The sequence below is a fragment of the Pan paniscus genome, chromosome 9 (genome assembly GCF_029289425.2).
Source record: "Pan paniscus chromosome 9, NHGRI_mPanPan1-v2.0_pri, whole genome shotgun sequence".
NCBI classification, from domain to species: domain Eukaryota; kingdom Metazoa; phylum Chordata; class Mammalia; order Primates; family Hominidae; genus Pan; species Pan paniscus.
The window spans coordinates 59,625,993-59,914,350 of record NC_073258.2 but is presented as its reverse complement, the minus strand read 5'-3'; the positions used below and the strand labels follow the sequence as shown (position 1 = coordinate 59,914,350).

At 38.7% G+C, this 288,358-nt stretch overlaps 5 protein-coding genes across 13 annotated transcripts; 3 read left to right on the top strand and 2 right to left on the bottom strand.

Annotated features, from left to right (window-relative positions):
* Positions 1 to 18,416: 18,416 nt before the first annotated feature.
* Positions 18,417 to 43,279, top strand: GLYAT (glycine-N-acyltransferase). The gene is made up of 6 exons (XM_003826375.6): positions 18,417 to 18,525; positions 25,813 to 25,908; positions 34,899 to 35,006; positions 37,445 to 37,571; positions 39,573 to 39,744; positions 40,165 to 43,279. The coding sequence occupies exons 2-6, from the start codon at positions 25,828 to 25,830 to the stop codon at positions 40,565 to 40,567; spliced, it is 891 nt and encodes a 296-aa protein (XP_003826423.1). The 5' UTR covers positions 18,417 to 18,525; positions 25,813 to 25,827; the 3' UTR covers positions 40,568 to 43,279.
* Positions 43,280 to 119,404: 76,125 nt separating this feature from the next.
* Positions 119,405 to 127,389, bottom strand: CNTF (ciliary neurotrophic factor). Its single transcript, XM_008951804.5, has 2 exons — positions 127,084 to 127,389; positions 119,405 to 125,917 (listed from the first exon to the last, which is right to left on the bottom strand). The coding sequence occupies exons 1-2, from the start codon at positions 127,195 to 127,197 to the stop codon at positions 125,429 to 125,431; spliced, it is 603 nt and encodes a 200-aa protein (XP_008950052.1). The 5' UTR covers positions 127,198 to 127,389; the 3' UTR covers positions 119,405 to 125,428.
* Positions 127,390 to 128,399: 1,010 nt separating this feature from the next.
* On the bottom strand, positions 128,400 to 170,690 carry ZFP91 (ZFP91 zinc finger protein, atypical E3 ubiquitin ligase). Of its 2 annotated transcripts, none has more exons than XM_008951805.7 (11): positions 170,347 to 170,690; positions 165,059 to 165,087; positions 139,942 to 140,151; positions 139,647 to 139,683; positions 138,929 to 139,033; positions 138,245 to 138,379; positions 137,644 to 137,694; positions 137,129 to 137,207; positions 135,624 to 135,738; positions 133,157 to 133,256; positions 128,400 to 132,770 (listed from the first exon to the last, which is right to left on the bottom strand). In XM_008951805.7, the coding sequence occupies exons 1-11, from the start codon at positions 170,688 to 170,690 to the stop codon at positions 132,260 to 132,262; spliced, it is 1,716 nt and encodes a 571-aa protein (XP_008950053.4). In that variant the 3' UTR covers positions 128,400 to 132,259. The 2 variants fall into 2 exon arrangements, with proteins under 2 accessions (XP_008950053.4, XP_034788553.3); XM_034932662.4 differs by having other exon boundaries at positions 138,929 to 139,030.
* An 867-nt stretch (positions 170,691 to 171,557) lies between these two features.
* On the top strand, positions 171,558 to 255,999 carry LPXN (leupaxin). Of its 8 annotated transcripts, none has more exons than XR_010113352.1 (11): positions 171,590 to 174,214; positions 179,244 to 179,401; positions 185,789 to 185,835; positions 195,012 to 195,111; positions 198,697 to 198,864; positions 199,783 to 199,956; positions 200,062 to 200,143; positions 238,097 to 238,159; positions 244,403 to 244,476; positions 251,557 to 251,774; positions 251,943 to 255,999. XR_010113352.1 is itself a non-coding variant. In XM_034932663.3 (9 exons), the coding sequence occupies exons 1-9, from the start codon at positions 174,202 to 174,204 to the stop codon at positions 222,466 to 222,468; spliced, it is 1,161 nt and encodes a 386-aa protein (XP_034788554.3). In that variant the 5' UTR covers positions 171,590 to 174,201; the 3' UTR covers positions 222,469 to 223,051. The 8 variants fall into 8 exon arrangements, 6 of the variants coding, with proteins under 6 accessions (XP_008950056.3, XP_034788554.3, XP_008950054.3 ...); XR_010113353.1 differs by having other exon boundaries at positions 244,311 to 244,476; XM_034932663.3 differs by lacking the exons at positions 238,097 to 238,159; positions 244,403 to 244,476; positions 251,557 to 251,774; positions 251,943 to 255,999 and adding exons at positions 221,731 to 221,879; positions 222,199 to 223,051.
* LOC100995131 (olfactory receptor 5B21) lies at positions 241,782 to 242,774 on the top strand. Its single transcript, XM_003826633.5, is given in 2 exon segments — positions 241,782 to 242,701; positions 242,703 to 242,774. Coding segments are annotated over 2 exon segments (936 nt in total). The 5' UTR covers positions 241,782 to 241,837.
* Positions 256,000 to 288,358: the final 32,359 nt, after the last annotated feature.

Below are 288,358 nucleotides of genomic sequence, written 5' to 3'. Positions count from 1 at the left end.
TCCCAGAGGGGCACTTGCCTGTAGGAGGTGTCTGTTGGCCCCTACTGAGAGATGTCTCCCAGTTAGGCTACATGGGGGTCAGGGACCCACTTGAGGAGGCCATCCGTCCATTCTCAGAGCTCAAACTCCATGCTGGGAGAACCATTGCTCTCTTCAGAGCTGTCAGACAGGGATGTTTAAGTCTGCACAAGTTTCTGTTGCCTTTTTTTCAGCTATGCCCTACCCACAGAGGTGGTGTCTATAGAGGCAGTAGGCCTTGCTGAGCTGTGGTGGGCTCTGCCCAGTTTGAGCTTCTTGGCCGCTTTATCTACTCAAGACTCAGCAATGGCAGACACCCCTCTCCCCACCAGGCTTCAGCCTCACTGGTTGATCTCAGACTGCTGTGCTAGCAGTGAACAAGGCACCGTGGGTATGGGACCTGCTAAGCCAGGCACAGGAGAGAATCTGACAGTTGCTAAGACAGTGGGAAAAGTGCAGTATTTGGGCAGAAGTGTCCCATTTTTCTAGGTAGAGTCTGTCATGGCTTCCCTTGGCTAGGAAAGGGAAATCCCCTGAAACCTTGTGCTTCCAGGGTGAGATGATGCCCTCCCCAGCTTCAGTTTGCCCTCTGTGGGCTGTACCCACTGTCCAATCAGCCCTAATGAGATGAACCAGGTACTTCAGTTGGAAATGCCAAAATCACCCATCTTCTGTGTCGATCACACTGGGAGCTGCAGACTGGAGATATTCCTATTTGGCCATCTTGAAACAGACCTCTATGGAGTTGTTATTAATATATCCATGTTATGTCAGAAGAAATGGTGGCAGAGAGATACTAAGTTACCAGTTCAAGATCACACAGATAGTCAGATTATGAACCCAGGCAGTCTGGCTGCAGAGACTATATCCCTTATCTGTGTTCCTATTTGCCTTTCAAGACAATTTAGGGGAATACAAATATCCATCACAGTATGTGTGATATTTTGGGCTTTTCTTTTCCCCTTCTATCAATAGTAACCAGAGATGTTTAAACTCTCATCTCTGAAAACCACCCATGCTTCCTTGATGAATAAATTCTGGCATTTTGGTGGCAATGAGAGGAACCAGATATTCATTGAGTGCTGTATTCAGAACCTCCCATTCTACTGTCTGCTGGGGCCTGAAAGGACCACTGTGTCCTGGTTTGTAATGGACCATACTGAAGAGCTGTGGATGGCAGCCATCATGCCTGAGTCCCGGGGCCAGGGCCTCATGTCCTATCTTATCTGGTCCCAGTTCCAGATTCTGGACAAACTTGGCTTCCTCCTATATTACCATGCAGACAGAGCCAACAAATGCGTACAGGGTGTAAGTCATGCTCTGCATCATATTCTCATGCCCTGTGACTGGAACCAATGAAACTGTGTTTCTCTGTGAAGCTAGCCCTGAACATAAGACAGTGTTGTGTGGAATGTGCATGCGAGTGGAGGAGTGTATGGTGGACAGAGAGAAAGGATGAATTTTAATAAACAGGAAAGGAGTGGATGATATTTGGGCTCTGGGGAAGCAGTGTGAATGGTCATTAGGTCTTCCTTGGTCCCTGCACTTGAATTCTCCTTCCAATCTAGCAGACCTGGTATGGCCAAATCTTCCTGTAGTGGTCTCTGATTTTGTTCAATTTCCTATACCTCTAGATCTCTGTGACACTTTTTATTCAGCTGCATGCTGCCCTGGTGCCTCTCTTGGAACTCATGTCTTACATGTGGATTGTTGACAATGGGTAGATTTTGCCAATTTTGATGAGATATGGTATTATATTTTGGGTAGTATAATTTTTCCCTGTTTTTCTATGACCTCTTTATTTAGTAGCCAGAGTGCGTCCTTTGTCTCTCAGAGGTATTTTGAAGTGATTATTTTATGGCTAGCCCTTTGATCTGCTTAATAATCACATTAACATGTATGAAAAATATGTGACATTAGATGTATATGACACCTGAGGAAGTTATTAAGAGAAAGACTAGCTGTTGGTAGGATTTTTTCTCACTCCCACCCCAGGAAAGTGAGACTGGTATTACCTTTCTAAAGTTTGGTGAAATTTCACCCCCATGATCACCTTACTATAAAGAAATCTTATGTTTGATTGTGGAAGTTAAGATAGAGTGTCCATCAGTTAGAGGCCATGGAGATGGGATAGTGGGAAGAGAGAGAGATACATATATATCATTAGTGACAAGTATTCAATTAGACTAATATAGCACACTTATACAACCTTTATTTAATGTATATATTTTGGGGGCACATGTGATATTTGGTAAATGTATACAATGTGAAATCATCAAATGACAATAATTCGGATATCCATCACTTCAAACATTCATCTTTTCTTTGTGTTGGAAACATTACAATGCCTCTCTTCTAGCTATTTTGAATTATGCAATAAAATATTATTATGTATAATAATGTTTCTTTTCTTTCTTTTTATTCAATCCTCTGTTATTTCTTTTTTTTAAATTTATTTTCTTGAGGAAAATTCTAGGGACTGGAAGTAGTGACATTGAAATGAGCCATGATTATTCTGCTTGTTGACATGACAATTTTATGTCCTTTCTGCATGCTGGCAATATCAAACACATGTACCTAATTCTCAACAATTTAATTGTTTCAATAACAGCAATAAATATTAACTGATTGCCAAGCACTGTTCTGTGCATTTTGGATACATACTGAACAAAATATAGATCACTTGCAGGGCTTACATTCTAGTGATCACCTATTAATATAAAAATAAAACATACCAGTAATATGATATAAACACTGAGGGCATGGGGCAGCATATTACAGTGATTAGGATGGAGCTAAACTCCATGGATGAAGATCCCAGATCTTCCTTTTATCAACTATAAAGTTGGGCAAATTATTTAACATCACTGTGCTCATAGCTTCTTTACGTATAAAATAAAGCATTATTTATTGAAAGGATCAAATGAATGAGAAAATATAAATAAAAACTTAGAACAATGCTTGGCACATGTTAAACATTCCAAAAATGTTACTTAAAATATTTGTTATAAAATATCAGGACAGGTGCAATATGAAGTGAAGACTATTACATAGTGTATCCGTGAGAAGAGCAGTCAACAAATTCAAACTAAGCTATAAGATTTCCAGATTATAATTTATAAATCGGATTCAAAATAGTCTTGTACCAATTTATCATCTACCAGCTGTATATGTTCTGTAATCCTGGAGTCAGAAAACCTAAATTTAAAAACATGTCCAGTGTTCTGGGTCCACCTTTAGGATACACCTTTGTCTGTGGGGCAAATGGCCAACCATGAACCTATAAATGCATAGACAGCTGGTGCATAGGAAGTACTTGTTTGCTTGGGCATTTAGTCGCTCATTTCTGTGTCCATAACTCTAGTGATGCCTGGCAAAGAACCAGCTTTTTAGAAGTTTTTGCTAGAACAAAAAGATTGATATTAGGTCCTTTCCAAGATAAATATTTATCAGGCAGCCTACCATATGGTGTAGGATATTTCACTGGGTGAATTATCTTGTCCTGTGGTGAATTATCTTGTGGGGACTTGCTGTGCATGAACATATGATTAGGAACCTTTCCATCACCCTAAGAAGTTTTGCCAATGAGACTGCATTGGTCATAGTGGCTCAACAGAGAGTGATAGATTCTTTGGCTTGAGCAGTACTAGATAATTGAATTGCTCTAGACTGTACCCTGGCTGAACAAGGATGTATTTGTGTTATGGCTAATACATCATGCTGTGTTTACATTAATACTTCTGCAGAAGTTGAGACCCATCTAGATAAAATTAGACAAGAAGCTGCTTGGTTCCAGGAAGTGTCCCATAACAAACCTGGATAGAGAGAGTCTACTTAAACTAGGAACTACAATTCTATGTGTATTGGGATTTCTTTTCCTTCAGGTCTGTAGCTGCTGTCTATCTTGTACTTTTAAATCAATTTCCTCTGCTAATGGAATGATTATATAATCTATTAGTTCATTTTCACACACTGCTATGAAGATTGTACTCAAGACTGGGTAATTTATAAACAAAGGAGATTTAATTGACTCATAGTTCCACATGGCTGAGGAGGCTTCAGAAAACTTACAATCATTGTGGAAGGGGAAGTAGTCATGTCTTACATGGCAGCAGGCAAGACAGAGAGATAAGTGAGAACACAGGAAAAAAACTGCCATTTTCTCATCAGATCTCATAAGAATTCACTCGCTATCACTAGAACAGTGTGAGGGAAACTGCCCCCATGACCCAATCACTTTCCTCCCCCTACATGTGGGGATTACAATTCAAGATGAGATTTGAGTGGAGACACAGAGCCAAACCATATCGCATGATATGCAAAAGTTATCTGACCCATCTGTTTGACTATAACCTGGGATCTATGAGTATTTACAATTATATGCAAACAATTTCATTCCTTAGACCCAGACCCACACCTCCTTTCAGCAGGAAATAACTACAGTGGTTGTTGCCCAAATCCCTCAAGATTAAGGAATGAATTAAAAAATGAAGGATTTGTAACCAGCCCATACTGGCCCTACTCCATTGATAACAGAATGTCAGGTTATCTTGTAGGTATGACAGAGCCCAAACTGCAAGTCATACAGAGGAGGCATGCACAACTGAGAAAAAAAAAAAAAAAAAGCTGTGACCTCTAACAACACCAGGAACCAGTGTTTCCTCTCTGTGGAACAAAGACCAGGACATGACCAGAACCTGAATACTGGAAGCCTTTAAGAAGCAAGGGGTCCATTGGCCAGAAAGCTTGGGCTAAAATCTGCCTCAACATACCTTACCATATATGGTCAGATTTGAAGCCTTTCACTCAGACCCTGCCAAGCCAACATTCCTAATATTCCCCAAACCCTTTGATCCCTTAAAACATGCCCAGACCCCAAATCAGGAAGACAGATTTGAGCCACACCTCCTATCTCCTTGATTGATGACTTTGCAATAAAGCCTTTCTTTTCTCAAAAGCCAGTGTCATAGTGATGGCTTCTGTGCACACTGGGTACCGAGCTCATTGTTTAATAAAAATTCTATGTGTGTGTTTATAGCTAAAGATACAAGATACAAGACCCAACTATATGTTAATTTCATATACCTAACTATATATACCCAACTATATGAAGGTAGTGTATATTTGGGTCTTGTATCTTTATCCATTCAGCCACTCTGTGACTTTTATTTGGGGAGTTGAGGCCATTTACATTTAATGTTATTATTGATAAGTAACGACTTACTGTTGCCATTTTGTTGCTTGTTTTCTGGTTGCTTTTGAGGATCCTCTTCTTTTCTTCCTTCCTTACTGTCTTCCTTTGTGGTTAAGTGATTATGTGCAATACTGTATTTTAATTTGTTGCTTTTTATTTTAGTGAATCTATTATAGGTTTTTGAACTGTTGTTACTATGAGTCTTACGGAAAACACAGATATAACAAGTTATTTTACAGAGATAACTTATCTTAGATCACAAATAATAGAAATAAAGACAAAATATACACATAAAAATTCTGTACATTAACTTTGTCTCCCCTACATTTTAACTTTTAGTTCTTTCAACTTACATATTTTTATATTACCTATTTCTGAACAGGTTGCTGTAGCTATTATTTTTTTTGATAGATTTGTCCTTTGGGCTTTATACTAGGGTTATGAGTGGATTGCACACCACACATGAAATAGCTGAGTATTCTGGGTTTCTTCATGTACTTAATTTTACCAGTGGGTTTTTTACCCTAAAGAGATTTCTTGCATATTAGTGTTTTTTTCTTTCAGACTGAAGAACTCCCTTCAGCATTTCTTGCAAGATGGGTCTGGTGGTGGTAAATTCTCTCAGCGTTTGTTTGTCTGAGAAAAATTTTATCTATTTCAAATTTCAATGACAATTATTCTAGGTACAATATTCTTGGGTGCAGTTTGTTTTTCTTTGAGCATTTAAAATGCCATTTCTCTGCATCCTGGCTGGTATAATTTCCATTGAGAAGTATGTTGGCAGGCAAATTGGAGTTCCTTAATATGTTATTTTCTTCTTATCTTTCACTGCTTTTAGAATCTTCTCTTTTTCCTTGCTCTTTGAGAGTTTGAATACTAGATAACTTGGGGTAGTGTTATCTGGGTTAAATCTATATGGTGTTCTAAGATCTTCCTATACCTAAATATTTATATCTTTCTCAAATTTTGGAAAGATTTTTGTTATTATTTCTTTAAATAAACTTTCTATCCCTTGCTCTTGCTCAACTCCCTCTTGAACACCAACAATTCCTCATTTGGTCTTTTGAGTCAATTTCTATATTTTGTAGATGGTCTTCATTACTTTTTATTTGTTCTTTCTTCTCTCTTACTGTGTATTTTCAAATAGCCAGTGTTTGAGGTCAGTGATCCTTTCCTATGCTTGGTTTATTCTGCTGTTGAAAGCCTCTAAATACGTCTTCAGTTCAGCAAATGTATTTCTCAGTTTCAAGATTTCTGCTTGATTTTGTTTTTATTATTTCAATATCTGTCAAATTTATTTGATACATTTCTTAATGGCTTTTTTGTGTAATTGATGCAGGATTTTTTGCTCCTTGGTTCAGCTAAATCTGAGTTCTTGTCTCACAACTAGGAAAAATTAGGCATGAGGACAAATTAGATTAGGAGGACAAATTGAAATTAAAATTAAAATTAATTAATTTAATTGATTATTTAATAATCAAATAATCAATTAAATAATTAATTAAATTAATTAAAATTAGGCATGAGGACACATTGAAAGATGTAGATTAAAATTAAAATTAGGCATGAGGACACATTGAAAGGTGGAATTTATTAAGTGAAAGGAAAGCTCTTAGCAAAGACTGGGGTCTTTCACACAGGTTTCCACCTCACGAATTGAATACCAGGCCACCATACATGAGCTTAAGAGGCCAGGCTTCTCCCCTGCATAAGGCATGAATTTCTGGTGGCTGCATCCCATTTCCCCACTGCATGTGGGCAGGAACCTGTGCAGGTTCCCTTATCTGCACAAAGGATCAGTGTGAATACATGTGGGGCAGGTTGGAGATTCTCCAGGGAAACTTCCTTATCTGTCTAAGCATTTGTCTGCTTCCCACCTCTGTCACTCTCTGCTGTAAAGAGGTGCATCTAACTGCTACTGGAATATGGATAAAGACAAATCTTAACTGCTTCCTGCTGACAGGGGGCGCTGTTTTAGGAAGAAGGCAGTCAGATCTCCCTGAGAGACCTGTCTAAGAGTCCCCAGTAAAAGGGGCCATCATCTAAGGCTCTGGTTGCATGACTATTTGGAGTCATGGCCTGGAAGCAAGAGGGAACAAACTTGGTTATTATAAAACATGTATCAAAGCAAAACAAGGGAGGGGGTAAGGACAGCTAAAAAATCCCAATGCTATCAACATGTCCACATAACTGGTGGCTATAGTTACACCTGCTAAGATTTGGGTACATGGGGCTCAGCTTTTGTTCATTCTCTTGGTCTTATTTTCCCAAAGAAAGAAACCTCTGGGTTATGGGCATTCTATTTACTCCCATCACCTGGCAAGATTTGCAGGATAATTGTCCAGAACTAGAATATCCAGATTTTTACATTATCCATACTTTTTCATTTCTTCTGGGCTGAAATTGGAGATTGCTGGTTGGTTCACAGGAGTAAGCAGGGTTAGTTTAAAATGTGGGCAAGAACTTAAAAACAACCAATGAGTCTAGAATTTAATAAAAACTGTATGATAAGTTTTGAAACATAATTTCTCTCTCTCCAGTCCTCATTTTTGTTAAAAACAAATTATGATAGGACTGACTTGTTTGAAAAAGAGACTTTAGTCTTATACTTGGACTGATTATTTGCATAAAGTGCAGCAAGAATAATTATTTTTACATAACTTGGGTATCCACTTTTAGTTAAACTGAGCACTTATTAAGAAAGCCCTTTTAAATTCCTTATTACCCAACTTTAGCCACACCAAGCAGCCGATATTTTTGGCTTTTGAACTTTACCAGAAGTAACCTCAGAGGTGAAAACAACAAACCTCAACTAAGGTTATGACTTAACTGCGAGTGTGTAAGACATTCTCAAAGAGGTGGCAAGCAGTTTTTACAAAATCTAGAAGCTTTAAAGGTAGCTCAGAGAAGGAAAGATTCAAGAAAGGAAGCTAGAAATGGTTCATGGAGGGGAATAGAATCAGCAAATGGCAAAAGTCACACAGGTATTAACTAGTAAGTACTCATTCCCTAAGCCAGGAATGAACCCAGGCTGCTATTGCAAAATGGCAGAGGCTAAAACAAAGTACTGCCATGTCATTACAGGTCATGCTCCCAAGGAAGTAAAACAAGATGGAGGCCTGCAGCAAAATTTGTTGCTGACCAGTTTGCCAGGCTGACTTGAACAGTGGGCTTACAGGGTCCTAGGCCCACATCTTATCCTAAGATACCAGTCTTTCTGACAGAACTATACAGAAGGACATACAAAGCACACCAGATTGGCTATAGCTTAAGACAAACCTCATAAATCCATTTTCATTAATCAAAACTTTACAGCAAATGTAAACAGTGATTCTTACCATTCCTTTTACTGGTTTGCACAGGAAGAGGCAGGCCAAAATTCCAACTGGTAAAAAAATCTTTTACCCTTGTGCTGGCATGTCAGGCTTCTGGGTTCCCTTCCTCTGAGCCTAATTCTAACCCAACCAGTTTAAGATTTGGGAAATTAACTTTTCCCAGTTTGAGGGATGCATTCAAGGGGAATGTCCTGTAGTACAGTAACACGATTACCCATCTGGGAAGAGAGGACCAAGGGGGAAAAAGGAAAAAAAAGACATTTTTTCAAAAGAGCCCCAGGACTCAGGATGCATTTGAAAGGGGTGCAGACAGAAGATAAATGGCTACTTATCTACAAAGAGGGGAGCCATCTGTCCCTAATTCCTTACTCTTCCTAGCAAATACCTGGAGTGTGTGAGGGAGAGAAGGAAAATGTGTCCTCTTTCCTTCTTTCATCCTTATATACTAAGTCCCTGTGACCTCAACAGGATGCCACTCATGGGTGCCAATGTGACTTTCACCCATGTTAACAGGGAACCTAGGAGGTGGGATTATGGGCTCTTACCCATGCACTGCATTTCCCCCTGCTGTCCATAGGCTTCAAGTCCTTAGACCTCATTTATGCCATGGATACTAGCATGACCTCTATCCATGAAATGGGAAACTTGTGATTTGGGGTCTGACCTAGTAAAAAACCTTTCAAGAAAAAAAAAATGAAACAAAAAACACTGGCATAGAGAAGCCTCCTCTACTCACAGGGCTGTGTTACTAGGTTGGTGCAAAAACAATCATGGTCCCCACCGTTCTAAGTAATGGCAAAAACTGCAGCTACCTTCACACCAACACATTAACTCTTGACCTAGGGGAGAAAATTAAAAAAAAAAAAAACTGCTGGCAGGGTAGAGAACGGAGGAAAAAATCTTAAGTGCAGGGCTGTGTAAACTGCTGACAGGTTGGAGAAAAGATAAAGATGCCTGGGAGAAGAAGCCTATTATTCTTATGCAAATGGATTTCTCCACAGGGAGAGAAACTTTTAATTGCTTTCAATTAAAAGTTCAACTGAGCTGGACCCCTCAGCCAGGGAGGAGAAGACTCCTGTGGATGCGTGACAGGGAATAATGGCCAGCTGGTCGCTCAGGGCTTCTGGCCCCTGAGACCACTCTGGGGCTCCGGCAGCAGCTGTGGCTCAGTCCTGCCCTGCATAGCAGTTGGATGTCGCATGCACATGCAGCAGACATGGCCATGTGCCCCAGTCAGAAGGGAAGTAGGGCAGGAAGCCGCCACTCACCAGTTCTTCCCATGTGCACCTGTGGCCATTGGGGTTGGGGTGGAACACTCCCAATGTTGTAAAAGAAAAGATAGGTGCCATTACACTCCTGGAAAAACAGAAGGAAGATGCCCAGAAAACACTGGGTTGCACTGAGGCTGACATTCCTGATCCCCGAGAGCGACAGGGGTCGGGGTGGGGGCTGTTTCCCCTGACTTCAGAAAAAGTCTGAGGACAAGAAAGCTCAGAAAACAAAGTGAAAGAGATTTTTGAGTTTGCATTGTTTTCACCCTTCTGATGTATTCCTGTACTGGCCACAAAAATGTTGCAGGATTTTTTGCTCATGAGTTCAGCTAAATTCAGGTTCTTGTCTCATGACTAGGAAAAATTAGGCATGTGGACATATTGAAAGGTGAGGAGGGTGGAATTTATTACGTGAAAGGAAAGCTCTCAGCAAAGAGAGGGGTCCTGCATGCAGGTTTCCACCTCACAAATTGAATACCAGGCTACCACACACCAGCTGAAGGAGCCAGGCTCCTCCTCTGCATAAGGTGTGAATTTCTGGTGGCTCCATCCCATTCCCCCACTGCATGTGGACCTCCTGTCTTTTGTGGGAATGTTCAGGCAAGACCCTGTGTGGGTTCCCTTATCTGCACAAAAACATCTGGTGTAAATACTTGTGGGGCAGGTTGGAGATTCTCCATGCAACCCTCCTTATCTGCCTAGGCATGTGTCTTCCTCCTGCCTCTATCACTATCTTGGAGATCACTGAGTTTCCTTAAAACTGCTCTTTTGAATTCTCAGTCAAAGAGTTCACAAATCACTGTTTTCTTAGAGTCAGTCACTGGATTTTTGCTCTGCCCTTTTGGGAAAGTCATGATTCCTTGTTTGCTGTTGTTTATTGTGGCTATAAGTCTATGTCTTTGCATTGAAGGATTAGTTATTTCTTAGTTTTCTCTGTCTGGCTTGGTTTAGTTTTTATTGAATATATTTGTTTACAGAATCTCCACTACTAGATCTCTGCCTCCTTTTCAACTCTACATGGTGCCTTAAGTCCAGGTTTACCTCAGCTCTAGTATTAATAATTGGCCCAAGCACTGCCTGTCCCAAATAGAAGACCTTCCAAAGGGATTATCTGGCAGTATGGGAAGGCTGACTAGGCTTTTGCTCTCAGGAGACTTGTGGAACAAATCTCCTATAGCCACTCTGACTTGGCATCTCCTTTGGCTGAGTTACAGAGCAGAGTTTCCAGGGCCATGGATGGTAGACACCCCCTGTTCATCTCTGCCTGTCCTCATGGATATTTCTCCCTTTAGGAAGTTATGGTGCCACTTGTCACTTGAAACCAAGGACATGCCTGCTGCCAGGGAATCCAAGAAGGTGAGGAAGCTGGTTTACCATCTCAGTTTTAATATTTCCAGTGCTGAAACCATGAGTTTGTAGGAGATTTTCTGTGTGCCTGGCAGAATGGTGGGGAGGGGCATTGTGGATGTGCAAGTCTGATTCTCCTAACATCTTCTCAAAGTCTTTCTACTTCTCTGTTGCCCCAGGAACTGTCTCATCCTCATACTTGAGCTCTGGGTTGTTGCTAGTGTAGTTCCTGGTGCTGTATATTTGTTTGTTTGTGTGTGTATGTGTGTGTGTGTGTGTGTGTGTGTGGGTAGGGTAAAGAAGCCAGCTTGCCTCTACATTGCAATTTTGGAACTAGGAGTTTTCAGAAGTTCTCCATTTTCTTATTAATCTTCTGTCTGGATGTTCTATTTATTATTGATAGTGGGATATTGAAATCCCCTGTTATTATTGTTTTGCTATTTATTTCCCCCTTTAGTTCTGTCAATGTTTGCTTCACATATTTGGGTGCTATGATGTTGGGGACACAGATATCCTATTCTGCTATCTTGCTAACTCTGATTGTTATTAAGATTTTCATTTTATCTTTGGTTTTTAGAAATAATTAAATATGCTAATTAAAGCATATTTCTAGGTTTGTGTTTATTCTGATTAAGATTTGTTGATATCTTGGGATCTGTATGTTGATGATATTAATTAAATAATTTCATGTGTTGCTAGGGGTCTATTATTATTTTATTTAGAATTTTTGAATATTAGAACAGGAATTAAATTATCAGACATTTGTAAATTTCCTTGACCTAAACTACTACCTTTAGCTCTATGGCCCTTCATTACTCTCTTTCACAAAGTCACATAGTATCAACCTATTAGCTAGTCACCAACAAACAATTTATCTAGAAATATCTCTAACCATACTTAATTCCCATGACATAAACTGATGTAAGATAACTAGCCCAATATACTCGGCCCCAGCATCAACAGGCATGAGATGGATTTTCTTGTTAACCATTTATTTAGCCCTGACATCACCTGAAATCAGGTGGAAAATGCATTAGAAAAAGACAGCCCTTGAGCTTTGATGGAAGTGGCCTTATCAGGGTAATTTTTCCGTAAGTATGGCTGTTAAACTGCAATTAAGTAATCCCTAAATACATGTTTCTCAACTAAAATGACATTATCCTCCATGAAAAGTAATTGGAAAGTTACATCAACTAGAAATCTTAATATAAGATTCTCCACAGAATCTCTGAAAGAGAATAGTTCATAGAAATTGACTGTAGACCCAAGATTTCCAACAACAGAAAGACACCTTCATTGAAACTGACAGATTTCACCCAGAATCAGATTATTCCAGTTGTGCAGAAACACTGATTGTCACACTCTCCTTTACATACTTTGTTGTGTATTTTTTTAATTTTTTGAGTCTTTTAAACTTTTTACTGATTTGAAGTCATACAATTTTTATTTTTTTACAACGTTATACATACTAATATTAATGACCTCAATATGAGCAGTCTGTAATTTAGATATCCCAAACTATTGCAAATACAGCCAATTTAGAAAATTATGGAATAGGACAACAATGGGAAAAAACAATTAATGGCCATATTTGCAACTGATGCTTCTAAAATAAATTTTGATTAAGAATATTTTAATCAAAAATATAACTATAGATAAACATCTAGGGTAAGGTTGCTACAACTCTATTTATGCAAATAACATGACTCAACCTCATCATATGAATCACTTCAACCTCAATAGATATTTTTCTTTTGTCAGTTTTTAATGATATTTTTCTTTTTAGAGATACTGTAAGTCAAATAATGAAGAAACTCATACATATGAACCATTAATAATTTTTAACAAAATAAATAGAAGTGCAACATATTAAGCATAGAAAACCCTGAGAATGAAATAATGGCTATTATGGACTGAATATTTGTTTTTCTTAAAATTTATATGTTGTAATCATAAACCCCAATAAGTTGGTATTAGGAGGTGGGACTTTTATGAGGTAATTAGGTCATGAAGGTGGAGTCCTTGTGAATGGAATTAGTGGACTTATTAAAGAGACCCCAGAGCTCTCTCTCTCTCTCATTCTTTCTGTCAAGGGAGAACACATCAGGAGGATGGCAGTCTATGAACCAGGAAGCAAACCCTCACCAGACACTCAGTATTGTGACCTTTTGATTTTCAACTTTTCAGTTTCCAGAACTGTGAGAAACAAATGTTTGCTGTCTAAGCCACCCAGTTTATAGTATTTTTGTTACAGCAGCCTGAACAGACTAAGACAATAGTATATTACACTAACCTTACCAACAATGCACCTTTTGTAACCAATATAAGTACAGGAAATGTCCTTGTGCGAGAAAATGAGATACAAATATTCTTGGGATGTAACTGAGACTGTTTGTCATGTCAAAACCCAGAGAAAATAATCTTGCAGCCCCACTAAAGTTGATTACTCTCTTGTGAAGCATCTGAGATCTTCTTTACAATCATGGGACTCTGGCTCTTCTGTGCCAATCAAGGATAATGACTATTTGTCCTCTGAGCATCTCAGACCATTCTGAGTGTTTGGCTGTTCGATATCTTTAATAGATTTTTTCTCCTTACAAAGAACCTGAAGTGAAAAAACCTTTAAGTATGCAGTATAACTGGCAGAATGGATTCATGATAATGAATGATCCTACACATAGAAAGTGTCCCTGTAGGATGGTCATGTTATTTTATCCTTTAATTTAGTTGACAAAATAAATAACTGAGACCATAAACTGTCCCCTTACCGATCAGAATAATCAGTGTAAATTATATAGTCTAACCAGTTATGAGTAATTGAACAATTTTTTCCAATCGTTGCTAACCCTTCATGTCATACCTGGATTAATGGCACCAGTAAGATGGAAGAATGCATATCTCAATTAAGAAAATACAGCCTTAATACTGTTTCTTCCTAGGATTTAAAAGGTGGAAAAAGCATTGTTTTCACCCTAATGATAAGACAAGTCTGGACGAACTACAAAAAACACACATGTTCTGAAACTCTTTAGGTATAAGAAGGTACAGGGTAACCAAGTTTCTAAATTTCAAAAAAAAAAAAAGGCAGGAATTTCTGAAATAAGAAAGGAAACATGTACTTTCTCAACTGTGGTAGAGTACAAAAAGAAGGTGGCTTCCATGCAAGTAAATTTTTAAAATTAGTTAAAATTTTATTCAATTGCTGAAGGCCAAATCTTAGCTACCATGAGAATACAGAACTTCTGGGAGCCTCAGACACAAGAGCAATTCCACCTACTCATGTATTTTTGCATGGACCTTCCCCAGGTGCCAATATTAAGTATTAGAGACAAGCAGAAAACCAGAAAGTGCCTCCCTTGGTTCTGGAGGGAATGTCATGAGAAAAAGACATGAAGTCCAACTCCTGCCTGGATTCTCTTCTCCTATAAAGTAAAACCCTTAGTCTGCTGGTGAATGGGCCACAAACCCTGCCACCTTCAAAGCACAAGTAAAGACCCAGTATTGCTAGAGATGGGTAAAATAAATAAAGGTTTTCTACCTCTATAGGGGCAGGAGACTGTCCTCAGCTCAGGATCCTATTCTAACATTAATAAGTGTATGCCACCATGGGGGTGTGGTGGTGTCTTAGACCATTTGCTTTGCTATTAAGGAATGCTGGAGGCTGGATAATTTAGGAATAAAAGAGATTTACTTGTCTCATGGTTATGCAGGCTGTACAAGAAGTATGGTGACAGCACCTTCTTCTGGTGAGGGCATCAGGCTACTTCCACACATGGCATAAGGTGAAAGGGAACTGGTGTGTGCAGAGATCACATGGGAGTGAGGAAGCAAGAGATAGAGACGGGGGAGGTGCCAGGCTGTTTTTAACAATCAGTTCTGTAGGAACTAATAGAGTGAGAACTCACCTGTTACCACAGAAATGGCACCAAGCCATTCATGAAGGATCTGCCCCACGATCAAACACCTCTCACCAGGCCCCACCTCCAACACTGGGGATCAGATTTCAATGTGAGATTTGGAGGGAACAAACAAAGCATATCTAATCCATAGTATTCCTCCTCTGGCCTCCCAGGTCAAACGTCCTTTTCACATTGCAAAATATAATCATTCCATCCCAATAGTTTCCAGAAGTCCTAACTTGTTCCAGAACCAACTCAAAAGTCTAAAGGTCGAAAGTCTCATCTGAGATTCAAGGCAAGCTATTTCCACTTATGAACTTTTGAAATAAAAAACAAATTATTTAGTCCAAGAGGCAATGGTTATACAAGCATTGTGTAAATGGGTAGATAACACTCTATTATGTGATATCTGCCATAGAGACAAGGCTGAGATTGGTTGTCATGGGGATCAGAAATAGGGATGCTGAGAAAGCCCCACCTCAAGTATACAGGGCCTGTTTAACCAGGACAAGAGAGAATTTTCCCTTCTGTCACACCATCAGCCTGAAAAGCACTAAGTAATGCACTTCTCTTTTAGATACTAAGTTGCAGTCACTTCCTTCAACAAGTCTTCAAGAAATAATATACTTTGGGATTTTTGTTATTTTCACAGTTTAGAACTCTTTCTCTCCAGGGTAAGAGGGGAACAACTTTTGAACATTTTGAAGTAAGCCTGGTGGGGTTTTCTCATCTCTGGAAACTTCCATGTTGATTACCAGCTCATACAATAGAAGTTCTTCTTTTACACTCCAAAATCAGCTTCTGAGAAGATGGAGGTGATTTGCTTCAATTCCTTTGATCAGCTATCAAGTTATGTGTTAGTATTTGACTATGTGGCTATATGTTTATTTTTTATTTTTAGAGACAGGGTCTTGCTATGTTGCCCAGCCTGGTCTCAAACTCCCAGGCTCAAGCAATCCTTCTGCTTACCATCCTGAGTAGCTGGGACTAACAGGCATGCACCACCGTACCATGCCTGGCTCATTTGACTGTATTTTAATATAGTGTTATCAGGTATAATTTCTGAGTAACAGACGTTCCATATGGAGGCAAACCTTATCCGACACTGTGATGCAAGTATGTGTGCACTAATATATAGAATAAACTAGTCTAAAAAGTCCAAAATAGATTTTTGACATGTAATGAATTAAGGGAGTTATTAAGAGTCTTTTTGCAAGGGGCAGGGGCAGTGTACATATATTTCTGCAATATAAATTTTTCTCTCCACTGTCTCATGAGTCTTATGAAAACTGACTTGACCTAGAACCTTAGGGAAAAAATATTCACTAAATATTTCATGCACGCATTTGTATATGCATAATGCACTGTATTAAATAATTCTTTACTAAATAAAGCATTTCTATGTGCTTACCATGTATCGGGAAGTTGTCTAAGCAATTATGGCTATACGTATCTAAATTAAGAAAAGACAATCTTAGTTGTGATGCTACTTAGGATTTATAAAGCTGGAAAAAGCATTGCTCCCACAGTAGTGATGAGAAAAATCTGAATAAACTACAAAATCATTCACGTTCTGAAATTCATTAGGGATCTGAGGGCATGGGCAATCAAGTATCCTGAATTCCAATTAAGCATAGGCCCTGCTTAGGTAAGAAAGGACACAGGAGGACCACTTAATTTTTCTTTAAGACCCTACAAAGATTCCTAAGGGGAATTATTTAATTGCCTTTATTGATACAGAAATGGAGGCAAGAAAAGGTGAAATCATTTGCTCAAGGTCACACAATAGGTAAGTCGTACAGTCAAGATGTCAGCCTGTTAGCTTGGGGGTAGTCATGCTTGCTGCAAGCCACTCTGCTATGCCACCTCTGTCATCATTGCTAGCACTTCAATTCAGACCCCAGAGAAAAACAACTTAGAATACTAAGACTGATGCTGGAGCTCCCGAACCTTTTCCCTTGTAGCTGATCCCAAAGTGTGTGAGGTTTATGTCTGTTATCACATATAACATAGTAAGAATAAGAACCACAGAGTCAAACAAAAGCAAGAAAAATCCTTGGTTACCTAGTACAACACACTTTTTACAGCTAGGGCAACAGCCCAGGGAGGTTAAGAGACTCTAGTCAAAGATTTGAGGGTGAGAGACACCACTGAATCCTGGTCTATTGCCTGGCTGTGAGTGTAGGAGCTAAAGAGACAGAATAGGAGGGGTCTGGTTTCTGGGCTTGGGATAAAGGAGTACCCCACTCTTTTGTTGCAGTTAGATATATCCTTCGTGAGATATGAACGCTATTGGAGTCAAGAGATCCACCGGGTTAATAAATGATAGAACAATCTCAGTGGCCTTGAAGAAAGAGTAATGGAAGGTTATAATGACTTCAATCTCAGGGGAAAAGATGGAGAATTAATGTTCTAGGAGTGGCAGGGCTCCTAGACGGTACAGAGAAAAATATGTGAAAACTTGCTCTGTGCTGATCCATTAAGTGAAGGAACACACACACTTTTTGTCCCTCTTTCTCAACCTAGCCTCTTGTGTCCCTGCTCCTCTGATTAGATTATCTGTTGCTCCCTCTACAATAAAGATATTTACTAACCTGGGAATGAGGTGGTGAGAACAAGGACCTGGAGAGTGTCAAACTCCCCATCTTGGCTGTTTTACACAGTGAGATTGAGGCTCAAATTATCTTTGCTGTGAACCCTCCTTTCTTTTCTGAGCAAGTGGAAAGTATAGTAATTAGGACTTCGGAGTGAAAAAGCTCTGGGCTTAACATCTAACCAGTTCAACCATGCTGAGATCTCAATGGTCCTTCTCTATAAAAGTGAGACTAAGAAGTGCCCACATTGAATCATTGTCAGAATGTTTCACTGCAGCTTCAAAATGGGCATGGGAGGGGGCACAACTTGTCTTTAAAAAGGAAGATTCTAACAGCTTTCATCACTCCATGCAACTAATTTGCTATTTTATTGCATTCTGCAAATCAGATATCATGCATATCTTTCCCACTGCCTTGCTTCTATTACAGATACTTGAATGGGAAAGAGGTGAGGGTAGTGCCTACATAATCTGACCCTCCTTCCAGTATCATCTGGCCTGTTGGTTTCACACAGCTTTGGTTTTCATGGTATTTCCATGACCTGTGAGGACAAAAAGCATTATGATGTTTTAAAAAGAGAAGCTCAGGGGCATACAGCCAGCCTCTCAACCATGCAGAGCCAATTACTTCAACATGGGCCCGTGAGAGGCAGGGCTGAATTCCACTAGAACTGACACCAGATTCTTTTGCCAGCCTAGTACAAGGTCCACATTACAAGCCAAAGCTCAGAAATTTCTGGAGGTGGTGTATCAAAATTTACTCTGCGAGACTCTGCTGAACTGGCTGCATCAGGGAGAAATTTCATCTCCCAGAAGGGTGTTGCTCATCGTTTCTTCCCGGAAACATCTGCAGAGACTAGCTTTTCAGGTGAGGACTCATTACAAAGTATCAGATACATAGGATGAACAAGTCTAGAGATCTAATGTACAACATGAGAACTATAGTTAATAGAATTGCATTGTATATGGGATTCATGCTACATGAGTGGAGTTTAGCTGCTCTTTACATAAAAACAACAACAAAAAATAAGTAACTAAGTGAAGTAATAGATATATTAATTTGCTTCATAATGGTAATGTTTTCACTATCTGTATGCTCTCATAACATCATATTGTATACTTTAAATATCCACAATAAAATTTATTTTTTAATGTAATTATTGCTTTGTGACACCTCTTCCACTTAAGTGAGTCAAATTAAAGTGCCCATATTATGTTATGCTCAGAATATGCAGACAACTATGCTCAAGGAAAAGGAGTAACTTCCACTTAAGAAACACATATCTGACAACTATTTTGTCAATGGCAGTTTGCTAGCTACCATGAAAATCCTTAGAAGTTTGTGCTCTGGACTAATAAATGAATAAAGAAAGATCTGAGAGCTTCTTGGAAGCAGGTGGATGAATAGAATACTGAGTGTGTGGAGACATCAGAAAAATTACTATTTTTAATCCTGGTCACATTATAAGGGAGGCAGTTTTTTCCTTACACTACTAATAAGAAGTTTGTTGCACTGAAAGTGAGAGAGGAAATAAGTAGATCAATAAGACAAGAATACAGACAAGATTTATTGTTTATTTAAATTATACAGAAAACAAATTTTACTTTAAAGATTTAATCTACAATAGTACTACCACCATTTACTTATTTATTCCTGTTTGCCTTTGTTCTCTCTTAAATTTGAACTTTATGTGTTGTATGTGAACTGTTTTGTGTCCTATATTTTCTCATTTTATTTGAACACTCTCCCATGTGTCTATACATATTATATATTATGTCTGTAGGCATTATGTTAATGCCTTAGGGTTGCATCACTCTGTTGGATCATATTTTATGTTATCTTGCCCTATTGAGGCACACAGAGATTTTGTTCAGACTTGCTTATGTTCATGTGACTTTATAAAATTCTGCTTAGAGTTTTTGTTTTGTTTTGTATTTAGAGACACTCTGTTACCCAGACTGGAGTGCAGTGGTATGAACATAACTCATTGTAACCTTTAACTTGCTGTGGGCTCAAGTGAGTCCAGGGTTAGATTCCACTGGAACTGACATCAGAATTTTTTGCCAACTTAGTACAAGGTCTGCATTACAAGCTGCAACTCAGAAATTTCTTGAAGAGTTGTAACAAAACTCACTCTGTGAGACTGTGGTCAGATTATGTAGGCATAATCTTCCTCTCCTTCCCATTCAAGTAGCTGCAGTAAAAGCAAGGTAGTGGGAAAGATCTCAATGAGGTCTGATTTGCAGAATGTATTCTTTTTTTCTGCTTACACAAAACAGCAAATTACTTGCATGGCATGATGAAAACTATTAGAATCGTCCCACCTTAGCCTCCTGAGTAGCTAGGGCTACAGGTGTGTGCCACCATACCCAACTAATTTTTATTTTTATAGAGATTGGGGTCTTGCTGTGTTGACCAGGCTGGTCTCAAGCTTTTGCCCTCAATTAATCCTCCCTCCTTGGCCTCTGAAAGTGCTGGAATTACAGGTGCAAGCCATCATGCTCAGCCTAGAGTTGTTTTCTTCTTTTAAATTGTTTTCTTTGGATTAATTTCCATTTCTGTAATAACTGGACCAGGATCAAAGATTCTGAAGTTTATGCCCAGGAATGCTACTCATTGCCCAGTGCTGCCAGCTACCATGATTGTGTCAGATTTCTTGGAAGAACCTCAGTGTCAGTAGCTTTCAGTTTACCCCAACCAAGCATGAGAGCCATACCTGGTTGTTAGTTTGTAAGTACATCCTTAGAGGGTGGTTCCAAACTCTACTCTTCAGAAAATATAGTAATATCACACCCCACAGACTTGACATTAAGCTCTACTTTAACTCTACTTTGTTACTTCCTTCTGAGTTGCATCTAGAGAAAAGACAAGATTAGCCTTTAGGAATGTTATACTTTTATCATCCTAAGACCCTTAGATATGAGATATGGTCTGGAGTTTTCTTCAAGATATAATGTAGTACAAAATAGCTGGAAACTTTTCTCATGTCCAGAATATATTATGCATTTAATACATATGTGTTTATTGAATGAATATATTAATGTCTCTATACTTTTGGAAAGTGGAGTGATTAGACAGACAATTAATACAAGCATTTCATGTACTCAATCATTCGTTACTTATGTATTGAGGGCCTACTATGTGCCAAATACTGTGATAAGAATTACTGATAAAAGAATAAGTAATATGAGCATCCTGCCTCAGAAGAATTCAACATCTAGAAAAGAAAACGAAATTCAACTTTAAAACATCATGTTGAACAGCATAAATATATACGATATTTATCAATTGAAAGAAGAAAACTTTAACCCAACATAACAAGTTATATAATTAAAATATGCATAAACACTTATGAGAGCACAGAAAAGGGAGTGACTTATTCAGACGGACGTAAGAGACAGTGAAAAGAGCACTAGGGATAATAGGCTATTCAGGTAAACTTGAAGGGGTAAGTGGAAGCTTAATTTAGAAGGCAGAACTGAAGTAGGAAATTTCAAACTGAGAATAAATGTAGAAAGACCAGAGGTGCTAAGCAGACACTGTATTGAAGAAATCCACTGTGGTCTTACATGGTGGATTGTAGCAACAGCAGAGGCTAGAAGGGTAGACTAGACTCAGATGGTAGAGGTAGAATCCATGGGCTAAGGTATTAAGGTAGTTTCTTTTTATATATGCTCAGATCAGTAATTAGCCAGACTCTAGGAACTTCCTTCCTTCCTTTCTTCCTTCCTTCCTTTCTTTTCTTTTATTCTCTCCTTCCTTCCTTCCTTCCTTCTTTCTTTCTTTCTTTCTTTCTTTCTTTCTTTCTTTCTTTCTTCTTTCTTTCCTTTTTTTCTTTTTCTTTTTCTTTCTCTCTCTCTCTCTCTCATCTCTCTGTTTACTCTCTCAACGAAGCTCCACCTTGGCCTCCTTAAGCTCCAAAACCTCCATAAGCTCAATCAGTGACAGTCCTTGTGCTCTGGTTAGATTCCATATCCCTGAACTTCAACCTGAAAACTTCCATCAGTAAGTAAGCTGGTGCAATTCTAGGACTCACCTTTTCTGTTTTCCTTTTCTCAGGGATCATAGTTCTTTCTGCATATCCTGATGTTCAACATATGAAAATTGTTATTGTTTTAGGTGGAAAGGTAAATTCAAGTTCTGTTATCCTATCTTGGCTGGAAGCAATATTACTGGTAGTGAATTCTTATGGGTCTGCAGCAACCTCAATTCTCTCCTTAGAAGAAAGAATTCAATTGAGGGGCATAAGGTGGAAGGACAGACCAAGGCAAGTTTTAGAGTCACAGTGAAAGTTTTTTAAAAAGCTTTAGCCAGGCGCAGTGGCTCACGCCTGTAATCCCAGCACTTTGTGAGGCCCAGGTGGGCAGATCACAAGGTCAAGGGTTCAAGACCAGCCTGACAAACATGGTGAAACCCCATCTCTACTAAAAATACAAAAATTACTTGGGTGTGGTGTTGCGTGCCTGTAATCCCAGCTACTCAGGAGTCTGAGGCAGGAAAATTGCTTGAACCTGGGAGGTGGAGGTTGTAGTGAGCCGAGATTGCACCACTGCACTCCAGTGTGGGTGACAAAGCAAGACTGTGACTCAAAAAAAAAAAAAAAAAAAAAAAAAGCTTTAGAGCAAGAAGGAAAAGAACTAAAGTGTACTTGGAAGAGGGCAAAGTGGGTGACCTGAGAGACCAAGTGAGTAGTTTGAACTTTTGCCTTGGGGTTTTATATGTTGGCTTATTTCTGGGCTCTTGTGTCCATTCTCCCCTGATTCTTCCCTTGTGGTGGGTTGTCCACATGTGCAGTGGCCTGCTAGAACTTGAGAGGTGAGCATGTGCAGTGTGTTTACTGGAATTGTATGCATGCTCACTTAAGGTGTTCTTCCCTTACCAATCAAATATCCCTAGAAGGTCACATACCAATTAAACCTCACCTTTTTGTCTCTGAATGCACATGCTTGAGCCCACTTGCCCAGCTCCTGAGATCTTATCAGGAAGCTGCTGATCACCAGTTTTAGGTTCTCTGTCTACTGAGAGACTACCTGATAGGTGGCTTGTGGGAGTGGGAAGGACCTTCGGGTCTGCACTAAGCAGAAGTAATGAACTAATGGCCCTCCTGAACAGGAGGTTTGTGAGAGTGATAGGGCTAAAGACTAAAACTGCAATGCCTGGGATTTCCTCTGCTTTTTCAACTAAAAATGGCTCTTTCACAAGAAGCTGCACCCTGTATCTCCTGTTTTCTCTGTGTGATCTGAAATTGTCTTGCACACCTACCAATCTGTCTGGCTTGAAGACAAGTCTGCCTCTTCTTTTACTTCACATGCCATGTGACTTCTTAAACACACACTTCCTGTTATTCATGCACCCATGGCTCTTATTGCATTTGTGCAGCAGCAAAGATAAGAGCTCCCTTGCAGACATCCCCCGAAATTTATAGGTGTTTTTATCCTACAAGCTTGGATGACCTCCAATCCTCTCCCTATCTGTTGGTACATTGCCAAAAAAGACACTAATTGAAACCCCAGCTCTGCCAGTGCTTTATGATTTAACATATGCTTTTTGTTCCTGTCACAACCTAGGGCCAAGTTTTTCTGGGGTTTTTGAAACAGTTTGCCCTCCTGCATAAGGCTATGACACTTTAAGGATCTCACCTACTTGCTTTTTTTTTTTTTTTTTGAGTCAGCACTTCTTAAGGGGAGGGGAAATTCTTCCTTTACCATTAGCAAGTTCTTGCCCTAAGTCCCAAGGCTTCCAGAGGTTCCTCCTTTATGTCGAGGGCAAATAAACATTGCTCTCTCAAATCCAAGCAATGCTGTTTTTGTAAGCATATGAAGGCTTTTCATGAGTGTTCTTCTCGCTTCCTCCTACTTCCTCCTGTAGTCTCCATTTCTCTAATCACTCCTACTCCCTTTTCAATATGCTTCAAGACCTTCAAGGTCATATTTAAAGGGAGGGAAGTCCAGCCCCCTTATGGCAGTTATTTTCTTTGTAATACTTGGCCTAAGAATGGAATGAGAGAAAATTACAAAAGTCAATCTTGGAACCCAGTGCCCTTATGCAGGAAATTCTCAAATTAGCCTTCTCAGTCTTTTATAATGAAGAACAGAATAAGGAGGACAGGGCTAAGAAAAAGGAGAAATGCAGGGACCAGAGGCAGGTATATTGTCCTCTCAATACTCAAGAGTCACCCTTCTACAGGGGACCCCTAGGCTGCCCATCAGTGAGACATGACAGAATTGAAATCCTCCCCCTGTCCCCCTTGAACCTGGCTGGCTACTACTGCCCTGACAGCTAGCAAGAGGCCAAATCCACAGAACAACCACTACTACCCCTCTGTCAGCAGGAAGCAGTTATAGAAGACTGACCTTTGTCTATTTTCCCTAAATAATTGGGGTCTTGAACTCATGGTGGGGGAAATGTTGCACAAGGTAGATAGTCAGGCATGAGTAGGGCAGGAGAAGGCTCCATGCCCCACACCCCACACCCAGATATGTCAGGCAACCATCAGGTGATGGTCCAGTGGTTGTTAACTGTCTCTCTAAAATAATAATTGGTCACAGCCAGTGCCAGCCAGATTCAGTCTCTGAATACAAAAAAAAACCAAACCTGAAAATGGTGATCAGCAGCTTCCTGACAAGACCTCAGGAGTTGGGCAAGCAGGCTTAAGCATGTGCATTCAGAGGCAAAATGACAGAGTTTAATTATGATATGAACTTCTAGGGACATTTGACGGGTAAGGGAGAATGCCTTAAGTTAGCATACATACAACTCTATGCTCACACTACACATGCTCACCTCCCACATGCTAGCAGGCTGCTGAACATGTGGACAGCCCACCCCCATGGGAAGAATCAGGGGAGAATGGACACAAGACCCCAAAATTATGCCTACATATAAAACTCAGTCAAAAGGTCCAACTGCACACTTGATCTCTCAGGTCGCCCACTTGGCCCCCTTCCAAATGCACTTTACTTCTTTTCCCTCCTGCTCTGATGTTTTTAACAAACATTTACTGCTACTCCAAAACTTGCCTTGGTCTCTCCTTCTGCCTTCTGCCCCTCAGTCAAATTCTTTCTGTTGAGGAGGCAAGAATTGAGGATGCTACAGACCTGTACAGATGCACCACCAGTAAAGGCAACGGTCTTTTCACTGATGTTCTAAAATCACAAGGTTACCTAGTTATGGAATCTTGCATCAGACCAGTTTTAATGCAACACTGTCTCATAGCCCTACCTTCACTTAGAAGTTACTTTGCTCTCTTCCAAACATCACAGTTCCAAAATAGACCACAGTGACACAACATCTTTCTTCATTTTTCAGGTAGTTGTGATGTTATGACGTGTTTAGGTAATCCCAATTTGATGCAGCCAATCAAATATGTAAAAATGCTATTTTTGTATTACTTAGTAATTTCTACAAAATGTACCACAGATCCTAGTCTAAGACTTAAAGATGGAATTAGCCTCAAAGTGTGAGGCTTGGTGAGAGTACAAGTTTTGAATACGATGCAGTAATAATTTTTGAAAGGTTAATTGTTTATATTTAGACCATGTCAGAATGCCCTTTATTAAAATGCCTATATCAAAACATCATGCAATATATAGGACTTTGGCTCAAGTGGGGAGAAAGAAGAAAAGGAAGAGGAGGAAAAGAGGAGTGGTGGTAGTAATCAAATAAATAACAAATGTTCAGTGCTTAATATAAGACCGACAATCTACTAAGCACATTGCAGGTATTCATTCCTTTAATCCTTACAAAAATTCTGAGTGATATAGTGCTATTATCCCAACTACCTTTGAGGAAACCAAGGTACAGAAAGACTAAATAACTTTCCCAAGGTTACACAGCTCGTTCTCAGAGGAGTCAGGAGAATCACTAATAGCAACTAAAATTCAAAAGATATTATGTGTATTTAAAAATGTACTTTTTAAATCTAAAATGAAATTAATGGCTGGAATTCATCAAAGGGTAAGAAAAAAGAGCTGAAAAACTCAGAGAAAGCTCCTTGTGTTTTCTACGAGTCTCATTTTCTCTTGGATTTGCTGAGGACTGCAGTTGAAAGGCACTAAAAAAAAAACCTGGTCATTAATAAAGAACTTGCTACTCTTGTTTCAGAATCTCCTCTAGCTTTTCTCAATCCTGTATGTTCCTTGGTTGTCTTTCTAGGCTAAGGTATCCTCCATGATGTTACCATTGCAAGGTGCCCAGATGCTGCAGATGCTGGAGAAATCCTTGAGGAAGAGCCTCCCAGCATCCTTAAAGGTGATAATGGAAAATTCTGAGAGGAGTAAAGAAGACAAACTTGATGTGAAAGAGGAGGGAAAGGGACTGATATTTATGATGCACCTGTTTTGAGCCAGGCACTATTTCATGTTTTCTCTCATTTAGTATGCCTTACCTCTCTACGAGATGTTTACTGTCATGTCCATGTTGCTGTTAAGAAAATGAAGACTCAGTTAACTGATTTTCTCAATATATCACAAATACTGAGTTGCAATGCTATGATATGAACATAGTTATGCCTTAGTCTAAACACTGCCTTTTGCTCTGTGCTAACTCAAAAAATTACTTCCTTGCTCCTTTCCAAGAAGCATTTTATAATAACATTTGAAATTTTCCCAGAGTTCTACAAAGTTGGCTGAGGCTGCATATTAATGTTTAACTTGTTTATTACAAAAGGACACTTGCCAGTGAGAGGTTAACTAGAATGAGTCTTCTTTGAAATTAATAACAGATCAATTTCTATTTTAATGTAAATTTCCCAATTGCTCTGAATTTAAGGCAGGTCGAGTTACTTTAGGGCTAGCTCCCAGTATCTCTCTTAACCTGGTATTAATAATTAGAGGTCTAAGAATTAAATAAAACATATATAAATATATATATAAATGGATATATATAAATGCCTACATCCAGAACTATGCAAGAGCAGTTCCAATGATAGAGTCAGATTCTTGTCTGTATGTATATATTTAGCAACCAAATGGATATGGCTCACTCCAATGGAACCCAAGTACAATTGTTCATGTATATGTGTGTGTGTATCTCTTTCGTGGACAATTATTTTTACATTTGTATTGTTTTAGAAGACATTCCTATATAGTGCATACATTTCAGGTAAATACATTCAAATTACCCATTCCCTAAATGATTTGTTATTCCCTTCTTTCAGTATAAAGGAGAAAATATTAGCATTCTTTTATTTGTGATTATATAGTTTTTTTTTCATTCATGAGAGATGCATTAATGAGACAACAAGCTTTATTCTTTATTTATTAACAACACAGTATAGCTTCAAGTAAACTAATCCAAATCTAAAGTTACCCACCTTGAAGCTCCTACTAACATTAATCAAAATTACCTAATATTTAAGTGGCTTCACATGACAATCCTTAAGATATAAATAACCTCCCAGAGAGACAGAACATTTTTTTTGGAAGGCATATTAGTTAGACACTGTATGTATAATTAGTTGAGGTATTTTTATGATTAGTGGCTACTCTTAAAAATTCTCTAGGCTAAACATTTTTTTCAACACTCTGTGATGTAGAATTTTGTGCTTCGAATTTCTCCTTATTCCTTGTGTTAAGTGGATCCTAAACATTTTGAGAAAACTCTAGGTGTTTCCCAAGGATTCCTTCTTGGGACCCCTCTATGGTGAGATAAGGAGGCCCTCATGACTCCTCCCTTTCATGAGGAAATAGCATTCCTCCTCTTTTGTTGCATACTAAAAGACATACATTTTCCCCTAATGGAACTCTAAAATTTTTTATGCCGGTTGCTTTTAATGGAGGTGTCTAACCTAGAATTCACTGTTACTCAACAATTACTTGAGGCCTAGTTAAGAAAATGTCCATCCATTCTTCTGAGTGTTAGATATAAAATGCATAAAGATGTCCACTACAACTGATTCAACTGATAACAGCTGCCTCACTATGTTCTGTTCACTAGTGTGAAAGGAAAATATCTTGGGCCCCCAAAATCACTAAAGAAAACTCAAGCTGGAAACTGCTTAGGGCAAACTTGCCTCCCATTCTATTTATTCAAAGTTGCTAAGATAGATGCATATCTGATTGCCTCTTTGGAAAGGCTAATCAGAAACTCAAAAGAATGAATTGTTTGTCTCACATATCTGTGACCTGAAAGCTTTCTCCCTGCTTCAAGTCTTCCTGCCATTGCTTCAAAACGTCCCTTCTTGAATATGTCCCACCTTTCCAAACCGAACCAAAGTACTTCTTACATATATTGATTGAGGCCTCATGTCTCCCTAAAATATATAAAACCAAGTGTGCCCTGACCACCTTGGGCACATGGCATCAGAACTTCCTGAGGCTGTGTCAGTGGCACATCCTCAACCTTGGCAAAGTGAACTTTCTAAATTAACTGAGACCTGTCTCTGATTTTCGGGGTTTAGATTTTGGTAACCATGGGAGCATTCTGAGTGGAGATGCCCCTGACCTTTGACAAATCTCCTATCGGTGCTTGGTACCAGTATGGCTGACTTTATGGCTCAAACTAATGGGACAATTTGCTGAGGTCTGTGAGCATCCCCTCCAGAGAATCCCTGATCTCCCCAAATTTGGTCAAATTATTAAGTTTATTTATTTCTAATTAGATGGGGAGGAAGGTCTCTTTGAAGAGGAACCTCTACTTTACTTTTTACACAACTAAAGTTAGCATTTAACTACTACCTGGTGTTAATTTCTGCTTACACTTACGGTGCTCAGAAATCATGTAATTTGGGTGATCATTGTTAGTTTTGCTTAACTTTTTTGTTCTTTGTATTTTTCTTGGTCAAATTGAAAGGAGAACTCTAAATTATGAGGAACAAGACCTCTGATGTGGGAGGAAAATGGCTAGCAAAAGAGAAAAAAAAATTTTTGAATTTTAACTACTAAAGGGGCTTTATTTACATTATAAGGTCACCTTTTTGCCAGCCAGAACAAACTGAAAGAGCAATGGCTGTACTTCTGAAAAAGCAGCATTTGGTCCTAACTGAAATATGGTAATAAGATTTTTTTTAAAAAATTAAGGAGCTCAATTGTTAAAAGTCAGCTTAATTAAAAGGCTAACATCCAAGATGTATGTGTGTATGTGTTCATGTGTGCATGTTTGTATTTGAAGGCCTTCATGTTTTTATTTTTGTTTCTTTTTCTCTCCTAAGACCTTGTCTATTTTCGAGCAAAAGTTTTTTTGTTTTGTTTTGTTTTCCTTCTCAGTTGACTGAATTCTGTTTTCACCTGATTTTTTTTTAACTAAAATAGTTATTGCAACAAAGGCTACTTGGGTATTTAAGAAAAAAATGAAGTTTAATTTTATTTTTAATTTGGCTAAAAGAAAAATAAAAACATCTCCTTCTATCATCACCAGACTTTTTTCTCTCTGTACCTTATGTTGTAAATTTTACTATTTGATTTTCACCTGAGTTGTTTCCTTTAATGTGCAAATTTAAGGCTATTTTTCTGACAACTGCCTAGGGTTTTGAAACAGGTTACCAAGAATCTGAAATTCTAAGATAGAAAAAAAAAGTGGGGTGATCTTTATAAATCTATAAAATGTACTTCCGTTGGCATGCCTAATTCATCTTTATATGTATTTATGTATTGTATACAAAATATTTCACTACTAAAAATATATAAAGTGTTCTAATTAATTGACTTAAAGAAAAAACAAAAGTGCTTAAATGCGATACTAAAAAAGAAAAGACTATTCAAATCCTTTTTCAAGTTTATGTAACTTAAATAAAATCTTTAATAAATAAGCTAGCTTTCAAATTTTTGGTAAAGTAATAGTAGAAATGTCTTAAGAATTACCAGCATACATTTTGTTTGCATTTATTAATCAAGCAAATTTCATACTTATCCCTGCCAAATACTATAAGGTGTCAATGTTTGGCATACAGGTTACATAACTATGAACCCAGCCCCAAACAGGATAATCATTGCTTGTGTAATTTTTAATAAATAAGGCATTGATATGGGTTTAATGAAAATAGCTGCATCTTTAATTTAATAAGATCACCATAACTTCTAATCCTGTGGGTTTAGGCAGTCTGGTCCACAGTCAATAAGGAGGTTTGTTTGGGGAAAAGACTGTTATCCTCTTTGTTTCAAAGCTAAACTATAAACCAAGTTCCTCCCAAAGTTAGTTAGGCCTACGTCCAGGAATGAATGAGGACAGCTTGGACGTTAAAAGCCAGATGGAGTCAGTTAGGTCAAATCCGTTTTCACTGTCTCAGTTATAATCTTGCAATGTCAGTTTTATAACTTTAAATCATGAATATCACAGTTTTCATAAATAATCCAGGTAAACAATTAAAATAATTGGGGTAATGTAATTGGATAAATATTTGTAGGCAAATTGGTCATAATTTAGAGTATGAAATTATATTAAATTAAATAATAGACATTTCATTATTTGGGTATCTTCCCATAAAAATATATTGTAGGAAAATATTCTTGCTAAAAAATAAACAAAACTGTGTGTGTGTTTTTTAAAGAGGTGAACAAGTTTTTTTCCAATTCAAAGCTTATTTAAAGGTTATGTATAAAACAAGGTAAAAGGAACTAGGACTAAAAAAAGATATGAGAAAGCTATTTTTAACAAAGGTTTTTTTTAGGTAAAAAAGCTTAAAGAGAAATAATTTTATATAAGACAGAATCTTGTGTGGTAAATTTAATCCTAAACTAAAATAAGTGGTTGTTTAAAAAAGAGGGATGTTCAGGACAAACCAGAAATTCCAAGCATGTCATGAACAGTCGGTGTAAGTCACAATAAGAGGATTTCTATATTTAAAAAGTTTATATGATCAAGTTATCATATTAAGTTTTCATTTGCTTAGAAAAAAACTGAGATAAAATTTTTTAATTAAGATTATTACATCCATGTATCTTCCTGTATATGCTTTTAAAGTCCTTCTAACATTGAATCACAGAGCTTTAACTCCTGCATCTATAAAGCATACCAAGTCCTGCTAAATTTTAAACACTGACAGCAATTAAAGCCTCTTCAGGCCCTGTAGAAAATGCCAATCAAAATAAACTGCCTTCCTGAGACACAGGGCAATAAATTAAAGCTATTCAACTCCTCAAGGCCCAGGGACTATCATGGAGGAGTTGGGCATATAAGAGTGTAATGCCTGATTTTGAAAGATAAAATTAGTTTCTCTGTAAATTAATCATTAATGTCAAAGGAACACTGATGAAAAACCAGCATATAGACCCCTGTGTCAGATTAACAAGGCTCTCTTGAAGCATTAACCAACTCTTTAATAAAGGTTATAAGAGGCTTAAGGAAGTTACATTTTATAATATAGATTAAATTTTATAGATTGTTTACAAATTTTGAAAAACAAATGTAATTTGCTTCATGCTGTTTTTATTGGGGCTTGTTGTTTAGAAAATTAAATTTCCTTTCTCAAAAAATGAAGGTTTTCACTGTTTTTTGAAGTCTTTGACTTTCACTTTAGTTAAATAAATGACTTTAAAATGACCTATAATCCTATTTTGTAATTTCAAGTGTTTTAAACTTACATTTGACAACTTTCCAAAATTGAACTATAAATTATGTCTTTTTCTGACCTGATTAATTCTTTAAGACAGTAGGTTTCCCTAAGTACAAAAATGACACAATTTGGCTTATTTGGTATAAAAATTATACAGAAGGCATTGCCAAATATGAATTGGTGTTTGGTTTTCTTTGGGCTGTCTTTGTATAAATATGTTATTGGTATGTGTTCCAAAATTATGGGAAACTCCTGTAATTATAATATAATTTAGTATACATTATCAATAATAATCATATTGTGTGCCACAGAGGTAATAAATTTTCTTGTCAATTGTATCTTTTGACAATGGCTGCCTTAAACCTTTTTTTAATCCATGGAAAATTATTGTCTTGTTTTGGCCATCCTTAGAAGGTGGTTTTATAATCAGCTATAAAACTCCAACAGGTGCTCTTAAATGTGGGTTTCTGATACTGTGTGCCACAGAAGTAATAAATTTTCTTGTCAATTGTGTCTTTTGACTATGGCTGCCTTAAACCTTTTTTTCATCCATGGAAAATTGTTGCCTTGTGTTGGTCCTCTTTAGAAGGTGGTTTTATAATCAGCTATAAAACTCCAACAGGTACTCTTAAATGCAGGTTTCTGATAACTTTGGAGATTGTGACATCAGAATAGAGAAAAAACTTTCAGGACTCATAGAGAGATAAAATGTTAATGAGTATCAAGCAAAATAGGAATTAACTACATGGACTGAACCAATCTTTTTCACATTTTACTTAAAATGTTTGCTGATCCTTTGATTTTCAGACTTAAAACTTTTCTTTTGAGCTATTGACAGCTTTTAACAATTTAGTATACTCCTATGAACAAACTTTGGAGCATATTTGTTTCTCTCTACCTCACTTCTCCAGAATTTGGAAATTGTGAGTATTCTTAACTTATGGTAATACATTTATTTGCATAAGTGCAATAAGAATCTGTTTTCATTTGTAACAGGAAACAATTGGAGAAATTGGTTATTTTACTAAGGCTTTAACTGCTTTCCTTTAAGAAATCAAACTTGACTTCTGGAGCCAATAAAGCCCTTGAAAAAAATGTCCATATATTTTGTGTACACAGTCCCTGTACAGGGTTTCTGACTGTGGTAAGTAAAGAATGTCACTTTCTAACAGACACAGAAGCCCCAGGTTTAACATGGAACCTCAAGAGGAGAAGAAATTCATCCAACTCATAGGTATTTGATGGCACAAATTCATGGCTAGGTTTTGCTATAAAAAGTCTTATCTGAGACTCCTCCTATGGAACAAAGTTTCATCAAAGCCAATTTAAAAGCCTATTTAAAAAATAATTATTCTTGCTGCACTGTATACAAATAATTAGGCCAAGTATAATAAAGCAAACCAGTCCTACCATAATTTGTTTTTAGTAAAAATGGGAAACTGGAGAGAGAAAAAAACTATATTTCAAGACTATAGTACACCTGTTGTTAGATTCTAGTCTCACCTAATGTTATTTTTCAATTTTTATTATTTTCTACAATTTGAACTGAATTCTATTTTTCTTGGCTACAAGTCTTCAAAATAATGTTTTAAATTTATTTTTCTTCTTTTTTTTTCATTTTTCCTAATTTGAAATAACTGAAAACTAAGCTGTGCTTTCTTAAAACCCTGCAAACTGAAGCCAAACAACTTAAACTTCAGAAAAAAATAACAGCAACCTGTTTACATACATAAGCCACTTTCATACCTGCCTATTAATGTATGGATTTTAGAGTAATGTGGCCTATATCTATTTTTCCAGGATTGTTCTTTTGTTTGTTGTTGTTTTTTCTCCCTTTCACCCTATTTTCTCTTCATAGGACATGAGACTTCACAACATGCTAAAAATGAGATTTTGGGACCTACCCATCTAGAAATAAACTGTCCTAGCCGTAAGACATTAAATGAAACCTGAGACCAGAGACTCATTTTATTGTTAAATGCTTTCTCCAAAAGATTTTACAAAAACGATGGGGGGCATATAAAAGGAAAATATCTTGGGCCCCCCCAAATCCCTAAAGAAAACCCAACCTGGAAACTGCTTTGGGTAAACTTGTCTCCCATTCTATTCAAAGTTACTAAGAAAGATGTATATCTGATTGCCTCCTTTGGAAAGGCTAATCAGAAACTCAAAAGAACGCAACCATTTGTGTCTCACCTATCTGTGACCTGAAAGCTTCTTCCCCACTTCAAGTATTCATGCCCTTGCTTCAAGAAGTCCCACTTTTCCAAACTGAACCAGTGTACTTCTTACATATATTGATTGAGGTATCATACCTCCCTAAAATGTAGAAAACCAAGCTGTGCCCAGCCACCTTGGGCATGTGTCGTCAGGACTTCCCAAGGCTGTTTCACGGGTGTGCACTCAATCTTGGCAAAATAAACTTTCTAAATTAACTGAGACCTGTCTTAGATTTTCTGGGTTCACACTAGGTTTGGGGTTCAGTAGGACTAAAAAGGATTTTAATAAATTAGGCCACAACAATAAGAAAAAATAAGAGTTTCACATATTTTCATTTTTGCAATGGATAATATTATAGTGTAAATACATTTTAACAGGCCCCAGGTACAAATGTGTAAAAATGTAACCACTATATTTTGCCAAAACTGTACTAAATTTCTATATTAAGCCTCCACTCATGGCTGAAAACAGAATTAATTGAGATAAACTCAGACTTAGTCGATTTAGAGTTTTTTTCACCTTCATTCCCTAGTCTAACATCAGTATTTCATGTGGGGTAGGGGGCAGCAGGAGGGAAATATACTGGTATAGTTCTATCATCTATCCTTGATGGAAAGCATTCAAGTGCACAGCACCTTTTTGGTGTATTTCCATGCTGGTATCAGCTGAAGCTTCATGTTCACAATGGTCACGAGATCTATGCTGACATCTACTACTGCATACCACAGCCCCAAAATCATAAGGACACTTATTGTCTGTGGGATTTACTCTCACTCATTCTCACCTCCTACCCTCTCTTTCACCCCTCTCTCTCATTAGTTTGTCCAACAGGGAAAGGGTGGGGATCTAAGAATGGACCCAGGCTAGGGGAGCCCAAGCTTATTCTCTTGAGCAATAGGCTATAGTCTCTGCTGACTGATAAGAATTCAGTTAAGCTCTCCAGAGAGTTATATGGAAACAATGCTAAAGAGTTTTAAACATGTATATAGCCTTTAAACCAGCAATTACTCTTCTGGATATTGTAAGAAAATGGTAGGTACCCATGCAAAGATTCCTGTGAAAGAACATTCTATAAAGAATTATTTATTTGAGTGAAAATTTGAAAACAGCTGAGATGTCATCAACTGGCAAGTGAATAAATTAACTGTGATGCATCCATGTAATGAAATTTTATTCAGCCATTAAAAGTAATTGAAAATTATTTTGTATGCTTGTGAATAGAGAAATAGGTACACAATATGTTCAATGATGAAAAATAGTAAATATCAGTAATTTTATTATTGAACAAAAATCTGTTTAATCTAAAGGCTCTGATGGACAAGTGGCCTGATTTTAATACAGTGGTTGTCTGCCCTCTGTGTACAGATTAAAAAATAGCACACAGAGATTCTTTGACTTAGATTCTCCATTTGGCTACTTTGTATCATAAAATGTCATGATTTTATAGAAATAATTTTTGTCCTAATCAAGCTAGAAACTTTACTGTTTTTTTCAAATAAACCAACCCTCTCAATTTCTTGGGATCCTGCAGGTTTATGGAACTGTCTTTCACATAAACCATGGAAATCCATTCAATCTGAAGGCTGTGGTGGACAAGTGGCCTGATTTTAATACAGTGGTTGTCTGCCCTCAGGAGCAGGTAAGTTTCCATGTGTGAATATTCTTCTATATTTATATTAGCTGTGTGCCTATTACATTCTTAGCAATATGGTAGAGCCAGGGCATGCAGAAGTAAATCATAGTAATAGTCAACAAGTCCCCATCCTCAAGAAGCTCAGAGTCTGAAAGACAAGATAGATCAACCAATAAAGTGTGAAGTATACAAGAACAGAAGATAAACAGGATACAGAAATAGGCCAAATAAAACTTGATTAAACTGTGGAAGTCAAAGGTGGGGCTACCCGATAAGTTCAGTATACTTCTTGGTGGAGGTTTCATCTGAACTGGATTTTGTAGGAAAAATATGTTTTTGTCAGGATTACAAGGAAAAGTGGACATTCTAAGCAGAGAAAATAGCAAGAGCACAGATATAAAGTTGTAAAAAAAAGGACAATGAGTTAGAGTGACTATTGTTTTAGTCCGTTCTCATGCTACTAATAAAGACATATGTGAGACAGGGTAATTTATCAAGGAAAGACGTTTAATTGACTCATAGTTCAGCATGGCTGGGAAGGCCTCAGGAAACTTACAGTCCTGACAGAAGGGGAAGCAAACACGACCTTCTTCACATGGTGGCAGGAGAAAGAATGACAGCCGAGCAAATGGGGAAGCCCCTTATAAACCCATCAGATCTCATGAAAACTTACTATCACAAAGACATGGTGGGGGAAACCACCCCAATGATTCAATTGTCTCCATCTGGTCCCTCTCATTACACGTGGGGATTATGAGAACTATAATTCAAGGTGAGATTTGGGTGGGGACACAGCCAAACCATATCAACTATGAAAAGCAAAACTATAATGATAGAACTTCTATACACATTTGAGGAAACACTTAAAATTATTGAAACTAAACAATTAACACATTTCAAGATAAAAATGCATAAGCTTATTTCAAAACATCAGAAAACACAAATATACTTTTAATGCTAATAAAGTTATTTAAAAATCACTTTGTTGTGAGAACACTTAAAATCTACTCTCTTAGCAATTTTCAAGGATACAATACATTGTTATTAACTATAGTCACCGAGTTGTACAATATGTCTCTTGAACTTATTCCTCCTATTATAACTATTATAACTGAAGTTTCATATCTTTTGACTAACAACTACCCAATTCCTCTACTTTCCCCCACCTTACCTGCTGATAACTACCATTCTACTCTCTACTTCTATGAGTTCACCATTTTTACATTCTACATACAAAGGAGATCATGAGGTATCTGCCTGTGTTTGGCTTATTTCACTAAGTATAATGTCCTCCAGGTTCAACATAGGGGAAGCAATATGTATGCTAATTACCCTGATTTAGCCATTTCAAAATGTATACATATTTCAACACAACATATTGTTAATAAATATATGCAATCTTTTATTTGCCAATCAAAATAAAAAATAAACAATATATGAAATGAATAAATTTATGGTATGAAAACTAAACTGAAATAAAATTATTTGATCTTTTATTAAATGTGGTCTTAAGCAACAAAATGTGTCAGTGGTATCATTGCTGACTGGTGAGTGTGTTTTTTGTGCAACATTTTCCAACTTTTTAAGAAGTTTTTTAATTCTATAATAGTTGTGGTAATATTTTCATCCACCTTCTTCCTGTAAATAATTGTATCTGTCATTTACTAATTTGAGAAGCTCTTTCCGCGTAAGTGGATTGTTTGTTTCTCTGGAACTGCAACTGGTTTAACCAACATATTTTTTAAAGAAGGCATTTTGAATTAGTTTTTAATCTTCTTTGGTATCAATATCAAGTTTCATACTGCCATGGTCATAGTTTGTGTATTCTGCAAGTCTTTGAACTGTAGTAAAATTTATTCTTGTGACATAAGCTTTCCCTTGTCAATTGCCTTTCTCTTCTTCCTGTTGAGGATGATGGTGGTAAGAAGAATGCTTTCTAAATGGTTATGTCTTTTATTTGAAATTTTAACGTGATATGTGGATAATGAATAGTATTGTTCTGGAATTTTCCAACATAAATTGAATCTTTGATCTTTATCTCATTATTTAAATAATTCAGAAATAATTATATGCATACAAACCCACAGTTAGATAAAGGAAATAAGTTCTAATGTTTAACATAGGATGACTATAGTTAACAGCAATGTATTGTATATTTCAAAGTAGATTGAAGGAGGACTTGAAATGTTCTCAACACATGGAAATAATAAATATTCTGGATGATGAAAACTATGACTTGATCATTAAACATTCTATGCACATAACAAAATATTACACATACCCCATAAATTTTTACAAATATTATGTATCAATAAAAAAGAAATAATTGTGATACACCAGTAAAACTACCAATATTTTATTACTTAGAAATATCACAGTATAAAATTATATGTAATCATAAAATATAAGGATGTGTTTTATTTCCTTTTTCCTAATGATAACAGGATATGACAGATGACCTTGATCACTATACCAATACTTACCAAATCTACTCCAAAGATCCCCAAAACTGTCAGGAATTCCTTGGATCACCAGAACTCATCAACTGGAAACAGCATTTACAGATTCAAAGTAAGTAAGAGGAATGGGATGTGTGCTGACTCACTTATGTGTCCTGAGCAAGTTTTCATATGACTTATACCTCCTTCCTCCAAGCTCCAGACTCCCAGCCTGCTGTCAATTTTGTTACTGTGTGGTAACTATATCTGTAAAAGGTGGTGGACAGCGTGGGAAACCCTAAAATTTGCAAAGAATGGGCTTCATAAAGGGAACCATAGTATAATTCCTTGGTACCAAGGATTTATGACATATTTTGCAGCTGTATCCAGACCTTTTAGGGTGATTGGATGCTGAAGAAGAGCCTTCCCTCTGGACTTCTATTCCTGTAATAAAAATGATAGCTTATTTGGCCATAGAATACTTCCCAGGTCACCAAGAACAACTATCATGGTTCCAACTATGCTCTCTGGAGATTCTCTAGGATGGCATTTGCCTATTACTTGCTGTGTAATCTTAGTTAAGTGATTTAATCTCTCTGAGATTATGTTCCTCATATATAAAAATGAGGAAAATAATGTTACCTAAAACACAAGGCACTGAAAAGATTAAATGAAAGTGACTAGGAAGTGCTTAGCATAATACTTAGACATGTTAGTTAACGTTTGCTGCATAGCAAACCTAATAATTCTGTGAATCAACCATTTGGGCTGAGCTTTGCAAGGCAGTTCTTCCACTGGTCTTATCTGGGTTTACTCATGTAGCTGTAGTTGATGGGTGGACCATGGCTGATTGCTCTTACACGGCCTCACTCACATGCCTGAATGAGAGTTCTGCTGTTAGTTCATGACAGCTGGTGACTGTGGTGACAGCATGATGGCAACATGTGTCTCTAGCAGGCTGGCCCAGGCCTATCTTAATGGTATTGGTCTTAACATAATTGGTCTTAACCAGGAGCAAAAACAAAGGGAAAGCCCCAATGGGGCAGGCACTTTTAAGCCTCTCCTTGCATTAAATTTGCTCTTTCCATTGATGAAAGATGGTCAATGTGGCCAAGGTAAGTTGCAGCAGAGGAGGAGACTATCCTGGCGAATGGATTCCAGGAGATATGCGCAAATCATGGGTCATTGCCTCATATTATTACACTAGGAATGTAGCTGAGTAGATGTTAGCTACCATTTTTTAAATTTACCTACTAGGATTATCAAAATTGCTACACAATTACACAGCCCAGAAAACTTGGTTCCAGTGCAGATACTGCTGTTAATAACACAATCATAACTGAATCCATCCCTAAGCATGTTTTTGCTTAGGTAAAACAGAAAAAATTACACAAATCCTTACTGTTTGAAATGCTTCTTCCCCGGTGCTGTAAAGAAATAGCACTTGAACATAAATTTAATTTCCTCAGTAAGGCCATTTTTACTTTCTGCAGAAAGGGTACACTCACCAGCAATTTTGCCATGAGAACTGAACCAAGGGGACAGGGTTATTTATAACCTGACATGTCCACCCTACTGTTGTGTCTGGTTTCCATTGGCTGGAACAGGACCTCACATTCTGCATTTGTCCCAACTGGCTAGCAACTTAAAACCTTTTAAAAGAGATAAAGGCAGAGGAGAACAAAGGAAGGGGCAAGTAACTTGTGGAATGCTGAGAAAGGTAAAACATCTCCAAGTAAGGAAGAGGAACAGGCTATGGCCTAATGCTTGCTTGGACCAGTATAAGTATGCCAGGGTAAATATTTAGGCTAAATTGTGGGAGCTAAGAACACAAAGTACATTGGTTTCTTTATTATCTTCTAGCAGTTATCTAAGAATGCTAGCACAGGTCTTTGAATAAATTTTGCTTCTAAGAGGGAAGTTACTATTGATTCTTAATTAGATGGGGAGGGAAGTCTTTTTGAAGAGGAATCTTCACTTTTTAAATTACTATTGACATGGGTCACACAGTGGTAGCACCAAGCCCAGAACCAAGATTTTATGATACTAAATCCCAGACACTTCTTACTCCACTGCAGAACTTCAGTCTAGAATATACCTAAACCATTTCATCTCTGTTTATTATACCGTCTAGGTTCACAGCCTAGCCTGAATGAGGCTATACAAAATCTTGCAGCCATTAAGTCCTTCAAAGTCGAACAAACACAACGCATTCTCTATATGGCAGCTGAAACAGCCAAGGAACTGACTCCTTTCCTGCTGAAATCAAAGATTTTATCTCCCAGTGGTGGCAAACCCAAGGCCATGTGAGTTTGATAAAATCCACTCTATACCACTCACACCTCTCAAGTAACCTCCCAACTTCTCTCCCTGCGTTCACTCTGGCTTTCCTACAATCAATGTTGTACAAAGAAATCAGAATTACATTTTTAAAAAATGAACTCAGAACATGTTTCTCTGCTGCTTAAAAGACTCCACCATCTCCCTTCTCATCTAGAATAAACCAGGCCTCTGGCTACCACTTGGACCTTTATTGCCCTTCCTGCTTTCTTCCTCCAACAGCTCTGACCTTCACTCTGTTCCTCTTTCATCACAAGCTCATCTATATTCCAGGACTTCACATTTGTTATTTCTTCTGTCTACTCTGTCTCTCAAGACAATAGAGGTCACAGCAAATACAAACCTTTATACTAATGGATTTTGTTTTCTTCTTGGACCCTCCATAGCAACCAAGAGATGTTTAAACTCTCATCCATGGATGTTACCCATGCTCACTTGGTGAATAAATTCTGGCATTTTGGTGGTAATGAGAGGAGCCAGAGATTCATTGAGCGCTGCATTCAGACCTTTCCCACCTGCTGTCTCCTGGGGCCTGAGGGGACCCCTGTGTGCTGGGATCTAATGGACCAGACTGGAGAGATGAGAATGGCAGGCACCTTGCCTGAATACCGGCTCCATGGCCTTGTGACGTATGTCATCTATTCCCACGCCCAGAAATTGGGCAAACTTGGCTTTCCTGTCTATTCTCATGTAGACTACAGCAATGAAGCTATGCAAAAAATGAGTTACACACTGCAACATGTTCCCATTCCCAGAAGCTGGAACCAGTGGAACTGTGTGCCTCTGTGATGCCAATCCTGAACATAAGACAGTGTTGGGCAGGTCTGGGCATATAATTTGAGGAGTGGATGGTGGATGAAAAGAAATAATAAATTGTAATCAGCAGTAAAGGAGTGGGCACTGTTTGGACTCTGGGGAAGCAGTGTGATGTTCAACAGCATCGCCATGGTCCCTGCATTCACAGGTTTCTCAGTGGGAAGCAGGCCCAGGTCCTCTTACATTTGACATAAGCAATTTACATCCCCACATTTCCAGGACCTCTATGACACTTCATCAGATACATATTGCTCCAAATTACTTCTCCTGGAATCCCTGGTTCCTCAGTTGCAAGACCCTTGCCAGTTTTTCTGGGAGCTAGGAAGAGGTAAATTAAATTTTCTGAGCACTATGACTTCTTTCTTTCCTTTCTAAAGCCTTTCCCTTATGATCAACAAGTGGACTCTCCTCAGTAGGTCTTTAGAGATTATCCTCTCCTGTTATTGCTACTTTATAGGTACATTAAATATACTGGACACAAATATATATGGGATATTAGGCTAAATACAGTATACATGATATAGCAGGGAATGTTACTAGAAGAAATATCAACTGATGATATCCTATCCTCTCCAAGCTCCTATTCCAGGAAAAAAGATCCAATGTTTTTTCTAAAGATGAGCTTCCAAAACCCACCACAACTCCTAAAGAATACAGAAAGTTTTGTGTTTGACTGTATACAATTTTTATTGTGTTTGTTCAAGCTAAGTGGTTCATCATGGTGACAGCATGAAAGGAATGAGTGTATGAAAAGGGGAAGGTGGGAGCACCTTGACCCAGGGATGTGATGGTTTATTGAGGAGAGATAGGAGTTGAAGGGAGAGGAGACAGCATGAACACCTGCTTGTCCAATTAGCCTCAGCACATTACTAATCTCAGTTTGTTCCTGCTGTAACAAAATACCTGAGACTGGGTAATTCATAAATAACAGTCTGAACTTATTTGTTTATTTAAAATAATAATGAAATAATTAAAAATTTATTTATCACAGTTCTGGAGGCTGGAAGTCTAAAATCATGGTGCCAGCAGATTTGGTGTCTGTGAGAATCCAGTCCCTGCTTCCAAGGTGGTGCATTATTGCTGTGTTCTTTGTAGGGGATGAACACTGTGTCCTCACATGGCAGAAAGACAGAAGAGGAAAAAGGAGCCCAGCTAATTTCCTCCAGTCCTTTTTCCTTCAGGCACAAATCCCATCCATAAGGGTGGAAGTTCTTGTGGCCTAATTATCTCTTAAAGACTATCTCTTAATACTGTTACATTGAGGATTAAGTTTCAACATGAATTTTGGAGGAAACACAAACATTCCAATTATAGCACTACTTCAGAATGCCTGAACTCTATTAAAAGTTTAGATAATTGTCTCAAACAAGAGTCAGTTGAGGGGGAACAAGAGAGATAATCTTTCAGGTTGCAACAGGTTAGGACAGTTTTCTATTTTTTTTTCTTTTTTTGAGACAGAGTTTCGTGCTGTCACCCAGTCTGGAGTGCAGTGGCATGATTTTGGCTCACTGCAGCTTCCACCTCTCAGGTTCCAGCGATTCTCCTGTTTCAGCCTCCAGGGTAGCTGGGATTACAGGCATGTGCTATTGTACCCAGCTATTTTTTGTATTTTTAGTAGAGATGGGGTTTAACCATGTTGGCCAGTCTGGTCTAGAACTCCTGTGAAAGGGGAACAATAAATGTTAATCACCTACAGATTGTGTTTGCTCCAGGCTTTTGGCATTGTGCTTGTGCTGAATAAAAGCAAGCAGCTCCAGCTTCTCAGGGCTGCATTCTGGCCACTTGAGCCAGGCAGTTACCTAGCTGCTCTTACACTGCATATCTGTGTCTGAGTACTCATTTCATCCATCAGTTGTCTGTCCCACAGACCCAGCATTGAATGTTTAACCTATTCCCAGACATCTTGGAGGCTTTGTTCATTGTTAAAAATTCTTTGTTCTTTGCCTTTGACATATTGGGTTATTCGAAAGCCTTGTCCTCAAGCTCTGAAATTCTTTCTTCTGCTTGTTCAATTCTATTGCTGAGATTTTCCAGTGCATTTTGCACTTCTCTAAGTGTGTCCCTGATTTCCAGAAGTTGTGATTGTTTTTTATTTATGCTATCTATTTCACTGAAGAATTTTCTTTTCATATTATGTATCGTGTTTTTTATTTCTTTCTCTGGTGTCTCCTTGATTAGCTTAATTATTGACCTCTGAATTCTTTTTCTGGAAATTCGGGGATTTTGCCTTTGTTTGGATCCATTGCTGGTGAGCTGGTATAATCTTTTGGGGGTGTTAAAGAACCCTGTTTTGTCATATTACCAGAATTGTTTTTCTGGTTCCTTCTCATTTGGGTAGACTATGTCAGAGGGAAGATCTGGGATTCAAGAGCTGCTGTTCATATTCTTTCATCCCATGGGGTGCTCCTTTGATGTAGCATTCTCCCCCTTCCCCTGGGAATGGGGTTTCCTGAGAGCCAAACTGTAGTGATTGTTTTTGTTCTTCTGAGTCTAGCCACCCAGTGGAGCTACCAGGCTCCAGCCTGGTACTGAGGAGTGTCTGCAAAGAGTCCTCTGGTGTGAACTGTCTTCCAGTCTTGCAGCTATAGATATCAGCACCTGCTTCAGTGGAGGTAGCAGGGTAGTGAAGTGGACTCTGTGAGGGTCCTTGGTTGTTTTTGTTTAGTGCACTCGTTTTGTGTTGGTTGGCCTCCAGCCAGGAGGTGGCACTTTCAAGAGCACATTAGCTGCAGTTCTATAGGGAGGATGCAAACTTGCCCTAGGGACACCTGGTTAAGTATTCAGGTTTCTCAGGTGGTGGTCAAGGCCATAGAGCTCTCAAGAGATTATGAGAGCTCTCATAATCTTGTCTTTGGCTACCAGTGTGGTTAAAGAAAGACCACCAGGTGGAGGCAGGAATAGGCATGTCTGAGCTCAGCCTCCCCTTGGGCAGGGCTTGCTGTAACTGCTACTAGGGATGAAGGTGTAGTTCTCAGTCCAATGGAGTTATATTACCAAGAGGATTATGGCTGCCTCTGTTGAATCATACAGGTCACCAGGGAAGAAGCCAGCAGTCATAGGCCTCACCCCACTCTCTGCAACCCACAGTCCCAAAGGCCGGTCTCACTCCCACCATGCCCCCCAACAGCACTGAGTCTATTTCCAGGTAGCCAGTTACCAGGACTCAGAACTTGCCCCAGACCACAAGCCTCCCCATTGAGAAAGCAAACAGACTCACTGTTTTTCAGTGTCTCGGGGAGCCTGCAGAGGTAATCCAGTTTCTTCAAATGGTCTGTGGATTCTCTCAGCTTTCCTGGTATGGACCCACGGTAGTTCTTGGAGCAGAATTTCAGGATGTGAGTCTTCATACACGGCTCTGTCCATCCGAGGGGGAGCTGCAAGCTAGTCCTGCCCCTTATCTGCCATCTTAATCTCAATTCCTAGGTTGTTAATTTGAGATCTTGCTAACTTTTTGCTGTAGGCAGTCAGTGCTATAAACTTTCCTCTTAACACTGCTTTGGCTGTATCCCAGAGGTTTTGGTATGTTTTGTCTCTATTTTCATTAGTTTCAAAGAATATTTTGATTTCTGCCTTAATTTTATTGTTTATCCAAAATTCTTTAGGAACAACTTCTTTCATTTCTGTGTATTTGTGTGGTTTGAGAATTCCTCTTGGTATTGATTTTTATTTATATTCCAGTGTGGTCCAAGAAGATGCTTGGTATGACTTTCAGTTTTTTTAAATTCACTTTATGACTAAACATGTGGTCAATCTTAGAGTACATTCCATGTGCAGATAAAAATAATGTATATTCTGTGGTTGTTGGGTGGAGTACTCTGTAGCTGTGTATTAGGTCCATTTGGTCAAGTGTTCAATTTAAGTCCAGAATTTGTTAGTTTTCTGCCTCAATGGTCTGTCTAATGCTGTCAGTGGGGTATTGAAGTCCCCTCACTATTATTGTATGGTTTTCTCACTTTTTTGTAGGCCTAATGGTATTTGTTTTATAAAATTGGATGCACTGGTGTTGGGTGCATATATATATACACATATTTACATATGTATATATTTAATTTTTATCTTAAGTTCAGGGGTACATGTGCAGGATGTTGTTAAATCTTGCTGAAGTGAACCTTTTATCATTATGTCCTTTTTAATTATTATCATCCATTTTTATTGTTATTGGTTTAAAGTCTCTTTATATGCTACAAGAATAGTGACCCCAGCTCTTTAGTGTTTTCCATTTGTGTAACAGATTATTCTCCATCCCTATACTTTGAGCCCATGGGTGTCATTACATATGAGATGAGTTTCTTGAAACAGGAGACTGTTGGGTCTTGTTTTTTATCCAACTTGCCATTCTGTATCTTTTAAGTGAGTGTTTAGGCTGTTTATGTTCAAGATTAATATTGATATGTTAGGTTTTTTTCTTGCCGTGTGGTTATTAGGTATCTGTGTTGCATTTCTTGATTGCATAGTTGCTTTATTGAGTTTGTAAGTTTTGTACTTATGTGTGCTTTCCTGGTAGCAAGTATTGTTCATTCATTTCCATGTTTACAACTCCTTTGAGCATTTCTTCGTATGTCCAGTCTGATAGTGACGAATTCCCTTAACATTTGCTGGTCTTGGAATAGCTTTATTTCTCTTTCCTTTATGAGGCTTGGTTTGGTGGAAAATGAAAATGAAATTCTTATCTGGCATGTTTTTTTCTTTAAGAAGACTAAAAATAGGCTCCCAATCTCTTCTGGCTCTATTGACCTTGGATAGCTTTATGACTATATTCCTTGGGGATGATTGTCTTGTATAGTATCTTACAGGAGTTCTCTGAACTTCTTGTATCTGCATATAGACCTGTCCAGCAAGATTGGGGAAATTTTCCTGAATTAAACCCTCATATATGTTTTCCAGGTTGCTTGTTTTCTTCTCTTAGGAATGTCAATAAGTCATAGGTTTGGTCACTTTACATAATATCATAGATCTTGAAGGCTTTTTCATTTTTATTTTTTATTTTTTGTCTGACTGGATTACTTGAGAACCCTTGTCTTCAAGCTCTGAAATTCTTTCTTCTGCTTGGTCTACATTATGGTTAAAGTATACAACTGTATTTGGAAATTTCTGTAGTAAATTTTTCTGTTCCAGAAGTTCTGTGTGGTTCTTTCCTAATATATAGCTATGTTGTCTTTCATGCTCTGAATCTTTCTTCTGTCTTCTTTGTATTTGATTTCAACTTTCTCTGGCAGATTGTTGAGTTTCCTTGCCATCCATATTCTGAGTTCTATATCTGTCATCTCAGCCGTTTCAATCTGGTTAGGATCCAGTGCTAGGAAGTGAGTGCAGTCCATTGGAGGTGATGGAACACTCTTGTCGTCTGTACTGCTGGGGTTCTTATGCTGCCTTCCTAACCGAGGAAGCTGATGCTTCTTTTATTGAATTTGCTTCATTTGGATGGGGATTTTTTTAAATTTTTTCCCTTGAGGATATGACTCTGGTGTATCTTGTATATAATCAATTTGCTTTGTTTCTGGGGGCTTTCAGAGGGCCAATATTCTGTACATGTTCCTCAGTGGCAAATAAATTCATGAGGTGACTATCACAGATGTTGTTTGTAATAGCAATTTTTTTGTTTGTTTATGCAATTCAGGCTACACTCTTTAATAGTAAGAGCCAGCAGGTAGCCTGGTGCCCAGTGTATGCACCAGCACTGCTGAGGGTAGCAGGAAGAAATTGTGATGGGCAAGTGCTGAAGTCTCAGGGGAAGGGGAAGGGAGTGGTCACCCTCTCCTTATCCTAAGCCAACAGGATTGTGCTCCATTTCCTTATTACACCCCTGTCTTGGGTCTCATGACCTTCTGTTTATAAAGATCATGAGACTTTTGTAAGTCTCATGTGTAGCCGTTGGTCATAGATCTGTCTCTCCGATGGCTACCACTAGGATGGGGGCTGGGGCAGAGCTTCTTCCCACAGTCCAGGTGAGGCAACTCCATAGACTTCCCTCCATTGCCAGCGTGCTGCTGCTCTGTACAGGGAGAGGAAGCTGGATCCTACCCTTCAAGAATGCTTGAGTAGGCACAGGTTCACTTTCAGTGGGAGTAGATCTGCCAGAAAATGGTGTTCTTCCTGCAAATGCTCACCAGGCCCCAATGAGAAGAACTGTTGCTGCATCCACAAGAGTGCACTTGGGTACAGGGACAGGGGCAGAGAGATGACTCCTCTCTCCGCATCTGTTTCTGGCTTTGGCAGTGGTTCCATCAGCAGTTGGCACCATGCCTATGTTTTCTTTATCCCAAGTGGAGGCCATGCTCCATCCTCCCTTAGGGGAGATCTGGGCTGAAGGTTACATTTCCAGGGTACTACAATTCCCAGGGGACCCACCAGTCCCCTGTGCTTGCCAAAGTCAGAGTGGGTTGTAGAGAATGCCTGCAGGTCATCTGGTGGTGCAGAGGCTCAAAGGCAAAGGATCCCCAGGCAGGGGGTGGTACCACAAATGCACAACTCATATGGTACACACTGTCTCAGCCTGTGTCTGAGTGGGGTGTGGTATGGCTCTGTGAGCTGGCCACCCTGTTCTCTATTCCCATGCAATTCACCAATCACCAGTGATATTGTTGTCCTGTATTGGGAGGTGAGAGAAGCTCCCTGACCATTTAGCATTTAGCAGATTGTCAGAGGGGTTTGGGGAGCAGAAAAGCCCTCCCATCTATACTTTCCACTGGGCTCTGAGTTCCTTTGGGTTGATCTCATCCAGACGTTTGCTGCTTTTTTTCTGTGCACCCCAGCTTCTTCCTGACTGGTCCTGGCTCTCTTTTTCTCTGTTTTCCATTCAAATCTTAATGATTCAGTGGTAACTTTATCTTCCTTCTGAGGAAAACTTGCTTGTGATATCCCTAGACAGCCATCTTGAAGGAAAAAAAAATTGGCTAATTAAAAATAATTTTTTTGTAGAGACAAGGTCTGGCTACATTGCTCAGGCTGGTGTCAAACTCCTGTCCTCAAAAAATCCTCCCACCTCAGTCTCCCAAAGTAGTGGGATTATAGACATGAGCCACTGTACCTGCCTTATGAATGAATTTATACCTGCTGAAAAGAAGAGAGCAATCAGAAGATTTTCAATATGTATAACTGTGATTTCCTGTATTACTTGAATAAAAATGAATCAAACAGAGATTCTAAAAATTAAATATTAGAACTCTGAATTAAAATCTTAATATATGAACTGAATAGCCAAGTGGACACAGCTCATAGATAATTAGAAAGCTAGAGGCAGAGTGCCATGGCTCACACCTGTAATCCCAGCACTTTGGGAAGCCGAGGCAGGAAGATCACAAGGTCAATCCTGGCCAACATGGTGAAACCCCATCTCTACTAAAATACAAAAAATTAGCCAGGTGTGGTGGCACACGACTGTAGTCCTAGCTACTCGGGAGGCTGAGGTCGGGGAATTGCTTGAACGCAGGAGGCGGAGGTTGCAGTGAGCCGAGATTGTGCCACTGCACTCCAGCCTGGTGTTAGAGCAAGACTGCAAGACTCCGTCTCAAAAAAAGAAAAAAAAGAAAAGAAAGCTAGAAGATCTAGCAGAAAGTATGCTGTGAACATAACACAAAATGAAGAAAGGTTGGAAAATATGACGGAAAAGATAAGATAAATGAGTAACAGATTGACAAGTTTGAATGCCCATTTAAATGGCATTCCAAAAATAGGAGAACAGGGCAAACAGAGAGATGAAAACAATTTAAAGGGAGGAAAAGAAAAAAGAGGTGAGGGAAACAGTAGATCTGAAGAGTGACTTATGCTTCAAAAAACCAACTTAAGACTGAATGGAGAAATCACTCATTCGATATTTCATGTTGAAATTTTAGACCACCAATGGTGAAGACAAGCATTTACAAGGTTTCAGAGTCACTGGTTTTGATCAGAAAACTAAGAACCACATTGATTCAGGCTTCTCATTAGCAACCTCACATACTTAGCAGACAGAGAAGTAATGTACTAGAGGTGCGAGAAGTGTTCTTGGATCTAGAATAACAAGCATAGTAAAATAGCCTTTAATTAGAAGGACAAATTAAATAAATTTGTGGACCTCCAATAACTCAAAAGTTTCATAGAGAATCTTTCTTTTTCTTTTCTTTCTTTTTTTTTTTTTTCCTTTTTGAGAGAGTTTCACTCTTGTTGCCCAGGCTGGAGTGCAATGGTGCAATCTCAGCTCACTGCAACCTCCGCCTCCCAGGTTCAAGCGATTCTCTTGCCTCAGCCTCCCAAGTAGCTCGAATTACAGGTGCTCGCTACCACGCCCGGCTAATTTTTTTGTATTTTTAGTAGAGAAGGGGTTTCACCATGGTGGCCAGGCTTGTCTTGAACTCCTGGCCTCAAGTGATCAGCCCGCCTCGGCCTCCCAAAAGGCTGGGATTACAAGTGTGAGTCAACGTGTCCGGCAAGAATCTTTCTTTTTCTTTCTCTCTTTAATGAGATATATTTTATACACACAGAGATCTTAATTTACAGTTCCATGGGATTAAAACAAGCTTGCATTTATGTAATTCGCATTACTTTAAAAATTACAACAACATAATCTCTGAAACTTACTTCAATCAATTCACATCCCTACAACTGTTAAGATTTATTTTGTGATTAGCATCTTATAGTGGGTATTCTTTTTAGTGTCCGATATTTCTATTCATTAAAATACCTGTGAAACACATCCATGCTGTTCAATATATCAGTATTTCATTCAATTTTTTTCTGAGTCTTATGCCATTATATGAATACACCTGTGATCTGCTCACCAGCAGGCCCACATCACAAGTGACAGCTCCACCAATGCTGGATTCTAACATCTTATAATCTGATGTAGATAAATATTTTAAAAGACTAACCCACTGCACTCTATTATTTTTCATTCAGTACAGCCTGTCTTGTCCCATTAGACAGAGGATTAGTTCCCACATAACCTAAAAGTAGGTAATTCTAGGAAAGAAATCTGAGACAGATTGCTCAGGAACCATGCTGGAAAGGATCCTACCAGGTAATCCTCACTGCCAGAACAGGTATAAACTTGCAGACTTATCCCTAGAAGACAAGATACCCATAAAAAAACTTAAAAGGTGGATCTCTCAGCAGAAACTCTACAAGACAGAAGAGAGTGGGGACCAATATTCAACATTCTTCAAGAAAAGAATTTTCAATCCAGAATTTCATATCCAGCCAAACTAAGCTTCATAAGTGAAGGAGAAATAAAATACTTTACAGACAAACAAATGCTGAGAGATTTTGTCACCATCAGGCCTGCCCTAAAAGAGCTCCTGAAGGAAGCACTAAACATGGAAAGGAACAACCGGTACCAGCCGCTGCAAAATCATGCCAAAATGTAAAGACCATTGAGACTAGGAAGAAACTGCATCAACTAACGAGCAAAATAACCAGCTAACATCATAATGAAAGGATCAAATTCACACAGAACAATATTAACTTTAAATGTAAATGGACTAAATGCTCCAATTAAAAGACACAGACTGGCAAATTGGATAAAGAGTCAAGTCCCATCAGTGTGTTGTATTCAGGAAACCCATCTCAAGTGCAGAGACACACATAGGCTCAAAATAAAAGGATGAAGGAAGATCTACCAAGCAAATGGAAAACAAAAAAAGGCAGGGGTTGCAATCCTAGTCTCTGACAAAACAGACTTTAAACCAACAAAGACCAAAAGAGATAAAGAAGGCCATTACTTAATGGTAAAGGGATCAATTCACAAGAAGAGCTAACTATCCTAAATATATATGCACCCAATACAGGAGCACCAAGATTCATAAAGCAAGTCCTGAGTGACCTACATAGAGACTTAGACTCCCACACAATAATAATGGGAGACTTTAACACACCACTGTCAACATTAGGCAGATCAATGAGACAGAAAGTTAACAAGGATACCCAGGAATTCAACTCAGCTCCGCACCAAGCGGACCTAATAGACATCTACAGAACTCTCCACCCCAAATCAACAGAATATACATTTTTTTCAGCACCACACCACACCTATTCCAAAATTGACCACATAATTGGAAGTAAAGCTTGCCTCAGCAAATGTAAAAGAACAGAAATTATAACAAACTGTCTCTCAGACAACAGTGCAATCAAACTAGAACTCAGGATTAAGAAACTCACTCAAAACTGCTCAACTGCATAGAAACTGAACAACCTGCTCCTGAATGACTACCAGGTACATAACGAAATGAAGGCAGAAATAAAGATGTTCTTTGAAACCAATGAGAACAAAGACACAACATACCAGAATCTCTGGGACACATTCAAAGCAGTGTGTAGAGGGAAATTTATAGCACTAAATGCCCACAAGAGAAAGCAGGAAAGATCCAAAATTGACACCCTAACATCACAATTAAAAGAACTAGAAAAGCAAGAGCAAACACATTCAAAAGCTAGCAGAAGGCAAGAAATAACTAAAATCAGAGCAGAACTGAAGGAAATAGAGACACAAAAAACCCTTCAAAAAATTAATGAATCCAGGAGCTGGTTTTTTGAAAGGATCAACAAAATTGATAGACCGCTAGCAAGACTAATAAAGAAAAAAGGAGAGAAGAATCAAATAGACGCAATAAAAAATGATAAAGGGGATATCACCACCGATCCCACAGAAATACAAACTACCATCAAAGAATACTACAAACACCTCTATGCAAATAAACTAGAAAATCTAGAAGAAATGGTTACATTCCTCGACACATACACCCTCCCAAGACTAAACCAAGAAGAAGTTGATTCTCTGAATAGACCAATAATAGGCTCTGAAATTGTGGCAATAATCAATAGTTTACCAACCAAAAAGAGTCCGGGACCAGATGGATTCACAGCCGAATTCTACCAGAGGTACAAGGAGGAACTGGTACCATTCCTTCTGAAACTATTCCAATCAATAGAAAAAGAGGGAATCCTCCCTAACTCATTTTGTGAGGCCAGCATCATCCCGATACCAAAGCCTGGCAGAGACACAACCAAAAAAGAGAATTTTAGACCAATATCTTTGATGAACATTGATGCAAAAATCCTCAATAAAATACTGGCAAAACGAATCCAGCAGCACATCAAAAAGCTTATCCATCATGATCAAGTGGGCTTCATCCCTGGGATGCAAGGCCGGTTCAATGTACACAAATCAATAAATGTAATCCAGCATATAAACAGAACCAAAGACAAAAACCCACATGGTTATCTCAATAGATGCAGAAAAGGCCTTTGACAAAATTCAACAATGCTTCATGCTAAAAACTCTCAATAAATTAGGTATTGATGGGATGTATCTCAAAATAATAAGAGCTATCTATGACAAACCCACAGCCAATATCATACTGAATGGGCAAAAACTGGAAGCATTCCCTTTGAAAACTGGCACAAGACAGGGATGCCCTCTCTCACCACTCCTATTCAACATAGTGTTGGAAGTTCTGACCAGGGCAATTAGGCAGGAGAAGGAAATAAAGGGTATTCAATTAGGAAAAGAGGAAGTCAAATTGTCCCTGTTTGCAGATGACATGATTGTATATGTAGAAAACCCCATTGTCTCAGCCCAAAATCTCCTTAAGCTGATAAGCAACTTCAGCAAACTCTCAGGATACAAAATCAATGTACAAAAATCACAAGTATTCTTATACACCAATAACAGACAAACAGAGAGCCAAATCATGAGTGAACTCCCATTCACAATTGCTTCAAAGAGAATAAAATACCTAGGAATCCAACTAACAAGGGACGTGAAGGACCTCTTCAAGGAGAACTACAAACCACTGCTCAAGGAAATAAAAGAGGATACAAACAACTGGAAGAACATTCCATGCTCACGGGTAGGAAGAATCAATATCATGAAAATGGCCATACTGCCCAAGGTAATTTATAGATTCAATGCCATCCCCATCAAGCTACCAATGACTTTCTTCACAGAATTGGAAAAAAAAACTACTTAAAAGTTCATATGGAACCAAAATAGAGCCCACACACCCAAGACAATCCTAAGCAAAAAGAACAAAGTTGGAGGCATCATGCTACCTGACTTCAAACTATACTACAAGGTTACAGTAACTGAAACAGCATGGTACTGGTACCGAAACAGATATATAGACAATGGAACAGAACAGAGGCCTCAGAAATAACACCACACATATACAACCAACTGATCTTTGACAAACCTGATGAAAACAAGAAATGGGGAAAAGATTTCCTATTTGATAAATGGTGCTGGGAAAACTGGCTAGCCATATGTAGAAAGCTGAAACTGGATCCCTTCCTTACACCTTATACAAAAATTAATTCAAGATGGATTCAAGACTTAAACGTTAGACCTAAAATCATAAAAACCCTGGAAGAAAACCTAGGCATTACCATTCAGGGCATAGGCATGGGCAAGGACTTCATGTCTAAAACACCAAAAGCAATGGCAACAAAAGCCAAAATTGACAAATGGGATCTAATTAAACTAAAGAGCTTCTGCACAGCAAAATAAACTACCATCAGAGTGAACAGCCAACCTACAAAATGGGAGAAAATTTTCACAACCTACTCATCTGACAAAGGGCTAACATCCAGAATCTACAATGAGCTCAAACAAATTTACAAGAAAAAAACAAACAACCTCATCAAAAAGTGAGTGAAGTATATGAACAGACACTTCTCAAAAGAAGACATTTATGCAGCCAAAAAACACATGAAAAAATGCTCATCATCACTGGCCATCAGGGAAATGCAAATCAAAACCACAATGAGATACCATCTCACACCAGTTAGAATGGCAATCATTAAAAAGTCAGGAAAAAAAAGGTGCTCAGGTGCTGGAGAGGATGTGGAGAAATAGGAACACTTTTACACTGTTGGTGGGACTGTAAACTAGTTCAACCATTGTGGAAGTCAGTGTGGCGATTCCTCAGGGATCTAGAACTAGAAATACCATTTGACCCAGCCATCCCATTACTGGGTATATACCCAAAGGACTATAAATCATGCTGCTATAAAGACACATGCACACGTATGTTTATTGCAGCACTATTCACAATAGCGAAGACTTGGAACTAACCCAAATGTCCAACAATGATAGACTGGATTAAGAAAATGTGGCACATATACACCATGGAATACGATGCAGCCATAAAAAATGGTGAGTTCATGTCCTTTGTAGGGACATGGATGAAATTGGAAATCATCATTCTCAGTAAACTATCGCAAGGACAAAAAAACCAAACACGGCATGTTCTCACTCATAGGTGGGAATTGAACAATGAGAACACATGGACACAGGAAGGGGAACATCACACTCTGGGGACTGTTGTGGAGTTGGGGGAGGGGGGAGGGATAGCATTAGGAGATATACCTAATGCTAAATGACGAGTTAAGGGGTGCAGCACACCAGCATGGCACATGTATACATATGTAACTAACCTGCACATTGTGCACATGTACCCTAAAACTTAAAGTATAATAATAATAAAATTTTAAAAAAGAAAAAAATTCATAATGAGTTTATATACTGATCTTTTTAATTCAAGTTTCATATTATATAACTTTTACTTAATTTCTTTGTTTTTTACTTATAATTTTTCTATTTTACAGTAAAAATCTTGGTTCCTAATGACATTAATACAATTGTTTAAATTATTAACATTTTTGCTTAATTACCTAATCATGTGTATAAATACATAGTATTATACACATAGTATTTCCAAACAACAATAACAATATTTTTATTAACAGTGTTATTACTGACAATAATATTTTAGTTTTCTTTTTATTTATTTTTATCTTTAAGATATATCACACTAGGGACATATATTAAATTTTTGTGCTTTAAATTCAATTGTAATAATTTATTTCTGTATCATTCAGTCATCAACTTAAAACACAATTTTTTTAATCCTGCTCCTTCTGTATTAAAACACAATTTCTTTATGTTTCATTTTGTTTTAGACTTGAAGAGATTGATTTTTAATTTATTATTCTTAATTTTTAATTATAATGGAAACCTGATAGTTGTATATATTTACAAGGTACATGTGATATTCTGATACAAGCGTACCATATGTAATGATCATATTAGGGTAATTGGGATATCCATCACCTCAACCATTTATCATTTCTTTGTGTTAGGAACATCCGAGTTCTACTTTTCTTATGTGTTTTAAAATATACAATGAATTGTTTTTAACTATAGTTACCCTATTGTGCCTCTGAACACTAGATCTTGTTCTTTCTAATGGTATTTTTATACCCATTAATATCTCATCTAATTTTATTTTATATTTAAGAAAAACATTTATATTGTTTCAAAGTCAAATCTATAAGACAAGGTATAGCCAAAGAAATCTAGCCCTTATACCTATCTCTTTTATCCTTATTCTCCCTCCCCCTATATTAAGCATTTTTATGAGTTTTGGCTTATCCTTCCACTTTTTAATATGATGCTAAGATGAAGCAAAATATACACACTGCTCTGTACTTGTTTTGTTCCTGAAACATATATCCCTGAAATATGTCTTAACAGTAAACATATTTCTCATTTCCTTTTCTTTTTATATCCCATCATAAGTATATGCCAGAATTTATTCAACCAGTTATCTATTGTATTAGGGTTCCCCAAAGGAAAAAAAGCAATAGAAGAAAGATAATTCTTTATTATAAATCTATACATACCTACATCTATGTCTTTATTTATATCATCATAAAGATATAGATGTAGGTATGTATAGATTCATAATAAAGAATTGGCTCATGTAACTATGGAAGCTGAAAATTTCCAAGATCTGCAGTTAGCAAGCTGGAAACAGGAAAGCCAAACAAGGAAAGCCAATGGTGTAAGATCCAATCCAAGGTCCTGAGAAGACTGATGTCCCAGCTCAAGCTGTGAGGCAGGAGAAGTTTCCCTCTTATTTAGCCTTTTTGCTCTATTCAGATGTTCAGTTGACTGAAAGAGGTCCACCCACATTCGGGAGAGCAATCTGCTTTACTCAGTCTGCTGATTAAAATGTCAATCTCATCCAGAAGCACCTTCACAGACACATCCAGAATGTTTCACTGAACATCTAGGCACCCTGTGATCCAGTCAGGTTGACATATAAAATTAACTCACTCCACTACTGATGGGCATTTTGGTTGTTTCCAGGTGTTCAACTCCACTTTATATGCCCTTTAAGCTTGCTCATTCCTTGTGCCTTTATTCATGCTAGTCCCTGCTCCAAATATCTTTTTTTACTCTGCAGTATCATACCCTTTCCCACTTTTCAAGTTTTATCTAAGAGCTGTCCCTTTAAAAAAATTAAAAAAAAAAAACTTCTTAGATTTAGATGTCCCCAGCTGGACATTGAAAGCACCAGTTCCTGAATAGAAACATCCACCTCCCTCTGACCTCCTGCAATGAAGAGCATCCCGTTGATTCATGTCTTTTATGATCATGGCCTCTTTCAGTAAGACTTAGATAGGGAGAATACCTATAAAGTAGTCAGAAGAATTTGAGATGTAGCATTACCAGTAGGTTAAATATTTATTTCTTTATTTTTGAGACAGAGTCTCGCTCTGTCGTCCAGGCTGGAGTGCAGTCGCGCAATCTCAGCTCACTGCAACCTCTGCCTCTTGGGTTCAAGCAAGTCTCACACCTCAGCCTCCTGAGTAGCTAGGACTACAAGCGAGCACCAACACGGCCGGCTAATTTTGTATTTTTAGTAGAGATGGGGTTCACCATGTTGGTGAGGCTGGTCTTGAACTCCTGACTTCAAGTGATACAACCACCTTGGCCTCCCAAAGTGCTGGGATTACAGGCATGAGCCACTGCTCCCAGATGCCAGTAGATTAAATATTCTGCCTACAGAAGTGAAAACTGTTGTTCTTGAAGGGAACTTTAACTTTTAGTTTCTAAAATTACACAGCTTGACGTTTTCTGGGAGTTTACATTAAAAAGACTGGCATGACGAGGGTATATGAAGACGTAACTACAAAGGAAAATGTATGAATAAAAGAGTTTTTCAACATCCTTGGTTTATGTTGCCACTTTTGACAAAGTTGTCACTCCTATGAAAATGCTTTCTGCCTGGTTCTCTGGAAGTGAAAATAAAATTAAAAGTTCCCCTGGTTAGGAGACAGTCTTCTTTTAAGAAATGAGCAGAGCTCCTTTTTGTGTTTCTTTACCCTCTAGGTGGTAAGAGATGCCCATCTGTTGCACTCTCTATTCTGGAATGTCTGAGTGACGTACACAGAGAAATATTCCTAGACTGGCTGTTGGTAAGAATGACTATGTTTGGCTTTTACATAATATGTAAAGTGTACAGGTTTGCTTTTACTTGCTTAGATGGTCTCCTGGTATGTTACGGCCACCATTTTTGCAACTGAGGCTGCTGTCTCTCTTCAATTCCTGCTTACACCAGCCACATATATGCATCTTTCTAAGAGTTGTCTGCTCAATAAATGGCGTTAACTTAATTCTGAGGAAGTGGCAGGAAAGTGACAAACTCATTCATTGAGCAGAATCCATGTGGAGGGCACTTAGGCCATATGGACTGAGAGCCATAGTGATGTTCATACTCGCCTGGCAACGCAGAGAGCCTAGGTCTTGGAACCCAGTACAAGAAATTATTTGAAGAGAAAAAATCTCCACTTAGAAAAAATTTAGAGCAGTACTAATTTGTAACAGGAAAGAGCTATAAAATAACATCTAAGATTAGAGAATGGCTAAGATTAGAGAATGGCTAAGAACACTACAGTGTCTTCTGTAATTAACCCTGCACATTGTTTTATACATCTTCAGATGCATTGTGAAGTGATTGTAGCATGGGTTGAGAAAGAAGAAGAACACAGAATCTGTGATATCTTTTAACTTCAGCAACATGACATAAGCAGTTAAAAAGGGTTTGTCTTCCTGGGTAGTAGCCCAGTTCTAAGCCAGGGACTTTGGGATCCTCATAGAATGATGGCCCCAGGACTTGCCTGCTTACCCAGTGGTAAATGGATTCTGCCTAGATCCAGAAAATCCAGATTCAGTGACTTAAAATCTCAGAGACGTACAGCCACAACGATTTATTTTTCTTGCTCACCGGTCTGTGGGTTCACTCTGCTTCAGGCTGTGAGCTGAGTCTATATCTATTCCACAGTCTCCTCATTCTGACATGTATCCACATTCCTCACATAGTAGATGGTGGAAGCACAGGAGTAGTAGGTAGCCTCTGCTTAGAGCTGGCATGCTGTCACTTCTGCCCATATTTCCATTGGCCAAAACAAATGCCCAATATGAAGAAGGTAGGAAGTGGAGTCTCCCTGCTCAAGTGGAAGGCACAGAGAAGTCACATGGCAGAGAGCATGAATGTATAATTTCATTACAGGGAAGAAACGAGAAATTGGGTCATAAAATCTCAATCTACCACACAACTTAAGATCTTGAAAGAATAAATAAATAAACCTATGAACATATCACTTTAAAGTTTTTACCCGAGAAAATCAAGGTGCTTAGCACTCTCCAGACTAAGCTTATCTGCCCCAATTTCCTCCTGTCCCTACAAGTAGCTACAATCCCAACGACATACTTACCATCTCAGAGGAAGCATCTGTTGGCTCCCAGTTCCGTTGGTTCCAGGTGCGGAGTATGTGCACATAGTTCATGCGCAACACAGTCTTTACTATGATTTGATTAGTTTTTTCCACATGGAGGTATAAGGGCACGTTGAAATTTTCTATATTATGAGTGTGTGTATAAAAGACATAGGTCATTAGTCCCTTCCCCCAGTACTTGGGTACAATACCTGCCATTCTTGATTCTCCTGTTTGGTCCATCAAGACCCAGGACACAGGCCTCCCCTCTGGGCCCAGCAGACAAGTGTTAGAAAAGTTCTAGATACAACGGTGGATGAATTTCAGGCTCCTCTCCGTCCCACCAAATGTCCAACTCTGAGTCACCAATTCAGCATGGCTTATGTCCAGGGAAGATTCTTTAAACATTTCTTGGTTGCTGTAGGGAACAAGGAAAAGGCAAAGTGAACCAAATGGCATTGAGTTGCTTTCAATGGGAAGTTAACACTATGTTATTTGATCTTTAAAAACAAAACAAACAAACAACAACAAACCTTAAAAAGATCTTGTCATTCACAATGATGCTGGCAGTCATTATGCTAAGTGAAATAAGCCAGGTACAGAAAGACGAATAAATACTGCATCATCTATCTTATATGTGGAATCTTAAAAAGTTAAACTCACAGAAGTAGAGAGTAGAATGGTGGTTACTGTGGGTTGGGGAGCAGCTTTGGGAGGGACTGGGAAGATATTGGCTAAAGTATACAATGTTTAATTAGGCAGGAGGAATAAACTTAAGAGATTTATTGTATAACATGGTGACTATAGTTAATAACAATGTATTGTATACTTGAAACTTGCTAAGAGAGTAGATTTTAAGTGTTTGTGCCACAAAAAAATGATAAGTGTGGGAGGTAATGGGTATGTTAATTAGCTGGATGTAAGCATTACACAGTGTACACATATTTCAAAACATAATCTTATATACAATAAATGTATATAATTCTTGTCGATTAAACAAATTTAAAAATAAAAATGAATCTTAAAATTCTAAAAAAAAAACCCCTCTGAGGTAGGTAGGACAGAAATTTTGTACCAAGTTTTATAAATAAGGAAGCCAAGAATATAGCTTGCATCTATTAAAGAGCATAGTTGGAACTTTGGAGTCCATCTTTTAGAGCTCAAAATAGGCCTTGAGATAACCCAAGCCAATGGATTCCTTTTACCTGGGGAAGCTGAAGTCCACAGAAGTCAAATGACTTGGAAATCCTTGGTAGCTTGAAGCACAGGTGAAATTAGTGCACACTTCTCCATACCACATACTAGTTCTCTGCCTTTTGTCCTCTGATTTTCATAAATACACTAACATTTTCTAGTTAAACCAAATATGGTCAAGGGGGTCTCATAAATACAGCTGTCATTATTTATCTTAAACATAAGATCCAGAATATTTTTTGTAATGAATGAGAATGTGATCCCAAGTTTTAACAGAAGAAAAGTTTCAGTGCATGCAAAGGACCTTGCTGAAGTGCTGGCTGTATGTAACTTTTAAAGCCTGGAGCTAACCTGATGTATGAAAAGGGGTTTGAGTAATGAGACAGTACAGAAGAATCCCAGCATGTCTAGTTAGAATCATGAGCTTACAGGCAGGCTGACTTGAATTTACATCCAAAGCTCTATCCTTTACCCACTGAGTAACTTTTGCCAGGTTAATTACTAGATCTGAGCTTCTATTTCTGACTCTATAAAGTTAATGGGTATGAAATTCTTTGGAATTTGTAGCATTTTGGACAAAAAACTATGACACACAAAAGGATAAAAGCACTTTCAGTTATATAAACCAAAAACAGTCCCTGGAGTGACAGACACCAGTGAAAATTACCTAGAAATAAATAAAATGGGGCTTAAATTCGAGAGCCCTAGAAGCAGATGAACATGACCTCAACTCTAGCCCTACTTTGTGCTTGCTTTGTAACCTCATGCAAGTTCCTCTTGCTCTCTGAGGCCCATTCTGCTCACCTGAGTAATCCTCAGAAAGTTTGTGAGGATAGACTTAATCAAAATGTAGTCACGCTCCTGAACCTTCTGCTAGGCCCATCTGTGTGCTTCCTCATAAAATCCAGTTTTATCAAACAACCTTGCTAAGTCAGTTTAGCAATAATCTACCACCCTCAATATTTCATCCTCCACCATCCCCCAGGTGATGTCTCATCAGCTCGGCCTGTCTTCAGCAAGAATTCTGTTAGGTCAGTTTAGCCAAAATTCCCTTTACTCCTGATATTTCTTCTGAGTGATTTTCCATCCACTGACTTCCACCCTGCTCCTTGGCTGTAAAAATTTCTACTTGCCCACGCGGTATTCAGAGTTAACCCCAGTCTCTCTCCCCTATGGCAAAGTCCCATTGCAGTGGTCCCTATACCATTGCAATAGTCCTGAATGAAGTCTTCCTTACCAAGCTTTGCAAATATCATTGAATATTTTTTTCTTTGACAGGATGAAAAGAGATAATGTATGCACAGTACAGGAACAAAGTGTGTCATCAGTAAATAATTACGTTCACTATGATTAACCAGTTGGATGAGGATCTTCTCATATGATTAATTGAACCAGCAGGCAAATGGAATTATCTTTACAGTGACTCTCTTGACTGCCAACTCCACTGGGACACATCTGATGTTTAAAATGCGGAATGTGTGTGTGTGTATGTGCACATGCACGTTTGAGGTAGCTTTTATGTCACTCACATGTCACCGGGTTTAGCAACATGTGATGCCATTTTCTTTTCATCACGCAGAGAAGGAAGCAGTTTCTTCAGTTTCCAGACATAAAGGTGAGTCGTTCCGATCATGAGACAGTGAGAGACTTGGCAGCTGCCACATTCTTAATCACTTCATTTAAGCCGGACTGAGTCACTATAAGGGAAACAAAAGAGAATGTGTATGTCCAGAGAGAACTCAGGGGAAGTCTGTAGGTAGAATGCACACATTCCACAAACATTTGCTGAGTACAGTGTTAGGCACTATGCTCCTTGATATACAAGGGTGTACAAACCAGGCAATCCCTGACCTTACAGATCTAATAAATAAATAGTCTAATAAGAGAGACAGATATCACATGTGCAACCACATAAATAAATGCATACTTAGAAATTGTGGGCTGGGCACAGTGGCTCATGCTGTAATTCCAGCACTTTGGGAGGCTGAGGCAGGTGGATCACGTGAAGGCATGAGTTTGAGACCAGCCTGGTCAACATGGTGAAACCCCTTTTCTACTAAAAATACAAAAATTAGCCAGGCATAGTGGTGTGCACCTGTAATCCCAGCTACTCAAGAGGCTGAGGCAGGAGAATCGCTTGAACCTGGGAGGCAGAAGTTGCAGTGAGCTGAGACTATCCCACTGTACTCCAGCTTGGGCAACAGAGCAAGACTCCATCTCAAAAAAAAAAAAATTGTGGTGCTTTAAAGGGAAAAGTGAAAGTAGCTACAAATCAATATAAAATAGAGTCTCAATTCACTTGAGGGAGTTGCAGGAGGTCCCTCTTAGAAAGGTAGGTGAGATGTTCTAGGCAGTGGCATGAAAAATAGATGGGATTCAGAGGTACGGACAGGTTTAGAGGTCCAGTTTTACCCTGAAATAACTTCGACTCATTCAGGTGATCACTTGACCACCTGAACTACTGTCCTGCTTATTCACAGAGCTGTATTCAAAAGCAAATGAGATGCTTTCTGTCAAAGTGTTACATAATCTATAAGTGCTTTTAATCTTATTCTTTAAAATAAATGCCAAAAAGAAACCCTTGATCCCATTCTACAACTACAAGGTTTCTAGGGGATCACAGCAAATCTGAAAATGACATTACCAACCCTATGTCAAATTGAGTAAGTTTCTTCCTCAATTCCTCACCCTCCCACCCACTCCCATTCCCACCCTTCTCTTTCTACTGCTCTATATTCAAAAGCACAAAGTCCTCAAAGACACCTTCCAGTGTTCCACCTATCATAGAGCCTTCCTTAATACACTAGATTGGAAAATGATTTATCTCTCCTCTGAAACTCTCCAGCACTTTACCCATACCTTTCTGGGAACTTCCTAGTCTACCTTGTTTCAAATTGTTTTCTGCACAGTTGGTGGCACAGGCAGGTAGCTGACTTCAAGGGAAAGATTGCCTTGCTCCTGGATGACTAAAAGCCAGTGCTGAGAAGTAAAGCACTGATGGGGACCTTGAACTCGGATTAAGCAGCTGAGAAGAACTCTAATGAGGACATTTTCTTTCTTAATGCTACAGGTAAATAAGCCCATTTATTTTTACCTGTTTTGTATTATAATCTGGTAAAGAGAAAAAGGAGCTTTCCAGGAAGAAAAGAATCTAGAAAAGAGGGATTAAAAATGGGATGAAGGCTGGGCACACTGGCTTACGCCTGTAATCCCAGCACTTTGGGAGGTCAAGGTGAGAGGATCACTTGAGGCCAGTTCAAGATTAGCCTGGGCAACATAGTGAGACCCTGGTCCCTACAAAAGAAAAATTGTTTTTAATTTAGCCAGGCAAGATGGCATGGGCTTGTAGTTCCAGTTACTTGGGAGGTTGAGGTGGGAGGATCACTTGAGCCCAGGATTTTGAGGTGGCAATTAGCCATGATCATGCTACTGTGCTCCAGCCTGGGTAACAGAGCAAGACTCTGTTTCTAAAATAAAATTAAAAGTAAACAAATAAAAGTAGGTGCAAAAAGGTCATGAAAAAATTTCTCCAGAAGGCTGGGCATGGTGGCTCATGCCTGTAATTCCAACACTTTGGGAGGGTGAGTTGGGAGAATCACTTGACACCAGCAGTTCAAGACCTGCCTGGACAACATATTGAGACTCTGTCTCTATTTTAAAAAAAATAAATACATAATAAAAAATATAAAAAATTTCTCCAGAGACCTCTGTGGTTTTTCAGGGATGGCATAAATGACATTAGAGGGTGGTGACATCAGTGGGAATGATTGGAATAAGGACCTCTAAAAATCCTCTCCTTCATCAAAGTGACAAGAACACTGAAAAAAGCCAAAATAAACATTTTCTAAAACTCCAAAAATTAACCAAAAATTTGCAACAATCTGAAGAAGATTTATTCCAGAGAAACAGCTGAATCTGTTTGTTTTTTTGTCCATGACATGTTGAAAAAGCAGCTGAAACTTTCTGAGAATAGTGAGCTTTGTGGTATTGTGACTTGCCCTATCCGTAGTGGCCTCTCCGCAGCTCCGTGGTATAAACCAACAGTCCTACAATCATGGTGAAAGCCAGGAGCCTAGCAACTATTGGACAGGCAGTATGGGTTTGGAGCTCCCTGAAAGCAACATTCTCAGAGGTTTGTTGCTATTTGACATGTCTGGCAGTTCCCTGTGAACCCCAACGCTCACAGCTTTTTTCAGATGATCTTAGTCAGGGCTTGCTTACTGTGCAAAGCCATTTCCCCCAGTCATCTGCTGAAAACAGTCAGCATCGATTAATACATCATAGCTGCCTGACATGGCAATGATATTTAGGGCAAACAAAAACCTAAACAAAACATTTAAAAGGATCAGCTGGGGGATGAGATGTCCATAGACAGCTTTGAAAGCTCTGACAAATTTCTAAGCATCTAGAAGGCTACACGTTTGCATGTAGCTGTGGACATGCCCAGGGAAGTACGAGAAGACTCTAACAAGATCTCCGATCCAATTGACCTTGAGGCTGCACACACACAGGAAATGAAGGTTAAGGCAGAGTTGTAAAATACCTGCCTAAAAACTGAAAGCATGACCTAATACAAACACAAAGCCCCTCAGCAAAGGCTAGGAGGTGAATGGTTCCAGGCATTTAAGGATCGCTAAGCTAATTGATCAGAGACTTCAGTGGTCACTTTATGAGTATACTTAAAACAACTTAACTGTACACTTTACAAGGGTAAATTTTATGGGTGTATTATATTGCAATAAAAAAACTATTCATAATTAATGCACAAAAGATAAACAAGCTAAAGCAATAATTGGCAAAGGTATGATAGGCAATGCATAGGAGGAATATGAGTGGTCAACAAACATATGCAAACTTATGTTAATCATCAATCTTAAGAGAATCATTAATTTTCTATTAAATGAGATTTTAAAAGAAAGAAAGAATTATAGAGCCTGCTCTCTGACACTGACCCTTGAACTAAGTAGGCAGTATTACCTCTCCCTGCTCGGAGGAAGGCAATACCTAAAACCTTTGGCCTTCATCTTGTCCAAAGACTCCCCCACTGATACCCACAAATTTATAAATTTGTATAAACCTCTTTGCCCCTATCATTGGTTGACTAGAATAAATACTACACACAAGCCAGCCTGGTACCAAATTTTATGCCCCCACCTTGGTTCCCAAAGGTTGTGCCCACACAAGGCCTATCTCTTTCCCACAAATGGCACCCAATGTTCCTGCAACTTGAGTCTACAAATGTTGCTTCCAGTTATGATGCCTGGCTGGCCAAGGACCTCTGGTAAATTATCTGCATTCTTGGAACAGATTTGGTACGTGTTGGTGTAGTGATCAAATTCATCTGTCATCTCCTGGATGGCTCCAAAAAGAAAAAGAACAGACTTTGAAACACTAGAGAACTTATGCAGATAGAAAAGTTGTTCATCCCAACTCTGACAAAAATATCACCAAAAAATGGGCTCATGTCCCAATTAGAGAACAGTCACTCCTACCTGGTCTTGTGGCCAGATGAGGACTGTGTTGAAATTAGGCACCTGTCCACTCGCACCTGAAGCTTGAATGCGTTCCTCTGCTTTATATGGAAAACAGTACATAATCTGTAGCATAAATCTGTAGCAGCTCAAAGAATAGGAAGAGTCAAGACCCTGGAAAAAGCAACAAAGCATTCTTCAATAAATTCACAGACTCTTATGGCTGCCAGTGTTGGAGTCTGTACAGCATATTCACCAACTGGTATCTGCTCGAAGAGCTTGAGTTACAGGGAATTTGTTACTTTCAAAGGCAACCAAATATGCCCTTGTGCAGCTCTAACAATTTTTAAAAACATTTGTCATTTGTAACTGGTATTCTACCTCTTTCATTTTTCTTTTTAATCACAGTCTGGGGCCATGGAGAATCATCATTCATTTTCACCCTATGGAACTTGACGTGGCTGAAAGCCACTGCCTTAGTAATAATTATGATTCTTCAGTAAGCAAACCTTATATTCCAGCCACAGTCCTAGGCACTTTACTTGTATTATCTAATTTAATTCTTTTTTTAATATACTTTAAGTTCTGGGATACATGTACAGAACGTGCAGGTTTGTTACACAGGTATACATGTGCCACGGTGGTTTGCTGTACCCATCAACAAGTCATCTACATTAGGTATTTCTCCTAATGATATCCTTCCCCTAGCCCCCCACTCCCCGACAAGCCACAGTGTGTGGTATTCCCCTCCCTGTTTCCATGTGTTCTCATTGTTCAACTCCAACTTATGATTGAGAACATGCAGTGTTTGGTTTTCTGTTCCTGTGTTAGTTTGCTGAGAATGATGGCTTCCAGCTTCATCCATGTCCCTGCTTATCCTTTTTTATAGCCGCATAGTATTCCATGATGTATATGTGCCTCATTTTCTTTATCCAGTCTACCACTGATGGGCATTTGGGTTGGTTCCAAGTCTTTGCTATTGTGAATAGTGCTGCAAAGGGATTGCTGGGTCAAATGGTATTTCTGGTTCTAGATACTTGAGGAATCACCACACTGTCTTCCACAATGGTTGAACTAATTTACACTCCCACCAACAGTGTAGAAGCATTCCTATTTCTCCACATCCTCTCCAGCATCTGTTGTTTCCTGGCTTTTTAATGATTGCCATTCTAACTGGCATGAGATGGTATCTCATTGTGGTTTTGATTTGCATTTCTCTAATGACCAGTGATGATAAGCTTGTTTTCATATGTTTGTTGGCTGCATAAATGTCTTCTTTTGAGAAGTGTCTGTTCATAACCTTTGCCCAATTTTGATGGGGTTGTTTGTTTTTTTCTTGTAAATTTGTTTAAGTTCTTTGTAGATTCTGGATATTAGCCCTTTGTCAGATGCATAGATTGCAAAAAATTTCTCCCATTCTGTAGGTTGCCTCTTCACTCTGATGATAGTTTCTTTTGCTGTGCAGAAGCTCTTTAGTTTAATCAGATCCCTTTTGACAATTTTGGCTTTTGTTGCCATTGCTTTTGGTGTTTTAGTCATAAGGTCTTTGCCCATGCCTAGATCCTGAATGGTATTTCCTAGGTTTTCTTCTAGGGTTTTTTTTTTTTATGGTTTTAGGCCTTATGTTTAAGTCGTTAATCCATCTTGAGTTAATTTTTGCATAAGGTGTAAGGAAGGGGTCCAGTTTCAATTTTCTATATATGGATAGCCAGTTTTTCCAATATCATTTATTAAATAGGGAATCCTTTCCCCATTTCCTGTTTTTGTCAGGTTTTCAAAGATCAGATGGTTGTAGATGTGACATTATTTCTGAGGCCTCTGTTCTGTTCCATTGGTCTATATCTCTGTTTTGGTGCCAGTACCATGCTGTTTTGGTTACTGTAGCCTTGTAGTATAGTTTAAAGTAAGGTAGTATGATACCTCCAGCCTTGTTCTTTTTGCTTAGGATTGTCTTGGCTATACAGGCTCTTTTTTGGTTTCATATGAAATTTAAAGTAGTTTTTTCCAATTTTGTGAAGAAAGTCAATGGTAGCTTGATGGAGACAGTGTTGAATCTATAAATTACTTTGGGCAGTATGGCCATTTTCACAGTATTGATTCTTTCTATCCATGAGCACAGAATGCTTTTCCATTTGTTTGTGTCCTCTCTTATTTTGTTGAGCAGTGGTTTGTAGTTCTCCTTGAAGAGGTCCGTCACATCCCTTGTAAGTTGTATTCCTAGGTATTTTATTCTCTTTGTAGCAACTGTGAATGGGAGTTCACTCGTGATTTGGCTCTCTATTTGTCTATTATTGGTGTATAGAAATGCTTGTGATTTTTGCACATTGATTTTGTATTCTGAGACTTTGCTGACATTGCTTATTAGCTTAATGAGATTTTGTGCTGAGACGATGGAGTTTTCTAAGTGTACAATCATGTCATCTGAAAACAGAGACAATTTGACTTCCTCTCTTCCTAATTGAATACCCTTTATTTCTTTCTCTTGTCTGATTGCCCTGGCCAGAACTTCCAATACCATGTTGAATAGGAGTGGTGAGAGAGGGCATCATTGTCTAGTGCCAGTTTTCAAAGGGAATGCTTCCATCTTTTTCCCATTCAGTATGATATTGGCTGTGGGTTTGTCATAAATAGGTCTTATTATTTTGACATACATTCCATCAATACCTAGTTTATTGAGAGTTTTTAACATGAATGGGTGTTGAATTTTATCAAAGGCCTTTTCTGCATCTGTTGAGATAATCATGTGATTTTTGTCATTGGTTCTGTTTGTGTGCTGGATTACGTTTATTGATTTGCATATGTTGAACCAGCCTTGCATCCCAGGGATGAAGCCAACTTGATCGCGGTGGATAAGCTTTTTGATGTGCTGCTGAATTCAGTTTGCCAGGATTTTATTGAGGATTTTTGCATTGAGGTTCTCTCTGTCAGGTTTTGGTATCATGATGATGCTGGCCTCATAAAATGAGTTAGGGAGGAATACCTCCTTTTGTATTGTTTGGAATAGTTTCAGAAGGAAATGTACCAGCTCCTCTTTGTACCTCTGGTAGAATTCATCTGTGAATCTATCTGGTCCTGGGCTTTTTAGGGCTGGTAGGCTATTAATTACTGCCTCAACTTCAGAACTTGTAATTTGTCTATTCAGGGATTTGACTGTTTTCTGGTTTCATCTTGGGAAGGTGTATGTGTCCAGGAATTTCTCAATTTCTTCTAGATTTTCTAGTTTATTTTGCATAGAGGTGTTTATAGCATTTTCTGATGGTAGTTTGTATTTCTGTGGGATCGATGGTGATATCCCCTTTATCATTTTTTGTTGTGTCTATTTGATTCTTGTATCTTTCCTTCTTTATTAGTCTGGCTAGCAGTCTATCTATTTTGTTAATCTTTTCAGAAAACCAGCTCCTGGATTCATTGATTTTTTTAAGGGTTTTTCACATTTCTATCTCCCTCAGTTCTGCTCTGATCTTAGTTATTTCTTGTCTTCTGCTAGCTTTTGAATTTGTTTGCTCTTGCTTCTGTAGTTCTTTTAATTGTGATGTTAGGGTGTCGATTTTAGATCTTTCTCATTTTCTCCTGTGGGCATTTAATGCTATAAATTTCCTTCTAAACACTGCCTTAGCTGTGTCCCAGAGAATCTAGTACCATGTGTCTTTATTCTCATTGGTTTCAAAGAACTTATTTATTTTTGCCTTAATTTCATTATTTACCCAGTAGTCATTCAGGGGCCGGTTGTTCAGTTTCCATGTAGTTGTGTGGTTTTGAGTGAGTTTCTTAATCCTGAGTTCTAATTTGATTGCACTGTGGTCTGAGAGACTGTTTGTTAAGATTTCCATCCTTTTTCATTTGCTAAGAAGTGTTTTACTTCCAATTATGTGGTCAATTTTAGAATAAGTGTGATGTGGTGCTGAGAAGAGTGTATATTCTGTTGATTTGGGGTGGAAAGTTCTGTAGATGTCCATTAGGTCTGCTTGGTCCAGAGCTGAGTTCAAGTCCTGAATATCCTTGTTAATTTTCTGTCACGTTGATCTGTCTAACATATACAGTGGGGTGTTAAAGTCTCACAATATTATTGTGTGGGAGTGTAACTCTCTTTGCAGGTCTCCAAGAACTTGCTTTTTGTGTCTGGGTGCTCCTGCATTGGGTGCACATATATTTAGGACAATTAACTCTTCTTGTTGCATTGATCCCTTTACCATTATGTAATGTCCTTCTTTGTCCTTTTTAATTTTTGTTGGTTGAAGTCTGTTTTATAGAGACTAGAATTGCAACCCCTGCTTCTTTTTTTTTCTTTCCATTTGCTTAGTAAACCTTCCTCCATCCCTGTATTTTGAGCTTATGTGTGTTTTTGCACATGACCACTGTTCTGTGTAGTGACTGCATTGTGCTGGGAGTCCACACAAGACCCCCTTGCCCTTTTACTCTCCAGAGCCTGGAGGCAGCAAAGGCAAAGACTGCAAAACAGCAAAGATGGCAGCCTGCCCCTCTCTCTGGGGGCTCTGTCTCAGGCAGCTATAGAGCCCTTGCTGGCCCAAAAACCCTGGTGGAGATGGCTGAAGTCCATGGTTGGGAGGTCCTGCTCAGTAAGGAGAAATGGGACCAGGAAACTGTGTAAAACAGTCTGGCTGTTTTTCCACAGGGCAGCTGCACTGTGCTAGAGATCTGCTCCAGTCCCTAGTCTCCTCAGACTCCCCAAAGCCCAAAGGCAGCAGCTGCAAAGGATGCAAAACAGCAAAGATGGCCCGCTGTTTCTCCCTCTGGGAGCTCCATCTCAGGGAGGTGTGGAGCCCTTGCTGGCCTAAAAACCCTGGTGGAGATGGCTGGAGTCCCTGGTTGGGAGGTCCTTCCCAGTGAGGGGAAACAGGGTTGGTGACCCATATAAAGAGCAGTCTGACTGCTTTTCCAAAGGGCAGCTAAGCTGTGCTGGGAATCTCCTCCAGTCTCCTCCAGTCTCTAGTTACCTTGGACTCCCCAGAGCCTGAGGGCAGCAGCAGTGATGGCTGCAAGGCAGCAAAGATGGTGGCCTTCCTGTCTCTCTGGGATCTCTGTTTCATGGAGGTGTGGAACTGCTACTGACTGAGAACACCACTGGGGGTTGGCTGAAGTCCTTGTTCAGGAGGACTCACACAGTGAGGAGAAACAGGATCCAAGACCCATGCAAACCATAATCTCGCCACTTCTCCACAGGGCGGCCATGCTGTGCTGGCCTCAGTCACCTCAGACACTTCAGAGCCCAAAGGCAGCAGCAGCCAACTCCAGGAAATGGCAAACACGGCAGCCTGTCCCTCCCTCTGTCTCAAATTAAAAAAAAAAAAAAGAAAGAAATATGGGATTATGTAATGTGACCAAATGAATGAATTATTGACATTTCTAAGAAAGAAGAAGAAGTAAACAACCTGGAAAGTGTATTTGAGCAAAAAAATTAAGAAGATTTCTCTATTCTTGGTAGAGGTAGACATCCAGTTACAAGAAATCCAGAGAACACCTGTGAGATACTATACAAAATAAACATCATCAAGGCATATAGTCCTTAGACCATCCAAGGTTAATGCTAAAGAAAAAAAATCTTAAAGGCTGCTAGAGAAAAAGGTCAAATCACATACAAAGGGAACCCCATCAGGATAACAGTAGACTTCTCAGCAGAAACTTTACAAGCCAGGAGAGATTGGGGGTATATTTTCAGCATTCTTAAAGAAAAGAAATTTCAACCAAGAATTTCATATCCTGCCAAACTAAGCCGCATAAACTAAGGAAAAATAAAATTTTTCCATTTAATCAAGCATTAAGGGAGTTAGTTACCACTAGACCAGCCTTACAAGAGATCCTTAAGAGGGTTGTAAACATGGAAATGAAAAAACAATACCTGCTGCCACAGAAACACACTTAAGTACATAGCCCAGAGACCCTATAAAGCAACCATAGAATCAAAACTACAAAGCAACCAGCTAACAACTTCACGATATGATCAAAACTTCACATATCAAAATTAATATTGAATATCAATGGTTTAAACTCCCCACTTTAAAAAGCACACTATTGCCAGTTGAATAAAAACAAAAACCAAGACTTATCCATCTGCTGCCTTGGAGAGACCCATCTCACACACAATGACACCCACAGGCTCAAAGCAAAGGATTGGAGAAAGATCTGTCACACACATGGAAAACAAAAAAGAGCAGGGTTCACTATTCTTATATCAGATAAAACAGACTTTAAACCAGCAACAGTAAAAAAGGACAAAGAAGGTCATTACATTGTGATCGAGAGTTCAATTCTACAAGAAAGCTTAACTTTTCTAAGTACATATGCATCTGACAGCAGAGCACCCAGATTCATAAAACTACTACTTCTAGACCCACAAAAACACTTATACAGACCCACAATAATAATGGGGGACTTCAACATCCCATTGACAGCATTAGATAGATCACTGAGGCAGAAAACTAACAAAAAAATCTGGACTTAAATTCAGCACTTGACCAGTTGGAAGTAATAGACATCTACAGAACAGTCCATTCATCCATTGTAAAATATACTTTCCTCTCACCTGAACACGGAATATATTCCAAGATCAACCACATGCTCAGCCATCATGCAAGTCTTAATAAATTTTTTTTAAAAAGCTCAAATCATACCAACTATACTCTCAGACTACAGTGGGATAAAAATAGAAACTGATACCAAGAAGATCTCCCCAAACCACACAATTACAAGGAAATTAAACAGCTTGCTCCAGAATGACTTTTGGATAACAATAAAATTAAGGCAGAAATTACAGTAGAAACTGGGTATCCACCCAAGCAAAAAGAAATTGTTATATCAAAAAGCCACTTGCAGTATGTTTATAGCAGCAGTATTCACAATAGCAAAGTCATGGAATCAACCTAGGTGCCCATCAGTGGTGGATCGGATAAAGAAAATGTGGTACATATTCACCATGGAATACTATGCAGCCACAAAAAGAGCAAAAGCATGCCCTTTGCAGCAAAATGGATAGAGCTAGAGGCCACTTTCCTGAGTGAATTAATGCAAAAACAGAAAATCAAATACCACATTTCCACTTATAAGTGGGAGCTAAACAATGGGTATACACGGACATAAAGATGGAAAGAATAGACACTGGGGACTCCAAAATGGGGGAGGGAGGGGAGTAGGGGTTGAAAAACCACCTATTGGGTCTGATGTTCGCTATTTGGGTGATGGGTTCAATGGAAGCTCAAACTTCAGCAATATACAGTTTATCTATGTAACAAAGCTGCACATGTACGCCCTGATTATATTTTTTAAAAAGTCAGGAGTGGTGGAATTTGCCTGTAGTCCTAGCTACTTGAGAGGCAGGCAGGAGGATCACTTGAGCCCAGAAGCTGCAGTGAGCTGTGATCGTTCCACTGCACTCCAGCTGGGTGACAGAATGAGACTCTGTGTCTAAAAACGGAAAAGAATAGAGATAGATAGATGATAGATAGATAGATAGATAGATAGATAGATAGATAGATAGATAATAGATAGGTAAAAGATAGATATATAATAGATGATAGATGATAGATAGATAGATGATAGATAGATGATAGATAGATAGATAGATAGATAGATGATAGATAGATAGATTCATTGGTTGAATTTGATTCCCCTCTTTCCTGGTAAAATATTTGGTGATTCCTGATTTCCTTTTTATCTTTGAGTTTGGAAATTCCTATTCATACTTAAGAAAATGACTGTTGCATGCCCCTGGTATTCTGGGGAATGGAATAGAGTATGTTCCAAATTGTGGCAATTATTTGCCATTGCTGTGTGAGTCCCTCCCCTCATCCAAGGGTCAGTAGTACTTGTTATTTCTTCAACTGCCTAATAGTTCAGCTGGCAGTGCTCCCACTTGCAAAATGCTTAGCAAAAATCAAAATGGAATCAAGGGTCAACCCGCCAAGTTATGCATAAACTAGCTCTGATAAATAACAGCCCTGAGTGAAATTTGTTCCAACTTGTACATCTGTTGATTTTGAGCTGGTCCTGCTCTTCTTGCCTTTCAAACACAACTTTCACTCGTGTATTACAGGTGTTGATGGGTTTGATGGAAGCCCAAACCTCAGCAATACACAATATATCTATGTAACAAAGCTGCACATGTACCCCCGGTTATAAAAAAGAAGTCAGGAGTGGTGGCATTTGCCTGTAGTCCTAGCTACATGGGAGGTAGACAGGAGGATCACTTGAGCCCAGAAGCTGCAGTGAGCTGTGATCTCTCCACTGCACTCCAGCTGGGTGACAGAGTGAGACCCTGTGTCTAAAAACACAGAATAGATAGATAGATAGATGATAGATGATAGATGATAGATGATAGATAGATAGATAGATAGATAAGATAGCTAAATAGAAGATAGAGATATAGATAGATAGATAGATAGATAGAAGATAGATGATAGATAGAGATAGGTAAATAGAAGATATAGATGATAGATAGATAGATAGATAATAGATAGATGATAGATAGATAGATAGATAGATAGATAGATAGATAGATAGATAGATAGATTCATGGGTGTTGAAAACAGAGCAAGCAGTAAGGAGGCCAGTGTGGGAAAGGGAAGAGTTGAGGGAGATAAGGGCAAAAAGATACAAGGGGTAATCACGTGTAGGGTCTTGTGGGCCATGGTGAAGACTGTGGCTATTTTTCTGAGCAGGGCTTTGAGCAAGAGACAGACATCCATGACTGAGGGGCTGTATTGAGATGAGATTGTGGAAAGGCAAAGGTGGAAGCAAGGAGACAGTGAAGGGTTGGACCAGAGTGGGAATGGTGGAAATGTTGAGAAGTGGTAGGACACTTTAAAGGTAATGCCAAAAGGATTTGCTGACTGATTGAATGTGCGGTGTGGAGGCCACGAAAATTCACACCTCAGACCTCCTTCTGTCAGTAATATCACTGACCAGTGACCCTAGTAGCTGGCTTTGAAATCCACCCTTCTTACTTCTGATTTCATGCTTCTCACGGGCTTCTCCTGCCTGTAACAGCACAGCAGGAAGACAGGGGACTCTTCTGATGGGGCAATTTTCACCCAAGAACCCCGTGGGCCTAATACCTCCTCTTTTTTTTCTCTCCATGAGGGAGACTTAAAGTAGACTTAGATTGCAGACTGACAGCTCTCCCAGCCTCCCCCAGCTCCCTTTCTTTTTGCTTCACAGTCTCCTAATAAATCTCCTGCACATCTAATCCAGTCCAGGAGTTTCAGAAGACCTGGACTAAGGGAGAGAAAGTAGTTCAAGAATGACAACAAGGTCTAGGAAATTGGAATGATGGAGATGACATTTCCTGAATGTATGCCTGCGTGAATAACACTTCCATAGCCTCATAGGTATCCTGGCACTGGTTTGCTGGATGATTTGAATTTGTATGACCTATATGGCTTTGGAGAAAGCCCTTGACAACGTTCAGGACAAAGTGTGCCTGAAGATCCCAGGGCGGTCCCTTGCTCTGGACTTTGCAGACTCCGCTCCGCCAGCAGAGGGCAGCAGACGTAGCCAAGGCTGCAGAACCAGGATCCCTCCCTGAGAACGCTGAAAGATGATGGGTGCCTCTGAGTTTAAGTTGTTGAGATTTCAGGTGATTTTAGCCTCATGCATAGTATCTATTCGCAAAGATTGTGAAATTCACGGATGAAGGAAAAGAGGAGACTTTATTTGCAGAAGGCAAAACAATCCATGGATCCAGGAAACGCTGCCCTGGGGAGAGGGAAAGTGCACTTTGCGCAGAACGGAGGAGGGCTGCTATTTGGTATCTGGGTCGCACAGAGTCAGCCTTACATACATATTAGCAGGGTAGGGAAAAAATGCAAATATGCATGAGGGAAGTCAGGCATTGCACAGTGGAAAACATATATGGAACATACATCCCATATTCACATTTTGGTAGGATTTAACATTAAAATGAAGTGGAATTCGGCCCTTTACATCAAAAGGTAAACTACAGGACATACAGACAATTTTTGAACAATGTCCACAAGCTAACTGAAACTGGCTTAAGGTCTGCAGCTATTGATCAATAAGGAATGTTTATAAGACCCGTCCTCTGTCCAATCTGAGTTATGGCAGGACAGCATGGTAGGGGACGGAGCCAGGCAAGGTAGGGAAGAGTGTTGTAGTGTTGTAGGACTTTCTCCTTAGTTCAGCTAAAAGCCAGGTTCTTCTCGCACAACCATGAAAAGTTAGGCTTGCGGACACTCTGCAGGGTGAGAAGGACAGGGTTTATTGGGTGAAAAGGAAAAATGGGGAAACAGGGACTCTCAGCAAAGCGAGAGTCCTGCCAGTGGGCTTCCCACTTCACAGACTGAATCACCGAGTTACCACCCGGAACAGGAGAAGCCAGGCTCCTCCTCACTGCAAACCAACAGGAACATCCTCAAGGCTTCACCCGAGTGCGCACTCCTCCCAGTGCGCAGGCCGGTCTGATGTCCTGCCGGGGAACCCTTTTTACTTGGCTGTCTCAGTAGGCTGGCAACCGGCACTCTGTCAGGGTCAGCTGGGAAATTTTCCAGCTGTAGTGTTTTTTGGCAATGCTTTTCAGGTGATAGTTTCTGCGTAATTACCGGGGAAAAAAAAACCTACGGCAATTAATAACACCGGGATGTGTTACAGATCCCTCATCCTCCTAGCTATGAAATTGTTTTTTGGGTTTATCTCATTTTAGCTACAGGGAGTCCATCTCGTCTTCTGTTGGGGTATATTTTAACATAGCTAATAAGTGTTGCTTTTTATTAAAACTCAACTACTGGGAAACTGTGACCTCAGGACACTGTGGCCAGAACACTTGTGAATGAGAGAATGACAAGTGGGAGGTCCAACCTGTCCAAGGAAGAGTTCTCAAAGTGGGCACTGCAACAAAAACCAAATCCATTCCTTAAAGGTGACTTCCTTGTTGCACAGGCATCTCTAATTGTAATAGATTTAAATGTTAAGTCTCCACCCCAAGGTGAACGTGGGACACGTGTATCATGAATGTTTGCTTATCATGCATACAAGCAACCCTCCCTTTGCAAGGATTGCAAACACACAGAGAATGATAATGAGGTTTTTGATTTACTCAAGTGGGGAGTGGAAAATGCCTGAAAATTATAGTTTGGGGTCACTATTCCCATCTTGTGCCTACTAAGGTTTCCGGTATATAATCACTCAATATTTATTAAGTGAAGAAATGAATGAGTCAAAATGCAGTGAAAAGTAAAATTATTTTAGTTTCATGAATTTTTTAAATTTTTCTATACAATTTATATATTTTGCAGATATGACAGTTACCTAGGGAATGTGGGAACTTTCTATAATATGCATGTTATATAAAGATTTTCTGGCCAGGCGCAGTGGCTCATGGACGTAATCCCAGCACTTTGGGAGGCTAAGGTGGGTGGATCACTTGAGGTCAGGAGTTTGAGACCAACTGGCCAATATGGTGAAACCCTGTCTCTACTAAAAAATACAAAATTTAGCTGGGCATGGTGGTGCGCTCCTGTGATCCCAGGTACTCAGGAGGCTAAGGCAAGAAAATCGCTTGAACCCGGAAGGTAGAGGTTGCAGTGAGCCAAGATTGTGCCACTGCACTCCAGCCTGGGCAACAGAGCTAGACTCCATCTAAAAAAAAAAAAATCTGTAATTAAAAAGAAATTAGAAACCAAAGCTGAATGAAAATCTTGAAATTATGAAAAAGCAAAATGAAACTACAATGCAATTACCTTTTTTTCTCTCTCTCTTTTTAGATTGGTAAAGTGTGAATACATTTGAGGGCATCTGCTATAAAGGAGAGTATGGAGAAATGGGCACTCCTCTAGGTTATTGCCAGGAATGCACGTTTGTACAGCCTTTGAGGGAAGGCAGTTTTAGAAGCCCTGTTTTCATGGGGAGAACTTTCGCTGAAGAGAAATGAAGCTTTTTAGATCAAGGACATTTCATCTGTGTCCACAGACTGCCTGGGCATTCGTTTAAATTCAAGGGCTCTCTAAAGTTGAAGAGAAGAAAAATCGTATCTTTATTTTTATTAGCTTCCAACCATAATTTAGGATTTTCTTCAATTATAAATGTATGTACCAAACTACCAGAGATTTCCATTATCCCTGACTTCATCAAGATGGTAGTGAGAAAATTTCATATCTGATTATAGCTGAGAATAACTGAACTACCATTTACTCTTATAATATTGAAAGTATTTAATTTATGATTGTATAATGAACTCATTAAATATGAGACTTTGCAGCTAGATGCAGCTAGATATGATGTAATTAATTTAAGATATTCAGATAACTATATGTCAATATAATTTTGTTTCCTTCATATTCCTTGTGTTTTATTTCCCCCATTCATGACTCGTGATCCTGAGAATGGGGTAATAGGCCTCCCCAGACTGTCAAGCGGCCCACTGCACAAAAGCATTTAAAAGTTATGCTTTAGATGAAGAGGGGCTCAGTGGGCTACTGATGACCAGAGTTTAATTATACAGAGAAAGTCTAAGGAAGGAAAAATCTTAGCCATAGCGGGAGGTGAAGAGAAGAAAACCCAATGCAATCTTCCCACTAGATTTTTTTGTTTTTTAAGTAATTTGGAAGTCACAAATTTTGTTTTGAATTTAATTAGCACTGTTAGCTTAAAAATCACAAGTTTAGAAACTTAGAAAGGAGAGCTTTATTTCTTAAGGAATTTACAACCTGCAGGCAGGGAGCACAGCCTCTGGCTGAAATACCAAAAGCAAGCACTTCCAGGGAGAGAGGGATAAGACAGGAATCAATGCTGACTGGGTAGGCCGAGTATACATATTCAACAGGATACAGGGGGAGCTGTAAATATTAATGAAAGTGAGTTGCATGCATACAAGGTAAGCAAACGTACATGATACATGCATCCCATGTTCACCTCGGGGTGGAGACTTAACATTTAAATCTATTACAATTAGGCCCTATTATTCAGATGGTGAAGCAGGGACTAGAAGGTGCTAAAATGCACAGCCTCTGCAAGACCAGCCAGAACCAGCCTACGGGGTCAGTGGTGTCTTATCAGAAAAAAGCTATGGAAATCAGTCACTTGTTCAATCAAAGCTGTGGTTATGCAGGGTCAGTTTGTCGGCTTCTGGCATGAAGGAGCTACAATTGTTTCCATATTGCTTATCTTGAGGCCAGTGCTTGTTCAGCTGCTAGAGAAAAGGAAAAACCTTGTGACAGTTAGAACATAGATTTTTGTTTGTTTGGTTTTTTGTTTGTTTTTGTTTTGTTTTGTTTTGTTTTTAAGACGTTGTCTTACTCTGTTGCCCAGGCTGGAGTGCAGTGGCGCGATCTCGGCTCACTGCAACCTCTACGTCCCCAGTTCGAGCGATTCTCCTGCCTCAGCTTCCCAGTAGCTGGGATTACAGGCGCCCGCCACCACAACCAGCTAATTTTTGTATTTTTAGTAGAAACGGAGTTTCACTATGTTGGCCAGACTGGTGTTGAACTCCTGACCTCTGGTGATCTGCCTGCCTCGGCCTCCCAGAGTGCTGGAATTACAGGCATGAGCCACTATGCCTGGCCCATAGTTTATTCTTTAAGTGCAGGAGTGCTTGACTTCACCTTTGCCTGATATGTCCTTAGGTCCTGTTTATAATTTTGTATCTAATTGCCACAAAGAGTTTGTTTTGTCAGTCTTATGATCTCTATTTTAACATAAATGTTGATGGTTATTGTGTCTAAACCAGAAAAGGGAGCCCGTAGAATGAGGTGTGCCTGACCTCTTGTCCCTGTCATGGCCAGGAACTCAGTTTTTTTAAGGTTTCTCTGGGGTCCCCTTGCCAAGAAGGGGTCCATTCAGTTGGGTGGGGGGCTTAGCGTTATATTTTTCTTAGCTAATTTTTCAACAATATGCTTATGGCTGTATTTCTCTAATTATCAAAAGAAAATAAGAGTATCTATGCACACTCCCACATGTAAAATAACAAACCCAGCAAAGTTTAGATCAATTTAATGTCAATCATTTTTTCCAATAACTGCAGTATGAGATTTTTGAACCCAGATTATTCCTGAAATTTTATTTTTACGTATCATTTTTGTCAATAATTACTTTTTGTCTTTCATTCTATTTTATCATATTTGAAACACTAAATTAAGCTTAATTCTCTATTTTATTGGTTTTAATATTTATCTCCTTAATAGTTTACCAACTCTTGATTTCTTTATTTTGATTCACTTCTCATTACACTGGAACATAACATTACTCAATTTTTCAGTTAGGGTGCACGGGTGATACACTTCCTGAATGTATACACCTGTAGGAAAGTCTTTGTGCAGACATCACACACGAACAGCAGCTTGGCTTGTAGCAATATTTTATATTGCATCCTTTTGAGGCAGGAGAATAGGGTCTGGAGGTAGGTAACCTAAGGCCGTTTCACGCTGACTTCCTAGAGCTAAATTGAAAGGAAAATCCTACCTGTCCACACCTAAGAAACAAAAGCACCAGAGGCTACTCCCTTTGCAAACCGCCACATTTTCTGCACTGCAGATTGGAAATTGAAAGTACCTCTGACTGGTTGCCAAAAGCAGGGAGGGGAAGGGGGGTGATATTACTCCCCATATCGCGGGGGGTGTCCAACCCCCGTGATATGGTTCGTAATATCAGGGGGGTAGAGGGAGGTGATATTACTCCCCATATTGCGGGGGATGTCCACCTGCCTGTGATATGGTTCATAATATCCAGGGGGGAGAGAGGAGGGTGATACTACTCCCCATATCGTGGGGGATGTCCACCCCCCTGTGATATGATTCATAATATCCAGCAGGGGAGAGGAGGGTGACATTACTCCCCATATTGTGGGCGGTGTCCACCTCCCTGTGATATGGTTCGTAATATCCAAGGGAGATATTACTCCAAATATCACATTGGATGTACACCCTGTGATAATATTTGTAACATTTAGGGAGATATTACTTCTAATATCACTGTGGGTGTACACCTTGTGTGTACACACTGTGATATTGTTTGTAATGTACTAGGAAGATATTACTCTTAATATCACTGTGGGTGTACACCCTGTGATATTAGAAGTAATAGTCTAGAGAGATATTACTCCTAATGTCACAGTAAGTGTACACTTTGTGATATTATTCATAATTCCCTAGAGGAATGTTACAGCTAATGTCACAGTGGGTGTACATACTGTGATATTATTTACAATATCCTAGGGAATGTTACTTCTAATGTCACAGGGGGTGGTCACCCTGTGATATTAGTCGTAATATCCTAGGGGTATGTTACTCCTATCACAGGGGGTGTACAATCTGTGATACTTGTCATAATATTTTAGGAGGCTGTTACTTCTACCATCACAGGTGGTGTACACCTGTGATATTTTTTGTAATATCCTGGGGGAATGTTAATCCTAATGTCACTGGGAGTGCACACTGGTGATATTATTCATAATATCCTAGGGGGATGTTACTCCTAATGTCAAAATGGGTGTACACTCTGTGACATTATTCGTAATATCCTAACGAGATGTTACTCCTAATTTTACAAGGGGTGTGCACCCTGTGATATTATTCTTAATATCCTAGGGAGATTTTACTCATAATGTCACATGGGGAGTACACCCTGTGATATTATTTGTAATATCCTAGGGGGATGTTACTTTTAATGTCACGGTTGGTGTACACCCTGTGATATTATTCATAGTATTCTAGGGAGATAATACTTTTAATGTCACAATAGGTGTACACCCTGTGATATTTTTTGTAATATCCCAGGGGGACGTTACTGCTAATGTCACAGTGGGTGTACACTCTGTGATATTATTTGTAATATCCTAGGGAGATATGACTCCTAATATTACTGTGGGTTTATGCCCGGTTATATTATTCATAATATACTAGGAAGATGTTACTCCTAATATCACAGTGGGTGTACACCATGAGGGTACACTTTGTGGTGTTATTCATGATATCCTAGGTAAATATTTTTTATACTATCACACTGGATGTACACACTGATAATATTCATAATATCCTAGGGAGCTATTACTTCTAATTTTACAGTGTGTGTACAAACACTGTGATATTTTTTGTAATATCTTAGGGAGATATTAATTTCAATATTATAGTAAGTGTATGCCCTGTGATATTATTTGTAATATCTTTGGGAGATAATACTTTTAATGTCATAGTGGGTGTGCACCCTGTGATATTATTCATAATATCCTAGAGCAATGTTACACCTAATGTCCCAGTGGGAGTACACAATGTGACATTATTTGTAATATCCTAGCCTGATGTCACTTTTAATGTCACAGGCTGTGTTCACCCTGTGATATTATTATTATTATTTTTTAATTTTTGAGACAGAGTCTCGCTCTATCGCCCAGGCTGGAGTGCAGTGGCGTGATCTCGGCTCACTGCAAGCTCAGCCTCCCGGGTTCACGCCATTCTCCTGCCTCAGCCTCCCGAGTAGCTAGGACTACAGGTGCCCACCACCACGCCCAGCTAATTTTTTGTATTTTAGTAGAGATGGGGTTTCACTGTGTTAGCCAGGATGGTCTCGATATCCTGACCTCGTGATCCACCCACCTCGGCCTCCCAAAGTGCTGGGATTACAGGCGTGAGCCACCACGACTGGCCCAATATTATCCTTAATATTCTAAGGATATGTTACTCCTAATGTCACAGTGGGTGTACCCCCTGAGATATTATTTGTAATATCCTAGGGAGATATAACTCCTAATATCACAGTGGGTGTACAACATGTGTATACTCCCTTGATAATATTTGTAATATCCAGGGTAAATATTGTCTCCAGTATCACAGAGGGTATACACCCTGTGATATTTTTCATAATATTTTAGAGAGGTATTGCTTCTAATATCACAGTGGGAGTACACCATAGGTGTACACTCTGTGATATTCTTCCTTATATCTTAGGGAGATATTACTCCTAATATCACAGTGGGGGTATATCCTGTGATATTATAAGTAATGTCCTAGGAAGGTATTACTCCTAATATCCCAGTGGGTGTATATCCTTTGATATTATTCCTAATATCCTAGGGGGATGTTAATCCTAATATCATAGGGGGTGTACACCCTGTTACATTATTCATAATATTCTAGGGGGATGTCACTTTTAAAGTCACACGGGGTGTGATATATCCCCCTAGGATATTACAAATAATATCACAGTGGGGGTGTACCCTGTGATATTATTCGTAATATCCTAGGGAGATGTTACTCCTAATGTCACAGAGGTGTTCACCCTGTAATTTTTTTGTAATATACTAGGAAGATGTTACTCCTAATGTCACAGGGGGTGTACACAATATACTAGTGGGCTATTACTACTAATGTCACAATACGTGTACACCTTGTGATATTATTCATAATATCCTAAGGGGATGTTGCTCCTATTGTCACAGAGGGTTTACTCTCTGTGATATGATTCATAATATCCTAGGGGGATATTACTCCTACCTCACAAAGTGTGTACACTTTGTTATATTATTCATAATATCCTAGAAAGATGTTACTCCTCGTGTCACAGGGGGTGATATTATTTGTAATATTCTAGGAAGATGTTACTCCTAACGCCACAGAGAATGTACACCCTGTGAATTTATTCATCATAGCTTTGGGGGATGTTACTCCTAATGTCACACATGTTGTACAAACAGTGATATTATTCATAATATTTTATGGAACTGTTACTCCTAATACCACAGGGGCTATACACCCTGTAATATTATTTGTAATATCCTAAAGAAATGTTACCCCTAATATCACAGGGGGTGTATACCATGTGATATTATTTCCAATATTGTAGAGGGATGTTACTCCTAGTGTCACTCTGTGATATTGTACCTTATATCTTAAGGAGATATTACTCCTAATATCACAGTGTTTGTACCCCCTGTGATATTATTCATAATATCCTAGAAATATGTTACTCTTAGTATTACAGAGGATGTATACCCAGTGATATTATTAGTAATACCCTAGGGGGATGTTACTCCTACTGTCACAGGGGTGTACACCCTGTGATATTGTACATGTCACACATGTTGTACAAACAGTGATATTATTCATAATATTTTATGGAACTGTTACTCCTAATACCACAGGGGCTGTACACCCTGTAATATTATTTGTAATATCCTAAAGAAATGTTACCACTAATATCACAGGGGGTGTACACCATGTAATATTATTTCCAATATTGCAGAGGGATGTTACTCCTAGTGTCACTCTGTGATATTGTACCTTATATCTTAAGGAGATATTACTCCTAATATCACAGTGTTTGTACACCCTGTGATATTATTCATAATACCCTAGAAATATGTTACTCTTAATATTACAGAGGATGTATGCCCAGTGATATTATTAGTAATACCCTAGGGGGATGTTACTCCTACTGTCACAGGGGTGTACACCCTGTGATATTGTACATGTCACACATGTTGTACAAACAGTGATATTATTCATAATATTTTATGGAAATGTTACTCCTAATATCCTAAAGAAATGTTATCACTAATGTCACAGGGGTTGTACAACCTGTGATATTATTCCCAATATTGTTACTCCTAATGTCACAGGTGTGCACACTGTGATAATATTGGTAATATCCTAAATGGATGTTACTTCTAATGTCACAGTGTGTGTACATCCTCTGATATTATTCATCATATCCTGGGGGAATGTTACTCCTAATGTCACACAGGGTGTTCTCCCTTGATATTATTCATAATATTTTAGGCAGATGTTACTCCTCATGTCACAGGCAATGTACACCCTGTGATATTATTTGGAATATCCTAGGGGACATTACTCCAAATGTCACAGGAGGTGTACACTCTGTGATATTACTCATAATATTTCAGGAAAATGTTACTCCTAATGTCACCGGGCATGTACACCATGTGCGTACACCCCCTGTGATATTTCTTGTAATATTCTACCCAGATGTTAATCCTAATATTACTATGCTGTTCACCATGTGCCCACATCCCAGGGCTATAATTTGTAATATCCTAGAAGGATGTTACTTCTAACATCACAAGGGGTATACACCATGTGTGTACACACCCTGTGATATTATTCATAATATCTTAGGGAGATTCTACTCCTAATTTTACAGGGTGTGTACACCTTAAAGTCATACTTTTAAACTCCACACTTTTAAAGTCACATATTATTCCTAATATCTTAGAGGGATGTTGCTCCCAATGTCACATGGAGTGTACACCATGTGTGTACACCTTCTGTGATATTATTCATATATCCTAGAAAAATATTATGTCTAATGTAACAGGAAGTGTACACCATGTGCATAAACCACATTTGATATTATTCATAATATACTAGGGGGATATTACTTTTAATGTCACAAAGGGTGTACAAAATGTCACAGGGGGTGTATGCCTTGTGATATTATTCATAATATTCAGAAAGATGTTACTCCTAAGGTCACAGGGGGTGTACACTCTTCGATATTATTTGTAATCTTATAGGGAGATATTACTTTAAATATCACAGTGGGTGTACACACATGATGTACACCCACGGTGATATTATTTGTAATATCTTAGAGAGATATAACTTCTAATATCACCGTGGGTGTACCCCATGTGTGTACACCCTGTGATATAATTTGTAATAACCTAGCTTCAAAGATATGACTCCTAATATTACAGTGGGTGTACACTCTATGATATTATTCATAATGTCCTAGGAAGATGTTACTCCTAATATCACAGTAATAATTCATAATATCACAGAGAGATTTCTCCTAATATCACAGTGGGTGTACACTCTGTGATACTATTCATAATATCCTAGAGGGATATTGCTCCCAATATCACAGTGGGTGTACACACTGTGATAATGTTCATAATATCCTAGGGAGATATTACTCCTAATATATGGTGAGTGTACACCATGTGTGAACACCCTGTGATGTTATTCATAATATTCTAGGGAGATATTACCCCTAATGTCACAGTGGGTGCACACCACATGTGTATATTCTGTAATGCTATTCATAATATCTTAGAAAGTTATTATTCCTAATGTCACAGCGGGTGTATACCATGTGTGTACACTCTGTGATGTTATCCATAATATCCTAGGGAGACATTTCTCCTAATATCACAGTGGGTGTACATTGTATGTGTACACCCTGTCCTATTATTCATTATATCCTAGATAGATATTACTCCTAATATCACAGTGAGTAAACACCATGGGTGTACATTCTGTGATGTTATTCGTAATATCCTAAGGAGATATTACTCCTAATGTCATAGTGGGTGTACAGCCTGTGATATTATTTGTAATATCCTAGGGAGGTATTACTCCTATTATCAGAGCGGGTGTACAGCCTGTGATATTATTTTTAATATTCTAGGGAGATATTACTGTATAACCTGTGATATTATTTGTAACATTTTAGGGACATATTTTTCCTAAAGTCACAGTGGGTGTACACCCTGCAATATTCTTCCTAATATCACAGTGGGTGTACACCATGTGTGATATTGTTCCTAACATCCAGGAGGGGAGAGGATGATATTACTTCCAATAGCACAGAAGGTATACACCTCCCCCCACCATGATATTGTTCCTCATTTCCAGGGAAGAAGATGATGACATTATTCCCAATATCACTGGGGATGTACACCCTTCCTGTGATATTGTTCTTAATATCCAGGGGTGAAGAGAATGATATTATTCCCAATATCACAAGAGGGTGTACACCCCCTCCTGTGATATTGTTGCTAATATTCTGGGGGATAGAGAATGATATTACTCCCAGTATTGCAGGGGGTGTTCACCCCCCCCATGGTATTGTTTCTAATATCCAGGCAAGAAGAGTATGATATTACTCCCAATATCACGGGGGGTGTACATCTTTTTGTGATATTGTTTCTAATATCCAGGGAAATAGTGGATGATATTACTCCCAATATCGCAGAAAGTGGACACCCCCCTGGGATATTGTTCCTAATATCCAAACAGGGAGAGGATGATATTACTCCCAATATCGAAGGAAATGTAAACCACCCCTGTAATATTGTTCCTAATATCCAGAGAGGAAAAGAATGATGTTACTCCCAACAGCGTAGGAAATGTACACCCGCGCTGTGATATTTTTCCTAATATCCAGGGGGAGAGAGGATCTTATTACTTCCAATATGGCAGGGTGTGTACACCCCCTCTGTGATATTGTTGCTAATATCCAGGTTGGGGGAGGATGATATTGCTCCCAAAATCACAGGGGTGTGCACCTGCCCTGTGATATTGTTCGTAATTCCCTGGGTTGAGAGGATGATATTACTCCCAATATCACAGAAGTGTACATCCCCTGTGATATTTTTCCTAATATTCAGGGCGGGAGAGGATAATATTACTCCCAATATCACAGAAGGTGTGCATCCCTCCTGTGATATTGTTAATATTATCCAGGGAAGAAGAGGATGATACTACTCCCTATATCGCAGGAAGAGTACGTCCCTTCTGTGATATTGTTCCTAATATCGCAGTGGTTGTACACACCCCCTGCGATATTGTTGCTCATATCAAGGAGAAAAGAGAATAATATTACTTCCAATATCGCTGGTGGTGTATACCCCACCTGTGATATTGATCCTAATATCCAAAGGGAGAGAGGATAATATGACTCCCTATATCACAGTAAGTGTACACCCACCCTGTGATCTTGTTCCTAAATTCCAGGGAAGAAGAAGATGATATTACTCACAATATCACAGGGAGTGTACACCCTTCCTGTGATTTAGTTCCTAATACCCTGGTGGGAGGGAGTGATGTTACTTTCAATACCGCAGAGGGTGTACACACTTCCTGTGATATTGTTTCTAATATCCATTGCAGGAGAGGATGATATTATTCCCAATATCCCTGGCGGAGTACACCCCCTCTGTGATATTGATTCTAATATCCAAAGGGGAAGGGGCTGATATTACTCCCAAGGTCGTAGAAAGTGTACACCTACCCCGTGATATTGTTCCTAATATCCAGGGGGAGAGTTGAAGACATTACTCCCAATATCACAGCAGGTGTACAAACCCCTGTGATTTTGTTCCTAATATTAAAGGAGGGGAAGGATGATATTACTCCCAATATTGCAGCGGGTATACACCACCTTTGTGATGTTGTTCCTAATATCCAGAGGACAAGAACATGATATTACTCTCAATATCGCAAAAAGTGTACACCCACCCTGTGATATTGTTTGTAATATCCTGGGCGGGGGAGAGAATGATATAACTCCCAATATCACAGGGGGTGAACATTCACCCTGTGATATTGTTCCTAATATACAGGGTGGGGAAGAATGATATTACTCCCAATATTCCATGGAATGTACAAGTCCCCTGTGATATAGTTTCTCATGTCCATGGGGCGAGGGATGATATTACTCCAAATATCGCAGGGGTTGTACACACCCTCTGTGTTATTGTTGCTAATATCAAGGAAAAAAGAGAATAATATTACTTCCAATATCACCGGTGGTGTATACCCCACCTGTGATGTTGATCCTAATATCCAAAGCTGAAGAAGATAATATGACCTTCAATACTGCATGTGTTGTACACCCCCCATGATATTGTTCTTAATATCCAAATGGGGAGAGGATGATATTACTCCAAATATGGCAGGGATTGTACACACCCCCTGTGATATTGTTGCTAACATCCAGGAGGGGAGAAAATAATATTACTTCCAATATTGTAGGTTGTGTATACCCAACCTGTAATATTGTACCTAATATCCAAAGAGGGAGGGGATGATATTACTCCCAATATCAAAGGGTGTGTACACCACCCCCTGTGATATTGTTTTTAATATTCTGGGGGTGAGAGGATGATATTAGTCCCGAAATTGCAGAGGGTGTACACCACCCTTGTGATATTGTTCCTAATATCCAGGAGGGAGAGGATGATATTACTCCCAATATCGCAGAAGTTGTACACCCCCTGTGATATTTTTCATAATATTCAGGGAGGGAGAGGATGACATTCCATTCAATATCGCGAGGGGTGTACACCCCCACTATTATATTGTTACTAATATCCAAGAAGGGAGAGGATGATATTACTCCCAATATCGCAATGGGTGTACATTACCCCTGTGGTATTGTTTCTAATATCCAGGGGGGGAGACAATAATACTACCCTCAATATCGCAGGAAATGTACATCCGCCTGTGATATTGTTGCTAATATCCAGGGGTAGAGAGAATGATATTACTCCCAATATCGTAAAAGTGTACACCTCCCCTGTGATATTGTTCTTAATATCCGGGAAACGAGTATGATAGTACACGTCCCTGTGATATTGTTCCCAGTATCCAGTGGGGGAGAGGATGATATTACTCCTGATATGGCAGGAGGTGTACACTCTTCTGTCATTTTGATCATAATTTTCAACAGGAAAGATAATATTACTCGAAATATCGTTAATACCCAGTGTGTCCACTCCCCTGTGATACGGTTCGTGATATCCGGGGGTGGGAGAGGGGTTGATATTACTCCCCATATCACGGGGAGTGTCCACCGTCCTGTGATATGGTTCATAATGTCCATTCGTAATATTGCAATGCTTTCTGCAACCAATCAGATGTTTGCATAGGAGTGTGATCTTTGTAATTTTACTTCAGTGCCTGATTGGTTGCTTTCCACAACCAATTAGCCTGATTCCAGGCCACCATTTCATTTACATGAGGTGAGCACCAAGTGGCCAATGGGAGACCTCTAGGGGTTATTTGAACCCAAGAAGATTCTGTATCCCGGGCACCTGAGCTGCTCCTTGGGCCCTTTCCCACACTGTGGAGAGTACTTTCATTTTCAATAAATTCCTGCTTTTGTTCTTTCATTGCTTCATTCTTTCCTTACTTTGCTGTGTGTTTTGTCCAATTCTTTGTTCAAAACACCAAGAACCTGGACAACTTGCAGTCAAGACCCTTTATTGGTAACACTTTTCCCTCAAAATGTCGCAGATAGCTTCCTTCACTTCTAATGGTGCCGAGGAAGAAACATACAAAGACGCCTGATGCTTTTGCCCTTTTGTAGCTAATCTGCCTGGATACTTTGAGAATAGTTTTATCCTTAAAACTCAAAATGTCCAGTAGGAAATAACTAGATGTCGGTCACTTTTGTTAATTTTGCCAGTTATACAGAAGGATGTCTCTGCTTGCACACCTGTATCCTTCTGTCAATCTTCTTTCAAAGCATCAGTTATTCTTTTTTTTTTTTTTTTTTTTTTTTTCTGAGATGGAGTCTCGCTCTGTCTCCCAGACTGGAGTGCAGTGGCACGATCTCGGCTCACTGCAAGCTCTGCCCCCTGGGTTCACGCCATTCTCCTGCCTCAGCCTCCCGAGTAGCTGGGAATACAGGCGCCCGCCACTACGCCCGGCTAATTTTTTGTATATTTAGTAGAGAGGTGGCTTCACCGTGTTAGCCAGGGTGGTCTGGATCTCCTGACCTCGTGATCCACCTGCCTCGACCTCCCAAAGTGCTACGATTACAGGCGTGAGCCACTGTGCCCGGCCCAAAGCATCAGTTACTCTTAAGTTAAATATCTACCCTTGGTCTGCTAAACCTATCTTTTTATGCTTCACACACATTCTTCAGGCATAAGTTTCAGTTTGTTTATAAAATATTCAATCTGAAATTAAACAAAGGTGATCAGGAGAGACTCCCCTACTCCTTGTCTGCCTCCTTATGTGATAACAAGATGTCATTTAGATGGATTTGAATGTCGGATGAATGACCTGATTAAATGTCAGGCCAAAGGTGGAATGAGGATTCAAGTCACATTACTTGCCTGGTTAGAATCTGACCCCCTTGCATTCTTCTCTTCCATTGTCATCTATACTTTATCTAAGGGCTGGACTCTGTTTTCAATCTTTGCCCAGTTGAGAACAAAGATCCCAGTCTACTTCTTAGTCTAGTTCCCTCTAATTGCTCAGCTACTCCTTATATATGGCTGATTCTCCAGTTGAGCCATCCCCTCTGCAGACCTGGTTCAGAAATTCTGCAGATTCTCCTGCTGTAAGTGCCCCAGCAGCCTCACTGTGCAGTGGGTGGGACATACTCTATAGATGCTGCTGGGGAAGCTATAGCTGATTCTGCCCCGTAGAACTCCCTGCAGGAAAATACATATAATCAGAGCATGAGATGAAGAGCCTGGCAAACCACAGGGTATTTCACAGCTCTCTGCCAAGCCCTGCTTCAGGAAGAAAGACAGCTTGTTGCTTCAGCAGGAAACCTTACTCTAAGGAATTTCTCAGTAAACGCCTTACAGACTTCAAGTCTGATCAATAATTGGCTGCAATTTCTTTTTTTCTTTCAATCATTTTTGGGTGATTTTAACCTTAGTGGCCTTACACTTTTGCCTTTTCATTTTATATATTTTACTTTCATCTTAAACACACCTGGGAGCAAGCATAACTCAGCAGGCCTGGGCTGCTCAAATCCTGCATTTTTCTAAGAAAAGACTGGCCTGTGATAAACACCTCTTGTAAATAACCTGTGAGCCTTTAGAATACGCCTGTTTTCATTCCATTCACCTGGGGCCTTGGGCCTCACTGTATTCAATTTGACCTCTGGGGTGGGGTATAGGGCTGGTGACTAAGTAGCTAAGGTCAGTATAAGACTCCATGCCTCGATGAGTGACCCCCAATAAAAACTAGACACCAAGTCTCAGGTGAGCTTTCCTTATGAGGAATAATAACTATTGTTATGAATAAATATTCTTTTTATTTTCCTGATGTTATATTTTTTCAAACAATCTTATTTTTAGTGAATTACTTTTAAACTTTGTTCTCATGAAAATTTTTTTCTCCTCTTGTGTTCAGATGCTTCTGCTTTGAATATCATCTATTTAATCTACTCTTTTTTGCACCAGTTCCTAGTTTTAATCCTGCCCTACCTTGCATAACTAGTCTGTGTTCTCTTGTTTGTTGATCCTTTTATTCCTTTTTGTTACTAATATCTATGATGTTTGGCAGAATATAAATGTAAAGAAGTGTGAAGAGTAGAGAATTTACAGAAATGTTGGAGAGACAAAGAGAAGGAAGGGTGCTTACTTATACCCCACTATCTCTGAGTGTAGATGTCTACACCAAATTTCACAGCCTATTTAAACACAGGTTATCAAAGAAACCCCATTGCAGGAGACAGAAGATGAGAGCATCATTAGCCCACTCCTGACTTCCTGCTCACAGCACGTTTGATCATGCAATCCAGACAGCATATTTGGTCACCTGGGAAAAAGATGCCTGCAATGCTTTTTCTAATAATTCATACTGTCTGGTGCTTGTCCAGTGGCTGGATTTCAGGCAAAAGATGACAAAACGCAATGCTACCAACAACAAGGGCAACACAGGGTGGAGTTACATATACCAAGCCTGACCCTGCATGAGATTGACCTCCTGAGAGGCAGGCCTGAAGGATTATCCCAGAGCATATTCTGTGGCTAGGCACATGACTTCGTACTCCAGCTCATTTTCAACATGTCATGGCAAGTTTCTTGCACTCTGGTAGGGTCAGAGGTGGATGCTCTGGGAGATGGCTCTGATGAGCTGCCCTCTCTTCTCCTGCACCTGCAGAGTAATTGTGAACAGCAAGAGAGTTTATGTGCAGTTTGCAGCTCTTCAAGCCTTCAGGTCTTCTACCAGGCAATGAGACCTGAGAAGAAAGGCAAATCACATGGTAAACAAACAAGCTGGCTCCCTATGTTAAGATAATAGGCCATGGCTCCCCTTTCCACCCCAAAGGGACACATCACAAGCTGAACTCCCAAGACAGTTTGCTAGCCTCCCCAAGTGAAGAGTGTGCTTGACAGGCATACTATCAAATTTCATGTATCGGCACATTTGTCAAGACACTGTTGTAAGACCCCCTCCTCCCAAATATCACGCATAGGCTTCTGTGAGGCTCTTACAGAGAGGGAAATCTCTTCTGTTTAAGTTTATTTGCTCCACTATCAAATAGCCTGACAAGATTCCATATCTGCTGTCACAAAATGAGATCCACAACTGCCCCTTACGGATTGGAAGCCACCAAGAGGTAAATCAATATTTAGGAACAATCTCTCCTTGCCATAGTGTATGGCCATAATTCAGTCTATCTCTTCTGAGTTCTTTAAACACTATGTGCCCAAAGTGTTTCTTGCTCTTTCTGGGTCTCCTCTTGGACAAGGATCCAGCTGTGCTGCTCATTATCCCACTTTCACGTACTGCCGACTCTGGAGAAAACCCAGGAGTTGAACACCTTTTTGAGTCTACCTGGAGTATAATCTGAAGCTACCATGAATGTGTGTGTGCAAGGGGGGCCTATATTTCTGGATACTTTCAGCTTGATTTCAATTTGCAGATTTAAGAGGCTCCCAAAACTCATGTGTGATATTGAAACAACTTTGAATATTGAACTACAGGCCCAGGCCCACCATTGATTAATAATCCTAAACAATAACTCTGCCCAATGCTTTTCCCCTGGGTATTTTTTAGTAACTCTCACTTAGGTTCCTTGGGTCTCTATTTCATCATTCATGAACTGATTGTTGCTTTGAAATTTAAATAATCCAATGTGGGTAAAAGCACTTTGCAACCTGTCAAGGGTTTCTGAAGCTTGAGTTGTTGTTTCTCATGCCCAATGGAACCTACCTCCACATTTGAGGATAAAAACACTAGACTCAGTTCATGCCATTAAATTTGGTGATGATTTCTTGGAAATGATAGTTGGAGCACAGGCAACATCAACAACAAAACAAAACAAATTGGACTATATCAAAAATTTTAAGTTCTATGCATCAACAGACACAATCGATAGTGAAAAGACAACCCACAAAATGGGAGAAAATATTTTCAAATCACGTATCTAATAATGGGTTAATATTCAGAATATTTAAACCCTTACTACCAAAAAACAAAAAAACCTGACTTTAAAAATAGACAAAGCACCCATTTTTTTATGTACTTATTGGTTATTTGTATATCTTCTTTGTTCTCAAATGACCAATAAGCACATGAAAAGATGCTTAACATCACTAATCATCAGGGAAATGCAGATCAAAACTACAATGAGATACCATCTCACACCCAATAAGATGGTTACTATTGAAAAACAAAACAACAGAAAAGAAGTATTGGTGAGAATGTAGAGAAATGGAAACCCTTGTGCACTGTTAATGGGAATGTGAAATGATGCAGCCACTAAGGAAAACAGTACGGAGGCTCCTCAAGAAATTAAAAATAGAACTACCACATGGCCCAGCAACTCCACTTCTGGGTATAAACCCCCAAGAATAAAAAGCAGAGTATCAAAAAGATACTTATACACTCATATTCATGGCAGCATTATTCTCAGTAGCCAAAACTGGAAGCAATCCAAGTGTCCATAGATGGATGAATGGCTAAACAAAATGTAGTATCTACATACAAAAATGATTTAGCCTTGAAATGGAAGCAAATTCTGACCTATGCTTCAGCATGGATGAACCTTGAGGCCACTATGCTAACTGAAATAAGTCGATCACAAAAAGACAAGTACTGTGTGATTCCACTTATATGAGCTACCTAGAGTAGTCAAATCCATAGGGACAGAAAGTAGAATATTTGTTGCCGGGGGCTGGAGGGAGGGAATGTGGTGTTGTTGCTTAACAGGTATGGAATTTCAGTTTTGCAAAATGGAAAGTGCTCTGGAGATTGCACAACAATGTGAACATGCTTAACACTATAGCAAGGTACCCTTAAAATTGGTTAAGATGCTAACTTCTCTGTGTTTTTTAACCACAATTAAATGCTTTTCAAAATATCAGAATATGGCAGCTGAAACAAACAATACTTTGTGCAATGTATCTATTTGCCTACCAAAGATAGAGAAGAAAAAAGGCCAGGTGCTGTGGCTCACACCTGTAATCCCAGCACTTTGGGAGGCCAAGGCAGGGGGATCACTTGAGGTCAGGAGTTCGAGACCAGCCTGTCCAACATGGTGAAACCCTGTCTCTACTAAAAATACAAAAATTAGCCAGACATGGTGGCGGGAGGTAATCCTAGCTACTCGGGAGGCTGAAGCAAGAGAATCACTTGAACCCAGGAAGTGGAGGTTGCAGTGAGCCAAGATTGTGCCACTGCACTCCAGCCAGGGCAATAGAGTGAGACTCAGTCTCTAAATAAATAAATTAAATAAATAAGTAGCCCTGAATTAGAGTTTCCAAACCTACCTTGCTTTGCCACTAACTTGGGGCAGAAAAAATAATAATTGCTGGCATTTATGGTACACTTACCATGTGCCAGATATCATTTTAAATGTTTTATCTCATTTAATGCTTACAACAGGAAGTACTATCACGTTCCCATTTTAAAGATTAGGGAATTGAAGCAAAATAAAATTAAACAAGCTGCCCAAGGACTTATGGCTAATAAGTGAGTAGCAAAGCCAGGATTCAAACCCCACAGTCTGATTCCAGGGCTGCACTTGTAACCATTGTGCTACCTGCAGAATGGCCAGGAGCCCAGGTCCCACATGGCAATGAACCACTTCCTGTACCACCCACTTCCAAATCCAGTAGCTTCTTCATCCTAGACCTAAAGAAAGTCAAGTTCAGCTATAAACAATACAATCATTTCTTTTAAAACATCACATTCTCTCCAACATACGAAACATCTTAGGACGTATGTTTTCCTTTCACCAATCTTTTCCCTCCACACCCCTTTCTCAGCTCTTTAATCATCTTAGATTGTAAATGTGGAGCATGAGAGTAGAGAACATGAGGGCTGAAGTTGCACCAGTCTGGATGGGACCCCAACTCTATGACTTACTAGCAAGTTACTTATTGCCTCTCAGCCTCAGTTTCATCAACTCTAAAATGAGAATAGGACCTGCATCAACAGGTGGTTTTAAAGATTAAACTGTATAATATTTTAAATGTCTAGCACAGTATTTGACATAGAATGGGCTGTTTGAAGTATAATAATAATTATTGTATAGCAATAATTGGTTGAATATTACTCAACAACTTGAAGCTCTGTCAGGTGAAAATAAAAGGTAGAATTGTTCACTATGGCCAAAACTGAGAATGAAACATGAGATCACCAGGGAGATCCATTTCTACTAAGCAGAAAGCAAACCTTTCTATTAGTCAGAGAAGATCAAGGGCAGACTGGGTTGCCTTTGAAGGTGGTGAGTTCTCTGTAACTATAGCTGTTCAAGCAGATACCACTTAGCAAACATGCTGTATACAGACCCCAACCCTGCCATCCCTGAGAGCCTATGAATTTATGTCAAGATTTATCTGCACCCATACAATGATCTGGTGCCCTCTCCCAGTGTTCTGACTTTCCCTATTCGAGCTGCTATAGGTTTCTCTTTCACATAAACCAGAGGAAGCATTCTAGCTCCAGGTGCTGGTGGACAGGTTGCTTAATTTTAACACAACTGTCATCTGGCCACAAGAATGGGTAGAAGTGACTGTTCTCTTTTGGGACCTGAGTTCATTTCCCAGTGATATTTATGCCAAAACAGAGGAACAGGTTTTCTGTCCACGTAGGTTCTCCAGCATTCAAAGTCCAACACTTTTTTTTCCCCAACCCCTCCAGAAGACGACAGATGACTTTGATCACGACACCAACACTTGCCTGGGTAAGAACCCAGAGGATTTGCAGGGCCCATCAACCAGAAGCAGCATTTTCAGATTCAAGGTGAGGTCACATTTAGGACCATTTGTGGAAAGGAGATGGATCCGCTAGGAGCACAGTTCCTTGGTAACCAAGGGAGAGGAGTGACATTCTGCTTGTAGTCTGGCTTATGAATAATTCCTTTGCTAGAACACTTTGCTATCTCTCTTAGTCTGTGTAAGTTCTGTTCATCCTTCAAGTTTTAGCTGCAAGATCTTTCTAAGAAAGACCCCTTCAGTCCCCTAGAGGAAGCATGGGGAGAGTACAGACTTGGCCCAAATGCCATCCCACGTGGGCAGCCCCTGGGCGCTGCCAGCAAACTACACTCCTCACAGCGTTTCTCACTTGCAGGGAGATGTGTGCCTCTGCATCTGCACCGCCCTCTGCTGGTCGGTGATGCTGACACAGCGAGGAGTTCCAGGCTTCCAGAATAAAATCAACAACTGCTCACCACTAAGGAAGACTTGTATTTTATTGGCTTTTAAAACAGGCAGAAAGTATGGTCATGGGTAACAATTTAGTGAAAAGCCTGCACTATAAACCAAGAAGTTCGAATGTCATGTCCTCTGTATCAGTCCTTTCTCACACTGCTATAAAGATACTACATGAGACTAGGTAATTGATGAAGAAAAGAGATTTAATTGACTCACACTTCTGCATGGCTGAGGAGGCCTCAGGAAACTTACACTCATGGCGGAAGGCAAAGGGGAAGCAAGGCACATCTTACATGGTGCCAGGAGAGAGACAGAAGAGTGTGGGGGAAACTGCTAAACACTTTTTAGAACCACCAGATGTTGTAAGAATTCACTCACTATCATGAGAACAGCATGGGGGAAACCGCCCCCATAGTCCAATCACTTCCCACTAGGTGCCTCCCTCAACACCTGAGGATTACAATTCGAGATGAGATTTGGGTGGGTACACAGAGCCAAACCATATCATCTCCCTCCACGTTTTTCTTTATACATGCTCCTGGGGTTATAACTCTATATTTCCTTAATATGGTAGTTATCCCTGTCTCTAGTAGATAAACTGTAAACTGGCTAACTTTCAAAATCAAAAGCTATGATCCCCTCTCTGGATAGTAGTTTTATCTCTGTAGGAAGCAAATTTGATCTGCTGGGGGTAATTGTATACCACAAATTTTTCTACCCCTTAACAGTTTTTCCTAAATTGCTGGTCTCACCTAAAAAGGCCCACTGATTATAAAACATGCTGAATTTATGAAATACACTTTAGGGAGGCAAAGACAAGTTGGAAGGTTCCACTCAGGAAGCTAAATATCTTCTGTTTGACTACACTAGGGAACTATGTGATTCCCACTTCCAGCTGTGGAATGGGACAGTAGTGGGATAGTGACATGCCTACTAAAGGAGTGGCTTTTGAGAAAGACCTTGAAAGTGGTGTTTGGTTTTCTATTGCTGCATAACAAACCACCACAAAACCGGGTGGTCTAAAACAACAGTCCTTTTTCCCTCACTATTCTGTGGTTTCAATGGGCTCAGCAGGACACCACTTGTGTTCCCTGGTATGCTGGCCAGGAGCTCAGTTAGGCCTGACTGTCCAACATGGTTCAGCTACATATCTAGCACTTACATGAAAATAGCATAAAGGCTGAGCCAGGATGCTGACAGAGCTAGAATAGCTGGTTGGCTTGGGTTCCTAGATATGAAAGCGCCCAGGCCTTCCTAGGTGTAAGGACAGCTTCATGTCTGCAATATTTAATTAAAGTGAGTCACAGGGCCAGCACAGATTCACTGTAGAACAGGACTTCCAAGTGGGATGAATCCTGGGGTGGGTGGTTAATTTGGAACTGCCTTTGGAGACCAGTTACAACACAGGTAAGAAAAAGATGCTGAGATGTAGGAGGATTAGCACAGCCTAAAGCATGAATAAAAGCATGAAGCTGATAAAATACAAGAATACAGGCTAGTGAAAAGTGTAGAGTTTATAACTTCTGGTTCCAAAATGGTGGCATAGAAGCAAGCTAGTTTTACCTCCCATTGTCCTAGAAAACCAGAAAAAAAATACAGCACCAAGATTATCACCAGTAATGTCCCAGAACTCAAATATGAGGAGAAGATAGTTCCCAGAGCCACAGAGAGATGCTCAGAAAAAGCTCTGAGCAGACGGTAAGAGAATCAGATATCCATATCAGCAATGTTGCTCCCTGAAATCTGCTCAACACCAAGTATGTGAAAAGTTTCTCCTCAAATCACAGTTTCTGCACTGTAAAAGTGAGATCAAGGTTGACAAACAGCTTCCCCATCATCTTGGGTTTCCTGATAGGAAACATGTCTCTGCCTCAACGCAAGAGAATCATTGGAAATGCCTAAAGGAAAACATATCTCAGAGGACAGCCAGAGACAAATGGGGGAGGTGAGACTATCATCTCCGGCCCTGGATACTCTGTTCTGTAAGTCAGCCAAAGGAGATGCCAAATCAGAGTGGCTGCTCAGCAGCACCATGCTATAGGAGGTTTGTTCCACAGGTCTTCTGGGCACAAACGCCTATCTGGCCTTCCCCCATTATCCCCTTTGAGGCCACCCCATTCCAGACAGGAGGCACTCTGATTGTTTAGAGGCAGACCTAGGCTTAAGCTGTCATCTAGAGCTGAAAAGGAGACAACAACCTAGCAGAAAAGAAAGAAAGAGAGAGAAAGAAAACAAAAGAATGAAAGAAAGAAGAAAAGACAATCAACAGGTAAATTACAAAGAATCTCTAAACATACATATATAGTAAAAGACAAAACAAGCCAAACAGAGAAGACTGAAATAAATAACTAATCTTTTAATGCAAAGACATAGATATACATCCACAAGAAACAACATCTAACAGAACTATGACCTCCCCAAACAGATAAAGCAAAACACAAGCGACTAACCCTAATGAGATGAGGATATGTGAACTCTGATGAATAATTCAAAACAGCAGTTTCAAGGAAACTCAGAGATCTCCAAGATAACACAAAAAATAATTTAGAAATTTATCAGAGAAATTTAACAAGATCAAAATAATTTTAAAAGACCAAATCTAAGAATTATTGGAGTTTAAAAGGGAATTCAATAAGAGGTAGAAAGCATATTCAAAGAAATAATAACAAAAAGATGTTCTAAAACTTAAAAAAAAGATATAAATATCCAGGTATAAGAAGATCAGAGAACCAAACAGATTCAATCCAAGTAAGACTACACCAAAACATATAATAGTAAAACTCTCAAAGATCAAAGAGAGAGGGGATCCTAAAAGCAGCAAGAGAAAAGATCCAAATGTCATACAAAAGAACTCCAATTCATCTGGCAACAGATTTCTCAAAGAAAAGAAGGACTAAAGAGAGTAGTATATTTTCAGTCTTGAAAGAAAAAAACCTATAATCCAAGAATACTGTATCCAAAATAGCTATCTTTCAAATATGAAGACATAAAGTTTTCCCTGGACAAACAAAACCTGAGATAATTCACCACCACCAGACCTGTCTTGCAAGAAATCCCAACTGGAGGTCTTCAATCAGAAATAGAAAAAGAAAAAACACTAACATACAAAAAGAAAATATTTGAAGGTATAGAACCCATTGCTGGCCAGGCATGGTGGCTCTTGCCTGTATTCCCAGCACTTTGGGAGGTTAAAGTGGGTGAATTGCTTGAGATGAGGAGTTTGAGACCAGTCTGGTCAACATGGCAAAACCCTGTCTCTACTAAAACACAAAAATTAGCTGAGCATGGTGGCAGGTGACTGTAATCCCAGCTACTTGGGAGGCTGAGGCAGCAGAATCACTTGAACTGAGGAGGTGGAGGTTGCAGTGAGCTGGGATTGCACCACTACACTCCAGCCTGGGTGACAGAGCAAGACTCTATCTCAAAAAAAAAAAAAAAAAAAAAAAAAGAACTCACTCCTAAAAATAAGTATATAAACAAATCCAGAATACTCTCCTACTGTAACTGTGGTGTGTAATCCACTCATAAGTCTAATATGAAGCCAAAAGACAAATCTATCAAAAACAGTAATAGTTATTGATATAGCTAACATTGTTAACCTGTTAAGAGATGGAAAATAAAAAAACATGTAAACTGAGACAACACAAAGTCAAAATGTGGTGGCAATGGAGTTAAAGTGTAAAGGTTTTCTTTCATTTTTTAATTTGTTTTTATTTTTTCCTGGTAATCTAAAATAAGTTGTCATCTCTTCAAAATACTTTTTTAAAAAAGGGAGTCTTGCTCTGTCACCCAGGCTGGATTGCAATGGCATAATCATAGCTCACCACAGTCTTAACCTCTTGGGCTCAAGCAATTCTCCTGCCTCACACTCCCAAATAGCTGGGACTACATGCACATGCCACCATGCCTGGCTAATTGCAAAAAAATTACAGAGACAATGTCTCACAGGGGTCACTTTGCTGGCCAGGCTGGTCTTAAACTCCTGGCTTCAAACAGTCCTCTTGTTTTGGCCTCCCAAAGTGCTGGGATTACAGGTGTGAGTGACTATGCCCAGCCCAAAATAACTTGTTATATCTGTCTATAAGACGTTCTTTGTGAGCCTCATGTAACCACATGCAAATACCTATAATAAATTTACTAAAAATAGAAAGCAACAAATTAAAACATACAACCAGAGAAAATCACTTACTCACAAAGGAAAGCAATAAAGAAAGAAAACGGGAAGAGAGGAGTCTCAAAACAACCAGAAAAGAAACCTGAAAAAAGGCCATAGAAAGTCCTTACTTATCAATAATAACATTAAATGTAAATGGGCTCAATTCTCCAATTAAAAGGCAGACTGTAGCTAAATGAATAAAGAAATAGAACAACTATATGCTGCCTACAAGAAATCCACATCACCTATAAAGACTCACATAGACTAAAAGTGAAGGAGTGGAAAAAGATATTTCATGCATCTGGAAACCAAAAAAGAATGTGAGTAGCTATATGTATGTCAGATAAAATAGACTGCAAGTCAAAGACTAATAAGAGACAAAGAAGACCACTATATAATGATAAACAGGTCAACCCAGCAAGAGAATATAACAATTATAAATATGTATTCACTCAACATAGGCACTCATGAGTATTTAAATCAAACACTAATAATTCCAAAATAAGAGATAAGTGGCAATACAATAATAGTAGTGGAGTTTAACACCCCACTCTCAGTAATGTACAGATCACCCAAAGAGAAAATCAACAAATAATCAATGAAGTTAAAGTGCATACTAGACCAAATAGGTAGGCCTGATATTTACAGAACATTTCACCCAAATGCTGCAAAATGCACATTCTTATCATCAGCACATGCAACATTCTCTAGGATAGGCCATATCTGAAGCCACAAAATAAGTATCAACAAATTAAAAAATGTAGAAATCATACAAAATATCTTTTCTGACCACAGTGAGATAACACTAGAATCAATAACAAGAGAAACCTTGAAGAATTCACAAACACATGGAAATTAAACATATTCCTGAATAACAAATAGGTCAATAAAAACATTAAGAAAGAAATTTTAAAATATCTTTAAACAAATGAAAATAGAAACACAACATACCCAAATCTATGGAATATAGCAAAAGCAGTACTAAGAGGGAATTTTATAGCAACAAATATCTACATCAAAAAATAGAAAGAATTCAAATAAACAATCTAATAATGAACCTCAAGAAACTAGAAAAGCAAGAACAAATGAAACCCAAAATTAGCAGAAGGAAAGAAATAATAAAAATCGGAGTAGAAATAAATAAAATTGAAACTAAATAAATCCAGACGATTAATGAAACAGAAAGTAGGTTTTTTGAAAAGGTAAACAAAATCAACAAACCTTTAGCTATACTAACCAAGAAAAAAGAAAGAAGACCCCCAATAAAGAAAATCAAACACAAAAAGGAGACATAACCACTGAGACCACAGAAATACAAAAAAAAAAAATCATTACAGACTATTATGAACAAATACACATCAAAACTTTGGCACACCTAAAAGAAATGGATAGATTCATGGATGCATACACCTACCAAGACTGAATCATGAAGAAATGGAAAACCTAAACTTACCAACAAGTAACAAGCAACAAGGTCAAAGCCATAATAAAAAGTCTCCCATCAAAGAAAAGTCCAGGACCTAGTATCTTCACTGCTGCATTCTACCAAACATTTAAAGAAAGGTAATACCCATTTCACTCAAACTATTCAAAAAATTACAGATAAAAGAATACTTCCAAACTCATTCTATGAGACCAGCATTACCTTGATACCAAAATCAGACAAGAACACAACAAAAAGACCACTGCAGGCCAACATCTCTCATGAATTTAGATATGAAAAAAATACCAGCAAACCAAATTCAACAACACATTTAAAAGACCATTCCCAACTCAAATTGGAAAAAAAAAATGGCAGATAGGAGGCAGGAATAACTTGTAGCTCCCACTCAGACAGACAGAACAGCATGTGGAAACTCACATTGTGAACAGTTGCTTCAAGAACTACCACAGAAGCATAGTAGAAAAACCAAAAGAATTCACTGACCCTTTGAAAGAAGTAGCTTGCTGCTGCAGACACCATGAGACAGCTAAAAAATTGTGAATGCCCGGAGTGTGAGAGGGGGAGAGTCTACCTCTGAACACATATCCTCACTGGGGAACCTGAAAATCCAGATCGTGGAAGAAGAGTTTAACTTTATCTAGAGCTGAAACAAATTTAGAGAGCCAAGTGAAATATGAAAGTAGAAGAAGCAGCAGAAAGAGCTGTATACACACTCCTGACCCCCAAGGAAACCCAGGGAAGCCATTTCTGACTTTATCTTACAGGGGTCCTTGGGGACGGCTGCCAGTGGAATTGGGGAAGAACCACAGTGAGAAGGAAACTTCCAGCTGAACTTTGAAATAATTTCAGCCGAACATGAATTTTCCTGGGCAGAATCTGGGGGATAGGGGGTGAATAGGAAGTGCAGATATGAGTACAGAAGCCACAGCAGGTGGGAAGGGGTAAAGAATGAAAGCCATATCTGCTTTCTCAGTGGGGAGGCTTGTAGCCTGGGGCAAGATCTCAGCCCTGCTCACCGGCTGCCTGGATATAAACTTGGTGCTCTTGGTAGGGCATGGTGGGAGTGAGACTGGCCTTTTTGACTGCATGTAAGCTGTGTGAGGCCTGTCACTGCTGGCTTTCCCCCATTTCCCTGGTGACCTGTATGATGCAGCAGAGGCAGCCATAATCCCCCTGGGAACATAACCCCATTGGCCTGAGAACCACACCTCCATCCCCCACAGCAGCTACAGCAATCCCCAGCCAAAGAGAGTCTGAGCTCAGACAGGCCTAACACTGCCCCCCACCGATGGTCTTTCACTAACCACTACGGTAGCTAAAGACAAAAGTCATAATCTTTTGGGAGCTCTGTGGTCCCACCCATCACCCAAGAAATCTGAATACCTTAGGGCAAGCTTGTATTCTCCCTATACCACTGCAGCTGAAGCTCTCTTGAAAGCACCACCTCCTGGTTGGAGGCCAACAAACTCAAGCCATTACAGAAACTCAAAAAAGAACAACCCTGCTCTAAGAAAGGAGAAAACAACAGCTAATTCTATCACCTGTAACATCCTGGCTAACCAGAGGTCCTGAGTCTGTCCATGTGACAACTTCACTGCTACATTAACTAGCATTTCAAAAAAACAGTGCACTAAATAAAACTATAATCAAGGTCCCACACAGAGCCCACCTCGCTCCCCAGCTACCTCCACCAGAGCAGGTGCTGGTATCCACAGCTGAGAGACCTGAAGACAGATCATATCACAGGACAAGTTGCAGACACTCCCCAGTACCAGCATGAAGCCCAGTAGCTCTTCTAGGTGGCTAGGTCCAGAATAACAATAACAATCACTGCAGTCCACCTCTCAGGAAGCCCCATCCCTAGTGGAAGGGCTTCAAGGGATCACCCCCTTGGGACAAAAGAATCTGAAGAGTATCCTTGAGCCCCATAGCATTCCTCTGACACAGTCTACCCAAATGAGAAGGAATCAGAAAAACAATTCTGGTAATATGAAAAAGCAAAGTACTTTAACACCCCCAAAATATAACACTAGCGCACCAGCAATGGATCCAAACCAAGAAGAAATCTCTGAATTGCCAGAAAAAGAAATCAGAACATTGATTATTAAGCTAATCAAGGAGGCACCAGAGAAAGAAGAAATTTCTAAGCAGCAAAGCATTCAAGAGGTGACTTGGGTATTCTTAAAAGCATTGAGTTTTATTCATTCACAGACACATGGTTTGAAATTGAAACTTGTGTCTTAAAGGGAAGCTGAGCATAAAAGTTTGGGAAATTTACAGCCTGACAATGTGATAGAAAAGAAAAACTCATTTTCTGAGGAGAAATTCAAGCTGGCTGCAGAAATTTGCATAAGTATCAAGGATCCAAATGTTAATTGCTAAGACAATGGGGAAAATGTCTCCAGGGTATGTCAGAAGTCTTCATGGCAGCCCCTCCCATCACAGGCCTGGAGAGCTAGGAGGAAAAAATGGTCTTGTGCGCTAAGCCCTGGGCCTTTCTGCTTTGTAGAGTCTCAGGACTTGGTGTTCTGTGTCCCATCTGTGGCTAAAAAAACCAATGTACAGCTCTGGCCATTGCTTCAGAGGGTGCAAGCCCCAAGCCTTGATAGCTTACATATGGTGTTGGCCCTGTGGGTGCACAGAAGTTAAAAACTGAGGTTTGGGAACCTCTCCCTAGATTTCAGAGGATGTATGAAAATGCCTGGATGTCCAGGCAGAGGTGTGCTACAGGGGCAGAGCCCTCATGGAGAACCTCTACTGGGGCAGTGCAGAATGTAAATGTGGGGTTGGAGACCCCACACAGAGTCCCTACTGGAGCACTGCCTAGTAGACCTGTGAGAAGAGGACCACCATCCTTCTCCAGATCCCAGAATGGTAGATCCACTAACAGCTTGCGCTGTGCACCTGGAAAAGCTGCAGACACTCCATGCCAGCCTGTAAAAGCAGCCAGGATCAGGGGCTATACCCTGCAAAACCACAGAGGTGGAGCTGCCCAAGACCATGAGAGCCTACTTCTTACATCAGTGCAACCTGGATGTGAGACATGTAGCCAAAGGAGATCATTTTGGAACTTCAATGACTCTCCTATTGGATTTCAAAATTGCATGGGGCCTGTGGCCCCTTTGTTTTGTCCAGTTTCTCCCATTTGGAATGGGTGTATTTACCCAATGCCTGTACCCCATTGTATCTAGAAAGTAACTGACTTGCTTTTGATTTTACAGGCTCATAAGTGGAAGGGACTTGCCTTGTCTCAGATGAGACTGGATTGTGGACTTTTGAGTCAATGCTGAAATGAGTTAAGACTTTGGGGGACTGTTGAGAAGGCATGATTGGTTTTGAAATGTGAGGACATGAGATTTGGAAGGGGTCAGCAGTGGAATGAAATGGTTTGGCTGTGTCCCCACCCAAATCTCATCTTGAACTGTAGTTCCCATAATCCCCATGTGTCATGGGAGGGACCCAGTGAGATGTAACTAAATTATGGGGTCAGGTTTTTCCTGTGCTGTTCTCACGATAGTGAATAAGTCTCATGATAGTGAATAAGCCAGCTTGAATTTCTCCCCAGCCACGTGGAACTGTGAGTCTATTAAGCCTTTTTCTTTATAAATTACCCAGTCTCTGGTATTTCTTCATAGCAGTATGAAAATGGACTAATACAGTAAATTGGTACTGGCAAAGTGGAGTACTGCTATTAAGATACCCAAAAATGTGAAAGCAACTTTGGAACTGGGTAACAGGAAGAGATTGAAACAGTTTGGAGAGCTCAGAAGAAGATAGGAAGATGTGGGAAAGTTTGGAACTTCTTAGAGGCTTGTTGAATGATTTTGACCAAAATGCTGCTAGTGATATAAACAACGAAGTCCAGGCTGAGATGGTCTCAGATGGAGATGAGGAACTTACTGGAAATTGGAACAAAGGTGATTCTTGCTGTGCTTTAGCAAAGAGACTGGCAGCATTTTGCTCCTGCCCTAGAGATCCGTGCTATTCACAACAGCAAAAATATGCAATCAACCTAAGTTCCCATCAATGGATGAATGGATAAAGAAAATGTGGTATATATATATATATAGGAATATTATTCATCTATGAAAAAGAATAAAATTCTGTCATTTGCAGCCACATGAATGGAACTAGAGGTCATTATGTTAAGTGAAATAAGTCAAACATAGAAAGATAAATACCACATATTCTTATTCATATGTGGGAGCTAAAAAAAGTGGATCTCATGATGATAGGGAGTGGATTGGTGTTTAGCAGATGTTGGGAAGACAAGCAGGGAGGGAAAATGAAGAGAGGTTGATTAATGGGTACAAATATACAGTTTGATAGAAGAAATAAGACCCAGTGCTTGATACATCAGAAAGGTGACTATACAATAATATATTCTTTACTTCAAAATAGCGAGAAAAGAATAATTCAAATGTTTCTAGCATAAATAAATATTTAAGGTAATGGATATCCCAATTGCACCAATTTGATCTTCAAAGCTTATTTGAATATATGAAGTTATCACACACACAAAGCATCAGTAAAAAATAAGATTAGAAAACAAAAAATAAATATAGTTTAAGTTTTGAAAGCATAAAGTGTAATAAAGAGAGGGAAAAGAGATTAATTGGACATTTGATTTGAAACCAACGCAACAGTCAGACTGCTGGCGACCTTGAACATTAAACTCAAGAATTAGGACTTAATTTTGTCAAGGAATTCTCAAATCTAACTGTGCTACAAAATTTTCTAGGGACTGTCAAATGCCATTTCCCCAAATATCACCAATACAAACTGTTGAAGAGATAGGGAAAACACCATTTCAGCAGAGATTTGGCAGTATCTCAGAGAGCAAGGTTAGAATTTATTGAGAATTTAAGTTTCATTTAAGCCACTTTCCTCCATGGAGAGGGCGGGGAGGTCTTCATTTGAAAAGGGCAAAAATCACAACATGGACGTTTAAGATTGGTGGGAAAAGCAAGGCAAGGCAAGAGATTCAAAGGTAAAAACTGTTGATACTTTTCATTGAAGAGTTGATGGATATTTTGGGAAATTCCTATAATGAATAATCAAGCCATTTTTCCATGTAACAGTCACTGGAATGGTAAAGTTATGCTAGTGAAGACAGTGGAATAGTAATGTCACGTTGATGTAGAAGCTCTGTAGGGCGTAGATAGTTTTAGTTCTCAGAACTCGTCTTCTAAAGTTCCATACATTGAAACCCAAAACCTCTATTTTTAACAGGCTTAATTGGGAGCCAATGCTATAAACAACGAGCCACTGCAGGTTTTTGTCTCAGAGTTTGCCATGATCCCAGCTGTCCTTCAGGAGATGGGAACACTTGTTGGAAGGTTGCAGAAATTACCTAGAGAACATATAACGAGGGTATGAATTATGAGTCTCGAGGACATGGTTAATTTAGTGATGCTAGTCATGGCTTTTCTCGTCTCTGTCTCTGTCTCTCCCTGCTAGCTCTCTGCATCTCTTTCATGAGTCTGGGTCTTCTCCACGCTAAATACTGCTAAATACTGAGAGTATATATATCCATTGTCAAGTGAGGCAGACCCATGAGAAATCCTTAAGAAAAAGTATCACAAGAAAGACAGGAAGACTACAGGAAGCAAGGGATTGCCAGGTGCCTAGTAGTTTCTTTAAACCTACAAGTTTATTGTTCAGGTGATCTTCTCCTGTGTATGTTGGGGTAGAGATGAGGTGCACAAGGAGAGAATAGAAGTTATTTGAAGATTTAACTCAGAATTGCCCTCAGATTGAATCGAGGATGAGAAAGGTCTCAAGACCCTATATGGGATTGAGAACTAAAATTAAAATCTTAAGCGCCCACCCCAACCAATTGAACAGACCCCCTCTTGGCCAAGGAGACCTCAGAGAAACCTTAAAAATGGAGTTCCTGGCCATAAAGAGACAAGAGATCACACAAGCCTCGTTATATCCTCTCCCTTTTGTATACAGACACACCAACTGCCCAGCATGAATGTTAAAATAGAGATCATATGACTGACAGAACAGACTCTTTGTGGCAGTAAGATATCAAATTATAAACAGGACCTACGCCCATGCCAGGCAAAGGTTAAGTCACGCACCCCTACACTTAAAGAATAAACTTTGTTTTAACTGCCACAAAGTGTTTCTTTCTTAAGCAGCTCAACAAGCACTGGCCTCAAGGAAAGCAATATTAAAATAACTGCAGCTCATTCACCACCATGTGCTGACTAACTGACCTCCTGTTCCACAAGCCATAACTACAGCTTTGATTAGACAAGAGAGAGATTTCAGTAACTTTCCTGGTAAAAGACCACCAACTATGGACTGGTTCTGGTCGGTTTTATAGAGGCTTTGCACTTGAGAACATTTATGTCCCTGTTTTATCTTCTGAAATATAGACAGCCTCATTGTAATAAATTTAAATGTTAAGTACCCTCTCCAATATGAGCATAGATCATTTGTAGCATGCATGTTTATTCAGTATGCATGCATCAGAAACCACTTGGTGAATATTCATAGCTTCTCCTGTAACCTGTTGAATATGTATATTTAGCCAACCTATGTAGCATAAAGCTCCTGCCTCAACCCCTCCTTCTTCAAAGTACTGCCTTTCGGTCTCTGTTGAAGGTACACTTGTCAGCCTGTCAGGATGACCATTGGCAGGCTATAACCCTTTATGAGAAATAAAGTCCTGTTTCCAAATCTGCATAGATCTCATGATTTTTCTGTTGGCAAAATTCAGGATCCCTGGGCTACCCCTGACATTAAATTATAAGCCCACTAGACTAAAAGTCCCTCAGACCCCTCAGCCTATCTGTCCCTTAATTAGTATAATCGTGGTTAAGTTACTTTTTGTGCCTCTCCTCCTCACATTGACAGATGTTTACAGAAAAAAAAAAAGTCAAGGAGATTAAGTCACTTGCCCAAGGTCTGAGAGCCACTAAGCGCAGAGCCATATCTCAAGTCCAGTTCTGTTGAAATCCAATAAACATCTCCTTTCTACTTCCTTCCTTTTCTATTATTGCCTCTTCTCCTTTCACAGGGCCCTGATTGTAAAAATACATAGGCAGATAACACTGCAGTTGATAACGTTACACTTCTATTGAAAGAAGTTTTTCTTCCTTTGCGATATTATTTCAGATCACTTTGCATCCTCATTTATTCATTCATGGATTCCTTCCCAGCCATCCTTGGAGAGATATGCAGGGTGTGAAATGAGACTCCTACATGCAGGGCCAATATTTAGCCAGTAACCTCAGGAAGGTCATTTGCAGCCAATGTTAGTTCTGATTGGCTGGGCCTGCAACTTGCAGAGTGGTAAATATTTTGACTATTGCCCTTGACTATCTGCCAGAATAATTGTCTGCATTTGTATCTCCTATGGTGCTCAATTAGAATGCACACAGCCCAAGAGAGTGAGGCAGGGTAGGAGGTGGTCTGAGTCTGGAAATACAGGCAAGAGACACAGGGTCAGGGCCATCTCTGCTCCAATTTGTCTTTGTGTGACCTTGTGCACATCACTTCTTTTCTCTGGGAATCAGCTTCTCCATAGGCAAAAGTATATATGGCCTGGCACTATTATATTTTTGTAAAAGAAAGTAGTATGTGCCTATGTGCCTGGGTCCATGTGTGCACACATAGAAACATGTCTGGAAGGTGACACACCTCCTATTTACAGTGGTTATCTCTGGGAAGCACAGCTGGATGAAGAAGGTATTTTTTACCTTATATAACCTCTTTACACTTTTAATTTTCCATAACAAGCATGTGTTGTAATTTTTTTAAGTTAACAGCTAAAAAGTCCTGTTTGTTCCTGTTTTACAGGAAGTCACACTTCTTTTCTGAGGTCACATGAGGACTTGGCATCTGACTCTGAAGACTGTCTTGCCTGCATCGTCCTTACACTGCCTCTGAACAATTGGGGGATGTGAGTACTGGGCACCAAATGATGCCTCCTAATCTCCCAGCTCAACAAATGCTGCCCAGGGCTGAAAACAAAACATCCTCAGAGAGTTTTCCTTGCCCTCCTCCTGTTGGTATCTTGTCCTTGTCAGCAAATGATTCACCACCATTCAGCCAAAGCATGATTATTTTCACTTGTATCTACAGCTATGAAATGCCCACAGACTGGTGCCAGGTTCTGGGAAAGAGCTATAACCAAACATGCTGAATTCCCAGACTCCTTTGAATTTATAATGCCATGAAGCGCTTGTTCCCAGGTCAGGAGGCTAGGGGACTGAGCAGCATGATTACTTATCCCTGTCCTGGGAAGAAACAAGAGGGAAAAAAGATTTGTTTCCCAGAAGACAGCCATCTCTCCAGCAAATAATCCAGTCCCAGGTTCCCTTATGATAAATCAATCACACTTTTTAATAAAAGAATGCAAACATAGAGATTGGAAAGAAGCATTACATTGAAAGAGCACTAGGCTTTGGATTCAGACAAACCTGGATGCAAACCCAGACCTTGAACAAGCCATTTAACCCACTTCCCTAAAAGAACACCTTATTTTGTGCCAGGCACTCTGCTGGGCATTTTATATCCAACAGCTCAAGCTTGAAGAGGTTATTATTGTTCTCATTCTGTAACAGATGAAGGAAGTGGGACTCAGGGAAGAAAGCCGTGAGAGTGGGAGGGCTCAGCTGATGAAATGACAAAACCCAGATTTCAATTCAGGTCTTGAGAAGCACCCATTCCTCTGGCCAGTGCTGCCTCTCCCCATACAGGGTGGAGAGAAAAGACTTCTGCTCCAAGCACACTGTTAGAACCAGCTGGAACCAGGAGCAATCCCATGCTCCTTTCCGTGAGCCTTCTTTAATTGCAAATGCCCTAATAGGGATAAAAAATCAAGACCCTGATACTGAATAGAAAGGAGAAACACCACGCATAGATCAGTGAATGGAAATTGTGCTTTGGCATCAAAGAACCTGGATTCAGATGCTAGCTCTGTTGTGTACTGTGACCTTAGGCATTTTACCTGACTTCCGTGGGTCTTAGTTTGCAAATGTGCAAAAGTAGAATGGTGAGAGGGTAAATGAGATTATAAAGCACATATTTCAGAGGCTCATTTAGAGCAGTAGCTAGTCTCAGAAAAAGGAGGAGCCCCTAGAGGGTTCCAATGATGAGGCCTGCGAGGATGCTGGGGTTTCAAGGCTGCAAGCAGGCACTGAACATGTCCGTGCAGGGGGAACTGCTGGACAGCGGCTAGGAAAACCTAAGTAATGCAGAGCTCGGGCTGGCATTGCAGCAAGTAACCACCTCTTTCCAGACCACGTGCACATGGTGCCAGGAGGGAGAGGGTCATAGAAACCCAGGCAGAGCTTGTTGACCACCGGCTCAACTACACCAAAGCCTGGGCGGCTCCATCAGTGCTAAGCTCCGCTTCCTCCCCAGCCTTAATGGTAAGTTCTCAGCCAAGTGCCAGAACGTCAAGGCGTACAACCCGGGGTACCATCAGGTTGTAGGTCACAGCCAGAGTGCAGGTCCACCACAGCATCTACTCTCTGAAGGTCCCAGAAACCCCTGATATTCAGCCCTGCTTCTCGCAGCATGTGCGGACCCTCAGCAACCACCTGGAGAACCACCCAGACCCAGGAGGCCAAGTACCTGGCAGAGATGCTTGTGCTCAGGTATGGCAAGCATGTCCTCACCCACGTGGAGGCAAATACTCGTCACTGGCAAGTTTTTTGTGCCTCAGCTTGGTCCTCTTTAAAATGGAGTTAGTGTGTCAAATTCCTAGGTTACTTGAGAGGATTAAATGAGCTAATGGAAGCAAAGCACTTTGGAACACTCTCTGGCCTTTCTAAATGTGAAAGTTCATATCTATGACGATTTGCTGCTGCTTTAGGATTGAGATCCCAGAGTCAGATCACACAGACCGAGGCTCAAGTCCCAGCACTGCTGCTTACTGGCTCAGTGACCCTGGGCAAATTGTCCCACCACTCTGGGAATTAATCTCTTCTCTAAAGTTGGGATAATATTAAAATTGATGTCATAAAATTGCTGTGATGATTAAATGAGATACTGCAAGGAAACCCTTCCCCATAGTACCTGGCCTGTCACCTTGAGCTGTCATGATGTGGAATTGACCATGATGATCATTCCGATGGTGATGTGAGGACGTGAGTGGCAGAGTTCTATGTACCATGAAGAACATAAAGATGTCCAACCAGGGCTCATGGTTGAGTGGGGCGGATACACCTAATATATAAATTACTCATTGTGAAATGTGATACAGCTTCAAACATTTTCTATGGGAAAATGAAGGAGGGATACAAATTCTGAGAGATGTCTGATAAGGCTTCTGGAAGAGGATGGAATTTCTGCTGCATCTTGAAGATTAGATGTGAGAAAGAAAAGAAGGACTTGCCAGAAAGAAACAGAGTTTGATCCAGGGCTGGGAGCAGGAGCACCAGACTCCTTCTGGCCTCAGCCAGACACACATAGATTTGTTCAATTCTGCTGGCCTGGGAGAATCCTTTCAACAGCAACTGGAAGCTCCATTATGATGGCCTCGGTTCATTTCTTTGAAAATATCCCCAGGCTCCAGAAACTGAGCTCCCTGACTGAGAAAGGTGAGGTGGGGGCCAAGGCAGAATAGAAGGTTTTGGCCTGAGGTTTAAAAAGAAAGGTGGGAGAGAAGAGAGAATGGATTATCTTATAAGTAGAGTAGTCATATAATTTATCATCCAAATCTGAACTCCGGTTGAAACCAAAAAAAAAAAGGTGTTTTAATTATATGGGACAATGCTCATAAACTGGAACGTATGCCATCCACCTTGATATGACTGTTTGTCATTGGGCCCTGACCTCCCTTGTCATCCTGATCTCTAGAAAGCTAGCCCTCAGATTCCCCCTCCCATGACACACTCTCAATATGTTCCACACACTGATCCCCTGATGTGTCATGGTGATTCCTGGCTGTGCCTTTGCCTGATGAAGTCTAACTCATTAATCAAGACTGGGTTCAGATGTCAGCTCCCTTGAGAATATGTCTTTACCTGCCCCTCCCTCTCACACACACATACTCCTTCAATCTCCCAGGAAGAAAGCATCTCTTACTCCTCTTGACGACCACCCAACCTTAGCAATATGTTTATATGAGCATGTCACTTGGCATGAGTTCTTTTCCCAATTTGACTAAGAGCTCTTTTAGTGTGGGGAGGGTTGGTGTTGTGCTTATTGTAGTTACTGCCAGGGCTCAGCCTCAGAGCATCAGACAGAACTCTGAGATAGGTGCTGTAAAGTTTAGAGTTATGTGCTCTAAAAGTTAGCTGAATGAATGAGAGAAAACCAGAAAGAGGTCTTACGAAGCCTCAGGTGATAGGAACCAGCTATTGGATTCTTTTAAATGACCCGCCCCTCTTGGATTCTTAAGTGTATTATTATTTCATTCATAAACCCGTTTTGAGCCCCATTTTTGTCCATTGTAAGTGCTATCATAAATACAAAGATGAATAAAACTTAGTTTTCACTGCCTCAAAATATTCTAGGCAAGTTGACCAAAAAATAGTAAACAACAGAGAAGGCAAAGGGGGAGGTGGTAGCATGTGTAACCATACGGTCTCCAAGTTCTTTTTAGAACCCTGGGTAACCGGGTGGAGGGGCTGCAGTAATTCTACCGCAGCTGATGATAGCATGGAGACTGCTGGGCTACTGGCCCAGAGTTGTTCCTTGGACGTTACACATTGTCTTCTCTGGAACAAGCTCCTCTTGGACAATTAGGTTGTTGCCCCCTATTGGATACTGTAAGTTATGTAAAATGAAGAGGTCTTCTGCCTTATTTTGACTTCTAGAAAGCTTAGAACCAAATTCTGGTCATTTCCACAACATTTCTGTTGCTAAACTCAATCTCAGTTCCAACTTTTCTTTTTTGTCCTCATATTCCCTCTTGAATAACTCATTTTTCAAATTTGTATATGATATATATTTACAAAAAACACTATATATTCTTTTTTAAAAATAAAAAGAAATGAGTACGGAGCTGAGTAGCTGTGGAGGGAGACCCAGTAAACCTCTGAAACCCACCTCCTAGGCCCACTCCTTATTTCAGCCCCAGTCTCACTCCTTTAGCCTTGCTCTTGGTCCAAATTCCATCCTGCCTGGTGATAGTTCTCGTTACCTCATAGAGATGGGCTGTCATAAACCAGATATTCTTCAATTCCTAAAAAATTTGACAATGAAAAATAAATTTAAACTTAATTTCAAAACTATGTTGAGACTAATTTTTTTAAACCAAGTGTGTGTGTGTGGAGGTGTGCAAGTAAAAGTGGGGTGTGGTGTGTATGTTGTAAAAAGAATATGTTGCAGCATTGAAAGGCTGGGAATCACTAAGTTATAGGTAAACAGATCGGCAAGGTTAGGGGCTCAAAAATCAGACGGAGTTCAAGGAGTATCTGCTGAGCTTCATGGTTTGGGAGTCTGGGGTTGGAAAAGTATGAAGTAGGGAAGAAAGAAAGATCTTCTTTCCTTTCATTTAAATTATTTATTCATTCATTCATTCTTAAGAAGGATCGTGCTGAGGATAAAATGCACTGAAGGAGAAAATATAGGGGAAAAAAAGTCTTTGTGACCTTGGGTTAGGCAAAGATTTTTAAACATGACATCAAACGCACAACTGTAAAAGAACAAACTAATAAATTGGACATCATCCACATTTTAAAAATCAGACTAAGAGGAGGAGAACCCAAAGGCTCTGAAGCACAATATTCATCTAAAACTGAGGTCAGCAAACAAGACCCACAGGACAGGCACCTGTTTTTGTAAATAAAGTTTTTTTTGGAATACACCCACACTCATTTGTTTATGTATTATCTATTGCCTATTAACAGCTGTGACAGAGACCTTATACCTCACAAGACTGAAACATTTAACTTTCTAGCCCTTTAAGAAATAGCTTGCTAACCCCTGATATAAAACACAGAATGCCTAACAGATGCCCAAGATATATTGATCCCTTCAACACTACAGTAACCCAAGTGGTTAACTGAACTTGCTACAGATACTATACCTATGATGGTCTGTTTTCTCCAGCCTAGAGCAGCTTTCTCCTAGAATCTAGATACCCCAATTTGTCCCAGTGTGCCATAAAAACATCATCATTTCTATGAAAAATGTTGATAGGCATTGGTATGAAACAGTAATTCTCCCATTGCACACCACCTTGCATTCTTTCCATCACTATCTCTACCTGCCTTCCTCCTCTTAATCAGGTAACATTTGGTGAGCACCTATCATATGCCAGAGAATACATAGCCTCTGCCTTCAAAGAGCCCATACTCCACCAGGAGAGAGCTATATACACAAATGATTAATATGCAATGTGTTATGTAATATAATAGTTATACAAAGAAAAAGTATTCCCAAATACATAAATTTTAATCCCAGCTCTGCAACTTTGTGATTTAACCTTTCTAAGCTTCAGTTCTCTCATCTATAAAGTGAGAATGATATCAGCTATCAGGAAGTGCAATGGGTTGTGTTAAGGATTAATAGAGCTGCTGTGTGCAAAGCACCTTTTTCCATGTCAGAGCTCAATATCCTTGTCTGTAGCAGTGGTAGTGACAGTAATCAGTAGTAGAAGCAGTACTGATGGAAGATAATGTACAAGGTAAAGTTGCAGCAAAGAGGAGACAGCAGTGATAGCAGGGTACTAGTCAGGGACATTTTCAAAAAGATGACATGGATCTTGAAGCATGAACAGGAGTTAGTTATGTGGAGATGGAGGAGGGAGCATGGATAGAGTAAAATAAATAACATGAAACCTTTCTTAGGAGATGCAAATTTGCCCAAGATGAGAAATAGAAAGTGGGTGGTTTACCAATATGCTTTAGGTCTACTAAAGTTCTAGTGACCCAGAATCAGAGGAGACTCTGTGCTTGGATTTGAACAAGAGGATCCTTTTAGCTCCCTTTAGAACTAAGGCAGAGGAAACAAAAAAAATAAAAAACAAAAAATAAACAAACAACAACAAAAAGAACTAAGGCAGAGGATGTGACATGACTCCGGAGATTTTTCCTTGTCTTTCCTATCCTTTCTTCTTGTCTTGGTCTCTTTAATGTTGATTTTTTGTTATTTTTTATTTTTTTATTCAGACAGAGTCTTGCTGTGTTGCCAGGCTGGAGTGCAATGGCGTGATCTTGGCTCACTGCAACCTCCGCCTCCCGGGTTCAAGTGATTCTCCTGCCTCAGCCTCCCGAGCAGCTGGGACTACAGGCGGGCGCTACCACGCCCAGCTAATTTTTGTATTTTTAGTAGACATGGGGTTTCACCATGTTGGCCAGGATGGTCTCCATTTCTTGACCTCGTGATCCACCCGTCTCGCCTCCCAAAGTGCTGGGATTACAGGCATGAGCCACCGCACCCGGCCTAATGTTGACTAAGAGGGTCACTATCTATATCTACAGAATGAAATCTAAATTCCTCAGCATGATGTTAAGGCCCTTCAGGACCGAGCCCCAATCTTCCTAACCAGCTTCATTCTGTCACTCATCTCTTCACTCCTTCCCCCATGCTTCCTATTCTCCATAATCAACTCAACATATTTAAAATCTAGGCTGGCAATTTTCTATGCTATGCCTAATATCTACTCCCCTTTCCTTGTTTCCTGCCTAATTTATTCTCTATCCTCCTAGTTGGGGAGGGAGTGCTCTTTGGTTCTTCTCTCTTCCCAAAACTCACCATCCTTCTCCATGGCTTTCCAGGCCAAATCCTCTGTCCTGTTTTTCGGGGCTGTCCTCTTTTGCTCATCATTTTAATTTGGCTTTTCATCATTCGGATTTTTTGCTCCCACACTCTTGCCCCTATAAGCCCATCTGCCCATAGCAGCTTGAGTACTCATTTAAATAAATATATACCCCATCATGTCACTTTCCTGCATAAAACTTTCCAGTAGTTTCTCTTTGCAGTGTTGATGCCCTTTAGCCCAAACCACTGGGACAATGTCCACAGTTAGACAAAATTGGGTTTATTGGCTTGTTGCAATGAGGAGAGAGGGCACACGATGGGAGACTTTGGAGCACCCCAGTGAGAAAGTGTTAGGAGGGATTTGCTGTAGGATTTGGAGTTGGGTTAGTTAATTCTGGGAAGGAATTAATGATGTGTGGCTTTGCTCTGGATTGAGTACTGTCGGAAGAGCAGGGACAATTCTAAGACTGCATATCTTGGTTTTGTTTTTTAAATCTGAGAGCTGTTCTTTGTTATCCAGGTGGCAATGCTAATCATACACTGACCTGTTGTCTGTGCTCAGCAGTTAGAATAAAATCCAGATCTCTTTCTATACATAATCTTGTCACTAACGAGGAGAAAAAAAATGTACTCCTGATGTCCAAAATTGATCTGATGTTTACAGCTCGATTGCAATATTATTAGAAGCTAGTCTGAGGCTCACAGCCCAGTGAGCCTAAAAAATCTAAACAGTATTATAGAATAACAACCTCAGACAAAGTTACTCGGAGACCATGATAAAATGAAACAAAACAAGGTCACTTCATAATTTTGTCTTGTCTAAGCATGGATAAAAACAAGGCCACGCATGCACGACTCACAAAATACCCATAGAATTGTCCCCACTTTCTGACAGCATCCAATCCAGAGCAAACCTCTGCTTCCTTAGAGGTTCCCCAAATCACCGGAACAAAGCCTAAATCCCATAATAGGTTCTAACACACTCTTACTGAGGCATCTCAGTGTTCCCCAAGGTGTACATTTCTCCTCTTTGCAACAAGTAATAAACCCAACTGTTTAACAGCTGGTGTGTTTTTCATAATCTTTGGCTCAAGGGCCTTGGCACAGGCATTGTTCCCCTGCTCACCTAACTAACCTGGCTTCAACCAACTTGGCCTTCCTTCAGTTCCTTGGAGATAGGAAGTTCATTCCTGCCTTGGAGCTCTGCACTTAACATTATCTTTCTCCTACTAAGGCCCACTCATGCCTAGCTCCTTCTCATCAGGGAAATGTAAACCCTTAAGAATTAAAGGAAAGGAAAATGGTAAAGCTTTCTTAAAAATGGCAGAGTAATAATGTAAGGCATACACCAACAATGCCTACAGAACAGGATATGCTTGTGTTCCAGTCTCTCACACTGGCTGTTGCTAAGGCTTTACCAATGAGAAAACCATAAAAATTAATCTCCCAGTCCAAGTTTTGCTCCCCTTTCGCTTAGATCTTTACTAGCTGAGATATTGCTGGGAAGTTCCTGAGCAGCTCATGATTTGGGTGTAGAGCCATGAGGCCCTAGAAAACTGTCCCTGTGGGCTTTCCACTCTTTGCCTTAATGGCCACTACTTTCAGTAATTCTCTATCACCTTTTCCATTTCCTACATAATTCTTATCACCTTCTAAATTATACTATTGTGTGTCGCTGGTCTTCCTCTACCAGAATGCACATTTTAAGAGGTCAGGGACTATGTGTGCTCATCTTTGTCTCCTAGTGCCTCTACCATTTCCACGAATAACTAAAACATATCTTACCTTGAGCATTATAGCATCTTAATGGGTTCCTCTACCTCCAGTCACTCTCACCTCCAATACAGACATAACTGAATTACTTTTCTGAAACAAAGTGTAGATGCTGGCACTCCCCATTCAAAAACCTTTCAAAGATTCTCTTCTCAAGGTGTTGTCACTTCACTCATCTCAACTTGTCTTCTACTGTAGCTCTCAGAGAGCTCTGAACTTCAGTCATGCCGAATGGTCCCAGACGTGCCACATGCTTTTCAGCAGCCAAGCCTTGACAAGTGCAGTGCTGCTTCTTTTATCTAAAATGTTCTTGCCCACTCCTCTCTGTTTTTTCCCGAGGGCAAAGTCCTAGTCATCCTTCAAGTTCTCACTCCCAAATTGCCCCTTTTGAGAGGTCCCCTCTTTGATATTTCCTTCTGTCCTTCCACAGCTTTTTGTTGCCTACATGACACTATTGACTGCACGGACTTCTCTCGCAGTTGATTGCACACCTGCTGTCTTTCCCAAGACCGTATTTCAAGGGCAGAGACCTATCTGCTCTCTGGGCCTTGGTTTCTTCATTTGTAAACCAAAGATCTTTGTACCTACCTCACAGGGTTCTTGTGAGGCGTAAATGAGTTAATGCATGCAATTGGAACAATGACTGGAACATAGTAAACACCATATAAATATTTGCTCCTATTATTATTAATTTCTGTACTCTTAGTACTGGCCTAAAGCAGATGTCAATATGTATTGCTGAATTTGGTTGGAGTAGGGCAGGAAACTTTCAAAAGACTGAGCTTTAGAGATTAGAACCAGGTTGGGAATATTGGCCTTTTTTGTTTTTTCAGTGTCTTTTCAAGTTATTTGTTGTACTAGTCTGTTCTCACACTGCTAAAAAGACATACCGGAGACTGGGTAATTTATAAAGAAGTTTAATTGACTCACAGTTCCGTATGGCTGGGGAGGTCTCAGGAAACTTACAATCATGGTGGAAGGTGAAAGAGAAGCAGGCACCTTCTTTACAAGGTAGCAGGAAGGAGAATGAACGCAGGAGGAACTGCCAAACACTTATAAAACCATCAGATCTCGTGAGAACTCACTATCACGAGAACATCATGGGTGGGTATGATTCAATTACCTCCAACTGGCCTCTCCCTTGAAATGTGTAGATTATGGGTATTACAATTCTTTTTTTTTTTATACTTTAAGTTTTAGGGTACATGTGCACAACGTGCAGGTTAGTTACAAACAATTCAAGATGAGATTTTGGGTAGGGACACAGCCAAACCGTATCATTTGTGTAACCTCCAACACTACCACCATCCCAAGCTTTGGAGACAGGAGTCAGGGATTAAGAGAAGAGAAATTAGTCCTAAGCCTTTACCTTACCTGTGGAATAAGGGTTGATCTGACATGAAGACACCTGCTTCAGAATATTATTTATTTAATTTAATTTATTTATCTATTTTTGAGATTGAATCTTGCTCTGTCGCCCAGGCTGGAGTGCAGTGGCACGATCTTGGCTCACTGCAACCTCCACCTCCCGGGTTCAAGCGATTCTCCTGCCTCAACTTCCTGAGTACCTGGGATTACAGGCGCGCACCACCACGCCCAGCTAATTTTTGTATTTTTAGTAGAGACGGGGTTTCACCATGTTGGTCAGGCTGGTCTCAAACTCCTGACCTCGTGATCCACCCACCTCGGCCTCCCAAAGTGCTGGGATTACAGGTGTGAGCCACCATGCCCGGCCCAGAATATTATTTTTAAAAAGCTTCCCTGAGTGCCTTGTTCAAACGACACTTACCCTGAAATGGGTAACATATTTAGCCATTACTCAGAATGCATTCCTCAGAATGGGCCACATCTTTCCCCCATCATATCAGGGGAAGGATGAAATATAGCACCCTCAAATTATAGTAGAGGTGGGGGTTGGAGTGGCAAAAGAAGTCTGGATGAGGTGCTGTTCCTAGAGCTTCTAAAGGATTATTAGAGTTGAGGGAGCTAGAGGGCGCTGCATACAAGAGAGCAAGAAAGACCAGATGTTTCCTAAAATGAGGTTGGTTTGATGGAGAAGCAGGAAAGTGCAGCCAGGGGATCCATGGACTGTAGGTCTCATTCTGCCACTTTTTAGCTGGGATGTCAGGGCAAATTGCTGAACCTCTTTGGCTTCTTCATGTTATGTTTAATGAAGGGATTGAACTAAATGAAGTTTGAGTTCCTTCTGGTATTAACAGGAGGGTGTAGGCGTATGGTGGGATGATTCTAAGTCTAAACGCATGCTTTAATGTATCCTGGGCAGCTCCTTAGACAGCATGTTTCCTTGGCTCCCTCTGGAGCCTACCAGGCTTCTCCAGGACTTGTCTGACCACGCCTACCGTGAAAGCTGCCTCCTGGGTGAATGGCCTGGGTTGTAACTCTCCAGGGAGGTGGATGATTCCTGGAGGCTGTGAGTGAGACTGCTGGGTCAACCTCCAGTGGCCAAAGGCCAATAGGCACAATAGGGTGAAGTTGAGGCTGTGGCCAGATCATTCCTGGTAAGCAGGTGGTGTTCTCTGAGATACTTAGGAGCTTGCTCCTCAATCAACTCTGAATCCAAGCTACCTGAGGCATTAAATATACCTGATGATGTCTGCATGTCAGTTACAAGTAATTTCAGAACTCAATTTGTCTATAACAACTGTGTAGTTAGCTATTTTTCATCATTTTCATTTCACAAATGAGGAAGCTCAGAAAAAAGAGTGACTTGTCTGAAAGTTTAGAAATTTATATAGACTTCGTTACAAAGCAAAATTCTGTACAAGCCTGTATTGGCTTTAGCCAAGGAGAGTGGATTAGAGACAGAGAATGGATTTCAGAATAAGAGAATTTTGATTACCAGATGTCCTATGGCACAAGATGTAGTGAAGTGAGCTTTAGAGCCAGAATTAAGACTCCAGCCCTGTCAGGTGCTGGAGGAGGAAATTTGGGCAAGTTAATGCTCATTCTCATTTTCCTCATCTAAGAGATATGTCAGAGGATTAAATAATATAAAATAATGCAGAGCTGCCTGACATGTTACATTATTCCCTTTCATACTACCTTAAATATGTGGATGGAAATACAGAATCTCTCAGTAACTGTTTCATATTTTCCTCTATGTGATTTTCAACAATTTGGTTTCTACCTCCAACCTGACTAAAAATGGGCTAGTCAAGGTTCTTCTATTGAAGTCAAAGGCTTAATGGGCAGTGGGGGGGGTCAGCTACTTGCAATTAAGCCATATAAAAGGAAATCATTCTCATCTGCAGTCTAGCTGATAGGACTACGTATTCAGAGGGCAAAGCATTGGCCTGGTGATATAGGGGCAATCTACCTTTTCTAAGCTGACTGGCCCTGGGAGTTTTGCCCAGTGTGAGTGGCCTGGCATCACGGAGATTTACTCAGCACGCTTGATTGGGCCTGGCCCTGACTAGGAGGATTATGTTTCATCCAATGCTGAAGTCACTTGAAATTCCCCTCATTCATCCAAAGATACAGAAAAGACGTAACTTATGGTATTGCTGAGAAAAGAACTTTATTGTTAGCTATTCTTGCATCTTTTGTTTTCTATGTGTTCAAACCAGACTGATCGAAATAATATCTTTTATATTAAGAATCATAAGCACATAGATTTTATCTCACACCCAGATACTTCATCAAACTATCAAATTATCTTATTCTGTCTTTATCTGTAGTTCTCAGAGGGCTACAGAAGCCAAGAAATGAAGTTTTTATCATTTTTCGCTTTTGAATGCACCCACATTCAGAGAGCTCATTCTTGGGTGGGTCTGACGCTTGCAGTGGAGGTGGGATGAGGCAGGAGGCCAAAGCATTCCTTTTAAGAAATGTCCTGACCTAAACAGTACATTAACAGTACATTAGTCACACACACACACAGAATCAACTGAAGTGAAATCAAAATTCTACTCCCCCCTACCCCCTTCCTCTTTACCAATCCCCTTTACATCCTGGTGGAGGTCTGTCTGCTTCCCGTGTCTCTATTTCACCCCTTAACAAAGATGCTCAGGTACCTCATGAGGAGCTGAGGATTCACAAACAAAATTCAATCTAAATAACTTTTCAGATATGTCTTCCTGAAATATTTACTAGTCCTCTCCCTGTCTGACAAGTGATCACAACAATGAGTCATCCTTTGGGCATTGATCCATAGCAGCCTGAAATAACAGCAATACCAGAGCTATGACTTTACATTTTCCATTTTTATTAAAACTCTCACTTCACTTAAACCTGATTATCTTAAGGCTAATTTTATTCCATGCTTGGCCTTCAAGTTTGTGCTGATTTGCGAGCCTTTTCCAAATCACCCTCTTACATGAATGCAAGAAAAACTCTCATCCATGCAATTCCTTGACTCAGGAAAACAAGATCTCTTTACCCACAGAGGACTTTTCAGAAGCTACTCTCTGAAAAGGAGGCAGAAGAAATTGTTTTTACAAAATGAGTTAGGGCTAGAAACTAAATCTATGTACCTTAAACTATAATTCAATCTATATAGTTATACCATATATGATTTCCCAGAGATCTTATCCATATCAGATCAACAGAATAAAACCTAATGAACAAAATCTTCTTGGGGTTCTATATTCCTAAAAAAACGTAATTCCATAGTGTCATCGTTATCCTCTTCTTTACTATAAGGCACACATCTAGAACACTAATCCATTCAGTCCCTTTTTCTATTTATCCATTTCAAATAAACATGATGCAATGTCTACACATTCAGATCTCATACATGTTGATTTTTGTTGCATGGTCTACTGCTCATTTCCCCTTTATCTTTTTCTAAGATTAGCTTTCCCCACACTTCTTTTGGGTGCATATTGTATGCTTCTTGAAAGACAAGTACACAGCGTTTTGCAAAGTGCTGACAATGCACTTGGTAAAGACTTGGTGATTCTGTGACTTAATTGTGACTTACACATTTTTCTATCTCCTCCCATTCAGTGGTTAGTACTTGTGCCTTTTGTGGACCCTCTGCCACTTCAAATCCGCCTCTTATACATACATATTCCTTTACATGCAACTCATGAGAGCTTAAGCCAAGCTCCACTGAGTTCTGAAACTTCTGCAGATGTCTGCTGCTGTACCTGCTGAACATAAAAACACTTGGAGAGGGGACACTCATTTTTTAAAAACTTTTTTTTGATGGAGGGAGTATGGGGGCAACATCTTTTAATTTTTTATTTAAAAAATTTCAAAAATTTATTTTTACATGTATAATTGATGGGGTCATTTTAGATGCAGCAAATTCATAGTCAGTTATTCCCCATTAAGAAATTGTAGACATATTTCTCCATTGAACAAAAGTATTATCCAGATAGCTCTAAGAGCTTCATATTAATAAGCAGAAATTTTATTATTTGAGAATGCTGCTGTTAAGCAGAATTAAGAGAAAGCTTGAATGGAATAAGACTATACATTCAGTGCCAAAATTACAAATGATCACCTCTTCCCTTCTCTCATGACTTCTCTTTTGTACTCAACCAGTACAGAGTATTTTGTAGTTTTGTACTGAGCCACAACTCCTACCTCCTCCGGGAAACTACTTTGGGCCCCTCTCCTTCCTTTAGCTTCCTAACAAACCTGGGACTTATAATTTCGACTATGTGTGTGTGTGTGTGTGTGTGTGTTTACAGAATCTCTGGTATCTCCAGTGAGAACAGAGTAGGCCTCACCCTCTCCTTATGACTAAGTCCAGAGAATGTGAGGTGAAGGAGTTCTGTGACTTTTTAACTTGAGTAGTATTCCACTCACTGTCCACAAAGGCTTGGGTTACACTGTCTGCATCACTGATCACAGTAATGTACGTGTGTGTGTATACACACCCACAACCATATTGCCACAAATGCATATTAGAAAGCAGGGCCGTACTTTCCCTGAACTGTTACAATGCCTAGCCCAGAGTACTCTGGTAATAGTGACTTCATGGAGTTTTGTACACACACCCATGTGAGAAAGGATACAAGCTAAGCTACTCATCCACACCTCATGAAACCTACGGGAGTTAGCCCTGACTCATGGTTCATTTACGAATATAGAAGCCCCAATTAATTAAATTAACTTGGTCTCCCAATCCATGATCTTGAGTTTTAATTGATAAGTATAAAATAAATGACACACTTGAAAATTTCTGGATTCACATCACACCACCAGTACATGGCCTTTTCCATTAATGTCCGCATTGACCAACCTTTCATACTATGTGTGGTTCTTACAAGAAATTAAAAGCAGAGCCTGCCCCTTTGTTGTGCAGCACAGAGGCTTTCCTCTATAGTTTCAGAGTCTCTGGTATCTCCAGTAGGAACAGAGTGGGCCTCACCCTCTCCTCATGACTAAGTCCAGAAAATCTGAGGTGAAAGTTTGACTTTTTAACTTTAGTATTCCACTCATTGTCCACAAATGCTTGGGTTACACTGCCTGCATCGCTAATTAAAAGTGAGGTAACCTGGTATAAGCTGTGCCCAACCCAATATTTGAGAACTTTTAGTGAGTACTTGAAAACCAGGCTGTATTACTAAACATCCCCAGCTTCCAAAGCTCAGAAGTTTGGCGGGCCTAATCATTTTCCAAAATGGAATCTTAAGATCTCCAGCTGCCCTCCTCACTGCCAAGTATGAACAATAAATCCTGACTTTAACGCTAAAATTTGCAACTGACTTCTGAGGACATCTAACAGCAGCTGTTTTCCAGCGATGGGAATAGATTACATGGATGCATCTTCCAACACCCTGTGACAAAGAGGTGCAGTGACTCATGATCAAGCCTCTAAAGTGAAAGGCACATAGGCTTTACAAGGAGAATGATCTGTGTTCAAACTCAGTGTGCCACTTGTTAGCTGTGTGAGCTTAACCAAATCTCTGTGAGCCTGTTTTCTCATCTACCGAATGGGAGTAACACCACCTTGCTCACAAGGTTGTAAACACTGTACATAATATACATAAAGAGCCTTGGCATACTGCCTTAATATAGAAGATAATAAAAGTTAGCCATTATTATTCTTATTCTCTAAGAGTTTAAATCAACTAAAGAGTCTGATTTTAAATTGAATCTTCTCAGACCGAGTCATCCAGGACTAGAATTAACATATGTATATTCTGTCTGTAAGGCAGTTAAATGCCTGTAGAGGTTACTTAGTGGGTTAGAAAGGTTAGAACCCTGAAGTGGAAGGACGTTGTCCCTGCTCCCACTCTCTTACACCTGCAGCACATGCAAGCACGCACACAATCACACCCCCCAGGCTAAACTTGTATGCCCATTTGTGTATGTCTCCAACACTACTTGATGAAAATGCCTGTAGTCCTTCAACAGGCTGCAGGTGGTCAGAGAAAAAAGAAAGAAAATGCCTGTAGTCTTAACCGTTTTTAGAAATTTAAGATGGGAAAGCGAGGCCCCAGGGAACTACGCATATTCCATTAGAAGAGAAAGCAAGGAAGAGAGAAGGGACTAACTGCTACATTTTCTTGTTGTTAGCAATATAATGGCTCCCACGTGCTGGGATCCCAGTCTGATGAGAAGAAATGACACGAAGGTCATGGATGGACCTTACTGTCCACTGTGAAAGCTCCTGCAGCACCTTTAGGCCCCACAGCTTCTTCTCAAAGAGACCACCATCTCCAACATTAATAGGCATCCCATCAGCCTCATTGCGGGGGATCTTGTATTCCAGGAGTATCATTAACTCCTCTATCTGGTATGCAAAGGCAGCGACTTGGAGAAGAAGGGTATGTATAGCTTGATGGAAGTCACCTTCGGTTGGGGTAAAATGCACCTGCTGGTCTTCTAAGAGCCTGGCCAACAAAACATGGAAGGTACGATAAGCTTGAAGGTTCTCTTGGAGTCGCTCTGCCTCGGTCAGCTCACTCCACTGATCAGTGCTTGCCACTGGCACCCCATCCGCAGAGTCCAGGTTGATGTTCTTGTTCAGGCCCTGATGCTTCACCTGGCCGAGGATACAGGAAAACACCACATCTTCTGTCATCACCCCAGTGTCCTTAAATCACCCCTAAATGTCATACAAAATCTCACTCATCTCTCTGGCCAAGGATCCAAGTTGTAAAGTAAATAATATGTCTACAGTAGGAACTCTTAATTTGGGCTCTATGACTGGGCTTTAGAAAGACCCAATACTCCCTGAAATTGACTACCTATGGATTTTTCTTAGAAGAATGTTCAGATTTTATTGAGTTCTAAAGGTTGAAAACTGTTTAGAAGAATTTTTCCTTCTCACTTCAAACTCTCTCAGTAACTGGAATATTTTAATCATATTCAAGTATTTTTAAACATACTTGTAAAAGACACTGGCCACAACTAGGAAGACTTGGAATATAGCCATTGTAGAATTTCTCTAACTTCCCTCTCCCCATTGAGCACTCCCAAAGAGTCTGATTTCTGTCTGGTGAGGCTGTACAAAGATAAATCAGTTCTCAGCCTAAATTCAAAACTCTCCACAGGGGTTGGAGTATTTCCACAGCATATCTCAGGTGGAAATTGATGGGGATCCCCTTACTGTTAGAAGACAAATCTGGAACTCCAGAATTAGCTCAAGAATTCGACACTTCCACAAGTTTTCAATGAATCTTCTAGGAGATCCTTTTGATAGCTTACCTTTCTCTTTAGACACACTCTACTTTTGATGCAGAATACTAAAAGGTGGGTGGCTAATGCTACATAGGAGAAATGGGTAGGATTTACAAATTCCTCCCACGTTCACAGTACTCTTCCTATCCCATAAACCTTTCATTTACATAGCTAAAAAATTCAGAACAATGGCTATGAAGAACCCAGAAGGCCCATGGCTAATCTGTTCTAGTAGTATTCAGAATATATGCCAATAAATTTGGAATAGCCTCCAAGACATATAAGCCAATCCTTTCTAGAACTCCATATATATTTTCTCATTCAAGTAACTTCATCTCCTAAACAGCCCAGAGGAAGAAAATAAAGTCACATGGGTTTCCTCAAGGGAAGGGCCCATGTCAAATAACCTATATGAATGACTATATGATTAGAGCTTTCACAATTGGTAATGGAGCTGATGCATGATGGTAAGTTGCTGGATCAAAAAAGATGAAGGGAAAACAGATAACAGCAAAATAGGCAACTTACATAGGATTCCGTAAGAGCAGTCAGGTCTGAACGAATCTTCCTTGCTAGCCAGATAGAGCGGCTACAGAGGTCCCGACGGTGAGGGGTCAGCGGTGAATGCTCTGTGAAAGCCATCCCTTAACTCAACTGTCCCAGGAAACAAGTGAGCTGGGTTTACTTCTGTCTATACTGGTCCAAATAAGAAATGTGACTCTCAAAGACTAAACCCACTGGGCATTCTCTACTAATGGGATTGTGCACCCCACCCCCACCCCTTGCCTGACTCAGAGGAGGTAGCAAATTCCTGGCTGTGGATTTTTGTGCCTGTGGAATCAAAGGGCCCTTTTTAATCAGATTTTTTTTCCCCTGCAGCGTCTGCCTCCATCTCTCTCCTCCACTCAGTACTTAGCACACTTGTTTCTATGTCATTGTTTTGCTTTTGCACTTAGCAACAAGGTCACTATCATACCAATCCTCATGGCACCCCTGCCTAATGTAATCTATCTCACACACTTAGAATTAGTTCATTTTATTATCATTCTCCCTTATGCTTCCCATGTCTTTTTTCTCGTAGGCCGGCGAAATGTTCATTCAATAAAATTGTTATTGATACAGCTGCCATTTATTAAGTATCTACCATGGGTCAGTCAGTAAGCTAAATACTTTAAAGCAATTCCATTTGATCTTCAGAATATTTCTGAGGTAAATGTTATTTCTCCATATAAGAAACTGAAACTTCAAGAAATAACATGCACAAAATCAAGTAACGAGGCTTGAATTTAAATAGAAGTCTGATTCTATAGTTGTCTCTCCCACTGACTTTCCAATTTCATTTTCTGTTTAGGTAGTTCACATTTTGTTCAAGAAACAAAGGGTGTGTGAAGTCCTCTAAAAACAGCATTTTTTTCACTCCTAACCTTACGTACTTTTTAAAGGTAATTTAATTTATACTTAAAAATCAAGCAAGGAAGCATCTCTAATTTCAATCATGGTGCCTTCCTGGTAGCTACATAGGAGGAGGAAGGTACTGTTTAGGCCTGTTCTCTTCCAAAGAACAGCAAACACCCAATGCTAACTTGGTAACATTTCTAAAGCAGTCTCACTCAAGTGACAACATGCTTACCTTTTTTCTCCCCTACCCAGTCATACCACATGCTTCTTAAAATAAGAGAATGAGCTGGGCTTTGAAATGACAGTATAAAAGTTAAAAGGTACTTGGAGGGTTGTCATTCTATTGCATTTAACTTAGAAAATGACGCTTATTGGGTAAGGGCTAAATGAAATAATTAGCTTTCATTATTTATATCATAGATATTGCCAATAAGCTGAAACACATACCATCTTAGAAGCAAATTTATAAAAGTAAACAATAAATGGGAGATGTAACAGAGCAGCCTGGGCAGCTATCACAGCATGGCTTTTAGAAGGCAGAAGGATTATAGTTTTTTTTTTTTAAATAAAAATCAGTACTTGATATAAACATTCAATATTGAGAAGAAGTATTAATATTAAATGCTATCAAGGTTTTGTCATTATCAGGGTAAAATTAACCTCACATAATCCTTAATGTTCCATCTACTAGGTTAATATGGCCAGTTTTCCTAGGAGGCAGTTGTCAAAACATCAAGATTTCCAAGTTTGCTGAATAACAGAATCATGTCATTTCAGCATTAGAAATCAAGAACAGTCAAAAATTAACCATCTGATTCTCAACAAAAGCAAACAATAGTATGCCCCACATAACACCTGTTCTGAGGGCATTTGGTTTGCTTAGCAGCATCACATGTTTCACCCCTAGGAAAACTGTAACTCAGTACAACCAAGGAAGACAAGTTGCTTCCATGAAGACAACTTTTATTTTTCTTCTTTACATATTTATTTTTAATATGCCTTACCTAGATTAAGAGAAAACAAAGATTTGAAAAGCAAAGTATCCCTTTTATTATAATTTCTTTTTACATAACCTTTTCAACCTATATTCAGGTAACTACCTGTCTCTCCCATGAAAGGAGAAGGGTCCTGCACATTACAACAGGCAAAAAAGGCTTTTAAGAAATAAAATATTTTAAATTGATCCATTACATTTGTTCAATTTTCTTGAGTACATTGGAAAGTGGGAAAAACACAAAAGGAGAAAAAAATGGTATTTCAAACAACCAGACTATAATAATCTTAGTTAGATTGGTAGTACACTCATTATACTTTTTCCCCAAACAGGTACAAAGGAGGTTCAAGTGCTCTATGTGGATGCTAGTCTATACCTCGATATTTTTATTTTACTCCCAGTACTCCCACGGCCATGGCCAGTGTTTGCCTAAATTTTCTGAAGCATATCAAGGAGTCTCAGTTACGCAAAACAACCTTGGGCAACCACAAAGAAGAGGGATGCACATCTCCCAGAAATATTAAATAGCTGTATCTCAACTACAGTTTCAGAATTTAGAACCACCAATTCAAGATGGAAATATGCAGTGGGAAGAGTTATTAAAAAGGTAACAGAATTTGACTAAGAGTATGAAATGTAGAACTTTAAGATTAAAAGAGCTCCCTGGAAGGACAATGAGGCATATGGAGCAGAAGGGAAAGCAGGGAAACGGCTGAGATAGTTTAATTACACCAACTCTTTACTATGCAGCATCCCTTTATCAAAAGGAAAAATATAAAGTCCATAAAAAATATTTTAGTATTGCAAACTGCTGCAATAATTTATTGTAGGCAAATGGTAGCTATAAAGAGGGTCCTTGCCCCCTAAAAGAAAAGAAAAAGTACAGCAAGTTTCTAATTAGTAGAACTAACTAGTTGTTTTTTTGTTGGGAGAGCGGTATAGGAAAGGAGAATACATTTTCTCCCATCTCAGAAAGATTTTTAAAAATGCAGTTTGCTTTTGTGTAGGTGGCTAAAATATCTGATGACTAACCACTGCAAATTAAATTTATGGAGACAAAGGATAAGTGTGACAAAAAAGCTAAGTGTGGAATACAGATGCTAGCTAGTCAAAAAGTGTAAAAGGGACCTGAGAGGAAGACAACTTTTTTGTAGATTCATCTGATCAATCTTGTATTTTCAAATCTAGTCAATATACCAAAGTCGACTCCAAACCATGCTGGCAGGAAAGCATATTCTACATCCCTTCTATCTTTATTCCATTTTCTATCCCCATATTATGGAGAAATGGCAAATCTGCAACACTCTGAAAAGAAACAATAGCACATTTGAGACTGGTGATTGTAGGTGTCTCACTCTCTGTTCCCTGGCATCCCAAATGCTGACACTAGTTGGTATAAAGTAAGCCTCTTTCAGAAATGACATTTTGTTACTCCTCTTTTTGGGAAAAAAGAATTCTTTGAAAAAATTGATAAGCCATGTTTTGAAACACAAACTGTTTTTTTTTTTTTTTTTTTTTCCCAGCAAAACGTCATTCTTTCCAAGAGCCATCATGCATTTCTGACAATAAACAATGAATAGGGTAAGCCTTCGATTCTAGCTTCTGAGGCACACAGGATAGGAATTACTCTTTACCTGAAGATGAGCCAAAATAGGATTTGGGGCTTCTGGCGGTATGACCTTGTACAAAAACACTACCTTTTCTCTCCAGCGAACAGCAATAAGCAATCTATTCCCCAACACAATCTCTATCCCAAGGAAATTGTGATTCCCAGAATTTTCGGTGAAAGCCAAAGCAATTATTATATAGGATTATTAACTTTGGCTATTGAAGTTTTTCCTCTTCAGAAGTGTTACTAAAGGGGAAACAGAGCAGTTTTCTTTGACTTAAAATTTTAGGACTCATAGACTTTGTTCCTTCACTAACAGCAGTGTCCTTCACTAACAGGGAGCTGGAATGAACTGATGATAAAGCAAAGCAAGAAACAAAAAGCAAGGAGCCAGAGATGGGCCCCAAGGGAAATGTAAGGAAATGGTAGGGACAAAAAAAAAGGACAAGAAACAAATTCACAAGAAACAATCATCTATCTGTAATTTAGATTCTGAACAACCCTCCTCACCCTCTCAAAATTCTTAAGTTTCAACACTGTAAAAATCTCAAAGAGCATACTAGTTACCATGAACCTAACATTCTTCCCTAAAAAGGCTTCCAAAAAAGCACTAGGCTATTGTAGTGATTTTGTTAGTGCTGAGGACCAGCTTTCTTTAAAAGCCACTGGAGAGCTATGATTTCAGAGGCTGGCTGTGCTTCTTCAACCCTATGTCTTGCCTTCAAAGTACCTGTTATGGAAGGGATCCCATGTCAAAATAATCTAATCTCTCTCTCCCAGCCCCACAAAATATAGCCACAAAGACTCCAAAAAAAAAAAAAAAAATTCAGACTTTCTGTTAATAAATAAGGAATCTCAGGTTCCACAACACAAAAACACACATGTTCAAAGTGCAAATTTCTGCCATTAGCCTGGGACTTTTCTCATCGTCTCACTGATACAGAGCCCTGTCTTACAGTCAAAGAGACTGTAGAGGGCAGCCCCCTCCCTATTGGGAGCCTGCTTCCAAGCAAGTGAGCACCATTGAGAGCCATATGGAGGGTTGGGAGGGGGACTGAGATGCTGGGATCAAACAGGGGGGAGGTGGTCCCCATATATCCTTCCTTTCTGAAACCCAGGGGGGAATAAAGGAAGAGGGGATGAGAGATGTGTGCTGTTTTAACAGCTCACCCTGCTAAGGGGCCCTAAAGTGCCAAGTCAAGCTGCCAGCCTCCAGAGATTAGAATTCTATGGTATTTGAAGATAAGTGTGCCGCAGGGGGTAGGAGCCAGAACCATAGGGCAGCAGTGGAGTAGGAGAAGGGATTTAGAGACAGTAATATATGATTAAAAGTTAAAAGCTGATCCAGAGCACATCAGAGTTACAGGTTGGAAAGGGGGATCTGCCGATGAGCAGGAAGTCTGCTGATGGCTGGAACCGAGTATGAGAATAACCCTCACTTTAAGAGCTGCTGCTGCTTCTTTTTTGTCTACCTTTCTGGTAAAGACAACATCAATTTTATAAGGGGAGCAATAGAGGGAGAACAGGGGATGGGGATGGGGGGGTGGAGGGTGTATGTATGTGTGTGCTGTGATCCACAATGGAAAGAGCAGGCCCTTCAGTTATTTCACTAGATTTTAAATGCTTTAGATTTTTTTTTTTTGTCCTTTTTAACTTTTAAATACAAAGTCTGAGCTGTCCCATGCCCCAAGTCTTCCTGTCCACTAAGGTCCGGCAGAGTCTGAATCTTCAATCAGAACCTCTGTGGTAGCACCGAGTATATCTGAGTTCATAACCAGCCCTTCAGTGCCTCCACTGCTGCCGCTTCCCACAAAGATCTTCCCATCAGCCATCAGGCTCACCCGTTCCGTCCCACTGCAGTATGACTTTGACATCCCTTCAGCTTCTAACAGTAGGCACTCTCCAGAGGTTGAGTTTCCCAAGGGCTCAGGAAGAAGAGGAAGACCCTGACCATCTGAAGGCTGCGTCAGGGACTCTGGGTTAGTGCCCAAGATATCTGTGCTGGTGATGAGGGCGCCTGCATTGGCAGCCAGAGCTTCTGCAATCAGCACCTCAGGGTGGCTTTTTGCCTTGTGTGCCACTACGCTGTCCTTCTTCTCAAATTTTTTGCCACAGATATTGCAAGAAAACTGGTAGAAGGAGTCTGCATCATGTTTCTTCATGTGCCAATTAAGAGATGCCTTTTGTCGACAAGTAAATCCACAGATCTCACATCTAAGGAGAGGAGAAAAGGAAATGGCTGATCCAACAGAGAAATAAAGAGTGCTCTTATTCAGGATCAGGGTTAGAGTTTAGAGCATACACACACATACACATACACACACACACACACACACACACACACAATAATCAGTAACATACTTCTTTTGAAAGATTGGGAAATGTTACTAGATGGAAAACTAATCTGATCTTCTTCTGTTTGCCTGAAAAACAGAGGGAAACTAAGAAAAAGGCCACTAACTAATGCCCCCAATCAATATCCACTCATTTATTTGATGAAAGTAAACAGCAGTGGCAACTAATATGTTCGTAAAGCGGCAAACCTTCAAGTAGGGCATATATCCTTCTCACCCAGATGTTCACCAGTAAATAATACTCACTGTAATGGCTTCTCGCCAGTGTGAATCATCCGGTGCACTGCCAGATTGTGGGAACTCTTGAAGGCCCGAGCACAATATTCACAGATATAATCCCTTTGATCTATGAAGAAAATACTGTGGTTAGTGTTCTATTTAGATACCCTGTAAATATCTTCCCTTACAGTAAGTAAGCAGATGATGGGGCAGGCAATTTAGAGTAAAAGCAATGCTGTTTTCAATGTATAAACACTTTGAGTAAACAAAATTTAAAAAAGAAAAGTATTGCTTTAAAAAAAAATCCAACATTCAGTAGCATAAGGACCTGTTTAAAAAAAAACAAAAACAAACAGAAAAACTAGATAAAAATATAAGAAATGGAATCCTAATCTCAATTTTACCACTAATCCAGGTCTTGGATACCAAGTGGTTAGCAAGTAAACAACTATATTTTCCATATATTTCACTCCTTAAAACAATTTTTTTCACAGACAATGAAAACTGAATGATTACACAGAAAGAATCTGGCATTCAAACAAAACAAAAACAAAAAACAAGAACTTGGCACTGTATAGAAGAAAACTGATCTAGAGGTAATCATACCCTGTTTCAGGTTTAAAAAATGTTACCCAAGATAAACAAACTTTTCTCAAAAGACTGGAGTTGCTGCTATCAAATATATGTAAATAACACCTGTACTACTTTACCTTATTCTCCTACCCATCTTCTGCACCTTTCAACTACCTCCCTTTGTCACTCACAACACCCTCAACCCCATTATGCAGGATTTCTGATGAATGTGGTAACACGGTGTGGAATCTATGAGGCAAAGGAGCACTGTACTTATTCATTTCTTTACCGTGTTTGGGAAGCCCGTGCACAAAGAGATGCTCTCTATATATATTTGTTGAATTAATGACCACTACATTTTCTACTCCTTTTGCTTCAAATTACCAGAATTAATGAGAATGAAAACATGAATTTAAGTTAAAAGGTGAAAAATATCCAATTTAATCTTATACTCCTTTCCAAACAGCTTGGAGATCACCTGGATAGCTTATTAAATGTATATGCTGATTCAGCAGGTCTGAAGCAAGGCCTGAGATTCTGTATCTCTAATAAGAACCCAAGTGATGTCAATGCTGGTTGGTCTGTATTCCATACTTTATATAGCAAGGTCTAAAAACGCACCGTTCTAACTTAGGAAACTCTTAGCATCTCCCAGGTCATGTCCACATTTCCAGTTCCATAGGAGGACAAACCTGTGTGGGGCATCTATTTGCTAAATAAATGACATTTGCAAAAAAAGTCTGTATATACTAATTTGCAAAAGTAAAACATCATAAATTGCATTAACCAAATATAAATATTTGAAATGGACTGAATTTATAAAACAGTTTTTCGTAGGCTTTTGATATTTAACTAAAACAATCTAAAGTGGCTATCAGAAATAACTTTTCTATGGCATAAAACAGTATTAACAGGGAGCAGAAGGAACAGAGAAATTGCAGTACCTATCAAGAAACAGAAATAACTGTTACTTGTGGAAATAACTCTGAAGAAACATGGTATAAGAAAACTGTAGACTTTGGAGTGATTAAGATTCAAGTTCAATCCTGGTATCGTGCCAGGCTCTGTGTAGTCAATAGCATTTTATGTTATCTCATTTCATCCTTACAATAACTGATATTGGTATCCTTAATACACAGAGAAGGAAAAGTGAAAAGAGAAGTTAAGTAACTTTCCTACAGTAAATGAAGGAGTTATTTCATTTATCAGTATGACCTTGGGCAGGAGACATATTTCTACAACTAGAATTCCTAGACTTACTCTCTAAGACTGTTGAGAAGGTAATGTGTAATTATCAAGCGTCTGGGACATACTCAGTGGTATGCACCCAATTTGTTCCTATTAGGTACACTGCACTGAGATGGTCAGTGGTTACAAATAAATTGAATTTGAGTCTATTCTATAATACATATTGCAGACACTCAGCAACTCTTTTTGACAGTTCCTATGGGAGTTTACATGCAAATTCAACAGCTAGACTTCACAGTTTCAATAGCAGCAGAGTATTATGCTTCTCCTAAAAACTAGCTATGTGACCATGGGCAGGTTACTTAATCCTGCCAAGCTTCTAGTTTCTTAGCTGTAAAATAAGATCAATATAAAGAAATTTAGTGGTGTTGAATAGACTAATTAGCAATAATATACATAACGTATTTAGTCCACAGTTGATACAGAATAAATGCTCAATAGAAGATCATTATCCTGGTCATAGAAGTTCAAGAAGTCAAAGGATAAAAATTCAAAAGTCCTAGTCTGCCCATCCCTTGTAAAATTTGTCTTACTACATTTTATTTTCACACCTTTTCCCCGCAATTGACTATAGAATCTTTTAAGACTTATGTTAGAAAAACGTTATCATTACCAACATGCAAAACTAAAGCACAGTGCAATTACCTACTTGATAAACACATTTTTAAAGTACCTGTATGATGTTTCGCATGTCGCAGAAGTTGCTTCTGGAGCCTGAAGAGTCGTCCACAGGAGGGATGGGGACATACATATTTCTTCTTCAGCAAATGCTGGTATTTAATGTGGTGCTAAAACAGAGAAAGCGAAAGGGGCGAAAAAAAAAATTAAGGCTTCCTGAAAGTACTTGTCTTTGCTAAGTCAAAAGTACTGAAGGAAAACCAAATACTTAGATTTCACACATGGATAGTGAGGGAGTATAATAAAGTGGCTAAGAACATAGGCTATGGAAATACACAGACCTGGTTTCCAATCTGGGTCTGTCATTCACTAGCCTTTGTAATCTTAGGAGACAAATATTTCAAGCTCCAGTTCTCATTTGTAAAATGGAGGTAACAATAACCATCTCAAAGTGTTGTTATGGGGATAAGAGATTATGTATTGTACTGTGCTTTAGAGCAGCAAATGGTACACAGCAGAGGAGGAGCGGCTATTGTTATAACTGAACCACGATCCAGAAGTAAGGCCTTCGTGTCATGTTATATTTGTTGCTGAAGATCAAACAGGTATTTCCTAAGCAGTATTTCACTTTCATGTTTCCTGCCGGACCTAAATATAAGTGGTACCTTTACTCATCAAAAATAATAATAATAATCGACTCAAGAAAAATAAAAACAAAACCTCAACTAAAAGTCTTTTATTCATTCTACACAGTACCCAAGAAATCACAGGTTTGAGTTCTAATTTTACTTTTTTTCTAAATCACTTTAAAATAAAATGTTACTCTGTATTTACACCACATTGGGAATTACTGTAATATTGAAAGATTCCAAGGAAAGTCCTCTATGTGGGTTCAGATTCTTAGTCACCTCTTTTTAAACAGGAGGTGCTATGAATTTGGATGTGTTCACCACAGTTCATGTGTTGGAAACTTAATCCCCAATGTGATAGTGTTGGAAGGCGGGACCTAATGGGAGGTGCTTAGGTCTTAAAGGCTCTACCCTTATATAAATGGGTTGATATTATCATTGGAGTAGATTTGTTACAAAAGCAAGTTCAACCCATTCTTGCCCTTCCACCATGGGCTGACACAGTTAAAAGGCTCTTGTGAGATGTGGGCACCATGCTTTTGGACTCTCCAGTCTCCAGAACCACAAGCTAATAAATAAATATATGTTCTTTGTAAATTACCCAGTCTCAGGTACTCTATTATAGCAGCAAAAATGGACTAATCATGATTAACCCATTTATGCTGGAGGTTGCAAATGTATTTTTGTGAAAAATCAGACCTTGGTGATGACCTTGAACAGTAGGATATAAATAACTTGCCCAAGCTTAGCGTTCTAATAATGGAACACTAGGCATAAATGGGTTAAAGTCATTTTATGTTTAAAGAAAGACTTTTCTTGACATTACATGTCAATGATAAAGCCTACACAAGCCAACAAATTAAAGTCTCGTGGTGCAAGAACAAGTAATGGAACACAACCTGAAAGGCTCTTATATAACAACTTCACTGACCTGCAAATAGCGAGGATGGGCAAGGACAGTTCCACATCCTTCCATCTCACAACGGACATACTGGATTGGAGGCTTTTTTCTATTATCAAAATGCAGAAGAAAAGTTAGCAAAAAAAAAAAAAAGGTGGTACTCTGCACAGTGGCCTCTGACTCAAACTGTGCTATTGGGAATAGCTATTTTATAGTAGGAAGAATTAAAATCTCTTTACTACTATACAGATTACACAGAATTTGTATTAGAAGTAACCAAGAGTTAGCAAATATTTGACAGAATTAAAAAGTAACACAAATAAACTAATAACCCCCCAAAGGTAAAGTATTAAGATTGTTAGAAATTTCAAGCTCTTACAATGAAAATAAGATCATAACACCTGTGCATCTAGAACATTAGTGAAGTTGCTTTTGTGAAATTTTTAAATAGCCATTCCTGCAGGATTATCATGAAGTCTAAATTTGTGAGTAAAGTGCCTGGTACTGGAATAAGGTGTAAAACAGTAGGGGTAAAAATTCCTCACCTCCTTTTGGGTAAACGTGGACTTTTGTCATCTTTTCGTCTTCTTCCTCTCCTGTAATTGAAGACAGGGTAACAGTAGACATATTCTGAATCAAAACTTACACAGTGAAGGCTGGCTGAAGACACACACACACACACACATACACACACGGCCAAAGAACAAGTGGCAAAGGATAACCAAGAATACATAAAGTCAAAGATATATCTGGCAAATCAAGCAAGTAATTTTACCCTGAAGTAATTTCACTTTCAAATCAGTCTGTAAGACAGATTAAATATATACCTTCCATAAACTACGCAATACTATGAAAGACTTAGATGAATCTCAATGTATTACTTTTAGAGTTGCTACCATGTATCATCTAAAAACACTAAGATTAAAAAATACCTTCTCCTTGCAATAGAACTGAAAAACCTAAACATTTTTTTACTAAGAGTCTCTCCAGTGAAATTGTCAGCTGCTTGAGGCCAAATTTTTTTAAGTTAAAAAATACATATTTTGAAGCATGTATTTGTCAACATCCTTCCTCACACTCCCACTCTTTTTTCCACTAGTCGTTCAAAATCTGTTAGATTTTCATTTTTAATAATTGCCTACTCACTTCCTTGGAGGTTCCTCATCCTCCCTAATTTCATTCTCCTCTTCTTTCACCTCCACCTCTACTTCCACTTTAATTTCCTTCTTCTCCTTCTCTTCTTTTACTTTCCCTGATTTTCTCCGTGGCTTTGGGGTTTCCCTGAAAACACAAATGCATTTCAATACTAGACAAAAGATCTTTTCAAGGAAGACTATGACAACAAATTAAAGCTTAGAGTTATCACTGATTTGTTATAAAACTACCTTCCTCAGTTCATGAAATGTGATTTCCTACCAATCATCCTCGCATGCGTAGTAATGATCCAAATATATGTATATGTTGCTCATGGAATGAACCCTCCCCAGACTAAAGATGCCTGTAAATCAAATTTCACTATAATTGTAAAGAGAAACGAGACAATCAGTTAAAAAATTCTAAGTATTCAGGCAATTCATGATACCTTGTTGAAATAAAACATGCAGACTCATAAAAACTTGTATATAATCAAAATAAAGTTCTACAAATGGGAGAGAGGATTATTATCAGGGTATGGTAAGATGTTAGACTTACAAAAGAAGTGCATAATTAATTACTCATTTAAAATTAATTCCATACCCATTAGCTTGGCAATAGACAAAATAAAAGCATGCAACAGTGCTTTCCTACTTATATTTCATTAACATGTCTGCAGTAAAATCTGAGACATGCCTTTCTAAGTGGGGTTTGTAGGTCTCATCTCTTGGATCATCTTTGAATGGTATCTCCTCTTCACTGATTAACATCTCTTCTTCCTCCTCCTCTTCCTCTTCACTACTAAAAATAAGTAAATAGAAATGAGACATTCTGGTTGTAGGGAACATGTCTGAGGGGATTTTATTTGGTAATTTTTTAAGAGGTGGCCAAACACTGATAAAGTCATCTAGCATTTTCATCCTAATGACCTAATTGAACTGAAATCTAGCTGTTTTATCACAAAGAGTAATAATTGAAACTAAAAAGACATAAATCCTAGATAAAAACAGGGTGATGACAACTCAATGGCATTAAAAGTTAAGAAACAACTGACTTTGTAATACTGTCTGGTGATCTGCTATATCAAAAGACCTACTAACAGATAAATCACAACACAAAAGATTCCAATAAAATCTCAAAACCTTGGCCAAAACACCCATATTTCACATTAGTGCCTACCATGGAATAAGTCCAAACACAGAAGATACTCAAGACATGATTTCTAAGCTATGTAAGTAGATTACATGGTTTAAGTTCTAATCAAGCTCAACATGGAATCTAAATGCAGTATCAAAACTGAAGTTAATTTCTCTTACAGCTCAAAATAATTTCAAATGGAAGCAACTTCTGAATCATTTACTGTGACTATGCTATGTCCCCAAAGGTTTAAAAATGAAATATTAATTTTTTTTACCTAATGCCACCTGGAGACTGATGCTCTTCTCCAACATCTAGAAAAACAAAGCCAAAAACAAAATTTTATTAGTGTAGATATAAGATATCTTCTCTCTGCAGTCAAGAAATGCAAATCAAATTACTGCATGGGGTAATTATACAAAAGCAGAATATCTGCAAACTGTTCAAAGAAATACTACCTACACCATCAAACCTGCCCCTGACAGTTAAGCTGTTAACACAAATGTTCAACATTACATTTAAAATGTAACAGCAACTAGTTAGTAAACAGCCATATTCTAGTTGCACTGTACCATAATCAAGTTGGTCTGTATTTGGTTCTGACTTGCAAATGAGCTGCAATGAACCGGTCTTGGACCGAGAGCTTCGGGTGTTCTCTGTATCACGATGGCGAGAAACAGATGTCCTACTACTACGCCAGCCCCGGCTAGGTCTAGATGCAGCAATGGAAACTTCCTGAGGGAGGGCAGAATCGTCTTCTTCCTCTTTTTCTTCCTTGGGATCTAAATAAAAAGACATACCATTCTCTTTAAGTTTACAGTTAACCAATAACCATCCCTGTATATCTACTAATTGTAAATACAGTTGAAGATAAATTAAATATTTTCAAAGGAAAAAAAACTGAAGACTTTAATTGAAATAAAAAAAGGAAAATGAGATAAAACTTATCCTTAATGTCATCATGCTAAAGAAATTACTTCATGTTGCAAAGTAGTAATTTTATACTGCCTTATCTTCTAAAAAATGCAATGCTAACTATGCAAAATACACTTAAGTAACTGGATTCATGAAATTCTACCTTTTAGATCTAAGTTAAAAGAAACTAAATTAATTAGTCCCAAAAAGATGACCAGAACTACAGAGGCACCAAAAAGAAAGAACCATAGATCTAGATGTTATTTACAACCAAACAAGTCTATAACAAATTACTAAAGAGGAATTCCTAACAGGAGTACTTTTCACTCTAATCAAGAGTTTTTCTTGGAACCACACCATAAATTTGAACTAATCTATAGAGCAACTGAATGGTAAAGTCCAGCTCTGGTGCTATTCTGTTTCACTTGTCCTATGAGACACTGTGTACAGGAGCACACACAAATCTGTTATTGTTATCCTATATTTTGTCATGTTTTAAGGGTGAAGTACGGTAGGTCATCCTCTCTTGAGTAGTAAGTAATAAAAAGTTAATCTCAGAAACTGGCTTTCATACCTGGCGTAGCTAATTACTTAGACCTATATAAAAAAAGTACATTAGAAGTGAGCCCATTTTAACAATAGAAGATTCTTTAATAAACTCAGAATGGGAAAGGCCCAATAATAAAACAAAATTTCAGGTCATAAGATACACATAAAAAAAGTTTTCCTCATGGCAAAAATCAACCATAAACAAAGTCTAATAACCCAATAGAAAAATAGGAACTAACAGGCTGGGCTCAGTGGCTCACACCTGTAATTCCCAGCACTTTGAGTGGCCAAGGCGGGCAGATCAAAAGGTCAGGCGTTCGTGACCAGCCTGGCCAACATGGTGAAACCCTGTCTCTACCAAAAATACAAAAGTTAGCCAGGCGTGGTGGTGCATAACTGCAATCCCAGCTACTGGGGAGGCTGAGGCAGGAGAATCACTTGAACCCGGGAGGCGGAGGTTGCAGTGAGCTGAGACTGCGCCACTGCACTCCAGCCTCGGCGAAAGAGCAAGACTCCATTCCAAAAAAAGAAAAAACAAAAAACAAAAGCTCAAAGCTCAATCCACTCAGAACAAGAGACTCAAATGAAAACAATAGCATGACACCATTTTTCATGTATCATATTGGGGATGATCATATTTGACAACATAATGTATTGTCAAGACTGTGGGAAAACAGGTCCTCTAACACACATATGATAATGTATTAGCAAAACCTCCATGCAGACCAATTTGACAATATACATCAAAATTATAAATGTATATACCTTTCCACATGATGTTCAACTACTAGAAATTTTACAAAATTACAATCATATTTATAAATGATTAACGTATAGCACTGTTTTTAAGTAGTAGAAGAGTAGAAAACAACATTCAAAGAGGGATTGGTTTCACAAATAATTGTGTACATATGTAAGAGAGAGATATATATGTAAGATATATATACACACAAATATATAACTTATGAAACCAACCCCCCTTTGAATGTTTAGTTGTCTACTCTTCTACTACTTAAAAACAGTGCTACACATTAGTCATTACAGTATGTGTGTGTGTGTATATATATATCTTACATACTATAATAACATTTCTGGAAGAAGTACAAGAAATTCTTAAGTACTGGTTACTTCCAAGGTAGGTCCAAAAATATGTGTAGTAATTTCACCTTTAAGTATATGCCCTAGAAATATAAACTACCACATGGAGGTTAACTGTATTATGTTTATAATAGCAAAGAACAGAAACAACCTAACCCTCTGTCAAAGATAAAGTGCTTAAATAAACCATGATACCTTAGTATGATTGAATACTATATAGAGGTAGGTTTATGTTAAAAATGACATGGAATTATCAGCAAAAATATTGTTAAATGTATAAAAAAGACACAAAACTATATATACAGTATGGCAACATTTTTGCTTAACATTAAAAAATAGTTTACTATGGAGCAATGTGGTGACTATAGGCTATTTTAGCTTTAATTACACTGAAAGTTTTATGACAATATATTGAAGTAATGAAATTAGTTTGAAACACAGAGATAAATAGCAGTGCGAACAGTTCTAAACAACCATCAAAATCAGTTGTGCATTTCCTTTCAGCTGTCTTTTTCCATTCATTATTGCATCACCCTCCTATCTGAGCTATTTTAATAGAAAAAATAAAAAATAAAACATTAATATAGGTGAAAATACCTCAAAGGCCATTCAGTCTAAGCACAATCCATTACGTTTTACCCATAAAGTATCTGGAAGCCCAAAGAAGAAGCTTATTCAAAATCACAAGGTTAGCTAAGGACACCTAGATTTAGAAATCATATTTTGAGATTAATAATGAAGGACTTTTACATATAGGTCATGACTACTTTTAAAAACATTTCATCAAAAAGAACAATTCAACACCACCTGTGAAGTATTACAACATTTAATAATAGACATCTTTTTTTTCCTTAACCCAACTGTACCGAGTTGGACTTTGAACTCACTCCATAACCTCCTGTCCTCAACAAAGCTCCTTTCTTCTTCATGAAAGGATGGTATGCCCACAACCTCCTATACTGTAGATTTTACTCATTGGATAAATGATGCCAATTTGATAACAATAGTTTACCATTACGAATAAGGCATAATAGCCTATCTTATTGAATACTACTGCTCCCGTCCCCTAAAAATCTAGTCTTAAAAAAAAACCACTCTGTCAGAGATGACAGCAAAAATGTCCCTCCATAGAAATAAACACATATCATGAACAAAAACTGTCAGAATCAACTTTGTGGAAACTCTTAACAATAGTTAAAGGTTATAAAAGCCAAGTGAGCACTGAATCAAGAAAAAGGTGAGTAAAGATGTTTAAGGAAATCTGTCAAATCACTTGATGAATATAAGCGAAAGGACCAGAACCTTTAGAGACCACAGAGACCAAAGTAGGAGCTAAACATTAGGTACTCATGGACATAAAGACGGCAACAACAGAAACTGGAGATTACTGGGGGGAGGTTGAAAAACTATTGGGTACTATGCTCAGTACCTGCGTGATGGGATCATTCATATCCTAAATTTCATATCATACAATATGCCCCAGTAACAAACCTGCACATGTACCCCCGAATCTAAAATAAAAGTTGTAAAAAACAATGTTTAAAGAACTAAAGACAATCAGAGCTAAAGAAAATCACTGACAAAGTACTAAAGGAAATCAGAAGAAATATGTCTCAACAAATACAGAATACCAATAAAAAGATAACTATAAAAAGGAACCAAGAGAGGCCGGGTACAGTGGCTAACACCTGTAATCCCAGCACTCTGGAGGGCCAAGGTGGGCGGATCACCTGAGGTCAGGGGTTAGAGACCAGACTGGCCAACATGGCAAAACCCCGTCTCTACTAAAAATACAAAAATTAGCTGGGCTGTTTGTAGCAGCGCATCCCTGTATTCTCAGCTACTTGGGAGGCTGAGGTAGGAAAATCACTTGAACCCAGGAGGTGGAGGTTGCAGTGAGCTGAGATAACACCATTGCACTCCAGCACAGGCGACAAGAGCGAAACCACCCCCCACCCCAAAAAAGGAACTAAGAGAAAAAAATTCTGGAGCTGAGAAGTATAATAACTGAAATTAAAAATTCACCGCAGACTTGAAAAAGAAGAATCAGTGAACTTTAAGCTAGGCCAACAGAGATGATCCAGTATGAAGAATATAAAGAAAAAAAGAATAAAGGAAAATAAAGCCTAAGAGATCGTTTAGACAACCATTAAGCATGCCAACAGATGCATAATAAGATTTGCAGAAGGAGAGAAAATGAACAGAAAGAATATTTGAAAAACTATTGGGGAATATAGTCTGTACAAACAAGAACTTTACCTAACTCCTAGTAGGATAAATGAAAGAGATCCCCACCTAGACACATTTATTATTATCAATTGGTAGAAAGACAAATACAAAGAACCATAAAAACAGCAAGAAGTGACTCATAAGCAACAAGGAATACTCAACAAGATTAACAGCCTCCCATCAGAAACCATGGAAGTCAGAAGGCAGTGTGATAACAAAGTGATGAAAGGAAAAAAAAAAATCGTCAAGCAAGAATTCTATAGCTGCCGAAACTATTCTTTAAAAACGAAGATGAAATTAAGACATTACCAGAAAATCAAAAACAGATTATCACTAGTAGATCTGCCCTATAAAAAATGCTATCAGGAATCCTCTAAGATGAAATTAAAGGACACTAGAGAGCACTTAAAACCATAAATTAAAACACTGGCAAAGATAATTACAGAGGCAAAAATATGATATTGTACTTTTGATTTCTAACTCCTTTTTCTCCCCACATGATTTGAAAGACAAATGTACAAAATAGCAACTATAAATTTATGTTAATGGGCATTTGACATCAAAACATACACTTTGCAACAATAACATAAATGGTGAGGCACAGAATAGTACAGAGCAGAGATATGTTTACTACTGAAGCTAAACTGGCATTAAACTAGATAAAGTTTAAAGTACTAAATGCAATCCCCAGGTAACCACTAAGAAAATAAAAATATACAGAAAATGAAGAGAAGATGGTAGACTGCTATATATCTGCAACACAAAGAAGGAAATACAAAGAAAATAAAGATCAAAATAAAAGATATTAAAGACAGAAAACACAAAGCAAAATGGCAGGCCATTCTTATCGGTAGTTTACATATATATATATACTGTGGAATTAAAAGGTACATATTAGCAGAATGGATTAACAAAAAATACAACCAATCTACAGTCTGTCTACAAGAAACTCACGTTAGACCTGGTTGTCCAATCTTTTGGCTTCCCTGGGCCACATTGGAAGGAGATGACGTGTCTTGGGCGACACATAAAATACACTAATGATAGCTGATGAGATAAAAAAATTTCAAAAAGAACTCATAATGTGTTAAGAAAGTTTACGATTTTGTGTTGGGACACATTCAAAGCCGTTCTGAGCTGCATTCAGACTGCAGGCCATAGTGGACAAGTTTGCTTTAGATCCAAAGACACAAACAGGTTCAAAGTAAAAGAATGGATTAAGATATTACATGCGAATAGTAAGCAAGAGAGAGCCGAAATAATGTATTAGTCTACCAGGGCTGCTCTACCAAATCACAACAAACTGGGATGTCTTAAAACAACAGAAATCTATTCTCCCATACTTCTGGAGGATAAAAGTCCAAAATCAACACAATAACAGACCACACTCCCTCTCAGACTCTGAGAAGAATCATTCCTTGCCTCTTCCTAGCTTTTGGTGGTGGTCAACAACTTGGCTTATAGCTGCTAACTTCAATTCTATCTCCATCATCACATGGTGTTTCCTCCTGTCCCATGTGTGATGTCCTTATTCTTATAAGGACATCAGTCATAGTGGATTAGAGCCCATTGTAATACAGAATAACTCCATTATAACTTGATTACATCTGCAAAGATCCTATTTCCAAATAAGTTCATATTCACAGGTATTAAGGGCTAGGACCTCAACACATTTTTGGAGGGATAAAATTCAACCCGTAGTAGTCTGCACCTTCTGGTTCCCTAAAATTTATGTCCTTCCAATGTGCAAAATACATTCGCCTAATCCCAACCTCCCAGAGTCTTAACCCATTCCAGTATCAAGTCTAAATCCAAACAATACCTAAAAATCATCAACTCAAAAAGGATCAAATCTCATCATCTAGATCAGTTATGAATGAGACTGGGGGTATGGTCCACTCTAGAGCAAAATTCTTCTCCATCTGTGGAGCTGATTCCAAAAAACAATGGTGGGACAGTTATAGATTACACATCTCCATATCAAAAGGAAGAAAACAGAAGGGGGGAAAAAAGGGTCAGGGGTCCCAGGTTAGTCCAAAACCTAGCGAAAAGCATTAGACTTTAAGCCCTAAGAATAAGCTTTTGTGGATAATGGTTTGTACTCTGAGTCCACTGGGGAAATAGCCCTGCCATCGTGGCCCCAGGAAGTCTAATACACCCAGGACCCAGCATTTGCAGCTCTACCCTCAGCATCATTCTTCTTTAATTCCATTCTGTCTCTGTCCCATTCAGGCCAGCCTGGCAGTGTTTCTGCTGTCACAACATTCTCAAAAACTTTGTCAGTCTTTCATGAAATTCAGGGGGTCGAAGCCACCAAATGAGAGTCCTCCACAGATCTTTCCTGAAAAATTGCATGTCTATTCTGGGAAGTGCTGGGATGGCTGATTCGATCCACAAGTTATATACCAAGTCTCTTTAGAGAATAGCTGTCCAGTCACAGCCTTGGTCCTGTACCACAATACACTATCTGGACAGACTAAAAAATTTTCAAATTATCAAGTGCTGGCTCCTTTTTGCTAAACAATTCATTCCTCAATTTATATCTTTCCTCTCACACATTAGTATATAAGCAAGAAGAAACAAGGCTATACCTTCTACACGTTGTTTGTAAATCTACTCAGATAAATATCCAAGTTCATTGCTTACCCAATGATAGAACACAATTCAGGTCAAGTTCTCTGCAACTTTGTAACAAGGATCACCCTTTTCTCCACTGTCCAATGACATGTTCATCATTTCCTTCTAAGGCCTCATCAGACTGCCTTTAACACTCATATTTCTGTTGACCATCTCTTCAAGGCAATCTACGCTGTTTTTTCTTTTCTTTTTTTTTGAGACAGAGTTTCACTCTTGTTGCCCAGGCTGGAGTGCAACGGCGCAATCCTGGCTCACCGCAATCATCGCCTCCTAGGTTCAAGCAATTCTCCTGCCTCAGCCTCCCGAGTATAGCTGGGATTAGAGGCATGCACCACACCTCAAAATACTCAAAGCCAATATCCATTACCCAATCCCAAAGCTATGCCAACATTTTTAGGAACTTTTTCATAGCCCACTTCCAATACCAAAATGTGTTAGTTTCCTAGGGCTGCCATAACAAATTACCACAAAAGCCTATTTACTACAAAGACCCTATTTCTCAATGTTCCATTCACAGGTACCTGAGTTAAGACTTCAACATCTTCTGAGGAAAGCAATTCAACTGGTAAAGGTGGCCCTACTAATATCAGGCAAAATGCACTTCAACAACTGTTACAAAACACAAAGAACATTATACATTAATGAGAGGGTCAATCAATCTAGAAAATATAATAAATATAAACCTATACATAGCTAACACAGGCCCCTTCTCCCTCTCCCCCCATCTCTCTCTCTCGATATATCAACATATAACATACATAGCAAAGATTTACAGAACTGAAGAGAAACAGGTAATACCACAATCACAAAAATGGAGACATCAGTATCCCACTTTCAATAACAGAACCAAACACCAGTCAGAAGTTTGATAAGGAAATACAGAACTCAAGAAAAATTAAAAAATTAGACATATTAGACAAAATTAGACATAATATTAAAAAACAGACATACTGGGCCGGGCGCAGTGGCTCACACCTGTAATCCCAACACTTTGGGAGGCTGAGGCAGGCAGATCACCTGAGGTCAGGAGTTTGAGATCAGCCTGGCCAACATGGCGAAACCCTGTCTCTACTAAGAACACAAAAATTAGCCGGGCATGGTGGCGTGTGCCTGCAGTCCCAGCTACTCGAGGACGCTGAGGCAGGAGAACTGCTTGAACCCAAGAGGTGGAGGTTGCATTGAGCCAAGATCACACCACTGCACTCCAGCCTGGGCGATAGAGCGAGACTCCATCTCGGGGGAAAAAAAAAAAAATTCACAGACATATTGAAAAGTCTCAATAAATTTCAAATGGCTGCAGTCATATAAAGTACGTTCTCTCTGACCACAATGGAATGAAACTAGAAATCAATATCAGAAGGAAAACTAGAAAACTCACAAATACGTGAAAATTAACACACTGTTAAATCAATGGATCAAAGAATAAATCACAAGGAAAATTACAAAATACTTAGAGATGACTGAAAATGAAAACAAAATATCCCAAAACCTAGGGGATGCAGTAAAAGCAGTTCTCAGAGTAAAATTTCTAGATATAAATGCCTACATTAAAATAGAAAAAAAGAAAAATCACATGCCTGAATCAATAACCTAACATCATACCCATAAAAGCTAGGAAAAAAGGAGCAGAGTAAACCCAAAGCTAGCAGAATAAAGTAAATAAGTTGGTTCTTTGACAAGATAACAAAATCAACAAACTTTTGGTTAATAAGAGAAGACCCAAATTACTAAAACCAGAAATGAAAATGTGACACTACCACTGAAATAAACATAAGAAAACACAATGAACAATTGTATGCCAACAAATAACATAGATGAAATCAACAACTTCTTAGGCACACACAAATTACCAAAAACAATTCAACAAGAAATGGAAAAGATGAACATACCTTTAACAAGTAGACAACTGAGTCAGTAAACAAAAAGCTCCCAATAAAAAGGCCAGAAGGCTCTAGATGGTTTCATTGTTTGATTCTACCACACATTTAAAGAATTAACTCCAGTCTTCCTCAAACTCTCTTAAAAAATAGAAGATGGAACACTTCCCAACACATCCTATAAACACAGCATTATTCTGACACCAAAGCCAGACAAAGACACCACAAAAAACCATAAGCCAATATCCCTTGCAAACCAAATATAGCATCATATTAAGAAGATTAAACACTATAATCAATTGAGACAGGTCCCAGGATTATGAGGGTGGTTCGATATACAAAATATATGTAATATGCCACATTAATAAAGAGAGGAAAAAACACACCATTATCTCGATGTAGAAAAAAGAAAAAGAACCTGACAAAATTAAACTTTCATGATAAGAACACACAAAAAACTGGGAATAGAATTGAACTTCCTCAACTTGACAAAGAACACCTTTAAAAACCCCAGAGCTCACATCATACGCAGTGGCAAAAGACAAAGCTCTCCTGCTAAGGTCAGGAACAAGACAAGGATGGCCTCATTCTTCACTTCCATTCAACACTGTACTGGAAGTTCTAGCCAAGTAATTACTCAAGTAAAAAAAGAGGCACCCAAAGTGAAAAGGAAGAAGTAAAACTGTATCTCTATTTGCTGGTGAAAAGACCTTACATATAGAAAATTCTAAAGAATTTTCACAAAAGAAAACTGTTAAAGGTCATATACAAATTCGAAGGGCCAGAATATAATACCAACACGTAACATTCATTGTTTTAAGCATATTAGCAATGAACAAAAAGGAAATTAAGAAAATGATTATTACCTTTATTCAAAGTGCCAGAATATATGACCAACACATAACATTCATTGTTTTAAGTATATTAGCAATGAACAAAAAGGAAATTAAGAAAATGATTACCTGTACAATAGAATAAAAAGGAATAAAATATTGAAAAATTGTTAAGATGACAATACTCTGAAAATAAACCCACAGATTAAATGTAATTCTTATCAAAACCCCAGCTTCCTTTTTGGTAGAAATTGACAACCCAATCCTAAAGTTCACAGGAAAATGCAAGGGATCTACACTAGTCACAGCCATCTTGAAAACAAACAGAATTAAAGATGCACTTTTTTCTTCTCAATTTCAACACTTACTATAAAGCTTCAGTAATCAATACAATGTATTACTGGCATAAGACTAATAATAATTAAATCAACTAACTGAATTAAAGGTCCAGATATAAATCTATACATCTGTGGTCAACTGATTTTTAAGAAGGTGGCTAAGACCATTCAGTAGGGGAAAACAGTCTCTTCAAGAAATGGTGCTAAGACAAATGGATATCCACATGCAAAAAATGACATTGTATTCCTACCTTATACCATATATAAAAATTAACTCAAAATGGATCAAAGACCTAAACACAGCAGCTAGCACTAAAAAATGCATAGAAGTGAAGACAACCCTACAGAATGGGAGAATATATTTGCAAGTCATATATCTGGTAAAAGTCTAATATCCAAAATATATAAAGTCTTTGGATTTAACAACAAAAAGAGAAACAACCCAATTAAAACATGGGCAAAGAACCTAAACAGATTATTTCTCCAGAGATATACAAAAGGCCAAAAAAGTACTTGAAAAGATACGGAACATCAGTCATTAACGAAATGCAAATCAAAATCACATGAGATTACCATTTCCCACATACTACAATGGCTACTAAAAATAATAAAAAAAGAAAATAAGAAGTGTTGGTGAGAATGCAGAGAAATTGGAACCATTGTTTATTGCTGGTGGACATGTAAAATGAGGCAGCTAATGAGGAAAACCTAAGAAAACAGTGTTAAGAAAAATGTTAAGAAAAACTTAGACACAGAATTACCATATGATCCAGCAATTCCACTTTTAGGTACATACACCAAAAATTGAAAACAGCTATTCAAAGAAATACTTGTTACATATGAATATTCATAGAAGCACAACTCTCAATACTCAAATTGTGGAAACAACCCAAATATCCATTAACCAGTGAATAGATAAACAAAATGTCATATATACATACAACGAAAATTTTTATCCAGCCATAAAAAGGAATGCAATCTTAACATGTTACAATGTGAACCTTAAAAATACGCTATATGATAGATGCTAGAAACAAAAGTCACATATTGTTATGATTCCAATTACATATAATATCCAGAATAGGTAAATCCATAGAGACAAAGCAGATTAATGTTTGTTGCAGCTGAACAGGAGGGAAGGGGGAATAACTGCTTTTAATGGGTACAGGGGTCTCCTTTGTTGGTGGTGATGAAAATGTTTGGAACTAGATAGAAGTGATGGTTGTACAACACTGTAAATGTACCAAATGTCATTGAATTGCATGCTTTCAAGTATTTTTTACTATTTTTTTGTTATGTGAATTTCACCTCAAAACACACACACACACACACACACACACACACACACACACACACACGCACAAAAGTATTGCCAGGTTTCTGGAATAGAAATTGACAACTGAAGGACAATCCATACATTAGCATAAACAATCATAAACAGATAGGAAACAAGCCAAGTTTCTTCTGTGTGGTACTTCAAAGACAATTTCCAGTCATTTCTTATAATAGCAGCTAACCTTGAGGAGGTTCCTTGATACATAAATAATAAGAGAAAAAAGCCATACTAGCTTGGGTAAAGGAAGACATCATACTAGTCACTGCATGAGCAACATGCAGACACAGTGAATATAACTACAGTTAGTTAACCCTTGAACAACAAAGCTTTGAACTGCATGGATCCATTCATACGCCAGTTTTTTTAAATGTGTAAGAAAATTTTTTGGAGATTTGTGACAATTTGAAAAAACTTGCAGACAAACTGTGTAGCCTAGAAATATTGAAAAATTAAGGTATGTCATGAATGCATAAACTATAGATACCACTCTATTTGATGACATTACTGTAAAATATACACAAATATAAAAAGTTAAAATTCAACAAAACTTACACTCACAAAGTCTTAGACTATATATGGTATCATCCAAAGTCCAGAGAAATGTAAAGAAACGTAAAGATGTACTATTGAATAACTGCATAAAATTAACTCCGTACATAATAATTTCATAGCTATCTCCTGTTGCTATTGCAGCAAGCTCAGCTGTTTCAAGTATCTGCTTAAAATGTCATGAGGATAATCATCACCACCTGAGTGAATTTACTGTCACAGTAAAAGTGGTATCTCTCAGTCAACTCATTTTTCACTATGTTTAGAGCAATACCTGAAACCTTGACTAACACTATGGGACCCATAAGAGTTGCCACTAGTGATACTGGAAGTGCTTCCAAGAAGCAGAGAAAAGTCACGGTATTACAAGAAAAAGTTGAATTGCTTAATAAGCATAGAAGGTTGAAGTGTGTAGCTGCAGTTGCTCACCATTTTAAGATAAATGAATCCAACATAAAAAGTACTGAAGAAAAGGAAATTTGTCAAGCCACTGCTGCACCTACAGTAGCAGGTGCAAAAATCTTGCAGTTTTTGCAAAATACTTTTATCTCACATTCAAGATGCAGCTTTTATGTGGGTACAGAATTGCTATAAGAAAGGCATACTTACAGACTCTAAGTAAACTCATTATATGACAACTTAAAGCAAAAGAAAGGTGAAGAAAGAATTTAATGTCAGCAAAGAATGGTTTGATAATTTCAGAAAGAGATTTGGCTTTAAAAATGTCAAGATAATAGGAGAAACAGCTTCTACTGACCAAGAGGCAGCAGACAAGTTCCCAGGCACTGTTAAGAAAACAGTTGAGGAAGGATATCTGCCTAAGTTTTTAATGCAAACTACCCCAGTCCAGAAAAAAATGCCACAAAAGACATTTATTATATTAGTAAGGAGGAGAAGTAAGCAACAAGATTTAAAGCAGGAAAGGATAGGCTAACTCCACTGTTTTGTGTAAAAGCAGTTAGGTTTATGATCAGGGCTGCCGTTATCTATAAAGCTACTAACTCCTGAGCCTTGAAGAGAAAAACCAACAATCTTTTGGTGGTACAACAAAAAGGTCAGGAAAACAAGAACTAATTTTCTAGACTGGTTCCATTGATGCTTTGCCCCTGAAGTAAAGAAGTACCTTGCCAGTTAGGGACTGCCTTTTATAGTTCTTTTGATATTGGACAATGCCCCTGGCTACCTCATGAATTTAACATCAAAGGTGTTGAAGTGGTCTACTTGCCCCCCAAACACAATGTCTCTAATTCACCTTCCCAATCAGTGGGTCATAAGAATCTTTAAGTCTCATTACACGATATTCTATGGAAAAGGACTGTTAACTCCCTGTAAGAAAATCCCAATAGAGAGAACATCATGAAAGTCAGGAAGGATTACACCACTGAAGATGCCATCATTGTTATAGAAAATTCCTGCTGGAGAAAATTGTGTCCAGATGTTGTGCATGACTTCACAGGATTTATGGCAGAGCCAATCAAGGAAATCATGAAAGAGATTGTGAATATGGCAAAAAAAAAAAAAAAAAAAAAAAAAAAAGGTGGTGGTGGGGTGGTGATGGTGAAGCGTTTAAAAATAAGCATCTTGGATAAATTCAGGTGCAAACAGACACCACACAAGAGGAAGTAACAAGATGACATGATGAAGATGAGTGCTTTTGAACAGGTGCCAGACGATCAGAAAGACAACATATAAGAAGCAATGCCAGAAAACAAACTAACATTAAAAACTTAGAAATTCTGGCAGAAAGGTTCCAATTATTCAAGGCTGCTTTTGACTTCCTTTTATGACAGGAACCCTTCTATGATATCTGCCCTGAAACTAAAGCAAATGGTTAAAGTGTAGAAACATTTGTAGAGAAACGAAAAAACAAAAAAGAAGTCAGGCAGAAATTGTATTTCTGTAAAGCTACGCCAAATGTTCCTGCCACTCCTTCTACCTCTGTCACCCCCTGAGATAAGAGTAACAACTCTTCTTCTTCCTCCTCCTTAGCCTACTCAATGTGAAGAAGAGGACAAAGACCTTATAACGATCCACTTACACTTAATGAATAGTAAATATATTCTCTTCCTTATGGTTTTTTTAAATAAATTTTCTTTTCTCCAGATTATTTTACTGTAAGAATACAGGATATAATACACATATAAAATATGAATTAGTTGACTTTATGTTATTGATAAAGCTTCTGGTCAACAGCAGGCTATTAGTAAAGTTTCTGGGAAGTTAAATGCAGGCTTTTGTTTGTGAGGGTGAGGTGGTGCCCCTAACCCTACCATGTTGTTCAAGGGCCAACTGTACATTCTTGAAAGAAGGTATGAAGTAAGAGTGGTTTATACTATGAGTTGAGACAATAAGAGATTAATGCTAGGCCAGGCATGCTGGCTCAAGCCTATACCCAGCACTTTGGGAGGCGGAGATGGGTAGGTCACTTGAGGTCAGGAGTTCCAGACCAGCCTCGCCAACATGGTGAAACCCTGTCTCTACTAAAAATACAAAAATTAGCCAGGCCGGTGGTGGCGCACACCAGTCCCAGCTACTCAGGAGGTCAAGACAAGAGAACTGCTTGAACCCAGGAGGCAGAGGTTGCAGTGAGTTGAGATCGCACCACTGCATTCCAGCCTGGGCAACAAAGTACGACCCCGTCTCAAAACCAAAAAAAAAAAAAAAAAAGATTGATACTACTGGCAGGAATGTTTTCTTCTAATTCTTCTAGATAGCAGACAATGAAATATGATTTATCTCAATCCTACAGCCAGAGATAACTATTATAACAAGTCAAACCATCAAATTCCAAAAGATGAGAGCCACTTGGTCATGATAAAATACTTTAAGTTAGAAGGGCCATTCTAACATAATCAATGCTATTATTTTATTGTAGGGTAAAACAGGGTGTGGTTAGTTGATAAGCTGGGAAGATACTAAAGGTAAAGGTCTTCAAATTTCTCTTTAAGTATTTAAATTTCTTCTGGGCAATTAACAAATCTTAAGTATTAACTGCTAGGTAATATATATTTTTTTCATTTCTCAAAAATCAGTTATAACCCTATCAAGTATTTATTATTCTTATCTTCATAGATGAAGAAACCAAGTAACTGACTTTCCCAAGTGCACATATTAAAAGCTGCTGAGGGAACTAAACACGGGTATATCTAAGTCCAAAGTCTATATTCTTTCTACTATACCACACCTAACCATATAAACGAGAAATGGAAAGCACCACGGCAAGGGCTCAATCCAGATTTGGCTCATTTCCACCAAGCCTTGGATTCAAGTGCCAAGAGGGCCCCATTTATATAATATACTAACCTGAAACACCTGTAAGAATTATTCCATGAGTGAATTTTTAACCTAAAGCCACATGCTGTATTTCCTTATGTTTCAAAACAGAACTAGAGAAATTTTATTGTGATTAAAAACCGGAAAATAAATGAGATTTTAAAATTGTATTTAAGAAATTTAGAATGTTTACATTTCAAAACAGTTTACTCATTTTTAAATCAACACTGTGTATTAATGCCTAGATTTTTCTTTCTTATTCTAGTCATCTCTGTTTACTCCATCTACATATGTTTTTTCCTGGCTTACTGATTTCAAAGCAGACATCAGCCACTGGTGCACTGACAGAAAGGATAAAAAATATTAGGCTTTCACAGAATTTCTGCAGATATTAAAAGTTTGGAGCAAAACAAAAATAGAATCACAAAGTAATGTCATCAACGTTCAAAGTATAGGCATTAGGTGAATTAGTTCTGCTTCTTAAAAACATTAAGACTTTGCTCAGACATAAGTTTGAGAAGGTGAAAGGATGGTTTCTCTGAAAACACAGCTCTTAAAACTAGTGCTTATTAACTTAATGCTCTCTATAGCTAAGAATTAGCTCAACATTTAAGTTTAAATAAATATGGTGAACTCTGAAGAATAAATAAGTGGTAGCTAGCTGATAAAGAAGGGGCAGGAGAAACGAGTACATGTACATGTCTTGAGAATTGAAAGAAAGAAGATAAACATGACTGCAGCAGAGAAAACATGACAAAACCCATCATTTATCATGCCGAGGAGGCATAAAAAAATCTAACAAGGTCCTTCCAGGATTTTGAATCTTATCCTAATAGCCACAGACAGAGTTTAAACAGAACGGTGACATGATCAGATTTGCATTTTTAATGTTCATGTTGGCTGCAGGCTAGACAATGAGCTAGGTAGGGGCAAGAGTAGATGCTAGGTAACCAGCTAAAAACCTACTCCAATATGCCAGGCAACAGATAATAATGGCTTTAAAGAGGGCAATACCACTGAATATGGAAAGAATTAGAGATATAAGAAATACTTAGGAAACAGACGAGACAGGACTAGAGAATGACTTAACAGGGATAGAGGGAGATGCCAAGGATTTGGGATTCTAGATTTCTGACTTGAACAATTGGACTGATGATGAAAACAAAGAAAAAGATCAGGGTTTTTTGTTTCTTGAAGAGACACTAGAGAGAATATGTGTTCTGCTTTGACCAAGTCTGAGATTATTGCTGAGTAAAACATCAACAGGCCTAAAGTTCAAAGGACAGGGTGGGCTACAAACATAAAATTGGGAATTGTCAGCACATAAAAACAAACTATTATTGTCTAGATTTAGCTTGGTTAATATAAAATGGATCATTTTCAATATTTATGAAATGTGTTGTTTTTGGCTATCCCCAACATCTGGCTTATTCATTGATTTCTCTCTTCCAGCAGCAGTTTTGCATTAAAAAATATATTAAAAACAACCACAGTACAATCTTGTTCTGTTCATATCACTTTTTCTGGGGCATGAAAGACATATACAAGCGTAGCACTAATATTGAGGACACGTTTAAGAAAAGGAAAGAGCAGAGAAAAATATTTGTGTATAAATTTATTGTAGCCTAAGTATACAGTGTTGATAAAGGGACCCATGCAGTTTCATCACCTGCTGGTGCTCTCTGAGCATCTGGTGGCTGCTGGGGACAGACAGATAAACTTAGTTTCATTCAAAACAATAGAACACATCAGCTCACCAACTTAGCAACTGTGAAATATGTAATACATTATTATTAACTGTGGTCACCGTGCAGTGTGATATAGTTTGGATGTTTGTCCTCTTTAAATCTCATGTTGAAATGTGATCCCTAATATTGGATGTGGAAGGTGTTTGTGTAATGGGGGTGGATCCCTCATGAATGGCTTGGTGCCATCCCTGTGCTAATAGGTGAGTTCTCTATTGCTTCATGTGAGACCTGGTTGTTTAAAAGAGCCTAGCCCCTCCTCCCCTCTCTCTCGCTCCGCTCTGTGACACACCTGCTCCACCTCCACCTTCCACCACAAGCGAAAGCTTCCAGGGGCCTCACCAGAAGTCTAGCTGATGCTGGTGCCATGCTTGTACAGCCTGGAGAACCATGAGTCAGAAAAAACTCTTTTCTTTACAAATCATTCAGTCTCACATATTCCTTTCTAGCAACTCAAAAGGGACTAATACACAGTGCAATAGATCACTAAAACCTACTCTCCCAATTTAACTGAAAGTCTGTATGTACCTTTTCATCTCCATCTCCCCTTTTCTCATTCCACCTCCTAACCCCCCGGCGTTCAGTAACTACATTTCTATGAGACAGTTACTTAGATTACACACAAGCGAGATCATACAGTGTTATCCTTCTGTGCTTGGCGCATTTTACTCAGCATAATGTCCTCTGGTTCCACCCATGTTGTCACGAATGACAGAATTTCCTTCATTTTAAAGATCATCTGTTTGATACCTTAGAACATTCTGGTCAAAGTAATGATATAATGAAATTAGCTGGTTGCTCTTAACTAGAAAACATGAAGTGGATAAAGAAAAGGATGTGCAGACTGGACACGGTGGATCATGCCTATAATCCCAGCACTTTGGGAGGCTGAGGCAGGGAGATCATCTGAGGTCAGGAGTTTGAGACCAGGCTGGCCAACATGGTGAAACTCCGTCTCTACTAAAAAAATACAAAAAATTAGGCAGATGTGGTGGTACACACCTCTAATCCCAGCTAATCAGGAGGCTGAGGCAGGAGAATCACTTGAACCCAGGAGGCAGAGGCTGCAGTGAGCCGAGATCACGTCACTGCACTCCAGCCTGGGCAAGAGTGAAATTCAGTCTCCAAAAAAAAAAAAAAGATGTGCTCAGGGGTTCAAATTCCCAGCTCGAGCATCACAAAAATGACCTCAAAGTTTCTGTGTCTTTCCTGAAAACAATACTTACCTACTATAGCTGCAAAACTGAGATTGCTGAAAACCAAACCCAGGCTGACCTGGCTACAGCCACTGCTAATTGCCTAATATGCCAGCAGCAGAGACCAACACCGAGTCCCTGATATGGCACCATTCCCTGGGGTGATCATCCAGCTCACCTGGTGCAAGGTTCACTACATTGGACCACTTCCATCATGGAAGTGGCAGTGCTTTGTTGTTACTGGAATAGACTCTAGATACAAATTTGTCTTACCTGCATAATGCTTCCTATATACAATGCATAATGCTTCCTATATACAAACACAAATTGTATGTCTGAGTCCATTTACACAAAATGTCCAGAAAAAAACAAATCTATACAGACAGAAAGTAGATTAATGGTTGCCTACGGTTGGGGGTGAGAATACGGATTAACTATAAATAGGCATGAAGGACATTATTAGGGTGAAGAAAAAGTTCTAAAACTGTATTGTGATAGGTGTGCAATTCATACAATGTACCAAGATCCCTAAATTGTACATTTGAAATGGGTGAATTTTATGATGTATAAATTACATCCCAATAACACTATATTTCAAAAATATACATCACAGTACTAGTCATAAAGACTAATAACTGAAAACTGCCCAAACATCCATCAACAGTAAAACAGTTAAACTGTGGTTATATTCCCACAATGGGACACTATACAACAACTAAAATAAACGATCTATGACAAACACAGCACTTGTCACAAATGATGAGCAAAATAAGCCAGACACAAAAGAGTGCCTACTGTATTATTCCATTTATGTAAAATTCAAAAAATGGCAAATCTAATTTCTGCTAAAGTCAAAATAGTGGTTACAATTGGGGGCGGTTGACTTGAAGGAGCATAAGGGAGTTTCCAAAACAATTATGTTTTATTTCTTCAGTTGTGTAAATGGTTACATGATTGGGCTCACCCTGGGTCCGCCCACTTATAAAATAAAGAAGGGGGAGGAGAAACAAGAGTACATGTATATGTCTTATAATATGTGCATTTCTGTATACGTATGGTACATTTTAATAGGATTTCTCTAAAAATCACCTGTAATCTCAGGAAAAAAAAAAAAAACCAGAAATATCAAATGCCCTTCAGTTAGGTAACGGTTAAATAATAGAATATAAATGTACAGTAGCCATGACTGGATATCCACAAAGCATCTAGGCACCTCTTCTTTCTTAAAGAATCAATCCCACTCTTAAACACAGTGGGAATCCCAATTAAGCTAAGCTAACAGCATCAAAAAATATGAAATACTCAGGGATAAATGGGATAAAAAATTTGAAAGACCTATACACTGAAAAGTACAAAACATTGCTGAGTAAAATTAAAAACCTAAGTAAATGGAGCAGTATATCTTGCTTATAGGGTTGTAAATACTAATATAAATTTTATTTTGATTTTATGACTTCGATTTTCTATTTTTTGTTGCTAATATACAGAAATACAACTGATTGATTATACCGTGGGGGTGGTTTCAAGACACCTTGCAGTTACTGCCTTCAGGATTTTGGAACACTGCGCCGCAACCACCATAATATAAAACAAGTCTGAACTGAATGACCAATGAGGAGGGGGGAACAGCCCAACCAGTAAATAATAAATTGCTGTGTTTTAAGCCACTAAATTTTTAGATGGTTTTGTTATGAAGCTAAAGAAGCCTTTGCCCGGATAGCATTAGATTATTCAGGCTGGTTTTAATTCAGAGGAATTTCTTCTTTCTTGAACTTAACAGTCAAGGGGCAATATTCCTTTTTGTCACAGATTCTTATCCACTAAGGCTCATTTCAAAATGAAGATACAAGCAAGTCTCTCTTAAAGGTTTTGGATTTGTACTGGCTGAATATGGGTTTCCCCACTAAGGATTTTAAGTTTCCTCTGCTTCAGTTTTCTTCTATCAGGGCATTCTGCTTTAACTCTCAAGTGGTCTTGGCAGGAAAAGGGATCTCAATGTAAAATAATAGATATAGCAGAATAAACTTATAACTGTGTCGAAGATGGCAATAAGTTGAGCTGTAATAGGCAAATTATTATAAAGTTAAGACTCATTTACCTGATAGGTAATCCCATAACTGAAAGAAGCTGATGATCAAGGCTTTTTAAGCCTACATCACAATTCACATATTATAAGTGACATATATCTTTATTTGTAGGAAATTAATAATGGAAAAGAAGAACCAAAGGAGGTTTGGATGTCTGAACTAGCAATACGGATTAAAGGATCTGGGCCATACCCAACATGGAACAAGATGTCTGAGTAAATTATTCTCACACTAAGAGAAATAATACAGTTATTGCTACCTTAAGATAAAAGATTAGGAAGGAAGGACAAACAAAAATGCCTATCTACTGTATTTAGCCTTTGAGGCTTGAACATTATATTGTCAGAAACTTGAGTTTCTGAAACCTAACTGAACTACTCTGTGTATTTCTATCACTAGCTGCACTTTGTTTTCCATAAATAAAGTTTGCTTTGAAATATTAGCCAATCTCAGTAGTATTAAGAGAAGCCAGGGAAAGAGGCTTTTGTTGTTGTTGTTGTTTTTAACTTACATTTAAATTTAGAACAGTATCATTTAATTGGTAAAGGGGAATATTTCAGTTAAAACTAACAGGCTGGGTGTAGTGGCTTATGCCTATAAATTCCAGCACTTTGGGAGGCCGAGGCAAGAGGACTGCCTAGCCAGACCAGGCTAGGCAACACAGTGAGACCCTGTCTCTATAAAAAAATCAAAAACAATTAGCTGGAAATGGCGGCACACTTCTGTAGTCCCAGCTACTTGGGAGGCTGAGGCAGGAGGATGGCTTGAGCCCAGGAGATCAACACTGCAGTGGGCCATGATCACACCATTGCACTCCAGCCTGGGCAATAAAATGAGACCCTGTCTCAAAAACAAACAAACAAAAAAACCTTAAAAGCCTATCTGAGTGTTAAGACTGGGCTTATACACGCCCTTTCTCACCTACACATTTTCCTTCCGGAACTCTTTTTCTATTCAAAACCTAAAAGATTTTATTTTGACTAGGAAAACTAGGTCATTAGCAAGGAGATTCAAAATCTTTCAAGAAAGAATTGTGAAGACAATGTTCTCAGTATCTTCTCGATTCTTCCTTTTGTACACAAACTCAAATGGTAAGAATTACAAGTTAGATTTTCTCACTGGAATGGGAAAAAAAGCATAAAAATGTGTCTTCTGTATTTTTAGAAATAATAAAAATATTCTTTAAATATACTAGAAAGAAAGAAAAACCAACAAAAAAGTATACTATAAAAGAGACACATCTGTAAAGGAAGTAAAAACAGTCAATGTTATATTGAGGTTGCAAGTTGACAAGAGGCCAAGATGAATGGGATACAAGAGACTGATTTGAGAGGATATGATAATCAAAGATATTTCAATACATGAAAAATAAAACTTGAAATCTATGAAAACTGTTAATAACAAATTAATTCTAATTTTAAAACATGGAGCACAGAGGCATAAGCAATAAATTAGACTGTATCAATATAAGAAAAAAACTGAGGATGTCATCCAGACAGGAGGAAAAATAATCAAAATAAACTAATACTTTAGTAATAATTAGATAGTATGCTGATTATGATAAACTAGGTAAGGTAAATACTTAACAGTTAAGCTCCAAATAATCTAAGTAAATGCTGAGATCTGTTATGAATTTATCTGATGACTGACTTCTTTTTTCCTGACTACACAAGTTAGAGACTCACAGTAATCACTGTCAAACATCACTATTTCATAAGAGCAACTGAAGAGTAAAATGATTTTGAATAAAAGGTTGAGATCCAGAGTTTTATACAATCAAATTTTCAAGCATGCAGTATTTCCAAGTATGTTTTCTGTAAACTCCAGTTTTACGAAATGTTCTTTAAAAAGGGGGTCTTATAAGTCAAATAGGTTAGGTAATTGCTGCAAAATTTTGGTATTTACACTGCACATTACTCAAAAATCAAAGTTTCTGAAAAGTTCTGTAATAAATAATCTATCTAACGTTAATAACTGAAGCACTGCCCACATCTACTTGATTCTACAGTATTTATTATCATTCCATTAAACACTTAAAACATACTTTAATCAACATTAAGGTATTCCGGTCTCCATTTTTATGTTTTATCTTGAGAGGCAGTTTTAACTATTATTCCTCACTAAGGACATAACAGATGGGAGAAAAAAAATTAGACTTCATAACATGTCTAGTCAGAGGTTAGAAAGTGAAATAAGTTAAAATGAACACTGGGATAACTAAAAATTACGTGTAGGTAGACCATTCTTTTACTTTATAATCAAAGTACAACACTGGTTCAAAACAGAGAAACAATGAAAACATAAAGCCAAGTTAAAAAGGAACTAGATCTCCATCCCTTAAGATTTCTGCTAACACTCTTGGAAACTCCACAATCATGAAGATAATCCTCTGCCAGTGGTAAACTAAGCTTTCAAGTTTGAAGTATTTTTTCCTTTTTAACTTTTGTGTGGAATGTTCCTTGTCCAAATTAACTATCTGCATATTCAGGTGTAATCTCAAATGTCACCTCCACCAAAAGGTCTTCCCTTATCATTTCATCTAAACTTAGCTTTCTCAGCTCCAACTTCATCAAACATTATTACACTGTTTTGACTTCTTCATTTATTTGATTACCAGTAGAATCCAGTGCCTAGAATAGCGCCAGACACATAGTGGATGCTCAACAATTACCTGTTGAATGAATTAACACTATTTTAGCATAGTAGCTTTCCATTTGTTTTATACACCAATCACGGTTAAAAAAGGGTAGCAAAAACAGGAACTAATACTCATGTTTATTATTTCAGTTTGAAAAAAATGAATGTAGCACTTTGCAACTTAACTTTTAAGTTGCAACTTAATTTGCAGCTTTGCAAATTAATGGAAAGTTGCCTACTCTGTGTGTGCAATATTGTTTATGTGTATGTCAAAGGTTCTTCTCTTCAACTCAAAGAAGGCATACAATTTCTAGATGGTTTGAGTAAATAAGAGTAAAAACAATCCTGAAGATATCTTTTCAGCATTAATATAACAGAAGGCCAGTCTTACCTCTAAAAAATAAAACCTGTTTAAAGTTTTGAAAAACCCTTAACTTCTGAAATGAACATGAGTTATTTCAGTTAAAATTTAGCAGACTAAACATGAGGACTATTCCAGAGTACCAGAATAACTGAGAAGTTAAATGACCAGAAGAAAAGTAATTAAGGTGAATTCTAAATACGAAACACAACAGGAAAAAGTGACTACCCGAGCCTCCATTTCTTTATTCATTCATCTTGTATGAATGTTACAGTTCTTATATACCTATCTACTGTTCATAGAGTTGAACAGCTACCTTAATAGGTAAACTAACAGAGATGAAGATTGGCATTTGAGAATATCTAGATCCAGGGCCTTTAAACAGTAAAGTGGGATTGATCTTCGGATCAAATTATCCAGAATGTAGTTTTAATCTCTCCACAGCTGCACAACCACAAAACACGCCAATAAGTCAACTTCTAGTTTAAAACATTTACACACGAGGCAGGCGGATCACTTGAAGCCAGGAGCTCGAATCCAGCCTGGCTAAACCCTGTCTTTACTCAACAAACAAAAAAAAGACATCTACCCAAAGGTCATCTACTTTTCTCTCCAAAAGGGGCTCCAAATTTCCACCTTTCTTCAAGTTCGCCTCAAGGCAACCCATAGTGATTTCTTTGGACACGTAAGGTAATTTCAGCTCTGACAAAAGCAGGTTGCTTTTTGTTTTAATCAGAATGCTCTAGACTTGTTACCTGTCTCTACATTTTCTCCACATCATAAAATCTCCAAATTGATCTCTGAATAAGAAATGTGAGACCTTCCATTTTTGGCAGACATAACCTATTTTCTAAGTAACAACAACAGGAACAAAAAACTTGCTAGACAAAATAATCATGCCAAGGTTTCTAAATAAAAAAAAAAAGGCAGGTATGAAAAACCTCTGCCTGCTATACTATGAAATATTAGACTCACATTCCAAAATTCAGAGAAATAAGAAATCTTAGCATTGAAACCTAATTATTTACAAAGCAGCCACCACCAATGCAAGTTATTGGTTCTTAAATTACACTATCATTCTTCCATATGGCACAAAATCCAGGCTTTAAACTTGCCTTATACGTTCTCGAAGAATTATCAAGAACAGAAAAATCTTAAGATTCTCATGTACATGTAATACATACACTGATATGTAAAATGCATATACATATATTCTTTTATAGAAATAGTAGCAGGCTATAAGTAGACCTTAAAAGCTATGGATACTAGGTGGATTCTAGGAGTTTGGAAACTGGCTATGTCAAGCCTGGGTCAAGGTCACACATAATAAAAGAAATGTGCCTAAAAGTATATTTGTTCAGTTTTAAGGAGGATGCTGTGTGTTTGAATTTAACATCAAGGAACACAGCCAAAAATTAGAAAAAAACAAAAATGAAACGAATAAGCAACTGGTCCAACATGTTAGGGCAATTTTAATAACCTAATCTGCAAAGCCAGAATAAAGTATTTTAAAAGTTATTGAAAAAGTGAACATTAGCTTCCTGTCATAATCCAGGAAAACAGAAAACTATAATACATACATCTGGTGTGCTAACACTCAAACTTAAAGGAAAATGACCTAATATTGACCTAATTTAATTATTCACCAGGCTGAATTCTTAGAACACTCAGCATTCTTCACCCTGTAATTTTAATCTGTATTTCTACTAGCATAAAAACTTTTGCCTTCACTTTACTCTGTATACTGTGTATCATTCCAGTCTGTTACCTCATTTAAAAATAAAAGGCTTAAAAAAGTTACTATAAATTACCATCAAACAATCTGATTTGCCTTTATTAGGTTTCTAAATAATGCCAATATACTCTATTATCCAAACCTGCTGTCGTCTAAATATTTTCTTACTCCAGTAATTTTTTACCAAATAAAAATTCCTTTTAAATGGGAACCAATTTGAATGATGAGGCTTTCTAACAGATTAAAAGATAATCAGTGTAATGTACGCTAGAGGTAAGGATGACCAAGTCTTACCTTTATCAGTTGTTACTTTTTCTACGCATCTGAAAGAAATAAGAATAAAACATTAATGAACAATCTAGCACATTTTCTGAAAACATAAATATCTCTTTCAGGTTCACCTCCAGAGTGATAAAGCATCTAGACTAGTGTTGTCCTACAGAATTTTCAGCAGTGATGGAAACATATCTGCACTGTCCAGTATGGCAGTCACATGTGGCTGCTGAGCACTTGAAACAGTTCATGTAATTGTGAAACTGAATTTTTAATTGTGATTAATGTAAATTTAAATAGCCACATGTGGCTACCATAACTGACAGCACAGAGCTAGAATATCATTCAAAACACCTATTTTTAACTAAGATATTGATACAAAGAAAATATTACTAATTTTGTTACATTAAGTGATTATATAAGAAAATGTTCTTATTTTATATAAATGTACTAACTAGAGATGAAATGACAACGTTTGGGATGTGCTCTAAAATACTTCTGCCAAAACAGGGAGGATGGACATAGCAAGCATGGCAAAATCTCAGCTAGGTGATCAATACTGGGGTTTCATTATACTATTTTCCCTATTTTGTGTATATTTAGCAATTTTCATAATAAAAACTCAATGAAGTGTTAAAAAGACCCTAAAATTGTTTGTTAAGACCAAATCAAAATCTACTTCTAAAAAGACAATAGGTGGACCTCACAAGTAAATGTAACTTGCCCTTTACAAATTAAAAAGCAACAGTAAAGAGCTTAAAAATTGTTATAGCCTGAAGATTTTTTTAAAAACCCCCAAAACAACAAAAATCAGACATATCCCCAGGTTTTTCATTCAGAAAAATTTCTCTCATACATAACTGGTGAGGACAGTATAATGAACTTCCTATACTTACCACTAAAATTCAAAAGTCAACAGGCCCTGAACATTTATCATATAGATACCACAGAGTATCTCTGAACAGTACAAAGTTTTTTTGTTGTTGCTCCTCCCGAAAGTAAACCTAATATAGTAAAGACTCTATTATGTTACAATATGTTATAAATAAATACCCAGACAAATACAGAAGCCACAGTGTAATACAAAAATCTATTCTACTTAGAAACAATAGTTATCACTGTTTGTTCCATACTTTTTTAAAAAAGACTGGTATTATAATTTTATCTTAAATCACATTACCAATGTCCCAATTAACACACCGTAACTGCTAATCATCCCATCTTTAAATAAAAACTGCAAAAATAATTGCTAAATTTTTGAAAACTTATATAACAAACTTTTCCAAAAACCTTGAAAGTTGGTTCAATATTTCTATCATCATACTGATTAAGATCCTGATCACTCAGGATTTCAGTCTTGTACAACTGAAGGCTTCTCCAAAGAACTGTAAGTTTTTTCAATTCAGAATATTACCACCTCTTCATCCTCACTATCCATGACCTTCAAAAGGGAAACAGCAAGAAAGGTCACCTAAAGGTTTATTACTGTTTTAATTTTAGCAAGAAAATATACCAAAAATGGAATTTCATATACCAGAAAATAAAACTACTTTCCTTAATCTGAACCTGAAGGAAGACATCTAAAAATACTCAGTATTAGCTAATATGGTTACTCAACAGCGAAGTTAGAATTTTTAAAAAGTATTTGTCCCTAAAGTTTTAAGTTTTGAAATGCACAGGATAAATGAAGGGCTATTATATGTAAGAATGAAAAAAAAGCCTTATACATTTTAACCTAGTCTTAATTTGACAATTTCATTCCCTACTAGCAGAATGCATGGATGAATCAGAAAAAAATCATAGGCAAAAACTAGTATACTAATGCTACTAGATTTTACTTCAAAAATTAAAGACAGTATATAAACGTGCACTTGAAATAACTGTAATTTACTGGCTAACATACAGCAAATGATCAGTCTTACTCTTAGTATGGATACATAAACTTTCTTCAAATTTGGTTTATTTTTCCTACTAGCCTTCTATGCTTCAATTTATCATGATTCTAGCATTTAACTCTGTGCCTCTCTTGAGCACAATGAAAAATTTTTATTTCCCCTTCATCCACAAATATTTCCTCTTCCCAATAACCCCTAAATAGTTCATTGTGAAAAGAAGTTGTTATAACATCAGATTATAAAAACTGTAAGCTAAATATGGAACTATAAAGCTCATCTCACAAATCCATAAAATATCAATTATAAATGAAGCAATTATAAATGAAGAGGTTAAGTGACTTGCTCAAGGCCACTTACTGCACAGTACAAAGCTGGAACATAAAACTTTCTGACTGAAGTCCAATGCTTTATCCACTCTATTATTTTGCCTTCCAATGGGAACAGAGGTTTCAACCAATCCAAATCTATCCATTTCTTGACCTTTTAAACTATGGTATACTTTACTATCACTTTAATTAAGAGAATCAAATGTAGGTTAAAGAGCTGATTACTAAGATTGTATACAGGGAAATGCTGGGATATGGAAAAAGGACTAGCGCGAACAAGTAAGTAATACAGAATAAACCTTCCTTTTTAAAAGTTTCAAAAGGTCATTTGGAAAACAGAAATGACTCAAAGTCAAAGATACCAGACCAGGGTTTGGACTCAAAACCTCTTGAAATATCTTAAAGGATTAAATTATGTAGAAAAAATTAAGTCTTAAAATGTATTTTATGACTGAAAATCTGTATACCACACACACATTTGACATATCTCCACTAATCAATGCATCTTTGCCTTACACCCCAAGGTCCTTGAAGATGAGGGCCATGTCTCATTTTTCTTTCTACCACCTAGTTCAGCATAGTACCAGGCCCAGATACTGATGAAACAAGTTTGCCAAGCTAAAATGCTTTAGCATTCCTTTGATTTCCAGATTATGGAATAAGGTAAAAATGTGTAACAAAAACTCTATTATGACGAAAATTTGTTTAACAACCTGATCAAAAACACAGTCAAGAGATAATTTTGGGGCTGAAAGAAGAATACCATTGTCACTACTGTTTTCTAATGATATTGGATGGGAGGGGGGTGGCGCTAAGAATTCAGACTTATTTCTTCCTCCCCACAAGGAACATTGTGCAGAAAAAAGGAAGGAATTTAATTAAGTCATCTTCATCCATATACAACAGTAACAGTTATATGGAATTAAAGCGTCACTAGTACTTTGTTGCCAAGAGTTAGGGCAAAAATAAATCATGACAGCAGGTAAAATTACTGTTTTAGATAAAAATTATTTATTTTCCTTCAAAAATTAAACAGCAGGCTGGGCGCAGTGGCTCACGCCTGTAATCCCAACACTTTGGGAGGCTGAGGCGGGTGGATCACCTGAGGTCAAGAGTTGGAGACCAACCTGGCCAATATGGTGAAACCTCACCTCTACTAAAATTACAAAAATTAGCTGGGATTGGTGGCGGGCGCCTGTAATGCCAGCTGCTTGGGATGATGAGGCAGGAGAATTGCTTGAAGCCAGGAGGCGGAGGTTGCAGTGAGCAGAGATCATCGTGGCACTGCTCCAGCCTGGGCAACAGAGCAAAAACTCCATCTCCAAAAACAAAAAAAAAAAAAAGAAATTAAACAGCAGGTAACATTTTAGACATAATTATCTTATCTTGAGATATAGGTATATTTAACTTTCAAGGGGTAGGTGAGAATAAAAGGAAATTTTAAAAATATTTTAAGTATTACCCTCTCTACGAATAGTAATATTAAAGAGTGAAAAAATCACATTTTGCATAATTTATATGAAAAACCTCACTACAAACCACTCAAGGATCTACCATCCCACCATTACTGAAAAACGCAACTTGTACTTAGTATTTACAACAGGCATTGTCTAGCGCTTTACACACTGTATTTAATTCTCACAAACTCACGTTGCAGAGATTATCCTCTATAGGTAAGGAAACTAAGGCATGGGTAGGTTAAGGAATTTGCTCACGGAATTCATATCCAAATGAGGTCAATGATATACATGTATCTTTTCAAATTCATGAGATTAAACAATATAGAACTATAAAATTTTTGTAAGATGAAATGCATCTACAGCAATTAGAAGTCTAATTGCAGCTGAATCTGTAAGTACAGATTTTTTGCTGTCGACAGAACTGCAGTTCTTACAACAAATTCTCTAAATTATGTTAACTTAGCTGACATTCAAAAATTTGAAAGCATATCTAATACCACAATATGATTACCTCTGAATTTTATTTCTCTTTCTGAGAGGCTTCTAAGGCAAGCATGCCAAGACACAGGCTTAACTCTTAATTTTGGACCAAGTCTGTTTCAAGTTTTAAATCTATTAGGTCTGGTGTAAGTCAAACCTTGCCACTATCTCTACTGGAAGAAAGGGAACACTTAAAACTGACTCCCCCTCACTTCAATTTTCTCTGTTTTTACTAATCTGTTTTCACTCAAAAGTCAAAGGTCACTAATGATGTTTTCAGTCATGAATTGAATAGTTAATGTGATTAATTTCTAGAATTTACAAACTTGTGTGCTTCAGTATTCTTAACATGAGTATTATTTTAACGAACAATTTAAAACAATGCTCCTGGCCACCTGTTCATGTTTCCTCTATTACGTCTAGGTAATAAAGGAATTCCTCTCAGATGATTCTAATTTCAAGGATGAAGTTCCTACATTTAAAAACACGAAACACAAAGATAAAACATATGCTACTTAGTAAAAACAAACATTAAAGAATGCTCATATAATTTTATATGAAAGACTCCATACTTAAAATCGTAGCAGTGGGCTTTTAACCTGACCATAATAAGTAGCAAATTTCTCAAAAGAATGAGAAGGGTTGCGAAAATTTAGAAAAGTGAAAAAAAAAAAAAAGCTACATAAACACACTAGTACATCTGGCTCTTGAGCTAACGCGAAGGGGCGGGGGACACATTTTTGAAGGCTATGATCGGGCTGTGGATTCCCTAAAGGGCATGTGATGTAATACTGGAGAGCCGCCTAAAGGAAAGGGATAGGTTGACAAAGGGGGTGCCGATGCCAGAAAGAGGGATGAGCCTGCGGGTGGCAGGGAGGAGGTGAATCACTAGCGAGTGCAGGGGTGTATCAAAAGATGATTTCGGGGAGTGGGGAAACGGCCCGACAGGCAAAAGTACAGGAGCGAGATGAGGGTGGCGCAGAGAGGAGGCACGAAGGCTCCCGGGGAAACGGTGTGACATCTGGCGTGCGGAGCCGGCAGGGGGCAGACCAGGCAGGATGTCACGTGGAACAGGCGCTACGGGAGCCGAGAAGGTTGCGTACGGACAGATGGGGGTCTTTCCCACCGCCTGAAAGACTGTTACTCACAGGAGTCGCGGACTCTTCTTGCCCTGAACTGGAGACGGGGACTTCGCGGCCTGGGGCTGCTGCCCGGGGACGTCGGGAGGCCTGGCGCTGGGGCTGCTCCTCCGCCGGCGGGGATACTCGGCCTTCCTCCGGCGGGACACAGCTGCGGCGGCGGCGGCGGCCGCAGCGGCCCGGCCTCGGTCCCGACCTCCCCTCAGCACGCGGCTGCTAGTGGTCCCTGCAGGCGCCGCCGCGACCGCCTCAGGGGGCCGTTGTTGGGGCTCCTCCGGAGCCGCCTTGGCCGCCTCTCCCCCTTCCTGGTCCTGCTGCTCCGGGGGTCTCGGCTCTTCCGTCTCCCCCGGCATCGGGGCTTGTCCGTCCCCCACCCCCTAGTCCCAGGCGGCGGAGGCGGAGGCGGCGGCCTCGGCGCTGCTCCCCCCGCCCCCTCGCCTCCCGAAGCCTGCGGCTCACTCTCACCCTGCGCTCCTCTTTCCCCCCTCCCGTCCGCCCGGCTCCGAGGGCGCCCCCCCCACCGCCTGCCACTCAAGGTCTGCTACCGCTGGCGGCGCGCGCGCGCGCGCCCGCCAGACGCTCAGCGGGCCAATCGGAGAAGAGGACAAGCTTCCTCACCCCGCCCCTCGCAGTCTTACACGCAGCGGCGCCCCAGGTTCCCGCCCCCACCCCTTCCTTCAGCCAATCAGGAAACGGCTAAAAGGGAGCGCGCGAGGTTTCCTTCCCCGCGCACCCGTTCTCACCGTTAAACGGCTGTGTCTCGCGACAATCCCAAAGTGACCTTTTTCCCCCCTCCAGAGTTCAACGCGCGCTAGGGGCAGTGCGAGGGGCAGGTCTCGCGAGGGAGGCGGGTGAGAAGAAATCGCACCTCTTTCCCCGCCTCACGCAAACCCTAGACTGGCTGCGCGCGCACCTGCCTCCCTGAGGAGCCACTGATACCACAAGGGCTCTTTCTATTCTTCTTTAGGCCGCAGAAGTAGCCTGGGCGTTCTTCCGCCTCCACCCTACCCCACTTTCCTGTTTTTGGCCTTTCTGTCCCCAGCGCCGCCAGATCTTGCGCGGAGAAGGGGGTAGTATTTTGAGCTGTCGCTTCTCCTTTAAGAAAAAAAGCCCCGTCGGTTGCCGGATGAAAGTCTCTGAAAAAATGGCGGCGGCAAAACGGAGGCGGGGTTGTGGGGGCAACGAGGGCCCGCCTCTTGGCGCATGCGCACCGTTAACTTAACCAAGGGCATTCTGGGAGATGAAGTCTTATTTCGCCTAGGCTTTAGGAAAAATAGATGGGAAACCAGAGGTGGAGAGGATGCCGGGAGGTTCTGACTGATTCACGACGGGAAAGGTAGTTTACTTTCCGCAGCCTAGAGTTCACCTTTTTTTCGGGAGGCAGTGTTTCCGGGTTAGGTCGCGACGCGTGCCGTACATCCGGGCTCAAACGTCGAGCCAATTGCTGGTCTGATGGGAGGGTTTTTCCTACTTTTTCTTACTTTTTATCTGGGCGTTGGCGTACCTTTCTCGGGGTGTCTGCGTAACTGCCCAGACTTACCTTGGTTTGGTCAGATGACACCTCCTCTGGGACTGGCTAGCCAGCGTTCATGTCTACATTATTGATCTCGTCTTCCGGTGTGTGAGTCACTCACCTGTGAGCTCCTAGAGGTCAGCGACTAAATCTGGTTCCATGGGGTCCTTGGGCCCTCGGAGCCCTAGCACAAGGCCCACTACTCAGTTGGTTCTTAATCAAATCTGTGAAACGAATTATAAAGTTGCTTTTCTACTAGACCTTGTTGGGACACCAAGGAGCCGGCGTCGGTTGCTTAACTTGGATGCGGTGCCTGACCTAGAGGGAGGCGAAAGGGTTGTGAGCGTGACGTGACTCTGGTGACCTACACCGAGAAGCTGAAGGGTCTCTTAAGCTCTGCGGCCGGAAGCCATCTGCTTCTGCGGTTTATTCAATAGCAACTTTATCAGAGGTTACTTTTCTGCACGCTAGCGTATGACATTAATTTGTCTTCCTGATTCATCAAAGGGAATTTCCGTTGCAGTTGGTGATGCAGTGGGCCTCTCCCATTTCTTTTTTCTTTTCATCCATTACAATCAAGGAACGATTTGCAAGAACATCCTTTACCCATGGAAAATAAGGCATCCAGGGCTAAAAGTCCCAAAAGAAAGAAGCTGGAAACAAGATCTGGGGATCCAATTTTAAGTTTCACATTAATCATTCAGTTAAACTGTAGACAAGTGCTGAAGTACATTTTTCCTTCCAGTACTTTGACTCAGATACCACTTCATATTAGACAAATGTTTTATATTCTCTACTGAGTATTTTGCATTTTCATAGGGCTAATGTCATTTTCAGTTGTAATAATCGATTGGCATAGTGTCAATGGAAATTTTTTAAGATTGAGTTTGCAGTGAGCAGACTTTTGGAAGGAACAGTGCTGACATCCAATGGATGCTCAAAGTAATACAGAGGAGAAATCTCCTTTCAAAAAAAAAAAATGTACAGACAGTGGAATGGCGAATGAATTATTCCCTAAAAAAAGCCACTGTGGGCTGGATATGGTAGCTCACCCCCGGAATCCCAGCGCTTTTGGATGCCAAAGTGGGAGGATCCCTTGAGCCCAGAACTTCCAGACCAGCCTGGGCAACATAGGGAGACCACCCTCTACATAAAAAATAAAAATAAAGCTTTTAAGCTAACCTAGTGGCGTGATGGGATGCACCTCTGGTCCCAGCTACTCCAGAAGCTGAGAAGGGCAAATCGCTTGAGTTCAGGAGTTCGAGTTGGAGGTTACACTGAACTATGATAGTACCATTGCACGCCAGCCTGGGTGACAGAGAGCTTGTCTTAAAAAAAATAAAGAAGACTACTGTGTTGTAGAGGAAAGATCCCAGACTTTGCAATTATAGTAAGTAGCAAAGCTACCAATTAATTATCTTAGCAAGTTGCTATTACATGAACCTATTTCACCATTGGTAAAAAGGGGGAAAAAATCTATTTCACAGGGCCATAATTATAGTTCCTTACATATTGCCTTTTTATAGTAGGCCTTTTGTAAATGTTTAATTCAAGGTGAATAAATCACAGTGGTAAAAAAGGTGAAGAGTTAACCTCAGTGTCACTTTCCAAAGAAATTGCTATAAGGCAGTGTATCTAGGCAGGGATTATGCTTAATTGAGATGCACACAGTTTAACATCTGGTGTCAAACCTGGCTTCCTTCTTTGTGACCACCCTATAGATGTTTGCTTTTGGGACCACTGAGTAAACCAGGCCCTGAGAATCCAATCATGAATCCACTTCTGCCCTACTTTTAAGGATTTACATTCCATGCAGGAAAGCAGATAACCATAATTTCTGAATAAATAAGACAACAAAATGAAATGGATGCTGGTCAACTCTGATGCAAATTTTAAGAAGGAGACTATGCCTCTGTGTCTCCCAGCTTCACAGAAAAAAAAAAAAGAAAAAAGAAAGATGCTCAGAGTGGGGTACCTACACTTGGAAAAAACGCAAGTATAAGTCTGCCGTTCCCATGAATCCAAGATGAATCCTGGCACAGAGTAGGTCCTCAAATTTTGCAAAATTAATTTTGAATCTATCACCCTGGCCAATGCACTGCCATAATGCAAATCTTACTATCTACCTTTCTATGTCAGTCGCAGTTTTAAAACTGTGTAACCTATGAAAAAAAAAAAAAAAAGCTCACCAAATCAAAAGAGAGGAAGTGCTAAGCAAATACAGGAACCAAAAAGGTTTATAGAGGCTGTCTTATGCTGTCTCATCCAGTTCCTTTGCGGTCCTCTTCTTCAGCACATGCCAAAGCTGTTCCTCACGGCCTGTGAGACAAGAGCATCTTGGATGTAGGACAATGGAAGAGTTAGGTGAGTGAGGAGCTTGGAGGAGAAACTCTGAGGGAGTGAAGACTTGGCTGCCATCTCCTTGTGTGGTGGGGTATACTTCTGGCTAGACTGAGGGTAGTAATGGAAGATTTTATTTTCACTTCTTTCCTGTCCTCAGCCCTGCCAAGAGTGAAGCATGAGGAACTATGATTGTTTTGGGGAACTATGGATTCACTGTTTGCAGTCGCAAAATAGATGGAGAGTTTGGTGCTAACAGCAGGATAAACTCTTGGCAAATACTTTTGGACTGGATTGTTACTGCAGTTGTTGTCTTGTTATGGGCGTTTTGCCCTTTGGAGGTCACTGGAGATCATAGGGTGGCCACATAGCGAGACAATGCAGAGATATGATTTGAGGAGGAAAAGAAAGAGCAAAAAGGGAGTTGGGGTGTTATGAGGAAGAAAAGACGGACTAGAAGTGTAAGAACGAGGGATCTGTAGAGGTTGGAAAAAGGCCAGAGTGGTTTCATTTGTTCCATGTTTTAGTATTAAATCAAGAAGGCATAGCACTCTAGTGATTTTGTTGCTAAGCTTTTTATTCAGAAGAATTCTGAAGGAAGAGATTACTATGGCCTGAAAATATGACACCTCCTTCCACTCTAAGGCAATTAAAACCAGCAGTGGAACTATTAGCCATATTAACCAGAGAAATCCTGGATTTCAAACCTTTGGAGTAATGTAAGGTTTGTCATTCTTGGGACTCATTCCATAGCCTTTGCCAACATCTGCTGCCAGCATCTTAACTAACACTGAGTCACTAAACTATACCCAATTTCCAAACTGTATTAATTCCACAGTGTCCTGGTTTGGGGTGTGTTTGGGGATAGGGTATGTCAAAAGTGCAAAAAACAACAACAAAAAATATCTTGCACATTGTTACATTGTCTTAAAAAAAATGGCGTGTGATTTCAAAGCTGGAGAAACAGAGGAAAAGTAAAGGGCAAATTACCAGGAGGCAAGAGAAAAAGGTAGTGTTTAATAAATATCAAACTGCTTTGGAAGTAAAGTCTATTTTGATATTGGGCCAGACTCTTTTTTGGACTTGGGGTAGAATTCTAATTCTTATCCTACGTGAGTGCTGGGAGAATGTGAATTTCTGCTTGAGTTCCAGTAGTGCTAGGGCCTTTTTCCTTTTTCCTTTTTTTCTTTCTTTTTTTGGAGGGGGATGGAGGGGACACCGAATGGCTTTCATGGCAAATAATTCAAAAGGAAACTAATACTTATTTAGTAAATCAAGCAAAAACTAGACATTTTTACATATGTTAATCATTTTAGTGTCTGCAGCAACCCTCTGAAATAGGTGTTATCCACTTCTTTTTCAGATGAGAAAACTAAGAAAAACAAAATAACTTTTTCAATGTCACTGTCGGGAACACCTGACACCAAAACTAAGCAACAAGGTGCTCTCCTATTTTAGAAATTTATTGGTTCTGGTGTTCTGGCCAATGAAGTAACCCAGATTTAACAGAAATTTATATTGTTTTGCATCTCCTGAGCAGGCTAAATGTTAGGTAAATCTTGTCCGGAAATACAGAAAGTACCAAGTAGCCTGGAAGCTAATATTTGTGCAGATTATCCAGTTGGCTACATCTCCACAGGCTGTTGATGACTACACTTCAACAGTTTCTTCAAATTGTCATCAGCCCAGTAACTACCCTTGAGACTTGGTGTGGATCTTTCTTCCTGCTGGCAGAGAAATGGCATCGAGGACAGGTTGGCTCAAGTGAGCAAATATTTTCTGTCTGCAGTAGTGCCTCAGAGGCTAGCAGCTTGTATACACCCAGAAGGTTTTACCTAAACCCTCATTACATAGGCATTAGGCGTGATAGATAAAGAGGAACCAGGAGCAGATTCTGCCTCCGAATGAAATCCGTGCAACCCTCAGAGACTCCCAAGAGACCTCACTTTACTCCTTTCATGTTAATATTGATATTATTTCATCTCCACTGTAAAAGACTACAGAGAAGAATTACGGAGTCTTCAGTCTAGTCCCCACTTCCCCCGCCCCCACTCTCCAGGAATCCCATATTTGTCATACTGAAATTAGTCATCTTCAAATTACAAAATCTGGCAAAAGGCATAATAACCTCACAGTGTTGGTGATATGCACACTCATATGAAACAGGAAGAGAAAAGCCTGTAACTCATGACCCAGAAAGAAGGGTTTTGATAACTTTGGTTAGCTGGTGCTTCTGAGGGCAACTTCCTACTCTTAGTGGTATGGTTTCCTCTCTCTTATAATCTTTATTGTAGATGGCTTTTTATTTTGAGCTCAGGAGGATCTTTGGCTTCTAGTTAGAGCAAAGCTTAGAAAATAGAAAAGAAAGGGGCTCTAGCATAATTGAAAGATGCAGAATAAAAATTCGAAATTCTCAAATTTGGTGTGGGGTCTGGCTAATACAAATCTGAGGCAAAAAGTTCTCTTCTTTTTCTACCTTAGTTTTCTTTTCTTTTTTCTTTCTTTTCTTTTTTTTTTTTTTTTTTTTTTTTTTGAGACGGAGTTTTGCTCTTGTTGCCCAGGCTGGAGTGCAATGGCACGGTCTCAGCTCACCGCAACCTCTGCTTCCCAGGTTCAAGCGATTCCCCTGCCTCAGCCTTCCTGAGTAGCTGGGATTGCAGACATGTGCCACCATGCCTGGCTAATTTTGTGTTTTTAGTAGACACGTGTTTTCTCCATGTTGGTCAGGCTGGTCTCGAACTCCCAACCTCAGGCGATCCGCCCGCCTCGGCCTCTCAAAGTGCTGGGATTACAGGCATGAGCCACCATGCCCGGCCTATTTGTCCTTCTTTTTAAAAAACTTCTATTATAAAGAAATTTAAGTATGCAAAAGTAGAGAAAATAGTTTAATGAATTCTGATATACCCATCAACCAGTTGAAACAATCAGTTCTTCATCAGTCTTACTTCATATATATGCCCACCCATTCCTTTCACCCCTGTAATTATGTTAAAACAATTTCAGATGTCATTTTATCTGTAAATATTTTAACACCTCTAAAATAAATATATATTTATACATATAACTGTAATGCCATTGCCATAACCACAACAGCCTTAATAGTAATTCCTTAATATTGTAAAATACCATTATCACACCTAAAAACTTAACAGAATTACTTAATATTATTAAATATCATTATCACACCTAAAATAAACAGTACTTACTTGATATTATTTAATATCCAGTCAGTGTTCAATAGTCTTGATTGTTTCATTTTTACAGTAGATTTAATGATCCAAATAAAGTTCATACACTGAAATTTATTATAAGTCTCTCGACTTTTTAATGCCATAGGGTCCCACTCATCTCTTTTTTCCCATTACAGTTATTCATTTGCCCGAGAGTTTAGTTCAGTTTGCTTATCTCTAAAATGGTACATAAAAGTCAACATTTTTGATAAATGGATGATTATGAAAGATCTGTATATTTCATTTGTTAAAAAAAAAAGGATTAGATCTCTTCTAAGGCCATTAAGAAATATTCATTCCTCCAAAATCTAAAATAAATGAAAAATCTGGTTTTTTTAATGACCTGTGAAGTTTATTTTCCTTATCTGAGAACTTTAGATGTAGGCAGGTCCTTAGAAATAGTGTAATTCTGTGTTTAAAGTTTGAAAGCTAAAATCTGTGGTAAGAAGTCCGCTAGAGATCCACTAATGCGTATTGAGCCATAATTTGAAAAATACTGTTCTAATCAAATTGCCTTGTTATATAGATGAGGAAACTGCATCAGAGAAGGATGTGACATGCTCAAGGTAACCCAGAGAATATGTATAAGACAGGAGACTGGAACGTCTAACTCTTAGTTAATGCAGGGGCTAGGGATCAGATAGCCCAGATTCAAGTCCTGGTTCTGCATTCATGCGCTTAAGCAAATTATTTTTGTCTCTTTCTTGTGATCTGCAAAATAAGGACAATAATATCATCTGCCTCAAAGTGTTAGGATGATTAAATGAAATGTGTAAACTCCTGAGCACAGTGCCTGGCATGTGTTAATTTTTATTAATTATTATTTATTTCATTGTAACAGATAGATACTAGTATATAATACTTTTCCAAAAAAAAAAAAGAAAAAAAACTGAAAGAGTAACAAATCCCAACTATTTAAATTGCAACATCTTACTTGATTTTGCAATATCTCAGTTTTCTCCCCAACCATTTTTTCTCTCCACACCCTAAAAGACAGGATACTTATACCTTGCTTTGAAAATTTTGTTACGTGCTCAGGATAATTGTTAAGATTTAAGAAAAAATATCATTAGGATTAAGAATAAGTGTTATTTCCCTCGTATGTTTTGAAAAATGGTAATATAATTGCTTATATTTTTCTGATAGAAAAAAGCATTTAGGGTTTATTTATTTATTTATTTATTTATTTATTGTTTGAGACAGGGTATCACTCCTTTGGCCCAGGCTGCTGGAGTGTGGTGGCGTGATCTCGACTCATCGCAGGCTCACCTAGGCTCAGGTGATCCTCCCACCTCAGCCTCCCAAGTAGCTGGGACCACAGGTGTGCGTCACCATGCTGGGCTGACTTTTTTGTATTTTTCATACAGACTGGATTTTGCTATGTTGCCCTGGTCTGGAACTCCTAGGCTCAAGGGATCCTCCCGCCTCAGCCTTCCAAAGTGCTAAGATTATGGGCATGAGCCACTATACCCAGCCCAGTTTTATTTTTTTCTAATTAAGGATATTTGTGGGGAATCTACCCTAAATGAATGATGAAAATTAATACCTGTGGTATAAAAAAATCAAATTATAGCATGAGACTATGAAATTGAATGCAACCATAGAAAATAAGAAACTAACCACAATTTATGGAGGTGTTAAACATTTCTTGGTAGGATTCACCACATTCTTGAAGTGAATTAAGGAATAAGGGAAAGTATTTGAAAATAGCCATAACTGAAGAAAAGGAGATGAATGTGGGCACAGTGAAGATATTTAAGGAGAAAATGACTGTAGAGATTTAAATATTCTCTGTCATGATTCTCTTGCTTCTTATGGTGTAGATGCCTTATTGGAGGAACTGGAACGCTCCACCCTTCAGGACAGTGATGAATATTCCAACCCAGCTCCTCTTCCCCTGGATCAGCATTCCAGAAAGGAGACTAACCTTGATGAGACTTCGGAGATCCTTTCTGTTCAGGATAACACAAGTCCCTTGCCGGTAACTTTTCATTTATTATAGTCCTTAAACATGGATGTTTATGAGTGCATTTCTGAAAATTAACTGTATCCCACATAAAATAATGTGAAAGGAGAATAATATATCCAAGAAAGAGAAAAAATAATGCCTCAATGTTAATCTAAAGATGTTTTTGGAAAGAGGAAGAGAATTGAGAAAATCATCACAGGAATGAGTTTTTGAGAACTAAATTTTTTTTAATTTTTTTATTTTATTTATTTATTTTTTTATTTTTTGAGACAGAGTCACACTCTGTCTCCAAGGCTGGAGTGCAGTGGCACAATCTCGGCTCACTGCAACCTTCACCTCCCAGGTTCAAGCGATTCTCCTGCTTCAGCCTCCCAAGTAGCTAGGATTACAGGCACGCACCACCACGCCCAGCTAATTTTTGTATTGTTAGTAGAGACGGGTTTCGTCATGTTGGCCAGGCTGATCTCAAACTCCTGACCTGAGGTGATTCACCCGCCTTGGCCTCCCAAATTGCTGGGATTACAGGCATGAGCCATCGCGCCCAGCCGAGAACTACATTTTTTCTAATGAGCACATGGTCACAGGCAGAGTATTGTATTCACTGGGGATATTCTGATGTTACTGTGGGGGCATCAGAGATGCCTGTTGCAGTTTGACTGGAATGGTACTCAGGCCAGAGATCACCTGAGGAAGGCCAGGTGGCAGCATAGACAAGTCTTCTCAGGGTGACTTTTTAGGGTCACTACTTCCCAGGTCTTATTTTCTGCTGAATAGATTAGGAGATTCAATTATTAGTTTATATAGAGATGATGAAGCTCTAGGGAACCAACTCAAACTAACCAAATTGACAAGTGATTATATATATATTTTAAAAACCCAGGGCAGGTGCAGTGGCTCAGGCCTGTAATTTCAGCACTTTGGAAGGCTGAGGCGGGGGGATCACTTGAAGCCAGGAGTTTGAGACCAGCCTGGGCCATATGGTGAGACCCCCATCTCTACGAAAAATTAAAAAATGAGCAGGGTGTGGTGGCGCGTGCCTATGGTCCCCGCCACTCAGGTGGCTGAAGCAGGAGGATTGCTTAAGCCCAGGTGGTCGAGGCTGCAGTGAGCTATGATTGCGCCACTCCATCCCAGCCTGGGCGACAGAATGAGAGCTTGTCTCAAAAAACAAACAAAAAACAAAAAAACAAAAAACAAAACAAAACTCAGAAATCAAATTTATTAATTTATGGTTACAGTTAAAGCTATCAAGTAAAACAGCTATATTTACTCATATATGCATTCTCTTCCTATGGATAAGTCTATATGGACGTACATTATAATTAAAAGGTTGCTTGATGAGAATGGAATTAGTGTAAGATGAATTAAGTAGATGCTCTTCATAGCTGGTAATTTTGTACTATGATATTTTGATTCATCATTGTTCCCTATATGAACTAGCCAGAAGCACAGACCTGAAATTTGAGCTCAGGGGTAGTTTACGCCCTAACTGTTCTTTTCTCCAGACACATACACAGTTTTAAGGATACGAATTTATCTCTCTACTAGGGAACTATTGTCTTTGTTCTCAGTGTTAGATTATAGCTGTAGGCTCCTAAGTGGTCTCCTGCCCTTTGCCCCACTGCAGTCTGTTCTCAAGCAGCCAGAGTCACCTTTAAAAACTAAAGTCAGACTCTGTCATTCTTCTACTCAAAACCCCAAAATGACTCTCATCTCATTTGGAGTAAAAGCCATAGTCTTATGTTGATCTTTCTGGGGTGACCATATATCCTGGTTTACCTGAAAGAGTCCTAGGTTTATGCTTGTTTTTCTCACATCCTATTAACTTTACTTTTTACCCCAGATCTTCAATTTTATTTAAAGTTTTCTTATCAGTATTTGCATTAAGTAAGCCACTATGGCTTAACAGACCTCCTTCCAGCTTCTTCCATGGTCTCATCTAGCAGCGTATGAAACACATATTCAGTGAACAGTGCTCTTTTTTTTTTTTTTTTTTTTGAGATGGAGTCTCTTTCTGTCGCGCAGGCTGGAGTGCAGTGGTGCAATCTTGGCTCACTGCCACTTCTGCCTCCCAGGTTCAAGTGATTCTCCTGCCTCAGCCTCCTGAGTATCTGGGACTACAGGCGTGCACCACCATGCGCAGCTAATTTTTGTATTTTTAGTAGAGACAGGATTTCACCATGTTGACTAGGCTGGTCTTGTACTCCTGACCCCAGGTGATTTGCCTGCCTCTGCTTCCCAAAGTGCTGGGATTACAAGCACGAGCCACTGTCCCCAGCCAAATTCTGACTTAATTATGGTTAAATGCAAAAGATGGCTAATGATAACTTGTCTTTTTTCTTGATTCTGTTCAGATGAAACCTAGCTAGCAGCAACCTTTCAAGAATTATATGCAGCGTGCTGCCTGTTAAAGCTAAGAACTCAAGCACAAGTACCTCTTCTGATCTTAGGTGGTAGCAGAAGAATTTCTGAGGCTTTTCCCCCTGCTGGCCACTTGGTGAACCACCACTCATGCCCTCCCATGGTCGTGTGGTGGGTGGCCTGTGAGATGCGTGGAACCTCCTCAGAGTCAGTAGAAAATGGGAGAAATTGTGGCTTAATGTCATACAAATTATGTTTAGGAAATAGAGGCTAAGTAATTTTGCCATAGAGTATAGTGTAACCTAATTGTTTTATTAAAGCAGTTTTGTTATTATTTGTATATGTGAAGCTCTATTTGTTTTATTATATGGTAATGCCTTTTGAATTTTACAATAAACCCTTTCAGCAGTTAGCTCAAAACAAAACCCACATGTTTAATTGTCTCAAGAAAGCTGATAATGAATATGCAATGTGCAGAAAATATTTTTCAATATTTACCATGCACCATGCAGGCAAGTAGAAAGATCACTATCCCTTTGAAAACCAGAAGGTACAAATATGGTGAAGCAGCTTTGGCATCTATTTCCAAAGTTAATAATTTAAGAAGAATATGCCTTAAAATGACTTCAACACGGCAGCTGCAGGAGGCCTATGTACATGTCATTATGAAGCACACCTTCCCATTAATATCAAATAACTCATAAATTAATTTTGCTCATTTTCAATTCCAAGTTTTCTTGTACTTGTAAGTAAACTGGTAATAATTAATGAGTGATTTCCCTTTGCAAACCTTCAAATAATGTTTTTTATAATAATGTCCTTAGAGGTCTCAATTCAAAAATGTATTAATTCTGAAATGTTTCAATTTTGTTTTTTATCTAATTCAAAGAATCAAAATAAAATATGTGAAAATTTATTTCCTAGTCAAAAAGTGAAACATCTGACACTGTTAATGCCACTGTAAATTTAGTTGAAAAGCTCAACATTGAAGGTAAACTGTTGTTTTTGCTGTAAGAATATGAATACAAATGTTAATAGAGCACAGCATTGTGTTAAAAATGTTCTTACCAAGTTAACAAGCTATGGAGCAGAAATGTACTTGGAATTGGTTGTAATGTGCACAAAATTTGTGACTGCATTCAAACAAGCTGCAGTATTCTGTCAGTCAAAACAGAAACTAAAATTGTCAAAATGTATAAATATAAATATATATATACACACACACACACACACACACACACAGATTATATAAGTAACTGATCTACAAAACTTTTCTGACAGAAGCTGATATTGAACACTACCATGCAAGGAAACATTTCAGAATGACTATATGTATATTCCTGTCTGTGTTGCATGTCATCAATTGGATTTTGGGAATGCCTGAGCCTTTGAAAAACCACTTTGTAAAGCAACCCAAATTTAGATTGCATTATGTTCAAGACCAGTTGGAAATTTTTAATCGATTACTGAATGAATGTAGCATGAAAATTCAGCTTTTGAAGCTTTTAGCAAGTTACAATTATGTAAAATAAGGCTTGCAAAGGAAGAAGCTCAAATTTCTCCCTACAAAAGCGAAGAAGGAGTTGAACAAATCAAAAGATGAAAGCAGATATGGTTTAATTATCTATTTTGACAATTGTGCTTCAGAAAAATCTTGACTTTGATGTATTTTGACTTCTAATTTTATTTGGATAAATTTTTATTCTCTACCAAAATGGAGAAAAATTGTGAAAGTCTATGATTTTGCAGTATGTAGATTTGGTGAAATGTTGAAACAATCACAGATATAAACAACTTGAAAGTTTTATCTTGTAAGAAATTATTGAGCAAAAGTGCTTTGAGGAAAGTAGAAAGACAGCACCTATGACGATATTGGCCTGAAATATTTACATATTTTAATATAAAAAATGAGAAGATTCTTCATTTAGCAGAACTTACAGGTTCATCAGTATCTAGAGAGGAAATGTGTTCTCAGTTAAAAACATATAGTGAAGCATCAATTAAAGTTGTCCATAATTTCAAATATATTAACCATAAAATGAAGTTTTGAAAAAGATTGCAGTTTTATAAAAATAATAACTGTTTAAATAAAAAACGAAAAAAAACACATGTTCCTGAAAAATGTCCACATCCCAATGCTAGAGACAATAATATCTAAATAACCAGTTAAGGTATGTGAATACATATAAAGAATAATTGTCTGTACCATTAAAAATGTTCAGATAATCAATTTTTTGTTGTTGTTGAGACAGAGTGTCACTCTGTTGCCCAGGCTGGAGTGCAGTGGCACGATCTTGGCTTGCTGCAACCTCCGCCTCCTGGGTTCAAGCAATTCTCCTGTCTCAGCCTCCCAAGTAGCTGGGACTACAGGCACCCACCACCATACCTGGCAAATTTTTTTTGTATTTTTAGTAAAGACAGGGTTTCACCATGTCTGGTCACATAACACCAGGCTGGTCTCAAATTCTCCTGACCTCAAATGATGCACGTGCCTCAGCCTCCCAAAGTGCTGGGATGATAGGTGTTAGCCACTGTGCCTGGCCAATATTTTTTTAAAGTTGCTTGAATGTTCATAACTTTGTATCACTATCACTTTAAGATATTTCTGGAAATTTTTATTTTGAAAATAAATTTTGGATAGAATTATCTTACAGGTCCACCAATATAATAAGACCAAATTCAGTTCAATAAACACATTTTTTTTTTTTGAGACCGAGTCTCGCTCTGTCACCCAGGCTGGAGTGCAGTGGCATGATCTCAGCTCACTGCAATCTCTGCCTCCCGGGTTCAAGCAATTCTCCAAGCCTCAGCCTCCTGAGTAGCTGGGATTACAGGCACGCACCACCACTCCCAGCTAAATTTTTGTAGTTTTAGTAGAGATGGGGTTTCACCATGTTAGCCAGGATGATCTCGATCTCCTGACCTCATGATCTGCCCGCCTCAGCCACCCAAAGTACTGGGATTACGGGCGTGAGCCACCACGCCCGTCCAATAAACACATATTTTAAAAATGATACAAGCTCGTGATCCGTCTGCCTCGGCTGCCCAAAGTACTGGGATTACGGGCATGAGCCACTGTGCCTGACCAATAAACACATATTTTTAAAATGATACAATATGACTTATTTTTGGAACCCATTTTCTTTCTAAAAAATACCCCATTCTGAACGTTTGGTGATGTGGCCACCTCATCTGCATGATCTGGCCCCTTTACTTGCTGTCCCTGTGTCCTTGGTTCACTCTGCTCAGGCCACACTCCTTCTCGTGGTTCCACAGATGCTCCAGGTGGTTTTCCTGCCGGCCTTTCCACCTGAATCATATGACCCCAGATATTTGCTTTCTTTCCCCACCTCCTATATAAGTCCTTGCTCAAGCATTCTCTTCTCAGTGAGTCCTTCCCTGATCAGTATATTTATAATTGCTGTCTCTCCCCACTTCCCATCCTCTATGCAGAATATTACTTTTACATACCAATTTCTTTATTATTTGTTTCACAGCACCAGAATGTAAGCTTCAGGGCTTACAGTTTTTATTTGATTGTTTTGCTTTTTGACTGCTACATCCTCAGCCCTGGCACATGACAGGCCCTCAATACATATTTGTTCAATTAATAAATGAATTGCCAGCCAACCATCTTTTAGATTCACATGTTATTTCTTTTCGTATGTCAAGTTTAATAACATTATAGTCTCCTCCTAGGCACCATCTTGTTTAGTTAAAGGGGCTTAGCTCTGACCCATTTTATTTGATTTATGGTTCTTATCTAAGGAGGATCAACTTCTCTATTTCAGTGGTTTTTAGGCAAGGAGGGGCTGCTAGTGTTTGTTCACATGCCAACTACTGTGTTTAGAATTTGGCTTTTCTTTGTGGGATGGCTGGTAATTCCTCTGGCTTGTGAAAGAAGAGCTCATAGATATGCCACTTGTCAGTCCCCTTTAAAAGCTACAAACATCTATTAACTGTGGGTATCATTAAGCCTCAACATTCTGATAACAAAAATTTATTCTTTGCTCTTCTCTTGTCACTTATATATCTTAGGCGCAGCTCGTGTATACTACCAATATCCAGGAGCTCAATGTCTACAGGTATTTTTTTTTCTACTAAATGCTTTTAAAAATTAAAGTTAGTAGATAATTGTTATCAATCTTTGGGTGATAATTTACTTTGCAAGTGTTTATTATTAGAACTCGTATATCATCCTCCTCTTTCCATAGTCTTTGAGCATAGGTAGAATTCTGTGAAGCTGACTTGACAACTTCTCAAGGTGCCTGGCTTCTGGAAGGGTTGTCTAGGCTAGTGGGCCCTGCTATGTCCATTACCACCTAAAGAAGTGTAAATACTCCCAGAGTTACCACAGGTGTTTTGTCCACGCTATTCCAGATGTTATGCTTCAGTTTCCTGAAAGATAAAACACACCTGAAGAAACTTCAGCAAGATTCTAGCAATGTCAGAGCTAGGATGAGGGTTAAACTAAGACAGTGGGTCTCCATGGCCAACTGATGAGTATTTACTTTTTCTTTCCATATTTGCTCAAAATTTATATAGTGGGTAGAGGGATTTCCTTTTATGAGAAGTTCCATATTAAAACAGATACACTTACTAAATCATTTCTCCTGGCTAAAGCAGAATTGGCAGCCTGAAAAAATAAAAAGATTAACTTACTTATTCTCTCCTTAGTTATAGCTTGCAATTTTTAACATCAGACAACTTTCTGGAAAACAAATTAAAGAGCATAAAATATAGATAGTAAAGATTCATGCTTGGGAAACAGTGCTAGATCACACCTTATTTGGTTTCAGGATTGCAGTCAATAGTGCACACATGCAAGGCAAAAATAAGGCAAGAACTGTGCTACAAGAAGTTTTCTTAAAACTTCCCTCTTAAGGATGCTTTTTACTTTGGTGAAGGTGAGGCCAATTTATTGATACATATTGCCAGTTTATTCTAGTTCCAAGGATGTTGCCAGATGAGAATTCCTCCTAGTCCCTCCCCAGTCCCTGAAGCCCCAATGAAAAATAAAAACAAAGCAAAACAATAACAAAAAGTGGCTGGCACACAATAGGTCCTCAGTAAATATTTGGTTTCTTAAATCTAGGAAACCAAGACTCCAGTAGAAATGCGAGTGAATGCATGAACATATAACATGAAAACTAGCCCAACCAACAGCCTGTATATCTGGCACTGTGATTATTAACTGATGGTGTACCAATACTAACTTATTGACACCCTCTTCCTCATAGTATGGGCCTCTCTGGCCTATTTCCTATGATTTCCTCCTTCTCTTGCTCTATATTCCAGGGGAGCTGACCCCTTGGGTTTTCCAGGCTCCAGGATCAGTTGGTCCTCACTGTCTTCAACCAATGGGAGGCACTGTGGAAAGACTGCAGGGTAAAAAGCAGTGAAATCCAGGGCATTTCCCCCCCAAGTCACTCTATTTCCACAGGATCTCTGTCAGCAGCTTTATCTTCTTTATGACTTCAGCTGGAGCACAACAGGTCTGCTGTGGTTTCAGCTTCTGCCTGTTGACTTGGGCCCCTAGCTCTGGTAACTTCTCTTTTCTTTTTCCCTTTGGCTTAGGGGTAGTAGTGACTTCTGGGTTACTCAGTGTCTTCTGTTTTGCTTCTTAGCTCTCCCCTCACCTGTGTAATCAGGTTTCTGGACTAAACTCTGTGTACTCATGTGGTTTGTGTTTTCCTGACTGGCCTTTGATGTACTTCCCATTACTGAATGATACTTGCTGTGTAGCCAGGCCTCTGTGGGAGAGTGACATAAAATCCAGGTGACCTAGTAAATATGTAATAGATAGATGCACATCCCTGAGACTAGTATCACTCTGAGCCGGCAAGGCTAGCATATAAATAGAATATTAGACACACAAACTAGATTCCTGCATTCTGTTTCTACTATTTACTCTGGCTTGCTTAAATGAACTAAATATTGCTTTTAACATACCTTCAAAGTATTTTCAATACTAGCTCTGAATATAACAATGCAATAACATTTCTAGTATAGTTATATATCAATAGCAACATGAGCAATAATTTAGAAATGTATCTTTTACATAAACAAAAATAATTCTGGTAATAATCGAGAGGAATAAGTCATAAAAATATAACAGAGAAATAAGTAGGGGGAAAAAACCCAGCACAATGAAGCCCCTTGCTTAAGTCTGGATTCTTTTAGATGCATCTCTTGTGATATGTGTTACTGAAATCTCTGAGCAATGAAGTAAGTTGCTGTTGATGACATAGCCAAGCATCTTTACTATCTTCAAAAGGTCAGGGAACAAATCAAAGGTTCTTCTCTTTTCAGGAACATTTCCTGCAGTGGGCACTTTAATTTGTAATCATTAACTCTTCAAGGTCTCTCATTTCTTATGTAGGATTTTATACTGTTGACTCAATAACTGTTGGAGTATTATAACAATGATCTATTTCCCTTTCTACACTGCACTAGGACTCTAGTTAAAAACCAGTGGGAATTCTTTGAATAAGCACAAATTTGCCCCAACTGTGAGATTGGAAGGTTTTTTAGGAATATACAAGCCCTGCTAAGAAACTGCATTTGTTCTGCATTTGGGCATAGGGCAGCAGAATGTGTTCACAGTCCTGCTGCCTTTTGTATTCCCAAGGCATTTGCCTATGGCAGCAGCTACGAAAGGATTATGACTGATCGAGCTGTGAGAAAAAGCTCCAGTGTACATTCTGGGAAATGTCCACGATGGATTGAATCAATTACTTGCATACTTGACCGTTTTTGCTCTCAGATTAAAACAAAAAATCTTGCATCTAGTAGAGGGCCATGTTGTACCTGAAAGATAAATCTTTTATCTTAAGAGATATCCATTTTCCTCTTATATTTTCCTTGTTGTTAAGTGATCAAAAATAAGTGGACATGAGATATGTCGTATCCAAAAGATAGTCTTTTCTTCTTAAGAGAGAAAAGTATCCACTTTTCTTCTACTTTTTTTCTGGCTGGTAACTACATAAAGATAAGTAGTAAATGTATGTTTTCATTTTTGAAAATACATTAAGTGAAAGACAGAACATTTACTTTTATTTATGACTGCATCTTTGTGCAGAGAGAGAGAGAGAAAAGGCTTGAGTAGTCGTGAGACAGAGGGTTTTGGTTCGGTGGGTTGTTAGCTAAGCTCTGTTGATTAATGTTGATTACAAACGTGATTCCACAGTCAGTTACCTTTTTATACCTTTTGGCCCGGTGATTTCCCTTCTTAAAATTTAACTCTATGTAAATGATCAAACATGGGTGCAAATATTTGTTTGGCAGTATTGATTATAATAATGAAAGAAAACAATCTAGGTGTCCAGCAATAAATTATTGGTTTGGTAAATTATATAATACATTATATATTTGAAAATATATAGCCTTTAAACATTATTTTGGCAGATAATTCAGGACACACAGCACAAACTTTGCAGTTTGCAGGCCCAAGCTCTTTGTTACTTGCCAACTGTATTATGTAGAAAAAAGTTTTTAACTTCTCTAAGCCCCAGTTTTTCATTTGGAGGTGACAATACCTAGCTCTTAAGGTTGTTATTATAAAAGATTTAAAGAGAACCTGTGTAAAGCTCTGTATAGAGTGTCAGGCATAGTGCAGACAGACATTCAATAAATGCTACCTATTATGGTTGCAGAAGATAGAAAAATGTTTGCATAAGCGTAAGAAAAATGTATAATTTTAGTTTTCTAAAATTACACATAATCATAGTTAAGTGTAATGGTATCAGCCAAAATGTCCAGAGTAAATGCCTCCTGAAAAGGGGATTATATGTGTTTAAAATTTTTTCTTTATATTTCTCTGCAGTTTTCAAATTTTCTACACTTAACGTGTTAATTTTATATTTTAGAACAATTTTAAATAGAAAGCTCTACACTGTGACTATATTTATGTACTTTACTGAAGATTGTTTGTAGAACCATTGTGTGTGTATGTGTGTGTATAATAACTGAGATATACAGGTGAATTGCACTACTGATGTCTCATCTGACACCTCCACCACTTCATCTGTTGGCCATGTGTGTTAGCTATTTTCCTAGTATAGATGACCTGTGTTTTGTTTTGTTTTAAAAATATAACTTAAGATACAAAACTATTTCATAAACTCATGTGCGTAAAAAGTCGAAGAATTTGGAAATGTATACATAGGGTGAAAATTGAGACCACTCCACTTAGAGTCTTTCCTCTCACCAACTCATTACCAGCTCCACGGGTAACTGCTGTCAGGTTCTTCTCCTTACAGACTTATGTGTGTGCATATTCACACTTATGTACATGGGCTTATAAATTTATATAAATGGAAGTAAATTTTTTTCTTTTTTAAATTTGAGATAGGGTCTGTCTCTATTGCCCAGGATGGAGAACAGTGGTGTTATCTTGGCTCACTGCAGCCTTGACCTCCTGGGCTCAAGTTATTTTCTCATCTCAGCCTCCCAAGTAGCTGGGACCACAGGCATGTGCCACCACACCCAGCTAATTTTTAAAATTTTCATAGAGATGGAGTCTCCCTATGTTTCCCAGGCTGGTCTTGAACTCCTGGGCTCAAGCAGTCCTCCTACCTCAGCCTCCTGAAGTGCTAGGATTACAGGCATGAGTGACTGCACCAGGCTGGAAGTATAATTTTCGTATTGTTCTGGGCTTTTCTTTTTTACACTAACAATGTATGTTGGAAGTCTTTTTTAGTTCACATAAATCTATGTCTGCTTAGCAGTTGCATGTTATTCTATAGCATGGATGAACCATAATTTATTTTACTTTAGCTCCATTGGTTTATTTCCAATTTGCTCATAGAAAATGTACCCTAATAAATGTCCTTGCACATATATTTATATATATATGTCCAATTTTTCTGTAGGATAGATTCTTAGTAGCAAAATTGCTGAATCAAGTGGTATATGTGTCTGAAATGTTGATAGATACTGCCTTGCAAAAGTGTTTATAAATTTATATAACCACCTATGGTATATATAAATGTGTATGTGTATATATATAAAATTCATATTTTGCCAACACTGCATATTATCCCTCTTTTAAAATTTCAACTAATAGGTAAATATTAGTATCTCATTGCTTTAAATTGCAAATTTAAAGATTAATGAGGTTGAGGGTATTTTTATATAGTAATAAACATTTGAGTTTCTTTTTCTGAAACCTGCTTTTTAAAAGAATCTTTAGCTCAGGTTTCTATTTTTCTAAATTATTTATACATTTCTTTAAAATCTTGAATATTATGTTTTAAATATTTATTTATATTTAAGTTTTGTGAACTTAGCTGTATCAATATTTTTTTCATTTTTGAAATCACTTCAGAATTTTATGTCCATCTTAGGAAAACCTTCATTACCCCAAATTGTAAAATATATTCTTCATTTTTCTATTATCTTTACATTTAAAAATATTGATATCTATCTTTAATTTGTCTCAAATTTATTCATGTATTTGGTGTGTTGGGGATCCATATTTATTTTGTACCAAATAGGTTGTTATTCTTTGAGTCGAATAGTCTGTTTTGGATGATTTGAAATGCCCCATTGCTCATATAGGAAGTTCTTTTAGGTGCAGGAGCCTGTTTCTGGGTTTTCTAATCTACTCCTTTGACCTATTTGTTTTTCTTTTTCTTCTTCCTTTCCTTTCTTCTCTTTTTTTTTTTTTTTTGACAGGGTCTCATTCTGCTTCTGTTGTCCAGGCTGGCATGCAGTAGTGTGATCACAACTCACTGCAGCCTTGGCCTCCTGGGCCAAAGTGATCCTCCTGCCCCAGCCTCCTGAGTAGCTGAGATGACAGATGTGTGCTACCACATCTGGCTGATTTTTAAATTTTTGTAGAGACAGGGTCTCCCTACGTTGCCCAGGCTGGTCTTAAACTACTGGGCTCAAGCAGTCCTCCTGCCTCAGCTTCCCAAAGGGATCACAGGTATGAACGATTGCACCCAGCCCTATCTTCTTTACCAACATCATACAAATTTAATTATTGTTACTCTATAAGACTCCACATCTATCAAGACAAATCTTCCCTCCTGTTTTTTTTTTTCTTTAAAACTTTTAATTTTTATAGAGACCAGGTCTCTCTCATGTTTCCCAGGTTGTTCTCAAACTCCAGGTCCCAAGTGATTCTCTTACCTGGACCTCCCAAAGTGCTGGGATAACAGGTGTGAGACACCACACACCCCTCCTATTTTTTTTTCCAAAATTGTCTTGAGTGTTCTATCCCATAAATGTTAACATCATCTTATTAATTAGCTTGAATAATTATATCAGAATTTTTATTTGAATTACATTGAATTTACAGTTTAGGGGAAACTGACATAATATTTATCTTCATTTATATAGGCCTTCTTTTCTAAAAATAAATTTTATTGTGCATATTTAAGGTGTACAATATTATGTTATGGGATATGAATAGTTAGTAAAATGGTTACTATAGTGAGGCAAATTAACATATTTATTATCTCACACAGTTACACATTTTTGTTTGTTTGTTTTTGTGGCAAGAACAGCCAAAATTTACTCATTCAGCAGGAATCCTAAATACGATACAATTTCATTACCGATAGTTCTTATGTTGTACATTAGATCTCTAGGCTTGTTCATCTTACATATCTGCTACTTCATATTCTCTAACCTACATGTCCCCATTTTCACCCCCTTTCCTGCCTCTCATCACCAGTGTATCTACATATTTGACCTTTTTAAATGACAAAAGAGGATTCCACCTATAAGTGAGATCATGCAATATGTTTCTTTCTTATTTAACTTGGTATAATGTCCTTCCAATTCATCAGTGCTATGACAAATAGCAGAATCTCCTTTCTTTAAGGCTCACTAATATTCTGTTGTGTATGTGTGCATATTTCACAATTTCTTTATTCCATTGGTGTCCATCCATTGATGGACACTTAAGTTGTTTCCACCTCTTGGCTATTGTGAATTGTGAATATTGTGGCAATGAACATACGAGTGCAGATATCTTTACGAAGTGGTAATTCCATTTATTTTGTGTATGCCCAGAAGAAGGATTCCTGTGTCACGTGGTATTTCTATTTTTAATTCCTTTAGAAACCTCCATATTATTTTCTGTAATGGCTGTAACAATCTACATTCCTACCAACAGTGTATAAAGGTTCTTTTTTCTCCATACCCTGGCCAACATTTGCCATCTTTTGACTTTTTGAGAATAGCCATCTGTTTGTGAGTGGTATCTCATAATAGTTTGATTTGCATTTCCCTGATGATTAATGGTGTTGAATACCTTTTCATATACCTTTTGGCCATTTTTATTTCTTCTTTGGAAAAATATCTATTCAGGTCCTTTGCTCATTGTTTAATTGGATATGTGGATCTTCCTTTATGTCTGCCAATGGTTTTTCTTCATAGAATTCTTACACATTTCTTGTTAAATATATTATTTGATATTTTACAACTTTTGTTAGAATTGTGAACAGGTTCTTTTTTTCGCATTGGATTTTCAAACTGCTTATTGATGATCAATAAGAAAGAGACTGTTTCATTTCATTCTTGTATCTAATCACCACCCTGATCTTTTTTATTCATTCCAATGGTTGTTCAGTCATTTATCTTACATTTTCCTGGGAAATTATTATACCATCTATTTTAAAAGAAAGACTGAGGATGTGCTGCCTTTTTTTCAAATATATAATTCTTTTATTTTACTTTTAAATGCGTTTGATAATGTATTCTAGAATAATGTTGAAGATTGCCAATGATAATAGTATCTATGTCCAACTTATCTCTTAATTAGATATCTGCTTAATAATTATGAGGCTTGCTATAGATTTTTTATGGAAACATTTTATCAGTTTATAGACTTTTTCTTATTTTTCTTGATATTCAACAACAGGAATGGTTGTTAAATGTCTTCCACGGCTTTTTCAGCACATATCATTGTGTTTATAAAGCTTTTCTCCTATTTGTTAATGAATTATATTAATCTTTTTCCTAATTTTGAATTTCAAACTATTTTTGGATGACCAGTATAAACACCACCTAGCCATGACTTGTTAAAATTTTTTATGTTTTTTTAAAAAAACACATTTCAACTAATTTTATTTAACCTTCTCTCTTCACACATGCACATCATTTTTTCTTTGATTTTAAAAAGTTTCTGTGCTATTTATAGAATGAATTAGGTAATGTTCCATATTTTTCTATGTATTTGGGAATTTTATACAATGATCCCCCAAAAACTGTCAGTTTTTGTTTTATTTCTTGTTTTCTGTTTCACTAATTTATGCATTTATTCCTTCTGTTGAATTATTTTAGATTTTTCTGAGACTCTTGACTTGGAAGTTTTGTTTATTTCTGATCTTTCTCACTTTTTAATATCACACTTAAGTCTATTTATATATTTTCTTCTCAATAACATTTAGCTTTCAACTCCCAAAGGCGTGTGTGTGTGTGTGTGTGCATGTGTGTGAGTGTGTGTGTGTTTTCATTGCTATTTCTAACTGGTTTGAAAATTCAGTTTACTTTTTTTATCCCAAGAATTATTTAGAAGTGCTTTGTTTTTTCTTAAGTGGATAGTTTTTATGATTAATTTGTACTTCTATTCACTCCAATCTAAGAATATGGTCTATATGATGTACTTTTAAAAATTTATTGAGCTTTACTTTGTATCTTCATACATAGTTAATTTTACTAATGTTTATGCAGCTACTTGAATAGAATCTGTATTCTGTTTATTGGGTCCAAAGTTTTATTTATTTATAATTTGCTTACAATTATATGAATATGAAATCATCATCATATATATTATCTAAACTTTCTGCACCAGAGATTTGCAAACTTGTTCTGTAAAGAGGCAGATAGTAAGTTTGTTAGGCTTTTGTGGACTATAAAGTCTTTGTAGCAACTACCCAACTGTGCAGAAAAGCAGCTATGGACAGTAGATAAATGAATGGACATGGCCAGATTTGATCCAAGGACCTTAGTTTGTTGATGCCTGCTCTATATTCTAGTTTATTTTTATTTTTTGACAAAAACTGACAGGAGATATAATACTTTTTATAACTTAGATGACCAGGGAAAAATAGAGAAAAAAGGCAGAGAGAACTTTAGATTTTTGGTCTAGTACATATTAATATATTTTTAAAATACCCCCATCTCTGATTTTAGCTTCATATCCAGGGGATTCATTATTACAATTGCATTTCCAGTACTTTATGTGTGGCTTAACATTATTTGAGTTTTGATTTGTTCATATGACTTTTTTGTTTTCCCTCTATAGTGAAGCCCAAGAGCCAAAGGAATCACCACCACCTTCTAAAACGTCAGCAGCTGCTCAGTTGGATGAGCTCATGGCTCACCTGACTGAGATGCAGGCCAAGGTGAGTGCAGGCCAAGGTGAGTGCAGTCCAGATGATAAACAGGGCCCATGGGGTCACCAGTTTATCTTTGTGGAACTCAGCTCTCCATTCTCCCACTTAGGAATTTTCCTAAGTTGTCATTGCTTTTTCCAGACTAAATTTAATTCCATGAATTAACCCATCTTTGTACTATGTGTTATTTGGACACAAAAATTAATATATAATACAGACTTTGATCTCAAGGAGCTGGAGTGTGCTTGGCAAAATGAGGCATAAGTTTCTTAACATTTATAGAATAAAAGCCAGGTGGTTTGCAAACATATGTGGAGCAAACATTACAGATATAGAGAGATTTTGGAGATTTAATCAGAGTTGAAACTTGGGATGGACTGTGAAGAACTGGCAGAGTTTGGACATAAAGAGATGGGAAGAAAGGTAGTTTTAGTTGCAATGAGTCCTGAGGGCAGAGGTTTCTAAGGCTTGATGATGTGGAAGGATTTTTCATTTGTTTGTTTGTTTGTTTTTGAGATGGAGTCTTGCTCTGTTGCCCAGGCTAGAGTGTAGTAGCGCTATCTTGGCTTACTGCAACCTCCGCCTCCCGGGTTCAAGCAATCCTCCTGCCTCAGCCTTCCGAGTAGCTGGGATTACAGGTGCCCACCACTGCGCACGGCTCATTTTTGTTGTATTTTTAGTAGAGACGGAGTTTCACCATCTTGGCCAGGCTAGTCTCGAACTCCTGACTTTGTGATCCACCTGCCTCGGCCTCCCAAAGTGCTGGGATTACAGGCGTGAGCCACTGCGCCCGGCCAAAAGGACTGTTAAAGAGACCTGACTAAGCAGGACAGAGGAGACCAGTGAGCAAGCTGAGACACAGCAAGGGAGATCAAAGTATGGCGCTGACAGTAGGAAGGATGAGAAGTCCCAAGCCCATATTGAGATAAAATCTGCCTCTTTGTTCTAGCCTCTAGAACACCTCTAAAGTGGTGAGCTCACATAGTCTGGCATGGAATGGAAATCTCAGATAAATGGGCTTAAAGATTTATTAAAGGAAATATAATCCAGAATCCTTAAGGTGGAGAATCCAACCATTTTAAATCTGGTTGGAGGATTTGATATATACTCATCAGATGACTATGAAATAATTTCAAAGCAGTATATAAAAATGTATGTGATTGGAGAGGGCAGGGACCTTATCTTTAGAGCTCACCTTGGGACTCCCAATGCTCAGCACAGGGCCTGATACATCGTGAGCAACACATATTTATTAGAGAGATGAGTAAATAAACATCACAAACAAGTTTTCCTTAATGACTGACATCCTTTGATGGGCCAGTGTCTACAGTAAAGCTGGGTAGATTGGCTCATTATGCTGTATATCTGAAAATACTAGAAAAAATGTACATTAGATTTAATTGTGTTGCGTTTCTAATTGATTTAGCTTGTGTATTGGTTTATTTAAATTTTTAATTTACAACGCCATCTTTTTTTTTTTTGAGACAGATTCTTACTCGGTTACCCAGCCTGGAGTGCAGTGGCGTGATCTCGGTTCACTGCAACCTCCACCTCCTGGGTTCAAGCGATTCTAGTGCCTCAGCCTCCTGAGTAGCTGTGATTATAGGCGTGTGCCACCATGCCCAGCTAATTTTTGTATTTTTAGTAGAGACGAGGTTTTGCTATGTTGCCCAGACTGGTCTCAAACTTCTAAGCTCAGGTCACCTGTCTGCCTCGGCCTCTCAAAGTACTAGGATTACAGGCATGAACCACTGTGCCCGGCCCCATTTATCTTTTGAATAAGCTGCACTTTCACATTGTACACAAATCAAAAGTGCAAAAAGCTTGCACTGAACTGTTTCCTTCTCAGCTCTGCACCCTAGCCATCCAGTTCTGCCCCACCGGAGATAGGCAGAATTTCCTGTCTCTTCTATATCTGTTCAGAAGTATTCTGGAAGATAACAGTGAAGAGATAGAGATGTAGGTGTAGATGTAGTTATATTGTATTTTTACTTATTTTTCATAATTAATGTCAGTCACCCTTTCAGACCTTTCAGACACTAACCTTCTGAACACTAACCTCTTGAATATTAACTAACATATATTAGAGGAGGAAGGATGTCTGTCAGATGATCAAAATGTCTCGAAGCAAAATGAGCATTTTGATTGGTGACAATGTGATGTTATAACAGGCAGTAAAAGTAGGATAAGTAGAGGTCTTAAGGCAGACAGTAACAGATCACATTCAGGAGATGAAGAGCCCAGCTGTCCTGAACAACAGAGGCCTTTTACAACATAGTATTAATAAAAGATGAAATTGGGAAAGATAAAAAGGGAGGACAGTGGATGGGAGGCTTTGAATGTCTGTCTGATGAGTGAAGACTTGATGTGGTGGCAATGGAGAGCCATTGTAGTTTTCTGATGAGTGAAGTATTCAGTAGATAGATGGTAGCAGTCGCCCAGCTGGAAAGGAGTAGAGAGAGCCAGAATCAGGTTATGAGGTTATGAAGGGTCAGTTAGCCTTTTTTTTTTTTTTAATTTGAGGATCCTTCTTTGAATGGTTTATAAATTTTGGGCTTTTGCTTAAATAATTCCAATCCATCAACAAGTCTTATCTGACCACTTCTCACCACCTTCTCCTGTAATACTGATCTAAGTCATTATCTGAAAATCTCCCTGTATTCACTCTTGCTTGTCAACACTTAATTCTCCACTCAGCTACCACAGGGATCCTCCAGATTCCTTCACTCCTGTGCTTGAAATCCTGCAATGGCTTCCATCACCTTGGAATAAAACCCAAGCATTTACCATGAGGTTCCTATGTGATCTTTGCCTCTCTCTCCATCACCTTCTCCTGCCGTGTTCAATCTCACTCCCTCCGCTCTAGCCCCACTGACCTCTTTGACTTTTCTTCTAATGTGCCAAGTTATTTTATTCCTCGGGGCCTTCCCTCCCCCTAGAATGCTTTTCCCATAAATGTCAATATTTCTGAGTCCCAAGTATCTACTCAAATATTACTTCCTTAGAGGGGCCTTCTTTGATTATTACCTCCATCTAAATCAATTCCTCTCACCATCTTGCTGTGTCCCTTATATCTCTTTCTATAACTTATCTCTGTCTGACGTTACAACATATATTTATTTATTTAATTATTTATTGTCTATCGCCCACAGAATGCAATTCCATGAGGCCAGACACTTGGTCTGTCTTATCTTTGCTTTAATCCAAGTGCTTAGAGCAGTGATTGGCACAAACCAGGTATTCAACAATTATTGCCAAATAAATGAGTAAAAGGGAGATGTGACTAATTTTTGAACTGGGGTCATCCTAAGATCTTCAAAGGGTATCATCTTCATGTACTAAATTTCCTACATTAAGAAAAGATTTACAAATATAAAATTAGTCAGATTTCATTTGGCCTGAGGAGTTTAGGATGAAAGGGAGATGAAAAGATTTTTATTGGTGTTGAAATTTTAGATTTTTCCAATGTCTTGCAGGAAGGTTGGGGAAAGGCTAAGAGATCAGTCAGTAGAGGTGAATTTATAGAGTCATTAGAAGATGCCAATGAGAATAAAAATGAGGCTGATTCTGTTCTTGGTTCTTCCCTTGGGCCAGGTTGCAGTGAGAGCAGATGCTGGCAAGAAGCACTTACCAGACAAGCAGGATCACAAGGCCTCCCTGGACTCAATGCTTGGGGGTCTGGAGCAGGAATTGCAGGACCTTGGCATTGCCACAGTGCCCAAGGGCCATTGTGCATCCTGCCAGAAACCGATTGCTGGGAAGGTGAGATGGGCTGAAATTTTGGTCCTACAGCCTTCTTTGTCTCTCTCTGTCTCATCAAGGTTTGCTCTTTCCCCTTATATTTTAAGATATTTTAGTTAGCAGTAATAATTACTAGTCACTTACAGTGCTCTGGCCACTGAGCTAAGTGCTTTACAAGTATTTCCTCATTTAATGGTCACATCAGCCCTTCAAGAAGAATGATTGCTCCCTTTGTAAAGATGAGGAAACTGAGGACTCAGAGACATTAATGGACATATCCAAGGCATAATAAGAGGCAGAGGTAAGATCTGAAACCAGGAGACTGTCTCCTGAGTTTGAGTTCTTAACCATTTTTCTGTACTGCCTTTACTGAGATGACCTTTCTCACTGCTCCCTTTGTTCACACATTCCCAGTCTAAATTGATTGATTACAATTTTCAGCTGAACTCAGCTCCAAGTCACAGCTGCAAACTCCTGTTCTGCATCGTCCTTCACCGAAGCTATGATAAAAAGCTTTGAGAACTGACTGCATGGGGCATGGAATGAAGTGTTCAAACTAGAGGAATAAAAACTGTCATTTGGCCTTTTCCTCTTCCAGGGGTCCCTTCCACACTAAGGCTACAGTTACAACTTCTCTGTCATCAATGTGCTATATGTTGTTTCTGCCACCCTCTGTGGCAGTGCAGTGGTTGTGAACATTTACAGGCTTTCATCACAGTGATCAGTCCCGGAAGTGGGCATCCTTTTATTATCAATCCATAAAGCACAGACAACAGATGGCCTTAGGTGGAACCTAGGTCTAGGCCTCAGTGTTGTATAATTCCAGGGCGTGTTGTCTACAAGGGGTACAATGTGAAGAGTGCTCCCTAGAGTTGTGCAACCTATAGGCTGTAGAGCACTTAACTGGCCTCCTGTGTCAGGCTTTATTTCACTCCACAGGTGATCCATGCTCTAGGGCAATCATGGCATCCTGAGCATTTTGTCTGTACTCATTGCAAAGAAGAGATTGGCTCCAGTCCCTTCTTTGAGCGGAGTGGCTTGGCCTACTGCCCCAACGACTACCACCAACTTTTTTCTCCACGCTGTGCTTACTGCGCTGCTCCCATCCTGGATGTAAGTAAATCCCCGCTCCTCTCCAGCTTTCAATCACTCACTTAGAACCAGAGTCATGCTTTACAACTTCTGCATCATTATAATATCTGTGTGTTCCCTTTCCAGAAAGTGCTGACAGCAATGAACCAGACCTGGCACCCAGAGCACTTCTTCTGCTCTCACTGCGGAGAGGTGTTTGGTGCAGAAGGTATGACGCGACTTGAGAGGCTGTATCCCACACCCCAGTGGGTAGTTATAAGACCAGCAACACCTTTCCTGGTAGTCACGGGAGTCCTGGTTCCTATCAGTACTATCAAAGTGCCCATTTCAGTACTAGATACCATCCCTCCCTACCTTTCTCCAACATTTATAATTTCCCTTTAAATTGATTTTTTAAATCACAGAAATACAAATGCATAGTTTAAAAACTCAAATATTACTTCAAGGGTAATATTGAAAAAGCCTTTTCTTGTTGAATATTGAAAAAGTCCCTTTCTCATCTCCAAATCCAGTTCTCCTCTCCAAATTATTTTAGCTGTTTCTTCTGATATTTACTTATTTTTTGTTGTTGTTGTTTGTTTTTTTGAGATGGAGTCTCACTGTGTTGCCCAGGCTGGAGTGCAGTGGTGCGATCTCCGGTGCAATCTCGGCCCACTGCAACCTCCACCTCCCGGGTTCAAGCGATTCTCCTGCCTCAGCCTCCCAAGTAGCTGGGACTACAGGCACTTGCCACCACACCCGACTAATTTTTGTATTTTTAGTAGGGACAATGTTTCACCATATTGGCCAGGCTGGTCTTGAACTCCTGACCTCGTGATCCGCCCGCCTTGGCCTCCCAAAGTGCTGGCATTACAGGCATGAACTACTGCGCCTGGCCTGCTTATGTGTTTTAAATAATAACTTATATTGTTATAGATTGTTTTATTTTTCCAGTTTCAACCATTATGTATTAACTGTCTAGAGGGAAGATGAGGTTTAGAAATGTTATTACCCCACTCACTCCTAACATATTTCCCCTCCCCTGTTTTTTCAATATATAATTATGTCATAATTACAGGTTAGATCAGTATTAAGTGTGCATATGTCGACAATCATAGAATACTGCTCACAAGTAAGCCATGTAGCAAACTGACTACACTAGAGTCTGGATTTTAGAGTCAGACTTCCAGGTTCAAATCTGGGTTGTGGTATTTGTTCAAGTCATTTAACATCTCTGTACCTCACTTTCCTCATTAGTAAAATAGTCCTAATGAAATTGCCTACCTTATAGGGTTGTTATGAGGATTTAGAGACAATACAAGCGTGGTATTTAGAATACTGCCAAGCACATGGAGGTATAGTAGTGTTAATATTATTATCACAGTGTCCTTTTGGTATAAATTCATTTTTTTCTAAAGATAACATTTGAATCCTTTTTGAAATTGGCTTAGTTTTTATTGTACTTAACACTAAGTTACGCAACAGAACTGTGAAATTCTTTTCAAAATGGCCAACTACATCTGGCAACAAGTCAGTTTCTTTCTTTTCTTTTTTTTTTTCTGGAGATATCCCTCCAGGAGACTTTCCTCCTCCTGATTCAACATGAAATGATTTCTTCCTGCTGAGTAGCAGTCATTCTGGTTCATTAACTTAGAATTATATCTAGTAATTACTCTTGGAAATTCCTTTTATTAGTTTCCTCTTTGGATGCTCTGTTTCCTGGGTCCCATGTCTATGTTTCATACATGTTACCACCTTTATTTTGGTGGGGAACATCCCCTAGTAGCTTTCTGAGAAAGAATTTTTGAGAACTTGAATATCTGAAAATATTTTTATTCTGTCATTGCCCTTAAGTTGCCTGGGCATAGAATTCTAAGTGGAAACTATTTTCCTTCATAATTCTGAAGACATTGCTTCACTGTCTTCTAGCTTCCATGATTGGCAAGTTTTTATTAAAATTTTTTTATCCTTGATCCTTTCTACATGACCCATTCTTCCCCCTTTGTATGTTTGTTTCATGTGTTTTCTGAATTGTCTTGTTTTTTTTAAATTTCTCCTTTTTATGTTTGTTTTGAACAAATATGGAATCAGAAAGCTGCTTTACTTTGTTTTTCTCCTGTCCTTTTAGAATGAACTCAGTGGGGAAGGATTTCTCCTCTCATAAATAAAAGCTTGTGCAGTCCTCTGTCTTTTCTGATTACTCTTAAAAAACAGTTCTAAATATAAAATCAATTTAAGAAACAAAACACAAAAACTAAGCCATTAGGTAATTCAGTCTGTGTAATAGTTAAGGCTTCCAGCACTTTAAAAGTGACAGCCACTCCCTCTCTTTTTTAGGACCTTCAAGCTGCAGGAGGCGAGGACAGGGGTATGGCCTTTCCTCTCTCCTGACCTCGCTTTGTTATCTACCACCCTCACCCTTATTGCCAGCCTTGACACCTGCCTGCTCTAGGGTTGAAACACTAGGGAGGATGGAGATGAGAATAGAAGGCAGGAAGGTCTAACTTGTCTAGGATTGTTGTTAAATTGGCTTTATGCTCTCCAGGCTCAGCCAGTGTTTAGCTCTGACTTTTTTCCCTGAATTCTTTTCGGGATTAAGACAGGTCCAGCAGTGAACTCTTGATTGCCCTTTATGTGTCTTGACTGTCTATTCTCTCCTTGTCATGTTTCTTTGAGGATTTGTTTTGTAAAGATTCTTTTTTCAAGGGGCTTTCATTGTTCCCTCCTAGTGAACCCTTAGAAATTATTAACATCATTCCAGATAATCTCTTCCTCTCATATTTTCATAGAAGGACCATGGATAACTTACTCTTTTCTCTGACAGCCAGTGGAGTTATAATTTTTAGCTGCATGTTTCTATTCGCTGCCATAGGCTCTTTCAGCTAGACTCACCTATGGACTTTTTCCAGGGGTAACTCTGATACCACTAACTGCATCTCACTAATGCCAAGGCACACATATCCAACTCTCTGAGTCGTCCCAGTGAAGTCCCTCTTTTAACCTGAGGTTATCAAGAACTATACCTCATCTTTCTTGGTGGTGATGGGGCACTCATAGCACAGTTTTCTTCAAAGGAATCCTTCTCTCAGTTTTCCTTTTTCTTTACCTGTTTTCTCCTGAACAAGAGTGAGGAATTCCAGAATTGTACAAGTAATCTTTGGCTACCTGTTTGGAGGGATGTTTTGCAGTTCAATTTGGAATTTGATATATATTATATCTTGGTGCCTTACATTTGTTTACACTGGTCTTTGCCAATACTGCTGATCCATGGTTGTCTGTTACTATTTAAGAATGAGACACTAAAATGCTAATTGCAAACTCCATGGATATAGACAGAAATTGTTGACTGGCAGACTTGACTATATGGTACTCAGGTAAGATGCTCTGGCCATTTTGTTGAGTGACTCCTGAATATGACAATCGTAGGTCTTTTCTGTTGAGTCAATTATGCTAAAGAGATGTTCTCTTTGCCAGAATTCTGAGATTGAAAAAGGGGATGGGGGAATGGGCTTTTCACCATTCAGCATGTCAACTTTTACTCAATTCCCATTTTTCAGTAGAGAGCTTGACTCGTTTCCTCATGGTGTCCAACATCTCTGATCACTGAGACTCTCTTGTTCAATATTTACAGAAATAATCACTGCATCTTACGGTAAGATAAGGCATCTAACTTTGTAATGGTTCTTTAGACTTTCAACCAGTCCTGTTTCTAGCCTTGAAGAGTATCTCATGCATTCAGTTCCTGAGCCCCTCTGATGTTATCATATTCAAGATGGCTTGATTTTTATTGGCCTCTCCCATCTGTGGAGACATAAGTTCCAGTTTTATTTATGTTAAGCCAGGTACCACTCTTATAACCTACTTTAAATTCTTGAAAATTTAGTTAATATCTCATCTGGTGGCATATCCTTTACTTTTTTCTCTTTCCTTATGGCTCTCTATAATTTACATAATTCCTTAACTGTCATGTTAATGATGTTTCAGGAGGGAGTAAAGAAAATCCCATGTGTTTAGGCCCTTTACTAATATGGAGACTTTCCTAAATATCAGGCATATTATTATGTATATGGTTAAAAATAATTTATATGATGCCACCACAGTCTGTGAGAGCAAGTTTATTCAACATTTTACCTAGTTATAGATGAGTCTCAGGTAGGTAAAGTGATTTTCTTAAAGTCACACAGTTAGAAAGTTGAAGAGGCAAGATTTCAACTTGGGTATCATTTCTGCAAGTTCCATGTTTTTTATGAAACATCACAACTGCCTTTTGACTGAAATTCAATTCCTCTTCTGCTGTTGGATCTCTTTACTTTTGTGGTACCAACACGATATGCTTTATTTGACAATAGACCGAGATACAGTGGCGCTGACAGAATCCACTAGCAAAGTGCTCTGTAGTAATTTGCTTGTTCACTGGAGCTTGCTCAATGCTTTTTCACAAATCATTAGGTATTTCATTTCTAGATGGTATTTTACCTAAGCAGCATTTTTCATTGACACTTAATCCAAATCATATTAAATTGTGTCACAATAAATTTATATTGTACTGGTAGCCATAAAAGTCTGAGAATTAGTTGAGTACAACAGTCAACAAGTGAATACTGCCTATGGATCATTATGATGGAGAAGTTGCCTGAAAGCAGAACAACAGGACATAGGCACATTTCAAGTAGAGACATAAGTTAGATACACACACAAAAAAATACCCAATCCATAGGATGACCAGAAAGCACCATTAAGGTAGCTAGTTCTCATTTTCTTGATTCAGACCCCTTCTAAACAGACAGGGCTGATGGGGTCATTTATGGCTTTATATAAACCGGAAACAACACTTAAAACATATTTATACATAGAGCCACATGACAAAAAGTGACATTTATTGATCAGAAGCTCCACTTGGGTTGTATTTTCCTTTTTATGCCTGGCTTTCTGTAAAAAGGTCTCCTGCCATATGATCAGTTCATTAATTAGGTGTCATCCTGCCTCACCCCAAGTTAGATAGTCACAAAGAGTTTCTATAATGACAGTTTAACCTCTGAGCCTCCTGGGAAATTAAATTCATCTGCATTTTTTCATCAGTTCAAATAATTCCTCTTTAAGGCTCAAGTCATTGGTCCTTGGCATCCTCCCACAGGGATGAGCTCTTCAATGTCTACCTGTGTTTCTTTTTAATTGTTCATTATCCAGGTCATGCAGGTGCTCCCTAATTTCCCCTGTGGCTAAGAGCCTCACCAGAGTATAAACACTCTCCCTCTTTTTGTGGCACTTTTAATTGTCAGTATTTCTCATTCTTCCTCTAGAGGTAATTGGTCCCAAAGAGATCCTCCAAGAAAGCAAGAGCTGAAACTTTCTTAATTTATTAGATTATGAAATGCAGGGGTATCACAGCAAGTTTGGGTGATTGCTTTTGATTTCTTTCCTGAGATTTACCCAAGTTGAAACCGAGGCTGTTGCTCCCCTGCTATCCCACTCTCGAAACCAGCTGTCCAGCAGATGCCTAGATGAGGATCATTTCTCAGATAGTTGGCATGTCTTACAGTTTTCTCAAGTAATGCCTACCTATAGGCAAGCTCAGTTTTGTGTCATTTGCTTTATGCAGCATCAGCATCACCTGGGGACTTGTTAGAAATGCAAAATCTTGGGCCCCATCCCAGACCCATTGAATCAAAACTCAGGGTGGAAGACCCAGCAATCTGCATTTTATCAAGTTCCCAGATGAATAATGCACACTAAAGTTTGAGAAACACTATTATGCTACACAAAATTGAGACAGGTGGTTGCAGGTATTTGTTTTTCTTAAATAGTAGGACTTACGGTATTCAGTTTCCCTTGAATAGACCCTAGACATCATTTGACAGAGTAAATAAAAAGTAAAGTGAGCTCTTCTGTGTCTCAGGGGTTTAGAGGAAGAACACAGGACAGCATATAAAATTACTAGTTTAGATTCAGATCTGTAGGCCTCAAAATTCTGCTAAATTGTCTGCTTTTTAAAGAAAGCAAAGTTGAACAAAGCAAGGCATGTGAAAAAGTGACGAGGTAATGGAAAAACTGCAGCTATATGGTTTGGGTCCCAACACCTAGCTGCTTCTATTGTCATGTTGTGATCTGGCTGCTATTATCAAAGCTGATTTCTAGAAATAGTGTTTTCTAGATAGTCTGCTTTACAGAACACTGTGCATGCTTTGCTTACATGCTGTCTTAGTGGGGAAGAGGTAGAACTCTCATATTTACAAAATTATTGGGCTATTTGTGCTCAGCTGATACTGTCAGTTCCCACAGAGATGTCAAAGTCAGGATGCATTTAAGTTAGAGGTATAACATTGAAGTTAGGCTTTGAAGTTAGGCCTAGATTTCAATCTCAGCTCCTCTACTGACTAGTCAGGTGTAAATTCTCTAAGCTGTCTTTTCGCATTTGTTAAATGGGGCTAAAGCCTACTTCAGAAGTTTGCTCTGAAAAAATCTCATTTTAATTTAGTACCGTAGATAGAGCCTTCAGTGGAACCAGTACAATGCAGATGATCCATAAATGGGATTGCTGATAACATAGTCTTCATTTTAGGTGTCTCTCTAAGTAAATACTAAGGAGGGATTCTTACATAAAAGTTAATCTATTTATGCATATTCTAGTCAATGCTGAAGTGAGACTCTAAATTGCAATATACTCGGGAGCAGATGATCTCAATTTTGCTATTGTAATATTTTTCTTATGTCCGCTCATTCAATAGATATTTATTGAGCAACTACTATATATGTGTCAAGCATTATTCAAAGTACTAGGGATATAGTGACAAAAAGGAAAGTTCTTGCCCTCATGATTAATGTATTCTGGTGGAGGAGACAAACAGTAATCAAACTAGCCAACTAACTATGACCTACTCTGCATGGCGAGAGAGAGAGTGATTAGGTAGTATTTGAGACACAGTGGTTGAGTCACTTGTTCTCTTAAGCAGACCCCTGAGGTAAGTAAAGGACTAAGCCATTTGGGTATCTCAGGGAAGTGAGTTTCAAAACAGAGCAAATATATCACTTGAATAAGTGCTTAAGGATTAATTAGTTAATTTTGTTGTAAGTGTAAAGACAATAAAAAGACCTTGCAGAAACGTTTGTTTTTAACTTATTACCCTATTAACCTAAAGCAATACAGAAAACTTTTCCTACCAATGTTTTTCTACATTTATTCATGTATGTGTGCACACATAAGTTATTGTGTGCCTAAAATTCTTTTTTTGTACTTAAGCATTTCTCCATGTTGTTTCATCATAATTTCATAATAGTTTTATAATAATTTTAACATTATCAATTATTCCATTAGGGATTTATGTAAATAAACAAAAAATAAAATGCTATATGCCTAAAGATTTTCACTGAAGCATTATTATAGTTCCAAACATTGGAAACAACTAAATGTATTAACAATAGTATCATATTTAGATTACTTCTGGTGTTTAGTAGTACTATAATAAATATCATTAAACATAATGTTTTCTTCTTCTGAATTATTCGTATTAATTAATTCCTAGGACTTAGATGTCTACATCTTTTTTTAAAAAACCTTGATATAGATTATCAAGTGACTCTCCAAAAGAATAATACGGTTAATATTATTACCAGGAATATATGAATATATGGATCATTCCATATATCTTCCAGTATTGAGTATATTTATTTAACACTGTTTTTACTACTTAGCTAAAATTAGAAATTCAACTACTAATTAGCAAAAATTACAACTTCATTGTTTTCTTTTGAGTTTCCTGACTTACTCATAATGTCCAACATATTATTTTTTTTCTTTTCTTTTTTTATTATTATTATACTTTAAGTTTTAGGGTACATGTGCACAATGTGCACGTTAGTTACATATGTATACATGTGCCATGCTGGTGTGCTGCACCCATTAACTCGTCATTTAGCATTAGGTATATCTCCTAATGCTATCCCTCCCCACTCCCCCCACCTCACAACACTCCTCAGAGTGTGACGTTCCCCTTCCTGTGTCCATGTGTTCTCATTGTTCAATTCCCATCTATGAGTGAGAACATGCGGTGTTTGGTTTTTTGTCCTTGCGATAGTTTACTGAGAATGATGATTTCCAATTTCATCCATGTCCCTACAAAGGACATGAACTCATCATTTTTTATGGCTGCACAGTATTTCATGGTGTATTTGTGCCACATTTTCTTAATCCAGTCTATCATTGTTGGACATTTGGGTTGGTTCCAAGTCTTTGCTATTGTGAATAGTGCTGCAATAAACATGCGTGTGCATGTGTCTTTATAGCAGCATGATTTATAGTCCTTTGGGTATATACCCAGTAATGGGATGGCTGGGTCAAATGGTATTTCTAGTTCTAGATCCCTGAGGAATCGCCACACTGACTACCACAATGGTTGAACTAGTTTACAGTCCCACCAACAGTGTAAAAGTGTTCCTATTTCTCCACATCCTCTCCAGCACCTGTTGTTTCCTGACTTTTTAATGATTGCCATTCTAACTGGTGTGAGATGGTATCTCATTGTGGTTTTGATTTGCATTTCTCTGATGGCCAGTGATGGTGAGTATTTTTTCATGTGTCTTTTGCCTGCATAAATGTCTTCTTTTGAGAAGTGTCTGTTCATATCCTTTGCCCACTTTTTGATGGGGTTGTTTGTTTTTTTGTTGTAAATTTATTTGAGTTCATTGTAGATTCTGGATATTAGCCCTTTGTCAGATGAGTAGGTTGTGAAAATTTTCTCCCATTTTGTAGGTTGCCTGTTCACTCTGATGATAGTTTCTTTTGCTGTGCAGAAGCTCCTTAGTTTAATTAGATCCCATTTGTCTATTTTGGCTTTTGTTGCCATTGCTTTTTTTGTTTTAGACATGAAGTCCTTGCCCATGCCTGTGTCCTGAATGGTAATGCCTAGGTTTTCTTCTAGGATTTTTATGGTTTTAGGTCTAACATGTAAGTCTTTAATCCATCGTGAATTAATTTTTGTGTAAGGTGTAAGGAAGGGATCCAGTTTCAGCTTTTTACATATGACTAGCCAGTTTTCCCAGCACCATTTATTAAATAGAGAATCCTTTCCCCATTGCTTGTTTTTCTCAGGTTTGTCAAAGATCAGATAGTTGAAAAGTATTTATTTTGCGGCTATTCGTTGATTTGTGAGGTGCACTTGTTTTAAAAGGTTTTAAAAAGCAATCCCCGTGAGTTTCTCATTCTCAGTGTAGTTCCATTACCTGGACATGGGATCAGTAAGACTCAAGCCAAGAATTTTCTAATATGTGTCTTAACAGTGAAAATTTCATGTATTAGAGAGAAAGTTCTTATACCTCAACAAATTGCTTTTTAAATGTTTTTATTATAGTACAGTCTAAACATAAATGTGCTTCCTTACCTAGCTTCAATAAGTATAAGTGTTTTGCCAAATGGATTCCTCTATTAACCTTCACCCATCCATCCACAATTTTTTCTTGCTGGAATATTAAGAAGCAAGTTTAGAAGTCATGTAATCTCATCATTAAATACTTCGGCATGCATCACGTTTAGCTGAGAAGGTCTTTTAAAAAACTACCTTTATGCTTAACAAATTAAGAATTCCTTATTATCATTTACAATTCCTATTCAGATTTCTAAGAAAATGTCACAGGCTTGGTTTGCTTGAATCAGGATTTAAGCAAGGTCAGTGCATTGCATTTTGCTGTTTTGTCTCTCAAATTAAAACAATTCTATTATTAGTCCTCTCTTTGCTGCTTTTTTATACTATTTATTTGTTAATGAATCCAGAACCTATATCCCATAAAATATCCCATATTATTTATTTGACTGGCTGCTTTCTCATGATACTGTTTATTTGCTTTACTCCTGCCCCCATTTCCTATATTTTCCTTAAACTATTAGTTTAGACCTAGAGATGACTAGGTTTAGGTTCAGTTTTCGGGGGTCTGGATGACAAGAATAGGTTTCAGGTGGTGGGTGCAATATACTTCTTGTTGAATCACATCAAGAGGTGTATAATGACTGGTTGACCACTTTTATTGATACTAACATTGACCACTAAATTTAAGCAGTGTCATCCCGATCCCTCTATTTTAAAGTTCCCCATTGATGACTATTACCTAAATCCAATGGAATAGGTAGTAAAATGCTGAGTTTTCTATTATTCCTTCCATATTTATTAGCTGAGTTCTACAAAAACTTTCTATCATCAGTTATTGGGTTATCTTGGAATATATCTCATACAGGAAAGGTGAGATAAGTGTTTGACACTTTCTATTAATAAGAGTAATTATAAGGGTAATGAATGGGTTCATTAACAATATCCAGTGGAGACTAATAAATTTTTATTTTAAAAAAATCATTATGAACTCATGGAGTTATATATACTTGGTATAATTTGATCTATTGAATTAGTATTTTTTAATGCTCAAATTTATCTGAGGTCAGAGGTAGCCCCTTCAATTTGGTTACTGTATCTTTCTGATATGATCCCAGTAATCTTCCTATTTCCTTGGCACAGCAAGATATATCAGGCCTAACTTGTCAACTCTGCCACATACTTGGAATCATCCTTTTCTCCAAAAAGACTGCTTCATTGAGGATATTTAAAAATTAGGAGTGTTCATTATTTCTGGGATGTCATTTCTTCTAGGTTTTTCAGTGGACAGAGCTTCAGATCTACTTTTTAAGGTTTTTAAATTTTATAGAGACAGGATCTCATGCTGTCTCCCAGGCTAGAGTTCAGAGGTGCTATCATAGCTTGCTACAGCCTTGAACTCCTGGACTCAAGCGATTCTCCCACATCAGCCTTCTGAGTAGCTGGGACTACAGATGTGTACCACCAGGTCTGGCTAATTTTTAAAAATTTTTTGTAGAGAGTGGGTCTCACTACGTTGCCCAGGGCTTGTCTCGAACTCCAGGCTTCAACCAGTCCTCCCGCCTCAGCCTCTCAAAGTTCTGGGATTACAGGCAGGAGCCACTGCGCCCTGATAGAATCTGTCATTGTTGTTGTTGTTGTTTTTAAAGAAAAGTAAGTCATGAGTTCATACTAATATATCTGATATAGTGTAATGATACAGTTTTTTGTTTGATTTGTTTGATTATTTGTGTCTTTTTTAATGCTGGAAATCTTGCTTTCCAAAGGCATTAATATATTTGCTTTATTATGCAATCTACCTGTAATAAGTTCAAAAATATATAAATATTGTAAATGAACCAATTATTTTTATTGTGTATATATATTGTATTATTTTATTGTATATTTTAAGGTAAACAACATGATATTTTGATATACACAGTGAAATATTTACTACAGTTAGGCAAATTAACATATCCATCCTCACTCACAGTAGCCCTTTTCATGTGTATATGGTAAGAGCATCAGAATCTACTCTCAGCAAATTTCCAGTATATATAAAAACAGTTTAAGACACTTCTCAAAAGAAGACATTTATCTAGCCAAAAAACACATGAAAAAATGCTCACCATCACTGGCCATCAGAGAAATGCAAATCAAAACCACAATGAGATACCATCTCACACCAGTTAGAATGGCAATCATTAAAAAGTCAGGAAACAACAGGTGCTGGAGAGGATGTGGAGAAATAGGAACACTTTTACACTGTTGGTGGGACTGTAAACTAGTTCAACCCTTGTGGAAGTCAGTGTGGCGATTCCTCAGGGATCTAGAACTAGAAATACCATTTGGCCCAGCCACCCCATTACTGGGTATATACCTGAAGGACTATAAATCATGCTGCTATAAAGACACATGCACACGTATGTTTATTGCAGCACTATTCACAATAGCAAAGACTTGGAACCAACCCAAATGTCCATCAGTGATAGACTGGATTAAGAAAATGTGGCACATATATACCATGGAATACTATGCAGCCATAAAAAATGATGAGTTCATGTCCTTTGTAGGGACATGGATGAAATTGGAAATCATCATTCTCAGTAAACTATCGCAAAGACAAAAAACCAAACGCCACATGTTCTCACTCATAGGTGGGAATTGAACAGTGAGAACGCATGGACACAGGAAGAGGAACATCACACTCTGGGGACTGTTGTGGGGTGGGGTGGAGGGGGGAGGGATAGCTTTAGGAGATATACCTAATGCTAAATGACGAGTTAATGGGTGCAGCACACCAGCATGGCACATGTATACATATGTAACTAACGTGCACATTGTGCACATGTACCCTAAAACTTAAAGTGTAATAATAATAAAATAAAATAAAATAGAATATTTCTTTGTAGCTTGTTTTGTCTTTAGATTGCATCATTAGGACTGTACACTCTGAACACTATCATTTAAAGTTACTTGAATGAACTATTTCATTTTTATTATTATTTAAGTTCTCGTGTACATGTGCAGAATGTGCAGGTTTGTTACATAGGTATACACGTGCCATGGTGGTTTGCTGCACCCATCAACCCATCATCTACATTAGGTATTTCTCCTAATGCTATCCCTCCCCTAGTCCCCTGCCTCCATCAGGCCCCAGTGTGTGATGTTCCCCTCCCTGTGTCCATGTGTTCTCATTGTTCAACTCCCACTTATGAGTGAGAACATGTGGTGTTTGGTTTTCTGTTCCTGTGTCAGTTTGCTGAGAATGATGGTTTCAAGCTTCATCCATGTCCCTGCAAAGGACATGAACTCATTCTTTTTTATGGCTGTATTTTATTCCGTGGTGTATATGTGCCACATTTTCTTTATCCAGACTATCATTGATGGGCATTTGGGTTGGTTCCAAGTCTTTGCTTTTGTGAATAGTACTGCAATAAGCATACGTGTGCATGTGTCTTTATGGTAGAATGATTTATAATGCTTTGGGTATATACCCAGTAATGGGATTGCTGAGTCAAATGGTATTCCTGGTTCTAGATCCTTGAGGAATCACCACATAGTCTTCCACAATGGTTGAACTAATTTACACTCCCACCAACAGTGTAAAATCATTCCTATTTCTCCATATCCTCTCCAGCATCTGTTGTTTCCTGACTTTTTAATGATCGCCTTTCTAACTGGCATGAGATGGTATCTCATTATGGTTTTGATTTGCATTTCTGTAATGACCAGTGATGATGAGCTTTTTTTTTTCATATGTTTGTTGGCTACATAAATGTCTTCTTTTGAGAAGTGTGTGTTCATATCCTTCAGTCACTTTTTGATGGGGTTGTTGTTTTTTCTTGTAAATTTGTTTAAGTTCTTTGTAGATTCTAGATATTAGCCCTTTGTCAGATGGATAGATTGCAAAAATTTTCTCCAGTTTTGTAGATTGCCTGTTCACTCTGATGATAGTTTATTTTGCTGTGCAGAAGCTCTTTTATTTAATTAGATCCCATTTGTCTATTTTGGCTTTTGTAGCCATTGCTTTTGGTGTTTTAGTCATGAAGTCTTTGTCTATGCCTGTGTCCTGAATGGTATTGCCTAGGTTTTCTTCTAGGAATTTTATGGTTTTAGGTCTTACGTTTAAATCTTTAATCCACATTGAGTTAATTTTTGTATAAGGTGTAAGGAAGGGGTCCAGTTTCAGTTTTCTGCATATGGCTAGCCAGTTTTCCCAACACCATTTATTAAATAGGGAATCCTTTCCCTGTTGCTTGTTTTTGTCAAGTTTGTCAAAGATCAGATGGTTGTAGATGTGTGGTGTTATTTCTGCGGCCTTTGTTCTGTCCATTGATCTATATATCTGTTTTGGTACCAGTACCATGCTGTTTTTGTTACTGTAGCCTTGTAGTATAGTTTGAAGTCAGGTAGCGTGATGCCTCCAGCTTTGTTCTTTTTGCTTAGGATTGTCTTGGCTATGCAGGCTCTATTTTGGTTCCATATGAAATTTGAAGTAGTTTTTTCTAATTCTATGAAGAAAGTCAATGGTAGCTTGATGGGGATAGCATTGAATGTATAAATTACTTTGGGCAGTATGGCCATTTTCACGATATTGGTTCTTCCTATCCAGAAGCATGGAATATTTTTCCATTTGATTGTGTCATGTTTTATTTCCTTGAACAGTGGTTTGTAGTTCTCCTTGAATAGGTCCTTCACATCCCTTGTAAGTTGTATTCCAAGGTATTTAATTCTCTATAGCAATTGTGAATGAGTTTCACTCATGATTTTGCTGTCTATTATTGGCGTATAGGAATGCTTGTGATTTTTGCACATTGATTTTGTGTCCTGAGACTTTGCTGAAGTTGCTTATCAGCTTCAGGTGATTTTGGGCTGAGATGATGGGGTTTTCTAAATATACAATCATGTCATCTGCAAACAGAGACAATTTGACTTCCTCTTTTCCTATGTGAGTACCCTTTATTTCTTTCTGTTGCCTGATTGCCCTAGCGAGAACTTCCAACACTATGTTGAATATGAGTGGTGAGAGACGGCATCCCTGTCTTGTGCCAGTTTTCAAAGGGAATGCTTCCAGTTTTTGCCCATTCAGTATGATATTGGCTGTGGGTTTGTCATAAATAGCTCTTATTATTTTGAGATACGTTCCATCAATACCTAGTTTATTGAGAGATTTTATCATGAAGGGGTGTTAAATTTTATCAAAGGCCTTTTCTGCATCTATTGAGATAATCATGGTTTTTGTCATTGTTTCTGTTTATGAGATGGATTATGTTTATTGATTTGTGTATGTTGAACCAGCCTTGCGTCCCAGGTATGAAGCCAACTTGATCGTGGCGGATAAGCTTTTTGATGTGCTGCTGGATTCAGTTTGCCAATATTTTATCGAGGATTTTCACATTGATGTTCATCAGGGATATTGGCCTGAAGTTTTCTTTTTTTGCTGTGTCTCTGCCATGTTTTGGTATTAGGATGATGCTGACCTCATAAAAATGAGTTAGGGAGGATTCCCCCTTTTTCTATTGTTTGGAATAATTTCAGAGGCAATGGTATCAGCTCCTTTTTGTATCTCTGGTAGAATTCTGCTGTGAATCCACCTGGTCCCGGACTTTTTTTTGGTTGGTAGGCTATTAATTACTGCCTCAATTTCAGAACTTGTTATTGGTCTATCCAGGGATCTGACTTCTTCCTGGTTTAGACTTGGGAGAGTGTATGTGTCCAAGAATTTATCCATTTCTTCTAGATTTTCTAGTTTATTTGTATAGAGGTGTTTACAGTATTCTCTGATGGTAGTTTGTATTTCTGTGGGATCAGTAGTGATAACCCCTTTATCATTTTTTTGTGTCTATTTGATTCTTCTCTCTTTTTTTCTTTATTAGTGTGGCTAGTAGTCTATCTATTTTGTTGATCATTTCAAAAAACCACCTCCGGGATTCATTGATTGTTTGAAGGGTTTTTCATTCTCTATCTCCTTCAGTTCTGCTCTGATCTTAGTTATTTCTTGTCTCCTGCTAGCTTTTTAATTTGTTTTCTCTTGCTTCTCTAGTTCTTTTAATGTGATTTTAGGGTGTCAATTTTAGATCTTTCTTGCTTTCTCTTGTGGGCATTTAGTGCTATAAATTTCCCTCTACACACTGCTTTAAATGTGTCCCAGAGATTTTGGTACTTTGTGTCTTTGTTTTCATTGGCTTCAAATAACTTCTTTCTTTCTGCCTTAATTTTGTTATTTACCCAGTAGTCGTTCAGGAGCAGGTTTTCAGTTTCCATGTAGTTGTGCGGTTTTGAGTGAGTTTCTTAATCCTGAGTTCTAATTTGATTGCACTGTGGTCTGAGAGACTGTTTGCTGTGATTTCTGTTCCTTTGCATTTGCTGAGGAGTGTTTTACTTACAATTACATAGTCGATTTTAGAATAAATGTGATGTGGTGCTGACAAGAATGTATATTCTATTGATTTCGGGTGGAGAGTTGTATAGATGTCTATTAGGTCTGCTTGGCCAAGAGCTGAGTTCAAGTCCTGAATATGCTTGTTAATTTTCTGTCTCATTGATCTGTCTAATATTGACAGTGGGGTGTTAAAGTCTCCTACTATTATTGTGTGGAAGTCTAAGAGTCTTTGTAGGTCTCTAAGAACTTGCTTTATGAATCTGGGTGCTCCTGTATTGGGTGCATATATAATTAGGATAGTCAGTTCTTCCTGTTGCATTAATCCCTTTACCATTATGTAATGCCCATCTTTGTCTCTTTTGATCTTTGTTGGTTTAAAGTATTTTTTATCAGAGACTAGGATTGCAACACCTGCTTTTTTTTTCTTTCCGTTTACTTGGTAAATATTCCTTCATCCCTTTATTTTGAGCCTATGTGTGTCTTTGCATGTGAGATGGGTCTCCTGAATACAGCACACCAATGAGTCTTGCCTCTTTATCCAATTTGCCAGTCTGTGTGTCTTAATTGGGACATTTAGTCCATTTACATTTAAGGTTAATCTTGTTATGTGTGAATTTGATCTGGTAATTATGATGCTAGCTGGTTATTTTGAAGAACTGTTATGAACAGTTTCTTCATAGCATCTATGGTCTTTACAATTTGGTATGTTTTTGCAGTGACTGGTACCAGTTATTCCTTTCCGTGTTTAGTGCTTCCTTCAGGAGCTCTTGTAAGGCCAGCCTCGTAGTGGTAAAGTCTCTCAGCATTTGCTTGTCTGTAAATAATTTTATTTCTCTTTTGTTTATGAAGCTTAGTTTGGCTGGATATGAAATTCTGGGTTGAAAATTCTTTTAAGAATGTTGAATATTGGCCCCCACTCTCTTCTGGCTTGTACGGTTTCTGCCAAGAAATCCGCTGTTAGTCTGACGGGCTTCCCTTTGTGGGTTACCCAACCTTTCTCTTTGGCTGCACTTAACATTTTTTCCTTCATTTTGTGTCCGAAATTGGTGGGTTCTTGGTCTCACTGACTTCAAGAATGAAGCCGCGGACCCTTGCGGTGAGTGTTACAGTTCTTAAAGATGGTGTGTCCGGAGTTTGTTCCTTCTGATGTTCAGACATGTTAGAGTTTCTTCTTTCTGATGGGTTTGTGGTCTTGCTGGCTTCAGGAGTGAAGCTGCAGACCTTCGCGGTGAGTGTTACAGCTCTTAAGGCAGTGCGTCTGGAGTTGCTCATTCCTCCCATCCGGAGTTGTTCATTCCTCCCGGTGGATTCGTGGTCTCGCTGGCCTCAGGAGTGAAGCTGCAGACCTTTGCGGTGAGTGTTACAGCTCATAAAGGCAGTGCAGACCCAAAGAGTGAGCAGCAGCAAGATTTATTGCAAAGAGTGAAAGAACAAAACTTCTACAGCGTGGAAGGGGACCCAAGTGGGTTGCCACTGCTGGCTCGGGCAGCCTGCTTTTATTCCCTTATCTGGCCCCACCCACATCTTGCTAATTGGTGCATTTTACAGAGAGCTGATTGGTCCATTTTACAGAGAGCTGATTGGTCTGTTTTGACAGGGTGCTGATTGGTGCATTTACAATCCCTGAGCTAGACACAGAGTGCTGATTGGTGCATTTACAATCCTCTAGCTAGACACAAAAGTTCTCCAAGTCCCCACTAGATTAGCTAGACACAGAGCACTGATTGGTGCATTTACAAACCTTTAGCTAGACACAGAGTGCTGATTGGTGCATTTACAATCCCTGAGCCAGACACAGAGTGCTGATTGGTGCATTTACAATCCTCTAGCTAGACATAAAAGTTCTCCAAGTCCCCACCTGACTCAGGAGCCCAGCTGGCTTTGCCTAGTGAATCCCGTGCCAGGGCTGCAGGCGGAGCTGCCCGCCAGTCTCGTGCCATGCGCCCACACTCCTCAGCCCTTGGGCGGTCGATGGGACTGGGCGCCTCGGAGCAGGGGGCAGCACCTGTCGGGGAGGCTTGGGCCTCATGGGAGCCCACCTGGGGAGGCTCGGGCATGGCGGGCTGCAGATCCCAAGCCCTGCGCCACAGGGAGGCAGCTGAGGCCTGGCAAGAATTCGAGCATGAAACAGGTGGGCCAGCAGTGCTAGGGGACCCAGTGCACCCTCCGCAGCTGCTGTCCCAGGTGCTAATCCTCTCACTGCCTGGGGCTGGCGGTGCTGGCCGGCCACTCTGGGTGCGGGGCCTGCTGAGCCCGTGCTACCCGAAACTCGCGCTGGCCCACGAGCACCACATGCAGCCCCAGTTCCTGCCCGTGCCTCTCCCTCCACACCTCCTCGCAGGCAGAGGGAGCTGGCTCCAGTCTCAGCCAGCCCAGAGTGGGGCTCCCACAGTGCAGCGGCAGGCTGAAGGGCTCCTCAAGCACGGCCAGAGTGGATGCCGAGGCCAAGGACGTGCCAAGAGCGAGCAAGGGTTGCTAGCACATTGTCACCTCAATTTCAACCTTGGTGAATCTGATGATTATGTGTCTTGGGGTTGCTCTTCTTGAGGAGTATATCTGTGGTGTTCTCTGTATTTCCTGAATTTGAATGTTGGCCTGTCTTGCTAGGTTGAGGAAGTTCTCCTGGATAATATCCTGAAGAGTGTTTTTCACCTTGGTTCCATTCTCCCCATAACTTTCAGGCACACCAGTTAAACGTAGATTTGTTTTTTTCACATAGTCCCATATTTCTTGGAGGCTTTATTCATTCCTTTTCATTCTTTTTTCTCTGATCTTGTCCTCTTGCTTTATTTCATTAAGTTGACCTTCAATCTCTTATATCCTTTCTTCTGCTTGATCAATTCAGCTATTGATACTTGTGTATGCTTCACAAAGTTCTTGTGCTGTGTTTTTCAGCTCCATCAGGTCATGTATGTTCTTCTCTAAACTGGTTATTCTAGTTAGCAATTTGTCTAACCTGTTTTCAAGGTTCTTAGCTTCCTTGCATTGGGTTAGAACATGCTCCTTTATAAAGCTCGGAGGAGTTTGTTATTACCCACCTTCTGAAGCCTACTTCTGTCAGTTCGTCAGACTCATTCTTCATCTAGTTTTTTTCCCTTGGTGTTGAGGAGTTGTGATCCTTTGGAGAAGAGGCATTCTGGTTTTTGGGATTTTCAGCCTTTTTTCATTGGTTTCTCCCCATCTTCTTGAGTGTTTCTACGTTTGGTCTTTGAAGTTGGTGACCTTCAGATGGGGTGTCTGAGTGGATGTCCTTTTTGTTGATGTTGATGCTATTCCTTTCTGTTTGTTAGTTTTCCTTCTAACAGTCAGGCTTCTCTGCTACAGGTCCACAGGAGTTTGCTGGAGGTCGACTCCAGACCCTGTTTGCCTGGGTATTAGCAGCAGAGGCTGCAGAACGGCAAAGATTGCTGCCTGTTCCTTCCTTTGGAAGCTTCATCCCAGCAGGGCACCCACCAGATGCCAGCCAGAGCTCTCCCGTATGAGGTGTCAGTTAGCCCCTACTGGGAGGTGTCTCCCAATCAGGAGACATGGGGGCCACAGACCCACTCAAGCAGGCAGTCTGACCCTTAGCAGAGCTCGAACCCTGTGCTGGGAGATCCACTGCTCTCTTCAGAGCTGTCAGGCAGGGATGTTTAAGTCTACTGAAGCTGTGCCCACAGCCACCCCTTCCCCTGGGTGCTCTGTCCCAGGGAGATGGGGGTTTTATCTATAAGCCCCTGACTGGGGCTGCTGCCTTTTTTTTTTCGGAGATGGCCTGCCCAGAAAAGAGGAATCTAGAGAGGCAGTCTAGCCACAGCAGCCTTGCTGAGCTGCGGTTGGCTCCACCCAGTTTGATCTTCTGAGTGGCTTTGTTTACACTGTGAAGGTAAAACCACCTGCTCAAGCCTCAGCAATGGTGGATGCTTCTCCCTCCACCAAATTCTAGCATGCCAGGTCGAGCTCAGACTGCTATGCTGGCAGTGAGAATTTCAAGCCAGTGGATCTTAGCTTGCTGGGCTCCATGGGGGTGGGACCTACTGAGCCAGACCACTTGGCTCCCTGGCTTAAGCCCCCTTTCCAGGGGAGTGAACAGTTCTGTCTCGCTGGCATTCCAGGTGCCTCTAGGTTATGAAAAACAAAAAACAAAAAAACTCCTGCAGCTAGCTCAGTGTCTGCCCATACAGCCGCCCAGTTTTGTGCTTGAAACCCAGGGCCCTGGTGGCGTAGGCACAAGAGGGAATCTCCAGGTCTGTGGTTTGTGAAGACTATGGGAAAAGCACAGTATCTGGGCTGGAGTGCACTGTTCCTCACAGCACAGTTTCTAATGGCTTCCCTTTGTTAGGAGAGGGAGTTCCCTGACCCCTTGTGCTTCCTGGGTGAGGCAACACCCTACCCTTTTTCGGCTTGCCCTCAATGGGCTGCACCCACTGTCTGATCAGTCTCAATGAGATGAACCGGTTACCTCAGTTGGAAATGCAGAAATCACCTGCCTTCTGCATCAATCTCACTGGAAGCTGCAGACCTGAGCTGTTCCTATTCGGTCATCCTGCCAGCAATCTCCAAATTATTTATTTTATTGCTCATGTCATCAGTTTGATATACAGTTAATTTTCTTCAATTTGATTCAATTTTTTAGGGATTCATGTTTTTCCATTTTAAATTTTTTACTTTTTTTTTTTTTTTTGAGACAGAGTCTCACTATCTCCCAGGCTGGAGTGCAGTGGTGCGATCTCGGCTCACTGCAACCTCTGCCTCCCGGGTTCACACCATTCTCCTGCCTCAGCCTTCCAAGTAGCTGGGACTACAGGCGCCCGCCACCACACCTGGCTAATTTTTTGTGTTTTTAGTAGAGACGGGGTTTCACCGTGTTAGCCAGGATGGTCTCGATCTCCTGACCTCGTGATCCACCCGCCTCGGCCTCCCAAAGTGCTGGGATTACAGGTGCAAGCCACCATGCCCGGCCAATTTTTTCACTTTTTAATTATGTACAACAATAGTTGAAACCATACATATACTCAGGAGCTCTTTGTATTAGCTATGTTTTTCTGGAATATAATTAGCAAATATTTTCTTCAGATTGTTATTTGTCTTTGTTTATGGTGATTTTTTGACATGTGTAAGTCATTCAGATATATTTTTATATAGCTAAATTTATTAATATTTAACTTGCTTTTGGAATTTGGGCTTTATTTTTGACAGTTTTTCTGTTTCCAGATTAAAGAGGAATACATCATTAATGACAAGATATGAAATGCAAATGCACACATTAAAAAAACCCTAAGTATCATTAGCCTTTCGGGAAATACAAATCAAAACTACCATGAGATAACATTGTATAGATAGATAACATCCATTTGATTGATTAAAAAGGAAATATATGGATATATCAAGTGATGTAAAGACTGAGGAATAACTGGGATTTTCATACACTGCTGGTAAACAAAAATAATATACCCACACAAAAAATAAAAAAGGAGGAATACATCTATTTTTAATTCAAATATATGGTATGAGTCATTGTGTTTAAATCTTGCATCCATCTGGAAATTATTATTTAGTAGTATTTTATTTTAAAATATCAGATGCTTTTTTTCTTCCCAGATGCTGTTTTAGATATTAGAGATATAATGGTGACAAGATCAACAATATCTAGTATCTCTCAGAGCTAATGTTCCTGTAAGGGGAGACAGCCCACAAAGATGATTTTAAATAAAGGTAAATGCCATAAAGACGGTGAAAGAAGATGATGTGACAAGGAGGGACTGAAGAGATGCCTCTCTGATAAGATGATATTTGAGTGATTCTTGCATCACATGAAGAGGACAACTATATCAGGCTCTGGGACAGAACTATCCAAGCCAAGGGAATACTTAGTACAAAGGCACTGAGGAGCAATAGCCCCTAACACTTATTAAATGTTTACTATGAACCAGACACAATGCCAAAACACTTCATCTGCATTATCTCATTTATTTCTTACAACTACCCTTTGAATTAGGTAACAATAATCATCCTATATTGAATATGAGGACACTGAGATTCAAAGGGCCTCCTCTCAGTCTCCAGTGTAGCTTTCAGGGCTCAACCTGCAACAGTGAATTCCTGATTTTATCTCTCCAGGCTTTCATGAGAAGGACAAGAAGCCATATTGCCGAAAGGATTTCTTAGCCATGTTCTCACCCAAGTGTGGTGGCTGCAATCGCCCAGTGTTGGAAAACTACCTTTCAGCCATGGACACTGTCTGGCACCCAGAGTGCTTTGTTTGTGGGGTCTGTATAATTACTTTTCTTTCGGACTTAGGGAAAGTCAAGGGTTCTCCTCTCTGAGAGGAAGAGCTGCAGTTAGTGAAAGGGTTCACAGTCCTGAATGAGGAATGGATGTGGGCATCCTAAAGGAGAAACGAGATACAGATCCATTTGCTTGTCTGTTTTGCAAGCGGGAAATCTAGTCTCCATTTGTCAAGAACCTGAGGGAAATTCCTGTAGCTGGCAGGTAACTGTCAGGAATTTCAAGGCTGAAAATTTTACTTTGCTGACATTTTACCTCTTGACATTTGCATTCCTTTTCTCTCTCTTCTCTCTACCCCAGGACTGCTTCACCAGTTTTTCTACTGGCTCCTTCTTTGAACTGGATGGACGTCCATTCTGTGAGCTCCATTACCATCACCGCCGGGGAACGCTCTGCCATGGGTGTGGGCAGCCCATCACTGGCCGTTGTATCAGTGCCATGGGGTACAAGTTCCATCCTGAGCACTTTGTGTGTGCTTTCTGCCTGACACAGTTGTCGAAGGGCATTTTCAGGGAGCAGAATGACAAGACCTATTGTCAACCTTGCTTCAATAAGCTCTTCCCACTGTAATGCCAACTGATCCATAGCCTCTTCAGATTCCTTATAAAATTTAAACCAAGAGAGGAGAGGAAAGGGTAAATTTTCTGTTACTGACCTTCTGCTTAATAGTCTTATAGAAAAAGGAAAGGTGATGAGCAAATAAAGGAACTTCTAGACTTTACATGACTAGGCTGATAATCTTATTTTTTAGGCTTCTATACAGTTAATTCTATAAATTCTCTTTCTCCCTCTCTTCTCCAATCAAGCACTTGGAGTTAGATCTAGGTCCTTCTATCTCGTCCCTCTGCAGATGTATTTTCCACTTGCATAATTCATGCCAACACTGGTTTTCTTAGGTTTCTCCATTTTCACCTCTAGTGATGGCCCTACTCATATCTTCTCTAATTTGGTCCTGATACTTGTTTCTTTTCACGTTTTCCCATTTCCCTGTGGCTCACTGTCTTACAATCACTGCTGTGGAATCATGATACCACTCTTAGCTCTTTGCATCTTCCTTCAGTGTATTTTTGTTTTTCAAGAGGAAGTAGATTTTAACTGGACAACTTTGAGTACTGACATCATTGATAAATAAACTGGCTTGTGGTTTCAATAACTCATTGTCATATTTGTTTGGGAGATAAACTTTCTGCTTCCCGTGTTATATACTAGGCACTATGTACAATTAAGATTATATCATACCTCGTTTCCTTCCATCCAATGCACACTTTAAAATTTTTAATCAGAATAAATTAAAAGGAGGGTCTCCTTTTCACTAATTTTTCTTTTTTTTCTTTTTAGTTTGGTCCCATAACCATTTTATTTTCTAGACTTAGATGATTGAATCATTTTTAAAAATGACAAAGCTTCTTAAAATTGTTTTTATTACTTTGTTTACAGTAGGAGAAACCCTGGCTCTCCATTAGATACCTTACAAATTCATTTCTTTTTCCTTTTTTTTTTTTCTGAGATGGAGTTTCGCTCTTGTTGCCCAGGCTGGAGTGGAATGGCACGATCTCGGCTGACCGCAACCTCCACCTCCTGGGTTCAAGCAATTCTCCTGCCTCAGCCTCCTGAGTAGCTGGAATTACAGGCATGCGCCACCACGCCAGGCTAATTTTTCTATTTTTAGTAGAGATGGGGTTTCTCCACGTTGGTCAGGCTGGTCTCAAACTCCCGACCTCAGGTGATCCACCCACCTCAACCTCCCAAAGTGTTGGGATTACAGGCGTAAGCCACTGCGCCCAGCCACAAATTCATTTCTAAAGTAAAAAATGAAACACAATTTCACATTTGCCTCCTGAGATGGCTGTTCTTAGAGCATCTCTGAAGAAAGATGCTATAAAAAAAGCTCAAATGATTATTATCTAGAATTAGGAAAGCCAAGCCTCAAAGAAAAATTCCTCTTAATCATTTGTTCATCTCAAAATATTATAAGTAAATATTTAGAAAAGCTTGTCAGGTTATCAGAGAATCTGATTTTCTTATGTCCTGTCAGTTTACTGTCCTACAGTTTACTTTTTATAAAAGTAAGCTTCACAAGGACTAATCTTTCTGCAAAAGGGATATTGAGAAGATCAGTACAATATCTTTCTTCCCGTGGTCTTAAAAATAATTGTGTGATTATTTGTTATAACAAAAACCAGACTCTTAGAACCCTTGATTCTGAGATAAGTTGCTGGCGAAAACTCCTTCACTGGAGGTATTTTTAAAAATAGGACAAAATTTGGTGTCTTTAGATTGATAGAGGAATAGTACTACTTGGGAGAGCTGAAATGGATTAAATGTTTCTTGCCAAACTTTATTATATCTATGTCCTTTGTTGGAATGGATAATAAGGGGGCTTTGAGAGTTACAAGGAATTGGCAACAGTTAATTCTATAAAATAGGAACTCCAAATGCATGTAAGATATGTGGGAGGCCACACAGATACGGAACCATCTGGCCTCTATCCTGTTTGGCTGTCTGAGAGCGCCAGACTATGCAGAACACACATTCAACTTTTAAACATCCTCTTTGCAATGTCTTCACTGAACGATGTCACACGCAGGTGTTAATATGGCAATATTCTTGGTTGCCTTGGCAATTTGACAAAGTAAACTTGGAGTTTTAGCCCTTAAAAAGAAATGTACAGGTGCTAAAACTTTTTTAAAAAGGATTAGCTATTTTGAGATTCAATAGAATTTAACTATTTTTAAATGTCAAAGAAAATCCAGGGTTCACTAAGATGTAATTAAGAAGTGAAAACACTTTCTTCCCACATTGAATGGAAGTGGTTTTATTTGCTCAAAAAAGAGATACTGACTTCAGGACCAGTGTTTTAGCAATAAGGAAACTACTCACAAGTAAAAAGTTCTGCTTTTTAAAAACCCTGGAAATGCCATTACTAAAATTGATCACGTACCTATTCACTTTTGGTTTTGAGTAACTTCTAGGGTGTTTAAAAAATAAAACCCACCCTCACAGGACAGGGGTTTTCCACCAGTGAATATAAACATAGCAAGGAATATGCTCTAGAGTTGGCACTGTATTCTCAAAGGGGAGTCCCTCAATTAGTTTGGTCAGTTTTTCTTTGAAGTAAATTTAGTCTCTTCCAAGGTAATACTTTGATAAAGACAACAATTATTTTTCCATCCAAGTTCTATCACACACTCTTCTTGGAGTTGTAGGATGGCTGCCAGCTCATGCTTCTTGTTTCATAACCAGTAGGGGGAGCAAGAGTGCTTTTATCGAGCATTTGCAAGCAAAAGTTCTGGGATTCATCCTCACTGGTCTAGCCTAGGTCACATACCAGTAATTTTTGCTGGGGGAATGGATTCTGCAGCTTGGCTTAAACCAAACTGAATTATTTCCAAAGTTACAAGCAGGACTAAGTTTCCCGAAAGCACAAGGGCTTTGTGGAGGAGATGTGAATACTTTAAAAGCTGGATATTGGTAAGAAGCGGGAAGAGGACAATGAGTCTTGAATTCGTATGTTCAAAAGTGAAAATATTGGAGTTTCTGAGTTTCAAGGTAATGTAGAAGGTAAGCAAGCAGGCATTGTCAGTATCCTGAGGGATCATGTCCAAGAACTTTACAGAACCCAAAGGCAGAGGAGAGAGCCAGGAATGCTGGTGTCCTGAGGAACACGCGGCAGTGGCACTGCTCTTCCTGGGCCCCTAGGGGCGCACCACTGAGAAGCATCAAAAGCACCTTCAGTTTGGCAGTCTGGAAAAGGAGATCTTGCAGCTGAAATCAAGGTGAGAAAGAGTAGCAGCTTCCTTTAGAGGCGAGTGTCCTAGGCATAAGCACGTCCTCAATAAGGCAGTGGTGGCAGCCACTGAAATATGACACTGAAAAAGAGATTGCCTGTCCCCAAAATATTGTGGAGGTTGTGTTACTAGGTACCATCAGTGCAGCACGTTAAGTGCTGGGAACACAGAGCTCAGTGGGGAAATGGAAATCTCTTGGGATCCACAGGATAAAAAAGAAAGAAATCTCAGGTAAAAGCTGGTGCTTGGGTTGTACTTGTTGCAAATTTATAACTTTGCCAGAAGGCAGTGATGTCTCAAATTTATAAGAAAGGAGACAGTTTATGTAGGACATTCCCCTACCTTAGATATAGTCAGCGTATAGTGCCTAAATTGATTTTCCGTGGGGAGAAGTCTCCTAACTGTGTTTAGGTTCATAGACCATGGATTATGGACAATTGCGTAGACTTCCTGGCACCCTGTTGAGAGCCATCCATCTTCCCTTCCTATTTTGGATATCATTAAATCACAATAAATACTGTATTATGGGAATAACATTTTTCCTGGGATAAGTACCTCAATTCTAGCGAGAGATATCTCAGATCACAGGTGTTACTGGAAAAACTCCTAAAGCTGAAAATGAACAGACCAAGGAATCAAAAAAGGCTTTACTTTCTCTAAACTTTAACTTAGAGAATTTGATTTTGGATTTTAATGTTTTTGGACTTTGATATGCTATGTTGAATAATATTATTGGATATAATTGAGGATGGGACGTGAAATGAAAGGGGAGTGAATTTCTGAGCTGTTTTTCCCCACAGTCTAGTTTCTCCACAAAGAACTGCATCTCCCATTCTTGGTCCACGTGTTTAGGCAAGGCTGACTTTAACCTCAGCCTCAGAAATAGGTACAGTCCCAGGTCTGACCAATAAAAGTACTTTGTTCTTCTGAAGGAAGGTGATTGGATCAGGGATAGACATGTGACCTCAGCAAAGCCAATGACCTTTACTAGATTTATTCAGAAAGAACATTCCCATTTGTTGGAATTCTAGTTGTGCAGATAATAAAAACCCATTGCTGCTGATAAATATTTTTATCATCACTTGGGGGAGGCTGTCTGAGAAAGAGGCCAGCACAGTGGAACGTAGAACCAAGTAATGGAGAGGCTGTGTTTTCTTTTTTTGAGCCACTCAGTTCTACCATAGCAGCATCTTAACCATAGACTAGGAAATTATGTGAGCAAATAAATTCTCTTTTTTGTTTACATTGAACAAATAAACTCAGTGTTGGTACAGAACGTATATTGTATATCGTCATGAAAAACTAATACACAAAAATAGTGTTTGATCACTTCTTGATGCTTTTTACACCAGAGCACAGTGAAACTCTGTAGTTTAAGGTTAAGTCATCCTGTGGATAGCTCGCATATTTAGAGTACAAGCTTCTTGCTCCTGTCCAATTTTGCAGTATCTGTCACTATTACAAAGGGGAAGAAAAAGGTTGTGAGGGTGTTGTCATCCTCTAAGATTTAAAATTGTTTTGGAAATGATGGTATTCATGCTACTTTGTTTAATTATAATCCAGAGAGAACTATTATGTATTTGATATTACTGCAATACTCTTTATAGTGAAAACTAGTTTTAAAACATCCTGATACCCCACTAGCAAACAAAAAGGAAGAAAAATTAGACGATTATAAGAGAAATCAATTTACATTTATCCTGTGTCTTAGTCTGCACAGTTGCCAAAACAAAATACCATAAATGGGGTGTCTTAAGCCACAGAAATTTATTTTCTCATAGATCTGGAGATGAGAAGTCTCAGATTAAGGTCTGCAGGTTTGAATTCTGTTGAGGGCTCTTTTCTTGACTTGCATATAGCTGCCTTCTTGCTTTGTCCTCACAGGGTGAAAAGAGGGAGAGAGAGAGAGACCACAAGAGATCTGCTGTCTCTTCTTGTAAGGAAACCAATCTTATCGGATCAGGGCCCAACCCTTATGATTTCGTTTAATCTTAATTACTTCTTTACTTAAAATACAGCCACATTGGGGGTTAGGCCTTCAACATATTTTGGAACGACACATTCAGTCCATTACATCCTGAAAGGTGCTACTTAAAGGAAATTGGGTTTATATGAAGTTAAGGAGGAAAAAGAAGACATTTATAGTGATTCTGAGAGGGGACCTTAGGGACACTTTTCAATGCTTTGGAGGTTTGAAGTGGTTATTTTCATTATGTTCAATAACACTTAGAAAATAGGACTTTCTGTCTCTAGGTGCTCTTGCATTTTCAGACATGAGTTAGAAAATATTGGAGGCTCAAAAATAAACTGAAGAACATGGAGATTTTCCTAAGATAATCTGAAAATTTTGAAATGGAGGAAAAGTAGGATGGAAGAAAATTACAGGATATATAAGATAATTTTTGAGTTGGGCAAGGTGAAATTTTCAGAGCTTTCAGTAAAGGAGGCAAGATGGGCCGTATAACACACTATCTGAGGAAAAGAAAGACAGAGTGGGGGGAATTGTCACTCAGTTCCCTTACACAAACTACCTGGTGAAGCTACTACTTACCCTAGATTGTCTCACAATTTGGGGTTTTTCTAGAAGTGGATGCTGAGACTAGGACTTGTGTATAGTAGTCTATTTAGGAGGCAATCTCTAGATGTACAGCTAGGAGAGCCAAAAGTGAGATATTTTCTATATTCTACAGGGATTACGCCTGTAATCCCAGCACTTAGGGAGGCCGAGGTGGGCAGATCACGAGGTCAGGAGATCGAGACCATCTTGACCAACACAGTGAAACCCCGTCTCTACTAAAATACAAAAAATTAGCCGGGTGTGGTGGTGTGCAGCCTGTAGTCCCAGCTACTCAGGAGGCTGAGGCAGAGGAATCGCTTGAACCCGGGAGGAGGAGGTTGCAGTGAGCCAAGATAGCGCCACTGCACTCCAGCCTGGGCATCAGAGTGAGACTCCGTCTAAAAAAAAAAAAAAAAAACCCAAAAAACAAACAAACAAAAAAGAAAAGGCAAGGAGGCCAAATCAGTGTGCATTAATGAGCAGGTTACTGTCTTGGGAAGTTGGAACTCAATACTCAGAGGACCTCTGGGATTCATTGTAGAGTACAAGAGGTGGTCCACCAACCCTTACACCCCACTTTGTCTTCCTTGTACTCAAGCTGCATGTACTCTGAGGCCAAAGAAAGCCCTTTTTCTAAATCACAGGCACTTTGAGTAGGAAGCAGCAGTGTGTACCTAGCAGTAAGTGCCAACAGATAGGGGTGGGGAACTAATGCCATTTGTTGGGTAAAGTTACCGAGGGGTAAGGTTAAAAGGAAGAAAATCATACCAAAGGACTTCACATTACCGGTAATCACAAGACTGAATTTGTGGTAAGCCATGCATTTGCAAAGTTTTATAATATTCCCAGCTTTATGAAGCTTAATGTATTTCATCTAAGGTAGTATTAGTAGAGGGGATGACAGAAGGGAGAAAGTGGGCAAGGATTATTATTTCCATTTACCTGTGGAAGAAGCAGTAGATTACATGAATAGGTCAAGGTGACTTGATTTAGAAACAGAACTAAAGTTTGTTAATTCCTTGTCTGGGATGCTTTCTTTTAGGCTGTATATCAACAATGTAAAGTGCCCATGAGGTGAATTTTCAAGGGACAAGCAAGGGCACTAGGGCATCAAAGTGATCTGCTCTAGGCTACACTGTTTTGGTTATAGTGGCAAGAATAGCAGCCATGGCTTCAGGCAAACCAAAATTTAAAAGTTGGGTTTACCACTTGCAAACTGTAAGTGAATTTACCACTTGTAAACCTTGGTTAAACCACTTATCTTCTACAAATTTAGGTTTCATGATATGTTAAACATGGGTAATAATACTTTCCACGTGGGTTTGTTGTGGGGATTAACTGAGATAATACGTGAGAAAGGGCTTTGTAAACTGCCAAGTACCATACATAAAAGGCATTAACAAAATAGTCCAAGAGATATGTGAGGAAGTCAACACAGCATCCATTCCTAGCATTTCCATGGAGACCATGAAACCATAGCAGGCTTTTAGTTGTTTTTGTATGATTTTAGAAATCTTTTTTAAGGCTCAAGATGAAAGCTGATGGAATTGAAAATGCTGGGAGATTAAGAGAAGAGCTTGAGTTTGAGCTCATAATCTTCCTTTGCAGCAACATATTGACAAAGTAATACTCAGGAGTGAACGATCTCCATGGCACAGAAATCTATGCAGTTAGCGACTTCCCATAGATGGAAAACAGCTCACCCAAGTCAAGGAGGCATAGCCATGAGAAAAGAGCTCAGGAGCCTTCCAGGGCCAAGATTTTCCACTGCCTGCCATAGATCTAACTATAATCCAAGGGAAATTTCTAGGAAAATCTTTTTTAACACTATTACTTAAAATAATTCAGCTTGGCAAAGATACAATTCCATATGCCTTCTGATCAACAGCTAGGTAATGGATGGTACTCTGTTGGCCAATACCAGACTCACTGACAGGAATATTGTGATCTTTTGGTATATGGATCATTTGAGACTGATGTAATTGAGTTGCAGTTAAAAGGTGGGGAAGACTTTATGTTGTGGGTCTTGACTTCAGGTTTGAGTTTCCATCCCAGCTCTACCACTTACTAGTTCTGTTCCTTCATGAATATCCTTTGGTTTTTGAGCATTTATTCACTCACTCAGGGAAAAGAAAGTTGAGTTAGAAGTTTAGTTCCAAGGATGATCAAAGTTGAGAAGTAATTTTTGGATGTAACTGGACAGAGACCACAGAGATGGAGATATTGTTGATTTAAGAGATGTGAGGTGACATAACTAAACCAGATTCTAAAGGATACAGATGATATGGAGGCAGGAGCCCAGATGAGAGTTATACTTAGGAACAAGAGTGTTCCATCTTCTATGTGTTTACGTATGCAAGTGTTTTGTAACAGCAGACAGATGCAGTTTCCTTTTCAAAAGTGGGAGCAAGATATATTTCAAGACACCAGTTTAAACTGTTTTCATTAGCAAATAGCCCCAGAGTTTATCAATTTAAAAATTTTCCATGTTTGTTCATAATGACAAGCAGACAGTGCTACTTTAAACTATCACATCTAGTGATCTGGAAGCTAGTTTGTTGAGTTAAGGACAAATACATTTCCCTGAGGTGGGCTCCTAAATTGATATACCTGTGCCTTCTCCAATTTATTAAATAGAGAATCAGATGGGATTTGCATAATTCAGTAGGTACTTACTGTCAAAAGGCACTGTTCTAGGTTCCAGAAGAAACCTAAGATGAGTAAGGCATAGTTTGCCTTCAAAAAGTTTACAGCCCAGGAAGGACCCCCCACATTCAGTCTCTAATACGAGTTTGTCCATACAGGATGGTTTCTGGACAGGATTGTGTAATAGGTAGGAATATAGGAGTGGGAGAAGCTAAAGTATTGTGTTCTAGGAAAAGAAACAAAAGGAGACATAATATACAGGAGAAAATAACACAAAGCAATTTGAAAAAAAATGCTATAAATAGGACACACATAATTGTTTAAAACCTCGGAGAAAAACTTCACTTTGGAGATGGCATTAATTTGAACCTAAAAGTAAAAGTGATTAAAAAAATAAAACTAGGGCATTCCAAACTGAGGGAACAGCACGAAATATGTCAAAGGGGGACAGCGTACATGGTGTGGTGAGTGAAGGAAGGACCCAGTTCATTGAGCGTCCACAGTGTGCCAAACACTGCGGCATGGGCCCTTGGGGTCTACGTGGATAGAAAGTAGGATGCCTGGTGGCTATCAAGAGAAATAAAAACTGGAAAAACTATTCAGGGTTAGAGTGCTTTGAATGTCAGACTTGGGAAGCGGGACATCATCTTATAGGCAACAGTCATCAACAGTGTTGAATGCAGTGGATTGTGGAGAGAATGGGAGGTAGCAGAAGGTGTGACCACGCACGAGCTGGGGTTCCAAGTTTTCTGTGTTTGCTCCATTGTCCCATTGGACTTTACCTACAAAATGCAAATTCAAAGATAACATTTTAAATAATTTGAAGATGACAATCACAAGATGTTAGTCTCAAAGGGTGGGACTTTTCTGAGCACAGGGTCTGTTTTGCACATCTGTGAAGCTAGCCTTTTAGCAACCTTTAAGAATATTGTTTCAGCTAGACAAGAGAAATAAGTGTTGAGATTTATGGCACTTCAGGGTGACTATAGTCAATAATAATATGTCAAAATAACTTACAGAGTAAATTTCAAATGTATCACCACAAAATAATGTCAAGCCTGGGTGCAGTGGCTCATGCCTGTAATCTCAGCACTTTGGGAGGCCAAAGTGGGCAGATCACGAGGTCAGGAAATTGAGACCATCCTGGCTAACATGGTGAAACCCTGTCTCTACTAAAAATACAAAAAATTAGCTGGGTGTGGCGGCAGGCGCCTGTAGTCCCAGCTACTCAGGAGGCTAAGGCAGGAGAATGTCATGAACCCGGGAGGTGGAGCTTGCAGTGAGCCAAGATCACGCCACTGCACTCCAGCCTAGGTGACAGAGTGAGACTCTGTCTCAAAAAAAAAGAAAAAAGGTCAAGAGGTGATGTCTATATTAGCTTGATTTAATTGCTCCACATTGTATATCCATATCAAAACATCACATCATACTCCATAAATGTAATACAACTGTGATTTGTCAATTAAAAATAATATAAATAAACAAAAGAAAAAAGAATATTATTTCAACATAGTGGAGTAGAAACAGTTGAAGCTGCAATGCAGTGGATTAGGAGAGAATGGAAGATGCTGTGGACCACTTTTGATCATTTTGATGGTAGAAGGAAGGATGCTGGTATAGCACAAGAATATATTAGGATGGGAGACAGATTCTTGAACATTTTTGGGGAAGAGATGGTAACTTTAGAATGTCTATGGACAAATGGGGTAGGAATGAGTAAGGGAGGGTGGAGGGACAGGAGTAATTGCCATAGTATGGTCTCACCAAAGTAAGTAGAGATGGATCAATGGCATAGATGAAGGGGCCAGCCTGCTACAGAAGAGGGGGAAATTCTGAGGTAGGAAGGCAGAGAAGGATAGGATGGATTTAGATGGAGAGATTGTAGTAAAGTTAATATTAGATGGCCTTGATTTGGTAAAGGAGATGGAGGAAAACACATCCACAGAGAGTGCATTTACCTGAGTGGGGCTGCAGAGTCTGCAGACACTCAGAAAATTCTGAGAAATTGATAGATAGAAATAAGTCTGCAAGTCATGAAGCATTGAAATTAGGCCAATTAATAACCCTACCATGAAGTCTGAATGTTCAATAGAAAGGAAGAGTTGCATATCTCTCACTTTAAATCAAAAGCTAGAAATGATTAAACTTAGTGAGGAAGGCATGTCAAAAGCTGAGACAGGGCAAAAGCTGAGACAGGGCAAAAGCTGAGACAGGGCAAAAGCTAGGCTTTTTGTGTCAAACAGTTGTCCCAGTTGAGAAAGCAAAGAAAAAGTTGTTGAAGGAAATTAAAAGTGCTACTCCAGTGAAGACCTGAATGATAATAAAGTGAAATATCCTTATTGCTGATTCAGAGAAAATATTAGTGGTCTGGATAGAAGATCAAACCAGCCACAACATTTCCTTAAGGCAAAGCCTAACACAGCAAGGCCCTAACTCTCTTCAATTATGTGAAAGCTGAGAAAGTTGAGGAAGCTGCAGAAGAAAAATTGGAAGCTAGCAGAGATTGGTTCATGAAGTTTAAGTAAAGAAGCCATCTTTAGAACATAAAAGTGCAAAGTGAAGCAGCAAGTGCTAATGTAGAAGCTACACCAAGTTATCCAGAAGATTTAGCTAAGATAACTGATGGAAGTCGCTACACTAAACTATATATATATATATATATATATATATATATATATATATATATTTTTTTTTTTTTTTTTTTTTTTTTTTTTTTTGAGACAAGGTCTCCCTCTGCCACCCAGGCTGGAGTGCCATAGTAAGATCTCGGCTCACTGAGGCCTTTGCCTCCTGGATTCAAGTGATTCTCATGCCTTAGCCTCCTGAGTAGCTGGGATTACCACACCCTGCTAATTTTTCTTTTCCTTTTTTTTAATTTTTTTTGGAAAGGGATGGGGTTTCACCATGTTGCCCAGGCTGGTCTCAAACTCCTAACCTCAGGTGACCCGCCTACCTCAGCATCCCAAAATGCTGGAATTACAGGCATAAGCCACCATGCCCAGCCTAACAATAAATTGTTAATGCAAACAAAACACCGTTATATTGAAAGAAATGCCATCTAGGACTTTCATAGCTAGGAAGGAGAAATTGATGCCTGGCTTCAAAGCTTCCACAAACAGGCTGACTCTATTGTTAGGGGCTAATGAAGCTAGTGAGTTTAAATTGAAGCCAATGTTCATTTATCATTTTGCAAATTCTAAGACCCTTAAGAATTATGCTAAATCTACTCTGCGTGTGCTCTATAAACGGAAAAGACTAGATTATAGCATGGTTTATTGAATATTTTAAGCGCACTATTGAGACCTACTACTTAGAAAAAATATTTTTTTCAAAATATTACTGCTCATTCACAAATGTACCTGGTCACTCAAAGCTTTTATGGAGATGGACAAGGAGATGAATGTGGTTTTCATGCCTGGTAATACAATATCCATTCTGCAGCCCATGGTTCAAGGAGTAATTTTGACTTTCAAGTCCTATTGTTTAGAAAATACATTTCGTAAGGCTATAACTGCAATAGATTGTGATTCCTCTGATGGATCTAGTGAAGTAAATTGAAAACCTCTGGAAGGATTCACCATTCTAGATACCACTAAAAACATTTGTGACTCATGAATTCATGTAATTAACATTAACAAGAGTTTGGAAGAAATTGATTTCAACTCTCATGGATGACTTTGAAGGATTCAAGACCTCAGTGGAGGGAGTAACTGCAGATGTGGTGGAAATAGCAAGAGAACTAGAATTAGAAGTAAAGCCTAAAGATGTGACTGAACTGCTGCAATCTCATGACAAAACTTGAACAGATGAGGAAATGCTTCTTATGAATGAGAAAATAAAGTGGTTTCTTGAGATAGAATCTACTCTGGGGGAAGAGGCTGTGAACATTGTTGAAATGACAACAAAGGATTTCAAGTATTCCATAAAGTTAGTTGATAAAGCACTGGGAAGGTTTGAGAGGACTTAATACAATTTTGAAAGAAGTTCTACTGTAGGTCAAATGCTATCAACAACAGTTCATGCTACAGAGGAATTTTTCATGAAAGAAAGTCAATCAGCCAGGCACGATGGCTCATGCTTGTAATCCCAGCACTTTGGGAGGCCGAGGTGGGTGGATCACTTGAGGTCAGTAGTTCCAGACCAGCCTGGCAAGTCTGGCAAACATGGTGAAACCCCATCTCTACTAAAAATACAAAAACTAGCCAGGCCTGATGGCGTTTGCCGGTAATCCCAGCTACTCAGGGGGCTGAAGTATGAGAATATCTTGAACCTGGGAGGTGGAGGTTGCAGTGAGTCAAGATCGCACCACTGCACTACAGTCTGGGCAACAGAGAGAGACTCCATCTCAAAAAAAAAAAAAAAAGAAAAGAAAGTCAGTCAATCGATGCAGCAATCTTCACTGTTGGTTTATTTTAGGAGATTGCCACAACCACCTCAACCTTCAGCAAGCATCATCCTGATCAGTCAGCAGCCATCAAGGCCCCTCACCGGCAAAAGAAAAAATTACAACTCACTGAAGGCTCAGGTGATCATCATCATTTTTTAGCAATAAAGTATTTTAAATTATGTACATTTTTTGGACATAATGCTAGTAGACCCAGTATAGTGTAAACATAACTTTTATATGCACTAGGAAGCAAAAAAAAAAAAATTGTGTGACTTGCTCTATCGTGATATTCATTTTATTGGAGTAGTCTGAAACCAAACCCCCAGTATCTCCAAAGTTTATTTGTACTTTATGTTGATTAACTTTAATTCTCAACAGTCCCATAATGAGAAATAGAGGAATGGAGAGACTAAGTGACTTGCAAGAGCTCCTCCAGGAACTAGAAGGGAGAGCTGGGATTTGAACCCATGCATTTGGCTCCAGGACTGTAATTGTCACCTGTAGGCTGCGGTGCCTGGTGTACCATAACACGTAGGTGATCTCCAGGGTCCTAAGAGGTGCTAACATTCTATGTGGCCATGAAATTAACCTTTTAGGCAGATGGGTAGTTTCTTGATTCTTCCTGTAATTCCAAAGCGTTTTTCCTGTATGAACTCACTTGTCATTGCGGCAAGAAAGACAAGTCTTCATTTTCCCAGCCCCACTGCTGGGAACGGCTCCTTAGGTGAAAAGCTTGGGATAGCCTCAAGGTGGCAGCATTAACTCAAATATGGATGGACAGAGCCTGGTATCTGGCCTTGAAGTAATCCAAAAGTCAGAATTGGCCCTTTTCTGCCTTTTAGCTTTTTTAAAACCCCAAACTGTAACTGTTTGGAGGTGAAGAGTCAACCTGATCTTGTGAGGAGACCAAACAGTGAAGACACTGGATGCATCAAAGTGGAAAAGCAGAAGTATTTCCCAGGAATTAAGACTCTTTGGAGGGAAAAGAAAGAGGATATATTGGGTGCCATGAAGAAATGATGAGGTTCAAAAAGATTAATGATTCATCTGTTATCCATTCATAAGTGGCTAATTCTAGGCCTCTTACTTGCCAAAACCAAGAACCACCCCGCTTCACCATGTTGATAGTCTTCATTTTTATCTATTTAATTGTTTAGAATATTAAACACTGATAAAGAAGAGTACTAAATTATTTTATAAAGCCAGATATATAGGCTAGATTGTCTCAGTGGTTAGAGTCTTGATCCTACAGGTGAAGTTTTCTGTTCTTTCCTCATCTTGTTCCTCTCCCTTTCTTCCTCTTCTCTCCCCTTCCCTCCCCTCTTTCTTTTCTTTCCTTTCTCTCTTTATCTGTCTTATCCCATTTTTCCCTCTTTCTTTCTCTAGTTTTTTCCTTGGTTGTTTTATTGGTCAAATAAATAATAAGGAAGAAACCTAAGTCTTCAGAGTTGGACATGTGGGTCAGGTGATTAGATGCTACAAAATTCCAAGAGTATGCAAAAATATCCTTGGACTTCTATCACCTAGCTTGCCACTTGCTTGGCCACTTTGTATGTCTTCTTTTGTTAAAAATAATTATTCTAACAGGGGGCTTTGTCTTGGAAATGTTTTCATGAGAGCAAAGAAAAAGTGAGTAAATAAGCTCTACTTTTGTAACTGACTGTAGTGGAACATGCATTTGTGAGAATCTAAGAGAAATATTGTTTTGTAGATTCTGAGAGCATCTCTGCTTTTCCACATTTATTCCCAAGAGAAGCAGTAGAGCACAGAGTAAAAATATATAGAATTTGGGTCAGACAGGCTTGAGCATTTCCTCACTTTCTGGAATTGCAAGATGCTCCAGGCTTCTCTGGTATATTCCCTGCTCCAGTGCTAGAACCAGCCATTTCTCGAAGGAGCCCTGGTTTCTTTTATTAGAGAATAATATTAGAAAAAGATCTAAGTTCTAGGTATGTACAGAAGTGTTCACATCTGTAAAATTGAAAAAAATATATATTTCTCATAGAGTTATATGAACATTAAGTGAAATAACACATACAAATATATACTGAACGAAGGGCTTGAAACATAGGAAGCTATATTATATATTATATAAATATATATTATATACATATAAATGTATCAGGAGCTGAAATAAAGAAATCCTTTGCTTCTTGTAGGCGCCATGTTAAAATTCATTTAAAACCAAGTTGACTGGGAAAAAAGTTCATGGAAGTGTTTTGATTCACAGAGCTCTTTGAAACTCTGAGTTCTGTAGACAGAACTGGGTTTGGGAAAATGGAGATTCTGATGCAATTTATCATTTATAATCTGACATTTTGAAAATTTCTCCCCATTTAGTCTTAGATAAAGAGCCAACTCCCAATACTCACAGGGCTGATTGTGCAGTGGCTGGATCCTCAAGCTCCTTTGAAAGCATTTTTTGATAGAATTTGCTCATCAATAATCTTAGCCTGTGACTAGGAGAACCAGGACTCCCCTGTGGCCCCTAAGGGATCTTTGAGGCACCTCCATATCATGATAATGTTTCAGTTCCTTCAGGAAAGTGGTGTTTTGATTGCTTGTTTGTATGTTGCTGAGCCCTGGATTGGAATTGAGACCTTAGGGAACCCCCTTCAGAGGCTCCCAAATCTACATAGGCACTAGCTTCTAGCTGATCTCAGCCTTTTCACACAGTTTGATATGGCTCACTTACAGTCTCAAGCAAACTGCAGCGGCAGCTGAACTGTCTTTACACTTTTATCACATAGCCTCAGGAAATCTCTTACTATTTGAAATCCAAGGTCCTTAGAGACCAACAGCTCTTCTTTTCTTTTTCAGACTTCAAAAAGTCCAGTGTTGAAGCAGTTCTGAATTGAGATCTCATAATTCCCAAGGATATAGGTATGTTTTCCCTGATCTTTTTAAAAAGCAGTATTCTTCACACTGTAGGTAGAAATAATGGGTTCGTCTAAAAGAAAGAGACTCAGAAGTAGGTATATAAAAAGACTCTTAATTCAATTTCCCCCAACCTCCTCTGCTACATTTCACAAGAATAGAGACAGAAGTTTCCCATAAGTAATTCGGAGTCACGTTTACTTAGACAGCCATTGCCATAGTCATTGCTAGATGGGGTGTTGCTACCAACTGGTATTAATAAAACCTGGGAAATAACTTCATACGATTGGCCTACAGTTTAATAAAGAGATTGATTAATTAGCTTCTATGGAGCACCTGCTAGAGGCCCACACTGGCTGAATTTTCTTATATTTTATCTCACTTTATCTTCTGTCTATAAAGGAAAATTGACTTGCCTACAGTCCCAAAGCAAGTAAGCATTAAAGCTCTTATTCTAACTCAACTGCTGAGATTCTAATTACCTCATCCACTTAACAAATAGTTGAGTCTACCATGTGGCTGCCTTGAGTCTAAGTAGTGGATAATAAAGCGCAAAAGAGTGACAAACAATATAGGCCTTGTCTCTTCCCTTATGGAATTTATTCCATTGAGAATCTTCTTTAGAACTCCCCAAATGGGGGTGTGATGATTGGGGGTGATGCTTCAAACCCCTTTAGAAGCAATTTTGATGGAACTTTTTATTTCCAAACTATCTTAATGGCTTAGACTTCTCCTTCTCTCTTTATAACAATAATAATTCCTTAAATTTTAATGCTTTTTCAGGTTTTGACTTAATATTTTAACCTTAGATATTTCAGTATTCAACCTTAGATATTTTAAAAATATTTTTTCTCTTTCAAGACTCCTTCCGATATTTATTTTAGGTCCATGCAGAAAAGCCTGGGTTTTACAGGACTTGAGTGGGAGGAGATACAGCAGCTGCAGCAGGATTTGGATTCAGGCCTTGCAGCCTCCCAGGGTTGGTGCTGGGTAAATGAGGCCTTTTCTCTCTGCACTGACTCCAGATTTCTCCTTGCTGCTCTGGATCTCAACACATTTATTAACAGAGACTGCAATGCATAAACGGAAGGGTTGCCCATTAACGGAACACAGAAAGTACCTTGAATATTAATTGCCGGTAGAGGAACATGGCAGTCAGAGACAGTTCAATATGGCGGGGGCGGGGGGGTGGGTGTAATGGCTTTTAAAAGCTGAACCTACAGCTTAAGTGAATAGACTCCTGTGGTCAATGTTAACCAAGGAGATTGATCTAATAAGCATTTCAGAAGGTATTTTGGAAAATAATTCAGAATCCACCCTAAGTCAGTTGCATTTTATTCTTGGAATTTTTCCAGGTTTTCATCCTACCTTGTGTCTAGGAAAAGGTTGATTTACAATATGGGAGGACTGATATCTCTTTGGTCAAAGGACCACGTACTTAGCAAGCAGTTATCCCTTCCTGGGATCCCTCTACCAATAAGCAGCAATATTTGGCCAGAGTTCTAGACTTTAAACCAGTCACTTCACCTCACTGAGCCTCGGTTTCTTCATGTCTATATCTGCTATCTCTCTATCTAGTCGTGCAATAATTAAATTAAGAAGTGAATGCAAAAAGAGTTTTATAAACTTTAGAACCACTGTTTTTTATAAACTCTAGAACAGTGGTTCTCAGTCAGGGGAATGTTACCCTTCAGGGGACATTTGGCCACGTCTGGAGACATTTTTGACTGTTACAAATGGGAGGTGGTGGTGTTACTGGAATCTAGTGAGTAGACAGAGGCCAGGGAAACTGCTGAATATCTTACAATGCACAGGACAGCACTCCCTCTCCCCCACCACACCCTGCACCAAAGAACTGTCCAGCTCATAATGTCAGTAGTGCTGAGGCTGAAAAACCAGGCTCTGGAATTGTACAGATTTTACAGTTAAGCAGTTATGTGACCTTGAGGGGCACCACATCCTTCTGTTTCCAAATATGTAAGATCAGAACACTGCCTGTCATAGATTACAAGATATTGTGTTTGCTAAATTTGAGAGTATACACACATGTCAAAAGTCAAAAGAAAAACAAGTTAAAAAGGCTGGATACATATAATAGAAAGTGCTGCTGGTCAGAAAGTCAATTAGTACATTACTGGATAGTAATGTACTAAGCTGACTGAGCCAGTTCTTATGAAACTAGCCACATCGTGTGTGTGTGATGGTCATCCAAAAAGGACAAGCTACACTATCCCCTTCTTTTTGTGTCACCAATCAAATTGCTGCTGTTACTCTTCAAGGTAAGCTAAAGTCCAGCAGAGCTGAAGCATTTTTCTCCTTTAATTCCTGTTTTCTCCTTTTTCCTCCTCTCTTCTCACATTTTCTCCCTCACTTCTTCTGAGTCTGCTCCCACTCACTCTGCTACTAGGAGTGGGGAAAGCCTGTGAACACCTCAGGTTGAGGAACAAAAATAGGAGAGAAAGAATGCTCTAAAATGAGGACAGAAACCTGTCTCCAGGCCTGACCATCTGCAAACTCACTGTTACTCCTGAATATTTTTCATATGACAAGTCTAAGCTAATATTTTGGCCCAAAGCACAAACCTGGTAGACAAGAGGATGATAGGATGTTTGTCGTGGTATTAAAGAGCATGAAAAATATTTCCATACTTTCCTATTGATGTTCTGTTTGATTCACCAAATATTTACATACATGTGTGAGGGGCCATGGTAAGGAGGGTGGACCAGAGGGGATGAAGATAGTTACTGTCCCAAGGGGCTTAGAGCTAGGTGAAGAGTGAGTGGTTGCCCAACTAATTGTGCAATAATCAGCCAAGACTCAAGTGCTTTGAGGAGGCAGAGAAAGGAGGACTTAACTGGAATTAGGGTCTACAGCAAAGACTTCTGATAAGGGGTGAAAAAAGACATATGCATATACACAGATACACAAAGCCATTTGTATATATCAAATTTATAGTTTTATATTAAATATATATAAATACATACTCATATTTACATATACCATACTCCCTTTCAGTTGAACTTCTGTTGAGGGATTAATTTATAAAGGCTTCAAAAGTTGTGGTTAAGATCTTTGGATTTAGTATCAAACAGACCTTGAGGGCACCACCTTGTCCTGCCAACACCTTGATTTTGGCCCAGTGAAACTGATTTGAGGCTTCTGGCCTCCACAATTTTGAGAGAATAAACTTGTGTTGTTTTAAGGAAAAATAAATTTAGAAAATCTTTAGTGAGGCTATATTATTGGAAGTAGAATGTGGAAGACAATAAGTGATGGATGTTTTTATTTTTAATAATTAAATACATACAATCTTATATCCACATCATAATTTGTATTTATATGATGTAAATGTGTTAAAGAATTCAAGATGAATGTATGAACTTTAGATTCAGAAATATAAAGGGGTGAACTTTGATTCTGACCCCTAGATAGGCTATCTTGCTCAATATTCAGCTCCCTGAGCCTTAACTTCCTTATCTGTAAGATGGGCATAATAGCACCTATCTCATATGAATTAAAAGCTATAATATAACAGAGGGTTCTAGGATGAGTGTTACACACAGTACATTCTCTCTATACATTAGTTTTCTCCTTTTTTATCATTCCATCCTCCCTTCTCATACTTTCATTCGAATTTTGTTGATGCCTCTTCTTTAATCACCAGGCTAATTCAAGCTGGCCACAATGGAGAATAGCACAGAAGTGACAGAGTTTATCCTCTTGGGATTAACAGATGACCCCAATCTTCAGATACCCCTCCTCCTGGCATCTTTATTCATCTACCTCATCACCCTGCTTGGGAATGGGGGAATGATGGTGATCATCCACTCAGACTCCCATCTCCACACTCCAATGTACTTTTTCCTCAGTAACCTCTCCCTTGTAGACTTGGGTTACTCATCAGCTGTAGCCCCCAAAACGGTGGCTGCATTGCAGCCAGGGGACAAGGCCATCTCCTACAATGGATGTGCAGCTCAGTTCTTCTTCTTTGTGGGGTTTGCCACTGTTGAGTGCTACCTCCTGGCCTCCATGGCCTATGATCGCCATGCAGCGGTATGTAGGCCTCTTCATTACACCACCACCATGACAGCAGGTGTGTGTGCCCTCCTTGCTACTGGTTCCTATGTCTCTGGCTTCCTCAATGCCTCTATCCATGCAGCAGGCACCTTCAGACTCTCCTTCTGTGGTTCTAATGAGATTAATCATTTCTTCTGTGACATTCCCCCACTCCTGGCTCTCTCATGCTCTGACACACGCATCCGCAAGTTGGTCGTCTTCTTTGTGGCAGGCTTCAACGTCTTTTTCACCCTCCTGGTCATCCTTATTTCTTACTTCTTCATATGCATCACCATTCAGAGGATGCATTCTGCTGAAGGGCAGAAGAAAGTCTTCTCCACCTGTGCTTCCCATCTCACTGCTTTGTCCATCTTCTATGGCACAATCATCTTCATGTACTTATAGCCCAACTCCAGCCAGTCCATGGACACAGACAAAATAGACTCTGTGTTTTACACAGTGGTGATTCCCATGCTGAATCCCTTGATATACATACAGCCTTAGGAACAAAGAAGTGAAAAGTGTTCTCTGGAAAATACTCAACAAACTTTACCCCCAGTATTAAATGTGAATGGGAAGTAGGCAAGCAATTAAGGGATAAACTTTCTCTCACACCTAAATGCCATCATGATTTTAATGTTTGGCTGGTTTCAGTTCTTTCTTCCCCAAGAACAGCGGTTACTTCTGCTATTAGAAGATGTAAAAAGCAGCACGTTGAAAGTCTTACTTAGAAAGATAATCTTATATTTAGTGAACAACAACATGGTACAGTTAAGCTTTTCTTGCTTTAGTTTCTTGACGTGGTTTAAAGCAGAAGATTGAAGCATACAACTGAATGTACCAAATTTTCCTCACCCTGTTTTTAATTGTAAGAATTTTTCATTCACTATTAAACTTGGTGTAAAGATTTCACCTTCATTTTTATCAACTGAACACACAGTATCTTTTTTATTCTTTTGTTCTGCGAGTTTGAAAGTTGGACTTTCTGAGGTAGATAAAGGATGTTTCAATATTTTAAATGATATTTGAGAGAAAGTTGTAAAGGACGAGGCACTAGATCGAGTCAGGTAGCTGAAGATTAAATCTTTCCAACCCCTTACTCTCCCTTCTCTACCCACATTCCTATCCTACTCACTAGTCATGTGCCTTTGTAATTTCCATTCCCTTTTGCTAAAGCATTGGGGAAACATTACACCTTGTTATATACAGAAATATGGAAATGCTTTAATAGATGAATTACTTCAACTTTAACGTGACTAAATACAACTTCCTTCGGAGAGCCTACACTATCTTTTATGTTTCTTGTCTCTGTCTAACATAATTACCAAAACTTCCAGAAGGTTTAGAGAAAAAAAGCAGTTTTCCCTAGAGCTATGAAAAAATATATTTGTTTTCTGAATTAAATGCTTGCATTTCTTAGCACCCTTAAGTTTGGTGAATCTATTATGAAGATATATAATAGCTTTCTGGACTGTCTTTGCTTTTATTTTTTCAATAATTCAGCTCACCTCTGGGTCTCCATTGCATTCCGGTGTTCTGTAATTAGATGCTACAAGAATAAAAAAGCCTGCCTGGAAATTTACTTCTTAGGAACAGCACGGTGACGCACAGTGCTAGTACACCTTCAGGTCTTGTTTCATGTGCTAGATGGTGTGAGCAAATGTGTGTGTGTGGGAAGGGAGTGGTGATTAATTTCACTTCTCACATATCAACTCCTTGATGGTGTTTATAACTACAGTTAATCTAAGTCACCACAATAGATCATGATTTCAAAATCTCCCCAAAAAACCCAACAAATTAATTTTGACTTTATAGATGAAAACCAGAAATCTTGGTTGGCTAACTCAGTTGGCTTAAAATGTCAATTTAGTTTTCAGATTATCAAGCTCCATTATGTACAGGGCAGCCTCTGTCTGAGGAGGATAAATCATAAGTCTTCTGGGAAAAATTGCAAAGAAGGAGTTATGGAACATGAGAAACATGAGAATAGCTTTCTCTGGCACATGGTTGCCATCACCTGAAAAGATCAGGAGCTTCTGAGCCCAAGGCCTAGACAACCTATACCTCCCCCATTCAGCCCCCTCCCTCCCCTCTTCTTTAGTAATGAGGCCTATTCAGCAACACACAAGGAAGAACAGCCTTTACAGTCCAGGATCCACTGCATATAGGAATCTTTCTCATTGAAATCTACAGAGCTCAAGAGTATCTGCATTTGGAGAAGAGCCTGGGAAGCAGCTATCCAAGCACTGGGTGCATTCCAATCTCAGGTACACATTTTCCCTACTTGATATAATTGACTTTTTTCCCTCCTCATCCTGCTCCTCCTTCTTTACTTCATTTTATCCTTCTCCTCTTTTTCTTTCCCAACTTCTTTCTATGCCCAGCCCAAGCAGGAACTTTCCTCACCTCTAGGCCATTTAGATTTCTATAAAAAAATTAAAGTCTAGAGTCTATATATCATAACCATTACAGTATATATTAAGATGTGTATGTGGGCATGTTTCTTTCTTTTATGGTTTTAATTTTTATTTCATTAGTTTTAGGGGTACAGGTTGTTTTTGGTTACATGGATAGGTCCTTTAGTGGTGGTTTCTGAGATTTTAATGTGCCCATCACCCGAGCAGTGTGCCCAATATATAGTCTTTTATTCCTCACCTCCCTCCCAACCTTCCCCCATCGAGACCCCAAAGTCCATTTTATCATTCTTATGGACATATTTTGTTATGCCTCTATACCTCAGTTTAGGCAGGAAAATGTGGGCCTCCTAAGATTTAAGGGCTCAATGTCTACATATTTATATTTTATGTTGAAATCACCTCAAACAAGTGTTCCATCTGACTGTAAATAGGTATAAAAGAGTACTATCAAAAGCTGGATGAAAATTCTAACTGTTCTTATCAATTGAGTGACCTCAAGAAAGTCATTTAGTCTTACTGAACCCAATATACAGGATAAAGTGTGAGGGTAATATGAAATTAAGTATGTGAATGTGCCCATCATAATGAATGTGTATTTCATACCATTGAGATTTCTATACTAGCTCTTTCTTCAATTAGCTCTCCCTGGACTTCTTATTTTGGCTCTTGAGCTGCCTGAGCAAAAATAGGAAGTCCAAGGACAGATAGGTGAAGCTCGTCCCATCCAAGTCCTAGCTTTTATTTTCATTCCTTGTTTAACTTCCTGCCCTCCAAGTTCCCAGCTCTACAGCAGACACATTTCAAGCTGACATTACACGGGTATTCATTTATAGAAACTACTCAGAAGGAGATGTCCTGTCACCAGCAAGACATCAATTCACAGAGTATACGTTACTGCGAGGAGCTCTTCCCTTCCACATAGGAAATCTGTCAAATGGAGACTAAATGCCCATTTGGTTAATAACAACACCCACTTACTCCCTGCAGGAATTGTCTGATGAATGAGAGACCTTGTGCGTAGGGCCTGCCGCTCATTGCAGTGCAATAAAGGCACAGGGACTTCCTACCTGAAATGTTCAAAACAGAATGTGAAAATTCATAAATCAGGGCAGTTATTTATATCAGGATAGATTATCCTTTCAAAAATGGATTATGATTGAATTATTCTAAATAGGATGTTCCCTTTGTGCATTAAAGCATTTGTTGAGGTTTATGTATTGGGAATGGAAAATTAAAATATTAAATTCCTTGGCAATTGAAGCTGGAATTGCGGAGTCATAGACTCTTTAGCCAAAAGCTGAAAGAATTTAAAACTAATCTAAACCAATCCTCTCATTTCACAATTAAAAACCCCGATTTTTACAGTTTAACTAGCTTAAACTCACAAAGAACCAAATCTTGTTTGACCCTTTTTCATATTTTATAAAGTACTTGTGGTATAAAAAGACATTTTATACTTTTACCTTCATTTATTCACCATGATATAGTTATTTGTGCTTCAGTTTTGCAGTGGAGGAAACCAAAGCTTTGAGAAGTTGACTTACCTGTCTACTGTTAAAAAGAGGAACCGAGGTGTGAAACTGAGTTTTTGCCTTCCCTGACCAAGACTCTGAAAAAATAAGTCACCACGTACGTTAGTAAATTTCAGTGGAGGTCTTACTTAATGTGTAACTCACTTACACTCTTCCATAATGAGTCCTTGCCATGTGGAAGGCACTCTGAAGAATACAAATAAGACTGTAAGATGTAATTCCTACTTCCACAAAGTAAAGCCCCCTGCATATATGTTTACTGATGTAATGCACCTTAAGGTTAATGACTCAATGTTCAGTAACTACCAGCAGGAATTTTCCCAGTATTCCACAGAGCATGAATGGATCAGGGCATATTTGTTTTCAGTCTTGATAGAGTTGGCTCTTTGAGTGCCGCAGCCGACAGTGATAGCCCAGCCTCAGCCAATGTTAACTAGACACAAGCTGCAGAAAAGGCATGGTGTGAAGTTGATGAAGAAACCAGTTGATATTCAATATTGTTCCTGCTTCAGGAGCAACTTACAAGTAACATGGTGGAACAGAGGACATACGTCTAGGTAGATGATAGTTCAAAGACATTTGTGGCCATTATCAAATGAGTAGTCTAGAAAATAATAATTAGAACTCATCAGGGACAAGAAAGAATCCTATGGGCAGGGGAAGATCCTCAGAGGATGTGGGATGTGAGCCAAGCTCTGAAGGAATAATGTAGATGGAACCCAGAATTCCAAGATTCCAACCTTACTTTCTAGTCAAAACTCTACCAATTGCCAGTGGTGAAGCTGGTATAAGCCACGTATCTCTGAGCCAATTTTCTTATCATCAAAGTGAAGACAATAGCACCAGCCATACCTTCCTTAGGGCGTTTTGCAGGCTAAATGAGATAGTGGGTGAGAAAGCATCTTCAGAATTGCTACCCTCTTTTGAACTATAGTGTTGCTGTTGGTAATAATATTATAAGCAGAGCTGAATGGGGAGTTCCTAAGCAACCATCTGAACTCGGGTATGGAGGTGGGATTGCACATGGCATGTTGGCAGGAGCTTGTAGGAAAGTTGGTCATTCAGATTAGAAGAGGGTGAACCACTAATGCCTCAGTCCGTTACTTCTAAAGGCAGTTGAAACTTCTTGTCATCAAACAAGGTGAAGAGACTGGGCCTTTGAGAATAATTGCATCTCTATAGAGAAATCATGCTTTTACAGAAAAATTTCTGTAGGATCTCACCTATCAGGTATCTAGATCCAAGCCTGAGAATTCTCCCTCCTGTTCATAACATGGAATTTCTCAGTTGTTAGCCTGTGATTATTTCACAAAATGTGTGGGGGGAGGGATAAGATATTTGTAGCATATTTAATTAGGAAAAAAAGTTATTGTATATACATATGCATATACACATGTGTGTGCATATTTATGTGTCTATATATATACACATATGTGTGTGTGTGTATTTTAAACTTTCTGGAAAACAGTAAGAAAAAGACAGATAACCCAATAGAAAATACAAAGTTTAATTGTCCAGTCTCCTTTTTCATGTTCATTTATATGGCCTATCTACAGTTTGGGGTAGTGATGAATTATGCTGATGTGAACATTTTGGTCATGTATCTTGGTGCACAAATGCATTAATTTTTCTAGGCTAAATATACCTGGAAGTAGAATTGCTGAATTGTAGGGTTTATTCATTTTCAACTTTTGTAAATAATGTGATGCTATTTTCCAAAGTAGTTATACCAATTTTTACTTCTATGAACAGTGTGTGAGAGTTCTTACTGCCAGTACTTAGTATTACTGGAGTTATAAATTTTACCAGTTTGGTTAGAGAATAGTGTCTTTTATTGTTGTCTTAATTTGTACTATCTTGATTACTGCTGAAGTTCAGCACAATTTTGTTTTTTTCCCCAAATTTTTCACCTATTTTTATTTGTGTAAAAATGAACCACAAATAAATACAAACAGAATAAACAGAAATGAATATATGAGGAGTTAATTTGTTCTATTCCTGAGTGATAGAAATTGATGTTTGCTTGGTAATTGTTGTTAAACTGAATCTAGAATTTTTTTTATATTTGAAAGAGCTTTTATTTTTAAAATACACTCATAATAATAAGAATTTAGTGATAATTTTACAGTGTGCAAGCTATGAGGTCTAGTAAAAGAACATTGTGGTCTTTGAAATTGAAAAAAAAACTAGGTTTATGTGCTGCTATCATCTACTGTCTGGACCCTCTACAAGCTTCACTTTCCTAATCTATAAAAGGTAACAATAAATTCCCAGAAAGCTATTGGGAGTAATAAATTAGTTAAGGTAAGGTATATAAAGCATCTAGCAAGTCACATTGACTAAATAAATATCAGTTCCCTTCCCTCTTCTCCCAAGCCTCACTTATTTAAACAATATTCACTGAGTGCCCACAGTGGACTATTTCTTTAACATAGGTGACCTATGAATCAAGCAAATATAATAAACACATACTTCAGATCCTAGGTCAAAAATATGTGCGGGCTTTGGAGTGAGGGCATACAGTGGAGTGAAATAAAGAGTTCAGAAACAACTATATATATATATAGATATGCTGAGGCTGGGCGCGGCTGCTCCTGCCTGTAATCCCAGCACTTTGGGAGGCGAGGCCAGCAGATCACCTGAGGTCAGGAGTTTGAGACCAGCCTGGCAACATGGTGAAACCCCATCTCTACTAAAAATACAAAAATTAGTGGGGCATGGTGGCAGATGCCTGTAATCCCAGCTACTTGGGAGGCTGAGATAGGAGAATTGCTTGAACCCGGGAGGTGGAGGTTGCAGTAGCTGAGATCGCACCACTGCACTCCAACCTGGGCGATAGAGCTAGACTCCATCTCAAAAAAAATGTGTGTGTGTGTGTGTGTGTGTATAGTGTGTGTGTGTGTATATATATATAGTGTGTGTGTATATATATATGTATATAGTATGTATATATATGCTGCATCCTTGGGCCAACATTAGTGAAGTCCATATCAGTTAAAGGAATTTGTTGGATTTTGCCTGATTGGTTAAAAACAATTGTGATGACATGGTCAGAAATATCAAAGAAGTGCTAGTTTGGTGAAAAAGGTGAGAAGTTTGCCCCATAATATGTTGTATTTTAGATGCTAACATGTCTCCTCTCTGGGGATGTGCCTCAATACTTAGAAACCTGAACTGGGAGCTCAGAAGAAAGGTGAAAGTTGAGACTGGGTAGATAAGGAAAGCCAAATGAACCTACATATTTTATGCACCTTTTTTTGAATACCAAATTTTATATATATATATACACATATATATGTATATATAAAATTTGTATTATATATACACATACACACATTATATATACATGTATGTATAAATAAAAAATAAAATATATTTATATATGTAGACACACACACACCAAAATATATATCACAGTAAAAATATTAAAAAAGGTAAATCAAACAAAGCTCTTATATTTTAGAAAGTGATATAACTAAATTTCTGTTATAAACTTTTCTGTATATGTTATATTTCACACTTCAAATGTTTAGAAACAGACCCAACAGAGCTCCTATATTCAATAAGTTTATTTAAAAAAAACTAAAGGGGAGATAAGACCTATACATAAGTAACTTTAATTCTGTGTAGAAAATAATAAAAACCAACAAGAGATACATATAAAATGCTATAGTAATAGTTGAAGGGTAGATTCTAGGGTGGGGAATTGAGGAAGATAACTTTGCTCTGGACAAGAAAGAGAGATACAGTAAAATAGAAGATAAATTATTCAGATATATTTCACAAATAGTGTCTGTTTGGCTGAAGTGTAATATCTGTGGAGAGAAGTAATGGAAAATAAGTTTGGAATGATACATTGGTGCCCAACAGTAGGGATATTATCTTTCAAATTGAGGTTTTCAAATTTAAGCTACAGATTCAAACTTCAATAAAGAAGTTCTGGACATCATGCAGATAGATGTCGGAGATAAGGCAGAATCTCAACTGCTGTAGAAGAATATTTAAAACAGCTTTCCTTATGCACCTATGTTAAAGTAAAGCACTTGTTTGCTTCAGAGGAAATTTTCAGCATTTTATGTATGAGCACATATGCCCCTAAAACATTATTTGAGCACCTGCTCTAGCAAATATTGGTATTCTGTGTATCCAGAATCCATTTTCCTGCTTAAAATATCGTGACTTTCTTGGAGAATGATCTCTTTCTTGGAGAATAGATTGGTGGGAGAAGAGTGTCTAGTTCCTGGTACAGGAACTCCACCCACAAGTCTATGGAAGCTGAGGCAAGGATAACCTTTCCTTCCCTGCCCCCTAAGGAAGAGAAATCTATACAGAGAGATTCATGGAGGTATATAGAGAGGCAGGCATGAGTCCTAAGCTCAGCCAACAAAAAGTTCTCACTCCCCTAAATTTGAATCTGCAAGGGATGGAAAGAAGCATCAAGGCTTGGAGCTCATTTGCTATAGCAGAGAAATGCTGGTGGGGCCATTCCAGACATGACATGGTTCTTTGCTTCTGACTTCTGTTCCTTAGCCCTCTGAAATGCTCCTGGTTCCTGCATTTTGCCCAATTTCCTTTTGATTCTGCAAACCTCTTGATATCCTTTCAATTACCTCTTTTGTTTCCCTTCAAGTTAGCCTGAACTGGTGTCTATAATGAAACATAACTGATACCTCTAGCTTGTGAGAGATACTCTTCCATGGACAGTAGAGTGAACAAGAGAGAAGTCACTGACCTCACGAAATTATAAATGTTAAAGAGTATGGGGAATAAAGCACCCTCAATAATAAAAGAGAGGTCCACAACATTTCAATAAAAACCAAAAAGTGTTATAAAAAATTATCAGGAAGTGAATAATGCAGAGGAAACACTGCCACAAAATTTAACTTAGCAGAAAATGAATCAACTACCAAGGCATCCATTTTTAATTATTTTTATTCTTGCTAACAGTAGTAATAAACATCTGGAATTATTGGTACATAGGATGAAAGAGATCTTAGGGCTGTTTTTGTTCCCCTGTTGCATGTTACTGACTAGGAAGTTGAGGCCTGGGGAGGAGAAGTGTTCTCTGAATTCTCACATCCAGGAAGTGACAGAGTGAGACTTTGTGCGGTATTCTAACTCTGCATACCACCTCACACACCACAGCTGCTCTGGCTGGCGGCCACAACCCCTTTTGTGTGTATGAGCACACATTTAGTTTGCTTAATGTTTTTGATAGAGTCAGAAACATTTTTCTTACAAACATGTTTGTCCTTATAAACACATTACTGACTTTCTGTTCAGATAATGGTCACTTTTTATCTGAATAATGTATGAGCCTGGCTAAAGCTGGACAACGTTGTGTCCAGCAGCCAGTATGCTGACTTTCAAGTTAATTGCAACAACCACTTCTTTTTAGGTCCCTCGTTGGCTGCTCGTCAGATTTCTCTCTTCAATTCCAAGCGCATCTTATGTAAACAATAGTGTCTGTGATAGTGGATGTGATTGTGTGCTACCTGGATCTCCTAGCTGAAATCCTTCCAAGAATTTCCTTCAGTCAATGGGAGCCACCCCCCCTGAGGTTATGGCTCCAGGTGAAGATTAAACAGCTGTAGAAGTGTCATCCAAGATTGGCCAGTGAGTAGTATGAAGGCCTGCCCCTGCTTGTCCTGTTTCCTTGACACAGCTCCCAAGAGCCATCTCAGCTCCCAAGCACCCTAAAGGATTGGCTGAGGCCTTTATTGAGACTGCATTGCAGCCCAATTTCTCCCTCTCTCTAATTCTGCTGCCATCTCTCCCTTACAGATGCTGTTCCTGAGAGTCCTTCCTGGAGAGCCATCTGCACACAGATCTCAGTCTCAGAGTCTATTTCCCAATGAATCTAATCTGAGAGATCTCTTCATTTGCTGTTTTTTCCCTGTATTAAATAGTTACTTTGTTTTACTTTATTTTATTAAGTTCAGTGGTACATGTGCAGGTGTGTTATATAGGTAAATTGTGTGTCATGGGGGTTTGGTGTACAAATTATTTCGTCACCCAGGTAATAAGCATAGTACCTGATAAGTAGTTTTTCAGCCCTCTTCCTCCTTCTCACCCTTCACCCTCAAGTAGGCCCTGGTGTCTTTTGTTCCATTCTTTGTGTTCAAATGTTTAGCTCTCACAAGTGAGAACATGTGATATTTGGTTTTCTGTTCCTGTGTTAGTTCACTCAGGATAATGGCCCCCAGCTCCATCCATGTTGCTGCAAAGAACATGATCTTGTTTCTTTTTATGATTGCATATTATCCCATAGGGTATATGTGTCACATTTTCTTTATCCAGTCTACTGTTGATAGGCATTTAGGTTGATTCCATGTCTTTGCTCTTGTGAATAGTGCTGCAATGAACATATGCGTGTATGTGTCTTTATGACAGAACTATTTATATTCCTCCTGGCATATCCCCAGTAATAGGATTGCTGGGTCAAATAAGAATTCTGTTTTAAGTTATTTGAGAAATTGCCACACTGTTTTCCACAACTGCTGAACTAATTTATGTTCCCCCCAACAGTGTATAAGCATTCTCTTTTCTCTGCAACCTCACAAGCATCTGTTATTTTTTGACTTTTTAGTAATAGCCATTCTGACTGGTGTGAGATGGTATTTCATTGTGGTTTTGATTTTCATTTCTCTAATGATCAGTGATTTTAAGCATCTTTCATATGCTTGTTCACTGTATGTTTTCTTTTGAAAACTGTTTGTGTCTTTTGCCCACTTTTTAATGGAGGCTGTTTGTTTTTTGCTTGTTAATTTGAGTCCCTTATAGATTCTGGATATTAGACCTTTGTTGGATGCATAGTTTGAAAATATTTTCTCCCATTCTGTAAGTTGCCCTTTTTACTCTATTTGTTTCTTTTGCTGTCCTCATCCACTCTTAATTCTATGATAATTTCTGATGGCCAAATAATGTTTTACTTTCTTTAAGATTGCTATTTGTTGCTAAGAACATCAGAGATAAGATCCTAAATCTTTAGACTTGTTTCTTGAAGTAAGCAGAAAACAGTGGCTAGTGTGCACAAAATTCACATTTCCTAGAGATGTAAAGAGCCTTAGAAGCTGTCCCCTCTTCAAATACTTCCTGATGGTTTTGTGTGTGCTGTGAGCTCTGGTGGGCATTTTCACCTTTGTTGTTTCTCATAATTACCCTGTTAACATTTAGGTTATTATCCTAGTTTTATAGTTGATAAAACCAAGGCCCAAATATGTGAAGTGACTTATCAAGGATTAAACAGATGAAGTGTCATCATTTTCTACTAAATGATAACCTGTGATTTATGAATCAGATTTCCCATTTTATAGATGGTAAAACTAAGGCTCAGATACAGATACTAAGTGATAGAACCAGGATACCGATTCACTCTTTTGCTGGCCTACAAACCCTTTATACTCTATTCTTACCTCCCCATCATGTTCTACCTTTTTTCAGATGAGAAAACTAAGGCAAAAAAAAAAAGAAATCTCAAATGTTTTTTCCCACGTCATATAGCTAGACTGGTGGTGTTGAGTCTAGGCTCCAGATTTTCTATCTCCCACTCCACACCACCACCTAGCTGTCCTGCTCAGCATGCTCAGAATCTGTAGGACTCCAGCTGCCTTTTCCAAACCTGGTCGGTGCAATGGCATTCTCACTTTGACTGCAAAGCTCCTCACCAAATATAAAACTGAAAATGTAGGCCACCTGTCCATGTGATTGTATTTCATAACTTAGAGCTAAAAATAGCTCTCAGCTTGCTTGGCCTGTATATAACATATTAAAAGCTCAAATTCAAATTCACTCGCATCTTGGATTAATGTTAAGATTATGGCTTTCCAGACTTCTTTCTCTCACATTCTATCTCACACAGCAGGGAATGGATTGTGCTTGTCCACATTATTTTCTATGTGAATTACTGAGCTCTTATTTTCAAAGATGAATTTCATGACCTTATGCTCTTTGCTGTACCTGCAGAATTCATTTTGGAGGGCACAGACTCTAGAACCAGACAGCAGGGTAAGGCTGGATATCTGTGGCCAAGGCATGAAAACTTTGTCTTGATTTCTTCATCTGTGAAATGGAGATGAAATCATACATATTTCCTGAGGCTGTTTTGAGAAGTAAACAAACTAATTCATGGCCAGTGTTTAGCTAAAATCTGGACACACACACAGAGTGGACAAATAGGATAATTAAAAGCAAAAATCAACAAAATAAAAAATCACCACCACATAGCATGACCAATTTGTCCTAGTTTGCCTGGAACAATCTGTTTTCTCACTGAAAGCCCCAAATCTCAGGAAATTTCTTAATTCTGGGCAAATTGGAACGGTTGTTTATTCACCACCAATGAAACAAACAAAAGGTTCTGAGTAATTCATTTATTCAAGAAGTGTTTATTTATAACTAATAAATTCTAGATAGTGTGATGGTATTTTAAAGGTAAACATGACAAAAATGTATCCTCATGGAACACTCAAGCTAATGAGAGAGAATTATGAAAATGGGCAAATTGTATATGTGCTGTCCTGAAAACTGGCATGAAATGGACAAAGAGTGTAACTCTGAGATGCATTGTATTCAGTGGGACACAATCCAGGAATTTCATGGATTACACACTTCTGTCTAATGCTACTTTTTTTTTTCCCCAAGCAAAATGCTATGGGGAGTTTACAGGGTTACATATGAAAAAGCTTTCCATAAGCAGGTAAGTTAAACAGCTTGCTGTTACATTACTACAGTACTTCTCAGCATCTTTAATAGCCTGCTGAACACTTAAATCTCAGATGGGGATGTTTTAAGTATTATTTCTGAACTTTTAGACTTTTCAACAACATAGAATTTTTTAAAAACTCATGTGATGGTACCAATATTCCGCAGGGCTTTGACAGAAGGAAAATCTAAGTGGTATTAGGCATTGAACACAGAAAGCTCAAAGTAGGAAGAAAAGTGCCAAACCCCAACTCCTCATAAATAGAGACAGAAGTCATGCTTCAGTCATCAGAGCCAGAGCTGTGGTTCTTAACCGTTTTTCTTTTGGTTCATGAACCTTGTTTCAGAATTTAATGAGCACATGGATGCATAGAGGATAAGAAGCTTCAATCAAGAGCCTTGAAATTCACAGAGCATGCTGAAGAGATGCTAAGTCTTCTTAGGAATTGAAAAATCTTCTCTAAGTGAATTTTGATCCTTCCTATCAGCAGAGATGGAAAGAACCTGCAGACTGAAATAAATACTAACACAAGAAAGAAATTCCGCGTGTGGACTAGCATGGGATAATAGTGTAGAATGCATAGAAGCAGGACTTAGATGAAATATAGTAGTCACTTTCATATATGGAGTGCTTACTATTACATGCTTTATCTTATTTAATCAAGAGATATTTATCCTGGTATTTAGGCTGTGGCTTCTGAAATCAGACTTCTTGGTTTTGAATATTGTTTTTGCCATTTACTGGTGATGCAACCTGGAAGAAATTACTAAAATACCTCTAAGTCTTGTAATTCCCATCTCTAAAGTAGCAATCATAAGACAGTAGTATCTTTTTCATCAGGCTTGTAGAGGTTACATGACATAATTGCTGCAGGCTGATTTCTAACTCATAGTAAAGCTCAGTAAATATTACCTAATGTTTTTCATATTATTATTAGGTGGATATTATTCTTAGCATTTTCATTTCATGGAAGAGGTAACTGAGAACAGGAGTGATCTATAGCAAACTCTTCCTATCAACCCCATTTAGGGGTTCATTATTGGGGAGAAACAGGAAAGCAGTGTCATATATTTCAGCCTCATTTTTCTCTCAGAAGAAATTATATTAATAAAATAATGTTCTTGGTCTCTTTCTAAATTATTTTTCTCTGAGTCATCCTTTATGCAAGTGATATTTATAACTTTGTGAATCACACCCACACTTGTGTGGGTTCTCTCCTTGGGTCATATGTATTTTTAGTGTGTCTTTATATTTTGGGTACACGGGGAGATGTTCTTTATAACAGATATGTAACTTAAGATACTCTCTTCTGATTTAGGAGGGACCCTCATATCCCAGGACCTGCTGAAGTCATTCCGAACAGGTTTAAGTTGCCTCTGGTCTGTCCTCTGTCCCACCTACACAGCACAAGTAAAAAGGAGAGAGAGAAGCCACTGAAACAAAAACATTCTGTATTTTAAAGTCAGAAGCAAATGTCTTTATTTCCTTTTTCTTTTTTTTTTTTGAGATGGAGTCTTGCCTTGTTGCCCAGGCTGGAGTGCAGTGGCGCGATCTCAGCTCACTGCAAGCTCTGCCTCCCGGGTTCACGCCATTCTCCTGCCTCAGCCTCCCAAGTAGCTGGGACTACAGGCGCCCGCCACCACGCCCGGCTAATTTTTATATTTTTGTAAAGAGAGGGTTTCACCCTGTTAGCCAGGATGTTCTCGATCTCCTGACCTCATGATCCACCCGCCTCGGCCTCCCAAAGTGCTCGGATTACAGGTGTGAGCCACCGCCCCCGGCCTCCTTTTTCTTTTTTAAAGATTTTGATAAGAACACAACATGAAATCCATCCTCTTCATAAATTTGTAACTGCACAATACAGTATTGTTAACTATAGGTAAAATGTTGTATAGCAGATCTTGCATAACTGAATTTTTTTTTATCTGATCTTTGACAAACCTGAGAAAAACAAGCAATGGGGAAAGGATTCCCTATTTAATAAATGGTGCTGGGAAAACTGGCTAGCCATATGTAGAAAGCTGAAACTGGATCCCTTCCTTACACCTTATACAAAAATCAATTCAAGATGGATTAAAGATTTAAACGTTAGACCTAAAACCATAAAAACCCTAGAAGAAAACCTAGGCATTACCATTCAGGACATAGGCATGGGCAAGGACTTCATGTCCAAAACACCAAAAGCAATGGCAACAAAAGCCAAAATTGACAAATGAGATCTAATTAAACTAAAGAGCTTCTGCACAGCAAAAGAAACTACCATCAGACTGAACAGGCAACCTACAACGTGGGAGAAAATTTTTGCAACCTAGTCATCTGACAAAGGGCTAATATCCAGAATCTACAATGAACTCAAACAAATTTACAAGAATAAAACAAACAACCCCATCAAAAAGTGGGTGAAGGACATGAACAGACACTTCTCAAAAGAAGACATTTATGCAGCCAAAAAACACATGAAAAAATGCTCATCACTGGCCATCAGAGAAATGCAAATCAAAACCACTATGAGATATCATCTCACACCAGTTAGAATGGCAATCATTAAAAAGTCAGGAAACAACAGGTGCTGGAGAGGATGTGGAGAAATAGGAACACTTTTTTTTTTTTTTTTTTTTTTTTTTTGGAGGCAGGATCTCACTCTGTCCCCCAGGCTGAAGTGCAGTGGTGCTATCATAGCTCACTGTAACCTCGAACTCCTGGGCTAAAGCAATCCTTCCACCTCAGCTTCCCAAAGAGCTAGGATTTCACGTGTGAGCCACTGCAACTGGCCTCATAATGGAAACTTTATACCCTTTGAGCAACTCAGCATTGCCCCCTCCCCCTGCCCCTAACAACCACCATTCACTGTCTGTTTCTATGAGTTTGGCTATTTTAGATACTTTATAAAAGTGGAATCAAGTAGTATTTGTCCTTCTGTGATTGGCTTGTTTCACTGAGCGTAATGTCCTTCAGGTTCATCCATGTTGTTGCATATGGCAGAGTTTTCTTCTTCTTAAAGGCAGACAGTATTCTACACAGGTTTGAGCTTCTTCTGATTTCTTCTCTGTCCAGCCTATGTGACAGAGCAAGAGAAAGAGAAAGAGAAAGGGAGAGGGAGAGGAAAACAGAGAGGAGCCAAAGAAACATAAATGTTCTGTGATTATTTTTAAGTCAGGAATGAATGTTTTTATTTATTTTTAAATAAAACAGAAAAACACCTCTAAAACTCTTGGAAGGTTCATGATCATCTGCCGACCTGTGTTTGTTTCATTCATGAAGTATTTAACTCAGTCCACATCCAACAGAAATATTTAAAGGGCACTCCAGAATGTGTATAACTCTGCCACGAGAGGGCTAGTTTGACTTGGCCAGACGGTCACTTGAATTCCATCATTCATTGATTGATAGGCTTATTATTTCAATATACATTTGTGAGGCACCTGCTATAAGCTAGACCCTAGCAAGCATATTGACTGCCTCATAGTATACATACTGGTGGTTGGATATGGAAGTTGAATTTTATTCTCTAGGCAGTCACAGATGTCATTTTGTCATTTCTGTCTTTCCCTCTCCATCCTGCTCTGCCATTTCTCTGGTGCTCCATGCCACAGGAGGCTCACTTTATAAACTAGATGATCTGGACTCCCTTTCCTTGTGGCTTCATGGATTTGGCCAGTTGGTGATCAAAAGGCAGGAGGAAAGAGATGCTGAGGTCTTTATTCCCTCAACTCCCTGCTTGCTGAGCTGGAGATTGGTAGTAGCTGCATTTTTCTATTGAAATTCACACCCCTGCCAGGCTTCCCCTTTCTTATGGCTACCTTTTGCTGCATGAGAAATAATGTTATTTCTACATAGACAGTTATAATTATTTGAGCTTCTTTATATCACATATAAGTCTACCCAGATTGGAAATAAGAGTTTCTATCAGCATGTGATTTAAATTATAGGATAAGTATTATTTAACTGTTGCTTTTTTGTTACAAGAAATATTAACCCTAAAATGGAAACTTAATTGTGAATTCCTTATTTTTTAACTGTTTGTTTACTTCATGATTTTAGTCATTTTAGTCATTTTAGATATAGTTGAAGGCACTTAATATTAGTAATAAGGTCAAATGTATAACTGTAAATAATAATAATATGTTTTAAAATCTTCTTTTTAATTGAATAATAATTGCATATATTTATGGGGCAAAATGTGATGTTTTGATATATGTTTACAATATGGAGTGATTAAATCAGGCTCACACATCTAGCACCTCACATACTTACTACTTTTGTGGTAAAAATATTTAAAATGGACTTAATTTTAAAATATGAAATGCATTATTGTTTATTATAGTCACCATTCTGCACAATAGTTCACTAAATCTTATTCCTCTTGTTTAACTGAAACTTTTTACCCTTTGATCAATGTCTCCCCTTTCACCATTCACCTCCCTCCCTCCTCAAACTCTGATAACCTTCATTCTACTGTCTACTTGTATGAATTTAACTTTGTTTTTTAGATTCCACATATAAGTGATCATATGATATTTGTCTTTCTTTGCCTGGCTTATTTCATTTAACATGATGCCCTTCAGGTTTATCCAGGTTGTCACAAATAATAGGATTTCTCCTCCTCTTAAGGTTGAATAGTATTCCATTGTGTATATAATTATCAAAAAGATGAGTGATAATGTGTTGGCGAGGGTATAAAAAGGGAACCATGGTGCGCTGTTGGTGAGAATGTAAGATAATTTGTATAACCTTGTGGAAACAGTATGGGAGTTCCTCAGAACACTAAAAATAGAATTACCACATAACAATAGGTTTTTAATTATATATTTACTATGCTGAGTCCTGCCATTTGTGAGTCAGTCATTTTCTTTCCAATGGGTTTCAGTGACTGTCTCCCCATCTTAAGTATCGTGATCACATATCTGTTTACATTCATTGATCTCCTCATCCCCCTGCCCCATGCGTAATTACAGAAGGACTATTATGTATGTGCTTCCAACCTCACTGTGGTGTCCACCTTCAGTTAGGATCATCATTCTCCTGTCTTCACAGCTCAGATGCAGCCCTTTCGTGGACACAGACAAAATTACATTCCTATTTTGCCATAGTCATTCCTACCCTGTACTCTCTGTCCATAGCCTAAAGAATAGGGAAGGTCAAAGTGCCCTTAGGAAAGTTCTTGTGAAAGCAAAATCTCAATTAAGTTTGCAGCTTTCTGAGCACATAACAATCAGAGTGCACTTTATTTCACTTTTCCATATCTGCAATGGCACATCCTTCAATATTCACACACCATTTCTTCAACAGCAGGGGACAGCAGGAGAAGGTCGCATTTGCCAAGCATTGACTCTGGTCAGGCATTTTTAGTTTCATTTAATTTTTATAAAATCTGTATTAAATTCCTGCTATAATTCTGATTATTTAAATGTAGAAGTTAAAATTTAAAGGGACCAAATACCTTGCTAAACAGCTGATAGACGCAGATTCAACATCCAAACTTGCTGTCTGACTTCAAAGTGTATTTTTTTGAAAACTGTATTCTTCTAGTTTTTCTTTTTTGAGGGTGAGCTTTTGTTTATTTTAAAAATTTTTATTTTTAATTATTATGTACCCATTATTATGGGTACATAACAATATATATTTTTGATATTTTGATACAGGCATACAATGTGTAATGATCAAATCAGTATAATTGGGGTATCCATCATTTCAAGCACTTATCATTTCTTTGGTCATTGCCATCTGACAGTATTAGTTCTTGAGATTAGGAACAGTCTGGTTCATCTCTCCATCTCTAGCATCTAGCTGGATGAAGAAGATGGTGAGTAAGTGTTGGAATGGGTGTGTGCAGTCAAATACCAGTTTTGGCAGTATCAGTTCTCAGTTGAAAGGTTTTAGAGCATTCACTTTGCATGATCTACTGATATCTGCCAAGGCACATATCTGTGGCTGCTTTTGTTGACGTATTTCTGTAGTGTAAGCAAACCCTGAATTTAGAAAAATGCCTGAGAGATGAAGGAAACCCCAACAGAATTTGCTATTGGATTTTTCTCTTTCTGGATGGCATGGATAAACTTCATTCAATGGACTGTCATGGCTGAGTGGAACCTATGTTGAAGTATTACTTTCATGTCTGCTGTCTTATTTATCTTGGAATGACTTAGTCAGTTTTGTTGGAGGAAAAAACAGTTGTTTCTTGTCTGTCATTTGAAGTGGACTCTATAAGGTATTCCATCTGTTTTTTTTTTTGAGAGAAATGCTTTTTACTCAAATAATTATGTGGCATGAGTGCTCATATATTTATTGAGTGTCAAACACTGTTGTAAAATGGTAAGCTCTTGATAATTTCTGGTGGTAAGTGTCACGATTGATTGCTTGCATTTTGTATGCTAGGCAGAGTAATGATAATTCAGAGATGAAGCTAACCTGGTAGACTGAGGTTGAATCAGTCTTCAACAAAGGCCTCCACTTTGCAGGGATGAAAAACACAGGTTCATAAAGTTGAGTTTGTTATACTCCACGGTTTATTTCACTCTACGTTTATTGGTCTCTGTCCCTCTTATCCTATTATTTAACTATTTTTCTCCCTTAATATTAATCTCCAACTCTTCCCCCATTTCCTTTGTTGCAAAAGCATTAAGTCTAATATATTTAGATGTATGTGTTTCCATGGAAACGATATTTTACAAATATTCTTAAATATTTTACAATATTTTAAAAATATTGAATATTCTTAAAATTTACATAAATGATGTGCTATAGATCTCATTCTTTTTTCATAGACTTTTTACTCAAGAGTTCGCTTTAGAGATCTATCCATGTGCTATACGTAATTATAGTTAATTGTGTCAGACTACAGCATAACATTTTATGGTTTAAAAATGATAGTGCTATTGATATAAAACTTATATGCCATAAAAATCATGCTTCAAAATGTAAAATTGGTGGTTATTATTATATTTACAGAGTTATGCAACCATCACCACTATCTAATTTTAGAATATTTCTATCACCTAAAAATAAATCCCATTGGCAATCACTTTCCATTCCATTCTCCCCTCTTCCAATTCCCTGGAAAGCACAAATCTACCTTCTTCTGTCTTCATGTTGTAGCATGTGCCAATAGTTCATTCCTTTGTATAGCTGAATAATATTCAATTCTATGTATATACCACATTTTGGCTATTCATTCATCAGCTGATAGACATTTTTTCCCACTTTTGGCTATTATGCTTCTATGAACGTTTATTTACAAGAGTTTGTTATGAACATACATTTCAATTCTTTTGGGTATATATTTAGGATTGGAGTTAGTGGGTTTTATGGTAACTTTATGCTTACCTTTTGAGAAGATATTTTACAGCACTATTTAAAAATTCTACCAGATATGAATGAGGGCTCCAACATCTTCAAATCATCACCAACCCTTGCTTTTGTCTGTCTTTTTGATTTTAGCCATTCTAGTAGATCTGAAATGATATCTTATGGTAGTAAGTTTTGAAATCAGGAACTCTAAGTCCTTCAACTTTTTCAAAATTATTTTGGCTATTCTGGATTCCTTGCATTTCTAAATAAATTTTAGGATTAGCTCGACAATTTCTTTAAAAGGAAAAGCAGCTAGGATTTTGCTGGACATTGTGTTGTATCTGTAGATCATTTGGGGGAATATTTACATGTCTGCCCTTAGCCTTTACTTCCCAGTTGTACAGAACCTGGTTGTACTTCCTGGTTGTACAGTAAGTCAAGGTCAGCCAGAGATAAGAGATTAGGGAGTTCTCAGGTTATCCTGATTATGGACACAATCCTGCATATGTGCATGGACTTCTGAACAACACTCATCTTCTCCAATTTTTCCTCAACCCCACTACTGCCATCTTGATAGAATCAGTTCTGGATATATTAGTTGGGGTTCTCCAGAGAACCAATAAGATGCATCTATGTCTATCTATCTATCTATCTATCTGTCTATCTATCCATTTATTTACATATTACTGAAAGGTATTGGCTTATGTGACTGTGGAGACTGAGAAGTTCAATGACGTGCTGTCCACAAGCTGAAGATAGAGGAAACCTTGTGGTGTGATTCAGAGGCCTGAGAGCCAGAGAGCCAATGGTATATGTTCCTGTACAGGTCTGAAGGCCTGAGAGCCAGGAGTGCCCAGGGAAGGAGAAGATCTGTTTCCCAGCTCAAGCAATCAGGCAGAGTGTGAATTCAAGCTTCTTCACCTTTTTGCCCTATTTAGGTCCTTAACAGATTGGATCATGCTCACTCATATTAGGAAGGGCCATCTGCTTTACTCTATTCAATTCAAATGCTAATCTCTTCTGGAAACACCCTCACAAACACACCCAGAAATAATGTTTAACCAGTGATCTGGGCATGCTGTGGCCCAAGTTACATAAAATTTACCATCACAAGTTTGCCACTTGTGAACCTGACACCCATAAACATCTCCTTAAACCAGGCTTGATCTCATTAAAGACAATAACAAGGACATAATCCACCTAACATTATACAACTATCCCACAAGCAACTGAAGATGCACTAATCCCTTCCCCAGAAGGTGAGGTAAAGTCCTTGAATGATGTTTACTCTTTTCCTTGATATCCCATAACTTAAAAACAATGATATAAAATTAACAATAGTTAAATTCTGATAAAGTCAATGTATCTTATGTTTCATGATAAGGTAATAAGAGAGGAAAGAAAACAAACACGCACACAAATATATATTTATAACAAACTAAGAAATACTCATGACAAATACAGTCTTTTTTTTATAACTGATAACATGTCATAGCTGGCATTTATAACTACCTTCTTTTACAGGCTATTTTATATTCCCTGTATCTCCAGCAAGTACTTCAGATGTTCATGATTCTTTGCCTGAAGAGGTGACCCAAACTTTCATTCCTAAAGGGTCTGGACCATTCATAGTTCTGGCTGAATTGGGTCATTGTAGTTTTCCATTGACCTTGATCACAGGGTATGATAATATTAAGAGATGCCCAAAGGGATCTCTTTATTCCAGATATACTCTTCTTTTCCTCCATTATACAGTAGTAGTCCAGTTTCCTTTTAGTAGTCCAGATTAATCACCCAGGCAGCACTGTAACTCATTTATTTGCCCATTGATTAAGAGGTATGAGAAATCCAAAGTGGCTGAGTGGAATTCTTAACTTCCAGTTCAATGAGTTCATTGTTGTGTGACATGCTTTCCTCCCTCTGGACTAAGACCTCTAAGCTAGTGCAGGGTAAGATTACAAGCAAAAGAAGCAAAATGTTTGTTAATGGGTCACTAGGGATTATTGTGAGAGGTGTCACTCCCATTTCCACCACTTGATTACTGGAACTATGTATCCTGGCCATGAGAGAAACAACATATATTGGATGTTGAACCTTGTCCCAGTCATGTAAGTTATTGACACCTAGCTCATGCTGTAAATGAGTCTTCAAAAGGCCATTTCACCATTCTATCAAGCCAGCTGCTTCAAGATGGTGGTTAACAAGACCAGTGAATTCCATGAGCATGAGCCCATTGCCACATTTCTTTTGCTGTGAGGTGAATTCCTTGGTCAGACAGCATGCTATTTGGAAGGCCGTGATGGCAGATAAGGCATTTTGTAAGTCCATGAATAGTAGTTTTGGCAGAAGCATTGCCTGCAGTGAAAGCCAATTTGTATCTAGGGTAAGTGTCTATTCCAGTAAGAACAAATTACTGCCCCTTCCATGATTGAATTGGTCTAATGTTATCAACTTGCTACAAGGTAACTGACTGATCACCCTGGAGAGTGATATCATCTTGGGGACTTAGTGTTGGTCTTTACCATTGGTAGGTCAGGCACTCAGTGATGGATATATCAGGTTGGCCTTGGTAAGTGAAGGTCCATGTTGTTGAGTCCATGCATATCCTCCATCCCTGCCACCATGGCCACTTTGTTCATGAGCTTATTGAGTAGTGACAGGGGTGGCTGGAGGAAGGGGCTGACCAGTATCCAGAAATTATATCATCCCATCTACTTGATTATTAAAAGGCCCTGCTGCAGTCATTCTTTGCTGAGTATTCACATGGGAGACAAATATCTTCAGATTTTTTTTTGCCCATTTAGAGAGGTGTGCCCACCTACCTCTTCCCCAAATTTCCTTAGAATCAATTTTCCAATCATGTTCTTTTCAAGCTCCTAACCATCCAGCCAAACCACTGGTTACATCCCATTGTACAGAAAGGTCTGTAATCTGGGCCTGAGTCTATGTTTCCTTTGTCAACTGTTTATAGGGAACTCTATAATATCGTAGGTACGGGCTGGTAGAGAGAAGTCAGTGTGGTAGGAATAAAAACCATGTGCATTTGGGCCACTTCTTCATGTAACTTACTGATACCTTCAGGGCCTGCCTGGGCCCAATCACGTATATACCACTTCCATTTGATGATGGAGTACTACTGTATATACCCAATGTTATGGCTTGGTTGGTCAAATGACACTCAATTCATGATAAGCAGCTCAGCTCACATTGCATGGTAATTTGGTGACCCATGGTTAAGTGCTCAGTCTCTACTAAGGCCCAATGTCAGGACAATCAGTTTCTTAAAAAGAGAGTTGTTATTGGCAATGAATGACAGGGATTTTCTCCCAAATCCTAAGGGCCTGCTTTGCAATTTACCTATAGGCGCCAGCCAAAGGCTCTAAACAGCATCCCTATCTGCTGCTGACACTTCAAGCACTGTTGAATTTGCTAGGTCATATGGCCCAAGTGACAGAACAACTTGCATTCAGCCTGGATCTGTTGCAGAACCTTCTTTTATTCTGGAACCCTACTCAAAATTAGCAGCTTTTCCAGCCACTCAGTAAATGTACTGGAATAAAACACCCAAATGAGGAATATGTTATTCCCCATGCCAAAGAGGCCCACTAGGTGTTGTGCCATACTTTTGGTTGTAGGAGGGGACAGATACAACAGCTTTTCCTTCATCTTAGAAGAGATGTCTCAACATGCCCCATACCACTGGCTCCCTGGAATTTTCACTAGGTAAAGGGCATTTGAAGTTCTGTCAGATTTGTTTCCCACCCACTAGCATGCAAATGTCCTACCAATAAGTTTAGAGTCATTGCTACTTGCTCTCTAGGTCTAATCAGCATAATGTCATCAATGTAATGGGCAAGTGTGATATTGTGTGTAAAGGAAAGGTAATCAAGGTCTCTGATAACTAAATTATGACATAGGACTGGAGAGCTGATATAGCCCTGAGGTAGGATAGTGAAAGTGTCTTGCTGGCCTTGCCAGCTGAAAGCAACTGCTCCTGATGAGCCTTATTAATAGAGACGGAAAAAAAGACATCTGCCAGATCAATAGCTACATGCCAACTACCAGGGGAAATGTTTTTTCAAGTAATAAAACCACATCTGGTACAGTAGCTGCAATTAGAGTCACCACCTAGTTAAGTTTGCCATAATCCACTCTCATTCTCCAAGATCCATCTGTATTCTGCACAAGCCCAAAAGAAGTGAATGAGGGCGTGGTGGAAATCACCACCCCTGCATCCTTCAAGTCCTTGATCATGGCACTAATCTCTAAAATCCATCCTGGATGCTTTTGGTTTACTATTTTCCTAGATAGAGGCAGTTCTAGTGGCTTCTACTTGATCTTTTCCACGATTGTAGCTCTAAATTATGGTCAGGGAACTAACATTGAGATTCTGCTAGCTGCTATCAATTCCAACTACACATTCCAGAACTGGGGAAATGACAACTGGATGTGTTTGGGGACACATTGGGCCCACTGTGAGACAAAACTGAGCTAAAGCTCCATTGATCACCTGATCTCCATAACCCTTTACTCTGACTGATGTGACACACTGATGTTTTTGTTCTTCCAGAATTAGTACAATTTCACAGTTACCCTGGTAAAAGGAAATAGGTCCCTGTGGGGAAGGCTGGAAGACAGATTAACAGTACAAATTTTGGGTAGTATATCAGGATTCTTTCTCAAGGGAACCTGTCTTCCTCTTCTTTCAAGAATTTCTAGGCAAGTAATTCTAGGCAAGTAAACTGGATTTAATCTGGGAATTGATCGAGGGACCATGACTACATTTTTATGATTGAGGTTAGACTTTTGTTCACTTGACCTAGAACTTTTCTGCTTGTAAATATCAAGTAAAACTTAGCAGGATTCCTGTCTATTTCACCTCTAGAAACATTATGAACAACTTTTGTTAACACAATAGATCTATGAATAAGACTATTCTGACTTCTGCTTTAACTCTGCTGTCCATTCTGGTAACCTCACTCACTTTGGCTTTGGTGGCTGAATACCACCACTCGGTACCTGCCATCCAGAATGTAATTATTCCCATTACATTTATGTTTCTGAATGGCTGACGTTTCGACTCACAGGTCTAACCTACAGAGAAGAGCAACCATGAAGCTATTCAAAGATGCTGGGGCTCCCCTCCCAAGTTAATTTTCTTTCAATATTGATGAAAGGTGCCAGACTCTTCTAGTGTGAGAGATTAGTTCTTAAACGACAAGTTTATTCTAATACTCCAGTCTCCCTATGCCTTTGAATCAATCATGTCTTCTACATTAAACCAAGGCAGGTCAGGCATTTCTAATTCACTCACTGTGAGCCCCCTTTGGTCCATGTTTTATCCAACCATCCGAAGTGTTATAGCCCTTCTAATTCTTTGAGCTGCAATCTTCTGTAATGCAGAATCTTTGATTAGTGACCCCATATCAATAAATTTGGTCTGATCCAACAGTATGTTGCTTCCATCATTATGCTAGACCCTTAGAATCTATTGCCATATGTGTTTACTGGATTCTTGTTTGTGTAAATTAGAAAACTCAATTAGATCTTTGGAGCATAGAACAACTTCTCATGGGTCACACTTTGTACCTTATCTTTAAGAGTCTCTTGGGTCTTGAGTCTACTTATAGGTCTAGATGTAAAGAGATAGTGGAGCAGGGCTCTGTAAAGCATCAGCATTGTCTTGCATAGCAGTTGCCTCAGGGGAGGTCATTATAGTTTTCTCAGTCAATACAGAGTTAATCTCCTCAAAGATGGGTGAAATGGCTGATATCACTCGGAGGAGAGAGATGATATCACTGGGGTGGGGGATGACATTGCCACTGGGGACAGAGAGGCCCCTTCTACTAGGGATGAGTTGACCTCTTCTAGGGGTAAGGAGACCTCTTCCTTCTTCACTGGCAAAGAAAACGCATCAGAATTTAGGGACTCAATGTCCCCAGCAGGGACTTCCCATAATGGCCAATCACAATTTACAGGATCCCATTCTTTTCCAATCAATGTCCTTACATTAACAGTAGACACCTTGAGAGGCTGGGGGTTTAACTTGCATTGTAAGTCACCCAGTCATAGGCTGAGATGCTACATTTAATCTTCAGCAACCTCAGCCCTGCAACTACAGAATAAAAAAATCTCTTTCAGGGTACACATAGAAGACTCCAAGTCATGTATATGGTGCTTGAGCTGGAAATTTGAATCCCTGAGCTCATTCTTTTCTTTCATCACTTCATCCAGTAGCATGAGGAGCAACCAAGGAATGTCATAATATTTGTCAGCTTTCCAAAGCTACCTGAAAGTATTATATATACATCACCCAGCTTCCTACTTCTTATAAGTGGTTGGTTAAGAGTATCCAGGTGGGAATTGAACAATGAGAACACATGGACACAGGAAGGGGAACATCACACTCTGGGGACTGTTGTGGGGTGGGGGGAGGGGGGAGGGAAAGCATTGGGAGATATACCTAATGCTAGATGATGAGTTAGTGGGTGCAGCGCACCAGCAGGGCACATGTATACATATGTAACTAACCTGCATATTGTGCACATGTACCCTAAAACTTAAAGTATAATTAAAAAAAAAAAAAAAGAGTATCCACTGTAGGCCAGGCATGGTTGCTCAAGCCTGTAATCCCAGCAATTTGGGAAGCTGAGGTGGGCAGATCACTTGAGCCCAGGAATTTAAGACCAGTCTGGGCAACATGGTAAAACCCCATCTCTTCAAAAAATACAAAAAATTTAGCTGGGCATGGTGGTGCATGCCTGTAGTTCCAGCTACTCAGAAGGCTGAGGTGGAAGGATGGCTTGAGCCCAGGAGGTGGAGGTTGCAGCGAGTTGAGATTGTGCCACCACACTGCAGCCTGGGTGAAAGAGTGAGACACTGTATCAGGAAAAACAAACAAATAAACAAAACAAAACAAAACAAAAAACCCGGATTACTCACTGAAAATATTTTGCATATCTCTATTACCCATATATGCCGTGAACTATCAGTGCTTTCTTTACTGATAAAAAGTCATTACCATCTTTAATAAAATTAAAAATCCAATTACAGAAACCCCAAACCAATTTAGAAAGCTCATTCTTAAAATTCTGTTCCTCTAGTACCAGTTTTGGCACCAAAATCTGTATTCATAAAGGTTCTCCATAGAAACAGAACCAATCTATTGATAGATAGATATAGATAGATAGATAGATAGATAATTATAAGGCATTGGTTTACACAGTTGTGGAGGTTGAGGTGTCCCACAATCTGATGTTTGCAAGCTGGAGACATAGGAAAACCTGTAGCATATAGTTTGAAGCCTCAGAAACAGAAGTGCCAAGCACAGTAGAAGACTGATGTTTAGCTCAAGAAGTGAGGCAGCGTGCAAATTCAACCTTCCTCCACCTTTCTTCTATTTAGGCCCTTAACAGACTGAGTGATTCCCACCTGCATTGGGGAGAGCTCTCTTCTTTACTGAGTCTACTGATTCAAATGCTAATCTCATCTGGGAACGCCCTCATAGACACACTCAGAAATAATGTTTAACCCAATTTGGGCACCCCATGGCCCAGTCAAGTTGACACATAAAATTAATCAACACACTGGATCTGGACGTTTCTGCTTCCATTGTTCGGATTTCTTTACCATTATCTCATTCTTTTAATTTATCTTTTCTTAATGAATCCTGGAAGACTTCCTTAAACAGATCTTTGATTTCACTCATTTGTTCTCTGGTCCTACCTATTCTGCCAGTCAACCTATCTTTTCAGTTCTTTATTTCAACTATTTTTATTTTTCATATATATCTCTAAGGGATTGGTTTCTATGTTATTATTACCATTTCAATATCTTGCCTCATTTCTCTTAAGTTATTTATTATGCTTTAAGTTCTTATTTTGTCTGTTCCATTAAATATTCTTCCATTTTAAAAATAAGTTTTTATTTTTCATTTTTAGTAGTACTCATATTTTTCAGGTATATCTTTAGTTTTTCTATGAGTTCATTTTTTCCCTGTCAGTTACAAGCAGCCACAGTTTATGGTATATATCTCAAGACAGGAGACACAACCTAACACAGCTTGAGCACAGATTCTCCAGATAAATTTAGAAAGTATCTTTATATGTATTTATGTGGCAGGTATGTGTGTATCAACATAGGCAGTCCCTATGCTACAATTTAGAGCACTCCTATTATCCTTCCTCCTCTCCAACAGGTAACTTTACCTTCCCAGGAAGCTCTTAAATACCTCTTTTCTAGGATTTCTTTCTCTTTTTTAAAAAATGCCTAGCCTACAGTGGTTCAGGAGGAAAAAAACTGCTCAGAGGGCAACCAGCTTGAGTTCACTTATTTTTATTTGTTGGAGTAAGAATGCTACACATGGCCAACAGCTTGAGTTCACGTGTTTTTATTTGCTTCTTACTCCAACAGAGCTTTAGAACCACCTAAATGGAAATCTTTAACTCAGTTTGGAACCCCTTATTTCTCAAGGGTGCCAATCTGGTGCTATGTTTCTTACTTGGCAATAGTGATGGGGCAAAGATATGTCTAGATGGGGCATTGTGATGGTTAATCCTGAGTGTCAACTCAATTGGATTGAAGGATACAAAGTATTGTTCCTGAATGTGTCTGTGAGGGTGTTGCCAAAGGAGATTAATATTTGAGTCAGTGGACTGGGAGAGGCAGACCCACCCTCAGTCTGGGTGGGCACCATTTAATCAGCTGCAAGCATGGCTAGAATCCATCAGGCAGAAGAAATTGAAAAGACTAGACCTGCTGAGTCTTTCAGCCTCCATCTTTCTCCTGTGCTGGATGCTTCCTGCCCTCGAACATCAGACTCCAAGTTCTTCAGCTTTTGGACTCTTGGACTTACACCAGTGATCTGCCAGGGGCCCTAGGGCCTTCGGCCACAGACTGAAGGCTGCATTGGCTATTGGCTTCCCTACTTTTGAGGTTTTGGGACTCGAACTGACTTCCTTGCTCCTCAGCTTGCAGATCTCCTATTTTGGGACTTCACCTTGTGATTGTGTGAGTCAATACTCCTTAATAAACTCCTTTTCATACATACATCTATCCTCTTAGTTCTCTCCTCCTAGAGAATCCTAACACAGACATTTAAGAGGCATAAGTAGAAAACTCAGTATCTTATTAAGGAATCATGGTTCTTGGCCCTCAGCTATTCTGGACAACCATTCTCCACCCTTTCTCTTTTGGTCTCAACTACCTTTTATCTCTTCAGAGTTTTCACAGAGTTTTTATATTATGCTCTATCTATCAGTATCTATCAGTTTCCTTCTCACTCTTCTAGTATCTCCAGGACTGGTTTTGGGAGAGAGAAGTGGCACGTACTTGCTGTTTGACTTTTGGCCTTAAGGTATACTTTAATATTTCCGTAATAACTTTATTTTGGGTTAATGAATGGCACAGTGATATTTAAGCACACAAGTTTTGTGAAGTGGAGACTATAAAATAAGAAGCTATTTTTATTAGGTCAAAAATATTTGTGTGTAATATATTTATGTTACAGATGTTTCTTATATTTCAAATTGTAAGGCAGGAAAAATTAATTTTCCAATTAGAGAAAAGTGGAGCCCTGTGGGAAGTTCTCTTTGAGCTCGAAAGCAGTCTTGTATAAGTCATTGGGAATTCATGACCATTGGTCAAGACATGTTTGGGAATGCCTGGTTGTTGACAAAAATGTTTTGCTGCTTTCAACGTAAGGCCATTTGAGTCATGCTCAGGACCTAGAAAAAACCTTATTTTTCAGAACATGATTTTCTCCATCCAGTTGGAGTATTAGTTAAGGGAACTTGTTCTCTATTAAGCTGCCATTAAAAGGGATGGCTCCAGACAAATTAAAAAAAGATATCTAGCCAAAGAAGATCAATGGGCAATCAATAAGTGGCTGGAAGTTTTGAAAACAGAATATAGAAGACCAAGTGCCAACTCTATCTGACAGGGCACCAGCCAGTGTTTTAGGGTGGTTATGTTTGATGCAGCCTCCCAATAACTCTAACTATTTAAGACATTGTGCATAGAACTCTTTTCAGGCCTATTAGGATTCTCCCAATAAGATACTCAATTTTCACCACAGAGATAGTGTCAAAATAATTTAATTAACTCAATAGTTTTGTTGAGTACTGTTATTAGTCCATTCTCACACTTATAAAGACATACCTGAGACTGGGTAATTTATGGAGAAAATAGGTTTAATTAACTCACAGTTCCACAAGCTGTACAGGAGGAATGGCAGGGGAGGCTTCAGGAAAATTACAATCATGGCAGAAAATGAAGGGGAAGCAGGCAAAACCTTTACATGGCAGAGCAGGAGGAAGAGAGAACAAAGGGGGAAGTGCTACACACTTTTAAGCAACCGGATCTTGTAAGAACTCATTCACTATCACAAGAACAACATGGAGGAAATCCACTCCCATGATCCAATCACCTCCCACCAGGCCCCTCCTCCAATATGTGGGGATTACAACTCGACATGAGTTTCGAGTGGGGACACAGAGCCAAACCATATCAAATACTTATTGTATGCACCATTTAAGTTGCTGAGAAGACCATAGTAGACAAAATCATAAATATACCTGCTCCCATAGAGTTTATGTTCTAGTAGTAGGAGAAAGACAAAACAAATAAAAAATGTTTGTGAGAATGTTATACGTACTATTGAAGTCAATAAAGAAGGAAGGGTGGGGGTTCTCAGTCGTGGTGGATTTTCAATTTCAACTTGATCATAGTAAAACTATAGAGCTACATCAACTGATGCTAAAGGGAATGCTTTTAACATTTTACCTTTATGTATAATATTTGCTATAGGATTTTGTAGATACATTTTATCAGATTTAGGATATTTTTCTTTTTTCCCTGTTTAATGCTTTAAAAAAACACACAAATGGATGTTGAATTTTATCCAGTGATTTTTGTTTTCATCTATTGAGGAGAGCATAATTTTTTATACTGTTAATGTGATAAATTATATTGATTGATTTTCTAATGTTAAATCAAGCAAGAGCATTTATGGAAATAGTCCAACGTGTGTGTGGTATATTATCAATTTTTTATATCGATGGGATTTGTTTGCTAATATTTTATTTAGAATTTTAACCTCTAGTTTCATAAGAGAGATTGACCTGTATTTTTCCTTTCTTATAACATCCTTGCTGGGTCTTCTTTTCAAGGCATATTGGCCTCATAAAATTAGTTGAGAAATATTTACTCATTTTTATTCACTAAAATACTTTTTATAAAATTAGCATTATTTCTTATTTTCATATCAGCTTTACTGAGATATGCATCACATGTCACACAATTTATCTTTTTAAAGTGGGCAATTCAATTTTTTAGTATATTCATAAAGCTGTATAATAATCACCACAACTTTAAAACATTTTCATCATATTCTAATGAAAAGAAACCCTATACCTTTAAGCTATCATCCTACCCCCACTCCTCACATCTTCCCACTACTCCTACCCCTAGGCAACCACTAATCTACCTTCTCTATATGTTTGCCTATTCTGGAGATTTCCTATGAATAGTATCACATTACATATGGTCTTTTGTTACCGGCTTCTTTGCTTAACATAACTTTTCAAAGGTTCACCCACACTGTAGCATGTGTCAGTACTTCCTTTTATGGCTGAATAATATTCCATTACATAGATAGATGTACTACATTTTGTTTACACCATTCATAAACTGATGGAAATTTGGGCTATTTGTACTTTTGGGTTTTTATGAATAATGCTATAAACATTTGTGTGTAGTTTTTTTATGTGTATATAAATTTTTATTTCTCCTGAGTATATACCTAGAAATAGAATCTATCATCACCTGGCAACTCCATGGGTAACTTTCTGAAGAACTGCTAGAATGGTTTCAAAAGTGGTTGCACAACTTCACATTTCCACCAGCAATTTATGAGGTTTCCAGTTCTAAACATTCTCACGAACAATTGTAATTATGTCTTTTTAACTTTAGCCATTCTAGTAGATTTGGAGTGGTATCTACTTGTGGTTTTTATTTGAATGTCATGAATGACCAATGATGGTGAGTATCTTTCTTGTACTTATTGGACATTAGTGTATCTTCGCATAAATGTCTATTCAGATAATTTGTACATTTTTAATTAGGACACCTGTGTTTTTATTCCTGAGTTAAAGAGTACTTCATATATTCTGTCTTTATGTGTTTTGGGTATCAGAGTAACACTGGCCTCATAGACTAAGTTGGGAGGTAAAGAAGGAAATTCTTCCATATGCAACAACATGGATGGACCTGGATGAGGTTATGCTAAGTGAAATAATTGTCACAGAAATACAACATTGCATGATTCCACTTATATATGGTATCCAAAATAGTCAAACTCATGAAAACAAAAAGTAGAATGGTGATGTCTAAGGATCGGGGCTGGTGAAGTTGGAAGTTGCTATTCAATGGGTATAAAGTTTTAGTTATACAAGATAAATATGTTCTAATGAGATAGCATCTCACATCATTAAAAATGGCTATTAAAAAGTCAAAAAATAGCAGGTGTTAGTGAGGTTACAGAGAAGAAAGGACCACATATACTATTGATGGGAATGTAAATTAATTCAGTCACTATGGAAAGCAGTTTGGAGATTTATCAGAGAACTTAAAACAGAATTACCATCTGACCTAGCAATCCCATTACTGGGTATATACCCAAGGGAAAATAAATCATTTTACTAAACAGACTCATGTATTCATATGTTAATTACAGCACTATTCATAATAGTAGAAATGGAGTCAACCTAAATATCCACCAATGGTGGTGTTGATAAAGAAAATGTGGTACATATACATCATGAAATACTACACAGCCATAAAAAAGAATGAAATCATGTCCTTTGAAGCATAAGGGGTGCAGCTGGAGGCCATTGTTCTAAGCAAATCAACACAGGCACAGAACAGCAAAACCACATGTTAAGTGGGAGCTAAATATTGAGTACACACAGACACAAAGATGGGAACAATAGACACTGGGGACTACTAGAGGAGGGAGGATGGGAGACAGGCAAGGGTTGAAAAAGTAACTATTGAATACTGTTGTCACTACCTGGGTGATGGGATCATTTGTACCCCAAACCTCAGTGACATGCAATTTACCCATGTAACAAACTTGCACATGTACACCCTGAACCTAAAAGTTGGAAAAATAAAATAAAATAATTCCCTCTGAAAAAAGAAAGAACACGAAGAGTGCAAAGAGAATACTTGTCTTTTTAGAGATTAAGAATTATAAAAGTCCATTAGTAAAAGACCTGTTGCACAACATTGTTCCTGTAGTTAACAATGCTGCATTCTATACTTAAAAATTTGTTAAGCAGGTAAGTCTCATGTTAAGCGTTCTATTCACAATAAAAAAGTTGGAAAGTGGTCCCTGTTATATTTTTTTGGAAGAGTTTATTAGTAATTTATATATTTTTTCACTGTTTTCTAGAATTTACCAGTGAAGCTATTTGGGCTTGGTTTTTCTGTGTGTGTAGTTGTTGGATTACTAATTCAACCTCTACTTGTTATAGCTCTATTTGTATTTTCTATTTCTTCTTGAGCCATTTTTAAATAATTTACACCTTTCTAGGAATTTGTCCATTTTATCTAGATATTTATTATATTGGCATACAATTGTTCATACTATTCATTTATAATCCTTTTTATTTCTGTGAGTCAGTAGTAATGTCCCTTGTTTCATTTCTGATTTTACTAATTTGAGTCTTCCTTTTTTTCTTAGTCTACCTAAAGGTTTGTCGATTTTATTCGTGATTTCAAAGAACCATTTTCGGTTTTATTGTTTTGTGTCTTCTTTCTATTCTCTATTTCATTAATCCCCCCACCCCATTTTTATTATTTTCTCTCTCTGGTTGTTTTAGGTAGTTTAATCTTTTTTTCTCAATGTCTTAATATGCAAGGCTAGATTATGAATTTGACATCTTTCTTATTTTTAGTATAGGCACTTACAACTATATTATCTCATTGTGACCAGAGAGCATACCTTGTCTTATTTCAATTCCTTTAAATTTATTGAAGTTGGTTTTATGGTCTAGCATCTGTTCTATTCTGGCCCATGTGAATTTTAGAATTCATATTCTGCAGTTGTTGGGTTATATAGGTGTCTGTTAGATTCAGTGGTTTGTAGTGTAACAGGGAATCTGCCCCGATATTCATGTAGGTTCTTTTCTATTTTCCTTAAGCGTTGGCCAGCTTGAGAAATAAAGGGACAGAGTACAAAAGAGAGAAATTTTAAAGCTGGGCATCTGGGGGAGACATCACATGTCAGTAGTTTCTGTGATGCCCCACAAGCCACAAAAACCAGCAAGTTTTTATTAGGGATTTTCAAAAGGGGAGGGAGTGTGCGAATAGGTGTGGGTCACAGACATCAGGTACTTTACAAGGTAATAGAATATCACAAGGCAAGTGGAGGCAGGGCGAGATCACAGGACCACAGGACCAGGGCGAAATTAAAATTGCTAATGAAGTTTCCGGCACCATTGTCATTGATAACATCTTATCAGGAGACAGGGTTTTGAGATCTGACCAAAATTTATTAGGTGGGAATTTCCTCTTCCTAAGAAGCCTGGGAGTGCTATGGGAGACTGGGGTCTATTTCACCCCTGCAGTCTTGACCATAAGAGACAGGCACACCTCGGAGGGGGGCTGTTTATAAGCCTATACCTCCAGGCACGTATTCTCTTTCCCAGGGATGTTCCATGTTGAGAAAAAGAATTCAGCAATATTTCTCCCATTTGCTTTTGAAACAAGAGAAATATGGCTCTGTTCTGCCCGGCACACCAGCGGTCAGAGTTTAAGGTTATCTCTCTTATTCCTGAACAATTGCTGTTATCTTGTTCTTTTTTCAAGGTGCCCAAATTTCATATTGCTCAAACACACATGCTGTACAATTTGTGCAGTTAATGCAATTATTACAGGGTCTTGAGGCAACATACATCCTCCTCAGCTGACAGGATTAAGAGATTAAAGAAAAGACAGGAAATCACAAGGGTATTGATTGGGGAAGTGATAAGTGTCCTTGAAATCTTTACAATTTATGTTTAGAGACTGCAGTAAAGACAGGCATAAGAAATTATAAAAGTATTAATTTGGTGAACTAATAAATGTCCATGAAATTTTCACAATCTACGTTCTTCTGCCATGGCTTCAGCCGGTCCCTCCATTTGGGGGTCCCTGACTTCCCACAACAGTAGTGTTATTCAAGTCTTCTGTTTCTTAATTGATCTTTTGCCTAAATGTTCTATCCATTATTGAAATTGTGGTACTGAGGCTGGGCGCAGTGGCTCATGCCTGTAATCCCAGCACTTTGGGAAGCTGAGGAGGGTGGATCACTTCAGGTCAGGAGTTTGAGACAGCCTGGCCAACATGGTGAAACCCTGTCTCTACTAAAAATACAAAAATTAGTTGAAGAGCATCTGTATTTCCTTAATGGTTTCTTTAGGGCTCACCTCATACATCTTAATCTCCCAGGATCTACTTTAGATTTATATTAACTTAATTCCAGTGAAATAAAGAAACATTACTCATATACACCTCTATTTCCTTTCCTAATTTTGTGCTATTGTTGTTATATAGATTACATATCAATGTGTTATAAACTCAACAATATGTTGTTATAATTTTAGGTTTTTTAAAAAGCTGAGAGGAGGAAAAAAGCAAGAATATATTAATAACTTTTATTTATTATTTTACCTTCTTAATTTATTGCCTGGTGTCATATCTTAATCCAGTATAACTTCACTTCCTCTCACCCTTTTAATGATATTATTAATAAAAATACTAAATTTATATATGTAGTCTCAACAATTATGTATGTGTGTGTATATATATGTATATATATACACATATATATACACCCCAACACACATATACATACACACACACACACACACACACACATATATACAAACTTCATACAATTGCTTTATAAATCAGGCCAGAGAAGAAAGGAGGAGCAATATGCATTTATATTGTCTTGTTATATTTGCCTAATTATCTTTATAGATGCTGTTTGTTTTTTTGTTCAATAGTATTGCTGTCTGGGGTCATTTGGTTTCAGTTCAATGAACTTCCTTTTTAATATCATAATAAGTGTTATAATGTGGGTCTCCTAACATTGAATTCAGTTTTTGTTTATCTGGGAATGCCTTTATTTCCGTTTCATTTCTGAAAGATAGTTTTGCTGGTTATAAGATTCTTGGTTGAGTGTACTTTTCTGTGGGCACTTTGCATATGCTATCCACTGCTTTCTCTCCTTCATTGTTTCTCATAAGAAGTCAGCTGTTAATCTTCTTGGAGTTTTTTTTTTAAGTGGTAAGTCATTTTTCTCTTGCTGATTTCAAGATTTTTCTTTTTTCTTTGGATTTTTCCATATTTGTGGTGCTATTTCTATATGTGTATCCTATTAGAAGTTCATTGAGCTTCTTGGATGTACAGATTAACACTTTTCTTCTAATTGGGAAGTTTTCAGCCATTTTTGTGGGGAGTATTTTTCCACTCCTTTCTTTTTCTTCTCTCTCTCTCTAGGACTCCCATCATGTGTAGGTTGGTATGCTTTATAGTATTGCATTTTGATGATACTCTGTTCATTTTTCTTTAGTTTTTGTTCTCTATGTTTTTCAGATTGTATAGTTTCTATTGATTTAACTTAAGTTTACTAATTCTTTCCTCTGACAGTTCAAATCTACTGTTGAAACCTTATGGGTTTTTTTTCATTTATTATGATTTTCAACACCAGAATTTCCATTAGGTTCTTTTTCAAGTAATTTATGTTTATTGATAGTCTCTATTTGGATGAGGCATTGCCATCATGCCTTCCTTTACTTATTTAAGCATAGTTTACTTTAGCTCTTTGAGCATATTTATAATTGCTACTGTAAAGTATTTGGCTTATCTCACAAGCAGTTTCCATAATCTGCTTATTTTTTCTATCTGTGAATCAGCTTTTTCTTTTCTTTTTATTTATTTATTTATTTATTTTTTGAGATGGAGTCTCACTCTGTTGGCAGGCTGGAGTGCAGTGGCATGATCCTGGCTCACTGCAACCTCTGCCTCCCAGGTTCAAGAGAGTCTCCTGCCTCAGCCTCCCAAGTAGCTGGGACTACAGGTGTGCACCACCATGCCCAGCTAAGTTTTGTAATTTTAGTAGAGATGGGGTTTCACCATGTTTGTCAGGATAGTCTTGATCTCTTGGCCTCATGATCCACCTGCCTCAGCCTCCCAAAGAGTCAGCCTTTTGTATTTCACTGTATGTTTCCATTTTTTTTTGTTGCTGAGTATGGACATTTTAGATTATATATTGTAGCAACTGTGGCTACTGGTTCCCCCATTACAGGGCTAGTTATTGTTACTAGTCTATTTGTTTAGTCACTGTTCACCACTGGTTGGACTATTTCAGTGAAGTCTATTTCCTCTGCAGTGTAAAGTCTCTGATGTTTCTCCTTAGGAGGCACATTTTGGGGCATGGTACAGTCAGTCTGGGATGACCATGGTTTTAACAGGCTAGATTTGACTCTCTTTCTACAATAATACCCATGTGTTAAACTCAAATAATGATGTATGATTACTGTTTTCTACAATGTTCTGTGCCATATATTTCTCCACAGGCTGATCTGATTAAATTTGGTCTCTTTTGAAGGGATAATTTTTGATATCAGTATTTGAGAATTCTTCTTACCTAAGGAGAGCTCTTCTTAGTTGCCACTTTCCCAATTCTTCATGGTTCTATAGCTGGCCTATGGTTTAACTTACATGTCTTAACAAAGCCATGAGTCTCCTCTTAATTGCCTTCCATTAAAACTTCCTTATGTTTAAGAGTTCTCTTGGGATTGAACTTCCCAATACTCTGTCTCAAATAAAGCCATTTGTTTTGGGGAGAGATTTGTATCTCTATTATTTTTACCTGCCTCTTCCCCTAGTCTAAAGATTTAAGCTATGGCTCTGGAGCAGCTGGTGAAGACAGTGGCACATTTCTTTATAACTGATATTCTGTTTAAGAGCAGGAAACTGAGCAAGGAGCATTGTTATCTAGTCTTCACAGTTTGATTCTCCTAGAAAGAAACCTCTGCATTATAAGAAATTCAGGACAAAAGTGAATGAGGTCTCATTATTCCCAGAATGCCATGCCTTAGGTAGAAGGTCCATGAAACAAGTAAAGGCTGGGAAAAAAAGGAACTCCTTACCTCTTCAGCACATTTATTGGGAATGTAGCTTCTACCACAGTTAGCTTGGGGGCCATATGAGAATTGCTGGTATTCTTTTCCTCACAGAAAGATACTATTGCCCTCAACTAGAAGCTGGGGGAGAGGAACCCCTGTGTTCTTGGCTACATGTTTCTGGAATGGAGTTTTCATTACACTGGCCTGATCGTGAAAGGAAATAAATAAGATGTGATTAAAATGCTAGATTCTGTGATGGTTAATATTGAGTGCCAACTTGATTGTATTGAAGTATGCAAAGTATTGTTCCTGTGTGTGTCTGAGGGTGTTGCCAAAGGAGACTAACATTTGAATCTGTGGACAGGGAGAGTCAGACCCACCCTCAATCTGGGTAGGCACCATCTAATCAGTTGCCAGTGTGGCTAGGATAAAAGCAGGCAGAGGAGCATGGAAGGACTAGAATGGCTGAGTCTTCTGTCCTCCATCTTTCTCCTGTGCTGGATGCTTCTTGCCCTTGAACATCAGACCCCAAGTTCTTCAGCTTTTGGACTTTTGGTTTGCCAGGGGCTCTCAGGCTTTCAGCCACAGACTGAAGGCTGCATTGTCAGCTTCCCTATTTTTGAGGTTTTGGGACTCGGACTGGCTTCCTTGCTCCTCAGCTTTCAGACGACCTATTGTGGGACTTCACCTTATAATTGTGTGAGTCAATACTCCTTAATAAACTCCCTTTCATATTTACATCTATCCTATTAGTCCTGTCCATCTAGAGAACACTGACTAATACAGATTCTTTCTGTTTTTAAGAAATTTTAATAGATTGACTGAAATGAGTGTTTCTTCATTTTCTGTATATCTTTAGGACCATTTACAGAGGCTTCAGATGATTGGTTTTTGTTTGTTTGTAGAGGTGGAGTCTCACCATTTTGCCCAGGCTAGCCTCAAACTCCTGCCTTCAAGCAGTTCTTCTGCCTCAGCCTCCCAAAGTGCTAGGATAAGCCACCACACCTGGCTGATTGTTTAAAACATTTTTTTTTACTAGCATCATCGAGGAAATGCCTGCAGAGCTCCTCACATTGTCATCAAGAGGCAGAACTGATATTTCTTTCTTAAATGTTTGATACTATTTAGAGGTGAAACCATTTAGACGTTGGATATATATTTGTCAAAAAGGTTTTAATTATATATTTAACTTTTAAATAGATACTGGAATTAGCGTCTGGTAAGTTGTGCTCTATCTAGGATTGTGTATGTTTTATCTGAATTTTCCATTTTATTACTTTATAATTCACTCTGGATCTATTAATACCTATGATCTGTAGTGATGTGTTTATTTTTCATATCTGTTTGCTGGTTATCTGTTTAATCTCTTTTGCTCTAATTTTCTGATTTTTCTTCAATAGCAGTGTTGTTCTTATGTAATAGTCCAGAAGCAAGCAGTCCAAGAGTGCTATCCTCAGCATGGCTTCAGTATTTGTTCTGGTACTCATCATCTGTTATCCAATAGGAAAGAAAAAAACAGTGTCCAAGAGAGTGCTTGCCCAACCATTTGCGCTTAGGGCTCAGAGGTAGCACCCATCATTTCTTCTCATTTAGTCACTTCAACATATCTATCTGCAAAGAGGTCTTGGAAATGTAGTTTTACCTGCATAATCATATGTCTTGCTAAAACTCTATTACTATAGAATAAAGAAAAATGTGACATTGTGAGATAACTAGTGCTTTGATTTATTTTTGTCTCCATGATCCCCAAATATGTTTAAACTTTCTTTATCCATTACCTAGAACATAGTCACATCCTTACCAAGGAGGATCAAAGATTAAAAAAATACTGTCTGTGCAGACAGACTTCTTTATCAGGACTGACTTCTCATGGTCTCACATATATTTCCCTCCTACACACCAAATATAGAATGGTGGGATAGAAATAGGGTAACTGAAAAAAAATTATTCAGAACAAGGAATGAGTAAAGACAAGATGGTAATTATACTTATAACCATTATTATGGTTATATTATTTTTATACTTATAACCATTAATATGTCATGAGCCTTGGACAAGAATTTCCAAGGCTCAAAACTTTTTTAGTTAAATCATGTGCTGAGGTCTAATTGTTTGTGACCCCCAAATTCATGTTAAAATCTAATTACCAATGTAGTAATATCAAGTGGTGAGGTTATTAATAGATGCTTAGGTCATGAGGGCTCTTCCTGCATCAATGGGATTAGTGCTTTCATAAAAGTGACCTAAGGGAGCTTGTTTGCCCCTCCTGCTGTATGAGGGCACATAGAAAGCATCTTCTGTGAAGCAGAGAGCCCTCAACAGACACTGACTCTTCTGGTGCCTTGATCTTGGACATCTCAGCCATTAGAATTGTAATAAATACCTTTCTATTGTTTATAAACTACCCAGTCTCAGGCATTTTGTTATAGCAGCCTGAACGGACTAAGACACTGTGGTTCTATTCTCTGGTAGAAACATTCTTTCCTCTTGTTCTGTCAAGTCTCTGGTTTTTCATTCTCAGAAGTTCTTCCCTGTCATTTATCTTCAAGAAACACTTCTGATGTGGACTTGTAGAGTATGCCTGTCATAAATTTTATTTTCCCCAAATTGCCTCAACAATATTTTTAGTTCCACGTGCTCTTCAAGAAACTTAACATACACCATTAAGGAGTGGAGTCTATTTCCCCTCCTTTTGAAACTGGGTAGGCCTTTGAGACTACCTCAACAAACAGAATGTAATAAAAGTAACATTGTAACTAGGACTTTTGGGATTTTGTTTTGTTTTGTTTTGTTTGAGACAGGGTCTCACCCTGTCACCCAGGCTGCAGTTCAATGGTGTGATCTTGGCTCACTGCAGCCTTGATCTCCTGGGCTTAAGTGATTCTCCCACCTCAGTCTCCTGAGTAGCTGGTATTACAGGTGTGAGCCACCATGCCTGGCTAATTTTTTCGATTTTGCATAGACAGGAGTTTGCCATGTTGCCCTGGCTGATCTCAAACTCCTGAGCTCAAGTGATCCACCACTCTCAGCCTACCAAATACTGGGATTACAGGTGTGTGCCACTGTGCGCATCTGCGAAGCTAGGTCTTAGAAGGCGATATAGCTTTTGCTTGGGTCTTTGTCTTAGAACATGCATTATGGGAGTTTTGGGTGAGCATGTAAGAAGTCCAACTATTCTGAAGCCAACATGCTAGAGAGAACAAAGTAGAGAGAATACAGAGATAGTTAAAGAGACACTTTAGGAATCTCATCTATACCAGTTCCCAGCTGTTTGATTTTTCCCAACTCAGGTAGGTGAGCCTTCTGATGATTATAGTGTTCAGGCTTTGAGGTGCTCCAGCTGCTGCTGAATAGAGCAGAGATGAGTTGTCCCTACAAAGCTGTACTCAAACTGAACACTAATGATTAAAATATGTGTTTTAAGGCATTAAATTTTGAAGTTGTTAGTTACACAATGAAAGATAACTGGAACCATGCTATTCTTGGAAGCTGTACATCTTTTGTCACCTACTGCCTGTTTGCTTTTAGGAACAAGTAATCATAATAGAAGCAGATTTGATATTTTCTTAGATAAAACACTGTATTTGTAAAACACGGCTAAGTCTTCTCTTCCTCTTTCTAAACAAATGGACTTAACAAAGATGTGGTAAAGAGTTAACAAAGATGTGGTAAAAGAAATAGAAAACATGATTGTGGCACAATTGTGGCACAGGAGTTGTGATTTGATTCTAGAGCCATTTAAAATTAAAATGTAATATTTTTTGAGACAAAGTCTAACTGTGCCACCCAGGCTGGAGTGCAGTGATGCAATCACCACTTACTGCAGCCTCGACATCTTGGGCCCAGGTGATTCTTCTTCCTCAGCCTCCTCGGTAGCTGGGACTACAGGCATGTAAGGAAGTTGGATTTCTTAGTCACTACATGGAAATGAACCACAAGAAAAGCCACACAATTTACCTGCAGCTGTAATAAGTCCAAGATATAAAATTTCATATGAAGTTGCACAATATACAGTACAGGAAAGAGAACAAAGATAAATATTCAGAGTATAAAGTGGGAGTGCCAGCCATGTGCCAGATTTTAGCATCAGTCAGGTGATGGCTTCAGGAGTCAAGAGGAACAATCAACACACAAAATGTTTGTTTGCAAAAAGAAAGAAGAAAAGTCCTACTTGACCTGGAAATTATGTTGTCTAAAGTCTTTGTGACTAGTTGGAAGTCCCAGACTGTGTTCTTTTCACTATCCTGGTAACCACATCCATTGCTGCCAAGAAAATTCAGTCTCTTTTTCTTTATTTTTGAGAACAAATAGGCATATTGGAGAAGAAATAAAAATTCACCTACCCATGACTTTCCTTAACAAATTCCTTTAGAACTTGGTCCCCACAGGCAAAATTTAAATTAAAATATTCAGTACATGAGACATGGAGTTGTAGATGTATTCCCAGGAGAAATTGTCCCCTAAGATCTCCATATCAGTATAATCCCCTTCAAGACATCAATCACCAGACCCTTAAATCTCGATCTGGCTTTATTCAAGCTCACTGTAGTGGGAACAACCTGGTGCCTGAGCAACCCTGTTTACTTGATTTGCTTTTATTTTAATGAGGTCTTCAAGGACCCCCTTACTGGGGGCCCTTGCCCTCATAGTGATACTGCTGCATTCCTTTAGTCAGAATGATCTCAGCTAATACTCTGTGATAACAGGAGTGATATTTTTAAATAGGTTGAGCGCTTTGCCAAATATTGAATGTCCTTTGTCTTATTTCATTCCTAATCCACAGGACTACATATTACTAATTTAATTAAAACGATATAGAAAATGAGGCTAAGAGAAGTAAAGGAACTCATTCATTTTTTTCAAATCTGAAACACAAACCTAGAATTTAGACTTTTGAGATTTGGCATGGAGTGCCAAGGAATCCACTTATGGACAGAATGGTATATTCAAAGGGATGAAATAAGATTCTTCTAGGCCCAGTGCAAAGGGGAAGCTATAACTTGCTTCTCCTAGTAAGTCTCCCTCCAACCTCACCCCATAAGGATGCTGGTGGTTATGGTGCTGCAACTGGAGAAGGGAAATTGGTACACAGAGAATTGGGATTGCCTTCCCCAGGGAAGCCTTAAAAAGCGTTGGATTTGGCTGGGCGTGGTGGCTCACACCTGTAATCCCAGCACTATGGAAGGCTGAGGTGGGCAGATCACGAGGTCAAGAGATCCAGACCATCCTGGCCAACATAGTGAAACCCTGTCTCTACTAAAAATACAAAAATTAGCTGGGTGCAGTGGCGCACGCCTGTAGTCCCAGCTACTCGGGAGGCTGAGGCAGGAGAATCACTTGAACCAGGGAGGTGGAGGTTGCAGTGAGCCGAGATTGTGCCACTACACACCAGCCTGGTGACAGAGCAAGATTCTGTCTAAAACAAAAACAAAAACAACACAAAACAAAACAAAACAAAAACAACAAAAGTGTTGGATTTACTTAGCATACCTTAAGGCAAGGCAGAAGTCATCCAGTCATTTTTTTACAATTAGGAAACAATTGCTTTATATTCCCAAATATGTGATACCTAAAGGGAATATATATATATGGAATATATATATATAGGAATATATATATATATGGAATATATATATAGGAATATATATAGGAATATATATATATGGAATATATATAGGAATATATATATATGGAATATATATATAGGAATATATATATGGAATATATATATATAGGAATATATATATAGGAATATATATATATGGAATATATATATAGGGATATATATATAGGGATATATATATATAGGGATATACATATATAAAGGGAATATATATATTATATATATATAATGTCTATTAAGTCATGAAGCATAACAACACTCATGAAACAAATCAAAGAATAGAGCATTAGCAATGATATTACAGAACAAGGCAGAGAAACAAAAAGAGCCAGCATTCACAAGAGGCTCAGTATTTGTGAAGAACTCTGTGGTAGCATTAAATATGGGATGCAAACTGATCATTCCTGAAAAGTTGGTACGTGGAAAAGTGACACATGACACATACACCCCACACACACACCCTTGCCAGTGTATGTGCAAAATCCTGGGACCATACATTCCCCACTTTTTCTACTCTAGATTAATTGTAAACATTCTTCATGTTTAAATGAATATTGGACAGTGTTTCTAGTCCAATATAAGTAGTAATGTAAAGTTCTGAGGTACTTTGAAAGATAAGTTCTGAGGTACTAGAAACAGGAATCTTGTTTCTACTGCCCCGCTTCTTTAGGATCGGGACTATTACATTTCACCTTTTTTGACTTATGTGTGGTACCATACATCAGTGGGTTGCAACAGTATAAGTTGCTTCCCTTTGCCACTGGATTTTCAGATGTTTGATTTTGAAATTCTGTCTCAAAACATATTTCAGGTGTTGATAATGTTTTGAAATGAAGCAATACTTTTGAAATTATGCAGTTAGCAGTGGAGCTAAGTCTTCAAACTAAGTCATCCTACTCCACCTCTAATACTGTTTCCATTAGCTCAGTAATACTGGCATACAGTTTTTCAGCTAGGATTGGATTTTGGTTAACAGCAATGGAAATGCTAGTGGTTTAAGTAAGATGGAAGATTGTTTCTCTTTTACATAGAAGAAAATCTGATCTGTCTGGTCTTTATCTTGGGTTTCTGGCATGGAGTATCTGAAATCCTTTGATTTTCCCAAATGATAAAAGTGTCTTTGTTATTCATGAGCCCTTTGGATCCATTTCACTTTATGCTAATGAGATAATTGAAGATGAGGGCTGATCACCAGAAAGACCACCCATGTGATTAGAAGGTTGGGGGCTTGAGCCAGCCTGCCTCCAGTGAGAGAAGTGGGACTGGAAATTGAGCTTAATTGTGTGGCTGAAATATAATCAATTATGCCTATACCATAAAACCTCAATAAAAACTTAGGATGCCAAAGCTCAGTGGAGCACCCTGGTTGGTGAACGCATTCATGTGCTGGAGTGTGCCATGAGAAGAAGCTCTGTTTGGAACCTTCTCAGACCTCACACTTTGTATCTTTTCCTTTGGCTAGTCCTGATCTATATTCTTTATAATAAAACTGTAATTGTAAGCACAGTGCTTTCTTGAGTTCCATGAATCATTCTAGTGAATTATTAAACTTTAGAGGGTTGTGGAAACCCCTGAATTTATAGCCAGTCAAAAGTGTGATTGATCTGGGGTGACCTGAAGTGCCTCTGGCATCTGAAATGAGGGCAGTCTTGTGGAGGATTGAGCCCTTAACTTGTGAGATCTGCACTAACTCCAGATTGGATCTGCACTAACTCCAGAATTGAAGTACACCAGTCGGTGACAGAATATATAGCATCTTCAAGAAAAAAATTAAGGACTAAAGTTCTTTTCAGGTCTCTGCCATACAGGTCTACGTGTGTTTTTCATCCTATGGTTTAAAATGGTTGCTATTCCTCCAGCTAACAGATCAACATTCCAAAATAAATTTTAAAATGAGTAACCTCTCCCACTTGAAAATAATTTTTGAACCCAGAATTTAATAGGCTTTCTGAAGTCAGAGTGTTTGGAACTGAGTTGTCATTAAATTGTAAAAGTGTAAGAACACTTTTTAAGTTTACACCAGTAACTGTAAACTTTACAGAGATAAACTTTTGATTAGCTGACTTTCAGAACCACAGTCACTGCAGTAAAGCTCTCATTTTTTGTCTGGATTTTACAGTGGGGACCGTAACTGATGAGGTGTCTTTAGGAGATGTACTTTTTATTAATTGGGTTACTGCATATTAGTGATTCTGTTTCCAGACTCTCCATTCTGTTTAATTGGTCTATATAGTTCTTGTGCCAATACACAATAATGTTTTTGCTTTATAGAAAGTTTTGATACATGGTTGTGTATGTCTTTCAGCCTTCTTTATTTTTTCAAAGTTATCTTGAGTATTCTTTCTTTATATTTTCATATAAATTTTAGAATCAATTTGTAAAATACCTATTAGGATTTGGATTGCAC

Bases quoted from the DNA above. Each gene is read 5' to 3' on its own strand.
- GLYAT (XM_003826375.6), top strand. From the start codon at position 25,828: ATGATGTTACCATTGCAAGGTGCCCAGATGCTGCAGATGCTGGAGAAA. The intron at 35,007-37,444 runs GTAAGTTTCCAT...TAATGATAACAG, and splicing joins TTGTCTGCCCTCAGGAGCAG to GATATGACAGATGACCTTGA. The intron at 39,745-40,164 runs GTGAGTTTGATA...GACCCTCCATAG, and splicing joins GGTGGCAAACCCAAGGCCAT to CAACCAAGAGATGTTTAAAC.
- CNTF (XM_008951804.5), bottom strand. From the start codon at position 127,197: ATGGCTTTCACAGAGCATTCACCGCTGACCCCTCACCGTCGGGACCTC. The intron at 125,918-127,083 runs GTAAGTTGCCTA...ATCCTCGGCCAG, and splicing joins CTGCTCTTACGGAATCCTAT to GTGAAGCATCAGGGCCTGAA.
- ZFP91 (XM_008951805.7), bottom strand. From the start codon at position 170,690: ATGCCGGGGGAGACGGAAGAGCCGAGACCCCCGGAGCAGCAGGACCAG. The intron at 140,152-165,058 runs GTAAGACTTGGT...CTTTTTATTTAG, and splicing joins AAAAGTAACAACTGATAAAG to ATCCCAAGGAAGAAAAAGAG. The intron at 132,771-133,156 runs GTGAGTATTATT...TCCTCTCCTTAG, and splicing joins ACTGGCGAGAAGCCATTACA to ATGTGAGATCTGTGGATTTA.
- LPXN (XM_003826378.5), top strand. From the start codon at position 171,927: ATGTCTACATTATTGATCTCGTCTTCCG. The intron at 171,955-179,243 runs GTGTGTGAGTCA...CTTATGGTGTAG, and splicing joins ATTATTGATCTCGTCTTCCG to ATGCCTTATTGGAGGAACTG. The intron at 185,836-195,011 runs GTATTTTTTTTT...TTCCCTCTATAG, and splicing joins CAGGAGCTCAATGTCTACAG to TGAAGCCCAAGAGCCAAAGG.